Here is a 257,356-nt window from a genome sequence, read left to right as displayed (position 1 = left end):
CTGCCTCAGCCTCTCAAGTGCTAGGACTTAAATCATGCATCAGCACACCCAGTCTCCAAACCACATCTCGACTATAACTCACATCTCCAGTCAGAACCCGGAGAAGCAGTGCCGGATTCCTGACGGATAAGTGTATGAGATGCACACCTGAGATTTTCAGCCATTAAGTTCGGGTGGCTTGTCCCCTCTGTCTCGCACTCACAGTTGGTGTGATCTGACCAGTGAGCGCCTGCAGGGGTAACTTTACTCTTGTCGTGATAAAACACTGTGACCAAGGCAATTTCCAGAAGAAACGGTTTCTGTGGGGCTTCTGATTCTGGAGGGTCACAGCCATCACCGTCACTGCTGGGAAGTGTGGAGTCGGGCAGGTGCGGCTACTAGATGTGGAAGCAGAACTGAGGGCTCACATCGCTAACCACAAACCGGAAGCAGAGAGAGAATTAGAAATGGCCAGTCTTTGAAACTCTCAAAGCCTCCCCGACCCCCAACATACTTCCTCCAGCAAAGCCACGCCCCCTGAAGTTACTTAACTAGGGCTACCCACTTGGGATCAAGTACGCAAATGTGTGAGGCTCTGGATGCCTCACCACGGCGCCCTGCTCGGCAGGGGTTAGCGGTGCCCTGCTCGGCAGGGGTTAGCTGTTTTGACCATTGTTTCTAGTAGGAGAGAGGCAAGACTATGAGAGGAAGGTGTATGATGGAGGCAAGGAGAAGGGGAGCATTCCACAAGACGGAGCCACCAGCATGGAGCCCAGCTTCACTGCGGTCCTGGCCCTCAGCACCCAGGTTTTCTCCTGGGCTCCTAAGTGTCTATGTTCTCCCTGTAAATGCTCTGCACCTGGGCATGACCTGGGTGAACCGTCTTCTTCTTTCCACCCAGAACAATCCACACCAGATGCTGGAGGGTGGGCTGGGTTGTGAGCCTCTTCCCTATCCTGGATGTTCTCTGTCATAATGGTGCTCACCTGGTGGCTATACCTCCCCAGTGTCAGCCTCCAGCCAGGCGGGATGGGATGCAGGAGTGGGAGCCGGGGAGAGGGGGGTTCCTCTGCTTTTCCCTCTTCTCTTGGGAGAGGCTGGATTGCGTGGATGCTGTGTCTCTCAGCCTTCTTTGCGCTGGCTGTGGCTGACATCTGGTCTGGGTAGACGTTTATGCAGAAGGTGCCAGAATTTCAGATCAGTCTTCCAACTTCCTGGAAGCAGATATTGAACATTTTCCCTTTTTTTTTTTATAAAAATCAATTTTCCTTTTTAGTGTTCATTACAAAATAAATACAGTACCTAACTGGGCTGAGGCTGTAACTCAGTTGGTAGAGTGTTTACCTAGCATGAACGAAGTCCTGGGTTTTCTTCCCAGCACCGCACAAACCAGGCCTGATGGGGCACACCTGTAATCCCAGCACTGAGGAGGTAGAAGCGGGAGGGTGGGAAGTTCAAAGTCATCCTCAGCTACCTGGTGAGTCCCAGGTCAGTCTGGGATATCTGATGCACTTGTCCCAAAACAAAACAAAAGAGGGACCAGGGAGAGGGCTCAGTGGGGGAGAAGGCTTGCTGTGCAAGCCTGCACCTGACCACCTGAGTTAGATCCTGAACCCATGTTAAAAAAGATCTGGTGCAGTGGATGCACATTTGAAATCAGAACAGCCTGGAAGCTCACCGGCCAGAGGCCTGGAGCATGCAGGACAGCCGAACAGTGAGAAGACCTGTTTTAAACACAGTGGCTGGTGGAGCCAGCCAAGCTGCCCTGCCAAGGGCTGCCCGTGGCCCCGAGTCAGCTCTGGGGGGAAAAAGCCCAACTTTATCCTTCTTTCTCTTTTCCATCTCTTTTGGATCGATCTTCTCGCCCCGCTCCCACCACGTGGCTGCTCATCAATAACATCACTACCTCTCTCTTCCTCTTCTCCATCTCCCTCCATCAGCCTGCCTGCCCCGGAGTTGGTTTTTTCTTTTTCTTTCTTTGTTTTTTTTTTTTTTTTTTTTTTTTTTTGAGACAGTTTAGTTTTGTTGGCCAGGCTGGCCTGGAACTCACAGAGATCCGCCTGGCTCTGCCTCCCAAGTGCTGGGAATAAAGGTGTGTGCCACCTCCGCCCGGCCTAGAGTTTTTCTTTAAACTCTAGTAAGATTGTCCTTGAGCAAAACAAACAAACAAACAAACAAACGAAGAAGAGACAGGTGAGGTAGGAAAGCTGTCCCCTGTCATGCGCACAGCCCCCTGTTACCCATGTGCATATACACTACTTATGCACATGCATGCAAGTGCTCTCTCTCTCTCTCTCTCTCTCTCTCACACACACACACACACACACACACACACACACAACTGCAAAAGTGAGCCGTTCCTTTCCTTCCCCCTCCTGCTGTTCCGACGATGCCGTTTTCTCTCTGATTCAGACATTCCTTGCCAAGTATAGTTAAATCTGGATTGCCAAAAGCCAAACAGCTAGAAGTTTATCTGCACATTTGACATGTTGACAGGGCCTTCCAAAGGCCCTGCAGAAGGCTAAACAAAAGCAGTGCCCACAGTCTACAGGCGCGTTCCCTTCCTCCTGCAGATGCTAGATATGATCCATTTTCAAATTTGCATTTCTCTGATCCACAGTGAGCAGCCGCGTCTTTTCTTCCCTATAAATCGACTGTTCTTATCCTTGGGCTGTGTCTGTAGTGGGCTACGAAGCTGCACCCTCTGATGTAAGGGGCCCTTTGGATATCAGGGGAATTATGCGTGCTGCATGAAGTATCTACCATTTGTTCTTGATCTTTGCTGTGGGCTCCAGCTCTATGAGGCTTTTCCTTTTATGAGGTCAAATATTAGGATTTCTAAAGATTTTGCTTAGAGAGTTTTTCTCTATTCCAAGAATATAAAAGCATTTTTATCATGTTTCCTTCCAAGACCTCAGTGATTCTGCTGATACTGGGGGCCAAACTGTTCCCCTAAAAGGCTGATGTCCTGAACATCAGTCCACCTGTGGTACAGTTCTTTCTGAGCACAGGCAGAACTTCATAATTTGTTAACGATGAGCAATACATGGATCGTGGTTGTTTAAATTAGCATGTACTTAATCACGAACAAGACACAATCTTTGTGTGCTGGTGTGCATATGGAAGCCAGAGGTGGGCGCCATTCCTGCCTCCCTCTCCACCGTTTTTCTAAAGTTGGAAAGGGGTCTTCTCTTTTCTATGGGAACCCTTTATGTGATACTCTGAGGTGTGGGTTTGAGGTAGTGAATATGATTTGGACTGCATGTTCGTGCTGTACACAGGGGTCCAGGCAGAGACAAGAAGCCCGTTACCTTTTACAGAACTGTGGAACGTTTTTTCTTATTAGTTTCGTTGGGGGTGTTGTTGGTTTTCGTTGTTTTGGGCTTTTAAGACACTATAGTCTGGGCTGGCCTGGAACTCTCTTTGTGTGTGTATACGTGGGTTTGTGTGGTGTATGTATGTGCTCATGTGAGTTTGTGCACGTGTGTGCCTGAGACCGTTTGAATGTGTGTGCGCATGGAGGGCAGGCATCTTCCTCCATCTTTCTCCACTTTATTTTTTGAACAGGGTCTCTCACTGAACCTGGAGCTCATCAGTTTTGCTAGCTTGGATGGGATCCAGGGATCTGCCTGTCTCTGCTTTCCTCAGAGCTGGCGACAGACACTCACCAGGCTTTTATATGTGTACAGGAGATCCAAACACAAGTCCTCATACCTGTGTGGCAGGCGTTTACCAAATGAGTCAGCTCCCGGCCCCTGGCCTGGCACTGTCTAGGTAGCTCAGTGAACTTCCTGATTAGCCCTCTGGAATAGCTCTGGCTTTACAGGTGGGTAACACCACGCCCACCCCTTGTGGTTTGAACCCAGTCTTCTCTAAACCGGAGGCCTGGATTCCTCCGCACCTGGTCTTTAGCTGGCGCCTGAGTTCTTTTTTTTTTTTTTTTTTTTTGGTTTTTCGAGGCAGGGTTTCTCTGTGTAGCTTTGCGCCTTTCCTGGAACTCACTTGGTATCCCAGGCTGGCCTCGAACTCACAGAGATCCGCCTGGCTCTGCCTCCCGAGTGCTGGGATTAAAGGTGTGCGCCACCACCGCCCGGCGCGCCTGAGTTCTTAACAAGTGTGCATCTGTCAGTCACACTGTGGTCCGTGAAAATGAGATGACCAGGCAGAATTTTTTAAATTTGAAAACAAAAACCCACTTCTAGCCCAGAGACTGCTGGTGGGCTGTGGTGGGCTAGAAGCTTTGAAATGGTCGCCTTAAGGTCATGAGAGGTCACCAACAGGCGTTCTTCACTGGTAATGGTGCCCTCTCCAATCAGTAGTGGGGTCAACTATTCTTTCTTTCCTTAAGGAAAAAAAAACCTCTCTCTATATATATATATTGTATATGGGTGTTTAGCCTTCATGTGTGTGTGTGTGTGTGTGTGTATGTATCTGTGTACCACACGAGTGCCCTCACACACACACACACTAGAGACCAGAGAAGGGTCTCAGAGCCCATCTCCTGGGTCTGAGGTTACAGTCAGTCGTGAGCCACCACGGAGGTGCTGGGAATCAACCCCAGGCCCTCTGGGCAAGCAGCCAGTACTCTTAACCACTGAGTCGTTGCTTCCGGCCCCCAAACATGCTTTCTTGGCTATTCACTCATATTCATATTACAGTAAGAACACTTATGGAGGGGCTGGAGAGACGGCTCAGCAGTTAAGAGCACTGGCTGCTTTTCCAGAAAATCCCATTTGAGTTCCCATCACCCACATCAGGTGGCTCACAACTGCCTAGAACTCCAGCTCCAGGGAATTGAAGCCTCTGAGGGCACTTGAAATCATGTGGTCATATCCACATGCAGACTCACAACACCCACACATAATTAAAAACAGTAACTTCTTCTTTTTTTGGTTTTTGAGACAGGATTTCTCTGTGTAGCCCTGGCTGTCCTGGATCTCGCTCTGTAGATCAGGCTGGCCTCAAACTCACAGAGATCTACCTGCCTCTGCCTCCCGAGTGCTGGGATTAAAGGCGTGTGCCACCACCACCCGGCTCAGTAAAGCTTTTTAAAGAGCATTGATGGGGGGCTGGAGAGATGGCTTAGAGGTTAAGAGCACCAACTGCTCTTCCAGAGGTCCTGAGTTCAATTCCCAGCACCCACATGGTGGCTCACAACCATCTGTAATGAGATCTGGCTCCCTGTTCTGTATACATAATAAATAAATAAATATTTAAAAAAAATAAAATTAAATTAAAAAAAAAAAAAAAGAGCATTGATGGGTTGGTCCCTGACCCTCACTGGTCCCCCGCACTGCAGACTCTATGTTGTCCTGTCTTTTTCTTGGTTTTGGTCCCATTCTTTCCTTTCCCTTTCTCAACGCCTTTCTGTCTCCTCCATCTACCTGTCCCTGTGGCTTTGCTTGTGTGGCCCCACAAGATGTTCCAGACTGAAAGGGTCCGGGGCTCAGTTTGGAAACTACTGTTGGCCATGCCAGCCCCTTAGAGATGGACTGGCACTTTGAAGATGCTGAGAGTCCTCTAGTGCAAGCCCCTCTGAACCACACACCAGGACCCCAAGCCTACACAAGTCCTTATTTGTGCACAGACACCCTCAGAGCTCTGCAAGACCAGTGTTTGCTCAGCCTTGCCTCAGGAATGCCGACTTTCAGGCCCCTGGGTGAGAAGTGATGGGAAGCAGTGGCTGGGGACATGCTGTGGAGTCCATCACACAGGAAGTTCCCCAGAGCCAGGCCAAGGAGCTTCAGAAAGCCTGAGTTGGAAGTGACACATTTCATCAGCTCCCACTACCTTGACTGACTCCAGGAAGGCGGCAGAATCAGCAGGTCGAAGAGAGGCGGGGCCTGGGCACCACAGACATCCTCAGGGAGAGTGCAATGGCAAGCCAGCCCGCTAAAGGGACACAGCAGGGCTCTGAGAAGAAAGCCAGCCCTGGAGGAGCAACACGTGGACTGAGGAGCCGCTGAACAAGTAGGCCTCCCAGAACCTTCTCTCTGGGGCAGGGCCATTGATTTGGTTTGACGTGAGTCATTCCCAGACTCTCTGTCTCTCCTACCAGCGCTTCAGACTCCTGAGAGAGTTCACCTGATGGGCCTGTGTGGATGGGGCCAGCATCGTGGAATTCCATGGCCCGGTTCGGGGAAGGGAAGGCCTAAGTGGCTTCAGTTTGCAGGGCTCCATCTTGGGCCCAATAAAAAGACCCCCAGAGGTCTGCAGAGTTTTTGGAGAGAATCGAAGTCCCCGCGGAAACCATGAGAGAAAGAGCTTGGTTTTAAAGTGGGCTTGGGACAAGAATCAGACAAGGAAGCACGGTTGGACGTTGGTCTGGAGGCTCCTGAACGTGGAAGTTGGCACCTTGAGCAGGGAGAGCGGAACTGCTGGCTCCAGGTTAGGCTGGCTCCAGAGCAGGTGCAGAGGCACCCATGTGACCCTTCTGAGTAGTCACAAACGCCGAGTGAGGTCCTCATTTCAGAGTGTGGACTCGATATTCCTCAAAAAACATTTTCTCATGGCCCGAGGTCCGGTAATAAAGGGCTCCTTCTAACACACAGGACAACCAGCTGTGGTGGCATATGCCCATAATCCCAGCACTTAGGAGGTGGAAAACAGGAAGTGGGATTTCAAAGCTGTCCTCAAATCCATAGCAGTTGGGGGCTGGCATGGGCTACCAAATAATAACAATAACAGCAAAACCCAAATCAAAAGACTGATAGGGGAAAGGAAGGCTGTTATTTAGGAGGCTCATCCTATGGTGGTGGTGGGGGGCACGATACCCTGAGAGGGGGCATCCCTCTCCTCATTTTATAAAAAAATGGAGGCACAGAGCAACCAGCGACTTGTCTTTTTTTCACAGCGAAGTGTGGAGTGCAGACTCGAACCCTAGTCTCTGTCAGCCCCTGAGCATGGCCCTAAGCAATATTGCCTCTGGGTGTGCTCCTGGGGTGGGGGGGCTTTGTTGCTATGGTCCTGGTTCTGTTATCTGGGTGCTTCTCTTCACTCTCAGAGGGTCTGGTTTGGGCAATGCATGCTAGCATGAGGGTTCTAGGCTATCCCAGGAAGACACCGGTGGGCAGTTTGCGAAGCCTAGCCCACAGCCGCTGTGCCCACCGCCACCGTGCCCAGGGATTCTGGCTCCTGGTGCTCCTCTCCATGGGCCCCTCATGTTGGGCACTTCACGAAGAGGCTAAGATTTTCAGATTCACTATGGAGCAGATCGTGACCTTGAGCTCCCAATCCTGGGGTTCTAGGCATGTGCTACCACAACCGGGTCACAGCTTTACTTGTCTTAACTGAAAAGCTTCTCTAGTTGAAGTCTTGCTTCCTCATTGGCTGTATGCAATTTGAGGCAAGAACTGTAATTCTGTTCTGAGTCCCCAGTTCCCAGCTAAGCAGCACTGAGCGCCACCCTTTCCTCCCCTCCAGGACAGCCCAGCTATTTTCTGTAGTTCAAATTTAAAACTTCAAGGAGACATCACCAAATCCAAGTTCAGGACTCCAGTTCTGGGCACGGAGTCATATTGGGAGGTCCATTGATGGTGTCTTTTCTATGCATTTCCCTAGACATCCGGCATAAAACAGCCTGTTGGAAAATGTTGTCCATCTCACTTCAAGGTTGCAGCCTAGCGGCCGGACAGACGCCTGTGGCTGTGACCAGCTCAGCCCTTCTTGGAAAGACCCCCTGATGACAAAGCCATAAGGGGAATGAAAATAATTGAGGAATGGGAAGTCCATTCTGAAGGGACAGGCCGGAGCTAGGAATCCACACCAGGAGCAGGGTCAGACAATGGTGGGAATGAGGACCGACGGACAGGATGTAAATAGTGTAAGCCTTGACAATGCAAAAACTCAAACTCATAAAATTTAGGAGGGGAAGGAGCTAGGAAGTGGTGGTGAGCTCATTTCCTTTCCCGAAGCCTGGGGTTGCAGGGAGATGCCCTCTGCAGTCCCAAGCCGCCAAAGCACAAATCAAACCTCCTTAGTAATTCTCTTTGGAAAATACCGCAGAAACACAAGAAGCCGCGAGACTCTGTGGCCTGGTAACTTCCTCAGGTTTAGATTTCCTTTTGTTCTGCTAAACTGATTTTCCCCCCTAAAAAGTACACTATTACAGGAGCCCATCTCCATCCCTGCCTGTCATTTTCTCTAGTTATCCAGGGTGCAGACATCTCCACTGGCGCTGTCTGGGGGTCAGCCCTGATTATTTCTGAGAGTTCTAGGTTCCAAACCACTTGAAAGCCTTGCCTTTGGTATCGCTCTGTGCTACTTTGCATTTGTAATAATGAATGGGCACCTACTTTTATAAAATCAAAGCTTTTTCTTCCCTGAAGTGGCGGGGATCAAATTCAGGGCCTCGCTTCCTCTCCAGGCCAGTATAGCCTTTTAAAAGATTTTTCAATTTTTACATTAAAAATATTTTTTTTTGTTTTTGTGGTTTTTCGAGACAGGGTTTCTCTGTGTAACAGCCTTGTTTATCCTGGAAACACTCTGTAGACCAGGCTGGCCTCAAACTCACAGAAATCTGCCTGTCTCTGCCTCCTGAGTGCTGGGATTAAAGGTGTGTGCCACCATGCCTGGTCCTACAAATTTATTTTTTATTTTATGGCTATGGGTGTTTTTCTTGCATGCACGTCTGTGCAACACACGCATCTAGTGTCTACAGAGGCCAGAAAAGGGCAGGGAGTCCCTGGAACTGGAGTTGTGGATAGTTGTGAGCTGCCATGTGGGTGCTGGGTCCTCTAGAAGAGCAGCCAGTACTGTTAACCACCAAGTCCTCTCTCTAGCGACCCCCCCCACCCCGTGTGTGTGTGTGTGTGTGTGTGTGTGTGTGTGTGTGTGTGTGTGTGTGTGTGTTTCTGAGACAGGGTATCATGTAGTCCAGGCTGGCTTCAATCTTGTTATCTAGCTGGGGATGGGCTTTGAATACCTGCTCTACTTCCCCAGTGTGGGGCTTACATGTGCGCACCAGCTTGCCCAGTCAGGATGGATCTTCAAACCTTGGGAATCCAGTGCCATGACATGTACAGAGACAAGAAGAGACCCTTGGAGTCAGTCTCCCTAGGGCCCGGGTCCCCAGCAGCAGCTGGTGAGCCTGAGCCTCTCTGTAAAGTGGAAAAGTCCCCTTGTCCTGCATTGGCTTTAGGTTGCTGGAAGGGACGTGTGACGTGCAGTGTCTGACAGTCTATAGTGGTCTCTAAGGAGCTAATGGCTTTCTGTCATCGTGAGGTTCATTCCTTACTGAAGTCACTCTTCCGGAGACCAAGGGGATCTAGGGGCTCGCTGGTTGTTTCCGGGTCCTGAGAAGCACTCGGAGACTCAGCTCCATCTAGTGTCCACATGGGGACACAGCCACCGCTAAGGTGCAGACCTTACTTTCCATAGCTGCATGGAAGCCCACAGTGAAGTCCATTCAGAGCGATCCTCCAGTGCTAATACTTGGGATTTCAAATCAAGTGCTGTACAAACCCAGTACTCTTAAGCATCAGTACATTCTGTCCTTAAAGGGACAGGTTTATGTAACAAACAGTTATAAGAAATGACATTGACTGCCAGATGTGGTGGTGTACGACTTTCATTCCAGCGCTGGGGACAGAGGCAAAGGCAGATCTCTGTGAATTCTAGGCCAGCCAGGGCTGCACAGTAAGACCCCATATCAACAAAAAGTTGACCTTGACTAAGAGATTACCAGTGCTAGGAACAACCCTAAGTTCTTGAATTGTGCATGCTCATTTCACGCACCCCAGTGTCATGAAATGGTGGTGTTTGCTTCATTTTAGAGGGACAGAGAGATGAAATAAAATCTGTCACTCTGAGGGGAAGTGGCCCCTGTTAGGATGCCCATGTCCCAATGGCTGTCCTATGCAGGCAAGGACAACACCTACTGGAGCCCTTGGGCTATGAAAAGAGGAAATGATGGTGGGAGCGGGAGGTGAGGGTGAGGGTCTGGGAGGAGCTGAAAAGGGAGTGGGGTGTTATGTAATCAATATACATTGTACACACGTATGAAATTCTCAAAGAATGAGCAGAAACTATGGCAAAAGTCTTACCACTCTGCTGAGTGTAGGCTGGGTGAGGCAGAGATGAGGAGGGAGCCAGAAAAGGGGGTTCTTAGTGCTCCACTGGGGCTCAGGCTGGACTTGTGCTGCAGCCTGAGCATGGGAGTGACCAGAGAGGCCTCAGCAGCTGGGAGGTACTGACTGAGCTCTGGCTGTATGCCAGGCACTGGGATGTGGAGCAAGGCCAACAGCTGGACGACCACTGTTCTCGAGGACTCAGAACTCTCGAGAAGGTGGGTACGGAAGGCGGGTAAGGAGGAATGCTTTCTCACACACGGATTTATAACGGTCAAGCAGCAGGAAGATGGGGTTGCACGTGGATGAGCCCGAGCTGACGGGCAAGTGGGGACACAGGGTGAGGAGCATCAGCTTGGAGGAAGTGGATCAGGTAGCCTGTGAACCTGAGTGTAGAACAAGGAAAGGTTTGCTGGAGCCAGAGAGGGTTTGAAGGGAAGGGCTGTGGTCCAAGGGAGGGCTTCGGTGTCGGGGAAGGGTCGGCAGGATGGGAACTAACAGGGGCAGGACCGGACAAGCCAGAATCACAGTGCACACAGGCACGGGGAGTTCACAGATGGCCGTGGGAGGCGATCGCTGGGTTGAGCTGCCTTCTGGGAAAGGAAGGAGACAGCCTGTGGTCTGAGGAGAAGCGGGGCTTGAAGAAAGGTTGGTTGCTTTCTGTCGTAGGAGGGAGACTGAGACAGACGCACAGGCTGGGCGGGGGGCAGTTCTTAGAGGAACAGCAGAGCAAGGACACATGAAAAATGAAACAGGTTCGGCAGAGGCGTCGGGAGAAGGGGGACAAGGCAGTGAGAGATCTGGGCAAGCTCAGGGGAGAGGGGTGAGATGGGGAGCAGAGAGACAGAGCTGGTGCTGACTGCTTGGGGTGGCCAGACGAGCGGGAAGTGAGGCTTCACAAGGTCCACTGAGGGCCGGAGGAAGGCAGAAGACTGGGATAGCGGGCAGGGTGGGCTTGCTGAGTTTCTGAAGGTCAAAGGCCAAGTGCGGGGAGCCAGAGCAAAGGAGCTCCCTGAGGGCATCCTGGAGGCTACTAAACCTGGGGACCAAGTTGGGAAGGAGGGAAAAGGAGCCCGAAGAGGCCAAGCATGCTGAGAGAAGGGCAGAATTCATGGTGGGTCCAAGAACAAGGTATGTGTGGACCAGAGCTGAGGTGGAGGGCTCTCAAGGTACTGGCCAGGGAAAGATTTCTGAGGAAGATCTCAGGAGTCACCCCTAAGACAAGTGCTCAGTGTAGCTGAGGGAGCGTGCCTCTGAAGGAAGAGGGGTCAAGGCTGGTCCTGGACAGAGCAGCCGGGGTAAGAGCGGGTGGGGCCTTCAGTGGAGGCAGGAGGAGGCAGAAGACAGAGCCACCCAGGGGACCCTGTCCTTGTCACCCAGTTTCAAAGAGATTGTGTATCTTGCATGTGTAATGAGAAAGCTCAGTAGGTGAACCGGTGAAGGACCCAGTCAGAGAATTTCAGAAATCAGGGACTGCCAGCCAAGCCGGCATAGACAGCCAGCGAAGCTTCCCACCAAGCCGTTGCACCCAAGGTCGGAGAGAAACGTGGACAGCAGATACAACCATACTGTGCTGCTTTTAATTACGAAAGATGTAAAATGATGCATTATAAAACTTGGAAGCTACTTTATACAAAGTCCAATCTTTCAATATTGCTTAACAAAGGGCCGGGAGCTGGGACGCTGGCAGGAAGTCGGATTAGCTGCTGGGATGGCCCCATCCTGGAGCGGTGGCAATGCTGGGAACCATCTGTGCATAAATCAGAAGAGCCCTGGAGAGAGCGAACAGGAAACGTCTTCAGATACGCGCACGAGCATGAATACACCACTTTTCAGCTCAGAGGATACAGTAGACTTAGAAGGGAGCAGGGCAAAGGAGAACCGATCTTTGACAGGATCAAAACCTTTCTCCTCACACTCACATTCTAGAACCCACGACCACTACACAGCAGGAAAAAACGAGTACAGCTGGTGTGATGAAGTTAAACATTGAAAAGGAGGTTTGGGGAAGCCTGTAGCCACTGCAACGCTGAGGCCTACGACAGGCTTGTCCCAAAGGCGGCAGCAGCGAGTGCAGGCTTGCATGGCTGGGGTAAGGGGACACTGTCTCCTGGCATCCCCGATACCGCCTAGACAAGGTGGGCTCTCCAGTGGCTTAAAGCATCTCCCATGGAAAGATCAGGCTGGTGGGCCTAACAGCAGATTTCATTCAGTGCTACATTGCATTGTCTTTTTATGTACTTCCCCATCGGCTGGAAAATACCCCAGGGGCAGGGCAACTCAGGGTATGGGGTCTTGGGGTCTCCTATTACAGCGCAGTCTTCCCCTGATGCAATGATCTCACGGATAAGGCACAATACAGGGAACAGACTGAGCTGGGACCCCCTTTCTCTAAACTCTGCCATCATCTCTGCCTGAAGGCTGAGATCTGATTTCAGGGGCCCCTAACCGAGGAGCTGGCTTTGGTGGCACGGTAGGGTGCCGGCCAGCATGAAGAGTGCAGAGTGACTAGAGTCCCTCTGTCTGGGATCTCAGGCACAAAGCATATGAGAGTTCCACTGGAAACGGGGCTCACAAGCAGAGGCCAGTGGCATCTTCCGGGGGTGGAATCGGGTAGACAGGATCTAATTTGGTTTCCCACTTCAACAGCAGAGACTGAGGTCAAAGGGAACATGAAATTCTTGGGTCCTAGAGGAAGGAGGAGTATGGCACCATCAGGGCTGTTTGAAGGATCACAGGGAAGGCCTGAGAAGAGCCGATGCAGTCATGGTGAGGAGAGGTGCAGAGCAGCTGCCTGTCTGAGGGGTCCTCTTGCCACAGGCACAGATGTGGCAGCTTCTTTCTCCTTCATCCTTGCCTGCCCGGGTGGAAACGGTCATCGAGCCTCAGGAAGGGTAGCAGCTGTCAAGCAAAGACTCCCCTTTGGGGTGCCTTCCCCTCCCCCATCTCCTCATGCCTGGCTCCTCCCCTGCACGCTATGTGGCGGCACCACTTTGCCCCCTCAGGGCTGGAGGCAGTGGTGGTAGAAGCTGGTCCAATTACTGTGTGACATGGTGTTAATGAACAGCCAGAGCCCCAGGAGTCAGGCTCATTCACTAGAAACTTGTTTCCTAACCTCAAAGTATGCACCTCTATTTTAGGCAATTTAGAACAAAACATGGATCTGAGTAGGAAGATTTTGCTGTGGGGGCCTAGTGAAGATCCCAGGTCTCCTGCACTTAGGGGCTTTGGTGTGCTCAGTCATTCTGGATGATTCCCACCTAGCTGCTGAGGGACACAATCCCAAGAGGATGGGTACAGAGCCTAGTGACGGATGTGGTCATCTCGTGTGTTAAGGCATACTCAAGTGAGTATGAATCAAGGCACCAGGATGAGAAGGGGAGCGCTGAGCTTAAGCAGGGACTAGAGATAGCTCCAGGTCGGACTGCCCACCCACGGCTGGGCGCCACACCCAGTCACACAGCACTCACTTCTACCAGGCACTGGTAGGCACTAGGGGTTCAAGAAGGAACAAGGCACAGTTTCTGCCCTCTCGGAGCTTACAGTCTAGTGGGATCGACTCAACAGAGGACGCTGGGGAAGGAAAGGGCAGTTCAGCTGCTCTGCACTGACAGGAGTCCCAGCAGCTCCATCCGGTGGGGCTGCAGGGTGGCCGGCCTAGGCTGGAGGACATCTTGTGCAGGACCCACCCACAGCCTCCCAGAAGGAGCACTGCCTCTTCAGACTCTATTTCCAGGGAACTTTCCTTCAGCGAGCAAGTGTGTCTCCCAAGTACAGGGAAGCAGCAGAAGAGAGGTCACAGACTGGGAGAAGGCAAAGCAAGCTCCATTTGTCTCTCTACAGCCTGCCCTGGGACGGGCGGTTAGGCTTCTTCGTTTTCATTACACCAGCGGGCAGAGCAATGGCTAGGCCCAGAATATTCACCAGCTGGAGGGTGCCTGGCCTTGGTGGGCAGATAGAAAGGCATCATGGTGCTCTGGTACCATTGTGTGACGCTGCACCAACTCCGCAGGCCTGTGGCCTCCCCAGGACTCCTACGCTGGGTCCCATCTCCAGTGCTGACTGGGATCTGTGGATGCTATGGAGGCTACCTGTCACACAGCACTGTCTACATGGACACACGGACTAGACGGCCAACAGAAAGAATAAAGGGTGACAGTGCAGCTTCCCAGTCGTCAGAAGCTCCCAAGTAGCTGGCTTGCAAGCAGTACAACTGGGGCCACAGGCCGGAGAGGCAGGCTGCAGCTGTGTCTAGAAAAGCCATGACATCTGAGCTAGGACGGCAGTGGAGAGCCTGGACAGCAGGGCTCCCTCCATGCGGATGGCTGATGTCGGTGTTTGCTGCCTCCGTTCTAGCCTCCGTTCTGGCCGTTTCAGTCCCCTGCTCACTGTATTTAGCTCAGAGCCGGTCAGCTCGAAACGTCTCCTCCACAGAGGGGTCCAGCAGGCCCATGTTAGAGTCACTTAACATGCTGAGTCCATCCAGGCTCAAGGGTTCGATCTGCAGCTCCTCTTCCAATGGAAAGGGAGTGTCCATGTCCAGGCTGACCTCGGGCATGCCCGACAGCCCCCCACTAAGGCCTTTGAACAGGCTGGTGCTTGTGTCTTCTGAAAGGAACAGAGAGGACATTCAGAGACAGGAGGACTCTGAAGAGTAACAGTCCCCAGCAGCCTGTCCTGCCGTCTTCCCAGACAGGCCAGCGAACATCACCTACTGGACCACTCCTAGGCCCACAGCTCTCACCCCTGGAATCAGCATTTTTCTTTTGGACAGGGTCTCCTTCTGTCTGTAGCCCAGGTTGGCCTCAAATTCAAGGAACCCTCCTGTCTCAGCTTCCCAAGGGCTTGAATTACAGACATGCGCTGCCGTGCCCAACTAAGTCTTTGGTTTCTTGTAGTCCCCCCGCCCCCTCCTTCTGAACGGTTTTTAGTCACCCGAGACCAACTATTTCAGAAACGTGTTGATCACCAGGACTGTCCTCACTGCCTGCCTCCGTCTCTACGGCTGCCCACCTGCATCTTCAAGTCTGATAGAGTCAGGGGGGTTGTTTCACTTACAGAGTGCGGTATGATCTAAACTGTCTTTCGGAGGTCAGCACACTGAGAGGAGACTAACAAGAAGCTGAGGGGTGGCGCGCACTCACCTGTCAGGATGCTGTTTGGGAAGTTCCCACAGTTGGAATACGGGTTTGGTCTCAAGTGAAAAGAGTCGTGTGGCTCTCGGGGACTCGGCTGCACCAAGGGCACCTGGAAGCATCAAAGCCACAGTGGGCAAGCACTCTGCTTCCGAGGTGTGTGTGAACACGTGCAGCGTGCCCCACACTGTCCCACACTCCCTTCTGCCTAGGATCCCGGAAGGCTGTGTGTGATAACACAGGCAGAACCCTCCCTGGGTATCAGAAGGTCAGTGAGGACCACAGTGGGGATGGCTTTTCTCTGCCCATACACTCCTGCTACATGACCCCAGGAGACACCAGTGGCCACAGTTTCAGATTCTCTCTGAGTCTCAGATATTCCCACTCCTCAGCCTCACTGAGGCATGTGGGAGCCCATCAGAGTCCCTCTGTGCTCAAGGAACAGTGGGCGCTCTGGCTTCTGGGTAAGTGTGAGAGTGAAAACCTTCCCTTCACACCTGGCCAGCACCTCTCTAGACAAAGCCTCTGAGGTCTACTGAGAAATAGGGTCTGATTTAGGAATTTTTGCTGAAATTCATTTTCTAGACTATTTTTTTTAAAAAAAAAAATCTCAAAAGAAAAAACACCAACACTTTTGAGGGAAGTGCTGGTCCTCACCTAGCCTGATAGGGCTTTTCATAAAACAGTGAGATAGGCACAGTGGGTGCCACAGGGCTTGCCTGGCGTGTGTGAGACCCTGGGTCTGGCGGCAAGCACCACAAAATCCAAAACAGTAACAGCAACAGAACGCCAGAGAGGTGAGGACTGCTCCTCCTGCCCCAAGGACTCAGTACAGGTACTTGGCTATAGCTAGCTTTATTTACGTTACTATTACTAAGTTCTGGAGGTGGGTCAATCCTCCCTTCTCTTTTTAATCCATCCTGGGGCCTGGCCTATCTTTACTAAATACTATTAAAAACACAAAAGCAAAAGAAAGTGGCTGAATGAAAATACCCTGGGGAAGGAACTTCCAGGCCCAATCCTGAGCCAAGTTCTTCTAGAAGGTCATGCACTAAACTGGGCATTGCACCAGCCCAGACACCGTGCTACGCTTCTTTCTAACTGCTAGTGCAGCCAGGGCTGGCCTCCTTGTCGTCCAGACTCCCCAGCAAAGCAGCTTATCAGTTAGCTGATAGGGCCCTTGTGTGTAGATATGCACGTGTGTGTGTGTCAATGTTCATTAGTCAGCTATGGACCCTTGTGTGTAGATATGCACGTGTGTGTGTCAATGTTCATTAGTCAGCTATGGACCCTTGTGTGTAGATATGCACGTGTGTGTGTCAATGTTCATTAGTCAGCTATGGACCCTTGTGTGTAGATATGCACGTGTGTGTGTCAATGTTCATTAGTCAGCTATGGACCCTTGTGTGTAGATATGCACAAGTGTGTGTCAATGTTCATCAGTCAGCTGCTACGGACCCTTGTGTGTAGATATGCACACGTGTGTGTGTCAATGTTCATCAGTCAGCTATGGACCCTTGTGTGTAGATATGCACGAGTGTGTGTCAATGTTCATCAGTCAGCTGCTACGGACCCTTGTGTGTAGATATGCACACGTGTGTGTCAATGTTCATTAGTCAGCTATGGTCCCTTGTGTGTAGATATGCACATGTGTGTGTCAATGTTCATTAGTCAGCTATGGACCCTTGTGTGTAGATATGCACGAGTGTGTGTCAATGTTCATCAGTCAGCTGCTACGGACCCTTGTGTGTAGATATGCACATGTGTGTGTCAATGTTCATTAGTCAGCTATGGACCCTTGTGTGTAGATATGCACGAGTGTGTGTCAATGTTCATCAGTCAGCTGCTACGGACCCTTGTGTGTAGATATGCACACGTGTGTGTCAATGTTCATTAGTCAGCTATGGTCCCTTGTGTGTAGATATGCACATGTGTGTGTCAATGTTCATTAGTCAGCTATGGACCTTTGTGTGTAGATATGCACGAGTGTGTGTCAATGTTCATCAGTCAGCTGCTACGGACCCTTGTGTGTAGATATGCACATGTGTGTGTCAATGTTCATTAGTCAGCTATGGACCCTTGTGTGTAGATATGCACATGTGTGTGTCAATGTTCATTAGTCAGCCATGATCCCTGCAGGTGTATATGTACACGTGTATTGTGTGTACCTTGGGTGCTATTCCACAAGGCCATCCACCTTTTGAATTTAAGACAGAGTCTCTCACTGGCCTGGAACTCATCAGCTAAACTTGACTAGCTAGCCCGAAAGCCCCAGAGATGCATCTGTCCTTGCCTTTCCAGTTGATAGGATTACAAGTATGTACAATCACACCAAGAATTTCTTTCTTTTCTCTTTTGTTTTTAAAAGATTTATTTTTATGTGTAAGTGTTTGCCTCCATATATTTTGTGCACCACATGCATGCCTGGTGTCTGAGGAGGCCAGAAGAGGGCACTGGATGCCCTGGAACTGGAATTACAGATGGCTGTAAGCTGTTATGTGGGTGCTGGGACTCAAACCTGGGTCCTCTATGAGAGCAGCCCCTGCTCTTATCTGTTGAGCCATCCCTCAGTCTCCCCTCCCCGCTTTTGAAAGGGGATCTCATTATGTAGCCCTGGTTGGTCTGGAACGTCTATGTACACAAAGTTGACCACAAACTCCCAGAAATCCGCCTCCCTCTACCTCCCAAATGCTGGGGTCAACAGTGTGCACCACTACACCTGGCATCTATTTCCTTTTTAGATGTAGGTTTCCGGGGTGAAACTCAAGTCCTGTGCTTTATTATTAAACTCTTTCTCTAACCCCGTGACGAGAGTGCTATCAAAATCCACCACTGTTCAAACAGTCCTCTGCTGAGACCTGACCCCACACACGGCATGAGGCAGCCTCACCAGGACTGAGGAAGAGGAAGACGAAAGGGTCTCCTGGCCACGGGACACAACTGGAACAGAAGGGAGCCTCGTCTCTTACACACAGAACAGCCTTGGTGGTGCATTTTACACCTCGGGAAAGACAGGCAGGAGTGGTCCTTACCTGTTGAGGAAAGGCAGGGTTGGACCTCAGAGGCTGTTGGTCAAAGCCCACATCTGGGAAGAAGTTGGTCAGAGATGAGCCCTTTGGGAAATAAGGAGGTCACTAGAGTTGGAGTTGGTTCAGGGTGAAGTAAGCACCCCACCTCACCATGTCCCCAAGGCCTTACCTGGGCAGCGAGGAGCTGGAAGTCCGACTGTGGCAGGGAGGAGGCTGCCTGGGGCTGGTGGGCAGGGGGCTCCTGGGCATGGGGCTGCTGCAGGAGCGGCTGAGGCAGCTCCTTGGGTGTGGGGTAAGGGGGCGGTGGAGACACTTGGGCTTGAGTTTCTGTGGGCAGGAAGGAAAGCGGGCTTTGCTCTGAGGAAACCATCTGTGAAATAAACCAAGTGACGCATTAGCTTCCCAGTAATAAGGTCCTTCTTTGGCTTAGGAGAGTGGAGAAAAGAGGAGCGCCCGAGCTCCCCGGCATGCTGAGATGGCCGGCCTCTGCTCCTCTGAAGCATATCTCAGTTTTATGCCCCTGAAAGCATTTCCTATCAGTGACATTTCTATTGTTTAAACGAACAAGAATACAGGCAATTTCCTGTTTTCTCAGTGACTATAATGTCTTGCTTGCTATTGAAGCCACAGCTGCTGGAGAGATGGAAGACTGAAAAGGTACCTATCTGTGCTACCATCTAAACTAAAGCAAGACACTAACCCAACACTACCAACAGTGGACACCAACACACAGTACCCCAACTGTGAACACCACCAAAGGGAGGAGAGGGTAATGGGAGAAGAGAGAACGGCAACAATCTGTGAGACAGCAGAACCGACCGAGAAGGCCACGAGTGCTGTGGGATGTTCTGTATGGCAAATGTGTTGCTAATTAGTCAATAAATAAAACACTGATTGGCCATTGGCTAGGCAGGAAGTGTAGGCGGGACAAGGAGGAGAATAAAGCTGGGAAGTGGAAGGCTGAGTCAGAGAGACACTGCCAGCCACCACGATGACAAACAGCATGTGAAGATGCCGGTAAGCCACGAGCCACATGGCAAGGTATAGATTTATAGAAATGGATTAATTTAAGCAGTAAGAACAGTTAGCAAGAAGCCTGCCATGGCCATACAGTTTGTAAGCAATATAAGTCTCTGTGTTTGCTTGGTTGGGTCTGAGTGGCTGTGGGACTGGCGGGTGACAGAGATTTGTCCTGACTGTGGGCCAGGCAGGAAAACTCAAGCTACACACGAGTCAAGTTGTCATCAGAGAAAACCCAGAGCTGATCTGAGTCATGTGACCCTCTCCCTCGAGAGCTCCAGGCTTGGGGACAGTAGGGAGCAGGGACCGACGTTAACCCAGGAGGGTCTGGCCAGAGTTTCTGTGAGGGGTGACTAGCTGCCCTCCCTGATGCTGGCCAGGGCAGTGGAGGCTGGCTCTGCAGAGAGTAAAGTAAGGTCTCTGCATGCCGCAGGTGAGCTATCTACCTCCGACTTGGCTCCCAGAGACTGCTCTCTAGACACAAACCCAAGTACCAAACAGTATAGTGTTGCTCAAGGACTTTAAACCAGCCTGCGACTTCTCTAGAGAGAAGTACTAGAGCCTCTGACAGAAGCTCCCCACAGACATGAGAGACGGTCTGTCATGAGGTATGTGCCTCCGCAAGCTCCTACTATCACAGCTGCCTGTCAGCAATGCAGTGTCTTGTTCTTAAATGGGAGGAGAGAACCAAGAACTGTCCGAGCACCTCATTTCCAGGTGGGCAGAGTACTGGCATGATCATCAGAGCCCAAACTGACACAGACCAGGAACATGGGAAGGAAGAAGTAAGGGAGAAAGTAAATTTACTATGGTAACATTTAGGCCATTTAAGAAAGGCTTACCTTGGCCTGGTGTGGTAGTGCACACCTTTAAGCCCAGCACTTGTGAGGCAGAGGGAGGCACATCTCTGAGGCCAGCCTGGTCTACAGAGAGAGTTCCAGGACAGCCAGGGCTACACAGAGAAACCCTGTCTCAAAAACTAAAAATAAATAAACAAATATAAGAAGGAAAAATGAATGAATGAGAAGTGAGAGAAGAAATATGGGCATTAGAGAAAAATTTCATGATGTTCAGCATTTGTTCAACAGGAATTCCAGAGGGAATGGAGAAAAATCAAGAGAAATGTCATTGAAGAAATAATTAAAATTCCCAGAAACGATAGACATAAGTTTCCAGACAAAAGAAACTCAGCGAACCTCCAGCCTCATGCCAAGCCACATTATCTCAAAGTTTCACAATACTGGAGACCAGAAGGACTATCCTAGATGCCTCCAGAGGCATGAAGGAGATGCCATTCCAAGTCTGGAGGAGATCAGTCAATACCTCTAAAGTCCCAGAGGGAAGTAGCTCAACTTAGAGTTCTCTATCTAGCCCAACGATTAACTAAATGGAAGGCATTTTATAGTCATGCAAGGCACCTGTGCTCTTTTCCCCAAGTTTTACAGAAGATCTGTTGTGAAATGTGGTAAGATTATTCTAGTACCAGAGTTTGGGCCTGAATTAGCAACAACGAAGGGCAGGACACTGACATCTGGGAGCAAACGAGCAAACGATCACTTCGTTATTTCATCGTGTACTATGGGTGTCAAGTCTGACTACACAGACACCACATATTGTTCTAAGTGAAATGATAATAAAGGAGCAGACTGAGTAAGGTGTGTGAAAGGGGCTGTGGGAGTGTTGAAAGAAAGCTAGATCCCAATCTTGGATGGCAGGATGTCTTTAGATAATGCTTAACAGCAAAAACCGAGAAGAAAGTAAGCACGAAATAACATGTTTATAGCAAAGAGATTAACTAAAAGGGTTGGAAACAGCCAACTCCGGGCAGTGAAGCCTGTGGTTAATGGTTAGGGAAGACAAGCCCTTCAGAACTATTTGTCTTTTGAAACTATATGCATGAGTAAAATTTTTTTAAGCCTAAAAATTAAATAATAAATAAAAATATTAGAGAGTCAATGTTCTCTACCCTTAAAATGTAGCTAGAAAGCAAGATTACTTTTATAGCTCATAAAATAATCTCACAAAGAAAAACTAAAAGGAATCCAACACCATTTTTGAGGGAAGACAGGGTTTCTCTATGTAGCTCTGGCTGTCCTGGATCTTACTCTGTAGACCAGGCTGGCCTCGAACTCACAGAGATCCACCTGCCTCTGCTTCCCGAGTACTGGGATTAAAGGTGTGCACCAACACCACCCAGCAATCCAACAGCATTTAAAAAAATTAAACATTTTTAAAAATTCCCAAATGCTGTCTCATCTTCCCCGGAAGAAACAGCTCCCACTCCCAGCATCCCATCCCCAGTAACTGGCAGAGTGACTAATAACCAGATCATGTAACTTCTTCCCTTGTGTTCTACCAACTCCTCTCTGCAAACCATTACTCATTTACATGAAGCAGTGAGTAGTTAATGGTGCTGTAACGTATCTAGGGTGTGGTAAATGGGCCAAAATATATTTACCAGTGATAATGAGGAGGAGGAACGCCCTAAGAGTTGAGAATAAAAACAGTCAGAAAATCCAACGTGACACCCCTCTACTCCTGTAGTGGCAGTGACCCCCAAACAGGTCTCCTTCTAAGCAGACTCCTCCTCATAGCTAGTAGTTCACAAAATGAACAAGAGGAGTGCTTCTCAGGTGGGTCACAGGAGGAGGAAGAGGGTTAATGCACCACGGAAGTGCCAGAACACCCAGTGTTCGGGGCTTTTCTCTGGGGCTTGCAGGAGTTACTAGGTCAATGGTTGAGTTTCCGTGCACAGTTTGTGATTTTAACCTGGTTCCCCTGAATTGCCTTTCATCTTTCACACCCCACCTCTTCCCCCAGCCCCAACGTCACGAGTTAATGACTACAGATTCTTTAGTATTTGCTTAAGGGCAATAAATATCACAAGACGGCTATTAGAAAATCGTTAATGCATCCTGACTCACGCACACCTCTGCTACTTAGTTTAGGAATACGACAGAAGTGAGTATATTGCAGTCTCGGGGATGCGCTGTGTAATAACAATGGACCAGGCCCGAATGGAGGAGGTTCTAAAGTCGTCTTCACCTGGGAGGCAGGATACGGGTTCAGTGGGCTGCTTGAAGAGAGCTGTCTGCTGAAACCCTGGTGCACTTCAGGGCCCGGGGAGAGCGTGAGGGGGCTCACTGGAGGCTGCCTGCGCCGGGAGGGGCCGCTCAGGGCTGTGGTGGAAAGAGACGGGTTGCTAAGGGAGAAGAGTCTAAGCGACGGGTGAAGAGCGGACGCACTGGCCACAGATGTCTGTGGGTGGCTATTGAGGGACGAGGAGAGCGTAATCTTATTGAGTGTGGCTTGGATGGAAGGGTTACTTCGAGAACTCTGGAGACCTGCAAGATAACAAATGACAAGTTTCTTGTTAGGACTTCAGATCACAGCTTTTGTTTCCCCAAGAGTAAAGCCAACTCCCCACTAGCTAGGTGATGACTGTGTGTGTGTGTGTGTGTGTGTGTAGAAGTCTCTGGGCAGCTCTCCTACTGAAAATGACTGGGGTGTACTAATGAAAAGGAAAGGAAACAGCATACATTTATTGCTTCCAAAGAGGAAAAATGCTGAGAAAACAGCCCCGGGGAAGCTGGAGCAGGTGAGTAGCAGTGAGCTCTGCTCCACCTCGGGGAAAGGAGCCTGAGGCTACACAACCCTCGATTTACAGCCCTTAAGGCATGTGCCCCGTCACATGGCCTGGATCCTCCATGACCATCGGTAAACATGTCCCCACACCCCACCTAGACCTCTTGGCCTTACAGTCCCTCACTCTTGATTTTGGCCTCTTCATAAGCTGTCTGCTAACAGTGTTTCCAAACTCAGGGAAAAGATGTTTCTGACAGTCCTGTTCCTTTGAGATGCAGCGAAGAGAGGAGTTCCAGGAAGCTGGGAGCCCGTTCTGTGCCCCACTGGACCGTGGCACTCAAGCCCAGACGGAATGACTCCATCCCGTGAACAAGAAAGCTGCTGCTGCTGCATGTATTTTAACAATGCCACAGCCATGGTTAGTTCAGTCCACCGCTCTTGTGCTAAAAGCTGGGAAGCAGAAATGTGTGTTTATGTTGATCAAAATTTGTTTGTGGGGGTCAGGATAGCTCAGTGGCAGAGCACTCGCCTGGAATTCTTGAGGCCCTAGGCAAAATCTCTAGTACCATGAGCAAAACCAAGCCAAACCAAAGCAGAAACAAGTAAGAACAGCCGTCTGCAATCCTAGCCCTTGAGGGGCAGAGGCAGGAGAACCAGGAGTTCAGATCTGCTGGCTGGAGGCCAGCCAGGGACACATGAGAATGTCTCAAAAAAAACCCAACCCAACCAAACCCAAACCAGGGCCAGCCAAATGCTCACTCAGTAAAGGCCCTTGGTTCCTTGACTTCTACATGTGTACTGTGCTTGCACGTGCACACACGCACACCAAGTAAAACTATAACAAAAAGAAAAAACTGATAAAAATTATGGAAATGAAGAAATTACAAAATCAACTACTTTAGCTGGCAAAATTATGATGATTTAATTAAATTATTATTATTTTTTAACGGAGACAGGGTATTTATCAGGTAGACCAGGCCTGAGTAGAACCTGATTTGTAGCAGAGGATGACCTTGAACTCTTGAAATTCCTGCTTCTACATCACAACTGCTTGGAATGCAGGTGTGGAACACCATACCTAATACAAAACTACTAATTTTAGGAATGCTTATCTACTTAGTATGTAAGGTGTGTGTGGTGGCACACGAGCCATGGCCCACGTGGCGGTCAGAGGACAATTCTGTGGAGTCAGCTCTCTCCATCCACCTTTATGTTGGTTCTGAGGATTAAACTCAGGTGGCCAGGCTTGGCAACAAGGGCTTTTATCTACTGAGCCATTTCACAGCCCGAAAAAATCCTTTCAGAGTTAGAAATGATGGTTACGGTAGACTCCTGATAGTTATCCCACCACTCAGTCAATGAGAACAGGAGACCCAGGAGCTTGAATAGTAAGCAGAGCTGAAAGTCTGAACGCTGATTATAAAAGAAGCCTCCTTCAGAAAGAAAGCTTAACTAGTTTTCAAAAACAAGTGTACTGGGCCTTTTAAGACAAGTAGCTCAGGCCAGCCTGGAACTCGTGATGCATCTGCCTTAGCTTTTTACATTTTTAGGATCTATACTTAAAATATTTTCATGTGTAGGAATGCTTGTCTACACATATATATGAGCACCATGGGCATGCCTGGTGTTGGTGGAGCCCGAAAGAGCATTGGATTCCCTGGAACTGCAGTTACAGGGGATTATGAGCCATCGTGTGGATGCTGGGAACTGAACCTGGGTTCTTTGCACAGAGTAGCAAGTGCTCTTAACCAACGGGCCATTTCTGTAGCCTCTGTACCACACACTTTAAGGTGTGCATGACACTACAGAGCTAGACACTTATCTATGGTCTTCTGAATCAAATGATGCGTTCTGAAGAAGGTGACAGTAAATGACTGAACACGAGGTTTTGGCTAGAAGCAATGGGTAAAGCCTACAGGTGGCAGCTTCCTCAAGACCCCAGGGAGCTATGGGGGATGTTGTTTTGTTTCAGGGACCCTGGGCATCATTGCTCACTGAGAATTCATCTAAAAGGGGACTTGCCCAGGCTGAGTCTAGAACTCTCAAAGGGTTTAAGAGTTCCTGTTGTGAAACAAATCAAAGAAACGCAGAGCTAAGAGACTGGTGTCTTCTTAAAGAGTATCCCAGGTCCTCCAGAACATCTGGAAACACCCTGCATTCAAGACATTGTCATGGTGAGTTTGCCCATGTGTAACTTGATTTCTAAAAACTCAAAACTCAGTCTTACGAAATAAAAGATGGTTTATTAGTAGATGCCACCCCCTCCAAAAACAAAACAAAAACATCTCCTAAAACAAAAATAAAGGTGGTCTCTTCAACCAGTTGTGCAAAACGGAATCCACGCTGCTCAGCAGAAGTGCCATGGCACCACTGGAGACCTGGCAGGGAACCCTAAGGGGCCACTCCCAGGTGGGCAGGCTCTGCTCTGCCCGCCGAGTCTCACTGAACTCGAAAACCAGAAACCACTTCCTCCACCTACAGACTATCACTGAGGAACCCTTCCAGATGGAACATTCCACAGCAGTGCCTGAACTGGGGCTGCACCACACCACCAGAGGAGGGAGTGCCGCCTGCTCTGGGTGACAGGAGCAGTGTTGGTTCAACACGGAGTCAACACAGGGTCTGCGCTGGGGACAATCAAGCCTTCACGGCGACCCCACATTACAAGTTACATGACTCCAGCCAGCACCGCGTCCGTAAGCACTTGAATATTGCTGAACTGTAGTAGATTTCTACTTTAAGTATAAGTGTTTTCATCATGCCCACTGTACATTTTGTAAAATTGAAAATATTGTCCTTCTGAAATCCAGTGGGAACTGGAGAGAGCTAAGGAAATGGATTAAATGATAAAAGATCACCATATGCTGATAAGAACTGCTAGCGTTGTTCAGTTGGCATGGAACAGCACCTATGTCTCTACTCCCAAACACTCCTCCCCAAGCTCTCTGCATACATGGGCTTGTGCAGACAACGAAGAACGAGGAGCAGCTGAACTGTTCCAATGCTTGTCAGACAAGCAGAACTGGGACCCCAGAGCAGACACTAACCAGTATGAAGGACACTATCATATGTCACTGAGATGTGGTCACTCTCACCGAAAAATGCACCAAAGAGACACACCAGGGGACACGGCTAAGGTCCTTTCTACAGGGAAGTACTTACCAGAGGAGTTTCTTATCCCCAGGTGAGTCATAGCAGCTGGAAGATTGCCCACACTGTTCCCCACACTCATGCTCCCAAAGTGGTGGTCGCTGGTGTCCAGGGAGGCTGGGAGGGGTGCTGAGTAGTGGAGGTTGGTTAGATCTGGTAATGACCCTCCGGTGTTCAGGGTCCCCAGGAACGGGGAGAGGCCGATGTTTTGGCCATTATGCGGGAAAGCACTACAAGGAAGGAAGGAGGATTACTTTCTACAATGCGTTTGGCTGTTGGAGAATGGGACACACAGGATGCCCTTTCCCCATCAGGAATGCAGTCTCTGGAGACCCTGCCTCTCCTGAGAGAGTGGTCATCAGCTGACCCTCGCTGGTGAAATGGGACAGACGACCTCACCCATGCTTCCCTTACGGGGTGTTCCCAGATCAGTTCAGATTATGAATGCTGAAAGTTCTCTCACTGCATAAAATGTGAGATGTTACGGCATGTTTAGAGTTCTTTTTGCTAGCTTTCTAAATTATTTTTGCTACCAAAATCACACAAAAAAAGCAACAATATACCTCCCAGGATATACTGTTTTGATTACATTTCCATAAACTTTAAAAACATAACAATTTTCATTTTTTAAAGATTTGCTTTCTTTTTATTTATGCCTATGTGTGTGCATGTGTGCACTCACGTGTGTGCACTCACGTGTGTGCACTCACGTGTGTGCACTCGAGTGCACGCACACACAAGTGCATTGACAGAGGTGCAAGTGCCCTGGAAGGCCAGAAGAGAGTTGTGCTGGATAATATTTTGTTTGTTTTTTGAGACAGGGTTTCTCTGTGTAGTTTTGGAGCCTGTCCTGGATCTCACTCTGTAGACCAGGCTGTCCTTGAACTCACAGAGATCCCCCTGGCTCTGCCTCCCGAGGGCTGGGATTAAAGGCGTGCGCCACCGCTGCCAATTTCTTAACTGGTGCTTAATGGGGGAGGATCCAGCCCATTATGTATGGGGCCATCCCTGGGCTGGTGGTCCTGGGTTCCATGAGAAAGCAGACTGAGCAAACCAGGAAGCAGCACCCTCCACGGCCTCTGCATCAGCTCCTGCCTCCAGGTTCCTGCCCTGCTTGAGTTCCTGCCCTCACTGCTTTTGAGGATGAACTGTTGTTATATGGAACTGTGAGTGAAATAAACCCTTCCCTCCCCAAATTGCTTTTGGTCAAAGTGTTTCATCACAGCAATAGTAATCCTAACTAAGAAAGGGTGTTGGACCCCTAGCGCTGAAGTCACAAGTGGTTGTAGGTACCCATCCAGTCCTCTGTAGGAGCAGGCAGCAAGTGCCCTTTATCATTGAGCCATCTCTCCAGCCAAGTTTCCATAATCTTGAAAATAAGGAAACATATTGCCATTCATTTATTAAAACCACTGACTGGTCATTGTGTGCCAGGCCCAAGGCAGGCCCAGGAGGTACGATGAGCAAGTAAGGTGTATGCTCATGGTCGGGTCTGCCTTTGACATTTGTACAGCGGGGGCAGGGATGCAAGCTGCAAACGGAAGCTAGCATTGCATCTGATTTCATCTGTGTGTGCGTGGAGGGGGCGGGGAGTGCATACATGCAGAGGCCAGCGTAGGATGTCAGGTGTTCTGCTCGATGACTCTACTTTACTCCTTTGAGACAGGGTCTCTCTCTGGACCTGGAACTAGGAAGCCAGCAAGCCCCACTAATCCTCCTGTCTTCACTCCCAAAAGCAGCGGGGTTATAGGCATGTGTGCAGCCATACCCAGCTTTTCACGAGGAGACTGGGAATTTAAATTCAGCTTTCACAGCAAAAGCTCTTCTTACCCACTGAGCCTTCTCCCCAGCCCCTGCTTTAACTTTCCAAAGTTATAAACCAAAGAACAAACTTTTGTGTCTTGACAAAGCATACGTTTATAATAGCTTGGATTCAAATGTAGACTTTCTAGAATTCTTGGGGCCCTGCACTAGCACACACTGGGACAGGCAGCCCAATCCTCAGTCCATATTTCCTTTTCCTACCCAGCCCTGGTTTGCACTGGAAGGCAGGTATGTAGACATTGCACATACATGTGGACTGTGGGTCCCTGCAGACCCTTGGACTGTGTGCAGTTTGGGAGTGGGCCCTCTAAGGGACAAGGCTTCTTAGTCCTCGTATGAGGGAACCATATTCTTGGAGTCCACAGATGGAGCAGCATGATGATCAAGCAGGCAACTGTAACACGGCAGGAAGCATGCTGTGCTAGGAGTCAATAGGGTGGTACAACCAAGAGGTACAAGCAAAACCAGGCACAAAAGCTGGAGATGCCAAAGACAGGGAGAGTTGTAGCGAGGAAGGCTTTGCTAGGGATGTCACAGTGCTCGGGGAACCTCAAGATGCTTGGTGTGGCTGGGGTCAGTGCAAGTAGTACCGGTGTTGAGAGGTGAGGTGGGAGAGGCAGAAGGGAGAGGAAACACAGGGAAGACGCTGTTGGGATGAGTCAGTCTTGGACTGTAGGAGAGGGAGCCAAGTGCGAGCTAGAGAAGCTACTGTCGTCACAGTGGGAAAGACTCAAGGGGAAAGAGGGTGGCAGAAGAGATGGATCAGGAGGCTCTTGCAGTGACCCAGCCTGATCCAGGACAGAGCAGTGTGGCTGAAGAGACAGGAACAGCTGAAGCAAACCGCATGAGCCAGAGCGGGGAAGGAGTGATTCAGTCGACACAGCACATAGTGTGGAGCAGTTACGGGTGCAACCACTGGCCTCAGGGCCTGCAGGAGACCCCGACAAAGCATGGTCCTAAAGAGTGCAACTTAGGAAATCCAGCTTACTCCTGCAATAACAGAGCCTAATGGTATCTAGAATGGAGGGAGTGAGCAGCAGATGGGAGGAGGCTTCTGGAGGCACAGGAAGCTAAGTTTGAAAGCTAAAGAATTCAGGTGCACTAGGCAGGAAAACCATTTCAGGCGTAGGTCAAAGCAGGGGCAAAAAGGAGGCCTGAAGCACACTGTATGTCTAGGAACCGTGAAGACTGATGACCACTGACGGGTAAGTGCAGGAGGGCAGGAAGTGATGGAGGTGGGACTGGAGAAGTGGGCATAGAACACCCCAGGCTGGCAGAGTGCTGAGGGCAAGGACACCAGGGGAAATTTTCTTAGAATGGTTTCGGGGACAGATCTGGGAGGCAAAGAGCAGAGCCTGGAGGCAAAGGGGCAAGCGGTAACTGTGCTGAGTTAACAGACCAGAGCATGCAATGACATGGGAGCATGGGAACGGAGAAGTGGGGATGGATGCTGGAGGCATCTGGCCTGGGATAGCCACTCGCCGAGATGGGGGCCACTAGACCTGATGATAGACTGGGGGAAGGGCAGAAAGATGGGTGAGAGCATAAATCCTATCTTAGATACTTAGCTTTGGCTGCACAGGAGGACATGCAATTGGGATGTCCCTCACTGGGGGACACCCTAGAGGAGGTGACTCTTAGTCTGGTGGAATACTGAAATAATGGAAGCAGAAGCTGGGCTTCTTTCAAAAGTGTGGCTGGCTGGTGATGGGGCTCGGGAACTGTGGAATAATCTTTTTGAACACTGTGAGTATGTATTACTCTCATTGGTTAATAAAGAGCTGATTGGCTGATGACTAGGCAGGATTTTCAAGGCAGAGAGAACACTGAGAAGAAGGACGTTGGAGTCTCGGGGGTTGCAAGGAGATGCAGAGAAGGAGGAGATAAACTTGCCATACTGAGATAAGGTACTGAGCCATGTGGAAGAACATAAGATATAAATATGGGTTAATTAAAGCTCTAAGAGCTAGTTAGTAACAAGCCTAAGCTATCAGCTGAGCATTTATAACTAACAATAAGTCTCTGTGTGGTTATCTGGGAGCCAGCTGCGGGACAGGGCTGACTGCAGGGACACAGAAAAAGTCAGCTTACACTCAGGAGTTAAGTGCACTGGTTGCCCAGAAGACCCAAGTTTGCCAACATCTTCATGGTGGCTCAGAACCATCTGTAACTCCAGTTCCAGAGAATATGATGCCCTCTTTCAGCCTACAGCACATGGCATACACATGGTACACAGACATACATGCAAGCAAAACACCTGTACACATAAAATTGTGTGTGTGTGTGTGTGTGTGTCTGAGAATTCTAGACATCAGAGGGAACAATCGGTAGTGGAGAGAGGTCTCAGAAAAGCCAGTGCAGCAGAGGGCCAGGAACTGGAAGCGATGCACCTTGATCAGGAAGGTGCCCTGATGGAGAAGAGGCTGGGGAGAAGGAAGCTGTGGGAAGTGTCAGCAGCAGAAGGAAGCCGAGTGTGTGTTCCTCAACAGCCTCTTCTCTTTGTAAAAGGAACCAAGGAACTGGGCGAGGTTAACTGAAGGAGCTAGGGAGAACCTGGCAGTGGACGGGGTCAGGTGGACGAGTGAGGAAGAAAGGCTGCCGGAAGAAAACAACACGGAAACCTTATCTTCAGATGGCCGGATGTGTGGAACTGGCTACAGAGTCAAGATCAGGCACTAGAACATAAAACGGAGACAGTGGAGTAGCTCACTCAAGAGCAGGAGGGCCTCCTGTGTCAGCAGGCAGGAATAAAGGCTGAGACAGACACAAGAGTGGCCAGGTGGGTTGAGGACACCAGCAAAGAGGGAGACAGTGATGTGACCAATGTGAGCCTGGCCATTAGTGACATCAAAACAACTCTGTGGTTGAGAGAAATACAAACGGCTACTTCCTGAATGTTGCTACCATCACTCCAGTCCCCACTAGATCTGATGGAAGGCGAGCAATGTTCCTCCTGGTTCAGATCTCTCCAGTGAATTAAGTCGAGGTGTGATCTAACTACAGCCTCCTTACGCTCACCAGGGTCTTCGCAGGTGCTGTTCTCTCTGCCTGGGTCCCTCATGCCCTTTCTTCAGGCTGGATTCTGTCACCATTTCCCTATCAATGCCCACCTCCCTGCTGTGTTCCTCTGAGTTAACTGCTACCTCCTATGTGTGTCTCTAGAACACTGGCTCTTTACAAGCAGGGACTAACCTGTTCTGTTCACTATTGGATCTGGTGCCTACAATTAGGAGTCATTAACCATCCGCATGAACAGAACACTGATGGAATGCTATCTTTAACATAAAAGCAAGAAGGCAACTTCCTTTACGTAGCAGGTACTAGCTCTAGAGCTCTCCAGGGTTAACAGATTGCAGCCCCAGTTCTACAATGTAAGGCATTAGAGCCTGGAGTGTTGATTTGTCTAGGTGTCAGCCAAGACATGCTTTTAGTTAATTCATTATTATGTGTATGTGAGTGGTGTGTGGGTGTGGGTGCATGCACAGAGGCTGGAGGAAGAGGCTGGCTGTCCCGCATTAAATCATTCTCTGCCTTGTTTCCTTGACACTCTCTCATTGAACCCGGAACTAGGCTGGTGGTCAGCAAGTCCCAGCGATCCTCATGTTTCCGTCCCTTCCACAGTGCTGGATGCACACAACCATGCTCAGTTTCTTACATGGGTACCAGGGATTTGAACTCAGATCCTTATGCTTGCATAGAGAGCTCTCTTACCCTCAGAGTCCTCTCCTTAGGCCTCCCTCCCCCATTTTTTAAAGACAGGGTATTAATTATCCCAGGCTGGCCTCAAACTTGCAGAGGATGACCGCACACTTCAGCTCTTCCTGCACTCACCTCTGTAATGCTGGGACTGCAGATGTGCACAGTCATACCTAGTTCATACAGTGCTGGGGATGGGACCATGGCTTTGTGCATGCTGGGCAAGCACTCTGCTAACTGAGCTACAATCCTAGCTCCCAATGTTTTGGTTTTTAAAACTCTTGGCCCTGTCTGTAGGAAGGTCCTGCATCTCTGGATGGGCTGGCCTCTTTGTCCTGTCATGTTCCTAGATTTCTGTTGTTCTAAAGAGGTCAATTCTCTTCTCGTTTCTGTGGGCTATTAATTACAGGAGTTTATATTTAACTGACTAAAAAAGCATTCCAAGCTGTGGGCACTCAATGCCCGATGCACTGCTGTGAAACCATGGGAGAGTGCTGTGGGATGTTCTGTATGGCAAATGTGTTGCTAATTAGTCAATAAATAAAACACTGATTGGCCATTGGCTAGGCAGGAAGTGTAGGTGGGACAAGGAGGAGAATAAAGCTGGGAAGTGGAAGGCTGAGACAGAGAGACACTGCCAGCGCCACCATGACAAACAGCATGTGAAGATGCTGGTAAGCCACGAGCCACATGGCAAGGTATAGATTTATAGAAATGGATTAATTTAAGCTGTAAGAACAGTTAGCAAGAAGCCTGCCACGGCCATACAGTTTGTAAGCAATATAAGTCTCTGTGTTTACTTGGTTGGGTCTGAACGGCTGTGGGACTGGCAGGTGAGAGAGATTTGTCCTGACTGTGGGCCAGGCAGGAAAACTCAAGCTACAGGAGAGTTTGGAAACACTATTTAGGAGTGGCCAGAAGTTAGTTTAATTTACCCATAGATACTCTAAAATGGGTGTTCGTGTCAAGCTAGATCATGAAAAGGTCTCATTTTCAAATCACACTGTTTTGGTCCTAGGAAGACTCGCTGGCTTTGGTGCCATGCTCTGGGACTATACTGAGAGACACTGTGACAAACGCCATGCAGCTTTCTCATAGCTCTCTCAGGACACTGTCCAGCCGAGGGGTCCTCCCCAGGAAGTATGCACAGATCATCCAGCGGTTTCAAAGGCTGGGGGAACTGTGGCCCCCTTAACAGTAGTCTGTTGGGGTCCCCTACACCAGCCTCCTTTTGGGTATCAATACCCAGGCTTCACAACCCTTTCTGCCCCCTTAATCTCCCTTACTCTCATCTTCTCACAAACTTGTTACATCTGTTCACACCACAAGTATGTTATACTGTATGTGCTTTAATAATCTACGCAAAATCTTTAGGGAGTAAATTTGTATGTTACAAAATCCATTTATTAAGCTGGGTGTGGTGGCACACACTTTTAATCTCAGCACTTGGGAGGCAGGTACAGATTGATTTCTGTGAGTTCAAGGCCAGCCTAGTCTACATAGTGAGTTCAAGGTCAGCCAGGGTTACATAATGAGACTCCTACCTCAAAACAAACAAACAACAACAACCCCCCAAAACAAATAATAAACATTGATTAATGAATAGTGCCATAGACTCATTTTAAATTATAAGTCTTACTATTCACCCTTTTTAAAATTGTAGTGAAATACATATACCATAATTTTACCCCTGTGACCATTTATGCATTGCATACTCAGAAGCATTAAGTACATTCATGGAACTTTTTCTTATCAACTTCTATGTAGCCAATCAAGTTAACTGATGCCCATGGCCTGCCCCGGGGTCCAGTGGACACGTGCACACTTGTATTTCCACCAGGTAGGTTCTGCGTGTGCCCAGAGTCAATCGGGCTTTTCTCAAACACATTTATGGCGGTTTTATTGGCTTTGGCAGTCATATAATGGAACTGCCTCAAATACACGAACTATATGTACCAAAAGAGCACAGCTCTTTTATGCAAATGCAGTTGACTTGGGTTTATAGAGAGCAAGCTATATTTCTCAGTTCTGTGACACAGCACAGAAGACTCTCAAGAACCTCTAGCAGAAGGAACATTACTTACTTGCCACCCCCAACATCACAGGATCGAGGGCGCCCAGACAGAGACTGGATCTGGGAAGAGACAAAGAAAGCTGGACTTACTCAATGCACAGCCAAATTCAAAGGTTTGAAAAGTGGGGATCTGAGCATCCTAGTTAGAGCCGGTGACAGACAGAACAGGCCAAGGGCATCTTTACAGAGCACCACGGAAGTTTGGGGAGGTTAAAAGTTCTTAACTTCCCAGTCAAAAGAGAAGTATAACATTAACATATTTTCTTGATTCCTTATTAATTTGTCTTTGAGGGAAATGGTTATTTCCCTCAAAGAGGCAAATATTTTGCACATTCAGATTTAAATATTTCTTTTCAACTGGCAAGAGAGAAAAAGAAGAAAAAGAAAAAGAAAAACAATTTCATTGTCCATGAAAAAGGACAATCTAATTAGAATGTACACTGGTGGGGACAGGGACGGATACTGCACAGCCACAGGACCAAGGGAGACAGCTCATCTCTTTACAGAGAGCAGCTCCAGGTACTTGGAGTGCACACCTGCATACCCATTTTCTGTCTTCTACAAACAGTCTCCAAAACCACCTTTCACAGCCAAGAGGGCAGAGAGCTGTTTAAATGTGTGGATTTTAGATCTTAGTTCTTTCAGGTCCCTCAAGAGAAAACATCAACTACATATCTTGCTTTTATAGAACCTTTCAGGATCACCCTAATGCTAGCAGACTGGGGTAGACTTGATGGAGGAGAAGGAGCAGGACTCTGATAGACAGGACAGTGAGGCCCAGAGACCAAACAACCAACTACATCTGAGCATCACTAGGCGCTGGAAGGAGGGACTTTTCTCTCAAAACAGCAGCTCTACTGAAAGAGAGGCCAAGCTTAGCCAGGGCCTCCCTCTCCTCAGCGGGGCGAGGTTTACACAGTGAGGTGGAGGCCAGCAGCAGGACTTTAGATACTAAGATTGAAGCTCAGGGAAATCCTAGTAAACAGATGACTCATCACCTGCTGCCTCTCAGAGAGCTTGGTCAAAGGCCTTTGCTTTCAGAAAGGATCATCCGGCAGGACGGCAATTCTCAACAGGGGCTGGAGAGTGGCTCAAAGCAGAGATGTCTGCCTTTGCGTGCCAACTCTCCAAGCTTCTGACCGGGAAAGGTCCAGTAGCTGAACGGTTTTCTTTTGAGAATCAGTGAATTCACACGAAAGCAAGGAAGCCACAGATCACGGTACTAATTCACCACTGCGAGCATGATTTTGTTTGGAAGCGCATCCCGGCTGTCTTTCCAGTCTCGGGGTCCAGCCCAATCCTCTCTTCCCTTCCCCCAGCTCTGGCGTCGGCCTCTGCACCGAGGACCGCTCACCCACCTCCTTGGTCTCCCACAGTTGTTCAGGCAGTGGCTTCGGAACATTGAACAGACTCTCTTCTTTCAACGGACCACGGAAAGAGGCTACAAAAGAGAGAAGCAGCACATTCACTGAACTAAAGTTAGCCACCTGACTTTTGGCCAAATAATTAGCTTAATTTAAAAGTGCTGGGGCAGGGTGGGGGTGGGGGGTGGAGGTGGGGGTGTTGCAAACCTTTAATACCAGTACTCAGGAGGCAGAGGCAGGTGGATCTTTGTGAATCTGAGGCCAGCCTACTCTACATAGGAAGTTCCAGGTCAGCTAGGGCTACACAGAAAGACCCTGTCTCGAAAGGGGGGAAAAAATAAAAAGAAAGAAAGAAAAGAAAAATATTGAAAAGTAGTTCTTAGCATTTGGGGCTAGCTGCCCTGGAACCTGCCACGTAGCCCAGGCTGACCTCAGACTTGTAGCTATCCACTGCCTTTGGCTCTGAGGTGGTGGGATTACAGGCATGTGCCACCCTGCCTAGTGAACAGGATTTCTTTAGCAAACATTTACTTTTTACATACTCCTTTTTCTTAATATTGTATTATTTTGTGTGTATGGATATTTTGCCTACATGTGTCTGTAATCTACTTGAATGCCAGCGCCCTTGGAGGCTAGAAGAGGGCATCAGATCCCATGGAACTAGTTATAGATGATTATGAGCTACCCTATGGGCACTAGGAATCAAACCCAGGTCCTCTGGCAGTGCTCTTAACCACTGAGCCATCTCTCCAGCCCCTTTATCAAATACTTATTGATAGTCCCCTGGGAAGTTGCTTTGTGTGTCATTGTGGGGGTTGAAGAAACAGATTCAAATTTGAGACAGTCTATAAACTAGCCAGGGGACGAAGGCAACACACTTAGGACAGTCATTAAGACTGAAGGAAGCCAGAGAGTAACGCATCCTCGCTTCAGAGCAGGGAAGAGAGGAATATCAAGGCTTTGGAGCTGGGTGGGCTGGGCTCCCTTCAGAGACACAGCAAAGGGCATTCAAGCAAGAGCGTGGGGGAAAAGTAAAAGACCTCGAGAAGAGATGGTGCCTACCACCAGCCAGGGTGCTCTTTGTATGTGGACTACGGTCCAGGTAAAGGAGAGTGACAGGAAATAAAATGCACAGGCATGAGACCAGGCCAGGGCCCTGCGGGCATGAGAAAAGATAAGGAAGAACACACACACACACACACACACACACACACACACACACACACACACTGATAAAGAAAGGATGAAATAAAGAGGGAAACAACAGATGAAGAGTGGGTTGGGGAGGTGGCCCGGTGGGCAGACAGAGCGCTTGCCCTGTAAGAGTGAGGACCAGAGTTTGGATCCCCAGAATCCATGTAAACCAGGTAGGCATGCAGCTGCCTGTAATCCCAGAGCATCAGGGAAGGGACGGGGCTCCTTGCTCCTGGAGCAGGCTTGGCTAGCTAGGTTAGTCTAAATCAGCAAGTGCTGCATTCAGCAGGTCTCCTACCTCAGTAAGTGGAGAGTAATCAAGGAAGATACCCAACTCTGGGCTTCCACATGAATGTGCATGTATGTGCAAGTGCCCTCCAAGGTGTCCACATACATAAACACAGCACACACACACACACACACACACACACACGTACACGAATGGAGAATAGAAACAACGCATGGAAATCACAGTGGCAGTGAAGCTACTTGGTAAACGCTGGGATGGGGAATAAGGAAGGACTGATCATCACCAGGCACATCTGGCTGAACAGCTGACAGGGGTTCTAATGGGTCTTTAATGTTACAGGATGACCTGGCTCTACCTGAAGGGACTGTTCCTCGGCTGTGATAACACTCTCAGCCATACCAATGAAAGCAAGAAGGCCGGCTAAGCCACAAACCAAGTGAAGGCTTTTTGTTCTCAGACACAGAGCAGAGGTCAAAGGCGAGCTCTGAGGAACTATGTGATCTAATGTCAGGAAGATTATTCAACAGCAGACCCTGGAGACTGCTCGGAATGAGGGACCTGCAGGGTTCTGGGGACTGCATGGCTCCACTGTGACTGTCTTGCCTGTCCTGCCCTTGGCCCACACAAGATGAGTAACAGACCCCAGGAAGTCACTTAAAAGTGAGATCAAACTAGGCATGTTGGCACAAGCCGCAATTCCAGCATGTAGAAGTAGAGGCAGGAGGATCAGGGTTCAGTGCTAGCCTGGGCTACATGATACCATATCTCAAAGAACAAACAATAATACAAGGGCCAAAATTTCAGAATGAACTCCGAGAAAAGCGTTAAACACTCGGAGTTTCCTTTTCCTTGCAAGTTAATAAAACTGAGGAAATTATTACAACTGTGGACTTCCCGAGTAACTACCAGTGGCTGGCCCAGCACCACACAGTGCTCACCATGGCTAACCCAGCGCCAGTGAAACAGACGCCACTTCTGCTGAGACAACCAGACTTTATCAGCATGCCTTTATGGTTCAAAGCAGGGGGAGAACAAGGATAACTATGTGCTCTGAAGGTTCTGCAGGAGCTAAGCAAGGCGGCCTCGTGACTCAAGGCCCAAAAGAGATCAGTCACAGGACTGTGTATGGGACAGGCCACAGTGCCTCAACAGGTTGTTTCCTTTGAGGAATTCATTGTTGTGGTTTCTTTCCATGTACAAGGTTTGTTGGGAATTCTTCAAAGAATTAACGGGGGATGGCCCTGAAGCAATTTCTTCATTTCTACCTTGAATGATCAGATGAATCAGTTTCAAGTTCTTATGATTTTATTTAACATCTAAAGTGGTTTGCTCAGAAAAGGAGTGTGCAGGGTGTGTCAGAGGGCTCCACCTCTCATGCGAGTGGTCCTTGCTTACCATGTTCTCCACAAGCCTGGCCTCTGTGACATACAAACTAATTTAGCCATCCAGCTGATTCAGATTATGAAAACTACACCTCAGCTTAGAAAGATCTAACAGTGCCAGGTATTAAATGACTAAAGGAACAGGTTTGGATCCCCATTTGTTGATGGTTTTCAGTTTCACTTCAGCAGATCTCTAGCATGATTTTAACTGGCTTTACAAAGCTCAGTGTCTTCTGCAAAATGCATAATTCAATCTTATAATAAATTTGCACTTACTTTTCTTTGAGACAGGATCTCATGTATCCCAGGCTAGTCTCAAGCTCTTTATGTAGCCAAGGTTATCCCTGAACTTCTGATCCTCCTGCCTCCACCTCCCAGGTGGAGGATGACAGGAGTTTACAACATGCTTGGTTTACTTGGTGCTGGAGAGTGAACTCTGGCTGCATGCATGCATGCCGAGTAGTCCACCATTTGAGTTACAGCCTTACTGCAAACTGGCACGTTCCTTGCCCTGCTTTCAAGTCTACCAATTACTCCCAGTGACTTTCTAAATGGGCTGAGGCAGTGTTGAGAAAGGCAGAAGAACAACTGTTTAAGTACTCGATTATTCATGTTTTCATGTGGCTGTAACTCTTGCTTCCTTGCACAACCTTGTGACTGTGGTACTGAGGGGACAAAGACCATTGTAATCTAGTCACACATTTCCCCTCTCATGGCTTTGATCATGTCTGGCTAATTTTCTTTTTTTTTTCTTTTTTTTTTCTTTTTTTTTTTTTTTGGTTTTTTCAAGACAGGGTTTCTCTGTGTAGCTTTTGCGCCTTTCCTGGAACTCGCTCTGTAGACCAGGCTGGCCTTGAACTCACAGAGATCCGCCTGCCTCTGCCTCCCGAGTGCTGGGATTAAAGGCGTGCGCCACCACCGCCCGGCGTCTGGCTAATTTTCTTAGAGCATCTCAGGTAAGTAAAGTAACCTAAGCAGCAGTTGTCGGTCTTCACATAGGGACTGTCAACCCCAACACCTGCTCATACCTTCCCCATGGCCATCATTTTCTCCATCACAGAAACCTGGCAGAAAAGAGAAGAAAGAGAAAAACACTTTTATATGTGGTGCTCTCATTTATTAATGCATTAGAATAACTTTCTGATGTGAAATATAATTTTTGAAAATTCTAAAGCAGTTTTGACAATGCTCATTCCAGGTGCTTCAGCAATCACACTACAAACAGACGCAGTTATTCTGAGTCTAGAGTTGGGGCCCAAGTGCTTTTCCTTTAAAGTGTCTTTAACTGTTCTTGCTGATCCTGTCTCAAGAGAACAGCGGTCGACAGTCTGAGAAATCATTGAAAGCAGTCTATCTTCAAAATACAAAGCAAACACGTTTGCTCTGTCACACCTCCAAGTGTGTCATCCTAGGGGAGGGCAGGCAGCTTGGAACCCCGAGCCACTGTTCTGACACTTACCATGGGTGGAGGTTCCATGATGGACGCGGTGACATATTCTGGATTCTTACACGAGTTGTTTTAAAAAATACATATCTAGAGTCTAAGCCAAGATAAGGGTATATGTGATAGCTATTTACGATTTTTAAAAGCTGATTTGGAATCAGCCCTGACTGAATGAAGAGCTATGAAGTATGCTTCAGATGACTACGCAGAGTCCCTTCAGCACCTAACTAAACTGAAGAGCCGCCCCCAACACGGCTAGCTAACCACTCCCCTCGGAGCAATCACTACACCCAGTGAGTTTCCAGCATAGACTCAGGATACAATTCTAAGTCTAAGCCTTTAAACACAGCTCAGCTTAGGTAAGTTTCTGGAAGAAATGGTTAAACTATAAATTAACCCAATTAGTCTATAAAACTTAAAATACCTAATAATCATTCACTCAACAGATACTTGCTCAGTTCCTGCAGCATGCGTTAGAGGGTTGGGGCAGGTGGTGCAGGGCAGACAGGAGGAGGCAGAGCTATGGCGTTTTAGGGACAGATGGACACTAACAGTTCCCAAGGATGCCAAAAGCTCAGTAGTTAAGCATACTCACAAATCGCAGGCTTTCTCCCAGGCCCCCAGAAAACAGAATCTAAGTTAGTGGTTGAAAACCATTTTAGTGCATCTACAAGACCACTAGGGTCATTTTTTTTTCTTTTTGGTTTTTTGAGACAGGGTCTCTCTATGTAGCCCTGGCTGTCCCAGAACTCCCTCTGTAGCCCACGCTGGCCTCGAACTCACAGAGATCTGCCTTCCTCTGCTGGGATTAAAGGTGTGCACCGCCACTGCTGGGCCACTAGGGTAAACTTGTTAAGATGAGGATTCCTGGACCCACCCTTTAAAGATGTTGATGCAGAAGGTATGTGAATTGTATGTCACTCAACAGCACACAGAGTGCTTGCCGAGCATGCTGAGGCCGTGGATTTGAACCCAGCACCACAAAGGAAAAAGGAAAAAAAAAAAAAAAAAAAAAAAGGAAAGAAAAGGAGAAAAGCGAACTGGCCAAGTTGCACAGAGCTGGATAAGCGGCTACTAATCAGTCTGTGACTTAGCACTCTAGGGAAAGGCCGTGTGGCCAGGAGGCCATCAGAAAATGCAGGGCACAGGGACAAAGGCAGCGCTCCAGAGTCAGCATTGACAGAAGGAGGGACAGAAGCTTCTCATGCAGTATGGCTTTTGAGAAAGGGCAAAAAAACGTGACCGTTCTGACCACCAAAACATGATGATCCTATTAAAAATGGCAACTTACATTTTATAAAATGGTCTACTATGGTACACTGAAGAATCTCTTCATCAAGACACTCTAAGTTTAACTACTAAGGCTGACCAGTCCCTACAGCATGAAGAGCTAACTGGGGGTCACCATGTGAATCTCAGAGGTGAGCAGATTCTCTGTGGGGTATCCTGCTGTGTCACCCTCTTCCCCAGACTGGTGCAGGAGGCAGGCTTCATCCCTAGGCAGGCAGGGAGGACCAGGGAGGGAGATGATAACACTTGCTGCGTGCCAGGGACCTCCCACAATGATCTCATGTAATCCTTGGAGCAACTGTCTGAGATATGAGCTCTCACCACACCCAAGAGCACACTGCTGGTTCTGGGACTAGAACTCTGGGCATGGTACCTTCAGAAAGTCCATGTCCCTAGCCAAGGTGCTGTCCCCGGAGGAATGTAGGCGAGTGGAGGAAAGGTTAAAGCGCTGCCTCCTCCTGGGTGAAACAGGAGTGGGAAGGAGTAAGGACAGGGGAGGAGAGGAGGAAGACACACGGCAGGGGCCAGAAGGTGGAGAGCAGAGGCCTGCGTTAGTAATGAGCCTTAGAGACTGTTCTTGTGGCAGAACCTGAGATGCTTTGGGACAGCCTCAAGGCCAGGACACCATAGAAAACCAACAGACTGGCCAAGAAGCCCAGAGGTGGGGTACTTGGCAGTACAGACACAAGGCACACACACTGCAGAGAGCAAGAGCAGTTGGTCTGGAGTGTGGGGTGAAGGCAAGCGAATAAGGGAAACTAAACATCACTCTCAGGGGTCCACCTAAGTGACCAGAGGACGGGGGCAGCCATGACTGACAAATGTATTTGAAATTAACATATAAATAAAATAGCCAAATTTAGACTTCTACTGCTACTACTACCGTTACTACTACACACAATTACACACACACACAAAATTCCAAAGGGTACAACTTTAACAAAAGTGATGAGAACAGAAAGCAGGGAATTATGACTAGGTATCTAGAAAAAGAGGAAATTCATTCACTGCAGTCCCACAGGGGGCAGGACAGCAACGACCAACGCCACATCTGTGTTGTAGGAAACCCGTAGCCTTGGAGCCTCAGAGGGTTGATCTAACTAACATCTGAGACCATGTTCCTTTTATGTGCTCCCATGTCTGGCAAGCCTACATAATGCCTCACAGTCTTCATGTGAAGTAGAAATACAAGGTGTAGATATTGTAACCACAGTGAATCCTAAGAGAAGTTTCTAGAATTCCAGCCTTCCTCTCTGGGCCTTCCTGCTACCCTGATGACACTTTTGTTTTTGTTTTGTTTTTTATATTTTATTTTATTCCTCCCCCTGGCACCCTGGTGTGTGTGTGTGTGTGCGCGTGTAGAGGTCAGAAGACATCCTTGGGTGTTAGTCCTTCCTCAACTCCACCTTCTTTGAGTCAGGGTCTCTTCTCATTTGCTGCTGCATACTCCAGACTATCTGGCCCACCAACTGGAGACCTTCCCATAGAAGCACTCAGATTACAGTGCACATGGCAACATCTGGCTTCTACATGGATTCTGGGCATCTACACACAGGTTCTCATGTTGGCATGGTAAGTGTTCCGCCTGCTGAGTCTTTGCCCAGCGGAGGTGTCTGTGTCAGGGAGACAGGTGTCACTGGCAGGCTTAGCTCTCCTGTGGCTACTTGACTTTAAACTGTCTCCTTACACTGTGAGTCAGAGCTTAGTGCTGCCTGAAGGGTCACTGAGCTACAGATCACATCTCCACCCCTCAGAGGAGACTCAAGGGACTACAGTCCTCAGCCATGGCGGTTTGTAGTCACAGGCTGCACTCTGCCCTTGGTTCCTAGCTGCTCCCTGAAGAACAAGGGCCACTTTAGCTTTTTCTACATGCTACTATGAAGGAGGACAGTTTGGAGATAAAACCAAGCTGTGGGGCAGGGCAAGTGTCACAGAGAGCCATTGTGCTGATCCACCCACATGGATATATGAAACAGTAATTAAACTACACATGCTACCAGGGGAATGGGTAATTCAACAAGAGAGAGAAATTATAAAAACCCTGTTTGGTTGCAGAAAAGTTTATTCCTGTCATTTACAACTTCATATCATTTATGTCTAATTGTCATGTAATTCAATAACCATCATGAAAAGTACCATGTATCAGACTAACAGCTTTGCTTCCTGGGGATACAAACTGAGCTGGCAAATGGATCATATACTTGATGGCTCCTGTAGCTAGAGCGGGCACTCCCTCATCATCTGCTCCCAGTAACAACAACAACAACAACGATGACGGGCCTCCATCACTATGCTCAGCAAAGATTCCCAGGAAAGGGCCATTATTATTATTCCTACTACAGAATCTAGTTCTGGGCTTTGGTTATATTTTCCCATCACTTTTAAAATCTTTACTTTATTTGGTGGGTCCTATAAAAAGAAATACTTTTTTTGTGAAGCTAGTTGGTATTTTTAAAATCCAAAAGGAAAGAAAATGAAAAACTTTAATGAATTACAGGGGGAAAATACATAAAACCATTTAAAATAGCTCCCACCAACAAATATAATTCCCCAGAAATAATTCCCATCCTTGGAGACTTGAATAATATTTTAAACACACTGGCTTTCCCATGTAAACACATCCATATTTGGACGTGTTTCTGAGTTCTGTGATATGGAGGCGACCGCAGAAGCAAGCTCACAGTGCAGACATCCATGCTGGGGGCTGGCCCACCTTCTGCAGCTGGCAGATACTGTGGCTCACGATTTCCAACACTGACTTGAAAAGGAGAGCCCACCAAAGTTCCCAAGACAGCCCAGGAGCCCTGTCCAGGCCTCAGGCCTTCCTCCCACTTCCTTCTTGCTGCTCATGGAGCAGGGTCTGATGGCTCCACCTCTCATTCTCAGCCTCACACCCGCTGACAGCTCTCTCTTCTTCCCTCTTAGAGTAAATATTCAATTCAATTTCTCTTTACACGGGAGCGCAAATGCTCCTTAAACTACTAATGGTTCCCTTGTCCTCTCCAGGCCATTAGTCTCTTCTAGAAAGGATAATCTCAGCACAGAGGGCAACACCAAGGCTCCAGGGAAGATCATGTGAGGGAAGATCACGTGAGGCTAGTTGGCACCCAGTCAGGGTGACAAAGGCCTTGCTGTGTGCACAGGCACCCCACTGGTTAGTCTCTGCTTTTTAAGGCTTTGTTTATACATAGCCATCTCTACCTGTCCTGAAGCCAATCTCAGCTAACTTCCCACACACCCCACTTCTCTAAGCACTGTTGAGTGACCCATCTCCAATTCCAACTTCCCTGCCAACTTCCCTCTCATATTCCCATGTGTGGAAATACAGCAGATGTCCCTGACCAATTCCAAAGCTCCCAGGCTTCACAAAGAGTCATTTCAGCAAATGAACTGCACCAAGGGAACAAATACAGTAACAATTACTATCAAATCTTATCCCTACTATATGCAAGGAAGTAAGACCATGAATGGCTCTCCTGGGAAGGAACAGACATTTTAGGCTTTAAATAAACCAACACTGTGAAGAAAATGGGAAAAGCTAGTATCTAGGTCAGTCCTTACACTCAGAGTCAACCTGTATATGGAAAAGATGATTCAAACCTGTGTTCTTTCTAGATTAGAAGGCCCAGAAAGATGTGCTTGGGAAGTATCTGAATGAAGCACCCCCACCGTGGTTGCAGGTTAGATGTGAGCACCAGGAGTGAGTTTTAGAGAGTGCTCAGCACTGTGTGATTGTTTTTCCCCCTCACTTCTCCAGCAGTAAGCTTGCCTCTGTACTGGGCACTGCGTCAGGTGTTGGCTAGGACAAGACTTTTAAGATAGTGCCTTCAAGAAATTCACCCTAAGCAGAGGGAGAGAAGCACTCCACATGAAGGGGCAGTAGTCACAGCACCGGCGTGTAGGAGCTTGGGACAGTGGAGGACATGGGTAGCTCCGGACAGCTCCGGACGCTGATGAAAGGCTCCACAAGTGCAGACACAGCTGAGGCTTTCACCCCGAGGCAGTGTGGCTGGGTAGGAGAGGAAGACGTGGGAAAGGCTGAAGCAGCAGGACCTAGCGAGTTCACACAGCTGTGAGGGGTGGGCTGGGGAACAGGAAGTATGCTCATGGAAAGCCAGAAAAAAGGCCTCGAAGGGAAGTGTCCGGATGGTTTCGGCAGGAGAGCATGAGGAGCAGACGGGGTTAGCAATGGAAGCAGAGGTGGCATGCGTCTGCCCTCTCCCGGTTCCCGGCCTTTCTCTTTCAGACTCTCTCTGGCCCACAGGGAGAAAACCAGTGTTCTGAGAAGAAATGGAGACCAAGGAGCAGGTGACGGTACTCGGCTCCGATTCTGCTCCTCTCCCTTGCCTTGTTCTCTGGGACATGCCTTCCTGCAGAAAGGTCTTCTCCTTGACTCTCCCCAGCCCCTGTCTTGATTACTCCTCCCACAGGGGTTGTCTGCATCAGTTCTGCTGGCCCTGGGGGTGGGTGGGGGTGTTTGCCTCATCCTCAGGTTCAACCATACAAGGGCCATGGACCCACAAAGTGAAGCCACTTCCTCCAACCTGGTCGTGTCAGTAACAAAAGAAGGCCTTGGAGAACCCAACAAAATCAGACTGCAAGGATGTAAGCTAGGACAAAGACCATCAAGACTGCCACCGCAGGAGCCTGTGCACAGATGAGGTGTGTCTAGAAAAGGGCGGTTGCTACAGGGAGGAGGGAGTTCAAGAGCCGAGAGGTGCCAACAGGGAAGCGGGCGCCATGGAAGAAGCAAGGCAGGGGTGCATTCTAACTGTGTCGTGAGCACACACACTTCCCCTGCTGGGAGCTCTTCTCTGGAGACCACCCAACTGGGGAGAGGCATGCACCGCATACGCTTTCCTCTCGGTTTCTACAGTGCAGGAGAAAGCACAGGCCCTGTTAGCGGGCCTGTGTGGCTTACCCATGTATGGGGCAGGCCAGGGGGACTGGCCGCCTCCTCCATACGGGTCCTGGGGCTTGGTGCTCAGAGCACTGGTGTGAAGAGCAGAATCAGAATTGGTCCTAAGGAGGGGAGGAGAGAGTCTGGCTGAAAATCCATTTTTTTTTCCTCAGTGAAATGCAGTTTTTTTTCCCCTGAATATTACCAACAGGAGAGAAGATGAGAATAATCGACTTAGAAACATCCATATAATGAAGGATCAGGACCTACCTGTAGTCCTTTACACCAAGAAGGCACCTGAAGACCACCACATGTTCAAAAAGAGTTTAATTTGTGCTTGGATAGTCTTACACTAGGATGCTAATGGCACAGTGAACTATTTCAGCAAGGCTGGCCTCAGATTCACAGCTTCCATGAGACCATCCCTTCCCTCTCTGCATCTCAAAAGACGGTCTGTGGCCAGGCCAAACTGTGGCTGCAGGAGGCTTCCTGAGAATTCCTGAGCCTATGTGGAAAAGCAGCCGAAACCGGTCCTCAAGCCTTCTCAGGGAGAATGCAAGGTGGAAATCCTACCTCCATACCTCCTCATTCTCACCCTGGGACGGCGCACAGGGCTTTCCAGAAGTTGTGCGCTGTCACGCACTGAACAGACTGAACACAGGCACTAACTACGGCTGCCAGAGGTACAAGAATCAACTAGTCTCTGGATATTTTGTTTGCTTTAGAAAATGCTATTGGGTATCTTTTTTTTTAAAGGTATTATTTATGTTGGCATTTGGTAAGCTTATTGGTGCTATGCTGAAATGCACCCAGGGGACATTTCACATCTCTGTTAGGGTTTCCATCAGAAGCAGCTGAGTATCAATGGGTATCCTCACATAGAGAAATGCTCTTTCAGTGCTTTGGTGGGTTTTTCACAGTGTAAAATAGTCCTAAGCAAACGTTTGGAATAGCAAGTATTTCTAATGCTCTCTGAGAGTTCTAGTGTATGCACAACTTCAGCTCCAAAAGACAACAACGAGTTATCTATCCCATCCAAAGGTCAAACTGTCATAAAGGGGGCACATGAGCAACTTCAAGTCAGCCTAAAATGCTTCTTCATGCTCTGCTCCAGGCAACAGCTTCACGTGACTTACGCCACGTGGCTTCAGAGAAGGGAAGAGAGGCGTCAAGGGAAGGACTCTTGGGACGCTGCAGGACAGTGTGTGCCCTGAGGGCTCCTAGCTCCTTCAGAGTCACAGAAACCCGGAAAACATCAGTCCAACACAGAGAGAGATAAGGAAAATGGGAATGTAGACTGGCTACTAGACCATGTAGAAAAATTATGGTTAATTTTGTTAATCATATTGTGGTTATTATTTTTAAGCCCCTCATTGGCCTTTTACTGTTAGGGCATTCAGAGAGAGAAGCTTTGTCTAGCTGGCCATGGAATGGCATATGAAGGGGAAGAGAAGAAACGAGATGGCAGGATGCCGATCAAGACGGAAACACTTCCAGTGGGCACAGGGGCTGCTTACAACTTCCTCTCTCCCGCAAGGTTTTTAATTTCTAAATTACTTTCCAAGGTTCGCTCCATAACCCATACTGACTGGTTTTGAACATGTAGTCCTCCTGCCTCTCAGCTCTGGAGAACTGGGGTTACAGCCTGAGCCACCATGCCCAACTCAAGTCTTTCGTTGTTGTTTTCAAATTCCAGTTCCTTCTGCATATTAGCTAAGGTTTCTGGGGAAAGTCATGTGTCCTCTTAAAGCAGAAAAGGCTACTCATCCCTTCGGTGTCAGGACTGAACAATGGCCTGGGTAAGCAACCTCGAGAACAGTTGGTGTTTATTGTACTGTGCCTCCATGTAACATCCTACTTAATCCTCACAGCCAATCAATGCCATCATGGGGACAATTACCACCTCCATGTTCATATGTACTAACCAAGGCAGTCAGAAGTGACCTGGTCAGGATCACATGATCAGAGGCACACCCTGGTGGTCCCCTCCAGACTTCATGTTTTTATCACACCATCTCCTACACATTCAATGTTTTTTTTTCTTTATCACTTCATATAATCACAACTGATATAAACAAACTGAGCAGCGGGATAACATGCAGGACTACCTGGCCAAACCCACCATCTCCTTCTTGAAATGTACTTCTACTACGGAACAGTCCACATACCTGTTAAGTGCAGACGTCAGCCGGAACCCAGGATGCTTTTCTTCTTTCCAAGGAGGCTGTTGCCTTTAGAAACCAGAACGGCATAAAAAGAGAAAAAGCTTAAGCTATGGGTCCAAAGAGTGCTTGCTAGCTGGCTTTTCTAAACTAGCCAGATAGGCCCAGAGTTCCCTAAGATGCCCAGGCCTCACTCTGCTCACCACTGTGGAGAGGAGGCCAGACTGAGGAACCTCTCAGGAGCAACAGCTCTGATTTCCAGGATAACTACTTTGAATCCATAGCACAGCATCAGCCAGCTGGGCACACTTGGGTGCTGGCTGGAATGGTCAAAGGAAGAATGACCTCCCTCTCCAAGGGACAGCAGGTCTTATTCCATTAAGTTACCCTTCATCATGTACCTTGAGTGTGTGTGCAGGGCTGCTTTGCAATCCTGGATGTGAACATTCTGCTCTCTCAAGAGCAATATACTGTTAACCATCCTATGAAAATATTCACCTCACCAAGCCTAGGGCTCTGAGAAGCAAAAGACACTTCTGGGATACAGGGATAAAGCACATCCATTCGGAGATCTGCCCTTTCTGACTTAAAATACAATACTGTATTATCTTACAAACTTGAAACTCAGGACTTCTGAGGAGGCTGAAAACCTGCTTGAGGTGGGGCTAGTGTTGGCCATCCTGACCTCCTTTCTCGGATCCAGACTACATTATCCATGATGAGGGCTCAGTCAGTATTTGCCCAAAGAATCAATGAGGAAAAAAATTGAGAGTTGAAGCTCAGAGAGTTCTGTCTTTTTGTTTTTTAACGTCTTCTTGGTTTTTTTTTTTTTTTTTTGAGGCAGGGTCTCACACTGTATCCTAGGCTGACCTTGAACTCACAGCAATCCTCCTGCTTCAGCCTCCCAAGTTCTGGGATTAGAGCTGTGGGCCACTTTTCCTGGAGATCCATCCATTTGAAGAATCTCCCAAGTCTGACATGGAGGTGTGAAGTAATGCACATACACAACAGGGGTAGTCCTCTTTCTGTTACTGGTATGACGGGTCACCATTATACCAGACAGAAGACGTAGTCACAGACTCGAGGCCAAACTCACTGCTTACGTTTTCAAGTAACTGGCTAAGAAATGCCACAGAAAGAGCTTATTTTTCATGTCTACCATAAGACTACCAAATCAGACATTCTCTTGGTAAATGTTTTCCCAATGTATTTTTATTTGAATCTAGATTTGCTTAAGTAATTTTTATTCTCTATTTTCTTACAAGCTCAGAATTATCCATGGAAAGGCTGAGGTTTTTTTGATGTTGTCGTGATCTGAGACAGGGACTCATTTCATAGCTCAGGCTACCTGGAGATCACTCAGTTCCCCAGGCTAGTCTCAAACTTGTGATTCTCGACTCTTAAGTACCAGGATTGCCGGTATATGCCACCACCCCCAGCTCAAGACTTACATTGTATAAGATAAAACAAAATTTGATGCTGAAAATTTCTAGCTAGGCCAGGTACTTGGGACAGCCTGGGGCAGCCTACATAGAGAGACCCTGCCTAAAACAAACAAAAACCACCACCACCACCAACAACAACAACAAAAACATAGTGGAACTTGTCTCTAATACCAGCATTGGAAAGGCAGAGGCAGGAGGATCAGGAGTTCAAGGCCATCCTTGGCTACATCACAAATTTGAGGCCACATTGAGCTACAAGAGACCTTGACTCAAATATTTGAAAAAAACTAAAATAATATATAAATAAGTCTAAAACAGCATTCAAGATAGTTAAAAAGAGGTTCTCTCCTATCTGTTAAATACTTCTATAATGGGCTGGAGAGATGGCTCAGTGGGAAAGAACACTGCTGCTTTTCCTGAGGACCTGGGTTCAATTCCCAGCACCCACTATCTGTATGCAGTTCACAGCTGTCTGTAACTCCAGTTCCAGGGGATCTGACACCTTCACACAGACAGACATGCAGGAAAAACATCAATGTACACAAAATAAAAATACATAAATAAAAAATACTTCCATAAAACAAAACAAAACAAAATACATAGCTCTCTTACCTGGGCCAGCTCTCATCCAGGGGCTGCGAAGAGTAACTGGCTGCAAAAGTATTTCCATCAAAGTAGAAATTTCAATAAAGGAAAATAAAGTTTATGGGGAGTTGAAGCAGAATTAAGAAACTGAACTGGAGGTTAGGCCGCCGACTCTTGGCTCTCGCTCTCCACACCCGATGGGGCACCCCGTCCACACATTCTCACCAGTTCCAGGCCTCCAGCTTTTTGTTTGTTTGTTTGTTTGTTTGTTTGTTTTTTCAAGACAGAGTTTCTCTGTGTAGCTTTGTGCCTTTCCTGGATCTCGCTCTGTAGACCAGGCTAGCCTCGAACTCACAGAGATCCGCCTGGCTCTGCCTCCCAAGTGCTGGGATTAAAGGCGTGCGCCACCACTGCCCGGCCCAGGCCTCCAGCTTTAACCAGTTCTCCCAACCATTGAGCCAGCCCCAGTGCTCTCATTTTAAGCAGGGGGGTGGGGGGAGGTGTCGTCGTCGTCACCATATCCTGTTCTTTCACATGGGTTCTGGGGATCAAACTCAGGTCCTCAAGTTTACATGCTAAGTACTCTGCCCACTGGGCCTTCTTCCTCCCTCCCCTGCCTCGAGTGCGTGCGTGCGTGCGTGCGTGCGTGCGTGCGTGCGTGCGTGCGTGTGTCTGTCCAACATCTGTTTTCAAGAACTTCATCTACTTGAATTACAAGCACTGGTAAGGCCATCCTATACAGGTGCCTTCTTTCATGGGATGGATGGACTCAGGCCCAGTTAGTTTTAGTCAAGGTATCTAATTCACCTCAAACAGCAATTGGCTCTGGGATAGGCTCGAGATACAAACAGGACCAAGGAGAGTACTTTCCAGGTGGCTTTTCATGAGGTATTTGGGTCCAGTGGCTCCAGAATGCTTGTCTATGCAAGAAGTCAACACCAGTCGTAATGATATCATAGAGACTCCTGGCCACAGCCCTTGGGTTCCAGTGATATGCTTCCTTTCTCCTCAGGAGGCTGAGGCAGGAATATGGCAAGCTTGAGACCAGAGTTGGCAACTTAGTGGGACCTTCTCTCAAACAAAGTAAAAACAAGACGTCGTGGGGCTATAGCTCAGTGGCAGATCACTTGTCTAGCATGTGTAAGGCCCTGGGTTCAATCTCCAGGGTAGGGGATGCACTTCCCTTTTGAGTTTGTTTGGGGGAGGCTTTTTTTGTTTGTTTTTGAGACAAGCACTTACTAAGTAGCCTAGGTTGGCCTAGAACTTATCACGTAGCCCAGGCTAGCCTCAGACTCAAAGCAATCCTTCCATTTCAGCCTCATGACTGCTGAGATTATAGGCATTTATAGCCATATCTATCTTTAAAAAAATTTCTTTTTCCAAATTAAGGTGAGTTCATGTTACTTCTAAATCAAAAAAGAACTGTATTAGACTTGAAGTGGATGTAAATTCCTGGTGTAAAAGGCATTGTTTTCTAGATTCCATGTTGCTTATCGGGTCGAGCGCGTCTCAGGACCCATTCCAAACACATGGAAAGACAATGGAATGTTTACTACACACTGAGTACAGCAGGGCTGTCGGTGTTGACTTGGTGACTTGCACTTAGAGGACTGTTTTAAGGTATTTTAAATACTGTTATTCTCCTGCTTAAAGAAATTAAAAAGCTGGGTGTGGGGGCACATGCCTTTGATCCCAGCACTCTAGGAGACAGAGGCAGGCTTATTTCTGTGAGTTCAAGGCTATCCTGGTGTACATAGTAAGTTCCAGGCCAGTCAGGGCTACAGAGTGAGACCTTGTCTCAAAAAGAAATAAAGAATTCATTCATTTAAAAGGGGGGTTGGAGAAATGGCTAAATAGTTAAGTATGGGCAGCTCACAACTACCTAGAATTCCACATCCAAGGGATCCAATGTCTCTGGCCTCCTCAGGAATCTGTACTTATATGCACATACTCCTCCCCCATACATATATACTTAAATATAATACAAATCAATCTTAAAAAAACCCACTTTCCAATATTCTCTCTTGCTGAAAGGCTAATCAGACTTCACAGCAGATGTCACCCCACAGTGTGGCTGCAGGGGCCTGGGCTTCCCTCACCTCCTCTCTGGTCTGAGATGTCACCCCACAGTGTGGCTGCAGGGCCTGGGCTTCCCTCACCTCCTCTCTGGTCTGAGATGTCACCCCACAGTGTGGCTGCAGGGCCTGGGCTTCGCTCACCTCCTCTCTGGCCTGGGCTCCACTACCCCGATTACTCTTCTGCCTCTGCTAGTGCCGGGTCCCTCTCCTGTTCTCTCTGGTGCATACAGCCTCCTCACCGACCTGGCTCACTTCTCACTGCCATCGCCAAACCCACTCTTTTTGTCTCTATGTCACTGACTGGATCACATACACACTTAACCATCACCAATACTGCTTTTTATTCGAAATCTTTATTTCTTATATTTGAGGACGAAATAGTATAGAATATGCGAGGTATACACTAAGATATCAGAAATAGGAAAATGGAGATAATAAGCACCTACTGTGTGCCAGGCTTGTGTTAAGCAGATTCATGCTCCCCTGCATTCTTGTGTGTGTGTGTGTGTGTGTGTGTGTGTGTGTGTGTGTGTGTGTGAGAGAGAGAGAGAGAGAGAGAGAGAGAGAGAGAGAGAGAGAGAGAGAGAGAGATTGATTGATTCCCTAGCTGTCCTAGAACTTGCTCTGTAGACCAGGCTGCCCTCAAACCTCCCCAGTACTGGGATTAAAGGTGTGTGCCACCATCGCCTGGCAGCTCCCCTATAATCTTAAAAGTCCTAGGAGGCAGATGACATGATGACCATTTTATGGCTAAAGAGACAGAGGCTCAGTCCTAGAAGAACTGAGAGATCCATAATCCCACAGCCGGCATGGCAGGCCAGGGTCAAACCTACCACCCACTGACCAAAGCTTCAGACTGTACCAAGCCATACGGCCTTTTGGGAGGAGGTGAACTGGACATCTATTAACTCCAGAGCTTCTCAGAACCCCACTATGTATCATGAGACTCTAAGAGCATGTGTGTGTGTGTGGGGGGGGGAGGGGCACAGTGTTTTTCAGACTTAACAGGCTATGAATTCAAGGAACAATGTCCCACGTTCTACAATTCCCATCCTGCTGTGAGCAGATGAGCCAAGGCTGGTTGCAGAGGAGAGGTTCCTGTCAGTTCCTCAGGCATGTGTTTCGGGACTGCTCAGGCCAGGGTCTCAGTTCTGCTGGGGAACTGTCTAAACACTGGTTTTCTTCCTTTCACAACAACACACCTCTCTTAGAAGATGGCATTACCTACAGATCAGAAAATCGTCCAGAAACTCAACAAAACAGTGTTTGAGACGGAGCAAGTCTACGACCATGGGAAGCCGGGGTGGGGGTGCTAAAGGCACCGCCTGCGGCAAACAGGCATCATTTTCTAGACTGAGCTCCCCAGGCCAAGAGCAGCCTTTGTCGTGCCTCTACTTTGCCTGCAAGTGGCAATGCCCTGGCCTTGTGGCAACCATGCCTGCCAACAGCATGACCTGCTGCAGAAGGAGTCTCCTGGGCCTGAGCCCTGCGGGCGTGGCTGCCCACTCGGGAAGGAAGCTGGAGTATTTGCTGAACAATGCTCATTTTATCTGTGACCATTGTAGCCCTGGACTAAACCCTTGTTAGCACACTGCCCACCCTAAACAATACCCACGCTAAGAAACAACTGCAATAAAAGAATTCTGAATACATTTTTTTTTTCTGTTTGTATCAACAAAGGTTCAAACCAGTTTTCTGGCTTTTAAAATGGCAAAACTTGGGGACTGGGGAGATGGCTCAGGGGTTAAGAGCACTGGCTGGTCTTTCAGAGAACCTGGGTTTGCTTTCCAGCATCCACATGGCGGCTCACAACTGTCTGTAACTACAATTCCAGGAAACCTCACATCTTCCTCTAGCTTCTATAGGCACCAGACACATACATGGTGCACAGACACACACACAGGCAAAACATCCACATACATAAGAGATAACTTCTAAAAATTAGACTGGTACTATAGACAAACAGGAAAGGCAACAGTTTAAAGTGAGTTACTTCACAGCCAACAGAATGCCGGCCAGGAAAACAAAGAACGACTCAGGTGTCTCCCTCCAAATTCCGAATAAGTTACCACCTGAGACGTAAAAGCATCCTGTTTTCACTTGATGCTCACAGTGTTTTGACCCCTCAAACAGGACTCCAGAGTTCACTGGTGGATACCCCTAGACTAGTGAACTTTCTCTCCATCAGCAGATGCCCAGGCCCAGAATCCAAATTAAGGACTTAAAAGTTGACCACAGAGAAATGGCTCCTGATCAGTGAATCAGACTCATCCCTCCGGAAGCTCAACACCTTTCTCTGTATATTCCTTCCTTTCCTTTCCCTTGGAGCTGGCAAGCCTTGTTGACACTCTTAACAGGCTGATTCAGAGTCGGGTCATCCTCAGGATATAGTACCTGCAAAGAGACAGGTTCCCTGAACATGCAGCGTAGTCCCTTCTGGAACTTTATACATTCTGTTCCCTTTGCCAGAACGTTTCTTTGGAAACTGGAACTCTTGCGTATTACCATCTGTGGTGGTTTTAATGAGAACGGCCTCCACAGCCTCATACGTTTGAATACTTGGTCCCCAGTTGGAACTATTTGAGAAAGGTTAGAAGTTGTGGCCTTGTTGGAGGAGGTGTTATGGGGGTGGGCTTTGAGGTTTCATAGGACATTCCCAGTTAGCTCTCTCTGCTCTGAGGTTGTGTCTCACGATGTGAGCTCTCAGTCACTGCTCCAGCGCCAAGCCTGCTTCCTGCCATGATCCCCACTATGACGGTCACAATCTCTAACCCTCTGAAACTCGAAGTCCCCCTTAAACTCTTCCATGAGCTGTCTTGGTCATGGTGTCTTATTACAACAATAGAAAAGTAACTAAGACACGACCTGAAGTTACTCTCCTTAATTAATTATTATTACTTGCCTCTTAGCTGTCGGTCATCTCCCAAAGGACTATAAAACTCAAGAATACAGGGATGATATCTATTCATCACTTTGTCCTCAGTCCTCAAGACATCATCTGGTCCAGGAAGAGTCTCCATGAATACACGTTTAATGAATGGACCTACCACACCCTACTTCTTACTTAACCCTCAAGCCTCAATCTCCATTCCTTTTCCTCTTCTTCCTTCTCTTCCTCTCCCCACCCCTCTCCTTTTACCCCTCTTCCCCTCCTCCCCTCCCCTCCATTTCTTTTTCATGCTGAGAATTGAAACCAGGGCTTGCTTTATACAAGCTAGGTTCTCAGCCACTGAGCCACATTAGCAGGAAAAAAATGTTTTCTTGAACCCAAAGCCTTGAGAACGTTAGGCAAGTACTCTACCACTGAGCTATACTCTCTTGCCCATGTGTTGTTAAATCAGGCAGAGAAACATTTGGTCTTTTGCTAGAGAATTCCAAGCAGTTTGAACAACTGCTTGGTGTACCACTCCATAACTCACATGTGCTAGCTAGCTAGATAAATTGTGTTTCCCTTTCACCTTCTGCATTCTATGTGAAGTCATCACTCATTCCAGGAAGGAATTCTCAAGACCATCTGGCACTTTCATTTTCCCTGACAGCAGCCATATTACAGACAAAGCTAGAAGTCACTGCACCTTTGTGGATCTAATCTCGTGTGTCTGGAGAGGAGATGGGGGAGATCAGTATTCACTGGGATCACTGTCCTAACAGAATAAAACCCAAGAGGCCTGGAAAGCAAGAACAGTTGGGGCTTCCTCTGTGAGTCCTGGAGAACAGGAATATTCTCTAGCACATGGCTCTCCCTGCCACTGAGTGGACAAGCCTGGGCTACATGAGTCACTGGCTAGTTACTCTGACATTAGTTTTCTCGTGGGAAAATGAGGGTTAAAAAAATAAACGATTCATTGAATTCTGAGGACTAAATGACTTATAAATTACCCTGCACAGTGCCTGGCATGGGTAGGTGCTCAGTAAACATGAGTGCCCTCCCCCACTTCCTGGTTTCTAAGCTTGTGAAGCCAACTCTACCATCACTGCCAGGAATCAGCTCTCTGTAGGGAGACTCGCCCCGCCTCTCTGCTCCTTCCTTGGCCTGCGCCTGCGCTGAGAGAGTGAAGTGAGACAAGCGCCTGGCAGGCTGCTCTTTCTCCCTCTCCCACAGCATCCAAACCCTCAGCACTGTGGGGGCCTCACGGGATGCCACCCCAGCCTGCCCCACTCCTAAGAAGCACCACTTAAATCGAACTGCCAGATGGATTCCCTGGCCCCTTTTCTTTATTACTTAGCAACACAGACTTTGATGTCACATCATTGTTTAAGAATTTTCATAAATACCGCTGGAGAGATGGCTCAGTGGTTAAGAGCACTTGCTGCTCTTTCAGAGGACCCGAGTTCAATTCCCAGCACCCACATGGCAGCTCACAATTGTCTGTAACTCCAGTTCCAGGGGATCTGATACCCTCACACAGACACACAGGCAGGCAAAACACCAATGCACATAAATTAAAAGGAAAAAAAAAGATTTTTCCTAAATACCAAGTTTATATCTTACTTGTCACTTACTGAGTTTGAAACTATACAAATAGACAATCTTAAGTGATCTCTTCTTAAAGTTCCAAAAGCAGGTCATCAGGTCAACAGAAATGCAAACATCAATTTGCCCGTTTTTTGCTAGATGGACTAAATCTCTCTAAGTTGATTCCAAGTCAAGCTTAACTGCTGATTTCTGGAGACAATGCTGAGGATACCTTACATGCCAGAATTACATGTTCATGCTCTGTTGTTCCAGTCAACAGAGCTTTCTCGATGTTTTCATAAACACCTCCCATGGTCTTTCCCAATCTGGCTGCAGAAGTGTTTACAGTGTTGAACTCAGTCACTTTTATTGCTTCCTCTCACAGATCAGATAAAATGACAGTGAGATAAATCCTGAGCGGTTCTCAAGCACTTCAGAACGCACACTCTCCTCAGACCGTGAAAAAGGATATTTGTCTGCCTGGCTTCTCCCCAGCCCGTCGGTGAAGTGGGTGGAAGCGGTTCCGGGCTGGCCTCTCCACCAGCCCATGGTGGCGGGTTCCACGGACGTTATCAGCTTGATGAAAAGATGGCTGCAGAGAAAGGAAGAACGTTTGGCCTCTAACCGTGAAGTTGCCACTCACCCTCCAGAGCGACTGATAACAGACGAAAAGCCCAAGTTTCTAATTGTACTATTGCATGTTGGTGCTTTGTGTCAAGGTAAATACAATGTCCCATGTGGCTGTTTCTACACAATTACAGAATATATCAAAAACAGTCTTTAATGTGTTACTATGGAAGCAGACAGACTATATATAAAAATTGTCATAATTAGGAAATAGAGAATAGGGGGACTATGGCTTCAAGCTCTTCCAGTCTATTCTTGCCTTCTGAGAGCTAAAATTTTGAAATGTATTTACTGGGCCAGCAAGATGGTTCTGTGGGTAAAGGTGCCTGCCTCGCAAGCTCGAACCTGGGTTCAACCCCCAGATCCTACAAAGAGATGAAAGGAAAGAACCGTCTCTACCAAACTGTCCTCTGACCTCTCCACAAGCACCACAGAATGTACACCCATATGCATGCACGAGTGTGCACTTATTCAAGCACACACGTGCACACACACACACAAATGTTTAAAAATGCAGTATTGAGTTGGGTGGCAGCTGTAAGCCCAGAATTTGAAGGGGCAGAGGCAGAAGAATCATGAGTTCAAGGCCAACCTAGGCTACAGAGTGAAACCCTGTTTCAAATCAATCAATCAATCAATCAATCAATAAATAAGTATCAAAAAGAAACTAAACTCTGCTGCCCGAAAGTACTTATTTTTTCCTTTGCTTTTCGAGCTTACTTGTGTACAACTTTTGCATCGCTGTACCCAGACAGTGAATATATTTTTGAGATCTATTTTTGTACTTAACATTATTTCATAATATAAAATCTTTCTATTTACTAATTCAGAAATCATATAGTACTTCATTTCTAATACTCATAAAGCCAGCAATCTACATTGTAATTCAAAAACTGTATGATCTAGAGACGCCTCAACAGCTTCCTCTTGCTAACAAGTCACTCTGGCTTTCTTACCTATAAGACAGGAATGATAGTCTCCATTTAGGCTTGTTAAGATGTGAAATGAGGACAGGTGGTGGAGGCACACACCTTTAATCCCAGCACTGGGAGGCAGAGGCAGGTGGATCTCTGCTGTGAATTTGAGGCCAGCCTGGTCTACAAATTGTTTCCAGGACAGCCAGGGCTACACAGAGCCCTGTCTTAAAAAAAAAAAAAAAAAAAAAAAAAAGTGAGGGGCGGGTGAGATGGCTCAATGTGGTTTAGGTACTTGCCACCAAGCCTGATGGCCTGAGTTCAATCCTCCCAGGACCCACATGGTGGAAAGAGAAAAACGACTCCCATAAATTATCCTCTGACCTCCACACACATGCCGTGGCACACATGAATAAACAAGTCAATAAATAAATGTAATAAAAATAAAGACAAAATAAAATGAAATGAGATCCCTTATGCGTGGACTGCTCTGTCCCAGATGTATCTGGGCATTAGAAGGGAAGATGTACGTGTGATAGGGCATACTGGGAAACATCCCATTAAAGGTCACCCTGCAGATCCTTCTCATGGTTAGTGTCTTCTCCAGCATGGGAAGGAAGCCTCCCTACATCTCCCTCAACAGACCTAGACCTCAGTGAGGCACCATCTGTTGCTCATGCCACACCACCTCTAGCTGTAGGCTAGAATGAATGTCTGTGGAGCGGGGAGGTAAGCGGACAAGTGACTTGAGGCGGCAGTGGTCAGTGACTTAGGAGCAAATGGATATCTGGTCCAAACAAACTCTCATACCCTTTTCTTCCTGCTGTGAGAATGCTAGGTCCCAAATAAAGCATGTTCCTTCTGCCTGGACTGCAGAAAGACACAGGAGGAGAGAGAGGTTCAGTGGGTGCCCTGAAGCTATTGCCTGTAATCCAAGTGAAGAGCAGATGTCTGCTGAGAGCCTTGGTGTTGGGATCGCTGTTCCTGTAGCTAACCCTCCTGCTTCAGTAGGGACAGGAGGAAGAGCTGCACTGAGGGAGCAGAGAACCAGGAGGCAGAAATCCAAGACTGTACACACTGCTGCCATATACTTTCAGGAGAGCCTCAGCTCAGCTCTGAGGAGTACTGTAAGGATCCAGAATCTAAGACTCGGGAGACCTCAGTGCTATCTGGGGTGCAGTGAGGACCACTCAAGGCAGACGAGCATTGTCAGCACAGCACGGCAACAGAGGTGGAAAAGTCATCTGAAAGAATTTCTAACAATTCCAAGAACTCACTGTGGGAGAAACCCAAATTCAGCTGTATTTCCATGGCTTTTTGTTTGTTTGGGATAACATTTATTCTGAAACAATAAAGGGAGGGCTGGCCAAGGAACCTGGTCAGGGTCTGGAGCCAGTGCTGCTCAAGTGGGCCCCTGAGCACCAGAGAGCAGAGGGAGGGAGCACGGGGCGTTGTTAGGTTGTTAGTAGCAACCGAAAACACCACCAATAGCCTGAAAGTGCAAGTTAACACCAGGAGGCCAGCAGGGACCTCAGCAGTCCAGAGCTGGCTGCTGGGCTATCACACAAGATGACCTGACTGTCGAGGGTGAGCACAGAGAAATGCCTGGGTGGCAACCCAAGGTACAAGAACTATTCTGGCCCTAAGTCATCAATCTGCAGGAGGGCAAACTGAGTAGAGCCTGCTCCGAAAAACAAGATTCCATGGAGCCCCAGAGGTAGGGAGCGGGCTGAGGCTAGCACTCAGGTGGGCGGGAGATGGCCAACGCCACTTCTCCCTTTGTTTCTGTGGTGAGCTGCGAGGAAAAGGGGATATGTGGATATTCAACGCAGCTCAAACTACTGTGGGAACTGAATGCCCACATGCAAAGAACCTTGCTCTCAGGCTCGCCTTATCTTGCAGGATAGTAAACTCCCGAATAGTTCTGGAAAATGTATCTACCAGGGCAGCAAACTGGTCCTGCCTCGCAGGTATTAAGTGGCTGACAAGGCAGGGGAGCCATACCTAACACAGAGGGCAGAACCTTCCCAACAACGACTGCCGAAATCGCAGTACTGTTAACGTCAATGTCCACCCCACCCCACCCCTGCAATACTAGGCAAGCGCCCACCACTGAGTTCCATTTCCAAACCTAATTGAGTTTTTTTGGTGGTTGTCATTTTTAACTTTTTGATAAGGTCTTGCTAAATGATTGCTCTGGCTGGCATCTGAACTTGTGATTCTCTTGCCTCAGCCTCCTCAGTAGCTCAAATTACAGGCTTACAACACCAGGCCTCTGCAAGTTGTGGGTTTCAGTGAAGAAATCTAGAGCTAATAGCCCACTGTATTATGCTCTCAGAGCACTCCCCCAAGGGACCAAGATCTTGGGTAGCAATCAACCTCTCCCACACCCCTGTGTGTGTGTACATATGCACACACACCCAGATTTATTAGGGAAAAGGAAGAAACCATTCGACAGAGGGGGAGGGGTTCCACAGAAGGAATATCCTGGGTTTGGGTATTGTGTTTGCTTGTATGTTTTGTTTTTAAGCAGATTTTGATATAGCCCAGGCTGCCCTCCTACTTAGCTGAAGATGACCTTGAACTCCTGGCCTCTTGTCTTCACCTCCCAAGTGCTGGATTGCAGATGTGCACCACCACGGAACTAGGGAGGCACTCTGCCACTGAGCTGCACTCCCAGCCCCGGCTAGGGCTCTTCGTGTGTAGGTGACCATATATAGGTGACAGATAGCACATGGGTGTCCACATCATATCACTTCTGAAAGCCACAGCTGTTGCAGCTGGTCTCCTCCCCTTCCACTAGACTCAGTCAAGTCCAGTGACCAGAGGAATACATTGCCTCCACTGGAGCTACAACCACTCATCACTAGGACACATTTACATTGACTCTCTCGGCGGATAATCAACATTGCTGACCTATCATTACATTTGTGGTTAATTAGAATTCCACATCTTTCTCACTTCACTGGCAAACATATGGGGATTCCTATCAAGCCAGTTTTGGTCATTCAGTGAGCTGAAGTCTGAGTCAGAGAGCGGTATGTTTAAGGGAATTATCATTATTAAAGGCCTGTAGGGGGCTGGCAAGACAGCTCAGGGGTTAAGAGCACTGGATGCTCTTCCAGAGAACCTGGGTTCGGTTCCCAGCACTCACATGGCCACTGACAGAGAATCCATGCCCTCTTCTGGCCTTGGAGGGCACTGTACACATGCACTACAAAGACAAAACACCCATATACATAAAATAAAAATAAATGAATCTTAAAAAAAATTAAAAAAAATAAGCTGGATATGGTGACACATGCCTTTAATCTCAGTGCTTGGGAGGCAGAGGCAGGTAGATCTCTATGAGTTCAAGGCAAGCACGTTCTACACAGTGAGTTCCAGAACAGCCAGGGCTATATAGAAAGACTCTGTTTCAAAAACCATAATTAATAATAATAATGATAAACAGTAAAGTTTAAAAGTACACATATGCAATAGCATATGATTTATTTATAGTCAACCAAAACATACTTTATTTCTGCAGCAAAATAGAAAATAATTCTAAGTTAAGATTATACTTCTATACAAAGTAATTATTTATTCATTTGTTTGTTTGTTTGTTCTGTTTTTGTTTTTTTCGAGACAGGGTTTCTTTGTGTAACAACTCTGCCTGCCCTGGAACTCAGTTTGGAGACCAGGCTGGCCTCAAACTCACAAGGATCCGCCTGTCTCTGCCTCCCAAGTACTGGGTTTAAAGGCATGCACCACCACCACCTGGCTATACAGTTATTAAAAACAGAAAAATATGATTATAATACCTTAAAGTATGGGCTTCTAAGTACTAACCTTTTTTTGGGGTGGAGGGGTTTTGAGACAGGATTTATCTATGAAGCCTTGGCTGTCCTAGAAATTGCTCTGTAGACCAGGCTGGCCTTGAACTCAGAGATCCACCTGCCTCTGCCTCCCAAGTGCTAGGACTAAGGGTGTGTGCCACTACCTCCCAGTGCTAATCAATTGACATTCTTGTATATAATGAGTTCTACTAACATTTTAAAACTGTTCCTGTCTAGCATGCATGAAACCCTGAGTTTGATCTTCAACACTCCCAAGACAGACAAACAGACACACACACACACACCATGTATGCACACACATCTGGATGTTTATACGTATATTAACCCAGCCCTGGTGGTATGCACCTGGAACTCTGGCTACTCCAGAGGCTGAGGCAGGAGACCTGCTTAAGCCCAGAAGTTTAAGGGTAACAAGGGATCAAGATTTAGCCCACAAATAGATCTTTTGAAAGTTCTGATTGACAATGCCAAAACCCCGGCATCGTCACAGAGCGTCGCCAATCAACAGTCTCAAACAGAAGCCATCTATCTAGGCAGCTCTCAGGAGCTGTACACACAGTGATCAACAGAGATCAAAGAATGGCTAAAACGGCAAAAGGGACAGAAAACCACCAGGGCCAGAAATGCATACTGGCCTGAAACTTCAACACCACCCAAGATTATAACACGATTCAGTATCACTTACGTGGCAACTTCAGCCATCTCAGCAGTAAAACAAGAAACCAAGAGACAGAAGCAGATGGGAGCCAAAGAACACTAAGAAGGGAACCCCTGGGATTCTCTCGTACACCCCACACAGGCCTCTTTAGTCTGCAACGGGGGTGGAGGGGGCAGGGAACGAAGGTAGGGATGGAGCTGCCGGTCTATCAGTGTGCATTAGACAAACAAGGCAAGGACTGCCACAGGGGCAAGATGGGTCTGCTCGTCCTTCTACAGACGGGAACTAGGTCCAGAGGGATAGTGATTTTTCTCAGGAAGGCAGAGCTAGAAATACGTTTTTGTTAGTTAAATTGTTTTTGAGACAGTCTCTCACACAGCCCATGCTGGCCCTGAACTATGCAGCCAAGGCCCCTCCCTGCCTCTGCCACCTATGTGCTGGGATTACAGGTGTGTGGCACCCTGCCCAACAGCCTGGAAACTTGAATTCTGAATCTCTGAGCCTCATTCAGTAATCTTTACACCTTATCACTCTGCCTTCTTTGCTAAATGGCCCACATACAATCAACTGCTTTTGAGATTTTTTTTTTTTTTGGTTTTTCGAGACAGGGTTTCTCTGTGTAGCTTTGCGCCTTTTCCTGGAATTCACTTGGTAGCCCAGGCTGGCCTCGAACTCACAGAGATCCGCCTGGCTCTGCCTCCCGAGTGCTGGGATTAAAGGCGTGCGCCACCACCGCCCGGCCGCTTTTGAGATTTTTAAATAGAGTTTTAGCTGACGTATAAATTCTTTATTAAGACTCTTTCTACCCAGGCATATCAGTACATGCCTAAAATCCCAGCACTGGGGAACTGAGGCATAAGGATGAAAAGTTCAAAGTCAGCTTGGGCTACACAGTAAGATTCTGTTTCCAGGAGATGGGTGGATGGAGATATATATCTCCTAAGCTGTAGCTCAGTGGTAGAGCACACTTGTATAAGGCCCTTAGTTCATTTATTCACTCCTCAGCAACACACACACACACAGTTTAAATGCTACTATGTTTGTAAATCTACTAAAGATCTAAAAGTCAAGTGATAGTAGCCTGGTAAGATACTTGATTATGCTATAATGTATATAACACACCTATGGAGTGATATTCACCTATGATCTCATTTGAGGTAGGTAACCAACTTCATATTTCACAATGGTCAGCTAGCTAAAAGCCCTAGAGCTGTTTTCTGGTCAAGCCATGCGTCCTCCTTTAGACTGAAAATGCTCCTTCAATAGTCCTACATGCCTCTCTGTACTCAGGTCCACAGCTGTCTCCTACTTCCCTGACAAGGGTAAGCAGGGAGACTGGAGGCAAGTGTGGCTGGAAGGTACGATAGCAGACAGGGTGAGTTAGTGCTTGGACTGAGGTCACACTGAAATGGATCACTGAGCTCTACAAAACGACCCTTTAGTTAGCCTGTCATGGTGAAGTTCTTGAGTTTTTGGTAAACTTGTGAAGACTGGCCCCAGGTACTGACCATACTTCAGCTGAGGAAGGGGAGGAGTTAAGGAAGCTCTATGAGCAGGGTTTATTTATACATGGGCTAGAAAGGAGACATGCTACAGGCTTGCTCTTTTCAGAAGAGCATGTGTGATGAGTCACCTCCAGGAGCTCTTTGGTTCTCATGATGTATTTGTTAGAATTCCTGTAATAAACCATCATGACAAAAGCAACTGAGGGAGGAAAGGCTTATTCTGGCTTACATATCCTGGCTCACCACAGTCCACCGAGGGAAGCCAAGGCAGGGACTGAAGCAGAGACCATGGAGGAAAGCTATTTACTGGCTTGCCCCTCATGGCTTGTTCAGCCTCCTTTCTTAGACAACCCAGAACCACCTGCCCAGGGAACACACACACACACACACACACACACACACACACACACACACAGTGATCTGGGACCTTCCACATCAATCATTAATCAAGAAAAGGCCCCACAGACGTGCCCACACGTCAATCTGATGGAGGCGTGTTCTCAGTGCAGGTTCCCTCTTCCCAAGTATGTTCAGGTTTGTGTCAAGTTGACAACACCAACCAGCACACGTGACAAAGACCAACCTGCCCACAGCCAGATGTGCCAGTGTCCTGCCAGGCTCCCTGACCGCAGCATCCTCACATCCCTTTGCCCTCTGCAGCATCAGAGCCCAGCAGAGAATGGGATTTCAGCGCACAAACTCATACGAGCTCTTAATTGTCGTGGAGTCACGCTTTTCTCCAGGTATCTCCTCCTCCTCGGCCTTAAAGTGCCACACAAAAGGAAAGGAAGCCTAATCAGATGAACCAAGCTAAAAGACTGCTCTACAAAATGCTGGAATACAACATGGTTTTGATAGTTGGGTTGTTTGTTTTGGCAGTGAAGGTCACAATCAAGGCAGCTAGTATGATTACAAAGGGCCAGGCAAAAGAATCTGTCCAAACAAGAAATAAAGGTTGGGGCACGGTGGCACATGCTTAGAATCTTAACACGCCGGGAGCCAGGGCAGCAGGTGAGTTCCAGGCCAGCCTGGATACACAGCAAGACCCTGTCTCAAAAGAGAACAAAGTTACAAGGGTATAACAAAGAACACCACGCCAAACATGCTTAGAGTGTGGGGTCTCAGGCTCAGCTGGGGCAGCCTTTTAAGACGATGAGGATGAAAAGGGAAGCATCTCTGGCAGGGCCCCCCATCCTAAAGAGGGGAGATGATACCCTGGCTGAACAGACTTGAGAGCTGAGAGCTCTAATCCCTCCCTCCAGCACCCACATGGTGCCTGCCATGTAACGGGTGCCAACATGTTTGGTTAATTATCTAATGTTTCTAGCAACTCAGGCTCCAGAGTGTGTCCCCCAAGGGATTCCCAGCATGAATATAGTTCTGTTCCCACTTAGTTTTATATTTGTGTATGTGTTTAACAGGAAAGTGCCATATGCATACAATTTATAAACAAACAATATGCCCAAATTGGTGACACATAACTCTTTTTATCATTAGCATGAGTGATCAGAAAGTTTAATGGCAAGATGTTGATAATTATTAAAAGTAGTGATGGTTTATTATTCCATTCTTTCTACTTTTGTGTCCAGCTAAAAATTTCCATATTAAAACAAAGAGTTTCAACTTCAAATCCTCAGGGCGGGCGGCCATGGAGAATGAAGGTTTGGAACAGTTGAAAGGCTTTGTACTTTGCTTTAGGTCATGCCACTCTGGGTCCCGGAGAAGAGGTTTAAACTGCATATTTCCCACCTCCCTGCCTGGAGTGATGTGTTTGGTGGTGAGCAAGGCCACCTGCTCAGCACAGCTCCCTTGAAGTCTGAGTGGGACTGGAGACCTCTGTTCTGGGGAATCGAGGTCTGCCCACTCAGCTCCAGGCGGCCCATTTGCTTCTTTCGATGACAGAAAGAACCGAGGAGGGAAGAAATGGCTTGGGTTTTTGGCTGTTGGGTGTTTTCCAGGTTCTCCTCAAACTGGACATCCTTCCTGCCTCAGCCTCTCAAGTACTGAGGCTGCAGGTATGTGCCATCACATCCAGCAGGGAACTGTTCTGTTGTAGGTAAGAAAGCCCTCCAAGAGAACTCGTTTTTGATGAACCAAGGCTTGAGCTGAGCAAGGGCAGGGAGAAGCAGGAGCCAGACTTAGAAACGGGATCAACAGGAGGGAGGATGCTGAGAAAACAGCCAAAGGGTCAGGCTTTTAGGAAGAGATCAAAGCACCTGCCACAGAGGATGGGTAGAGGAGACAGTCATGGGGTGCTGCCCTGCTCCCCTCTTTACAGCCCTGCTGCATTCTGACTCATACCAGATTCACTGCTGTGATTAAACTTGGTGAGACACTTCACTGAGTTTCAGAGAGATCTAGAATTTAGATTAAAAGGAAAAAAAAAAAACCTGAGAGGGGAATAGACGAAACAAGAATAGCAAAACGTGGAGGATACTAATGTGGAAGATATTGTTGTAAGCCTGGTAGCACAGGCCTGTGATGCCAGCTACTCAGGAGGCTGAAGCAGGGAATCAAAAGTTCAAGGCCTGCCTGGACTACAGAGTGAGTTGAAAGCCTGCCTGGACAACTTAGTGAAACCTTGTCTCAAATTAAAAAGTGCAAAAATGGATGGGAATATAATTCAGTGGTAGAACACTTGTCTAATGCGCACAAGGTTCTAGGTTAATGCCAAGCAGACAAGGGTGGAGGGTGGTGAGGGGGTGGATGGGCAGGATACCTGGAAGATATTGAAACTAGTAAGAGTAATATAGTTGGTGAACAAAAAAGCTCCCCTCACCCCTACAGAGTATGTATAACTTTATGCCTTGTTTTTCTTTCTTAACTATTGCTGTTTTATTTTACTAGTGATATCTCTTTTTAAAATGTATTTATTTGCAGGCATATTCTCAAGGTGCAGTCCTTGTTCTGCAGCATGCTTCTGGGATGTTCTCTTTCAGGCCGAGCTGCAGTACCCTCAAAGCATTCACCATCTCTCGAGGGCATCTGCCCAGACGAGAGGCTGCTCAATGCACACACACCACAGGATGAGGTGGAGGTCAGAGGACATCTTGTGGGAGCAGAGTCTCTCCTTCCACCATTGGGCTCCAGGGACGGAACTCAGATGGTCAGACTGGGCAGCAAGCATCTTTACTCACTGGCCCATCTCACAGGCCCGTTCCTGATGTCTTTAAAGAACAAAATAAGGATATTTAGCTTTTAGCAGAGCAATTGCCTAGCATGCTGGGTTTGATCCCCAGCACTGGAAAAGAGGAAGTAAATGAATAAAGAACAAAACAAGTATTTAATTTCACAAAAGAAGTATTAAAGGATAAGAAAGAGTGTGTCTGGAAAGAATAAAATAATCTGGAACATTTAGTTAGATACAGCACATGGCAATGCTAAATAAAGATACCGGGTTAAAAAACCCGCAACCCTTACATCCTGTTTTTGGTTTAAAAGAGCATAGGGTACTATCCCCATCTGGCTTCTCGCTCATGATGAGACACACAGTGTCCTGTTCTTCAGGATTCACCAAGTCACAAGAGCTCATGATGACCTTTCAGGTCAGCCAAGCCAAGCATGCAGCATCCTTACCCCTGGCTGTCTGGCTGCCTCCAGGTCCCACTGAACATGAGGACACACTACATTCTCAGGGTACAGTTCTTGTTCTGCAGCATGCTTCTGGGACGCTCTCTTTCAGGCTGAGCTGCAGTACCCTCAAAGCATTCACCATCTCTTGAGGGCATCTGCCCAGATGAGAGGCTGCTAAAAATTCTCAATCCGTTGTCCCCATGAGGAACCAAGTTACCAAAAGTGAAGAATAGGTCTGCAGAACCAGATTCTTTTCAGGTTATTGGTTTCAATTTTGGTTTTAAAATTTTTCCTTCCTTCTCTCCTTCCTCCCTCCTTCCTAGATTCTCCATTGAATCAAAACCGGATCTGGCTCAGTGGTGGTGGCGCACGCCTTTGATCCCAGCATTCAGGAGGCAGAGGCATGTGGATCTCTGTCAGTTTGAGGTCAGCCTGGTCTACAGAGTGAGTTCCAGGACAGCCCGGGTTGTTACACAAAGAAATCCTATCTCAAAAAACAAAAACAACAACAATAACAACAAAACAAAAACAACAACAAAAAACTGGATCTGGTTGCTTACTTACAGCTGAGTTAAACCCGTTTGAAACTCTTTTGTTAAACAGACAAACTTGTAGGACCCATGTGGAGTCTTTTCCCATCTTAAGCTCTTACTTCTGCCTAGACATGGAAGGGAAAACAGACCTCTCCAACGGCGCTGGTGAGAGCCTTTCTTTTGGACATGTATGTGTCATAGGCCTGCGCTGGTGACAGCCTTTCTTTTGGACATGTATGTGTCATAGGCCTGCGCTGGTGACAGCCTTTCTTTTGAACATGTATGTGTCATAGGCCTGCGCTGGTGACAGCCTTTCTTTTGAACATGTATGTGTCATAGGCCTGCGCTGGTGACAGCCTTTCTTTTGGACATGTATGTGTCATAGGCCTGCGCTGGTGAGAGCCTTTCTTTTGGACATGTATGTGTCATAGGCCTGCGCTGGTGAGAGCCTTTCTTTTGGACATGTATGTGTCATAGGCCTGCGCTGGTGAGAGCCTTTCTTTTGGACATGTATGTGTCATAGGCCTGCGCTGGTGAGAGCCTTTCTTTTGGACATGTATGTGTCATAGGCCTGCGCTGGTGAGAGCCTTTCTTTTGGACATGTATGTGTCATAGGCCTGCGCTGGTGAGAGCCTTTCTTTTGGACATGTATGTGTCATAGGCCTGCGCTGGTGACAGCCTTTCCTTTGGACATGTATGTGTCATAGGCCTGCGCTGGTGAGAGCCTTTCTTTTGGACATGTATGTGTCATAGGCCTGCGCTGGTGAGAGCCTTTCTTTTGGACATGTATGTGTCATAGGCCTGCGCTGGTGACAGCCTTTCTTTTGGACATGTATGTGTCATAGGCCTGCGCTGGTGACAGCCTTTCTTTTGGACATGTATGTGTCATAGGCTTGCGCTGGTGACAGCCTTTCTTTTGGACATGTATGTGTCATAGGCCTGCGCTGGTGAGAGCCTTTCTTTTGGACATGTATGTGTCATAGGCCTGCGCTGGTGAGAGCCTTTCTTTTGGACATGTATGTGTCATAGGCCTGCGCTGGTGACAGCCTTTCTTTTGGACATGTATGTGTCATAGGCTTGCGCTGGTGAGAGCCTTTCTTTTGGACATGTATGTGTCATAGGCCTGCGCTGGTGAGAGCCTTTCTTTTGGACATGTATGTGTCATAGGCCTGCGCTGGTGAGAGCCTTTCTTTTGGACATGTATGTGTCATAGGCCTGCGCTGGTGACAGCCTTTCTTTTGGACATGTATGTGTCATAGGCCTGCGCTGGTGACAGCCTTTCTTTTGGACATGTATGTGTCATAGGCCTGCGCTGGTGAGAGCCTTTCTTTTGGACATGTATGTGTCATAGGCCTGCGCTGGTGAGAGCCTTTCTTTTGGACATGTATGTGTCATAGGCCTGCGCTGGTGAGAGCCTTTCTTTTGGACATGTATGTGTCATAGGCCTGCGCTGGTGACAGCCTTTCTTTTGGACATGTATGTGTCATAGGCCTGCGCTGGTGACAGCCTTTCTTTTGGACATGTATGTGTCATAGGCCTGCGCTGGTGAGAGCCTTTCTTTTGGACATGTATGTGTCATAGGCCTGCGCTGGTGAGAGCCTTTCTTTTGGACATGTATGTGTCATAGGCCTGCGCTGGTGACAGCCTTTCTTTTGGACATGTATGTGTCATAGGCCTGCGCTGGTGACAGCCTTTCTTTTGGACATGTATGTGTCATAGGCCTGCGCTGGTGAGAGCCTTTCTTTTGGACATGTATGTGTCATAGGCCTGCGCTGGTGACAGCCTTTCTTTTGGACATGTATGTGTCATAGGCCTGCGCTGGTGACAGCCTTTCTTTTGGACATGTATGTGTCATAGGCCTGCGCTGGTGAGAGCCTTTCTTTTGGACATGTATGTGTCATAGGCCTGCGCTGGTGAGAGCCTTTCTTTTGGACATGTATGTGTCATAGGCCTGCGCTGGTGAGAGCCTTTCTTTTGGACATGTATGTGTCATAGGCCTGCGCTGGTGACAGCCTTTCTTTTGGACATGTATGTGTCATAGGCCTGCGCTGGTGACAGCCTTTCTTTTGGACATGTATGTGTCATAGGCCTGCGCTGGTGAGAGCCTTTCTTTTGGACATGTATGTGTCATAGGCCTGCGCTGGTGACAGCCTTTCTTTTGGACATGTATGTGTCATAGGCCTGCGCTGGTGACAGCCTTTCTTTTGGACATGTATGTGTCATAGGCCTGCGCTGGTGACAGCCTTTCTTTTGGACATGTATGTGTCATAGGCCTGCGCTGGTGACAGCCTTTCTTTTGGACATGTATGTGTCATAGGCCTGCGCTGGTGAGAGCCTTTCTTTTGGACATGTATGTGTCATAGGCCTGCGCTGGTGACAGCCTTTCTTTTGGACATGTATGTGTCATAGGCCTGCGCTGGTGACAGCCTTTCTTTTGGACATGTATGTGTCATAGGCCTGCGCTGGTGACAGCCTTTCTTTTGGACATGTATGTGTCATAGGCCTGCGCTGGTGACAGCCTTTCTTTTGGACATGTATGTGTCATAGGCCTGCGCTGGTGAGAGCCTTTCTTTTGGACATGTATGTGTCATAGGCCTGCGCTGGTGACAGCCTTTCTTTTGGACATGTATGTGTCATAGGCCTGCGCTGGTGACAGCCTTTCTTTTGGACATGTATGTGTCATAGGCTTGGGCAGCAGCCGCAGCTTCTTAGTTTCCAACAGTCTTAGCAAGCTCTCTCCCAGGCAAGGAAGGTGGCATTCCCCAGCTTCTCAGCCCACAGGTGGGAAGGGTGGGGCTGGTAGCCCCTGCTAGCCCAGCTACTGCTGACAGCATGACCCATTCACACAGTCCAGCCCACAGATCTAGGAGTTCCTGAGGCACCATAAACAGAGCTGACAACTGACCCTTCACTGACTTCTCACAGGCTCATTAGCAGTGATGGTCTAGACCAAAGAACAGTGGTTAAAAAGCCCCTCAGTCTCGTGACCTGAGACATACACAGCACCTGAGGATTTTAATGGAGAAATCGGAATGCTGACTCGGTGTCATCCATACTCCTAACACAGTTCTCAGGTTAGATGATTTACTTGGTCACTAAAAATGGGTAAAGAGAAGTGGCCACTAGTGAACCTGGGAATTTTGTGGCCTTTCAATGTCTTTATATACTGAATTGTTCTCCTTTCTTTTCTTTGTGGTAGTGGGGAGCAGACCAGGCTCTCACACAAGTTTAGGCAAGGACTCTGCCGCTGAGCTTTTCACCTCATCCAAGATCTGAGGTGATTTTCTGTGTTTCCTCTGATGCTTCCAGTGAGAGTCACAATCAGCGGGGAATATAAGAACTAGACACTAAAATAAAACATGCTAAACCCATGCAATCATTTCACTATTTGCTCCAACACCAGAATGAAATGAGAAATGCCAGAATCCTTTATTCCCCCTTCGATTTTCTGTTTCTTACGTCTGCTTATTTGGGGAAATGCTTAAGGTTTTGTAGTCTCTGGGAATCATTTATAATGGTGATGAAGAGACAAAGTTGGAAGATTAACTGCCACTGGCGTGTGTCACAGCTGAGTGTGGAGCGCTCAGTCAAGATACTGACTTCTCTCTTCCTCCTTTCTGGGGCTGTAAGCCAGCCTTAAAACCCACAGCTAAGAGGACCAGCTGTGGCAGGCTGCAGACCTCTTCCTTGACCCTGGGATCCTGGGATGCTTCCTGCTGGTCCCCAGTCAGGGAGAGTCAAATAAAGGCAAAGTTCTCTCAGACAAAAAGCAAGAGTTTGTTTCTTAGATGCTCAACAGACAAATGAGGGACACTTAGAGCTCTGCAGAGCAGCTGAGCAAACCCAGACCCTGGGGCTGGGGCACTGCTTAGTTGGCAAAGTGCCTGCCTAGCCCGTACAAAGCCCTGGGCTCCACCCCGGCTGGCTCCCCATAGAACAGGGAGGGCATGGTGGTCACACACCTCTATTCTAACACACAGAAGGTATGAGGAAGAGGCTTAGAAGTTCAAGGTCGTCCTCAACTACACAGCAAGTTCAAGGCCAGCCTGGGCTACACAAGAACCTGTCTCAAAAAGAAAATTCAAGTCTTGTTGGAATTATTATTTTTAAAAACAATAAACCATTTTATCAAGTTATTTTAGTGAGTATTTATTTACATTCTCAACAAATACAAAATATAAAGACGGAGGGTGCTGCGGAAACCTCTAATCCCAGTTCCCCTTCTTGCTTCCCAATACGTAGCCAGGGTAATAGCCCCACGAGTCCTTCAAATCACGATTGGTGTGCACAGCAAGCAGGAGCAGACGATACTTCCAGTCCTCTTTTAGCAACAACAGTAGCATAGTCATAATTACAGCTTGCTCGTTACTTATTTATTCAAGTGTGTGCCCACATGGTAGAGGCCAGAGGTCTACACTGGGACCATTCGCCATGCTTCCCTTTCGAGAGACTCTCTCCCCGGTCTGGGACTTGTTGAGCAGGCCAAGCTGACTGGACAGTGACCACTCCTGGGGCTGGGACCCCACGCATGCACCACACAGCTGGCTCTTCCGAGGCTCTGGGGACTGAGCCCGGGCCTGGCACTTGTGCAGGAAGCACTTCCCTAGCTGAGGAATCCCAGCCCCTTCTATTTCTCCATTTATTCCCTTCAGTAACAGGGACTGGACTCACGGTCCTATTCGTACTGGACAGGCAGTGTACTACTGAGCAACATTCTCGGCCCTTACATCTTGCTTTTTAATTTTAATTTTATTACTTTACATTTATTTATTTTTGTGTGAGGGTGGGATGGGCTAGTGTAGAGGGGTGGGTACACATGCCACAGCCCATATGTGGAGGTCAGAGGACAACTTTCAGGAGTCAGTTCTCTCCTTCCACCATGTGTGTGTGTCCTGGGGATTGAACTCGGATCACCAGCCTTGGCAGCAAGCGCCTTTACCAACTGAGCTACTTGCTGGTGCTTGCTTCTTAAACTTACTCTTTCACTAACCTCCTCAAGCTGATTCCAGTTTCTTAGACAGTCTGTGTTCCGGCGGCTGCTGCTCTCCCTCCTTTCTCTTTTCTTCAGCAATCCTTCCGCTTCAACCTCCAGAGCGCTGGGATGGCAACACTAGTTCTTTGTTAACTTCCACCCGCCCACACCTCCGTGGACTACTCTCTCCCGGACAGACCATGCTGGCTGACTTCTCTAAGCCCTGCTACTCTTGACAGAACAGGTCCCAACCCTCCTCCTCCTCTGCTCCACTGGCTCTTCCTGTCAGCACAGGAGCACAGCCAAGACTCTCTGTGTGTGCCGCTGCGGGAGGGCCATGAACGACGCCCCATCTCCCCTCATCCCGCACCTCTTCTGCTAAGCAGCAGGCTTCCTGGTGTGGGAGTGGCCTCAGCTCCCTGCTCAGCTCTACGCCCCCACCCTCTACTCCACTGAAACTCCCATGACATTCACAGCCTTCCCTGCCCTTCAATCCAAATGGACTTTTTCAGCTCCTAAAGTACTGACATCCTAAAAGCATGAAATTGGGATGATTTGTTCTGTTTAAAACCTTCCGGTCCACGATTCCATACTCTCCTGTTTTTCTGCCTCTACAGAATCTGAACACACGAACCATCCTTTAACTGCTGAGCTTCCCTGGGGGTCAGTCCCACCACTCCACCTGCAACCCACATCTCTCCAGGCTACAGACTGTGCAGTCAGCAGTCCCCTGGACAGCCGTGGAGGGCTCCAGTGGATGTCTCCAGCGGCACACCTGGACCAGCCACTCTGCCTCTGTCCTCTCACACCGGCCCTGGCCTGCACACCTTGACCAGCCACTCTGCCTCCATCCTCTCACACCGGCCCTGGCCTGCACACCTTGGACCTCAGGGATCGGCCCTCCCTGGCTGTCTAACCCACCGCGTTTGGACTCTTGAGCACGTTTCCTCTCTTCACCAGCAACACCTGGTTACATGGGCCTCAGTACCTTCCACACTCACCCTGATCCTTAATTCCCCATCCAGTTAGTCTCTCCAAGAAATCTGAAACAGCCTTGTGATTGGGTGTGTTATTTTTGATTGTTTTGAGACATTCACTGTATAGCCCAGGCTGGCCACACTCACCTGGTCCACAGGTGTGTGCCACCACGCTGAGCTAGAACTGTCTTTCACCTCTGTTCTCGTTACCTCCTACCTTGTTCCCACACAGCAGTCAGGATAAGCCCCTAAAACATGAATCTGACAGCACTGCTTAGTGGTAGAAGTTATTAACAACACATTTAAAAAATTACTTCTGTCGTGCCGGGCGGTGGTGGCGCATGCCTTTAATCCCAGCACTCGGGAGGCAGAGCCAGGCGGATCTCTGTGAGTTCAAGGCCAGCCTGGGCTACCAAGTGAGTTCCAGGAAAGGCGCAAAGCTACACAGAGAAACCCTGTCTCGAAAAACCAAAAAAAAAAAAAAAAAAAAAAAAAATTACTTCTGTCTTAGTTACTTTTCTTTTGCTGTGCTAAGACACCATGACCAAGGCAACTTAAGAAAGGCTTTATTGGAGGCTCACAGTTTTGGAGGGTTAGCGTTCATAACCATCATGGCCGCAGGCAGACAGGCATGGTGCTGGAGCAGTAGCTAAGAGTATATCTAAATATCCACAAGGCAGAGCACCAAATGGAAATGGCATGGGAATTTGAAACCTCAAAGTCTTCCCTATTGATGACCTCCTTAAACAAAGTCATGCTTTCTCATCCTTCCCAAACAGTTCCAAAAAACCTGGAGACCAAGCATTCAAATGTCTGAGTCTATGGAGGTCATTCCCATTCAAACCACCGCAACCCCAAATAAGCCAATTTAAAATCATCTTGAAAACAAACATTCAAGAAAGGCCAAGAAAGAAAAATAACTGAAAAGCCATATGAAAGTGGATTAATATTTTAAAATGTAATATAAGCTGACAATAATTAGTCAAAACAGTATGACCCTGGTACAAGAACAGCTACATCCATAAAAAGGAAGCTAGCAGATGGCACAGGCCTGGAACTCAAGCACTAGAACAACTGCACTACAATCTCAGTCCCCAAACCTTCGTTCATTAAAAAAATTTACATGAAAAAAATCTCATCACAAAGTCTGATAAGAAATGGTAAACTCTGAAAATACATATGACCCAAATCACAGAAAAATGGCCACAATTTCTAACATATAACACCCAATCACCAAAATTAAGGGCAAAAGACATAAATTATACAAAGTAAAGATAATACAAATGGCTCAAAAACAGGAAAAATGCATACTTCATTTATAAGGAAAATGCAAATTAAAACTACATAGAGAGAGCCGGGCGGTGGTGGTGCACGTCTTTACTCCCAGCACTGGGGAGGCAGAGGATTTGAGACAGCTCAGTTGGTAAAGCACAAGGGATTTGATTCCCAGGAGTGGCAGACAATGCTGGCATGGTGGCATGCACCTGCAGCCCCACACTCAGGAGGCAATGACAGGGGAATCCCTAAAAGTTGCTGGCCATCCAGTCTAACCCACTTATTGAACCCCAGGTCCAAGAGAGCGCCTGTCTCAAAAACAAAAGGCAACAAGGGAAAACAACCCCCCAGGGCTGGGAAGATGCCCAGTGAGTCAAGTGTGTGCCACTCAAGCACAGAGACTGGAGCTGGATTCCCTAGAACCCACACAAAGCCGGCATCCTACCTCCACTGAGGAGGAGCGGACAGAAGAACCCCAGAATCTGTAGGCTAGGTGGTCTGGCACGTGCAGCCGCAAAGAAGTAAAAGACCCCGCCTCAAACAAGGTGGAAGGCAAGGGCTGACACCTGACATTGTCCTCTCATACCTGTTCCACGGAACACACATGTGCACCTGTACACACACACACACACACACACACACACACACACATATGCACACACACACACACACACACATATACACATACACGAACACATATGCACGCGCGCACGCGCACACACACACACACACACACACACACACACACACAGTCTCTCAAACCCTGGGGAGGATGTGGGCAGACAGGCTCTCTAACAGAACAGACATGGGTATAAACTGGTACACCTTCTCAGGAAGATGAACTGACAATACAAAGTAAACCAACAAGTGCTCCATCAACTCACTTCTAGAAATTGTTCTTGCAGCTACACCTGTACGTATATGAAACTGTACGTGTATAACAAGAATAAATCACGGTATGCTCATCTAGTAGAAAACTGTGTTATTTTGTTTTGTCTTAAAGAGGGGCTGAGGAAATGGCTCAGTTGGTAAAGTGTTTGCCATTCGAGCACAGGACCTGAGTTTGGACCCCCAGTCCCTGCAGTAAAAGCCAGGCATGATGGGTATGCCCGTAACCCTAGCAGTGGGGAGGCACACACAGGACAATCTCTGGCGCTCACTAGCCAGCTGGTCTTGCTGAACCAGTGAGCTCCAAAGTAGTGAAAGACTCAGCCTCAAAAAATAAGGAGGTTGGGCTGGGGAGAGGGCTCATCGGCAGAGCACGCTGCACAAGTGTGAGAACTGAGCGCCAATCCCCAAAGCCTACGTAAAACACAGCATCAAGCATCTGTGACCCAGTGTTCCTACAGCAACAAGGGAGGTAGGTGCAGAAGGATCCCTGGGCGTGTGCAACAGTGACCGGAGGCCCTGTCCCAAAGTGAAAGGTGAAGACTGACATCTGAGGTTGTGCACTTGAGACTTGCATGTACAAACATGAACTCACACACATGCATACACCACATACACTTACACATGCATGCACACACACATGCCTGCACACACACATGCCTGCACACACACGAATACACACACACATGCATACCAAACACACTTTTAAAAATGGTATAGAGAGATCCCCAAGATATATTAAGTGGAAAAAAGCCAGGTCCAGAAATATAGGTAAGAGAGTCAGAGGACCATTGTTGATGTGCATATAAACTGCCCCAAAGGAGTAAGAACATGTGAACATGTATTCATAGATCTGAAAACATAACCAAAATTAAACTCAAAGACTATATTCTAAACCTACAGTGAGACACAGTTACAAAGACACACCAAGAAATGGACAACCACACCAGTGGATCAAACTAGTAAGAAACTTGGAAAAACCACATGAGAAATAAATGGTGATGGGCTGGAGACATGGCTCAGCAGTTAAGAAGCCCTTGCAGAGAACCTGAGTCCAGTTCCCAGCACCCACATGGTGGCTCACAACCACCTATAACTCCAGCTCTAGGAGATCCAATACCCTCTTCTGGCCTCCAATGGCACCTAAATCGTGTGCACATACGCCCCCACACACAGGTACACACAAGTACATGTAATTAAAAATAATTTTTTTAGAAAAACAAATGAACTAATTATGGACTAACCCGAGTTTGACTCCCAGAAGCAATTACTGAAAGTTGTCCTCTGACCTTCACACACATGCATGTCCACACTCACAAATACACATTATAGACACACATACACATATTAATAAAGAAAATAAAAACACTCTGTGGATGTGGTAGCATATGCTTGTGATCCTAGCACTCAGGAGGCTGAGGGAGAGGAACTCTAGCTTTGAGGCCAGCCTGGGCTGCAAAGCAAGACCCTGTCTTAAAGGGAGTGGTGGTGGTAAATTCCAAAATGGTTACAGTATTAGGATAGAATATGGATTTTAAAAAGAGTGAATGAGCAGTCTTAGAGTGAAGTCTATTCTAAGTGTACTAGAAATTAAAACCCAGCATTACAAAATACCAGTGTCTTCAATATACAGAGCAGAAAACTCCCAGACACATTCTGAACGGAGAGATTGTTTGAAATATACACAGAAGACTGTGGTAAACAAGGCAAAAGGGGCCCCAACCGTCCCCACCTCACAGTTTTCATGCTTTGGCATGAAGTACCTGCATGTACAAACATGAACGCACATACATATATATACACCACACATACACTTACACATACATACACACATATGCCTGCACACACACACACAAATATACATACACACATGCACACACCCTTTGACTGTGGCAGGGCCTGGAACATGCCTCTACTAACAATATACAGCCACAGTGATGGGACGTCATTCCCAGGGTGACACTCCAGTTTTCTAGCAGGAGGACTAGCAGCCTCCCCTCGCCTGGCTTCCAGGAGTGAGCTGCTGTGCAGCAAGTGAACGCTGGAGAAGTCCACAAGGTATGAAAGGCCTCGAGGAGCTGAGAGGAGCTGCTACCCAAAATGGATGCTGTAGTGCTTTAACCACGAAGGAAATCTGGCTACCCTGAGGGAGGAGACAATAATCCCCAGTCGAGTCTGATAAGTCCACGCCCTGTCCCCATAACTGGACAGCGTGGTGAGCCCCTGAAACCGACAACCCAGGTAAGCCATGTCTGGGATTCACTACAGAAACTGCCAGATAATAAAATGTATACTGCTTTGCCACACCACACTTAAGGCCATTGGAAATGTAACAACAGACAATTTATTAATACCAAAGCCAACTTGTTTAACATATACAGTATTCTTATATGCTAGTAAAAGATAAAGTACTCAGAACCACAAGTGGCCAGAGCAACACACAAGTATTCAGCCTGACTTACATGTTACACCCCCAGGATTTTAGAAACCTAGACACATGGGGCTCCCTCAATTTTATTTGTTGAATGAATTAATTTCACTAATAGTAAGAGCTGTGCTGATTAAACAAGGAGATATCTCCTCCAAATTTTGCCTGCTACATTCTTGGTGAAGATGATGACAGGTATGACTTAAATAAGCATTTCCCCAAAGGAGATATGAATGGCCGAGAACCGTTGAGAGATGCTTCCTATCTTATGATCTGAGAAGCACGAAGTCCTAAGGAGGTATCACTTCACACCTGTTGGATGACTACCATAAAAAAATAAAAGCCGTCTAAGCTCACCAACAAAACCCAGAAAGTTCTGGGCTAAAGCAAACCCTTTCTCCCCTAAGCTGCTCTGTCGGGGTGTCTTCTCGGCAACAGAAAGGAAGCCAGGGCATATACTGTTAGCAGGAGTATAAACACTGTAAGTGCTATGGAAACACGACAGCAATCTCCCCTAAACTAAACGTAAAGCTGGGAGCTGCGGCTGTAGTAGCTCAGTGGCAGAACCCACACACCCGAGCTCTGGGTGCACTCCCTAGTGCCACACAAAAGCAGAACAAAACACCAAGGAAGAGGGGTGCCGTTTGCACGCCTACACTCCTGGCTCCCCGGGAGTTCCAGGCCAGCCTGTGTAAACGAACCAACCTAAAAGTACCTTATGGTCCAGCAAAACCACTTCTGGGTACGCATCCAGGAGCGTATTTATTAACTATTTTCATAGCTGCTTTAAGCACAACAGCCAAGGGGCGGGGACAACTCAAGTGTCCATCATAAGGTGAAAGGGCACAGGGATGGTATATACACACAAGGTAATATTACTAAGCCTTTAAAAGCCTGTCACTACAACATGGATGAGCCTTGACGGCATCGTGCTAAATGACAGAGACTGACCACACAAAGACAAGGTGTGTATGATTTCACTTAGGAGGCCCAAGCCCAGTCAGAGTCATAGATGCAGACAGCAGAATGGTGGGGACCAGGGGAGGAGGGAAGGGGGAAGCGGGCGCTGTTGTTAATGGGTACAGACTTTCTAATTTCCAAGATGAAACGGTACTGGAGATCAGTTTTGCATAACAAATGAGTATACATAACACCACGAAACTGTACATATAAAAATAAACACACCACGAAACTGTACATATAAAAATAAACACACACACACACACACACACACACACACACACACACACCCCTTTTTTTGAGGACCAGATCTCTATGTGAGGTCAGCTAGCCCCAAATTCGCCATTCTTCACCTCAGCCTTTCACATACTGGGATGACAGATCTGGCTTGTATTTGATTGTTTTGCTTCTAGGAACTGTGCCACAGACACCTTCAGGTAAACATCCAAAAACGAATGCTATCAAGGATGTTCACTGCAGTTTTGCTTCAGGGTTTCTTGTTTTGATTTGGAGACCAAGTCTCCTGTAGCTCAGGCTGACTTCAAACTTGGTGTAGCTAAGAAAGGCCTTGCATTTTTGATCCACCTACCTCCATTTTCCAAGTGGTGGGATTACAGAACGTGCCCAAGATTTCCCTTATAATAATGAACAATTACACGTAATTTAAATTTCTCTCAGTATGAAACTGGTTCAGCAAATGAAACAGTACAGAAAAGTAAACTGTACTGCTGTGTATGTGTGTGTGTGTGTGTGTGTGTGTGTGTGTGTGTGTGAGAGAGAGAGAGAGAGAGAGAGAGAGAGAGAGAGAGAGAGAGAGAGAGAGAGAGAGAGAGAGAGAGACTCGCCATGTTGCCTAAGCTAGACTTGACCTTTGGGACTCAAGTGACCCTCCTGCCTCGGAATATGAGTGCACACTTCAATGTCTAGTAAAAGTGCTGCCTAACAAGAATACAAGGGGCTAGGGTGGTCAACCACTTACCTAGAACGCTGCAGGGTCTGGGTTCATCCCTGGCACTGAGAAATAAATGAATATAGAGGGGTTGGGGAGAGAACTCAGTGGTAGAGCACACAAAGCCTTGGGTTTGCAACAAAGGAAAAGTGTGTGTGTGTGTGTGTGTGTGTGTGTGTGTGTGTGTGTGTGTGTGTGTGTGTGTTAGGTGACACAGTGCCATCTGAGTAAAAGGAGAGTATGTGTACACAGGCTGAAAACCTGTACACGGAAACCCCTAAAAGATGAACACAACACCCGGCAATAAAAGGCCCTGCTGGGGACTAGAATTTGATATGACGTCAGTGAGAGAAGGGGACTTTGGCTTTTCATTTTACAAGGCTTCAAATATTATTTGAAGGTTTTTTTTTTAGCTGTTTGTTTTGTTGGGTTGTTTATTTGTTTGTCTGTTTGCTTTGAGACAGGGTCTCACTGTGTAGCCCTGGATGGACTAGAACTTGCTATATAAACTAGTCTGACCTTGAACTCACAGAGACCTGCCTCTGCCTCCCATGTGCTAGGATCAAAGGTGTGCACCAACTCGCCTGGCTCTTATTTGAGTTTATTTATTTAAATATAGGTATTAATGTATTTTTTACTTTAAATAATCTGAAGAGCAAATAAATAAGTAAGCAAACAGCACTAGCGATTCCTTCACCAGCCTTGCCCTGTCCTCAAGACAAACCGGAACTCCTTCCTAAAGGAGCGAGGTGTGTGATCTGGTTCTGGCCCCTCTCCAGGCTCCCTCTGCTCCTCTTCACAGTGATGGCAGTTTCAGACTCCCCAAACTTTCGGTTCCTCACACAGTGCACACTTTCTCCTACCTCGTGGATCTCTTGGCCAAACAGTGCTTCTCTTGTTAGAACACAGGGCTCCAACTTTCAGTGGCGCTGCCCTTGGGTCACACTTCAACACCTCCTCCTCCAGGAAGGCTTCCCTGGCTGCAGTCTGGATTAGGCACCACTCTGAGGTGTTATAGCTCTGCACTCAACTGTAGGTTTATCACATGGTGTTAAAAGTTGTAAAATCATCCCTCTTTCCCTCTGGCCTGGAGTTCCGCCTAGCAGTGACCCAGCATGTCTGGGTCATGACTGTATCTCTAGCATCAAGCAGAGTGTCTAGACTAACTGTATGCAATAAATATGTGATGGCTACTTGTTTCAGTATTTTGTTTCAGAAAGGGTCTTACTTTGTTACCCAGGCTGGCCTCAAACTTGTGACAATCTTGTTGCCTCAGCTTCCCCAGCCCTGGATTACAACGTGCTGAATAAGACTCTTACTATCAAAAAACATAAGCTCATTATATATCATTTAGGGACACAGACAATGGGAGATGGATTATATTCCTTCCATCCAGATACAACACTGTTTGTATCCGATGGTTTTGTGCCCTACGTCTGTTCGTTTTGACAGGACCTTGCTGACAGCCTTCCTAGCTAGGGAATGCTTTGCTGTACCCTGCTGAAGCCCAAGCCTTCTGTAAGCCAAAATAAAGAGCAAGTACTAAACACATACACCAAACGTGTCACCTTGCTGTCACTGCTGGAGACTGTGACTTTCTTCTCACAACGACAGCATTGCTGAGTTCTTAGGAGGATGTGGTAAAATACTATTTTTTTTTTCAAATCACTTCTTTTTCTTGGTTTGTTTTATCAGACAGGGTCTCATGTAGTCCAGATTGGCCTCAAACTTGCTGTGTATGCCAAGGATAGTCTTGAACTCCTGATCCTGCTTCTCTGCTTCCAGAGTTCTGGGTTTTAAAGGGGTGTGTGCCATGCCTGGCTTGTTTTCTGCCCCTCACCCCCACCCCCAGTTTGTTTGAAACAGAGTCTCAATACATAGCCCTGGCTAGTCTAGAACTCACTATGTAGTCCTGAGTAGCCTCGAACTTGACACAATTCTCCTGCCTTAGCCTCCTGAGAACTGGGATAACAGCTATGCACTACTATGTCTTTAGACATAGTATATACTAGCTTTAAAAAACCATGATTTAAATTACAGCCTTCTGGGTTAGCTACAGTAATCACTACTTGGTGTCATTAGGACAGTAGCATTATGCATGTGGTACCGAAGAAACTACTCAAGTTTCCTTGGGGATGTGCTGAAAAGTGACTTAGTCCAGAGTGTGAGATCAAGGGTGCAGCACCTGCCTAGCATGCCCCTGCCTCCTGAGTGCTGGGATCAAAGGCGTGCACCACCACCAGGCTGAAGTCTTACTATCCTTTATATTAATATGAAACACGGTCTTATACTGTTTTTAAAAGACATGTACCAAATTACAATGTCTGTAATAATACTAGGAACAAATTTCAGTGTTCTCACCAACAGCAAAGAGTAACTCAACTCAGACTGTCACCTAACTGGGTGACAAGGCCGAACTCTTGGCCTGATAATGAACCTGGACTGGCAATCAGAATGTGCCAGAACAATGCTGATGCTCACACTCTTACTTAATCCTCACAGCAACTCTGTGAAGAGGGACTAGTACCACCCCATCAAACAGACACGGAAACTGAGGCTTGGAAAAGCTCCAGTTCTGGAATGCAAAGCTGGGGCAGGGAAGAGAGTGTCTGAACCCAGGCTCTCTAACCCTAACTCTGCCCCTCCAGCTGCAGTGGAGCCCACCACTAACAACAAACACACTTCCGAAAGTCTCTCTGCTGCTTTAGCTTCCTACTTCCTGATTTTCTACCCATGAAAAACTACAAACAAACCCCAAGGGTCGGAGACAGCTGGGTCCAGGTCCATCAGACTAGGGCACAACTCTGAGCACTTGCCCAGCAGCACCAGAGGACCTCAGCACTGTAGGGACTAGTTTGGGACCTCCCTGCCTGCTTGTACTCCTTGACTAGGGAGGCCCAGTCAGTTCTACAAGCCTCAAGAACCAAAGGTAAGGCAGAAAGAAATTCAAACAAAGGCTGCCCCCCAAAAACCCCCAAAAACAAAAATCAAAGGGTGCCAAGTGTTGCCCCCAAACAGCTTCAGTTCCCAAAGGATTTATCTCCACTTCATTCTTAGTATGAAGTCAAGAGAGCTGAGTAGACCAGCCCTGATGACGCCATGGAGTTAACAAATGAAGAACTCAGGAAATGGTTTCTTTTTTTCTTCAAGAAATACTCTGGTTGAATTTCCTTAACAGGTTTCAACTTCTGCATTCAGAGAAAATAGTTCTGTTTCGGAAAACCAACAAAAGAACAAGAGCTACTGGCGGAGAGCTACGGTTATGAGTGTCAACTCTAGAAGGAAAGGCTCCAGTCTGCCTTAGGAAGGGCCGTAGCCTTGCTAGCCCCCACCTTTGCCCTGTATGTAAGCTGGGGGCAGGAACAGCACCTACTCTGGGGTTAGCCACCATGGGTATGTAATACACGGTACAGACTGAACGTGCTTTTTAACCTGTAATGGAGCGACAGTAGCGGGACACCAAATACTCCTGGGAGAAACTGATGGAAAGAAGGGAGTCAGGCACTGTGAAGAAGAGGCGCACCTGTCATCTGGCACGAGAGAAACAGAGGCAGGAGGATCACCAAGTGTTCAGGAGCAGCCTGGTCTATGCAGTGTGCTCCAGGCCAGCCAAAGCTACATCACAAGATCCTGTCTCAACAGCAAAACAAGAACAAAGAGATGAAAGAGAGGCCAGGGTGGAGGAGAGAGAAAAGCAGAAAGAAGAAAACTTCCCTTTCCACTTAACTGAGAAACAAAGGCAAATATGGTAGCAAAGCTCACACAGGGCTTGCGAGGCTTCAGCCTGGGAGAGCAGAGCCCCGGCCTCACTCACACTCACACTCACACTCATGCTCACGCTAGCTGAGGAGCTAACTGCTTGCTGAGTTTTCTTGCTTTCGGTTTGCACCTGTGCTGACAGCCGAGCGTCCCCTCTGTGCTATAAATCTTGCTCTTCCAGGGCGAGTCATGAAATGGACAGAGGGCTGTGACAAGCTCCAGCCACTGCGGCTGGCAGAAACCCAAGCCGGGCTACGCTGCGCTGCCCTCAACGCCTCGCTTCAACAGTCTCTCTGCCTTGTTTTCAGTTACACTTAACTCAGGAGCCGTGTGTAAGTTTCTACTTTTTTCTTTTTAATTAACATGTAATGACTGCATATTAAAACTTTTAAATGACTAGCCTAATTAATTAACTCTAAACAAACCTCAAAAACTACTCAGAGCCTAAACAGGCACAGACTGGTCCAGGGCATCTGTTGAGCAACTTCATGAATGCCAAGATGGCGATGAGACACGGAAGAGATTAAGTGTTGGCAGAGGCGCTTCAGGGGAAGGAAGACCGTGCTCTGTGTGGCCATGTCTGCCCTTGCCTTCTGACCTGTGGGACGCTGCTTGTCCTCCTGGTCTGGATGCTTTCTTCCCTGATAACAGACCACTTCCATCAGGACCACAGACTCCCAATTCCGGCCTCTTCTGACCAGGTTCCAGTGTGAAAGTCTCAGGGAATGGGGGACTTGGGACTGCCAAAAGGAAACATTTCTTTGGTAGTTAAGGGAAGAAAAGTTTGCTTAGGGCTGGAAGTAGGATTATATTAACAAAACTATGTCTCAGGTGGCTGAGGGAGTGAATAAACAGTATAATCTAAGAGAATGACCAGGCGAAAGTGACACTGAGTGGCCATCTGAGGGTCCCAGAGGCCAGAAAAGGGCATTTATATAGCCTGGAAAGGGTAAACCACATTTCCACAGCAAACAATTGACCCTGTGTGTCCTATCTTATTTGCTGAATAAGAGCAAAGGCCTGAACAGACAACAAAGAAGGCGAAAACTCTGGGTCAGAATCCGATGCTGTCACTTGCCACCGTAGCCTTGGGTATGCGACTGTCTAAGCATTAGTCAAACAGGGATAAGATGCCAGTCTCTACTCCAGCAGGAGAATTAAGTGACAGAACACACAGAGTGGAGCTCAGTACTCAGTGGCTCTGTCCTCTAACCCGAGATACCTGCCTAGAGGCTGGAGTGCAGCTTCGGAAAGTGGGTTCAATCCAAAGCACCAAAACAAGACGGAAAACAGCAGGGGTGGTGGCACAGTCCTGGGATCCCAGCAATCCAGGAGGCAGACAGGAGAATCAGTTCAACTTCAAGGCCAGCCTGGTCTATGTGAAGAGTTTCATGCCAGTCAGGGCTACATGCTAAGACTCTGTCCCAATCAAACAAATACCTCCTGGCTAACATCTGTAACATCTGTGGGGAAGTGTTTTCCTTTGCACTCAGAAAACTAGAAAAGGGCCGGTGAGACGACTCAGTGCATAAAGGAGTTTGTGCCCAAGACTGAATTCAATCCTGAAACCCAACCTCCAAACGTGTGCTAGGTGGAGGGGGGGCATGCATGCACACATTCACACACGTCACACACAATACTAAAAGGTATATACGAAAGTTACAAATAAATAAATTAGAATAAAGGCTAGCATGATGGTTCAGCAGGTAAAGGCACTTGCTGCCAAGCTGACATCCTCAGATCCCACATGGTGGAAGGAGAGAGCCGATTCCCCTTGCAAGTTGTCCTCTGATTTCCACACATGCTCTGTGGCTTGCAACGTCTACACACACACACACACACACACACACACACACACACACGCACGCACGCACGCACACACGCACGCACACGCATTCACACAGAGAGAGAGAGCTCATGCAAATAAATAAACGAACTAGAACAGCCAGCAGCCTAGCTTAGTGGTAGTGCACTTGCCAGCACTCATGAAGTCCTGGGTTCAATCCCCAGCATGCCAACCTCCCTCCTTCAAAGAAAGGGGGAAGTCTGAGCTGGACCTGGGGGTGCCTGAATTTGCAGCTACTCAGGAGACTGAGGCAGGAAAGCTGAAAGTTCAAGGTCTGACTGGTTTCAGAGAGAGTGCAAGGCCACTCTGGGCACCTCACTGAGACACTGTCCCCAAATAAATAATTAAAAAGGGATGAGGATATGGCTCAATGATACGATGTTTAGCTAAAACTATGTTCATCCTTGGTACTGGGAGGTGGGGGGTGAGGTAAAGAGGAACTAGAATACAAAATGGTTACTACTGTTACAAACAAGTTTCCAGGAGAAAATGGGAGGGGAGAGCTTTCTGAAGTCCCCAAGAGGTTGGGAGTAAAGAAAGAAAAGAGCTAAGACATCAGCTATCTGTTGTCAAGGCAACCAACTTCTGTACCCTGGGAGCAACTATTGTCTTTGAACAGGGAAACTGCTCCAGTATCTGGCATTTAGGCCTGTGGAGAAACCTCCACGGATAGCATTCTGACTGACTCTTGGAAAACATCCAAAGTAATAATCAACAACTAAGTCTTCACCTTCAAGTCTAAAGCATAAAACCCAGCCATTTCACAACATAGGGACCAAGTCTAACGCCTGAATATTGTGAAATTTTGTAAGGAACTGGAACAAAACTTTGGCTGATTCTACGGCCAAAATATGTGGTGACTTAGAAGTTTAGAGACAGGCCCTGCGTTGACTGCTGCTCCCTCCCCACTCTTCAGTGGCCTGGCAATCAGAGCACCGAATTTCAGAGTCCAAACGCAAGGGCACCTGGAGAAAGAGCTTCGGCCCTTGTCCAGCTCTGCCACATCCTGGCTGTCTTCTTTCTGATAGTCCCTGCCTCTCCTGGAGCTACACTGAGGCAGGACACTCACATCCAGTCTGGATGACCCCGGGCTGGGCCAGCTAAGACTCCAGCAGGGGTATTTTTAGCCAGCCAATGAGGAATCACTCAGATGTGAACCAGCCTGCCCAGAATCTAAGAGGCTCTATGGAAGAGCCAGTAGAGTAGCACAGGCCAGTAATTCTAGCACTCAGGAAGCTGACACAGGACTATCAGTTCCAGGACAGCCTAGGTTACACAGTGAGGTCTGTTTGACGGGAGTTGGGGATGGAGAGGGTTAGTAGAGTGTTCACCTAACATGTGTGGAGCTCTGGGTTCAATCCCCAGCATGGCATAAATTGGGCATGGTGGCACAAGCCTGTGGTCTCACTACTCAGGAGGTGGAGACAGGAAGATTAGAAGAGGTTCAAGGTTGCAGGTGTGGTGACACACTATTTAATCCAAACACCTGGGAGGCAGAGGCAGGTGGATTTCTATGAAGACCCAGTCAGCCTGATCTATCTACAAAGTGAATTGAAGCCATCCAGGGCTACATAGTGAGAGTCTCTGTCTCTGTCTCTGTCTCTCTCTCAAACACACACAGAGTTCTAGGTCATCCTCAAATGAGTTCTAGTCCAGCTTATGATACATGAAACCTCATCTTTAGAAAAATAAAAATAAAAGAAGCTTTATATAAATAGCAAAACTCAGTTCTCTAGCCCTAGAAAGCATACCCCACAGAGAAGAACAGTGGTATCAACAATTTACTGAAATCACACAAGAAGGCTGACATGCCCAGCCTCCAGCATTTCACTCAAGAGAAGCTGCTACAGGAATTCTGCAACATTCATTGAGCAATAACTACATGCTGGGCATTATTCTGAGGATGTACATGTACTAGCTAACTTAATCCTGCCAGTCTACCTTAGGTACGCTCAGTCACCAGAGGTTACTGATCATAAGTTAGGTGCAGAGAGCTAACAATCTTACCGAAGGACCCAATGCTAGTTACTGAGAAGCTGGTAACGAGATCCAGCTTGGCTTCAGGGAGAACACTCCTGACCACCAGCCAATCTAAGACGCCAAATCAGGACATGAAACTTTTATATATTTCATGCATCAGATGGCTGGCAGGTTTTAACCGTTTTGTTTTGTTTGAGGCCGAGTCTCATTATGTAGCCCAGGCAGGCTTCAAACTTGGGACCCTTCTACTTCAACTTCTAGAGCTGGGATTATAGACATGTGCCACAGGTCTATGGCTGGCTCCGTAGTTAAGCATGCTTGCTGCTCTTGACCTGAGTTCAGTTCCCAGCACCCACATAGGGGATCTCACAACCATTTGTAACTTCAGCTCCCTCTGTGTGACGCACGCACATGTGCATACACACACACACCAGTAAAAATAAAATCTTAAAAAAAAGAAAAAAATCTTGGACTAAGGATGTAGCTGAGTTGATGGAGTGTTTGCCTACATGTGCAGAAGTCCTGGTTTTGATCTCCATCACTGCATAATCCTGGAATGATGGTGTGTGCCTATAATCCCAGACTTGGAAAGTAGAGGCAGGAGGAACAAGAGTTCAAAGTTATCCTAGACTATACATAGTGAGTTGGGGGCCAGTCTAGGATACCTAAGACCCTGTCTCAAATGAAGAACAAAAGAGAGACAAACACACACACACACACACACACACACACACACACACACACACGACTGACTTGCAGAGGAGCTAGAGAGATGGCTCAGTGGTTAAGAGCACTTTGGTTCCCAGCACCTACATTGAGCAGCTCACAACTGCCTGTAACTCTGGCTCTCGGGACACCTCTGGCCTGCACCAGTACTCCCAACTCATGTGCACATACCTCCCCAACTCCCGCCACATGCACATAACTAAAAGTAAAATAATAAATCATTTTCTTTAAAAAGTAGTATCTGAAAGACCCATTTCATTGACCATCAAGTGCTCGACCTCCAAGATATTTCCTGTGTGAGACGTCTGCACAAAGCAAACCTGGCCTAGGAGGGCCACTCAGGCCACGCAGGCCACTCAGGGCAACGGCTGAAGGCCCCGGCTTTTCTGTTCAAATTCAAAGCAAACCTGAGCTAGGCTAGGCAGCATCTGGGTGCCACCCTCATCCCCAGGGCTGCAGCACCCAGATCTGGAGGGTCTGCAGAGCCGGTGGTCTGATAGGAAGTCAGAGCACTTCCGAAGAGCCTGCCAAGTTCTGACCATATGAATTATGAGTCCAGAGACTGCCTTTGGAGTTCATCCCACAGGGACATCTGAAGCATTCATCATTCGCCCCATTTGTGCTGCACAGCTGAGGGAGGGTGGAGTGAGCTGAAAGTAAGCTGCTCTCAGACAGCACAACAGATGCCTGATAACTTGGAGGCCAGCCGATAAATTCCAGAACTCTTTTGAAATTTCTGATTACATGGCCAAAATCTGGAAAATGTTTGGGTCTCTTTGGCTCTGAGAAAATATATCCTCTTTCAAGAATCTGCTAAAACCAATTCGAAGGGCCACCATCAGTGGCACAAATTGGAAGTCAGGATCTAGAGCTGTCCTAGCTGAAAGGGCACCCCCAAATGTCCTAGCCCTAAGGAAATAAATATTTGCTGAGTGAATACATCTGTATTCTCATTAACTTGATTATCAACTAACACTGGACCTAAGAAAACATCATTCAATAGGTAAAGAGTGAGAAAGACTATTTGTAAAACAACCCAGATCTCTAATACTCAAAGAACTCCTCCCAATTTAATTAGAAAGAAACCAAAAAGAAAGCTGGGAAAAGTTATAAACAGAAACTCTCCAGAGGAAGGCTGAATGGCCAATAAAAATATATATATAAAAAAATTCAACTTTGCCAATAATCAGAGAAAGACAAAAGAAACTGACATACTCAAGATCTCCCATAACCCTTCCAGGGGTCTGAGAGGAAGAATCTTGTTCATATTTTATATATAAGGAAACTGAAGCTTGGAGGTTTAAACTCCATCACTGGCAGGGCTGAGACCTGAACATAGATCTAGCTAGTAACATGCTAAAGTCTGCTCCTTCAGCCCTGTTGCCCATCTGAGCACTTGTCTGGGGCTCAGATGCTCTTGAGTAAGTCACTTAGCCTCAGTTTTCTATGTGTAAAATGGGAATCATGAGTGTACCATGACATACGGTCACTGTGAGCATTTCTTAATACATATGAAGTGTATTAGCACACAGGTAAAGAACTTTCAACTTCTCATCCCTCCACCCAGTCAATAATTAGGAACCACTCCTCTGGAGATGGTACTGTTTTAGACTTTGGCACCTCCGCCTTCTTGGAGCCGACACTCTGACAGAAGAGACATAATGTAAATAACAGATAAAAACCTATTGTGTATTGGACAGTGATAAGGACTAAGGAGGAAAACACACCTCAAAGATTGGGATGGGAGTGTGACTTTCCGGACCTGACGCTGCCTCACTGATGGGAATGAAGAGCTGGAGAAGTAAGGAAACAAGCTGCTGGAAAGCTGGAAGAATGGCCCTGTCCAAGAAGTCCTAGAGAGGGCTGAGGGGACAGAGAACATGGAAGTGTGGCCAAGTGTGCAGTGAGGAAGAGAGTCAGGCCTGGGGCAGTAGTCAGCCAGGAGCAGAGGTGACGGGAGCCTGTGGGGCACTGATGGGCTTCCTTTGTACTTTGGCTACATACTGAATGCCATGAAGCCACTCAGAGACTGCTTCTTGTGATAAATCCAGGTCATGCTGTAAAGGATCACTCAGAGGCAGCTGAGAAGGACTCCCCTGTCAGAACCCAGCAGGAAGGCTACTGCAAGGTTCCAGGGAAGAGAGGGGATGGGCCAGACAAGAGCAGTCAAGATTCTGGAGTGCTTTTATTGTATGTATGCATTCAATTCTTTATTTTGAGACATGATCTCATGGAGCCCAGGCTGGCCTCAAACCAGCTACTTAGCCAAGGATAGCCCTGCACTATTGATCTTCTTAACTTTACTTCCCAAGTGCTAAAATTCAGGGGTACAATACCAGACCCAACTTTTGGCATTTATTTTTATTTTAGAGAGCTCTGGGGAGGTACTGAGTCTCATGTAGCCCAAGCTAGCCTCAAACTCACTATGTGGCTGAAGATAACTCTGAACTTCTGATTCTCTTGCCTTTACCCCCCAAGTGCAGGGGATGCAAGCATGTATCACCAGGCCTTGTTTATCTAGTACTGGGGACTGAACCCAGGGTTTTATGCATGCACTCTACCAACTAGCTACATCTCCGGCACTAAATGTGCTCTTAAAGTAGAGTCAAAAATTTGCTGAAGGCTCAAAGCAGATGTGCGTGAATAAAAAGGGTGAAGGATGACCCCAGAATCATGGCCTGAGGAACTGGAAGAACACAGCTGCTCTTTGCTGAGATAAGTGTCCAGAACAGGGACTTCCTGACTGTGGGCACCAGAACAAGGAGCAACAGTGCTCCAGAGTGTGGTCCAAACGACAGGCTGGAGGCTGATACCAGGAAAGCGCAATGGTCACTGGGTTCAGTCCCTGGGAATGGGGCTGATAAAAAGCAGCCACAAAGAAATGAGGCGGTTACCATGGGACTCTGGCACAGAGGACTGGACCAGAGTCCAGCTTTCAGAGCTAAGGCACAAGGCCAACAATGGTGACTAGAGGCCAAACTACAGAATGTGCAGCACTCTGAGTCCCCTGCCTCAGTTCTGGCTGAAACTTAGAGGTGGGCAAGATGAAGGCCAGCTGGGGTCAAGGAGCCCAGGAGCGCAGGGGTGGGTGGTGGGGGGGTGGGTGGTGGGTGGTGGTGGTGGTGGTGGTGGTGGTGGTGTGTGAGGCAATGACAGGAACCAGGAGCCAATCAGAGCTGACTGATTTATACCTCCATAACAGCCATAACACTTGGAGAGGCTGGCACATTATAGATCAAGTTCATGCCTGAAACTTTATATCATTTAGATCATTAAATGAAAGACCCAGAAATGAAGAAGTATAAAGCTGGCCAAGAGGGGCACCATTTTGTGTGTATTTAAGATCTTAATGGAAAAAAAATCCTTTAAAGAAAGGATTGGGGGTGCAGGTTTGCCAGAGACTATGAAATAAAGGAGATGAGCATTCTGGGGACCAGACAAGAGGCCACTGTAGCTCACCACCTCCCATGTCAGCAGAAGGAAGGAAGGAAGGAAGGAAGGAAGGAAGGAAGGAAGGAAGGAAGGAAGGATGGATCTGTAAAGACTGTGGTGCAGGGGCTGGTAGGTGGCTGGTTCACACATGCCGGTGATGGTGCACACCTTTAATCCCAGCCCTGGGGAGGCAGAGGCAGGAGGATCTCCGTGAGTTCCAGGCCAGCCTGGTCTACAGAGCTAGTTCCAGGACAACCAGGGCTACACAGAGAAACACGGTCTGAAAAAACAAAACAAAAACAAACAAAAAGTACATATATGAGAAACAAAACCAAAGCACACACATGTTCAAGAAAAGAAAGAAGGCAAGGGTAAGGAAAGATGCTAATACAAACCTGCAATTGATCAAAGCGCTGTCTCTCTTGCTAGGTTTTTCTCAGAAACAGATTAAACTATTTTCTACATATTTCCTTTCCTAAAGAACCTCTTTTAAAATTATAGCAAGTAAATGGGGGAGGGACATCAGCAGCTCAATACATCAATGACAATGTATTTATTTTCATGTTTAATTATATGCATATATAATTTCATGACTTTTATAAAGAAAATGATTACTTGGGTTGGTACTAAGAATAAAACCAGATTTATCTGCTAGAAGTAAAAGATGAATACATATAATCTAGCCACTAGAAACTAGGCGGCAGGTGCAGTCCTTTGGTTACAAGTGTCAGTGTCCTCCGGGGTTTTCCTTGAGTACATTTCTGGGGCAGGTATCTTTTCTTCTACAGGTTTGTATACCATAAATTAATGGCCTGGACAATTTCAAAAGAGTCCTCTTTCTGTTCTTTATTTGTGTGTATTTGGGAGGAGGATTTCTCTTCATAGCCCTGGCTATCCTGGAACTTGTTCTGTAGACCAGACTGGCCTTGAACTCACAGAGATCCTTCTGCCTCTGCCTCCTGAGTGCTGGGGTTAAAGGCGTGCGCCACCACTGCCCAGCAAAAATCCTCTTTTGTAAAAGATTTATTTACTTTTATTTTATGTGTTAAGGTGTTCTGCCTGCGCATATATGCATTTCTGGTGCCTGCAGAGCCCAGAAGATGGCGTCGGCTCCTTTGGAACTGGAGTTGCAGATGTGAGCTGCCCTGTGGGTGCTAAGGACAGAACCCAGATCCTCTGGAGATCAGCCCGCGCTCTCAACTGATGAGCCGTCTCTCCAGTCCCCACAGACGTTCTCTACATTCAAAAAAGGTAAAGTATTTAAGTCAATAAATACATAAGGGGTACTGCACAGAGCTAGGGAGCCCCAGTGACGTTTGCTAAGCAGTACTGGTCACCTCACAGCTGCTCAGCCCATGTGACTAAACTGTGAGCTTCAGTAAACACAAAAACTTCTTTACGTCATGGACTCTGGAGTCATTCTTGAATGGTAAACATACGCTTGGAATGTGAGTTCCAGAAAAGCTAAGGGTCTCTTGTAGTTAAATAATAAATATCCAGATCAATCAGCACCACAAATTTTATAAGACTAACCATCATTGCCAAGAGCAACGAGACCACATGTAGTAAAACCCTCGCAGACAGTTCCCTTTGACTTATGTCACTGGCAGAAATTTAGAGTCAAAGTATAGATGAGTCATACATAAATTTACTTTCTACTTTATTATTTCTAATCAAAGAAAATCAGAACCTGATATTTTGGGAATGGGTGTGAATTATATGTCAAAGATGATGAAATGCTGTTTAGCTTTTAAGACTGTATTTACAAAGTATGTTAATGGCATGGGAAAAAATTATTACATAATAGCTGAAACAAAATGCCAGAATACAAATATGGAAAGTGAGGGCTGAAGAGACTGAAGCAGGAGGATCAACTGAAGAAGACCTGATTACAGGGCACGAGGCCTAGAGTCTGATGCTTAGGAATACACACACACACACACACACACACACACACACACACACACACACAGAGACAGGAAGAGAGAATGACTTCATCTGTATAAAAGATACATGAGGACTGAAATGCAACATTAAAAGGGTATTTTCCAGTTCCTAAGATATGGCTGGGGGCTGGGAACGTGGCTCTGCTGGTGAAGTGCTTCAAGCCCTGGGTCTGATGTATAAACTAGGCAAGAGGCACAAACCTGCAATCCGAGCAGTCATGAGGGAAGACAGGAGGGTCAGAAGTTCAAAGGCACTCCAGCTACACTGCAAATCCCAGGCTATTCTGGGCTACATAAGACCTGTCTCAAAAGCAAAATACACACATGCACGTGCATGTGTATACATACATAAATATGTGATTAGTTTTTCTGTCCTCCTTTCCCCCCTTTTGACACAGGGTCTCTCTATGTAGTCCTGGCTAGTGTGGAACTCACTATTTAGACAGGCAGGCCTTGAACTCACAGAGATCCACCTACCTCTACCTCCCACATACCACATCCAACTTACTCCTTTTTAATTTTGAATATTTTCTAAATTTTATGTAATGAGCATGCATATATATATGCATGGTTCTTAAACCTTTGTTTTTCACCATAAAATAAGCATGCTTGCCGGGCGGTGGTGGCGCACGCCTTTAACCCCAGCACTCGGGAGGCAAAGGCAGGCGGATCTCTGTGAGTTCGAGGCCAGCCTGGTCTCCAAATCGAGTTCCAGGAAAAGGCGCAAAGCTACACAGAGAAACCCTGCCTGGGGGGGGAAGAACCAAGCTACACACAAATGCAACGTATTTATTACTTTCCCTGAATATAAAAGATTTTGTTTTGTTTTTGGAGACAGTCTTACTACATGGTCCTGACTGGCCCCCAAATCTTGATCCTCCTGCCTTGCCCTCCCAAGTACTAGAATTACCCATGCGTACCACCACACTCTTAGTGAACAGGAGGTTTTAAAATGAGGAAGCTGGAGAGATGGTTCAACGGTCAGGAGCACTGGCTGCTCTTCTGAGGACCTGGGTTTGATTCCCAGCACCACATGGTAGTTCACAATTATCTGTAGGTCTAGTTCCAGGGGATATTATGCCCTCTTCTGGCCTCCATGGGCACCAGGCATGAACATGGTGTACAGACATAAAGCAGGCAAAACACTCAGATACTTAAAAATTAAAAACAGTACAAAAATACATATACATGTATATTTATATTTTTAATTTTAAGCTTTAAAATGCCAGGCATTACTTAGGAGGTGGAAGCAGGAGAATCAGGAGAATTAGGACAAGCAGGAGTCCAAGGTCAGCCTTGACTACATAGTAAGTAAGAGGACAGCCTGGGATACATGATACCCTATCACATCTTGTCTTGGGGAGGGTTGAGGGAAGGAGGGAAGGACAGAAAAGTATGCTAGAGTCAGTGATATTGTGCTATAGTTATTATGCAAATACTCAGTTTATCAGACTTGATTCTAAGTGGCTTTTATTGATGTTTCTGAGACAGGGTGTGGCTATGTAACCCAGGCTGCCTTGGACTCTCTTTGTCCCTCTGCTTCCCAAGTGCTGGGATTACGGCCATAAACCATCATGTCCAACTAAAGACATCTTAAACAGATAGTCTGAATTATCTTCACAAGCCCACAGATATCTAGTCATAACAGGCACTCAGTAACATTAGTAAATAAATTCAGGGCAAGTAACAATAGCTGCTTAATGTAATAGAAAAGTGATTTTTAATAATCTGAACAAGTATTTCCTGGCATATAAGTATGTTTGGACAAGATAAGCACAGTTGGGTTATACAGGGTTATGGTGCTTTGGCCTGGCAATCGTTAGGAGCCAAGGCTTGCCACACGGTAAAAGTGAACACTGACGAGCAAGACTGAAGTCCTGGTGTCCTAACAGCACCCCGGGCCTGTGATTTTCAAATCTCTTTTCTGACCATACAAATAACTCACTAGTAACTGTGGGAACCTTGTTCCCAGAGTACAGCCAGGATGTGACCAATCCTGGGGGTGCAAACACCCTCCTGCTTTTCAAGATGGACACATATTAGTAATATTAGGATGCAGACAGCTTTGATAGAGCTCTAGACATATTTATTTATTTATTTATTTATTTATTTATTTATTTATTTATTTATTTAAGCTTTTTTGAGACAGGGTCTCTCTATGAAGTCTTGGCTATCCTGGAACTTGTTATGTAGATCAGAATGGCCTTAAACTCAGAGACCAGTCTGCCTATGCTGGGATTAAAGGTATACACTACCACACCCAGACTTTTAATTTATTTTTAAAGATTATTTTATTTTAAGTGTGTGTGTGTGTGTGTGTGTGTGTGTGTGTGTGTGTCTGTCTGTCTGTCTGTCTGTCTACATGGAGATATGTGCATGGGAGGAGAGGAGAGGAGAACAATGGAGCTAAAGTTACAGGCAGTTGTGAACTGTCCAATCTGGGTGTTGGGACCAGAACTTGGATCCTTTGCAAGAGCAGTGCCCACTCTTAACCACTGACTCCAGTGCCTCTCATCATTAAAGGAAACTCATTCTCAGCCACTGGTACTTCATTGGTAAGAACAAATGACTCCCAAGGGACACGACTCACAGTGGAGAGTGAACCCCAGGTGTGAACAACTCCTGTGTCAGGAGCTGCTGTGGTCCCAACAGTACCATCCATGGTAAGCATTTCTTGCAACCTAGCAGTCACCCACACTGCCATGCAGCCTGTATACTTCATCCCCACCACAGTCCTCGAAGGTCGGTACTATTAGCAGAAATAGTGACGTCTGGACTTACACGGGACTTATACGGGCAAGGTGCCATGGGGGGAGCAGTGACGGTGGAAGGGATCACTACGGTGGCAATAGCAGGGGCAGCAGAAACGATGCTGAGGAAACACCTACCTGCTTCACCCTGTGTCGAGCACTAGTCAAGGAGTGTTATACAGAGGAACTCATTTATACCTCCCAATCAAACAAAAATTCCAATGACACTGGCATTGTTGATTATCTCCAGTTTAGAGGTGGACAAACCGAGGCACAAGCCTACTGCCTTGCCCTCCTGAAAAGCTGGGACTACAAGTGGGTGCTATTGTGGCAACTGCCTTTTTAAAACACTATGGAAAACAGTATCTCAGCCAGGCTGTGGTGGTACACGCCTCTAATCCCAGCATTTGGGTGGCAGAGCCAGGCGGATCTCTGTGAGTTCGAGGCTAGCCTGGTCTACTGAGTGAGTTCCAGGACAGGCACCAAAACTACACAGAGAAACCCTGTCTCAAAAAAAAAAAAAAAAAAAAAAAAAAAAAAAAAACAAACAAACAAACAAACAACAACAACAAAAAAAACCCACAGTATCTCTTGTGTCCCAGACTGACCTCAAACTTCCAATGTAGCTGAGGATGACCTTGAACTTATGATCCTCCTGCTTTTATCTCCTGAATGCTTGAGTTAAAGGTGAGCACCATCACACTTTGCTTATGCAGTGCTGGGGACCAAACCTAGGGCTTCATGAATGTCAGACCAGCACAATCCCAATGAGCTCCATCCCCAGCTCCTCAGGCATCTGCGCCATTGCTGACCCCTCGTTGCTGGAACTCTGGGGTCGAATGGAAGGGCAGGATGCAGATGGCACTGCTCCAGTTGCTCAGTGTTCCTGCTCAAGTTCTCATAGATACAGATGTTCCTAATTCAGTGCTGGGGCCAGTATTTCCTTACTCCTTCTATAATTTCAAACAAAGACTTTATTCCAGACTACTAGAGATTCATGAGCTGTCTACTTTTCTCTCTTATTCTCTACGTCTCTTATTCAACACATATGGTTAGATAAAAAGAAAGAGGGAAAAAAGCACAATTCAAATTTGTATTAAAATATGACAACCATATCCTTGGTCACAGTTCCTATTTTAGGACAGATGCACATTCCACAAGTATTAAGTAAGCCACTAACGTGCTCTGCTTCTCACTCTTCCCTTCAGCAGGAAAGAAGGACACACTGCCCAGAGTAAAAATCAAAGGCAAACGGAGCAAAACAGAGAAGTCCCAGCTGCAAAGCGCATCCAGTCTGCAATGGACGGACTCCCACAAAGAACTTAGAAACAAGGTCACTTTCTGCAAAAGAAAATAAGACGCAACATAAAAACAAATAATATTAATAGCCAGTGCAAGTCTTTCCTGGAAATAATTCATGCTAAAATGATTTGTAAAGTAGTCTTCTAAATCTCATGCAGAGACCCAAGGTCACTGCCCTATCTCATTTTCTCAAATCGCACTTGGATGAACTAGTGTTGTTTCGGGGCTGGCAAAGAGTACCCGGTGCTCAAGAGCAGGAATGGCTACTAAGGTTTATGACCCCGGGAACGAAATTCCCTCTCACTTTTAAGTTTTGAACAGATGACTCTGCCACAAAAACCACAAACTATGACGAGTGAACATATATAAACAGAATTGAGCTAGTGGCTTTGGAAGGAATCCGTTATCTTTCCACGCCAGTTCCCTTGACACACGCCAGTTCCCAAATCCCTTGGTCAATGCCTCCTGTTTCCTGTGGTTTCAGTTTACCCTACATACAATTATCAGTATCATACCCCACAAACAGTCTTAGAGAGGTTGAGAAAATGCCCACAGCACAGACTCACAGATGATGATGCCATTTAGGTCTGGGTAACATGTCAGCCCACACTCCTGCCTGTAGAACAGCTCAGCCTAAGCACTACCCAAACAAACAGCAGCTGAGAGCAAGCCATAGGGAAAATTGCAGAAGGCTAAAGCCGAGAAGTGAGAGCTGGTCAGGGGACCTGAGGAGTCAGGAGCTGACCCCAAAGATACAGAGGATTTGAAGATATTCCAAAGAACTGCTGGGTGGTCTCCTCAGATGCTGACTGAGATTTCAAGGCCATTTGTGGCCAGAAGCAGAGAAGCCCTTCTTCATGAGTAGAAGCAGAGCTAGAGGTTTTAAACCAGAACTAATGGCACTGCAACTGTTGGGGGAAGGGTCTTATTCATTTCCATGTTTCCTAGATCCTAGACTAAGCCTGCCACACAGTAGGTATTCAAGAAACATTTGCCAGACGAGGCCATAGCTCAGAGGTAGAGACTGTAGTTCCTAGTACCACCAAACAAATGAACAAACAACAGAGATTATACCAGGCATGGTGGTGGCACAGCTTTTAATCAAAGCACTCTGGAGGAAGAGGCAGGTGGATCTCTGTGAGTCTGAGGCTAGCCTGATCCATAGAGCGGAAATAATTCAGGACAACCAGAGGCTACACAGTGAGATTTTGTCTCAAAAAAAGAAAAGAAAGAAAGTTTTGCCAACTTTCTTTCTTTGGAAAGAAGGAAGAAAGCGGTTAACTCTCTCAGGAGAGGGAGGGAGCAGAACAGGAAGAGAACAGGAGTCCTCACAGGCCAGTCTGTGCACACAGCAGGAGGAGGAAGAGCCGTGACAGACCATCACTGCCTTTACAGTGTGCCATCCTACCAGCCGGAGTTTACAGGTGTCCTTGCTTCACATGCATACACCGCAAAGTGGTTAAGTGAAGGCTACAAGTCAGTGGTACATCCCCGGGCAGGGGTCCTGGAGCGGACAAGACAGCACACTGAGAAAGCCATGGCGAGCAAGCCAGTGAGCAGCACTCCTCCATGGTCTCTGCTTCTGTTCCTGCCTCCAGGTCCCTAACTTGAGTTCCTGCCTCAGCTTCCCTCAACAGACTGTGACCCGGAATAGGTTAGTCAAATAAACCCTTTCCTCCTCAAGGTGATTTTGTTTGTGTGCTTTATCAGAGCGTAGAAGTCAAACCAAGGGCATCCCTCTTCCCAGACTCGGGACCCCGAGGCAGAGGACAAGGCCTGGAGAACTGAGAAGTTAGCTTCCATCTGGAAAGCAAGGGTGTTCCCCACTGCTTGGCTGCGTTCATGACACTATGCTACTACTCTGAAGTTCAAAAGCACCAGGTCCCACGAGCTGGCGTGCAAACACACAGCGAGGAATGATTTTCTACATGAGGACAAAAGGATTTCACAAGTTACTGAGGAGGTTAAGGGGCGATGGAGAAGCAGACAATTTTAATCCACTCCTCCTCTGTCTGCTGGACATGGTACCAAGTCACTGCTATATCTTCTCCCATTTTCTTTAGACACACTTTACAAACCAGAAAACCAGGTTAGAAAACAAGAGCATCATTTTCCTTTGGGGGAGTGGGAGGTGTTTTTCATGTAGGTCAGGATGGCCATGAACTTGTGAGCTTCCTGACTGAGCCCCTGAATGCTGAGATCTTAGGTGTACACCACCACGTTCAATGATATTTTTCTGTTTAATACAACTTACAATGTAAATCATTTTAGGCCAAGAGTTCTTGACACAAGATAAATATATAGACAAAAATGAGAATGATACTTCGAAAGTTTTACCTATTCAAAAGTGTATTTTCCCAAGGGGGTTGCATATCCATAATCCCAGCACTTGGGAAGATGAGGTAGTCAGGAGTTCTAGGCCAGTCTGAGCTACCTAGCCATACCCTGTCTTTTTCAAATGGTGGTGTTGGGTGCTGAAGAGATGCTCAGCAAGTTAAGAGCATTTCCTGTTCTTCCAAGTTCAGTTCCCAGCACCTACATCAGGCAGCTTACAACCATCTACAACTCCAGCTCCAGCGGATCCGACACCCTCTTTTAGTCTCTAAAGGTACCCCGCCCACATGCACATACCTGCAAAAAGATATACACATATGCATAATTTTTAAAATAATAATATTTCTAAGTCAGGTGTGGTGGTGGTGGTGGTGGTGGTGCACACCTTTAATCCCACCACTTGGGAGGCAGAGGCAGGAGGATCTCTGTGAGTTCAAGGCCAGCCTGGGCTACAGAGTGAGTTCCCAGCTAACAAATGCTACATGCTGAGACCCTATCTCAAAACCTTTGTTTTAAGTATAATTTCAGAGAAGAGAATAAGGTATGCATGTGCATACATGTCTCTCTGGAAGCCGGGCGGTGGTGGCGCACGCCTTTAATCCCAGCACTCGGGAGGCAGAGCCAGGTGGATCTCTGTGAGTTTGAGGCCAGCCTGGGCTATCAAGTGAGTCCCAGGAAAGGCGCAAAGCTACACAGAGAAACCCTGTCTCGAAAAACCAAAAAAAAAAAAAAAAAAAAAAAAAAAAAATGTCTCTCTGGAGAGAAATCGACAGCCTTCAGCCGATTTCAGTGTGAAGACATTATTCTAGCTCTGTTATACATCCTTCAGCTTTATTTGTTTTCATACAGTTCTTGTTTTTCTATTTGTTTGTTTGTCTGTTCTGTTGGTCAGGGTCTCATGAAACTCAGGCTGACCATGGACTCCTAATCCTCTTGCCCCTACCTCCCAAGTGCTAGAATTCCTGGTGTGGACCACCAGGCATCATACAGTTCTCTAGATTTAGGTAAAAATTAGTGCCTTAAATATAAACACACTCTGTTTTATATAATATATAGTTCTATATTTATGTAATACACTTATGTGTATATAAGCTATTCAAATGTGGTCCTTTTTCTGACTGACATAGTCTTAACTGATCTCTAACAATACATCCAATGCTTTTTTTAAAGATTTAATTTTTTTCAAATGGTTGGGGTTTTTTTCAACTTTTTTTAAGATTTATTTTTATTATTTTATGTGTGTGCATCTGTGTACCATATGTGCGCTTGGTGTCTAAGGAGGTGGTGAGCCTCCATGTGAGTGCTGGGAATGGAACCCAGGTCTTTCATAACAATAAGAAGTGCCCTTAACCACTGAGCCAACTCTCCAGCCCAGAATATTTTAATTTAAATTTATTTTGGCTTATAATTTTATATCACTCAGGTCTGGTTTCTCCTGAGAATGACTTTGTCTTGTAAATGACCCATGCCTGCATACACCAACATGCACAAGCATGTGTCTGTTGAACTAAGAGCAAAAGCAACCAAATGCCCAACAATGGGGAGCCAGCAGCTAAGTTAACTTGGTACATGTGTGTGATAAAACCCCAGGAGAAACTAGATCATTCTTTAGAAGGCTGTTTAAACACAGCAGGCAGTGTTCACAACAAAAAGAAGAAGAAAACATGAAACAGCCATGCAATATAATACTTATTTGTTAAGAACACTTATCACAGCAAAGCCACTGGAAAAAAATCAAAATACAAAGAAAGATGCTATCTGCTTCTATAATAAGCAACTATCACATTCAAAATCAGGAAAAATATTTTTAAATTTTTTCTATGAGTATGTAAAAAATGTATTTTTCCTTTTGGAGAATAAATAGATATGTGTGTGTATAGATGCATTTTAGTAATAATTCAATAATAAATTACATACATACACACATACATATATACATACACACACTTTGGTAGACAGGACTCTCATTTGTTTCTGGTACCCTTCTCCATTGTCTTTGTCTAGTGACTCAGGCCATTACAGTGAATTTAAAAGCTACAATTGTGCTACTGTCCCATGATTATTTACTAGGGGTTTTTGCTTTGGACAATTTGTTGCTATGCTGTTTGACAACTACCACATCCATACATCAACCCCAAGGGGATTCTGTAAAAAGTAAGTCTATGTAAAGAACTGAACAGAGTATCTGGCACACAGTGTGAGCTCAGTTTATGCTGCTGTGGGTACTAGTAGGTTTTTGTCTGTTTTCTTGTTTTCCTTTCCTTTTTTTCAGAACCCCATGGAATTAGGGAAGGAAACGTAGTACAGGAAGTCCACTGAGACTGAACTAGGGTCAAAGCCTTGATCTTCAAGCCCTGGCTCTCTAACACACCGCCTGTGCAGACTCTGGCTTCCTTATATCCACATGTATTGGTAGTAGTGAACCTCAGCAGAGTTACCTTTTGGATTCTCCCTGAAAGCCTTTGCCACCATGCAACAATGGCTTTCTCCCTTGGCTACCAGACTGCTCTCAAATTCAGTCAGAATTTAGGAACTCAGTTTATAAACATGATGATGCAATTTTGTTACAATGTAGAAGTCTTTGGTGATACAATTCGCAGCTGGTTTTGGTGATACAATCTGAAAGGATGGGTATGTTCTATGAAGGCTACAAAAAGCTACAGTTACAGTCAGAGAGTCCAGTGCAGATAAATAGAAGCCTTCAGTCCCTTGCTCTGTGGCTGCCTAAACGGGACACACAGCCAACAGGTGCCTAAGCTGTGACTCAGATTGGAAAACGACAGTGGAAGAATTACTACTCCTCCTCTAACTAAAGGGGCAACCCTGGCTCTCAAAGGATTTGCCCACTGCCTCCTCACTGGCTGCAGTGTGCATGTGCCAGTCCCACCAGGAGACAGCTTTGACTGACAGCCCACCCCATGCTAAGGACTATCAGAAGAGGACTTGAATGGCAAGCTTTGCTTTACTCAGCTGAGAATCTGTGTCCCCTGTAAGGGGCCTCTGCAGCAGAGGAAAGAATGTGCTTTCAGGTTGGCCCCTAAGATAAAGAACTGGCCTTTAGTCATGTTAAAACAGTACTCTGCTTACGAGCCAATGGATAGTAAGAAGCAAGTAACATCACAGGCTGGCCTTGGTGTGGAGGTGCAACCTGTAATCCAGCACCCGGGAGACTGAGTCGAGAGGACAGAGTTCAAAGTCAGCCTGAAGCCACATAGGGAGTTGTAGGCTGGCCTGGGCTATATTGACACAAATCCCAAAACAGAACACAAGCATTAATGGACAGGAGGAACAGCTCAAAGGATCTAGTGGACTCATGGTGACTATAGTTACTAACAACATATTGTATAATTGAAAATTTCTAAGAGCAGAGTCTCACAAAAAGTGATAAGGATATGAGGCAGTACTGATGCTAATTAGGTTGATTTAGCCATTCCCCAGGTACCAAAACATGTTGTAACCACTGGGAGACTGATCTCAGTGGAAGAATGCTAGACCAGCATGTTTACATCCTAAATTCAATCCCCGGCAGAGGAAAAAAAAGGTTGTACATCGTAAGTATACATTGTTATTTGTTAACTAAAATATAAGGAAAAACATAAGGAAGAGGACTATGTGTAAGTAAATGATTATAAGCAACTTAATTAAAATCTGTGTTTCTGCAGTATTTGGAATTGGAACCATACTCAAGAACAGACTCCATGTTATCAAGATGTCCCATCTCCCCAACCCGAAATCCAGCACTAGAGAGGCTGAGGGTCACTAGCAGTCCCAGGACAGCCTGGGCTACAAAGTGAGACCTTGTCTATGAAAACAGCAGTAATGGCAGTTACTGTTGCCGTTACCAGAAAGAGGAAGGAGAGACTAGGAAAGGAAAATGTTGCAGGAGGAAGGGAGAAGAGGGAGGAGGGAAGGGGTGAGGGGCAGGAGAAAAAGAGGAGGAGGACGAGGAGGACAGAGGAGAAAGAGGGAGGAGGGGGCAGCAGCGGCCCCAAGTCAACTGAGCATACAAAAAGATGCTCAAGCTGGGCATGAGCATTCCCAGCTCTCAGGCGGCAGAAGCAGGCAGATCCCTGAGTTTGAGGCTAGCCTGGTCTACATAATGAATTCCAGGCTAGCCAAGGCTACATAGTGAGACACTATCTCTCAAAAAAAAAAAAAAAAAACCAACCAAACAAACAAACAAACAAAAAAAACCCTCAACATTATCAGTTATTAGGAAACTGAAGACACAAAGCTTTTTCTACTGAAATAACACATCTATTAAGATAGCTTTGGGGAGGAGGGAGAGGAAGTTTGGCCAGGGTGTGGGAAAGCTGGAACCCTGTGTACTATGGCCGAGAACACAAACTAGAGCAGCTGCTATAGAACACAGGCACTTCCTGAGACCTACAAATGATCTCGCACTCCCACTTCTGAATTTATACCTAAAAAAAACTGAGAACAGATTCTTAAACCAGGTGTGAGGCACACGTCTGTACTCTGAAAACTTGGAGGTAGAGGCAGGAGGACTACAAAGTCACCACTATCTTCAGCTACTAGCCAGTTTGAGGCCAGCCTAGGCTACCTGAGCCCTGTCACAAAACAGGAAATAGAGACTTGAGATATCTGCACACCACAGCACATTCACCACAGCATTATGCACCACAGCCAAGAGGCAGAGCAAAGCGAGTGTCCACCAGATGAACAGATAAACAAAAGGTGGTATGCACATACAATAGAATAGTATTCACCCTTAAAAGGGAAGGAAATCCTGTCACAATATGGATGAAACTTGAGGAAATTATGTGAGGTGAAACAACTCCGTCACAAAAAGACAGGGCCTGATTAAATGAGGCACGTAGAGCAGCCCCATTCATGGATAGAAAGCAGAGGGTAGCTGCCGGGCTGGGAAAGGGAAAACAGGAATGTCTTCTCAATGAGCACCGAGTTCCAGTTCTGTAAGGTGAAAAAGTCTTGGAGATTGGTTGCACAATCATATGAATGTTCTTAATGCCATTGAATTGTATATTTTAAAAATTATTAAGATGGCAAGTTGTGTGTTTGGGGGGCTGGCTGGTTGAGTTGTTTTGTTTTGTTTTTTTTGTTTTTTGTTTTGTTTTGGTTTTTTTGAGATGTCCCTACCTGGCCAACCCTCACACTCACAGAGACCCACTTGCCTGTACCTCCCGGTTGCTGGAATTCAAAGCACGTGCTGCCACACCTGGCTGGTTTTTTGGTTTTTTGGTTTTTCAGCCTGAAACGTCAAGTGCTAGAGAAGACAAGGGTCGTTGGAACTCGGACCCTTACATCTTGCTGGTGGGTGTGTGACACGGTAAGCACTCTGGAAGCCAGGTGATAACGTCCTGTAAAGGTAAAGTAGGGGCTGGGGTACCGGCTGGGGTAAAGAAAGGGCTTGGTCCGCATACCAAAGAGCCAAGTCCAGTCCCCTGCATCAGAAATACACAGAGCCCAATTACCACAGGATCCACCAGTCCCACGAGGCAGCTGCACAGAGCACAACTGCACGAAGCTGGATGTAGTGGTACCCGTAATTCCAGCACTCAGGAGGCTGAGGCAGGAGGATTGCTCCAAGTCTGAGGTCACTCTGTGTTATATAGTGAGTTCCAGGCCAACCTGGGTTGCAGGACAAGACACTGTCTCAAAAGAAGGGGGGGGGGGGAGACAGGGCCAGCAATGGTGGCACATGCCTTTAATCCCAGCACCCAGGAGGCAGAGGCAGGAGGATCTCGGTGAGTTCGAGGCCAACCTGGTCTACAGAGCGAGATCCAGGACAGGCTCCAAAACTACACAGAGAAACCCCGGCTCCAAAAAACAAAAAACAAACAAAAAAACAAACAAAAACAAAAAAAAGAGGAGGAGGAAAAAAGAAAGGAAAAAATCCCAGGATCTCTGTACACCATTCATTAACTCAGAAGGTGGTCATACTAGAGTAGCATGGCCCTACATTCAAGAACTGGTGTCTTTATAAGAGACAGGAGAAGGGGTTAAATCACAGAGAAATGGAAAGGTCACATGACAACAGAGCCACAGACGTCAGTGACAGGGCTACTGACAAACGCCAGGGAAAGGTAAGGAAAGACTCTTCCCTGGAGCGCTCAGATGAGCATCCCTTCCGACTCCGTGATCAGACTCCCAGACTAAGAACTGTGAGAAAGTGAATTCGCTACTGTAAGCCACCAAGTTGTGGTCCTCTGTACCAGCCGCCACAGGAAACGAGCGCATGCACCAACACAGATGAGACTCCAGTGTGACTGGTTAAAGGCACCAGAAGCCCAGAGACCACATCCTTCTGATTCCATTCACAGGGCACTGGGGGGGGGGGGGGGGCACGGAGAATGTCCACCAAGGGACACAGCCTCTCTGCAGTGAGGGAACAGTCTACACCTCAGTGACTGTGATGGCGGTCCATGACACAGTGGATCTACCAGTCAGTTACACCTCAAAAAAGGTAACAGAAGAGGACCTATGCCCAAGACTCCCCTTTGTACACCAGTTTGTTACAAAATTTTCTATTTGGAAGAAGGCTCCTACTAGCCTAATGAATGAGTATATCATCATCAAATAAAAATAACAGTTACAGACCATAATCCACTCAACAAAATGGGAATTCTTAAATCACACACAGATATACTATAAATATATGTCAATAAGGATACATAAATATACATATATCAATAACTATATCAATAAATACATATACATTTGTGTGGAGGCATGTGTGTTTATAATGCAAAGTTTAATGAAGTTTAGTGAAGACTTAAGGTAGCTGTGCACAGAACAGTCGTTCATTAGAAGAAGAGCAACTGCAGGGCGGGAAGCCTGAATGGCCGATTGTATCTGGTAAAAGGCACAGCCACAGTCACAGGACAGACATGAAATCACATGCCTAAAGGGATCCAACCATCACTTCTGAGCTATCCCAACAGACCATCATCTGAATCTCATCACCAAGATACAAGACAAGCCCCAGGAGAGCGGTGCTGGAGCCTGCGCCTAGCAGGAGAATGCTTGCCTGCCACACGTGAAGCCCTGGGTTCAATCTTGAGAACCAGAAAGTATTAAAAGACAGCAGGGATTGTGCTACAAAATAATTGCCTGTAACTGCCAAAAATGTCAGGTCACAAAAGTCAAAACGGTTTTTCAGTTTCTTTCAAGGCAAGGTCTCATTAATCCCAGCTGGCCTCAAACTTGCTCTATAGTCAAGGATGACTTTGAACTTCTAACCCTCCTGCTCACATTGTTCTGGAAACCCAACCCAGGGCTCTACCAACTGAGTAACATCCTTACCCCAAAGTAATAATTTGACTGTGCATGGTGACCAAACCTATAATTTCAACACTTAGAGGCCAAGACAGGAGGATAGAGTTGGATGCCAGCCTGGGATACATACCAAAAAATGAATTGTAACACATTTTACACATGTGAACAGGCACACATCGGGGAGGGGTAGGCGGGTGTGCAGGCATATGTGAAGGCCTGAAGCTGCTCCACTTTATTGAGGCAGGGCCTCTTGCTGAAGTGTGAGCACACCAAGCACGGGTGGTGTGGCTAGCCACCTCTGCTTGCTCAGTGCTGGACTTCTGGTGGAGGCTATGCACGCCCAGCTTTTCTGTAGGTTCTGGAGATTCGAACTCCAGTCTTCATACTTACACAGCAAATACTTCCTCTACTGTGTTGTCTCCCCAAACCCCCAAACAATAATTTTTAAAAAGATTTATTTTATGTGTACACACGTGTGCCCGAGTGTATGAATGTGCACAATGTGCATGCAGGTGCTCAGAGAGACCAGAAGAGGAAATCAGATCCTCTGGCACTGAAGTTCCAGGCAGTTGTGAACTTCCTGATGAGGTGCTGAGAACTGAACCTGTGTCCTCTCCAAGAGCAACAAATGCTCTTAACTGCTGGACTATTTCCAGCTCCCCAAAATAATATTAACAATTATATTTAATTATTATTAATATTATTTTATCGAGACCAAGTTTCTCTGTGCAGACCAGGCTGCCCTTGAACTCAGAGATCTGCCTGCCTCTGCCTCTTGAATGATGGGATTAAAGGCATCTGTCATTATCCCTGGCTTAAAATAACAATTTTTAGTATTTAAAAAAAAATATTCTTGCCGGGCAGCGGTGGTGCACACCTTTAATCCCAGCACTTGGGAGGCAGAGCCAGATGGATCTCTGTGAGTTCGAGGCCACCCTGATCTACAGAGCGAGATCCAGAACAGGCACCAAAACTACAAAGAGAAACCCTGTCTCAAAAACAAACAAACAAAAACAAAAACCAAAAGGATTCTTAGTATGAATGTTTAAAAGCAGAAGTGCCACAGAATCCAGTTTTTTCAAATATTAGCAAAAGCTGAACTGGTTGAACATTCCAGTCTCTGGGCTGGGGAAATGGCTCAATGGGTCAAGCATTTGCCATGGTCATGAGAACTGAGGTCAGCCCCCAGAATCCACATACAGCTGTACACGACAGCACACATCTGTGAGTCTGGTACTCCTAGAGTGAGATGGGAGAAAGAGAAAACAATCTCCAGAAGCCTCCACGACAGCTAGCCTGGTGTACACAGCAGCAAAGAGAGAGCTAGCTTGGTGTACACAGCAGCAAAGAGACCCTGTCTCAAAAAGACAGACGGTGAAGACTAACAACTGAGGTTGCCCTTTGACCTCCAGATGTGTGCCATGACATGTTTGTGTCCATACTAACACACAAACACAAACGTACACCACACACATACACATACACACACACACACACACACACACACACACACACACACACACACACAAACCCAAAATGCTCCACAATATTTTGGATCTCATAGAAGCAATGAACTCAGTTTCTCCACAAAGAAGACCCAGCTTTAGAACTGAAGGGAAGTGGGGCTGGGAAGACAGCTGGGTAAGAACACATGCTCTACAAGCATGGGAAGCTGAGCTCAAGTCCCCAGCACCCACGTAAAAGCTAAGAACAGCTTTGTGTGCCCATGACCCCAGTGTTACTGAGCTCATACTCACACACGCACATGCATGCACACACACCACACACACGTCACCCACCACATACACTCATCACACAGATCACATACATACCACACATATAACACAAACACACAGATACCACAGACATTACCCACACCACGTATACACATCCCCAAAATAAGATAGAAGGTCACCCAAAGGCATGGAGTTAAGATGCTTTATCACAAAGTTTATATATCAACTCTAACATCAAATCCTAACTTGCTAAATTAAAAATGGCAGGCTTCTAACTTTTCTGTGAGTAGGACATCAAAGTAGATCTAACTCAGATCTTAACTACAGTATCAGGCACTATTGTCTGCAACACTAATTCCACATTGTTTTAAGAAGGCTCTTCTGGTAAATGACTATAGCACCTGAGACTGCACTAATCTCAGAGCAGCAAGACTGTTATCTATGCCTCCGGCCCACCTGCCCCGTGAGGCCATCATTAGTCATATGAGTCTGGTGACATGAGTAGTCAAGACTGAGACATGCTTTAAGTATAAAATACACAACAGACTTCAAGACTCAGCACAGAACAATATGGGAACTCTCTTAGTTTTGTGTGTTGATTACATGTTGAAATGGTATCATGGTATATCTTGGGTTATATAAGTATTCAAATTATTTAAATGAAGCTGGGCATGCTGGCACATGCCTATGATCCCAGGACTTGGAGAGCCACAGTTAGAAAATCAAGAACTTAAGAGCAGGGCTGAAGATGTAGCTCAGCTGGTAGAGTGTTTGCCTAGCACAGCATTTACAAAAGTCCTAGGTCCCATCTTCAGTACCACAATAACCCCAGCACTTTGGAGACAGAGGCAGGAGGATGAGAAGTTCAAAGTTATCCTCACCTATATAGCTTAAGCTGCTCAAGACCAGTAAGAACCTGTCTCAAAAAAACAAAAACAAAAACAAAAAGTGAAAGAAAGAAAGAAAGAAAGAAAGAAAGAAAGAAAGAAAAAGAAAACTGAACAATAAGCTAGATGTCGCGAGATACCTGTATTCTCAGCACTCAGGAGGTACAGGCAGGAGGATCAGGACACTCTGAAGCCACCCTGGTCTACACAGCAAGTTCAGAGCAGCCAGGGCTATATAGACTCTATCTCAAAAACCCTAAGCTAAGGCCAGCAGAATACTGACAGGTCAAAGCACTTGTAAATATCTGATGACCTGAGTTCTATTCCCTGAACCCATGGTAGGAGACAACTGACCCTTGAAAGTTGTTCTCTGAAGCTGAGCATGGTAGTGCACACTTTTAATCCCAACACTCAGGAAACAGAGGCAGGTGGATCTCTGAGTTCGAGGCCAGCCTGGTCTACAGAGAGAGTCCCAGAACAGCCATGACTGCACAGAGAGACCCTGTCTCGAAAAATAAACAAAAAGAAAGTTGACCTCCACAGACATGCTGTGGCACAAGCCATGTCTATATACATACATGCATCATACATCCATACAATGATAATAAGTCTTAAAATAAATACTTTTTGTTTAAATTAAATATTAAACTTAATTTCACCAGTGTATTTTCCTTTAGTGTGGCTAGTAGGAAACTCTAACTTAAACATGTGGTTCAAGTTACAGTTTGGGGTGCTCTCTGTTTAGTTTTCTGATGATGCTGAGGACGGAACCAGGGCCTGGAACATGCTAAGCAAGTTCTCTTCACACATTTCAACTGGATGCTCAGCCTCTGACTACTTGTGACGTCACATCACCTTCCCTGGCAGACACTATGAAAGAATTTACTCCTGGACTTCCCAGAAGACCGACCTGCACTTAGGCTGAGGCCATTCTTCAAACGCTAATCTTCCCGGGGCGTATCTCTGTCTCTACACTCCCTCCAGTGTCACAAAGCAGGCAGTGGAGTACCTGGAACTCTGATGAGCTGCTCCGCAGCTGGTTCACGTTAGGTAGGGATCCCCCGTGGTACTGTGTAAGGCGCAGTTGCTGAAGCTTCTGAAACTGAACCTGGAAACAGAGTGATTTCAAGAACGTTCAGCAAAATCGGAAAGAGGCATCCAAGTACAGTATTTTGTAGAATGCTTTAAAAAAAAAAAGTCTTGGTTTCGATTTCTTTTTCTACTTAAGTGACCACAATCTTCAGGTTTCCAGAGCTTTCCGGGATCTGTCTCATTTGAGTTTTGTTTTGAGATATGGATCCACACAACTAGGATGACCTTACGCTCACTACGTAGCTAAGGATCCTGAGCCTCCTGCCTCTAACTCCTAGGTGGTAGGATTACAGGCGTGTGCCACCACAGCCTGGCTTCTTTCTGCTTAGTTTATGTTTTAGAAAGAATTTATGAATATCCCAAATGTCCTACACACCATGGTGTGTAGGCATGCAGGCACAACATTTAACAATAAAGACTTTTTAAAAGAAAATTAAGCTTTCTAAAAACCAAAAACATTGTTTCCTTTCCTTCTCCACAGACTTCCCCAATCCCATGTACATTTATGTGTCATAACTATGTATGAGGGGTCATAGCACAGATATAACTTGCTGGGAGATTTGTTTGTTTTGTTTTGTTTTTTCTTTCTTTCTTTTTTTTTAGCTGGATTCTCATATAGTTAAGCTAGCCTAAAACTCGTTATGTAGCAGAGGCGAGCCTTGAACTCCCAATACCCCAACCCCACTGCCACATCTCCTTCCCAAGTCCTGGGATAGCACCACCACTCAGCCAACATAGGTACCATCTTGCATACTTACATCATGAGCCTTTTCTAGACCATTATATATTCATTCTCTCTCTCTCTCTCTCTCTCTCTCTCTCTCTCTCTCTCTCTCTCTCTCTGTAATTTTTAATGGCTATGTAACATTTATTTTCCTGAAATCTAACTCACTCTAAGCGTGAGTGACTATTCAATCTCTAGATATGGACTCATCAAAGGAGGCCACGGCAGGCTAATAAGATAACTTAATGGTGGGAGGACTTGCCACCAAGCCTGATGACCCAAGTTTGATCCCCAGGCTCATATGGTGGAAGGAGGGAACCAACTCCAGCAAGCTGTCCTCTGACCTCCACATGTGTGCCATGTGTGCACGTGCATACACACACACACACACACACTTGTAACACAAATATTTAATGAAGGAGGCCAAGCAAGCAGGCATCAAGCAGTAGTCTACAGATTTCCCAGCTTCATTCTTACTTTCAGAGGGCAGTCAACCGTCATAGCTCTTCTAAGCCCCACAGTGATGCAGTTTGCTCTTCATGAGTTCTGCTTCTAAAATAATACATTAACTGTGAATTATACAACCCTTGACTTACAATTCATACAAGGGAAAAAGGTCCTAGAGAGACGCCTGAGGCAGATTCTTAGCCTCCCATTACTCTGTCCTTTAATTATGAAATGAAGTACACCAGACCTGAGCCCTTAGGGTAGGCCAGGTGTTGTCCTTAGATACCTGGTCCACTTCACCCTTAGCTTTCTGCACAATAATGCAGAGAAACTGCATTACCCTGCATTACAGACCAGAGAACCCAGATGCAGGTAAGTTCAATGTCCTTCCCAAGGCCAAGCCACAGCTGCTTCATTCAAAACCCACACTCCTATTTCTACCATGCTCTGTTTCTGTTTTCCATTTCTCCCTTAATGATTATACTATTTATTATTATTATTATTATTTAAAATATCTGATACAGTGTAGGAGCTGGAGTAACAACTCAGCAGTTAAGAAAGTGTATTGTTCTCGCAGATGATCCAGGGTCAGGTGCCGACCTATATCAGGCAGCTCACAACGTCCTATAATTCCAGTTCGAGAGCCTCCGAGAGCACTTCCACACACATAAACTCGCACAGGCACACATACACATAAATTTTAAAATTAATTATCAAAAATTATCTAATACAATATAAATATTCTGTAAGTATGATGGTAAGGAAATTATAACAAGAAAAATTCAATGACCATACGATTTACAAAGTCTGAAAGATTCACAATTCATTGTGGAGCCTATGAATCTCTGATCTATGAACACCTACTATGAAAGCTTTCAGATACACAGAAGATAGAAATGACTGGAATGAAATCATCTTCTATCTATCCAACAGCTTCTATGATTACCAACTGAGACATCATCATTGCCTCCTTCACTACCTTTGGTACCCTAAGAGAAATCCCAGACGTGATGATATTCCTTAATTTAATATGCATATTCAAAAAGTAAGTACACATATTTGTTTGTAGATTTTAAAGGCGTATGAGGAAGCCCTTGGGTGTCTTTAACTTCCTTGTACTCACAGTACTTGATTTCTCAATATGCTGTATAGGGAGACATATTAATTATGTGTATATATTAATCCAAACTCAGATCTCATAGTCAAATCTGAAGACTCAGTAAGCTATTTCTGCCTCTGAGCCAAGTTTAAGAATAAAGCCAGCTTTCCACTTACTATTCTAAATGCACTTACTAGAAGCATTTGACCCCCAATCCTTGAAATGCTACGGCAGGATTCTTGGTTACCTTCATCTAAAGCCTTGCATTCCTTCTTCAAAGAATCACCCAATCCATTTCTTCATTTATATAAAGACTTAATTGGGTGTTAGATTCCATGCCAGGCACAAGCTTACAGCGTACACACCTGCCAAAGCTCCTCCTCCTGAGAGTTCCCACAAAGGTCAACCCTTACCCAAAAGCCTTGACACTTGAGCCAGGCTGAAGCCAGCTGGGGACCTGCCTTCAACTGTACTTGAGGCCCTTGCAGAGGACCCCGCAACTGCTTACCCTCTGGAGGAGCCTCTCTCCAGAACCTTCAAAGGCTGTGTGACACCAGAACGAGCTCTCATGTGGCTAGCCAAGTCATCCCGTGCCCTTCACAAAGGATATAAGGGTAAATATAAAAATACGATGGTGTTACGTGAATTACGGAGACCTGGACAAGTTCTCGGGCTACCATTTCTGTAGATGTTCTCAGCTACCTCTAAAACCTTTCGGTTATTTTGACACTTTCCTCTTTTGAAATTCTGAATCATCAAACTAGAAGGAAACTTGAGACTGAATTCAACACCTCCGTGCTTACAGATAATGAAAATAAGGGCTAAAGAATGGCTAGACTAAGGCAGAGGTCACGGACTGGCAGCCCACAGGGAGTTCTGACTCCATCAGTGTTTTCAACTTCAAGTTTAGAACCTGGGAGTCTGCATAAAATCCAGACTTCTGACTTCACTGACTGAAAGAGCAAACAACACTAAATTCGTGTGTGTGTGTGTGTGTGTGTGTGTGTGTGTGTGCACGTTCATGCATTTTGAACACGTAGTTGTGCATTTGTGTGGGCAGTTTTCAGAAAGCAGAGTTGACCATCTCTTTGCCCATGTGGGTCCTGGGGACTGGACTCAAGTCCGCAGGGCGGCCAGCAAGTGCCTTTACCGGCAGAGCCGGCTCACTAGCCCTAACTCATACTCTTGCCTGACAACACTGCCTGCTCCTCACCCAGGGCCGTGATTGTTTGCCCCAGGCCTCCATAAGCCCTGTCATCCACCTCTGTGGCTAAGGATTAGCTACCTTTTGCCATCAATTCCTGGTCCTTCCATTCATTTTCCTTATCTACCTCACGCTGAAACAATCATTAGCATGATCTGGCCTACGGTCACACACTTTAGCAGAATTTCTTCTAATGCCTGTATAAAGGAGACAGAACCTGCTCTAATCCTTTTCTGGAAAAGTCTCACAATAGTCAACACAATCCTAATCAAAATCCCAGCAGGGAGCTGGGAGCATAGCTCAGCAGCAGAGCACAGTTTAGCATACTGAAGGCTCAATCTCCAGGACCAAACAGAAATAAAAGTGAAAAAAAAAAACCCAGCCAGTCTTATATTTATAGACTGACAAGATAATTCTAAGATTTATGTAAGTACAAATGGCCCAGTTTAGTGGGCAATATTTTTAAAGATTTATTTTTTTTTAATTATGTGTCTATGTAGGGGAATGGACACATATGAGTGCAGGTGCATACAGAGTCCAAAAGATCACTGGGTCCCCTGGAGTTGGAGTTACAGTCAGTTATGAGCTGTGGCTGCTGGGAACCAAACTTGGGTCCTCTGCAAAAGTAGCACATGGTCTTAGCCCCGGAGCCATCTCTCCAGCCCCGAGAGTAATTTTTAAGAAGGGCTAAGTTACAAGATTTAAGTTAATAGTTTCAAGATCTACTATAAAGCTATAGTAACCCAGTATGCTGTTGTAAACAAGTCTAGGGTGGAAATAATGGCTGAGTGCTAGGGTACTGCCTAGCATGTATGAACCCTCAGGTTCAATCCCAGGAGGTGGGGTAGAGAGAAAGGTCAGGAAACGTGACAGAGAGTACAAAGACAGATGGACAGACACAGACACACACACACACACACACACACACACACACACACACACACACACACCCCTTTTACTAGGGGAAAGATTTTGAGCACACAGACATCAGTGTACCACCCGGATTCAGTCCTAGCTCTGCCCTTACCAGCCTTATAAAGAAACGTCCCTAAGCCTCAGTTTACTCTATTCACAAAATAATGGAAAATCTAGACAGATAAACCACAAGGTCATTTTGAAAACTGTGTGAGATAAAAAGTGAAGAGATCAGCATAGGACCGGTCACAGAGCCTCAGATTTAAGCCAAACCTGGTCTTTCCAGGTTTTTCTCTCTACTCTTGGCTCAGAGGCCTCACCATTCTACAGCATATCCATTGCTTGTTTTAACAGAAAACCAAGGAACGGACTGAGCTGGGGGATGTGGCTCACCTGGGGGAGGACTTGTCTAACATTTGAGTCCCCAGTGTTCGCTCCTCAGTGCAGTATAAGCTAGGTACGGCGGTACACATCTGTAATCTAACATCTAGATATGGAGGCAGGAGGGTCAGGGGTTCAAGGTCATTTTTTTTTAAGATTTATTTATTTATTATGTATACAGTGTTCTGTCTGCATGTACGCCTGCAGGCCAGAAAAGGGCATCAGATCCTATTACGGATGGTTGTGAGCCACCATGTGGGTGCTGGGAATTGAACTCAGGACCTCTGGAAGAGCATCCAGTGCTCTTAACCTCTGAGCCATCTCTCCAGCCCTCAATGTCATTTTTGACAACAGTGAGTCTCAGGCCACTATTAAGGCTATATGAGACCTTGTCATAAAAAAAGAGAAAAACAAGTTGCCCTTCACAGCCAAGCACCTTGAAGTTTCCAACAGTCTCCCTCTCTGTCCACCCATCCCTCCACACCGTGCAATCCACCTTCCACAGCGTCCGCACATGCAGCGGTAACTGATGGCCTGCACACCATGAGACCAAAGGACACGTCGTTATCATGCAGCAGCACTGGCCAAGCTGGCGGACATCCCTCCTCTTCACAGCAACCCCTCTGGCCTTTCTCCGGCCATTCTAGCTGTCCTTTAGCCTTTGATGGCTCCTTGTCCTCTATCTCCCCTTTAAACAGCTGGGCTCTTGGCTTCTAGGCCCTCTTCACACTTCACTTTACAGCAGGGGACAAATTCAAGTCTGAGGGAGGGAAGCCAAGTCAGCAGGGCAATCTGGAGCATCATGAGGCATGTCACCATGAGGTGGTGGGGACTGTGGCCGACGGAAGACCACCACATGTCCTATTTAATGGGGCATCACCAGACTACTGCTGCTATGCTTTCCGAAATATGATGGAAAGGCCAGTGAGATGACTCGGCAGGTAAAGGCACTGGCTGTGAGGCCTGAAGACGAAAGTTTGGCCCTCAGGACCCATATGGCGGAAGGAGAAAACTGACTGCTGCCAACTGCCCTCTGACCTCCACAGGCATGTGCATGTACATATGACCCCCACCGCGCGCGCGCGCACACACACACACACACACACACACCAAAGGGAATAAACGTAAAAAGAGGAGCTAAAGAGATTGCCCAGAAGATAAGAGCACTTCCTGCTCTTGCAGAGGACCAGGCGAGGTTCCCAGCACCAGTGTGGCAGCCTGCAACCTTCCCTAACTCCAGTTCCAGGGGATCCAGGACCTTCTCTGGCCTTGTGAGCACTATTTTTAATGTAAAAAGAAAGACATGTGAGAAGGATGCTGCTAAGTGATCTCATTTTCCAAAATTCAGAGGCTGGATTTTAATGTACAATCCCATTGCTCATTGCTGGCCCTCATTAAACAGACACAGACAGACAGACAGACAGACAGACAGACACACACACACACACACACACACACACTTTGGGCCAAGAAATCAAAATAAAAATATGTCAGAGAGCCAAAAATAGGGTGTAGGCCAACAGTCTGTTTGTACTTTGTGTGTGTGTGTGTGGGGGGGTGCTTTCTTTTGTTTGAAATAGGGTAAGCTGACCTCCAACTTCCTATGTAGCTAAGGATGACTTTACATTTCTCATCCTCCTGCTTCAACTTCCCAAGTGCTGGGATTCCAAGTATGAGTCACCACACCTGGTTTATGCTGGGGACCAAACTCAGGACCTGGAGCATTCAATGCAGGCACCCTACCACTAGGATGTGGCCTCTTCCCAAGCAGCCAAATTTCCTGTGGCTAAACTCTGAAGAGCCCCAAATTTGTATCATCACCCAGCCTTCCTTCCTGAGCCCCAGGTCCAAACAAACCAATGCCTGCTGGACATGCTTTCCGAGCCTCGAAGACCCCCTCAAACTCAGGACCTCTTCACAGCCACACCCTGCTCCTGCCAGAGGTCTCTCTGAAGGACCTGGTGTGCCTGAAGCTTGAAGCCTGGGGATCATCTGGGCCCTCCCCTCTTACCGGTCTCACTTCTCCAAAGCTCCTCCCACTTTCTAAATATCGGTCAGCTCACCCTTACCCCAGTCAAAGCCACCAAGCCCCTGCCTGAGCTTACTGTTACAGCCTTGAAACAGCTTCTCCACCGTGGCCTCCTAGATTCTAACGCTACTCTGGAGCTCGAGGGATCCTTTAAGATACAAATCAATCCAGGTTCAACCTCTTCAATGGCCTACTATTGTCCTAAGATCAAGTCCCAAATCCCATCTCTACAATCCGATCCTGTGAAGTCTCCAGCATCTCAAATCTCTCTTCTAATCCGCCTGCTGGACCTTAGGACTCTGCCTGAAGCACACTCCCTTCTCACACACATATCCCCACATTCCTTCCCCATACCAGTGATCCTTTAGGCCATCAGAAGTGGCATGGACTTTCTCCTACACATGCCCAGAGCTCCAGCTACTTCCTTTTTATAACATTCACCCAAATGGGTCTTCACTCCTTAAAAATCTTCCTCTCTAGAGCCTAACATCCATCAGAAGACTGTTGCTAGTCCACTACGGCATCCCAATTAACCCTAACCCAGGCACACACTACAGACACAGCACTTGTGAGCACACTAAGGAGACTGTCTGAGGAAACACCTTGTCTTACCTGCATTGCACACACATACCGCAAACAGTCCATTAACTCCACCAGCAGCATCCAACTCACAAACAACACAGAAATAATGGACAACACAGCACTCTTCCCACGCAGACCTGCCTCGAATTTCCTCCTGCTCCTTACCAGGAAATCCTCCTAGTACCCCCTTCTTAAAACTTTTTCACTGCTTGCCAGACATGGTGGAACATGCCTTTAATCCCAGTACTCAGGAGGCAGAGACAGGAGAATACCAGAGTTCGAGGTCAGCCCGGTCTACAGAGCAAGTTCCAGGACAGTCAGAGCTACACAGAGCCCAGTCTTGAAAAACCAAAACCCGCCCAGCAGTGGTGGTGCATGCCTTTAATCCCAGCACTCGGGAGGCAGAGGCAGGCAGATCTCTGTGAGTTCCAGGACAGGCTCCAAAGTTACACAGAGAAACCCTGTCTCGAAAAACCAAAACCAAACAAACAAACAAAACCTTTCATGCTGCTTTCTGATGCAGCTGAACCACTAAAGCTGGAAAGAAAAAAATTCTCCAAAATCTAGCGCTTCCTAGGTTCTCAACCTTCCTAACACTGTGACCCTTTAATACAGTTCATGTTGTGCTGACCCCCAACCATAAAATTACTCAGTTGTTACTCAATAACTGTAATGTTTCCATTGCTATGAATTGTAAATATCAGATATGAGAGCCCTGTGGGGTCGCAAGCCACAGGTTGAATATCCTACCTACCTGGAAAGTGAAGTTCAAGTCCAGCTCTGAAAGGCTGGCTGTGATTACACTGAGAATTTGGAAGCTTGACAGTCTTGAGAAGAAAGGGTACCTAGATCAGTTTCAATGCCTGCCCACCAGTAACAAGTCTTCTATAAGCAGTAAGGAAGGTCAGAATAGCAGCCAGCCAGTTACCCTCTATGAACTAGATGGTTTGTTCTCCAAATGAGAATAAGCTCATATATTTGAGGGTCTAGGAGTTCTTTATGAGAAGTGATTTCTTAGGGAAACAATCCTTTAAATGCAGAATAAACAAAAACTCCTGGGTAAAACCAGTGTTGTTACTTGTGTATGTGTGAATACAATGGAACCAACCGGTCAGGGAGAAAACACAAGGAGAATTAACATGCAAATGATTCCCTGTGCCAGGTAAAGGGCAAAGTGACATAATTTTGTAGTTATTAGCAGAAAATAGCAATTGGATTAGCCTGTAAGCCACAGTTGATCAGGCTTGCTAAAGTCAACACAGTCACACAGAGAGCCTCGGTTCAGTTCAGCAGAATAGCATTTATCACACTAAATTAAATTTTACTTCGATTTATTGCATTTGTAACCTTCAGTTTATGCTGCACAAATAAATGTTTTGGTTTACAGGTGTATCACAGCTCTACCCAAAGAACTTCATACACAAGTTTATGTGTGAACACACATGAGTAAAATCATAATCAGGTGAACATTAAGAATTTGTGAGGATTTTTTTATGTTTAAAAATCTGAGCCAGACATGATGGCGCAGGCCTATGATCCCAGCATTTACGAAGCTAAGGAAAAAGGATGGCAAGCTAGAAGCCGGCTGGGCTATAGAGTGCCACCTTGTCTCATAAAAATAAAAATAATTTGTGAATTACTTATGGCCTCACCTTGAAGGATGATTTAAAGGGGACTCAAAAATCACATGAGTGATTGGATCAACTCTAGGTACACAGACACATATAGAGCACGTGTTTGTGTATAACATATGCCTTTAAGCATCACAACACAGGCCTTACATTAATCCATGGCTTTTACCCACACATTCTCTTCAATGTGTTCTAAACTTGTCAAATTCAACCTAATCAAGGTCACGAAATGTAAAGGCCTGTGGATGCCAACTGGTAAGGGGTGGAGCTGGTCAGGGCACGAGCAAATTTTTTCTTAAAACATTCTTTCTCCATCCTTTTTTTTTTTTTTTTTGTCTTAGCTACACCAGAAGAAAACATTACATAAATATTATATTACAAATGGTCTCGGTGTGGGGGACTGTGCCAGTGAGTGCTGTGGCTTGTATTATAGCAAAATAAAAATAGAGCTCATACTCCACTTGAGAGTGGCAACATGAGAATTCAAGATTGTTACCAGGTCTCTCAATTTTTAAAGTAAATTTAATGTATATTACAAATTTATATTAGTTCAGTTTGTGCTAAATTTAATATTTAAAGAAAAACTCCCTATTTTAAAACCCTGGCCACAGATTTTTTTTTTTTTTTTTAAGTTCCTGAACACTATGGTGGCCAAAAAAATAGTATGTCTGCAAATCAGGGAGCCGGGAAACCACCAGTTTGCAATCTGCCCTCACGTCTCCTTCCAGCTGCCCACCCCCAGCATCTTCCCGGCTTCTGCCATCTGACAACGTGCCTTCAAGGCCAGCCCTCAGGATCCTCAAGGCTGCCCACTCCCACGTCGACCCTCTGCGGTCCTGCACAGACACTCCTGCTCTCAGATCCTCTGCAGCTCTGCTCCAGTGACCTGGCCTCCCAGCCGTTTGTCCCGACTTGCTCCCTACTCGGTCCTCTGGGTCCCTCCTCAGTCCCCGTCTACGCCCGGGACCCCGTCCGTCCCACTCAACATCTGATGTCGAACAAACACACCGGACCACGTAAAGCACCCTCCAAGAGGCGAAAGGGGGAAAGCCACCAACTCGTCACGGAATCACATCGCGGTACCAAGGCCCCCTGCCACTCGGGCCAGCCGTCCATTCACTTGTGCGCGCACCGAGCTCTCCCCCGGGGAGGATGCGCGACCCTCGAGCCCCCGAGGCCTTCCAGGCCGACAGTCAAGGGCTCGTGGGCGGTGGGTGTCCAGAGCACCGAGGAGCCGCACCGAGGAGCCGCACCGCCCGAACCGGGCGAGTCTCGGTCCAGCCTCAGCGCTGCGTGCGATTTCCTCTCGGGGTCATCCTCCCGCTTAGGCCGCCCGGCCCCGCCGCCCGCCTTGCCCCCGGCTCCGCCGTTTCCAGCTCCCCGCACCGAAGGCCCGGGCGACCCTCGCACCTCCACCGAGATCGCGAGCCGCACTTGGTGTCGCCAGGCCGGCCAGAGCCGAGGCCGCAGCCGCCCGGGCCCCGCTCCCCTATCGCGGCCCCCGCCCCGCCGCCGCCGCCGCCGCCGTCTCGGCCGCAGCGACCTCTCCCCCGCCTCCTTCCAGCACCGCCCGCGGCGGCCCCGGCTCTCACCCGCGACAGGGTGAGGTCGGTCATGAGCTGCTCGAAGGCCCGCGTCTCCTCGGCCTGCCGCTGCGTGTGCAGCGCGATCTTCTCACTGAACTTCCGCGGGTTGGCGCTGCCCGAGCCCGGCGAGGCGGCCATGGCGCGCGCCCCGCGCCGGCGGGCTAGGCAGACGGCAGGCGCGGGGGCCCCGCGGCTCGGCCCACCCGGTCGCTCCGCAGGCCGCCCGAGCCGACGCCCGAAGCCTGTCCTCCGGCGCGACCCGGCAGAGGAGCCGCCGCGGCCCCGGAGCCCAGCGAGCGGCCGGGAGCGCGCCGAGGTCCGCCCCCACGCGCCGGCCCCGCCCTCGGCGCGGCCTGCCTGCTGGGCCTCCCGGCCCCGAAGCCCGGCCTCCCGCGGTCCCGTCGGGCCTCCCCGCCGCCGAGCCCGACCTCCCGCGCGCGGACGGCGCTGAGCCCGCCGTCCCCAGCCTGGTGGTCCCCTTCACACCTACATCCCGTCGGCAAAGCTAAACCGCGCCCATGTGTGGGCGCCGCTGGGTACCACTGCCCACATCCTCCGGCTTCGGGATGGACTTTGGATTTAGGGGACTCGCTGAGAAGAGGGGTGTGCCGATCAATACACCTACGCTCTTCCAGCGAGCGTGATTTAGTTGGCGGGTGCAACCTGATCGACCTCACTTGGAGGAGTTTTCCACAGAGCGTACCTGGGGACCTCATTGGAACGGCCTGGAGGCTAACGACTGCCTCCTCCTACCCATTCCGGTTTAGTTTCCTGGTGGCCTTCTGAGGTCACCATCACCACCACCACCACCAAAATCAGCCTAAGCCTGGATCTCAGTTTCTAACCCTAACTCCTCCTGTTTTACACCAACTAGAGACGCTATGCAGGCCACAGCAGCCCTGTCACTTACAGCTGGAGCGCCAGCCCCCCTACTTTGCAAATGCCCCTGTGGTGTCTACAAAACCTCAGCTTCAGGCAGTACCAATTCTACCTTTTTTTTTTTTTTTTTTTAAGATTCGTTTTATTTTTAACTATGTGTAAGTGTGTGGACATGTGTATGCAGTTGCCCATGGATATCAGAGAAGCCAGACGACCCTGGACTGGGAACCAAACTCGGGTCCTCTGCAAGAGCAGTATATACTTTTTTTTTTTTTTAAGTTTAGTTTTTTTCCAGACAGGATTTCTCTATGTAGCCCTGGCTGTCCTGGAACTCACACTGTAGACCAGACTGGCCTCGAACTCACAAATATCCGCCTGTCTCTGCCTCCCAAGTGCTGGGACTCTCTTAACATAGTGGTTCTCAACCTTCAAATGCTGCGACCCTTTAATACAGTTCCTCATGTAGTGACCCCCAACCATACACTATTTTCATTGCTAGTTAATAACTAATTTTGCTACGGTTGTGAATCGTAATGTAAATATCTGATATGCAACCCTTGTGAAAGAGTCCTTCAACCCCAGAGGGGTCCCGACCCATAGGCTGAGAACCACTGTCTTAAAAGCTGAGCCGCCTCTCCAGCCTGTTCAATTTTGTCTTTTTAAAACAGCCAGTTGCCTAATCATGTTTCCCCCTTTTCAGCCCGGAAGCTGCTTCCAGCATAATTGTACACCAAGATGTCCTGGAGAGTGTTGAGCGTGTCTGTGTTTTATAAATTAGGATGTATTAGAGACATGCAGAAAATAACATTAATAACACCCACGCACCTCATGATTAAACCATCAAAACATTTTTGCAGGGCCTAGGAATGGTGTTCAGCTGTAGAGCGCTTGTATGACAAGCCTCAGGCCCTTGGTTTGATTCCAGCATTGCAAATAAAATTTAAAAGGCATTTTGGGGCCAGCGAAATGACTCAGTGGATAAAAGCTAGATGACCCGAGTTTGATCCCTAAAACCCATGTGGAAGGAAAGAACTGAGTCCTGAAAATTGTTCTCTGACCTCCACACCCAGGCTGAGGAAAGCGTACACCACACACACCACACACACACACACACACACACACACACACACACACACACACACTAAAACTTTTAAAAAGTCATTTTGCTTCATACCCATGGAGTTTATAAAAAAAAAAAGCCAGCCCCACCCTCACTGTTCTTTGTCTCCATAAACTGTGACTATGCTCCTGTTGATGTCTATCATTACTGTTCATCTTTTTCAGCATTAACATATACTGATTTACTGTTCAGGTTTTATGCTTTTATTGTGTATGATTTATTAATCCAATGACTATATGTAGAATGTGAAGTTTAAGTTTTAAGTTTGTACAAAAATGAGACTGGGTATTATGGCAAATGTCTGTAATCCCAGCACTTGAGAGGCGGAGGCAGGAGGATCAGGAGTTCAAGGTCATCCTTCATGAGACTGAAGCCAGTCTGGATTATATGACTTTGTCACAAAAACATAATTATAGACATGATATGCAACTTTTTTACTTCCTGTGATGTTTTTGAGATGTGTTGATTTTTTTAAATTTATTTATTGTATGTGTGTGTTCACATGTGTCAAGTTGACTTTGTAGTGGTTATTTCTCTGCTTCTACTGTGTGGGTCCCAGGCATCTAACTCAGGTTAGTGGCAGGCACCTTTACCTACAGAGCCATCTTACTAGCCCCAGATTCTTTTGTTATAATTAGGTTTATATATCTGTTGTATCAGTCCTATCCACCATGGGTTTTTTGTTTTTTATTTCTTCATCTTCATGTGTATGTGTGTTCTTTCAAGAGTTTTTGTGCGAGATGTGTGTGTAGGAATCCTTGGAAGAGGGCATCAGATCCCCGGGAACTGGAGTTACAGATGGTTGGTCATGAGCTGCCAGGTGGGTGCTGGGAACTGAACCCTGGCCCTCTGCAAGAACAGTAAGTGCTCCTAACCACTGAGCCATCTCTCCAGCCTTACCCAAGCTTTTCCTTTACCTGTTATTTTCTGCCTCTGTGTCACACTGAGTTTAGTTTCAAACAAGAGAGGCCAGGCTGGGCATAGTGTCATATACCTGAGATCCCAGCACTTGGAAGGTGAGCAGGACTACAGGTTAGAGGTCACCCTGGGCTGTGTAGTTAAACTCTGCCTCAAAAATAAATAAATAAATAAATAAATAAATAAATAAATAAATAAATAAATAAATAGCGAGTGCACTCAGGCTGGAGAGATGGTTCAGTGGGTAAGAGCACTGGCTACTCTTTCAGAGGACCCGTGTTCACAGCCACCTGTAACTCCCTCTGCAGGGGATCTAAGACCTTTGGCTTCCACAGGCACCTGCACTCATGTGTGCATGCCCACATAGAGACACACAGACACATAATTAAATATAATCGAAATAAATCTTAAAAAAAAAAAAAAAGCCAGGCATGATGGCGCACACCTTTAACTGAAGCACTTGGGAGGCCGAGGCAGGAGGATTTCTGTGAGTTAGAGAACAGCCTGATCTACAGAGTGAGTTTCAGGCCAGCCAGGGCTGCCATGCCGAGACCCTGTCTCCAACACAAGCATATAAACAGGTGCAGTGGCACTTACCTTTAATCCCAGCATTTGGGAGGCACAGGCAGGTAGAGCTCTGTGAGTTCAAGGCCAGTCAGGCTCCCTTCCCACCATCTTAATAAACAAACAAACAAAACCAAATAAACTAGAAATCCATCCTAGCTAGTTCAAGTAATAAAGGAATTGCTTAATAACCTATTCGGAGGGCTGGTAGCAGACTCGGATGCTGAGGGCCTGACTCCAGAAACGAGCCAGCAAACAAACCACTACCTCTCCAGAAATAGGAAGCCACCAACCGGATGGGAAAGCTGTCACTACACTTAGCTACACTTAGCAGCTCTGAAAACACACAGGAGGAGGAATACTCCCCCACCACAGTTTCATTTTCCAAGGTTTCAATTACACTCCATCAAACATAGTCTAAAAATATTAAGAGGGACATTCCAAAAATTAATAATTCATGAGTTTTACATTGCTTGCCAATCGGAGTAGCAGACTGAAAATTGGTGTCATCTCACAAATGGGTGGGAGGCATCCGCTTGTCCAGCATGTCCGGGCTATATAGACCACCTGCCTGTTTGGTCACAGGGTCTCGGGTAGCAGATAAACTGCCACAAAATGCTTTGGTCACCTTTACTTCATCTAATAAAAAGCCCCAGTGGGGGCCGGCAAGGTGGCACGGGGAAAGTGTATGCAGAGGACTCAGTGATGCCTGTAGTTCATGCAACCACTGGTGGCCCTAGAATGGAGTCCCCCACACACACACACACACACACAAGGGAGCCACTCCTGCATTGTCATGGTGAGAAGCCACCATAGGAAACTCGGACACCACCACCATAGCCCTCCCCAGCAGGAACAGCACACACACACTCGCTTCACTTCTCTTCAGAGATCTTCCCTTTTTATTTGTTTATGTGTGTGTGCTCATGTGCACACAAGCAGATTCCCATGGAGGCCAGAAAAGGGCATTGGATCCCTTGAAGTTCGGCTTACAGGCAGCTCGAGTGCCTGAATGTAAGTGCTGGGAACTGAACTCTGGTTCTGTGGAAGAGCAACAAGTGCTTTTAATCACTGAGTCATCTTTCCAAACCCATCTATGTACTGATGTTGTAAGATAAGAAAAAAATGATGGGAAGAGGCAAAATTGTGCCCAGAATCCTAGCTGCAAGGTTGCCTAGAAGATGTAGTTCTGGGCTGGAGAGATGGCTCAGAGGTTAAGAGCACCAACTGCTCTTCCTGGGGTCCTGAGTTCAATTCCCAGCACCAACATGGTGGCTCACAACCATCTGTAATGAGATCTGGCTACACAGAGAAACCCTGTCTCCAAGAGAGAGAGAGAGAGAGAGAGAGAGAGAGAGAGAGAGAGAGAGAGAGAGAGAGAGAGAGAGAAAATGTAGTTCTAACCTTCCAGCTTTTCCCATCTGTAAGGGCTGAAGGACACTGGGATGGCTCTGGAGCTGAATGGACTGTCTCCATCAGTTTGAGTACAACACCAGACTGCATCCTAATCCCACGTTTCTCTCTCCCATCTGACTGGAATATACTCACTCTATTTCTAGTCTTCTTGTAATTAACTTGTTTTCATTTTTTTTCAATGAACCCAGCATCTTGCACATGATAGGCAGGCCTCTACCACTCAGCCACACCACCTAGCCCTAAACTTAAATTTTAATCCAATAAATACATTGTTTGGAATTGCTTGGAGTAAGTATGGAGGTTTATAATTTTAGAAAGACAGTTCCACTGAAAATGACCCTGTAACCTTGCTGTCTGTGATGGGCTTGATCTTACAGACTGTTCATTTTTCTATTCTCGAAAAGAGTGCTTTATGCTGAATTTTTTTTTTTTTACCATTTTTCTCTGCTTTAATTCTTCCAATGCAACTAAATGATCACAGCTGATAAATCAGCACTAAGTATTTATAGAGTATACGTTGGTATGTATTTGGGGGAAGAGTGAAAAATTGCCCCCTGCGGGGCTGGTCAATAGCCCTACAACCTAAATCCAAGTGCTACAAGTTGTCCTCAGATCTGCATATGTGCTATGCACGCACATACCCACACACTAAATAAATAACTGTAATAAAAATCCATGGAGCCTGGAGAGATGGCTCAGTGGTTATAAGCACTGACTGCTCTTTCAGAGGACCCGGGTTCAATTCCCAGCACTTACAGGGAGGCTTACAATCATCCCAGGGGCTCTGACACCCTCTCTGGCCTCAAGTGGTGAATAGACATATAATCAGGCAAAACCCCCATACACATATTTTTTAATTTTATGTATTTTATTAACTGATATATTGTTTAATATATTATTAATTTTTTTTCTCTCATGAGGGAAAAAAATGCCCCCTGAGCTGGTGGATGTAGCGCAATAGGTAAAGTGCTCACCTGGCACACACACAAAACCCTGGGTTCGATCCCCAGCACTGCATAAAACCAAGAGTGGTGGCACAAGTCTGTACCCCAGCACCAAGGAAGTGGAGGCAAGAGGGTCAGAAGTTCAAGGTCATCATCCTCAGCCACATTCGAGTTCCAGGACAATCAGGGCTACATGGTGGGACAGTCTCAGAAAACCAAAAACCAATCAACACGCAGGCACACACTCACACACCACAGTCTCCCTCACAAACAGGCCTGATCTCCAGACTGCACTCTGTCCTGCAGGATTTAAGCAGAGGTAATAAGGGAAGCTTCAGGACTGTGCCCTTATTCAGTCGGAAGGAAAGGCCTTTTCTCGTCTCCCCTCCGGTCCTCTCTCCTCGTACTGTCTGGAATGTGGTCTTACCAACTAGGGTGGAGGCAGCTGTCCTGGGCCAGTGGGTGGAAGCGTTGATTTGGGAGCAGTGGAACCCCATGTGCGCCCTCCGCAGCTTCCAACCGCTATTCCAGAGACCATCCTCTAAAGCCCTGTCATTTTAGCCTTTGTTAACTAACCCAGGTACTGAACCAGGGCCTCTAATAGTGAAAGAGAAGAATTTTGATTATACATACATCCATACGTAAGTGCAGGAAGATAGAGAGTCCTGGGAAACTTTATCTTCCACTTCACACATTTCTAAGGTATCTATATTTTACTTTACTTCTGTTTTTTGAAATAAGGTCTCATGTAACCCAGGCTATGTGGCCTAGGATGACCTTGAACTCCTGATCCTCCTACCTCTCCCCTCCGATTACTGGGATCACAGACGTGCAGCATTCAGCTTGCATTTTGTTTTCCATGGGTGTATATTCATCAAACATTCTCATCTCCTATTGGTTCCTCTCCCTCCTCCATCCTTCTCCTATCAGGACTTTATGTATTTGTTTAATTGTTTATTCTTACTTTTCCTTAACATTATTACATTTATGTATTTACTGGGGGTGGGGTGGGTGGGAAGTGCCGTGGTCATGAATGGAGGTCATCGAACAGCTCGTGGAACTCCGTTCTCTCTTTCCACCATGCATGTCCCAGGGACTGAACTCTGGTGGTCAGTCCTGGCCCAGCTCCTTTCCTCACTGAACAATCTCACTGTCCTGCTGTTGACTTTTTGAGACGGGGTCTCAAGTATCCCAGGCTGGCCTCCTGCTCGCCATGTAGCCAAGGACCATCTTGGTCTAGTTTTTCTACCTCCACCTCCCCGCTGCTGGGATTACAGGTGAGCACAAACACACCCAGGTTTTGGGGCACAACCCAGAACCTTCTGTGCACTAGGGGAACATCTATAACTGGGCCCCAGGGTTCTGGGTGCTTTTTTCCCTGTTAGTTTGATGGTTGTTACTTTGTAGATAATCCCTATCTTCTCTTTGGAACAGAGATAACAGATGTGGCTCAACTAAATTGTTCTTTGGTTTTTGTTTTATCTTAAAATGCCCGCTCTCTAGCAAAACCGTCTTTGGAATAAGTCATTAATCTCACCGTGTCTGTTATCCTGAACCCCAACATGATACTCTGCCTCCTCTCCCCTCCTTCTCTCCTTCCCCTTTCCCTCTACCCCACCTCCCTAAAAAACATTGCTTATTCACTCACGTACTCTTTTATTTATTTAATGTGTGTAAGTGTGTTTTCTGCTTTTCTGTATGTGCTCCACCCAAACGCAGTGCCTGCAGAGTCCAGAAAAGGGCATTAGAACCCCTGGGACTGGATTTACAGAGGGTGACTAGATACCATGTGGGTGTTGGGAACCCAATCAGGTTTCTCTGCAAGAGCAGCCAGTGCTCTTAACTACGGAGCCATCTCTCCAGCCCCCTTCTTTTTTTTTTTTTTTTTTCTTGTATGTGAACACATGTATGGTTGTTCCTGTCTGTGTGAGTGCACATGTGTGTGTGCCTGTGAACGCCAGAGGTCAGTCCAGGTGTTTTCTCACCAGGTAAACACTCTACCACCTCAACTTCATTCCCCAACCCTCTGTCCCTGCCCCCCATAGTTGTTTCTCTGTAGACAATCCTGTCTTCGTTTGATTACTTTGCAATTTTGTTCTGTGCTTCAAGATATGGATTTTAGAATTTTGAAAATTTAAATCTAAAGAGCTTGTTTACTTAAGAGTGTATTTCAATCTAAAGATCTTGTTGTCTTAGATGGGATCTCTCACTGGGACCCTGGAACTTTCTGATTAGGCTTGGCTAGCCAGCCCCAGGGATCTGCCTGTGTCTGCTTCCTACTCCAGAGCCGGGCTTAGAAACACAGGCCGCCATACCCAGCCTTGTTGCTGCTGTTGATGAGAACCTGAGGACTGAACTCAGGGTCTCTCGCTTGTGTTTCAAGCGCTGAACTTGTGTTTCAAGCGCTGAACTGACCGAGCCGTCTCCTTAACCCAGTATTTCTGAGCTTTTGATCCAGATCCTTGGATCTTAAACATGAATTCTGGGCTGGCAAGATGGCTCGGTGGGTAAAGAAGGCACTGTCACCATGCCTGACACCCTGAGTTTAATCCCTGGGCCCCACGTAGTGGAAGGAGAACACCGACTCCCCCAAGCTGTCCTCTGCGCTCCATAGGCACATCCTGCGCACACACTGCATTTAAAAAAAAAAAATTAAAGTAACTTCAGGCTAAGGAAAGGTCACTTTCCCACAGTTCCATTCTCTGAGAAACTTTCACCTCCCTCTGAAAGTCACAATCCAGGAGGGGAGCAGCTCCAGCTTTACCATCTGCCTTCCTCATCTGTTCTTTTTAAAAGGTCCTCAGCAGCCACCAATGAGCCCTGTCCCTTTCCCACTGAACAGAACTTAGTCTCTGGCAGTGAAGACGGGTGTGTGGGTACCTTCTGTTTTCTCGGGAGCTGACGATGCAGAGTTGGCCTTTTACAGAAGTTATTCTTTAGTTCACGTCACACTACCCTTTCTATTGCGTGTCTGGTAACTCCTCTCGAGAGCTCGCCGCCGCAATTCCGAGCTCTGTGTATTTGAAAATAATTTCAAAATTATTTTCTAGGAAGTAAAAGATAAAAACTTAGGACCTAAAGGTTATACTTATTTTTTACTCTGTGTGTCTGCGCACACGTTTGTGCATGTGAGTCAGAAGAGGGTGTCGGATCCCCCCACAGCTGGAGTGACGGCTGTGGAGCTGCTTGGCGTAAGTGCTGAGAGCCGGACTGGGTGAGTTCCTCCACAAGAGCTAAGCCAGCTCTCCAGTCTCCCAAAGGTTATTTTACTCTTTGTTACAGGCAGGGTCTCGTTTATCCCTGGCTGAACTGGAACTCATTTCTGAGGGTGACCTTGAACGACGGATCCTCCACAACAGGTGTATGTCACCACACCTCATCCATGTGGTGCTGGGGACCGCACCAAGGTCTCACTTTCTGAGCAACACCCACAGCTCAGCTGGCGTTGCTTGTGTGCATATGTGTATGCACTCTCAGTGGAGACTGAGCCGAAGACCTATGCACGCTGCGCCAACACAAACTTTCCAAACAAACTTACTAAAACTATAATACAATCGCAGTATGAAGTCCAAAATTCTACCCAAATTTAAGATACAAGTGCACAATGTCCCCTTTTTGTTTTCTAATAGTGTTACCATTTACAGCTCGCCTACGGTATCCTAGCTTCTTCTTACACGAGGGGTTCAGAGCAGCCCTGGAACGTAAATCACACTGACAGCCGTGAGGCCTTGGGAAGGGTCAAGCAAGCTGGGGCTGTGAGGACCGAAAAGTCTGTGGAGAGCTGTGCTCCATGGAGTTCAGCGGGCTTCATGACGGGTTGATTTCAGCTTTCCTTGGATTTTTATTGTTGTTTTTGTTCCTTATATATTTATTTATTTTAGCTAGAGGGCAATTTTACTAAAGTTTGAGAGAAAACCAGTAGGGCCAGCAGGTTGTAAATCCTGGCAGCTGTTGGCAGGAGGGAGACGGAGAAGAGGAAGAGAGTCTTGCCTTAGAGTTAGGAGCCAAGAAAGCAGGCTGGTCAGTGATGAAGGTTGGTGAGCAGCTGCCAGGAGGCGATAGGGAGGTCTTCAGAGAAAGGGAGAGAACCCAGAGTACAGGACAAGTATGCTTAGGATCGGACAGGTGTTTAGAGAAGAAAAAGACAGGAAAAAAAAAGAGAGAAAAATCAAAGTTGGGGCGCTAGAGGGATGGCTGGGTGGTTGAGAGTATGTACTGCTCTTGCAGAGGACCTGAGTTCAGTAACCAGCACCTAGGTCAGGTGACTCACAATTGCCTGGATCTGCAGCTCCAGAGGATCCTGTGCTCTCTTCTGACCTCTCTGGGCAACTGTACTCGTATGCACATACATCCTGCCTGTCCCCTGCCCATAGATGCACAAGCATACACATAATTACAAATAAAGTAAGTCTTTCTAAAAAAAATCAGAGCCTCTTAGGTGTTTATCTTCTGTGTAGGATGATGGAACATTGTGCTCCCCCAACCTGCTCTGTAATAGAAGAGAGAAATGCTTGTTAGCCCAAGAATCCAGGGCCCATTGTTCTTCCTACAACTGCCACCAAATAGTTCCAATTCCCAAATATGTCCAGAACTCCCCCACCTCTTTCCATCCCAACACCCAGTGCACGCCACCAAAGCTCTCCCTAATTGAGACCTTAATTGGTCCACTGTGTATCGGTCAGGATCCCAGCAGGAAACAGGTGGCCCACTCAAATGGAGTAAATTTGCAGAGAAGTTAATTAAGAGGCAAGGCAGAGCTTAGGGATAACACAGTTCCTCTGGGGGCTAGTTACAGCAAGAATCGTTAGCTTGAGGCCCAAGGGTCTTGGGGCAAGATTGTTTACTGCCCTGGGGAGGAGTGCTTGGAAAAGTTGCCTGATAGGGCCCTGGGTAGAAAGAGGAGCCAGTTCCCAGAGATCGGGCAGAACAAATCCTGTGCTCTCCAGTCTCCTGCTGCTTCCCAATGGCCAAGCCCAGTCAGAGGCCACAGGGGAATAGTGATGGGTGTCCATGTGCAGCCTGTGAGGGTGGATTCCCAGGGCACAGGGTGGGGAGGGGGGTATTGGAAACTGGCTCCTGAGGGCTACAGACACCGGGAACAACCTGTCTTGAGTCCAGCCTCTGGAGCTGCACACCCTTCAAATTTCTGAAAGAACTCTCTGAGACATTCTCCCTTTTGAATTCATCAGTAGCTTCCCATTGCCCTCAGAAGGGACTCCCTGGAGCAGGACAAACTCCGGAGAGATTGTCCACACTTCTTCCCAACTGCGCATTCACCGACCAGTGGACAAGGCCAGAAACTCAGGGGAACAAGCCGCAGAGAAGGTTCCCATCAGTTGTGGAAGAATCTGAAAGATGGAGCTGTGGAGGCAGAGATATTTGGGGAAAGCTGGGTGGCACAAAGTTCAGCAGGGGGCTTGACGTCTCAGAGCTGTACCCTCGACCAAACCTGTAAATGCTGCTGACTGGCCGGGGTCTCTTTTTCCTTTCGTGAGCTACATCTATATAAAAACGGGGTTTGTTTGTTTGTCTGTTCATTATGAACTCACAAAGTGGTTTCTCCTTCAAGGTTCTTCCCCCACTGGAAAAGCTTAGAGTTGTGTGTGCTGGCTCATGCCTGTACTCCTACCACGTGGAGCCTAACGAAGATTGGGAGTTCAAGGCCATCCTCCAATACATGAGTTCCAGGCTAGTCTAGGCTACAGGAGACCATCTTACAACCCCCAAATATGTATATACACATGAAGTCCAGGAGTTTATAATGATACATTATGTTTTTTAGACAGGGTCTTGTAGGTGATCCTCCTGCCTCAGCCTCTTAGGGCTGGGAATTTAGCGTACTGTGTTGGCATGCTGCTATCTTCAGATGTGTTCATAGTGATTTGTTGTTGTGTTTTTGTTGTTCGCTTGCACTTGAGACAGGGCCTCATGTACCCTAGTTCTCATATATTAATTTTTCAAAATGTGCGTATACACAAGTGTCAGGGGGGCACCTAAGTGTCACAGCACGTGTGTGGAGGTCAGAGGACCGCTGGCAGGAGCTAGTTCTCCCTTTCTACCAGGTGCCTCTCGAGTATCAAACTCATTATCAGGGTGACGGTGGTGGTGGCGGCAGGCAGGCACCTTTATCCGCTGAGCCATCTCCCAGGTCCTTAATCTTCCAATGTTCCTGCCTCTACCTCCCAAATGCCATGATTGCCAATGTGTGCCTGGTGTCTGGTTTATGCCGTTCCAAGGGCTCCATGCATGTTAGGCAAGTCTGCACCAAAAGAACTACATCCCAGCTCCACTCATAATGATTTCATTTTACACAAAGTTCATTAGTCACTTTTATTTATTTCTGTGTTGTGAGTGTGTACACATGTGTGTGCACGAGTGTGGGGGTACTTGAGGAGGACCAAGAAGGCATCAAATCCCCTCATTAGTCACTTTTAAAGATACTAATGGGGAAGGGACTGGAGAGATGGCTTAGTGGTTAAGAGCTTTTGCTGTTCTTCCATAGGACCCGAGTTTGGTTCCCAGAATCTATATCAGAAACTCACAACCACCTGTAACTCCTGCTCCAGGGGATCAAACATCCTCTTCTGGCCTCCTCAGGCATCCTCTAGTATGTGTGCCTGCACATGTGTGCATACATGAACACAGGCACACATACACATAAATAAAAATAAAAAGCCAGGATGGTCAAGGTGGCAGAGACAAGTGGATCTCTACGAGTCAAGGCCAGCCAGCCAGGGTAACACAGGAGACTCTATATATAATAATAAAATAAAATAAAAAAGGAATTCTGATATTGTTAGCTCTTAATAAGAAATCTAGCCAGCCGGTGTTGTGGCACACACCTTTAATCTCCGCATCTTGGAGGCAGAGGCAGGCAGATCTCTGTAAGATCAAGGCCAGCTGGTCTACAAAGCAAGTCGGGGTCTACATAGTGAGATCCTGTCTTAAAACAAAACAAAACAAAAGCAAAGCAAACAGACATCTATGCACCAATCACTTCTTGGCCTTTTGTCTAGGATGTGAAAAAACTGAGTCAGTCCTTGTCAGTGGCTGCTTGGTCCTCGTGAAGCGGGAACTGAGACAGATGTGAAGCTGTGTGTGTGTGTGTGTGTGTGTGTGTGTGTGTGTGTGTGTGTGTGTGTGAGAGAGAGAGAGAGAGAGAGAGAGAGAGAGTGTGTGTGTGTGTGTGTGTGTGTGTGTGTGTGTGGTGCTGTGGATCATACCCAGGACCTCATGTGGGCTAAACAGTTGCTCTTCCATTGAAGTGTGGGCAGTGTTAATCCTGCTGGGAAGCTTTGCAATGAATGAGTCAAGCTGGCAACATTGAATCCAATGCTCAGTGTTTCCTTTACCAAAAGATAAGCCTCTGATGTGCCGGGGGAAATTCTGAAATATTCTGCCAGAAGGGCAAAACTGAGTGACACACAAAGATGTAATAAGAAATCCAGGGCGGGATTCTATCTAAAGATCCATCACCAGATCTGTGTGAAGAAAATTACCTAACTGGAGAATTTCTAGAGAGGGGAATTTCAGAAATGGATCAAATTAGATGTAATGTCTGATCTTGTTCAGCAAACATACAAACTGTTCAGATGTTACAAGATGATTAGAGTTGGGAAATTTAGACACGGATTGCACGTTTGGTTTTGTGGTGTGTGTGTGTGTGTGTGTGTGTGTGTGTATGATGTACTGGTTAGTGTGGGTGTGTGCACATGCTCATGGAGACCAGAAGTCAATGTAAGGTGCCGTTCCCCATTTGCTCTCCACCTTTTATCTTGAGACAAGGTCTTTCACTGAACTTTAAGTTCATTTATTCAGCTAAGTTGTCTGGGGTTACAGGCACACACTGCCACACCTGTTCCGGGAATCTCAACTCCGGTCCTCTCGCTTGCTTAGCAGGCAAAGCCAACGGAGCCACCTCCTCGGCCTGTGTCTGGCATTTTGGTTATTTTTAGGTCTAATTATGCTGTGGGGATTCTTCCTTCCGTTCATCCGCTCTCTTTTCCTTACCAATAAGAGCAGCCGGATCACCTGCTTCGGGAGTTGTCCTGCTGAAGTCTAAGATGGTTAGCAGCACCCTTGGGCTCTACCCACCAGATGCCTGGAGCACCAGTCCAGGGATGGCCCCACCTATAATGAGCTGGGCCTTCTCCCACTGATTACTAATTACGAAAATGCCTACAGCCTTATCTTATGGAGACATTTTCTCAGTTGAGGCTCCCTCCTCTCTGATGATCTAGCTTGTGTCAAGTTGACATAAAACTAGTCAGCACAAGGGTTATTTCCATTTTCCCAAAGCATCTCTAGCATTTTGGATTGTATATGCTATCTTTAAGTCAAGGGTTATAACTAATACTATCTTGAGAATCTTGACAAAGCCCCTAATCTACCTCCCAAGTCCTGCCTGATGTAATGACTGGATGTAAATTTTTTCCCAGCCAGGCCATGGTGGTACATACCTTTAATCTCAGCACTTGGGAGACAGGCAGGTGAATCTCTGAGTTCGAGGCCAGCCTGGTCTACAGATGGAGTTCCAGGACAGTCAGGGCTACACAGAGAAACCCTGTCTCCAAAAACAAAGACAAACAAAAACAAAAACCAACCAAACAAACAAATATATAAATAAATCCTTTTCCACGATGGGCAGTGGTGGTGCACGCCTTTAATCCCAGCACTCAGGAGGCAGAGGCAGGAGAATCTCTATGAGTTTGGGGCCAGCCTAGTCTACAAAGTGAGTTCTAGGACAGGCTCCAAAGCTGCAGAGAAACCCTGTCTCAAACAAACAAACAAACAACAAAAAACAGGGGACTGGAGAGATGGCTCAGTGGTTGAGAGCTCTGGCAGCTCTTCCAGAGGACCTGGGTTCGATTCCCAGCACCCACATGGCAGCTCACAACTGTCTGTAACTCCAGTTTCAGGGGATCTGACACCTTCACACCAATGCACGTAAAATAAATAAATAATAAATAAATAAATAAATAAATAAATAAAAGAAAAATCCTTTCCCAAGTCAGATAATTTTATTTCATATCAAACATTTGGTGGGAGCAGGGGATGGTGGAGGCAAAGCTGGGAATGGAATCTAAGGCCTTGAGCATGCTAAGTAGTCAACCTTTAGTTGAAAATATACATATATATATATACATATATATGTGTGTGTATATATATATATATATATATTCCCCCCCCATCCCCAGTGGAGCTGTGGAGCCTAGGGGCCTAGAGATGGCTTAGCTAAAACACTTGTTGCTCTTGCAGGAGACCCAAGTTTAGGTCCCAACACCCATGTTAGGCAGGTAACTCCAGCTTCAAGGGATACCATGCCCTCTGCTGGCCTCCATCGGTACTTGCACACTCATGCATATAGATAAAAATATTTTCAAAAACCAATCTTTAAAAACTGGAGGAAGTTAATCATTGGGGTGAGTTGTTTTTTTTTTTAATAAACAGAATAAGGATTCTTAGAGAACCATCACTGATCTCCAGAAGTGAGTTCGAGCAGCTTTCAGAATTGTTAAAACAGTCCCCTCTGGCTCTTCTCCGCCATTGTGGTCAGTTTGTTTTATTTGCCACATCTCCCAAACCTTTCAGAATCAAGTAATCCCTATTCAAGAAATAAAAGCAAAGTTGTGCCGCTTCCCCGTGGATTTAGATGAAAATTGTTAACAACGTCAGATACAGCCCTAAGAAGACACTGGAGGGGAGCACGGCAGGTCCCTGAGGACCCACTCTGACACTGGAGGGGAGCAGGGCAAGTCCCTACTACAAGGGACTGAAAGTTTCTGAAGCTGGAGATTTGCATGTGTAACTGGGATTCTGATTCGCCTTCCACCTACGGCACCCCATTTTGGTTTTTCGAAACAAGGTTCCTCTATGTAACAGCCCCGGCTGTCCTGGAACTCACAGAGATCTGCCTGCCTCTGCCTGCCAAGTGCTGGGACTAAAGGCGTGCACCACTACTGCAGGGCTCTGATTTGCTTTTTATCTGCTTTACAAGAGTGAGTTGGTTGGTTCAGCCATAACTATGTAGACCCTTTAAAAATGTTGTTACTGTGATCAAACATGCACTAATAATAATGGTAACAAAACGATTCTGGATGATTTAAAAACTTTATAGTCACACACACACAACCCCCCTAATTTACAAAACTCACTTATTGACTTGTGTGTATGGCCTGGCACACAGGTGAAGGTCAGAGGGCAGCTTTTGGAAGTTGGTTTTCTCCTTCTTCCAGGCGGGTCCTGAGGCTCAAACTCAGGCCGTCGGGCTTGGAAGCAGGCACCTTTACCAGCTCAGCCATCTTGCCAGTCCTGTTGTGTTGTTGTTACAAGACACTGGCAGAATAATTACAAACAAGACTTCTTTTAGTCAGGCGTCACGGGCAGACCTATGACCCCAGCTGACTGAGTGGCTGAGGCAAGGGGATCCTAAGTCCAAAGCCTGCCTAGGCTATAGAACAAGTTCAAGGCTACCATGGGCAACTTAGTGAAATCCTGTCTCAAAATAAAAACTGTTTTAATAAATAATAAGAAATTATATACATACATATATGTGTATATATATTTGGCATATATATATATAGTGTGTGTGTGTGTGTGTGTGTGTGTACAGGGTTTCACTATGTAGCTTTGGCTGTCCTGGAACTCACTATGTAGACCACACTGTCCTCAAACTCACAACAATCCGCCTACCTCCACCTTCTGAGTGCTGGCATTAAAGGCAAGTGCCACCACACTTAACTAATACGCAATTTTTTTTTTAATGGATAGGGATGTGTTTTAATAGTAAGAGTGCTTGCCTAGCATGCTCTAGACCCTGGGTTCAATTATTAAAAAAATTATTAGGAAAAAAAGAGAAACAGGAGTTTCGAGCCACAGCGGTCACTTAGTGGTAGAAAGCTGGCCTAGTGTGTGCAAAGTCCTGAGTGTGTATTAGCCCAGTACTACAAACAAGAAAACAAAACCCCATTGAGTTTCAAGAGAGGAGCAGGGGGGATTCAGCATTTCCCCAGAGCTTCACATACGTGTCTTTTAAAAAGGATGCTAGGTGCCAGCTATGATGGAACACACCACCTTTAATATTACTGGTGAGGCAAAGGCAGGCAGGTATCCCTGAGTTTCAGGACGGCATGCGTTCCACAGTGAAACCCTGTATCCAAACAATAACCAAACAAAAAACCAAACAAAAGCCCTGGGTGATAGTGGGTTCCACTTGATACCTGTATGAAACAATTGTTATCTCAAAATCCACAACACACCGGCAATTATAAAGTTGTACTGGGCATTGAGTCCAGGGTCATATGCATGCTAGACAAGAGCCCTATCACCGAGCTACACCCCAGCCCCCACACTTTGCTATTGAAATATAAGAGCTTCGCATGGTGGCCCACATCTGTAATCCCATGGCTTCATGGAGGTGGGACAGATGATCTGAAGTCCACACTGTCCTTGGCAGTAGGAATTGGATACTAACTTATGCTACTGGAGACTATCTAAAACTAACCAACCAAAACAAATCACCTGTCAAACTTCAAGTGAAAATGTGTGAAAGAAAATATAAGCTTTCCCGAAATATTTTTAGAGTTAAAGTGGGGGGGTGGCACCCCCAGCATTTCTGGGGTGGCTATCCACTGAGGGATGACCTTCATTTTTTTCTGAGTCAGCTCCCTGGCAACTTTACTGATTGGATTTTGCCAGTGGTTAGTCTTGTCAATTTGACTGGATTTAGAATCACCTGGGAGACACAGCTCTGAGTGTCTTTTTTCCTTTATTTCATGTGTATGAGTGCTTTGCCTGCATGGATGTGTGTGCACCACATGAGTGCCTAGTGCCTGTGGGACCAGAAGAGGGCATTGGATCCCCTGGAACTGGAGCTACAGCTGACACTGTGTGGGTACCGGGAACTGACCTAGGTCCTTCGCAAGAGCAGCAAGTGTTCTTAGGTGCTGAATCATCTCTCCAACCGCTCTGAGGATATCTTTGAGTCTCCAGAGAGATTTAACTGAGAGAGGACCCACCCTGGGATCTGGCAGGACCTTTCCATGGGCTGTGATCCTGACAGAACAAAAAGGACAACTCGAGAGAAAGCCAGCTGAACACATTCCCTCCTCTCCTCCCTGGCTGGCTCGCAGGTGCTCCGCCTCCTGTGCCATGGTGCACTGCACTCCCCTGAGTTATGAGCCAAAATAAACCCTCCTCTATACAGCTGCGTTGTCAGGCCACTGCAAGGGATAAGGCAGGCATCGCTGCCCGATTCTCTGTATGTAAGCATCCCCTTTAACAGCCTGACTTCCCTGCAGGACAGCGTAGAACACAGGCTAACAGATTCCATGTTCCAACACCCAGCCTGCCTGGTGGCACCATGTGTTTCAGAACGAGAATCTGTGGCTCATCCTGTTGGTTCCTTCCACAAGGTCCCGTCGGGGAGGCCATGTTCTGACCACGACATGCGTCCTTAGGGGGGTCACTGCAGCCACTCATACAGACCATTCCAATTCGCCGCTTAAACTCCTTTAGGACTGCTCTGTTTCTAGCATATGCCGCTGATTTTGCTAGCTTACAAATACGATACTGGAGACGTGTATTCTTGTGTAAGGCTGTGAGCACTGGTGCACACACGCCCTGGCACTCATGTGGAGGCCAGAGGACCTCAGGCGTCAGTCCCTGCCTTCCACCTTGAGACAGGATCTTTTGTTTTACTGCCTCATATGTCAAGCTCGACGACTCTCCAGCTTTTGGGGAGTCACTTGTCCCCTCTTCCCATCTCACTGCACGAGCACTGAATTACACACGTGTGCTACTATGCGTACTTTGATGTGAATTCTGGGGATTTGAACTCAGGTCCTCACACTTGTGGTACAATGCTTCTTACACACTGAGTCATATCTCAAGCATCATTTCCCGCTTTTTTGTGTGTGTGACTACTGATTTATTTTTTCCATATCCAACTTATCCTAGTCATTTCTGGTGACTTGCATATGACAGGAGCCCCCAGGAAACACACTCTTCATTAACAACTAGTGTGCTGTTCATAACATAACACAAAAGGCAATTTAAAACCCTCAGGTTTTAGCCAATCACGGTTAAGTGGCAATAGTCTGGCCCTCACTACATTCTTATGTTGAGGCTTACTTTAAGCATAATACACTTTAAAAGGCTAAACATCATGTTAAAATAGTCCATAATCAGGGGCTGAAGAGACGGCTCTTCCAGAGGTCTTGAATTCAATTCCCAGCAACCACATGGTAGTTCACAACCATCTATAAAGGGATCTGGTGCCCTCTTCTGGCATGCAGGTGTTCATGCAGATAGAACACACGAACACACAAATACACACAAATCCATAACTTAAGAGCTGGTGAGAAGGCTTATCCGGTAAGGCACCTACAGCCAAATCCTATGACAACCCAAATTCGACCCCTGGGCCCCACATAAAGGGAGGGGAGAACCGACTCCCAAGTTGTGCTCTGATCGCCACACCCACCCACACAATAAATAAAATTTAAAAATGGTATTCTGTGGTTTGAAGGCAGACTTGGTTTGCTCTTTTTTAAAAAAGACTACAAAGGGGAGCGGTGATTTAATCTTACTCTAGTTAACACCGTTTACCAGGAACTGCTAACAATGAAACGGAGAAGAATCAACACAAACAGGGACAAATGACCTTTTATTTCATACAGAGATACAAAGGCAATTGTGTGTAGCAACAATCTGACGGCCAGTCCAAATTCTGGGGAGGAAGTAAATTCATAGTAAATGTCATGATGGCTGGTCAGAGACGGTCAAAGGGGGGGGGGCGAGCCAAGACAGGCGGCTGCGGCTGATAAATAACACAAGCGGGGCACGACTTCAGTGCGCCCACCTCGGCTGGCCAGGCGACCTCGGCGCTGCTCACAGCAGGACTGACCCCACAGCAGCCATGGAAGTCTCCGAGAGCGTTGGCGCAGTTCTAACTGGGTATCCAGGGAAGGCGCATCCTTACAGTCAACGGGGACATCTTAAGGCACTGCAACCTGAACTCACTCCTGGGCTGGAGGTGGCCGCTGGGACCATGTTTGTGATGGGCCCTTTTTAAGAAACCATACTTGAGACCAGGCAGAGTGGCTCACGCCTTTAATCACAGCACTTAGGAGGCAGAGGCAGGTGGATATCTTTGAGTTCTAGGACAGCCTGGTCTACACAGAGTTCCAGTACAGCCAAAGTCAAACAGAGACCCTGTCTCCTGTCAAAAAAAAAAGAAAGAAAAAAACAAAGAGAAAAAGCGAAGAATGGAAAAAGGATGCTGGACACATCTGCTGGTCCTGTTTTAAGGTGACACTGGTTGTAACAGTGCCCTTCTCTTCTCTTTTTCCTCTCCCTCTCTTCCTCTCTCTCTCTTTCTGAAACAGGGTATGGCTATGTAGCCCAGGCTGGCCTTGACCTAGTCACCCTGGGATTACAGGTATGTACTACCATGCCAGCCTTAGCATTTTCCTTTAACCTAAAGAAAATATTTTCTGAGAAAACTATGTTCCAAAACATAATGAAAAACAGGGCCACTGGTGGCAGGTCCCTCTCAGCACCCACCTCTACCTACACCCACTCACTGAGGCCTCCCCACCCATGTGGACACTGTGAAGGACACTTCTCCAAGACTTACATTTGTAAGAGGGACATGCTACATATCTGTCACTAATTAACCATTTGAAGGGGGGCGTCGAGACAGGGTTTCCCTGTGTAGCCCTGGCTGTCCTGAACTCCCTTTGTAGACCAGGCTGGCCTCAAACTCACAGAGACCCATCTGTCTCTGCCTCCCAAGTGCTGGGGTTAAAGGCGTGTGCCACCATTGCCCGGCTATCTGTTACTAATCAAAATGGCTTATTTGCCTTCGATATACATCAGTAAACTGTAATATTAGCTTAATTTTTATGTTTTATGCAAGAATACCGAACATCAAAGAAATTGAAAGCTCAGTGCATGATTTACCTATCTTTTTTGATAAACAGATTTGTTTTTTAAAGTTTATGACTTTTAATCCAAGAACAAAGGTTTCCAAACTCAATGCCTGGAACTGAATGGTTTTTGTTAGTTGAAGCCTAAGGGTCCAGGCTTCTCAGAATAAAAGCATAAATATGGCGGCAGGACAGAGAGTGGGAAACGGACGTGAACTTCAAAGATGAGATGGGCTGGCTGCTGTTGCTAAGATCTTGCCGACTCTGTAGATAAACCCTAATGTAGGTTATAGAGAAGCTTCAAGAATTCAGATATACAGATAACCCAATAAGAAACGACCCCTTTGCAGGGTATTCTAAAGCATTATACAAATCTTTAAAATTCCTATGACTCACATTTCAAGAAATAAATTTATACTTTAGTAAGGCACTCTTGGAACACAAATAGTTTTGAAAACATTTTGGGATAGGGTGAGCCATCCCTTTGTGGGAGAGAGCGAGGGAGCAGACACTGTCCTTGAATGGAACTCTGTGCACTGCTCTGAGTGGGTGCTGTAGCCCACTCTCAGCGTCTCTAAAGGGATGGCTATGATCGTGGGGTTCTCCTTCACCAGGAAGGACCACACTAAGAGTGCTGCCCCCGTTTAGTGGGGAAACAAAAGCAGCTGCTCTTTCTCCCGAAGCTGCTTCGTTTGAACAGAGAACAGTAACTAGGACTTAGCTCCGCCCACAAAGGCAGCGGAAAGGAAGACACCACAGACTTCACTGCGCATGGGCCATCATGGGCTATCCTTAACCGTGACTCATGGGCCATCATGGGCCACACTTAACCGTGAGTCTGATGCGCATGTCCGCTGTTCACCTGACAGCTTTGACTTCTAAACAAGAATTTGAATCCCACCATCCTATTGCTAAGGAAAACAAACACCAACGTTTACAAAGTAGCCATTACCACTTAGGAGACCTAACAGGAAGGGGCTGGGTGGGGCTCCACTCTTTCCTACAGGATGAAAGAAAAAGAGAGAAGTGGGGGTGGGGTGTGTGTGTGTGTGTAAGATGAAGCCTGAAATACAACTTCACTATTAAAGAGGGCACTGAATGTCCTGTCGGAGCGAGAGGACTTAAACATGGGCTTCAGGAGTGTGAGACTGCGACACCACTGGACAAGGTCTTTGCTTCCAAGGAGTAATGGAGGATCCTAGAAAGGCAGAGGTGAGGCATTGTCCTTTTGAATTCTTATGGGCTGGCAGCAAACGACCGGTTACTTCCCATAGAACTTCTTGTTGAGAAGGAAGATGAGGAGGTTGACGTTTACTTTAGCTCTATCGAATAACTTCATGACTGCGACCCCTTCATATTGTAGCTGCAGCAAGTCCTGTTGAAGACAAAACAGAACATTTTCACTGTCAGATCTGGAACAAGAAAAGGAAGGTCGCCGTGAAGGAGGAGCCAGGAGGCGTGAGACAGGCCTTATGCGTCAGATGAAGTTCCCAGTGCAGAGTCTCCCACCACACAATCACCCCAGGGCTGCAGCAACAGGGGGAGCTGGCTGGTTAGCCCGCAACCTTCAGGCTAACTAGGTCTTAAGGAGTCATTTAGTTCATAGTAAACATGGCAAGGTATGTTCAGTTAAAATAGGTACATTTAAGCCTTATTTCAGAAGTTACAATGACATTTCCCCATTCCACTTCAGCTGTAGGTTAGAAGTATTAGTACCCGTGGAAAAAACAAAGACATTTCAATCCATGGTGAAATCTGCTAATGGCTGAAAATGAGAATGGCTGATAGTGTTTCAGGACCTACTAGAATCTTTTTTTTTTCTTTTTTCTTTTTTCTTTTTTTTTTTTGAGACACAGTCTTATTCGGCACAGGGTGGCCTCAAACCACCGTCTCCACGTCTGGGATAATGGGTATGTGCCACCACACTCAGTTTCCACAGTGCTGGGACCAAACCCAGGGTTTTGTGCGTGCCAAACAAGCATTCTACCAACTGAGAGCTGCGTCTCCAGCTCCATGATCTCCCGGACTCTTGTTTTTAGGAGACTGAACCCAGGGCCTCTGAATACTGAACATGTACTCTCCGATGTGCAGCCCCAGCCCTACAGACTCGGACTTCTACTCCACATGAGAACCATTTTCTACCGTAAAGGCAAGCAAAACAAAACCACACGTTCATTGAATGCCTCGCCTGTGCAAGGCATTGTTCAGGCACATGGCACAGCATCTTTTCAAGGCATCCCGAAAGTCCGGTAAGGTGAGATGATCTGAGCTTTAAGGAGGAGCTGCTGACACTCAATGGTGTTGGGTGGCACGGCCGTCAGAAAAGCTGGCCCAGACCTCACACAGGTTGTTTTCTCAGCACAGTGTCTCGACTGCTAAACTTCCGAGAGTGGTGATGAGAAAGCCGGGGTCAAAGGGCACGAAGGGACCGCAGTGTCGTGAGGATGGGGATCATGGTGTGTCCTCTTTGCCTAACTAACCCCATGCACCTGTGAGCCAGACAAGTTTAATGAATCTGAGCATAAGTGTTTGTTTCTTTGGCAGACTCGTTAGCCTCTACATACATGGTGAGACCCATGGGGTAAGGGGTTGTATGCAGTAGTTCTTAGTCACAGTGTATGATGAAATCCTTTCTCATTTATTTAAGTAATATGCTTGGAGAGACCACTGGTTACCGAGGAAATGGAGATGACTAAGACATACTGTTTTAAGAGTTCACAGTTTCGGGGGTGGCAGGGAAGTGAATCAGCTCACACCATCAACAGAGGACGTCTCTCTGAGCTGCTGAGGCAAGGGAAGAGGCACCCATGTGGCTACGGGGAAAGGCTGCAGGGGAGACGATGCACGCACAAATGCTCACTGTTTGCTGGAGGCAGAAGGCAGGCAGGGAGGAGAGGAAGGGCAGCCCAATTATGTGAGGGGAGAGCATCCCGTGCAGAAGTCTAAATGCTCCGAGGAAATGGAGATGACTAAGACATACTGTTTTAAGAGTTTAGAGGTTAAGAGAAAGGGATTAGCCTGGTTTGCTAGATCACAGCAGTGTGAAGCAGGGCAGGGATAGGACATAGATAAGTACAGTTTAGCAGCAGAGCATGTGCGAGACCCTAGGTCTGACTCCCAGCACTACAAGAACAACAAACCAATCAATAAAAACTAAGAGGCCTATTAGGTGACACACACCAAGTTAGAGGGGTCTGGATATCGCTTATGAATCCTCTCAATTTTCTGATTATTTTTGGCCTTGGATTTTGAAGATGGCTTTCACTATATAGGCTGACCTGGAATGCACAAAGAAGTCCAGGCTGGCCTCAAACTCTGAATCCTCCTGCCTCTGCATCCTGAGTGCTAGGATTATTGTTGTGTGCCACCATCCCCACTGGGTAGATATTTTTTAATGTGCAAAACAGATATTTAGGTAATTAGGCATAGTGGCATATATCTATAATCCCAGCATTTAGGAGAAACAGGAGGGTCAGGAGTTCAAGGCCAGCTTCAACTACATAGTGCATTTGAGGCTAGCTTGGGCTACATGAGACTCCTACCACTTCCCCAAATTAGGTATTTGGGGTTGGAAATTGAGCTCAGTTGGACACTGCTTGCTTAATTAGCAAGCACAAGTCCCTATGGGTCCAACTTGAGCACCAGGAAACAAAAAATGAAGATACTTAAAAATAAAAATTAGGGATAATATGTTATAAAACAAGTCACTACACATTTCATTTTGAATTTAAAATGTGATTCTGATTTACAAAGATGCAACTTATCCACATTATTTTCAGTAATACACCTAACAAAAGTATCCATATCAAATGCAAATGAGGAAAAAGTTCAAGTGCTGAGGAGCATACACTTTCACACTGTTAACACTTATAGTCAGGCACTTCTGTCAGGGCCAGGCACCAGTTCAGTTCAGGGCGCTCTGAGTGAAGCTTCGGGTACCAATGCGCTCCGAAGCTCATGCACTTTAGGGAGCTCCCAGAGGGCACAGGCCATGCCCGACTCCCCAGACCCTTGGCTTCTCCCATCAACCAGGCGCTGAGCCCTTTGAACGCAGGCAGCCTTCCCCAAAGGGCCTGCTTATCTTCTTCTCCCACCCCATCAGAGAGCTTCAGGTCCGAGCCTGTGCGCGTACGCGTACCCACCTGATAATGCAACATGAAAGTCTCCATTTGAACTCCCATGAACTTGGCTTTCACTTCAAAGTCTCCAACTTCTTCTGTTGGACCGATTTCAAAGATAACGTTTTTAAACCTGTTGAAACACAACAAACACCATATGGGTGAGCTTTACATCTTTAGGTAATGATCCTTGGAAGTGGGGGCGGGGGCATCAGGGGTGCCTGGTAGAAGGTACAGGACCAAAGTTCTCCTGCAGGGGAGGCACCATGGGCAGGACATCCTGCCATGCCCTCTGCTTTGAGAGCTGGAGAGAGAAATGGTCACCTCCCTCTGAAGCACTTGCATTCTGTTCAAAGAGGACCCGTGGGGAATGCCCCAATGGCCTGAAATGGTGATGCCAGGGGGCTCTCCCCTGAAGCTACTATAGAAAGTTAGTGATGAAAGGAGAAAAAGGAGCCAGATGTGGTGGCTCACACCTTTAATCCCAGCACTTGGGAGTCAGAGGCAGGTGGATCTCTGTGAGTTCGAGGACAGTGGTCTATGGAGTGAGTTCCAGGACAGCCAAGACTACACAGAGAAACCCTGTCTTGAAAAACCAAAAACTAAACCAAACCAAACCAAAACAACACCTCAATCAGAAATCTAAGAAACACGTACCATGAGGAAACACTTTTAATTTTAATTTTTAAAAAAAGAAAGAAATGTATGTGTATGTATGTTATGTCTGTGTGTGAGCATGCGTGTATATGGAGGCCAGAAGAGGCACTGGATCCCTGGAGCTGGAGTCAGAGGCGACTGTGAGCTGTCTGGCCTGGGTGCTGGGAATGGAACCCAGGTCCTCTGCAGGAGTGGCAAGTGCTCTTCACTGCTGAGCATTCTCCAGCCTTGACAGAGTGTCTGAAACTATGAACTGCTTTACGCACTGACAGTAGGAGCAGCGGCATGAGCACTCTCCCGCTCGTACTGGCCCTGCTGAAACTACTGTGGCCAGAATGTATCAGCACGCTTTGCGATCACTGTGGAAAACAGTACTGCAGTCTTCCTACAGTCGAAACGTGAGTGTCCGCATGGTCCTCCACCCCACCTCTGGGCATACACCGGAAGACTTGAGAGCAATGTCTTTCACAATGGCTTAGAGCGGAAACAGTGCCTGTCCACCAGGGCATGAATGAGAAACAAAATGTGGTACACACAGACAATGGAATATTATTCAGCCTTCAAACTAAAAATGAAGGAAATCCTGTCATGTGGTTAAATCTCTAGGACAGCATGCTAAGTGAATGTCCAAGCCAGTCACAAAAGATAAAGAGTACATGGCTTCACTTATGTGAGGTAACTAATGCAGTCAAAAGCAAAGACCATAGAGAGTATGGTGGCTGCCAGAGGCTGGCTAGAGAGAAACAGGGGGCGAGTCAAGCAAGATGAAAACCTCCCAGTGATCTGGCAGAACTACCTGCGAACACTGAACTACACCCTTGAAAATGGTTACAATGCGAACTGCATGCCATGTGTTTCTGTAATAGTTTTTAAAAAGCACTCTTTGATCAGAAAATCAATTTGTAGGCATCTATTATTTTAAAAAGCAATCATGGCCCAGAGTTGTAGTGACTCTTTTTTCTGTCGCACCAACCAGCTCCCAAATAATGACACGGAGACTTCTTATTAATTATGAAAGCTCGGCCTTTTCCTAAGGCTTGTTCCTAACTAGCTCTTATAACTCAAATTAATATTTAATATTAATATTAATCGATGTTCTGTCACGTGGTGTTACCTCTCTTCCATCTTTCACCTCCTGTTTCATCTCCGTGTCTTCTGGTTTCTCCTGAGTACCTAGATTCCTCCTCTTCTTCCTCCCCCCAGAAATCCCACCCATCTCTCCCGTCTAGCTATTGGCCATTCAGCTTTTTATTACACCAATCACAGCAATATACCTTCACACAGTGTACACATTTTGTAAGCGGATTTTTTGTCAGGATCATCAGGTCCTCAATAATAACATAGACATTTCTTATTAATTATGAAAGCTTAGCCTACAGTTTAGGCTTGTTTCTAATTAGATCTTATAACTTAAATTAACCCATTTCTATTAATCTATGTGCTGCTCCAGGCTCGTTTACCTAATCTACGTACTATCCATCCTGCTTTTCTGCTTCCTCCATATCTCCTCGCATCCCTGCCCTTCTTCTTCCCAGTGTTCTTTGTGCCTAGAAATCCTGCCTAGCTATTGGCTGTTCAGCTTTTTACTAAACCAATCAGAGTGACATTTCTTCACAGTGTACAAAAAGATTACTCCACAACACAGAGTGGCAATGTATGCCTGTAATCCTAGCACAGCAAAGGCTAAGGGAGGACTTGAGGCCAGCTTGGGCTACAGTGAGGCTCTCTCACCACAAAACAAAACAAAAACTGAGCAAGATGCTGTGTACCTATAGTCCTAAATGTGCAGAAGAGTGAGGCGGGAAGATTATTGAGTCGTTAATTCAGTATCAGCCTGAGCAGCATAGCCAGGAACCATCTCAAAAAAGATGGCCCCTCACATGGCTTAATGCAAGCACTGGTTGATTGTAAGTGTCAAGATTACAGCAATATGATAAAAGTATAATTAAGTGCTCTAAACTAGATCAAGATAGGAAATACATAGCCATTATAAAAGATACTTTCTTTTTTTCTTTTTTTGGATTTTCAAGATAGGGTTTCTCTGTGTTTCCCTGGCTGTCCTGGAACGCCTTCTGTAGGACCAGGCTGGCCTCGAACTTGGAGATCTGCCTGCCTCTGCCTCCTGAATGCTGGGACTAAAGGCATGAACCACCATTGCCCAGCTCAAAGATGCTTTCAAAAAGTATGAAAATGTCTCATAATACAGAATTATCAATAAAAGTTGAATACGTGACAACCAACAATATCCTAATTCATGTTCAAAAAGTGAGGTAGATTACTTAGGCACACAGCAGACAGACTGCCTTTCTCTGAACAAAAGCATAGAAGGAAGTTTACTACCTCAAGAGTTTCCCTTTAGCTCATGGAGTCCCAGGTGCCTCTCTCTCATGCTTTGCCCTACTTTCAAAGGTCAGTCAGTCATACATATTTCAGAATCAGAAGAGCTAAGAACCTTCTGGAACAAAGGAAGGGATGGTCGGCAGTCCAAGCTCAATGTGTTCTTTCTAACAATGCAGGCCAGGGCTGCCAGAGGACACTGGGTCAGAGACCTGAACTGTTCTGACCCAGGGGTAAAGCCAGCTGGGCTTCTGGAAAGGAGGCAGCTGATCCCTATGTGGAATAAGGCGAATGCTTTTTGTGGGCATGCATGGTGGTTTCAATGAGAATGGCTCCCATAGGCTCATACATTTGAATGATTGGGCCCCAGTAAGTGGAACTGTTTGGGAAGGACTAGGAGGTGTGGCCTTGTTGGAGGAGGTGTGCCACTGGCTTTAAGATGTCAAAGCCCACAGCAGGCCCAGTCTTGCTCTCTCTGTGTGCTTACTACCTGTGGCTCAGATGAGCTCTCTGCTACTTCTCCAATGCCATCCCTACCTACCTGCTGCCAATTTCCCTGCCATGATGATCATGGACTAACCCTCTGAAATGAATGCTTCCTTTTATAAGTTGCTGTGGCAATTGTGTTTTGTCACAGCAGTAGAACAGTACCTAAGAGTATGTCTTGGTCAGACACAGAAAATGAAAGAATAGCTTTCTGCAAGATTATGATGAGGTGTATACACACACTGGTGTCAACATGCCTGGGACAAATGAGAACAAGAAATTTGTTCTCAGGTGGCAAACTCTTGGGGAATAAAGGCACCTGTCCTCAAGCCTGATTACTAGAGTTCCACCCCTGGGACCCACATGGTATAAGGAGAGACCCAACTTCTGCAAGTTGTTCTCTGACCTCCATGTAGATATATACTATGTGTATGTGTATGCACACATATAAAATAAACCTAGTTTTAAAAATGCATTCTCTTTTATTGCCAGGTTAATGAACTGTTTGTAAAACATAGCTCTGTACATTAAAAACATATATTTTTATAATACATAAAATATATTTTAAAAGCCCCCAGAAAGAGAAGTAAGAACAATAAGATAACAATGGGATGAATTCAAAATTTAAAAAAAAAAAAAGTTTCTAAAACAAAGTTAAAATGGAAATACGGGAGAAAATGTCTCCACAGGAAAAGTGCTACTGCCCAAGCATGAGGACCTCAAGTTCAGATCCCCAACATCCATGCAAAAACCTGGGCCCAGGCTGGGCAGTGGTGGTGCACGCCTTTAATCCCAGCTCTTGGGAGGCCGAGGCAGGCGGATCTCTGTGAGTTCGAGGCCAGCCTGGGCTACAGAGTGAGTTCCAGGAATACGCGCAAAGCTACACAGAGAAACCCTGTCTCAAAAAACAAAACAAAACAAAAACCAAAAAACCTGGGCCCAGCAGTGCATCCCTGTGACCACAGCACTGGGGATGGAGATGGTGGACACAGGCAGAGCCCGGGGGCTTGCCAGCCAGAAGCCTAGTGGAATTGATGAGCTCCAGATTCAGTGAAAGACCGTGCCTCAGAAGATAGGGTGAAGAGGAAGAGGGCACCTGACACTGGCCTCCATGTTCACACGCACACACACATGCACAGACACTAGCACATACATGTGAACATAAAAAGGAAACACTCACTGATTTACTTGGAGGTCCTCAATTTCCAGAAGAACTCCCTTTTCATGTAGTCTGGCTGCTGTGTATTTCAGAGAAATCTTTTTGCTTTTCTTGCCTTTCATTTCCCTAGGCTTTTTGGAGACCCTGTGAAAGGAAACAGAACCACATTGTGATGACTGTAAGCAATCTACTACATGCCTTGGACACCATGGAAGTGAGGCTGGCAACTCACACAGCAGCATAGAGACACATAACTCTAAAACGGCAGACAAATGTGAGGACTGGCCCAAACAACCTCTGCAAAACTGGACATGACTATTCGCTTCCACCTTTATTTTAAGTCACACTGGAGAACAAGGCCACGAACTTAAGAGTGTGCCAGAGCTCCCATGTCAGTTCTGGAACCAACCCTCACAAGGCCATGGCGGAAGGTAAAAGCACTTGTTGCACAACCTGAAGAGCCTCCTTTGGTCCCCAGAACCCACATATAACGCTGGCTACGGCGGTGTGTATTTGTAATCTCAGCACTCCCACGGTGAGACGGGAGGTGGAGACAAGTCCATCCCTCAGACACTGCTGGCCAGCTAGAGTACGCAGAGACCCAGCCTCAACAAGGGGGAAGGAGAGCCCATTCCCAAAAGCAGCCCTCTGACCTCACACGTGTGCTGTATGTATTCAAGCATGTCTATAACACACGAATGCACACAAACACACAAATAAACACTGGTGAGGTGGAATCAAGAGGATCAGGTGCTCAAGGCCAGCCCTGGCTACATGGTGAGTTCACCAGCCTACTGAATTATCTGAGACTCAACAGCAAAACAAGTGAAATTAAAATAATTTTTAAGGTGCTGGTGGCATATGCCTTTTTTTTTTTTTGTTTTTGTTTTTGTTTTTCAAGACAGGGTTTCTCTGTGTAGTTTTGGTGCCTTTCCTAAAACTCACTCTGCAGCCCAGGCTGGCCTCAAACCCACAGAGATCTGCCTTCCTCTGCGGAGGCACGTGCCTTTAATCCCAGCATTTGGGCGGTAGAGGCAGGCAGATCTCTCTGAGTTTGAGGCCAGCCTGGTCTATAGAGCGAGTTCTAGAACAGTCAGAGTTACATAAAGGAACCCTGTCTCGAAAAGCCAAAATAAAGTAAAATAAATATTTAATACTAATAATTTTAAAGTCACTGTAACTCAAAAATAAAAGAAGCAAATTTTAAAAAGATGTATGCATTCTCAAATATACAAAATGCAAATAAAACATCACCATGAAATAAAAAAAAAAATGCCTGGGGCTGGAGAGATGGCTCAGAGGTTAAGACCGCTGACCGCTTTTCCAGAGGTCCTGAGTTCAATTCCCAGCAACCACATGGTGGCTCACAACCATCTGTAACGAGATCTGGTGCCCTCTTCTGGCCAGCAGTCATATATGCTGTATACATAATAAATAAATAAATGTAAAAAAAAAAAAAATGCCTGTAAAGCCCTGGTTTTGCAGGAAAGACTTCCCCACACACAACTTTTAGACACTGGAGCAGCACAGCAGTGACAGAGGATGGAAGAGAAGGTGAAAGAAACAGATGCTGGCAGTCCACAGGGAAATGAAAGACGGAAACACCATGCCGAGTAACCACGGGAAGAAAAGAGGTGAGTGCCATCCCGGGATCGTGAGCGGGTGATGGCAGGCTGTGAGTGGGGCGACCCTTAGGAAGGTCACCGAAACAGCAAATGCCGGCTGCTCGGAAGTTCTGACCCATCCATCCCTTCCACGTCTAGGAATTTACTCTCGGGAACTGCCTGCATTTGCAAACCGGCACGTGTGTAAGGGGCTGAGGCAGACATTTTAAGAAATGGAATGGATTATTTTGTTACTTTGTGTGTGTAAGCGTATGTGCACCACATACATGTGTGGTGCCAGGTAGGTCAGAAGAGGGTATCCGATTCCCTGGTACAGACAGTTGTGAGCCGCCATGGGGGTGCTGGGAATTGAACCTGGCTCGTCTGGAGAAGCAGCTGGTGCCTTTAACCACTGCACCATCTCTCTGTTATTTTGAAGGATTACCTTTTCTTTATGTTTGTGTGTCAACTGTGTGCATGCCTGTGGAGGCTGGTGGGGTCTGCCAGATCCACTGAGCTGGTGTTACAGACAGCTATGAGCTGCCCTATGTGGGTGCTGGGAGCCAGATTCCAGTCCTCTGGAAGAGCAGCAAGTGCTCTTACCCACTGAGCCATCTCTCCAGCCCCACCGAATTGTGTAATGGTGAACAAGTTGATACAAATGTTCATCAACAGATAGCGGAGTAGAAGCATCTTTTCTAGCTAGCTCCTGGAACAGTGTGCAGCCATTCAAAATGAACACCTAGCTGGGTCTGCCTACAAGACCTAGAAATGTTGACCCTGGTAACCAGGACGGCTAGCCACTAGATCAGTTTCTAAAGGAAATCAGGGAGGCTTGGGAAAATCATCATTCTAGGCCCAGGAAGAGCAAACTACAAATTAAGCCTGACAGAGCGTGTCAGAAAGTCAGGGAGCCCACAAAGACTGGCAGGGACCTGTCACAAGGGTACAGGAGTCAGCTCCCCAGGCGGCGAGGGGACCATCTCTCTAGTACCAGCCCCGCCTCCCTCCAGGGATGAGCATGATTGATCTATGGGAGAGAAATGCAGGCAACTAATTTAAATCTAGAGAATCCATAGGAAGGGCTCATGGGCGTCCCGTCCTTTCAACCTTTTGAAGTTTGAAATTTCTAAAAAATAAAAGGTTGGGAGTTTGCAGTTTCTTCCCTGCAAAACTGGGAGGTTCGGGTCTGCGGCCAGCACGGGAAAGCTGCAGCTAGCTTTCCCTGGAGACCTGTGGTCCAGCCGCAGCATCGAGGAGCCCAAAGATCTATAAAGTCCTTAGGAGGCTGGTCAGTTTGGGGACAGGCCTCCATGGGCTGGGGCTACAGGTGTGTGCCACCGTGCTTGGTGGCAGATTTGGAAGCCAAGTTAGGCGGTCCCCTTGCACGGTTCACTAACTCCAGACCAAACCACAACAAGAAGTGCTGGAAGCATCCTCAGGCCCTTTCCCAACAGCCCACATCACACTGCTAAATGGAACCTGCAACTGTGCAGACATCAGAAGCAAAGTAAGGAAGTAATGAGTAAGTAGAACCTAGGTGCTGTAGCTAAAATGTGCTGTCAGCCAGGTGTGCTGGGGCATACCCTTCATTCCAGCACTTGGGAGACAGAGGCAGGCAGATATCTGAGTTCAAGCCCAGCCTGGTCTACATAGTGAGTTCCAGATCAGTCACGGAAAAAAAGGAAAAGAAAGGAAGGAAGGAAGGAAGGAAGAAAGAAAGAAAGAAAGAAGGAAGGAAGAAAGAAAGGAAGAAAGAAAAGAAAAGAAATTTAGTATCAAGCCAGCAGTATGACTCAGCAAGTAAAAGCACTTACTTCAAGACCCTGAGGACCTGGGCTCAGGTCACAGCTCCTGGAAGCTATGGTAGACAGAGAGGACTTCTGGGAGTTGTCCTCTGAGCTCCACACACGCACTCTCCTCTCCCCACATTAACAGTAGTAAATTTAGTGTCAAACTAAAACACTTCTTTCACTGTCACTCTGGAGCAGTTTCTACTTCTTCTCACCCCTCTCACCCTTGCCCGGGAAGAATGAAAACCAAAGACTCACTTGCCCTTGCTGGCCAAGTTATCCAAGCAGGTTTTGATATAGCTCTTGTAGTAATCCACCTGCTCTCCGTAAAAGGTGGCCTTCGAGTTCAGAGCCGCGTACGTCTGCTGCAGTTTGACCAGCTCGGCTTTCCTCCTCTGTCTGTACCTCCGCTGATTCCGGATGTCCTGGAGCACAACCAGGACAATCAGGAAAACGAGGACAGGCAGCCTGCGCCTCCTGAACCATCACCCCGCTCTACGACCCAGCTGGGCTGAACTCAAACACGCCAACTGTTCTTAACAGGCAGTGACCTGTGTTCACAACCTAAAGAAACTCACCTCTCATCTGCCTATATCCTCTAGCAACAGGGAGTTGTGTGTTCAGATTTTGTGGTTTTAGACTTTACTTACAAAGCTGGTCTAAACCTCATAAACATGCTATTCTGAGAGGGAAGGAAAAGAACCAAGTTCTTCGGTGTGAACAGCATTATCTCAGTGAAATTAGAACTCTGAGCCCTGGCTTGGGGTGGTTCTCACAAACCAAGTCTATCATATGATCACCAACTTTATATATTCCATAGCAATTATGAGAAAGGCCTGAAGGATTCTTCACGGGTAACAAAAAACTCAGACACTGGAAGCTCTACTGAAGACCGTCGCCTCATGAATTTAGACCAAACAAAAAATCCACCTCAGGGAGTGAAGTCCTGGTGTGAGAGTCAGAGACAGGTCCTGAGACTGTACTAGTCTGCACATGAGAAGCTATGCTGTGGTCTGAGTGGCTTCTGTCTGTCTGAGCTCCTGAAGCAGCTGTAAACAAGGCTGGGCCACCACTGTTCCCCCACATGCAGTACCTTGGCAATGTCATTGATGAGTTCCTGGTATTTGTTCTTTGGGTCCACGGTCCCAAGCTCTGTTAGCTTCTTGAGGCCAGTCTGAATTTTCTCCTTCTTCTCCTCAAGGCTGAGGTTGCTATCCTCCTTCATGGGTTTTGACTTTTTCATCTTGTCAGGGGTTTTGGCATCCCGGATAGCGCGTCTCTGCATGGCCCTCTGATGTTCAGCCTCCTACAGATGAAAAAAAAACCAAAAAAAACTTCTTGGTAAGTTCATCATTGGAACCCTAAACTTGGACTCATACAGCATATCTGCACTCGAATACAGAGTTCTCAAACTCCGCTGCAAATTTCCACCCTCTACTAAATGCCAGACGAGGAAGAGCATCAAGGTGAGATATCTCATTCCACCTAGCAAAGCACAGCTGTGAATCCAGATGCTCGGCTTCCTGAAAGCCACATCCTGCACCTTTATAGACACAAGCAAGGTACTTCTTATAATAACAACTATAAGACAGTCATTAAATTACTAGACACGCTGTTCTGTTCCAGATTAAATTCTCATCCATCCTATATTCTCCATCTCCCTCTCCTTCTTCCTCTCTATTCTCTTGTAAGGGCAAGGGATTTCACGTCCTAAGAACATCTTCTGGATTTAGGAGTCACCAACTTTCTCAGTCAGATGAGCCCAAATTATGACTGTCCCAAAGTTAGACCCATGCTCACCCTAGGGTCCAATTCCTTCCCTGTACCTCTATCTAGGGATGCACCCATCATAGAGGAGCTTATCCATTTTAGGAAGATGAGTATGAAACCTTCGGGTACCTGTTCACTGGTGGCTGGCGTCTCTAGGATTTCAGTCAAGGTGTCTCCTGGCTGGAACCGGATGACATCCACAATTAGACGTTTTGTGCTGCAACGAGATGGGAATGGGTTTTAACACGGCTGTGTGCTCTACCTCCTCGTCATTGGATCTCAGCCCAGCTGCAGCACCACCATCACGACCACAATGCCTTGCTGCAGCACCCACAGGGGCAGTCACCGGCACAAGGAACAAGGAAACTACAACAGGTGGCACAGGGGAGGAGTTCTAAGACTGTAACTGTGGGTTAGCAAACTAAGTCCTGTGCCAAGTCCAGGACAGGGTGATGCGGCCAGCACGGTCGTTCCCTTCCATACTCACTTCAGTAGGATGGTCCGAGCATCCATCTCTGCATCCTCGTCACCGGGCACATCAAACTTGTTGGTCAACGTGAGGGACACTTCTGTCTTGGCCAGGGCCTCCTTGTTGGGGTCATTTACATTGCCGCAACTTTCCCCTGCAGTTTTGGGAGCGCAGAAAGAGTCAACGAAATAAAAAGATACTTTGGAGGGAAAATAATACAAATAAATATGATGCAGGTCCAGCGTGACTCTTGAGAAACCAACATACTGATGTGTGGCAAGCAGTTTGTACTGAGAAGTAAAGGAAAATATGCCAGATGGTTAAGGAAAAGGGTCCAGAATACAGTAACTTCATAAAGGTGTGAAAAATCATTTCACTGGGCACAGTGGTGCACACCTCTAGTCCAGCCTTCAGGAGGCGGACAGAAGTAGATCTCTGCGAATGTGAAGCCAGCCTGGTCTTCTAGTGAGTTCCAAGCCAGACAGGACTACAAAGTGAGACCCCCCCATCTCAAAAAATTTCAACAATGTAACATTGAAATTCTCCCTCAAAATAGCCTTTCCTTTATAAGACTTACACTTTCTAATTATGTATGATTATTTTTGTCTTTGTATTTGAAAGTATCTCTTTCATTGGACTCGGCTGCTCATAGATTGGGGCCTACATTGCGTTTGTCTCCTACAGGGTATCTAGAATTTGATACAGTGCAAAATCAGAGAGATAATGATCTCTGCTAGGTTCCCCTCTCAGCTTTTTAGAAGCTAACTAAGAACATTACCTATCAGGGACTCAATGGTGGGCACCTCGCCAAGGTCGTCCAGCAGTTCGTGGATGGGGTCATTGTGCTCTGGAGCAATGGCATCCTGATGGTCCAGCAGGAGCTGCAAGGACACAAGTGATTGACCCATGTTCACCCTCAACCCTCTGTCCCCAGCAGCAAGGCCCAACAGGGATCTGCACAAGAGGCCAGACAACAAGACCACCACACCCAAACACAGACAGGTTAACCTAGTAAGGAGCATGAGAGCAGCACACTGAACTTCACGGAGCAGCATGCACTGTGAAACACCAGGGAATCCTGGCCTTGCTCCCTCTTGATTTAAATGCTCCCATGTAAGCAAGTCACAGGACATAGACTAAACTCATCACTACACCCAACAAGCACCAATAGAACGACATACTGAGATTTACTCAGGGTTCTGGGGACATAGCTTGTTTTGGTTGTTTTTGTTTTGTTTTGCTTTTTGTTATTGTTTTCTAATGCCAGGTTTTAAACTCTGCCAAAGTACAGTCTTTTTATTCAGAAAAGAAGCATCAAGACATTATCTTAGTGTCATGCAACCAAGCCTCATGCACGCTACTATCCCAGCTGATCTCCTCATGTATGTACTACTGCTTGATGCACATGTCCCCAAAGGGAGAAGGAAATTGTGTCTGAAAAATCTGTATAACTAGGGAGCTTTCAAAGGAAAACTCCACAGCCACAGAGGAGAAGAAGCTGGCGCTCTAGGCCACGTGAAAGGAGTAAGGCAGACGGCTGGTATAAGAGGATTTATCAAGCCCCTAAGTCAGTGCTCTCAATGCGCTTTTGGAGTCCATTCCTAGGCATTCTGGGTCAGGACACCTGTCATATGTCTGGCAAACATCACTTTTCAATGTCAGCATGGATGATTCTGAAGCAGGTGGCTTAGGGGTAACTTGCAGAGCAGCAGATATGTCAAATATGAAGCAGAGCTGGGGTGTGGCTCAAAGACAGAGCACAGAGCACGTACGAGACGCTGAATTTGATTCCCATCACCACCAAAGAACAGCAACAGAAAAGAAAGAGAAAACCCAAGGGGCTATGGTCAGTTAAGATGACAGCAAAATACAGGAGGTGGTGGCGCACGCCTTTAATCCCAGCACTCAAGAGGCAGAGGCAGGCGGATCTCTGAGTTCAAGGCCAGCCTGGTCTACAGAGTGAGTTCCAGGACAGCCAGGGCACAGAGAAACCCTGTCTTGAAAAACACAAAACAAGATCACAGCAAAATGAGATACCTGGCCATCAGAAAGGAAACAGGTGCCAGGGAAGGTAATTAAAGGCAGTGTGATGAAATTAAGTAATTAAGGGGAAACACTTACAGTGTGGGTGTTGATGATTTCGCCAATGGAAATGTAGATTACCGGCTTGGTGAGGGTGACTAGATCAGAATACTCATCCACGTTAAATTTATCCTGCAGCTCTGGGACGTCGCAAGCAGTTTGGAAAAACCGTCTGAAAATAAGCAGCAGCAGGTGGTGTTGGCATGCAAGCTGTGGGGAGGGCACTCAGACTTCCCAGCTCCGTGTCCAGCTGTGGGGAGGGCACTCAGACCTTCCCAGCTCCGCCTGTGTCCAGACACTAACAGCCAAGACAACGACATTGGAGAAAAATGGCCACATGTGTGCTGTTCAGTTCCTGCCTGGCAGCCTTGGGATACTAACAGCTAGTTCTCTGGCCAGTTTTGTTTCCACCCACAAGAATCACTCAACTAGCCAGGCGGTGGTGGCGCACACCGTTAGTCCCAGCACTCAGGAGGCAGAGGCAGGCAGATCTCTTCGTTTGAGGCCAGCCTGGTCTAGAGAGAGAGTTCCAGGACTGCACAAAGAAACTCTGTTTTGGAAAACAAAATAAAAACAAACAAAAAAAACCCCACAACACAAAACAGACAAACAAACTAACAACCCCCCCAACAACAACAACAACAACAACAACAACAAAGAAACGCAAAACTCTCCCCTAGAGAGACCATCTCTCAGCTCATTTTGTGAGGTCAACATTACCCTTATACCAAAAACAGACAAAGTATCATAAAAGGTTGGGTTACGTATCGTCTGCTTTGCCCCTTACCTGAATTTCTGGTAGGACTGAGAAAGATACTCATTAATGATGCTTAAGTGGGCATTATCGCCCAGAAACATCTTATTGGAAGCTGCATGCTGGAGCATCTTCGCAATGGAGCCCAGATTTCTGCGCTGGTCTGTGGTGAGCTGGCCCCCTGCTGACAGGTCAATGATGTCAAAGGCATCGGGAGCAACGATTGCCGGGTTCATGTATCGGTAGTAAAGCAAGTTACCAATAATCTGAAACAGAAGCATGGGCGTTAAAGACCACACTGCTAAGAAAGCCACACGTGACTTTGCTAGCAATGAAAATGAGAAAATGCGGTCCTGTGAGGAAAAGGTAAACAAAAAATACACGCCAACATGCATACATGCACATACACTTTCCTTCAAGACCTAGAATTCAAAATAAATTTAAAAAAAAATTCTGGAGTGTATGGGGGAACAAGAGAACTGAAAACTACTACCAGGATGAATGAAAGAATGGATTCAGAATGTATAAGTGACATTTAAGCTGTGTGATCCAACACGTCAGGGCATCTTTTGTTCCCATGTGACATTAGCAGCTAAGGCTGCTGCCATCCACCTGCGCTTTCGGTTTTCCTAGGTGGGCTCTTAGGAAGCTATGGCACACAGCGAAAGCAAACCCTTAAGATGGCCTATTTAGCACAATGCCATCCGTCCAACCCCACCATCCACATGCTGCAGACTGCAAAGGCCAAGGGCATGCCTCTGAAATAAGTCACTCAACACACATCTCTTCCACAGGAGAACTCAAGGACAATCATGGCATCTCCCCTAGAGTTCCAGAAAAAAATAAAATTAATTCACCTGAACAGAAAGTCTAGAATCGAGGCCTCACTGTAGGAAAGCACAGAACTAGGAGAGAGAAGAGAAAAGCGTTCAGATTAAAAAAAATAAAAGTAACTAAACAGAAAGAGAACAGCGAGTAGGAAGAGGCAGCAGCGAAGCCTTAGCAGGGCCGCCGTGCTTGCTGCGATTCGCCTGGCCACCAGGAGAGGGAGCAATGCTTCCGAGAAAAGAGAACTCAGGGAAAATCCCACTTCTATGCTCACTCAGCGTGCCTTTCCAAGGAACAGAAACTGATTAGAAAGGCTATCATCTTCTATTTACAACCGCTTTTGAGGCTCACAGTCAAGGAGAGCTGCGCCAGAACTGACACTCAGGCACTTCCTGCTGGTCTACGGTCAGGACTAGGTTTCTAAGCTGCCTCTAGCGGCTCCGAGGAGGAGGGCAGGGACCCACCAGTTTTCAGATTCTTACCTTCAGCAGCTCGTCCTCACCAGCGTCAGGGAACTTCTCATGCAGCGAATCCTTCAGCACTTTGGCAATAAAACGCATCCCGTAACTGGGGGATGGACAAAACAGAAGGTCAGGGCCACAGAGAACATCATCATCAATGCCAGGCTTTATTCGGAGTCATAACTGATGGTACTCACGGGATTTTGTCCACAGAGCTGATGATGGCTGAGAGGAATTTGTCTGTCACGGCCCTCATGTTCCTGATGGAGTTGTCTAGCCTTGTCTTCACTTCTTCATGAGACAAGGCTTGCTCAGGGGTCACATCATAGGGCAGTTTGCTAAGAACACAGAAATGACCCCCAGCAATGTTAGACCAATGCCCAGGATAGCTCGAGGCAGGAAACTCATCTTTTATAACTAGAAAGACCCAGAGGGTTTAGCTAACTTAAGCTGCTCTGCACAGAGCTGGTAAAAGTTAGAGCTAAGATTTGAACTTGGGTTTTCAACTGTGAATTGGATGTCTTCTGTGTCAGGCACTCTGATAAGCACTTAGAGACAGTAAGTCCTGAAGACAGCACATCTGTCGTGTCTCTCACGGCAGCAGAGGTATACAATCATAAACATACTGTGTGGGCTCAAGGCTAGCTCAGTGATGCAGGACTTACCTAGCGTACCCAAGGCCCGGGTTAATCCCTCACAATGAAGAAAAACAACGGCTCTGGCCACAGGCGGAGCCTCTACTCAGACTGGAGAAAGGAAGGAAGGCCCCCGACCCCAGGGACAGACAGACACCTCAGCTCAAGAAAGCGGAGGTGAAGGGTCTTCTAGGAGGGACGTCTACACACACGGAGAACAGAGGAGAGAAACAAGAGTGAAAAGGCTATGGGGTCAGGCCCCGGGGGACCCTAGACACTTGCTAAGTCTGGTTCTGAGGTTCTGGAGAATCGAGATGCCTCAGCAGGTGAGAGGGCCTGTCATGCAAGTCTGGAGACTCGAGTTTGGTCCCCAGAACCCACAGAAGGGTGGAAAGAGAGAACCAACCTCATGAAGTTGTCCTTTGACCTCCACATACTCCCTTACCCCCAACACAGACACACACAGTTTAAAGAAAGTTCTACATTGTGAGGAAAGATTACCCTAGAGCAGCACAAGGAATTAAAGATGGACAGACAGACACAGACGAGGGATGTGGAAACTGGTGTCCCGCTTGATCCAGGGACAATGAGGATGAACAAAGATTCAGGTGTAACAATGGAGACCAAGAAGGTCCACGGGACTGAAGAGACACCACACAGCCAATAGAACTGGGTACCCCTGGATGTTAGAGGAGGCAGGCAGACACAGAACTGAAGGAGTACCGTTAGTCAGAAGAGGCAGGCGTGAGAGGCTGAGGGTGGGGCCGGTGGCAGACACCAAGCCCTGGGTTCAATCCCCAACACCACATAAATCAGGCTCTACAGTGCATGCTTGGGAGGTGGAGGTGGAAGGGTCAAGAGTTCAAAGTCATCTGTGGCTACACCGTGAATTTAAGGCCAGCCTGGGATGCATAAGGACTTGTCCAAAAGAAAGAAAAGAAAAAGACTGGCTGGCATAGAGTAACAGATGTGCTACAACATGGGCCTACACTTAACAGGGGCGAAATAAAGACACAGAGTTGAGAGCCAGGGGAAAGTTTCTGGTACTTTCAAAGCTAAAAAAAAAAAGTGATGACTATCTTAGATTATCCAAGTGGTCCCTAAATATAAACCAGGTGACCTGGTAAGAGAGAGACAGAGGGAGACAGTATACAGGGGAGGGGAGTAGCCAGGGAGGAAGAGAATATAGTCACATGGTCACAAGTTAAGCAGTGCCAAAGGCCACCAGAACTGAAGCCAAGGAAAGGATGTATGGTGAGTTGGTTCCAGTCGCCATGGCAAAGCAAGACAAGCAGACAGGGTACAAGCCACAGCATGCTGAGTGACAGCCAGTAAGGGGTTGTAATTTATGACTCTAAGCTCTACGTGGTCTCTTTTATACCAGTAAAGTTCACCGTAACCTCACATGTTTGTTCAGGAGAGTGCTCAGTGGCAGAGCACTGTCTACATGTACAAGGTCCTGGGTTTGATCCTCAGCACTGTACAAAAGTTAATAAATAAAACAAAAATAGTAACAAACCAAAGAATTCAAACCACAAAGGCCAGTGGTTGTGGTCAGAGAAAAGAATACCGACAAGAAGAGGAACTTCTTTTGTTTTGTTTTATTTTTGGGACAGGGTTTCTCTGTGTAGCCCTGGCTGTCCTGGAACTTGCTCTTTAGACCAGGCTGGCCCCTGCCTCCCGAGTGCTGGGACTAAAGATGTGTGCCACCACCGCGTGGCTGGAGGAGAGGGAAAATTTAAGAATATAGAGATGATACTTCTCCGTAAGAGGTGACAAGGTCCGAGTCTGCTGTATTGGGTGATTAACTAGAAGGGAAAATGCTGGGGGAGGGGAGGGGCATGGTGCTTACATGCTGGGTGGCTTTCCATGCCTCATAGGTACTAGTACTGAAAAAAAACACGATTTCCATTTTATGAAAATCAGGAGACACAGTTTCTTACCAACACTAACAAGAAAAAAATCCTGAACTGGCCAGTGGAATTCTGATTTGTAAATGACAGACTCATTGATCATCTAAGGAAGTAACTTAGTAACCTCGAGCGTTCAGGGAGCGGCTATCTAAGGTGGCCTAGGTGACAGGCCAAACTTCCCAGATAAAGATGGCAGAGAGGTAGAGCTGAGAGCTGACCTGAGTGGTTCTTCCCCAGCACAAGAAAGTAAAAAGAAAAAGACAGGCAAAGACTGCCATCCTGGTGACAGACTTACAGGACACTAAAATCAACAGCGACACAGAAGATTTTGTTACTGGTCTGTAAAGGACACATTTTTGCAGCTAACTTTGAATATCTGCCTCAGCCCCCAAAGTGCTGGCTTTCTGTGTTCAAGCCACCATGCCCAGCTTGCAGGCTGAAGGACAGAGGTGTGAAAAGCTACTCACTCCACCAAGCCCCAGAGCTACCTGCTGCCCAACCCGCCCCAAAGGAAAACAGAGATAGAGCTGCTCACTGTCTCTGGGTGCTCACTCCACCTGTGTAAAGCCAAAAGCAGGGCAGCTCCTGAACTTCCTGTTCCCAGCAAGGCCCACATTGGACTGTCAAGCCTTTGCTTCAGATCTCTTTCTGGTGGTTGGAGTTCACTCCGGTGAACTCAGCTCCCCAAACACATGCGTTCATTTGGCTCAGCCCTCAGTACCCAGGCACAGGTCACCATCCACCCACAGACTTTCCCCGATCCCGATCTGCATGGCCGGTCCCCTTCAACTGCTCCAGCTACAGCGGGGTCTTTTCAGGTGGTAGGCCCCCCACGGCAGGGCAGTGCGCATGCACACTGTGCGCCTAGCACTCACCATCCTGTCCTCTAGGTCCAGCTACAAGTCCTGCCTCAGCAGATGGTTGTCCCTAACCACCTGCCAACGTTAGCGCTCTCCTCTACTCCGGTAGAATACCTTACAAAGAGCTTTGAAAACCTTTCCTTGACTGTAATTTTTATTTACCTGTGTGTTAGCTCTTCAACAATGAACTATGAAGGGGTAAGGGAATGAGTCTGTGTCATTCACTGTTATAGTTTTTGTTATTTCTTTCTTTTTGTTGTTATGGGGAGAGTCAGAGGGCAACTCTGTTGGGGTTGGTTCTCTCCACTTTTACATGGACTCTGGAGATGGAATTCAGTTCTCCAGGACTGCACAGGAACAGCCTTTACCACTGAGCTCTCTCGCCCATGCCCTGTTCACTACTGTTTTATTCTACATCTATCTAATAGCGCCGGTATATAACAAGCACTCAATAAATATTTGCCTAATAAGTGAATTATCAACTTAAATCACCATTCTCAAAGGAAAAGAGGTGTGTGTGTGTGTGTGTGTGTGTGTGTGTGTGTGTGTGTGTGTATGTGTGCTTCCTTTTTAGAGACAGGATCTCATGTAGTCATGCTGGCCCGGAACTCACTGTGTAGCTATGACTGAGCTTCCTGCCTCCAGATTCCAAACACTGAGATTATAAATGTACAGGAAAAGTTATTCAAACAATTATTATTGTAAATCAAAAGTGACCGCATTTTAAAAAGATACAGAGAACAACAAACACACGAAAGGAAAGGTGTTCTGATCATACCTTGCCTCTCCCGTCTGAGACTCCATCTGATTAACCCAAGACTTGTAAATATCCACAGGGTCGGTCTTGATGTTGAGCGATTTGTCATCCATAATCTCCTTCACAACAGGGGCCAAGATCTGTCGGAGGGCATTCTGGCCCCGGGCACCACGGTTGAAACTCACAACCATCTTAATAACCGTAGGGTTTCCTGTCACGATTTCTTGAATCTGATCCACCTTTGACCTATAAGATATCAAACACAAATTAAATTTAAACTTATACCAGAATCTATCAACTTAAAGACATTCTTCTGGAACCAGGTCATATCTTCCTCTGGAAGCATTTCTCGATATTCACATAACTTCTGGTAGCTGCTCACTCAGTTGGACCCTTCATATTAGGACCAGTACTGCAACATCATTTTTTCCCTGAGTTAAGTTCTCTCTATGTAGCTGAGGCTGGCCTCAAACTCCTAATCTTCCTGCCTCTACCTCCTGGCAATACTTTTTGTATTTTGTTTGAGACAGGGTCTATGATTTTCTTGCCTCCACCTCTTGAATGCTGGGATTATCAGTAGGCCATCATGCCTGTCCTGCTCTTTCTTTTAAAAATTACATGTAGTTATTTATGTAGAATATGTGTGTAGGCCAGAGAATGAGTCATTTCTCTCTACCATGTGGGTCTGAGGATTGAACTCAGGTCATCAGATGTGGAGACCCACCAAGGTTTCCTAGTGAGATCTGAGCTTGCTTTACCCAACAAGGTTCCATAGGGGAATGACTGGACCATGGGTGTGGTTACCAGGTGTTTGGAAGGGTCTGCACTTGGCTGTGCAGTATGCTTTGATCTAGCAAGGGGGAGGTCTTTTGCCCCACCCCTTAGTGTTGTTATAAAAATCCCTTTTGAAGAGACAGAAGGGGCCGGTGGATTTTGATCCAAGTCTTCCCGAAGCTATCCTGTGTTGCTGTCTGTCTCCTCTCCACTACCTTTCTATCTAAAGGTTTCTTATTCCTCTCTCCTCATAGGAACCCTTTAAAAGGTGGGAGCTGGCCTCCCACAATCAGACTTGGCAGCAAGCACTTTGTACCCACTGAGCCATCTTGCCAGCCCCACCTGGCTCTCTCTTAAGAAGTCACTCATAACTATAATAACTACACTATAGTACTAACCACTAAGAATCAGCCACTGTCGAGTCTGGTTCAGTTGCAGGATTAAAAGGTCTTTCATGCCTCTTGATAGACTAGACAGGGATGGACAGGTGGCCACACTCGACACAGGAATGCTTTGCAAGGCTCTGAATATGAAGACCTGTTCTGGGCATTAATTCTATTAACTATTAACCTCCTGTCCCGACCTCTAAAATGCTGGGACTTCAGGAGTGCACCATGACACTAGGCAGTTACCAACACTTCATACTAACTATTTTAAAGTGGATACTTTGAAAAGAGTATTTCTCACAAATTGAGACCAAGGAAATGCAAAAGTTAGCCTGAGTCTGAACTCTGAGCTTCTCTGGTGATGGGAGAGGCCCACCCATTCGCCCACCCTGTCCGTCAGTCCTTCCATACTTGATCTCCTCCTGGAGTGCCGTCTTGAACAGTCTTAGGAGCAAGTACTCCTCTCGCTGGTTGGATGCGTAGTTGTACAGGGTGAAGATGACTGAGTCCATGAACTTGGTGGACTTGTTCTGAGGCATCTGAAAGATCAGCTTGGCCAGATAGGTGGGGTTGGTCTGAAATAAAACCAACAGATCAGAAACTTTTAGATAATATAAAGGTTGATTTTTCTTTTAATCCATGCTTTTTTTAAATATATTTTTTTGAAATTATAATTCTATGATCTCCCCCTTCCCTTTCCCTCCACAATCCCACCTATATACCCTCCCTTGCTCTCTCACACTCACGGCCTCTTTTTCTTTCATTGTTGGTACATAAATATATAAATATAACCTGCTCAGTCTGTATAACGTTACTCGTATACATGTTTTCAGGGCTGATCATCTGGTATTAGATAAGCAGCTGGGGTGCTCTTCCCCGTTACTTTGGCTCCCAGCGTTCCTTAACTGCCGTAGTTCTTTGTCTAGGGTTGAGGCTTCTTGAGCTTCCCCTCTCAAGTTCATGCTTTGTAAAACATCAGAGATTACAATATACAGAAGAAGATAGCCCTTCACATGCCCCTCAGTGGGCAGCAGGCAAGACTCCTAGAGGGGTCTGAGGGAAGGTTTCCCACGAGGAAGAACTCAGCTAGGTGTTGCACACCCAACCCCCGGAGCCACTCACCTGTAGTAAGTAGAACAGGTGCTGGTAGGCTTCCAGCTTCTCCCTCTTCTCCTTGCTCAGGGCCTTGAGGCCTCCCCTCTGCTTGTTAATCATCATCATATCAGACAGCTGCTCCTTGTTCTTCTTGGTAAGCTTTTTACTATGGGAAACCACATCCTACAAACAAGAATGCACACAGAACAAAGGCTTGTAGTGCAGAGACGGTGCTTCTGCACCTGCACCCCTGCAGGTACCCGAAGCGCTGGCCAGCCCTTAGACGGCCCACTTTATCCTGTACCCCTGCAGGCACCGCGCTGGCCAGCCCCTCAGACGGCCCACTTTATCCTGTACCCCTGCAGGCACCGCGCTGGCCAGCCCCTCAGACGGCCCACTTTATCCTGTACCCCTGCAGGCACCGCGCTGGCCAGCCCCTCAGACGGCCCACTTTATCCTGTACCCCTTCAGGCACCGCGCTGGCCAGCCCCTCAGACGGCCCACTTTATCCTGTACCCCTGCAGACACCGCACTGGCCAGCCCCTTAGAAGGCCCACTTTATCCTGTACCTCTGCAGACACCGCACTGGCCAGCCCCTTAGACAGCCCATTTTATCCTGGTTTTGGTATCTCAGGCTACTTCTGCCACCTCGGCATGAAGAACCCAAGCCATGGATTTCTCCATGTGGGATCAGAGGAATCAGGAAACCACTTTCTAGGAGTTGATCTTAAAAATAGGGCCAGGTGGTGGTAGCACACACCTTTAATCCCAGCACTCAGAAGGCAGAGTCAGGCGGATCTCTATGAATTCGAGGCCAGCCTGGTCTACAGAGTGAGATCCAGAACAGGCACCAAACTACATGGGGAAATCCTGTCTCGAAAAACCAAAAAAAAAAAAAAAAAAGTTGAAAAATAGGATCTCAATTACCCCGGGCTGGCTTTCAGTTTACTACGTAGCTAAAGATGGCCTTGAATTTCTGATCTTCCTGTTTCCATTGTCCAAGTCCAAGAATTAAGACATGCACCACCACGCCTAGTTTTGGAATATATGAGGTGAAACCCATGGCTTAAAGTATACCACCAACTAAGACACATTCCAGCCTTAAAAACATGTCTTAAGGGTTTGTAAAGTTCAGGGGCAGAGTACCTGCCCAGCATGCCTAATATCCCGGTTCAGCTATCACAATAAACAGACAAACTCCTGTCATCCTAATTACTCAAGCTATCAAGGCAAAAGATTACAAGGTTGAAGCTGGGCAGTAGTGGCACAAGCCTCTAATTCCAGCACTCTGAGTTCGAGGCCAGCCTGGTCTACAGAGTGAGTTCCAGGATAGCCAGGGCTACACAGAAACCCTGCCTCAAAAACCAAACAAACAAACAAAACTTTACAAGGTTGGGTACAATCTGGACAACCTATCAAGGTATCATCACAAAATAAAATTTACAGGAAGTAGAGAGTTGGATAAGTAGCTCACCCTAGGGTGGGGGAAGCCCTGGTTCAATTGCCCATACTGCCTAAAAATGAATAAGCAAGCAAACAAACAAAAGGTTTAAAAAAAGGCGTCCATGGCTGGAGAGACGGCTCAGCAGTTAAGAGCCCTGGCTGCTCTTCCGGAGGCCCCACGTATGATTCCTAACACCCACATGGCAGCTCACAACCATCTGTGATTCCAGTTCCAGGAGATCTGACACCTCCTTCAGGCCTTCTAGGGCACCAACCACACATGTAGCGCACAGATATATAAGCAGGCAAAACACACACGTATAAAACAATAAATAAACTAGGGGTGGGGTGGGGTGGCCGGTGTGATGGCTCAGTAGGTAACGCACTGGCTGCCAAGCCTGGCAACCAGAGCTTGATCCGCAGGTCCCGTATGGTAGCAGGAAATAAGCTGCAACTCGCCCTCTGACCCCCACACGTGCCCAACCCAATAAATAATAAGTAACTATCCTCAAGTCGGAAATACCGGAAGTTCAAAACCCTAAAGGCTAAAACCCCCCAAAATATAATTCTGGAAAGCAAGTCAGCCAGGCACAGTGGTGAGTCTACAGTCCTAGCCCTGTGGACGGATGATGGCCAGATGGTACCTTGAGCTCAGAGTTACACAGAGACCTTGTCCTAAAACAAACAAGTTTTCCAACTATAGTCGGACACTGACTGGGATGTTGTTTCTAATAAAAACTTAGAACAAAACCTGAATCAGATAATAGAGGGACAAATGAGGTGATTCACTGAACCAAGACACTCAGACATGGAGTCTAGTCTCTAAGCAAACAAAAATGTAGAGCACAAGATGATGGTGGGTGGAAAGAGAAGAGGATTAGCGGGAGAAAGCTGGCTCCACACTCCCAGTTAGACCAGGTTAGCCTCCACACTTCCAGTTAGACTAGGTTAGCCCCCACACTTCCAGTTAGACTAGGTTAGCCTCCACACTCCCTGTTAGACTAGGTTGGCCTCCACACTCCCTGTTAGACTAGGTTGGCCTCCACACTTCCAGTTAGACTAGGTTAGCCCCCACACTTCCAGTTAGACTAGGTTAGCCCCCACACTTCCAGTTAGACTAGGTTAGCCTCCACACTCCCTGTTAGACTAGGTTGGCCTCCACACTCCCTGTTAGACTAGGTTGGCCTCCACACTTCCAGTTAGACTAGGTTGGCCTCCACACTCTCTGTTAGACAAGGTTAGCCTCTACATTCTCTGTTAGACTAGGTTGGCCTCCACACTCCCTGTTAGACTAGGTTGGCCTCCACACTCCCAGTTAGACTAGGTTGGCCTCCACACTCTCTGTTAGACAAGGTTAGCCTCTACATTCTCTGTTAGACTAGGTTGGCCTCCACACTCCCTGTTAGACTAGGTTAGCCTCCATACTCCTTGTGAGACTAGGTTGGCCTCCACACTCTGTCAGATGAGGTTAGCCCTCACATTCCCTCTCGGAAGAGAGCGGCAGCACGGAGCAGTACAAAGTGCCCACACCGACCGAGGCACTAGCCCATACCTGCAGCGTGATCTTGTTCTTCACCAGCAGTCCGATTTTGATGTCCATAAGATTGAGGTCATTCTCCAGCTGCTGGTTGGAACGGATGAGGGTGATGACCTCCTCCCGCATCTTCATGAGGTCAAGCTCCTCCTGAAAGTCCTGGTCACTTTGGTCCAGGAGGTGGACAAACTTTCGGACCACAATCATAGGCGGATCCTCAGCATTGACTGACAAAGCAAATACGAAGCAGACAAAGACCCGAGTTACCAGAAAAGACTCTAAGTCTGAGAAAGGATCGGCAGCACTGTCTTAAAGCTCTAGTGACACGTGAGATATTAACACTCAGGCCTGAATGTGCTAAGACAACCACCAGGTGCAGTTCCTTAGTTGTGTTATTTCTGTTACCACAGGGGCTACATCGGCAAGCAGCAAGACATCTAGCCACATGTTAGCAAAGGGGCTTAATCACAAGTGGCACCCTTCCCCCAAGCCTTGCCTTCAGGACAACCAAAGAGATCCGTGGAGAGTGCCCAGGACCTGAGGACTCCCAAGCACCGCCTCAACTCTTCACCGTGGAGCCATGGTTACTCACTGAGAGTCTTGTAGTCATCACGAGCTTTGTTTGCCCGAATGAAAGCCTGGATTTTGATAATGTCATTTATCTAAGGGACAAAGAGGAGATTCCCTTACTCATCTGTCACCAGGGACACAGGACAACCCACCTGACCAGCCTGTTGCACCTGGGGATACTCACGTGATCTCGGAAATACTGCAGGCGATCTCTATAGCGCTTTCTAGCTTGATGCATCCTGGCAAGGGACTGAATCTGTGGGAAATGGATCCTGGAACTTAGAGGAGGCCTTCTCAACATGTCCCTTGCACGCCCCCTGGACAAACCCGGATGGGCTTCCATACCTTCACAACTTCATCTTTGTGGGAGTGCAGGTAAGCCAGCCGGTCTTGATATGCTTTCTTCTGCTTGTATCCTCTCCACTGTGACTAAAAGCATCACACAGTATAAGTGGCATTATTTTCAAAGAATCAATAAAAGTTAAAAAAAATCTCAGCCTGCTGTTCTCCAAGCACATCTTCCTGATGAAGCCGTAGAAGGAAGTGCCTCTGCAGGCAAGGACCATGTCTACTTGGAGAACACTACTTCCCTGGCATCAGTGGAACACCTCACATGGATCTGTTTGGGGCTTTGGTGCTAGGAACCCAATCTATGGCCTGTGTACACTCTGCATGTGCTCTAGCACTGAGCTGTACACGCCCAGCCTACACTTGTCACCACCTTAAAACACAGTCACACGAATTTGTCATCCTGTTATCAAGCAAGGGAGACACATATTAACATACCCATTTCACAGATAAGGACACTTAAGAGACTCACGATGTCTAGAAGCAATGGAGCCAAAATTCCTAATTCAATTTTTCCTGCTATCATCACTGAAGCACCATTTATTTGTTGTGACTATAACACCATCACTATTATCTCTCCAGAGGTGCAAATATTGCCCACAGACACAGTGAAAGAAAACATGAAGCGTACTCCCTAACGCCTTTTGCCACCACCATTAAGCACAATGATTATAATTTCACAAACAGGAGGTAACCATCCAAGAGAAAAGAGGTCACAAGAAACACACTCACACATTCAACTTTAGTGTGACCGTTTATTCCTCCTGTTTGGGAGGCCTGCTCCCCGTGTGAAGTACCTGAATGCAGGTGATGGCGGGGATCTGCTTCTTCAGGAAGTTCATCCGGGACCGGAACTCCTGCCGCACTAGGTAGCCACGGCAGCAGGCCTGCAGCTTGGTGATCAAGCCTTCGTTGGCCAGCCAAAGCTGCTCTCGGTTATATGCAGCGGTCACTCCAGAGATGGAGCTCTGGAAGAGCATTTGGTGACAGTCAGGGACAAGAGACTGGACACAAAGCCTCACCCAGAACGCACGCGCCGACTTCACTCTCCTTCCATTACAGCCCATCAGTTGAGGAACGGGCACGAAGACCGCAGGTGTGCTTTCCAGGGCCAGGCTGATTTGTTCATTGATAATTCCATATTAAAGGCAGGCCTTTAATTCGTTCCTTATACCATGACCCCATCCCCACTGGCACACGATGCTGGTGAAGAGCCTAGAACTAAAGTGTGCAGGACACCTGACCACACACACCGGGAAGGGGTTTGCTCAGCGGCCTAGAGGATTTGGGCCATTACTACAGGTGATGGACAACAGAAAAACTTTCCAACAGAGATTTATTTTTAGAAAAATGGCGCTGTGGGCGGAAGAGCTAACAGACCGGAGGAGAGCTGTGTTCACTAGTGCACTGCCACCCCCCCCACTCCCCCCACCCCCCATATCCCCCCCACACCACCCAGTTATTTCTATTTTGTTTTAGAGACCGATTTGGTATGTAGCCTGAGCCTAGCCTTTAACTCTTATCATCCTGCTTCAGACTCCCAAGTACTGGGATTACAGGTGTGTATGCATGTATATGAGCATGCTCGTGCACACACACTGCATGCTGGGAAAGAATGTTGAAGTAAGTGTGAATGAGGTGAATTAGAATGCTATTATTGCAATCCCAGTAAGAGGTCCTGGGCTTGAGCTGGGCAGTGGTGGCACACGCCTTTAATCCTAGCACTCGGGAGGCAGAGCCAGGCGGATCTCTGGGAGTTTGAGGCCAGCCTGGTCTACAGAGCGAGATCCAGGGCAGGCACCAAAGCTACACAGAGAAACCCTGTCTCGAAAACAAAAAAAAACAAAAAAAAACCCCAAACAAACAAACAAACAAACAAACAAACAAAAAAAGAGGCCCTGGGCTTGAATGAGGCAGCAGCCATGAGAATGTTTAAGAATATCCACCTATCTGATTACCTACCAATATGCCTTCTGTTTCTTTCCTTAGTATTAGAGACCTTTTTCTAGGTCCTAACACCAAACACACAGTGAGCTAAATGCTTTGGGAAAGCTCACTCGGGAAAGCTGGGAGCATGCCCTACTGCTCTTCCTCTTCTCTCTGCTCCTGCCTGGACAGCTACTTCGATGGTTAGTGCTCCAAGCAGTCTCTGGGGATGACCTTGAGAATGTTCTAAGGACACAGCATGAAGACTGGAGGCTCCTGGAACTCTGAGGTCATGGAGCCACCACCCCTTCCCTGGTTCAAGGCGGGGTGTGTGCGTGTGCGTGTGCGTGCGTGTGTGTGTGTGTGTGTGTGTGTGTGTGTGTGTGCGCGCGTGCGTGCGTGCGTGCGTGCGTGTGTGTGTGTGTGTGTGTGTGTGTGTGTAAGACCTGACGGTTGGGAAAGGGCTAAGATATGGAGGTGCAGGTCTCAGGTGGCTTGAATAAGGTCACTGCTTTCTGCCTGAGAGTACCCTCTCTTAACTGCTTACAAGCCCTGTAGGGAGAGGGGTGATGCAGGGCTGACAGCTAGATCAGGCAGAAGCAGAAAAGGCAGCAGGAGATTATGAAAGGCATCAGAAGCAGGACATTCAGAGAGAAGATGAACGGAGGGAGGGTTTTGCAGACTTCCTAAAGGCACCTGACAATTCAAAGGCTGGTGTCGGATGCTAAAGAAAGCATTCACTAACGACGCCAGACAAAACGCTACTTTGCTGTGAGCTAAGTAAGAAGTGGACGGAAATAGAGAAATCTGGGGCTAGCTTTCAAGGCACTTAACATAGGTTAGGTCAAATCTGAGAAATCCTACGGGCTTTGCCTTTTCTCTTTTTCCAAAGGGTCTCTCTTATGTCTCCTTGGCTGTCCTAGAACTCACTTAGCTGGCCTCGAGTTCCACCCGCTTCTGCCTCTAGAGTGGGATTAAAGGCGTGTGCCACCATGGCGGCTGCTTTTGTTTTTTCCTGTGTTTTGGGGAAGGAAGACATGACCTATGCGGGGTCCTCCGGGTGGCTGCAACCACGCTGCCTGGGAACTGGTTAGAAATGTGGACTCCCAGGCTCTGCCTCAGAGCCACAGGATCAACCTCACACCCTGCACTTCAAATCCAGACAAGTATAATAATGGAAAATACGAGAAGAGGAGTCGAGACTTGCAGGACCAGGGAGGAAGGCAGCAGACATTAAGCAATGACACGACAGTGAGTTCTACAAGGGAGACACGTCCCTGCTGAGGCTAACAAAGGAGCAAGTGGCTGTCCAGGAAGATGAAAGGGGCAGAGTGGGTGGGAGTAAGAGATTAAGTCATGTGCTAAAAGTAAAGGAACATCACTGCCCTGTGATGCTGGACCCACATGCCAAGCGCTGTCTGTCTAAGCCCGGCTGTGCCTAGGGAGGTTGGGGAGACTCTCCAAGGCTACAGATCACTAGATGCAGCCTCCATCCCTCAGCCCAGTGGTCCCTCCCTCACTGCCTCACTGCGGCCGCTCCAGCTGCACCTGTCTGTCAGTCAATCAGCTGCATGTGTATCTTTCCTCACACAGTCCTGGTTTTTCCACCCTCAGTGACTCCCGCACTATACACTTTCTGTCTGGAACATTCTTTCCTCTCTTACTCACGTGTTAAAAATGTCACTTAGGCTGCCTTCCCCCAGGACAGAATTAAACTTTCCCCTCACATTTCCATGACCGCCCTGTGCTAGAGCCCCATCTCTGCCTGCCCTCACAGGCTCTCTTCAGAGTCTGATGTTTCCACAGCACTCAAAGGCCAAGAGGCAGAGGGTCACCAAGTTTTCTTTAAGAACCACACGTGGAGCTCACTGAATTGTACAACTCAGATGTCTTCTGGTTTAGACTTCATCATCTCCCAGACCACTGAAACACAATTACCCCAAAACAATTCGTTCCACAGCCTACTGAGTCCAGGACTACTGAGCACAGTGTTGCTCCTCTGAACTAATACCAGCCCTGAAGCACTTTCTCTCGGGCCCTTCTTATGTGAAGAGAGGTGGCCTACCTGGATCTCCTCTCGAGAAAGCTGCACAGAATTCTGCACGAAGTCTGGGGGTTCGTCCCACCCTCCGCCTTGCGTCTCCAGGTTGTGGTAGTAGTAGTACCCGCCTTTCACCCAGTGCTTCACCCATGTGCTGTTGTTGTCCCCTGGCAGAACACGGAGGGAAAATGAAGGGGACCCAGAGCCACACTCCCACCGATACATCCAACCCCAGAGGATTACTCTAGGCAGCTGGGAGAACCTGAACATTTTCCAAAACCTGTTTACAGTAAAAGAGCATCTCACGTGTCCACCAAACCTCGGCTAAGTGATGTCTAATTTCTGTCATCTATGTTGTATTATAAAAAGGAATACCTGGGAGGCCCCATCACAGGATCAACCATACTAATCTTTTCTCTCAAAGCCTGTAAGAGCTGCAGGTCAGAAAACCATCCTGAGAAGTTGGGAGGCCGTGCAGCACTTCAGTTCGGGAAGGAGAAAGCTACAACCCGGTCTCTGCTATGAACTTCTTTCAACTGTCCTCAGATAATCAGAGCTATGGCATCCTAGGAGAGGCAGGCAAGTCTCTCGATCTTTCCCACACCCTCATGAAATTGGTCTAGTTAACACAGTTGTCTACAAGCGCTCAAAGCTTAGGACTCTTTCCTGAACAGTGAACCTAAAGCCTGCACATCCACACTAAAGTATCTCTCCTTACACTTGTCCCTTCCTCTCCATCTGTCTCCTCACAAGCTCGGGGATGTACTTACTCCCCCATAACTCACCTGCTGCTAGTCTCTTCTTCTTGGCTTCAGCAAGGTCACTCTGGTATGTTTCCCCACATTCGGGGATGACTCCGTATAAGCCAACATCCGGGGAACGAAGGGCACTCAGAGTTCTGCCAACATCACCGCTGTCTACAGCTTCATTGATGGCAAAGATTCCTAAGGCAACTGTCTCAGAAGAGAATTATTAATGTAGCAGTTTAGAAGGTGTCTACATTCACATGACTTTATCCAACCATACCTGCCAGCCAGCCACCTACCCTCCTACCCACCAGACCCTCCACCCAAACATAAACAAAACACTGGCTACATGGATACATACACTTCTGAGCTTCTTGGGTGTCTTTGTTGGACTGCCAGATTCCACCTTGAATTTCATCCAACCATAACACAGCTGACTCATCCTGGGTTTCCTACATGATTAAAATCAAAACAAAACAGAGCCATGATGTCAGGGTACACGTGATGAGGGCCTTCTGGGACTGGGCTATAGAAGAAGCTCCACACACGAGCCATGGATTAATTGACTGGAAAAAGTTAGGCATCAAAAAACCTGCCCTAGTTGATTAGCTTGAACTGTTTAGGAGGCCCCCAGGCAGCGGGACCGGGACCTGTCCCTAGTGCATGAACTGGCTTTTTGGAACCTAGTGCCTATGCGGAGACATTTTGCACAGCCTTGGTGCAGGAGGAGGGGACTGGATCTGCCTCAACTGAATGTACCAGGCTCTGTTGACTCCCCAGGGGAGACCTTGCCTTGGAGGAGGTGGGAATGTGGGGGGGGGGGGGTTGAGGGGGAAGGCTGGGGGGTGGGAGGAGGGAGGACAGGGGAATCCATGGTTGATATGTAAAATGAACAGAAAATCTCTTAATAAAAAAAATCTCATAAAAAAAAACAGCAAACAAACAAACACCTGCCCTAAGCTAATGGGGAAATGGCTCAGATGCAGGCTGAGGACGAATGAGGACGAAGCAGCAGTCAGGAAGTTGACGGCAGCAGAGGGAGCAGGAGCAGACACACCAGGAAGGGATCCAGGGACTTGTACCGTGTGACCAAAGCCAGAGCGTGAACGTTAACACGCTGAGTCTAGAAAGCCTTCATTTCCCTTGACACAGAGACAGCTCCAGTTCTCCACCACGACTAATGCTTTCAAGACTCCGTGCCTTATTTTAAGGGGCTCCTTTTACTCCTCAGATTTAAAGCCCGGGTGACTGTCCCTGCAGGTGTCACTAGATCATGTCTAAACCTTTCTGTTTGTTTTCAGGGTATTTGTTATTGTTCTGCTTGTTTTTTCTTTTGAGAAAGGGTCTCTCTACACAGCCCGGCTGTCCTGGGTTGAGTGCTAGCATTAAAGGTGTGTGCTGCCGTGTCCTGCTTAAGCCTTTCATTTTAAATCAGTTGCTAGGAACTAAAAACACATTTCCACACAAAATCATAAATGGTGAAGAGAGAGCCAACTGAACCTGTGCAGCCTGAGTTGACCACTGTGGCCGAGGTGATGCAGCAGAAGTGGCCTGCTTCCTTCTGCTATAGTTGAATTTTTCAAGCTAACATATAAAGGTTACAATACGCACTTTGATACATATAGCATTTTGTTTTATCCACCCCCATCCTCTCTAGTCTTGCTCATCTCCTATCTCCCCTCAAATATTCCTTCCTTCTGCTCTTATGTCACATGTACTGAAGACACAAAATGACCACACACAATCCCTGAGTCCTCAACCTAAGTACTGGAAATGCTGAACACCAACCACCTCCAGCGTGAAGCCACAGTGAGCCAGCCACAGGCTTGTGACTACAAAAACTGAGACGTCAACAGCGAGAGGGCAGAAGGTCCAAGTCTGCAAGAGAAGCAGCCAACAAACCCTACCCTTATCAAGGCAGAAGCACTTCCATGGGCTGGAATCCAGCTACTGCTGGGTCACTGCTAGGCTGATCTCACAGAGATCCTGAGCAGAATCAGTGATCAGCAGAGCTGGAGGCTGAACACAGTTTTCCCCTGGAGGTAGAGACAGAGCCCTGCAAGAATTCTGACTATTCAGAGCCCTCTCCCCGGGCCCCATGCAGGCTAAAGCAAAGAGCTAAATTAAACCTTTCTTTCACACATAATCCTCTAAGAGCCAAGCAACGGAGCTAAGGTATAAAAGGCAAGGCAATGTGAAGAGACTGGCGTGTCAGGGTAGGCTAGCACTGCCTACAAGTGGCTTACACGCAAGCACATATGTGTATACATGCAAGCACATGCGTGTACATGGGAAGAGAGTTTTTAAAGTCATTCATACATAAGAAGAAGCTCCACACATGAGCTGTGGATTAACTGAATGGAAAACGCCAGGCATCTTGGCATTCAGCTGCTACTACCCAGGAACTGGTAATTCATTTTTAGTAAACGCTCCGAAGGCACTAATTTCAAGTCAAGGAAGAAAGAAACAGCATGGAGAAGAATGGCAGACTACCTCTTGAGAAACCTCTTACCACAAATGCAACAAAACGCTGGCCCAAAACGGTGAGCGCTAGCTTTTCCGAGCTGCTGAGATGAACTGAAGGCTTGCAACCGTCAGCGCGGGCACAAAGGCAGATCCCACTGAGCGAGCGGGAACTCTGTGGCCCACACGTGCTTGCCTTGTCCTCATGTGACCCAGACAGGGGCTTACCTAGCTGTTCAGCATGACTGACGTAGGGCAAGAGGTAACAGTCAGGCCGAAAAATAAAACAGAACACTAACCGAAAAACTTAGAAGGAAAATCTAGAGAATGGATATTTAGAGAAAGCTTTGAAAACGTGGTGTTTTCCTGGGATGAGAATCTAGGAGGCCACACATAGTGTATGCGAGGAGGGTGAGAATTTCTAAAATTGTGAGAGTTGCACAATTCTATGAATACAGTGGAAACACGGGCACACATTTTAAAATGAGGAATTTTATGGTGTGCAAATTATATTCCACTGAAAGCACTGTAAACAAACATGGCATCCTCTTCTAGAGCTCTCAACCCTCACCTTAGAGGGCTGCCCCTGGAAGTCGGCTTAAGCTTGAAGAGAAAGCCTACTGAGGGAAGCACAAAGGCCCTCAGCAGGGTGTGAGGCTTCACTGGCTCCATGGACTCTGGGAATCCTGAGTAATTGTTAGCTAATCACTAGCTGATGAGGGAGATTTTAGTTTTAGTGCCTATACATGACAAAGACACTTCACAGAATTCACAAAAGTCACTGACCAGCTGCAAGAATGGTGGCCTGCACCTGCAATCTCAGGAAACTGAAGCAAGACCCTGTCTCAACAAAAACCAAAACCCTAAAACCCCAACAAGTGATTTATGAGAGAGAAGAATCTGATTTCTGGAATTACCACATTATCATTAAAATGTGCTAAAATAAAATCATTGCTGGGCGGTGGTGGTGGTGGTGGCGGCGGCGGCGGCGGCGGCGGTGGTGGCGCACGCCTTTAATCCCAGCACTCTGGAGGCAGAGGCAGATGGATCTCTGTGAATTCGAGGCCAGCCTGGTCTATAGAAGGAGATCCAGGACAGCCAGGACTATGCAGAGAAACCCTGTCTCCAAAAATGAAAATACATAAGTAAATAAAAAATAAAAATCATCAAAACAAAACGGCAACAACAAAAAATAAGACACACAAAGAGACTGGAAAGAACATACACAAAACAATAAATACATGAAACAAAAAACCCACAAGACAACAGAAGTCATTGCTAAAAAGCCTCACGTTGAACTTGTAGACAAAGACTCAGATCAGCTACTTTATCTAAGTTCGAAGAACTAAGGAATTGTGTCTAGAACTAAAGTGTGAGAACATACCAAACAGACAAAGAGAAAGCACATTCTTAAACACACCAAAATGGAGATCCCAGAACTGAAAAAAAGCGAAATCCCTGAAACAGGAAACACGGACTGAATTGCAGACGAGTGTGTAGAAGGGGAGAAAGCCAACTTGAGGACAGGTCAGTTCCAATGCTCTGGTCAGAAAACTAACAAGAAAAAGGAACGAAAGGGAAGCCCAAGATGTGCTCACTCCATCAGGTTAGTGTCTAATCAACCGCGCTCCCTGACAGGAGAGGAGTACTTGCCGGCACCAATCAAAGAACGCACTGCAACAAGATCTGTGTTTAAAGTATTCGTTAATCTGTTAGAAACTTCTCTAAGTCGGTAGGGCAGTGTTATCCCTGATCACCACAGACACAGAGACACTGCCAAGGGAACTACAAATTAAATATCTTATGTGGGTTTTTTGATTGTTTTTGAGACAGTGTCTCACGAGGCCCAAGCTGGCCTTGAACTCACTATGTAGCTGAGGATGACCATGAATTCCTGATTCTGCTTTCACCTCCTCAGAGCTGGGATCCCAGGCATGTGCCACCCCACCCGGCTACAGACTAAATTTAAATTATGATCTTTTGCTTGCTAAATTTAGAATTTGATGATAATTATTTTTAAAACTATTCCCTAAATGGCTTGTAGGACTTGTAAGCTAAAGGGATGCCTAAAAAAAGACAATTCTACCCAAAGTACCATTTACCCACTTGGTCCTGTAATGCTCCGCAAGGATCCTGTAACTTTCGCTTTCTATTACTCCTTTGTTGGGGGTGGAGGGTGACTTTTTTTTTTTTCTTTTGGTTTTTTGAAACAGGGTTTCTCTTTGTAGCCCTGGCTTTCCTGGAACTCACTCTGTAGACCAGGCTGGTCTCAAACTCAGAGATCTGCCCACCTCCGAGTGTGGGGATTAAAGGCCTGCACCACCACCATGCCTGGCCCTTTCTCCTACTCTTGAACTTTGCAAAGTTATTCCACAGCAAAATGAAATGCTTTAAACTCCACTCACAGGCTATAACTTGGATAAAGTTAAATGAAGCCAGTCACACAAGTCAGTATATCACGCGATTCTATTTATATGAAGTGTTCTGGATATAAAATCCATAGAACAGGAGACCAATGGCTGTACAGGCAAGGGAAGACTGAGCAATGGTGAGGGACTGCTAACAGGCACAGGGTTTCTTCTGGGGATGATGAGAATATCCTAAAAGTGACTGCGATTCACAATTCTATGATTATATTGGAAACCACTAACACATTTTAAAATGGTGAGTTACATGATATGTGAGTTATATTCCAATAAAAACATTGTAAAGCAAACATGGCATGCTCCACTAAAGCTTAACTTCTATGTACTGCCTCTGACCCACCAATGGCTGTCCTAAATTTATACATAATTGATTTTTTGTTTTGTTTTGAGGTGTTGGGGAGCAAATGCATTGCCCCATACATACTGAGCAAGCGCTCTACCACTGAGCTGCACCATCTACATGCATCTGTTTACCTGCGGAGGCCCAAATTAACTCAGGGTCAGAGAATCAGAGCTTGCTTTAACCAGCAGGGCTGCATAAGGGGATGATCTGACCACGGGCCTGGTTACCAGGTGTTTGGAAGGGTCTACACTTGGCTGTGCGGTATGCTTTGATCTTGAGAGAAGGAAGTCTTTTGCCTCACCCTTTGTCATGTTATAAAAAGCCTTTTGAATAAACCTTCGAGGCTATTGGGTGTTGATTCAGGCCCTCCTGAAGCTATCCTGTGTTTCTGTCTTTCTTCTTGTCTTCCAGATCTCTCTATCTGATACTTTCTTATCCCTCTCTCCTCCTCCTCCTAAGAACCCTAGAAAAGGTGGGAGTAGGTCAGAGCTGGACTCCCACAGACTCCCACAATTACCAAAAGACATATATTAGAATTCTCATAGAAGAACCTTCCAATAAGTCAAGAAATAGGAATCCAGAACTCCCAGAAACAGAAAATAATCATACAACAAGATCATACACAACAATGGTCACATGGATGAATGTCACTAGCATGTTGGACAAAAGATGCCTGTCACAGAGGCACACACAATGAGACACACTTAACTATAGGCCAAAAGTCAACCGTGGCGTCTAAAATTGGGATAGTAAGGACCACCAAATGGAGAGTGGGTGGGTATGGACAGAAAGAGACATGAGTGAGAGTTTTGGGGTGCTGATAACTCTTGCTATATAATCTGAATATCAATCACACAGGTGCATTCATTTCTGAAAGTTTATACAACTGAGTACTTCACATGACTTGTCTTTTTCAGGATCTTATATTTCAATTACTCTGAACAGTATCAGCAAGGATGGGGGAGGTAGAGGTGGATGGGAGAGCCAATCAAAACTACGTATTTACAAAACTGCCATGAAGAAACTTGCCATTTTGGAAGCTAATTAAGAATATTAAATTTAATTTAAAAAAGAATTTTGCTAAAGAGACACATACAAGAGAGGAACATGAGTTTCCAGAAGGTGAAGGGTTTGTCTCTCCTGACTCTCTCCAGGGCCAGTGACGGGACAGGGTGACATGGCTGTCCCCACCCTTGTCTCAGGAGTCTCTCCAGGGCCAGTGACGGGACAGGGTGACATGGCTGTGCCCACCCTTGTCTCAGGAGTCTCTCCAGGGCCAGTGACGGGACAGGGTGACATGGCTGTCCCCACCCTTGTCTCAGGAGTCTCTCCAGGGCCAGTGACGGGACAGGGTGACATGGCTGTGCCCACCCTTGTCTCAGGAGTCTCTCCAGGGCCAATGATGGGACAGGGTGACATGGCTGTGCCCACCCTTGTCTCAGGAGTCTCTCCAGGGCCAGTGATGGGACAGGGTGACATGGCTGTGCCCACCTTTGCTCCAAGAGGCTGACTGCTCCCAATCAGAACACTCCGCTCACCTGGGCCTTTTCTCTCTTTGCTCTGATCAGTGTGTCTTGATAATGCTGCGCCACTTCCGCAAGGACCCCCTCGAGTTTAGCCGCAGGAATCTGCAAGGCCTGCAGAGTCTTCTGAGCGTCCCCTTCATCCAAGGCTTCATTAATTAAACCGATGGCCAAAATCCCTAAATACAGAGAAAACGTTAGTTTTTATCTAAGAAATTTAGAAACAAATCAACCCTATAATCTCAGCTACTCAGGAGGTTGACAGAAGAGAATCATGTGAGCCCACAAGTTCAAGACCAGCAAGACACGGTGCTAACTCCATAAACTCACCTAAGAGTAATCATGATTCAAACCACAATTGCACAGCACTGTACTTCAAAAACATATTTTAGTTATTTCATCTAAACTCCCTCATCCTACCCATTCCTACAGGAGGCTCGGGTTTTTTTTCTTTCATTTTCAATTCATTAACTTAAGTGATGGAATTTTGCTTTTGTTTCAGTCTCACTATGAGGCTCAGGCTGCCTTTAATGACCAGGCCTCCTGAGTGCTGAGATTCCAAACCTGGCCACCACATGCTGAGGAAGTGATGAGGGTCAATCAAACCGGCTCCACAGCTTTCAGAAACATTCAGATGTGCAATCAAAATCATTCATCATTTTTACTGAATGGAACAGGAGGCTTGGGGACCTCCTCCCGAGGATCACACAAATTAGAGGCAGATGAAGACCTAAGCCCAGGATTGCCCATTCCAGGCCCTTCCCACCAATCACCTGAGTGTTTCTCACAGGGAAAACAAACAAAAATTGGAAACACCCACTCAGGCAGCTAGGCTACTTTGGGGAGGATTCTGCTGTACATTGCAGCATTTGGCTGGTTTTTTGTTTTTTTTTGTTTTTTTTTTGTTTTTTTTTTTTTGGTTTTTCGAGACAGGGTTTCTCTGTGTAGCTTTGCGCCTTTCCTGGAACTCGCTTTGGAGATTCACCTGGCTCTGCCTCTCGAGTGCTGGGATCAAAGGCATGCGCCACCACTGCCCGGCTCACATTTGGCTGGTTTTTGAGAGGAAGCCTGGAATGTCCTGAAGGACAGAGCACCTGTCTTTTACGGAAGTACCTCCCACCACACCTGATGGTGTGCCAATGGAGACATCCAATGGTGGGCCTCAGGGTAGTTTCAGGATGGGGCTGGCCATGCCGGATGTAAGACACAGCTTGAAGTCATGCAGTATCAGCCCAGCCTCCTGATTATTAGAGACATGGCCAATAATTCAGCCAATTGTGTATAGGTGGGAAGTCAATTCTGGATTCCCAAAGCTCAGGTGAGCTTCCCTGCTCAGTGACATTAGCTTGAGGACCACAGGTCCCAACAGCAGCTTTGCAGTCAGAACCCTCCCAGACAGTCCCTGGCTCTCCTCCTTTGTCTCCTGATTTATACCCTTTATAATCCAACTGTAATCCCAAGTCTAGCGCGACTCCGAGTTCTAAGCGCCATTCCGGCAAACCATTAAACCCTACTTGGTTCAGAAGTGAGACCCAGCCTGGGCTTGCAGCTGATGTCTGACCAGGAGGGGTCTTGTGGGGACTGTGCCCTCAACCTGTGCTAGATGACATAATGCAGGTATTTATGGCAGAACCACTTGTTATAACTATCTCTTACAGCTATAACAGATCGTGTAAATTCACCTCCCCAAAAATGTGTTTATACGATACATACCCGGGGTTGGGGATTTAGCTCAGGGGTAGAGTGCTTGCCTAGCAAGCGCAAGGCCCTGGGTTCGATCCTCAGCTCCAAAAAAAAAAAAAAAAAAAAGGATACATACCCAACTATAATAACTATCTGGTGTACTGAAAACAGTAGACAACCATAGCTGTTTGAGATGTGTGTGTGTATGTGTGTGTGTGTGTGTGTGTGTGTGTGTGTGTGTGTGTGTGTGTGAAATATATAGACATATACATTTCAATATTTCATTCAAAAGCCTTGGAGGAGCGATATTTAGAACCAGCTTGTGGTGTATGTATGTGTTTATGTGTGTACCGTGGGTCTGTGCCAGTTGCGTGTGTGGGTGTATGTGGGCGTATGTGCGGGTATGTGGACATGCATTTGGAGGCCAGAGGTTGATATCAGCTATTTTCCCTAATCACTAGGCTGGCTGGTCACGAGCTCCCAGGGAGTGTCTTGTCTCTGCCTCCCTCCTCCCCAGTACTGGATTTACAGATGTACACCAGCACCCCAATTTTTACATGGGTGCTAGGGATCTGAACTCGTGACTTCACGCTTGTAGGGCAGGCACTTTACTGACTGAGCCATCTTCCCAGCCCCAAGTCACATCATCTTGAACAGCAACCTTTGCTGAAGGGACACGATGATTACTCACGCTCATGTTCCTCATGGACCACCAGGTTCACATGGTCCACACAAGCCTGGATGTCATTCCATGTAATAAATTCATTATTCTCTGCATGTGCCTGAGCTTTCAGCTTCATCAACTCATCGAGATACCTGTCCCAGCCCGAAAGAAAAGAGAAAAACCTTCAGAATGATTCTTCAAGGAGCAAAGTCTCTAGAAGATGGGAAATGTTTGATATATAAGCCATAGGCAAGTTCTGGGACTGCAGAGCGGCCTTAAAACATAAACAAACAAGGGAACCACTTAGACTCTACTTCTAGAAGACCAACTCTAGAGGCAGGGGCTTATCTAAAGACAGACAAGAGGGCCAAGCTGGGGACACGGCACAGTGGTAGAGCACTCGCTTCATTATGCATGAGGCCCTGGTTCCAGCCCCAACCCCAACCAAAACAGAATGTCACGGTGTCTGTAACGGACTGACAGCACATTGGGAGGATATAAAGCCCGGGGTGAAACCAGGAGTGCAGACACGAGGAGACAGAGGTAAGCGGCATGCAGTGGACCTGAGGCACACGCCCTGGGCCCCCACCTTTGACTGTTCTCTTCCTCGATATTGGTAAGGCCTGTGACTGCGCTGCTCAGCTGCTTCCACACGGTGTTCATGTCTCCTGACTCCAGAGCCCTGTTGATGAGGGCCACGGAAGAGAGCATCTCCACCGCTACGGTGAGTTCAGGATGGGTGAGGCTATGCTGGACAGGGGGGAGAGGAGGAGAACGCTGAGGAAAGACACTCCATCACCAAGAGAACTGGAAGTTCCACTCGGAAACCCGAGTTTCTGGAAGACGCTTCTACCCAAGTACACCTGGATGTGTGTATTAAATTCACTTCCACCCCATTCTGCTCCCAAAAGAACAGGCTCAGTTAACTTACTTCAGGACTCTGCTGCTGCAGTGTAGCCAACTCCTTCTGATAGAGATCGGCCGCAAACGGATACACCTGGGGCAGCTGGGCTTCAGGATTCATCAGCTCCAAAACGGTCTTCTCGGCGATGCCCTTCTGGATCGCTGCATTGATGGCTGCTACTGCTGCCAATCCTGACAGAAAACAGGTCAACAAGCAGCAGGCTCAGAGCCCTGTGCAAAAACAGTGCCTTGTTTTGTGTGGGAGACAGGGTCTCACTATGTAGCTCTGGCTGCCCTACAACTCACCTGGCCTTGAACTCACAGAGATCCACCTGCCTCTGCCTCCCAAGTGCTAGGATTAAATGAGTGTGCCACCATGCCCGGCTGCTTTTATTTTTAAAAAATTATTTTTATGTTATGTGTATGACGTTTTGGTTGCATGTATGTATGTGTACTGCATGTGTGCCTGGTATCCATGAAGACCAGAAGTAGGTGTCAGATCCCCTACAACTGGAATTGCAGATGGCCATAAACCACCATGGGAATGCTGGGAACTAAACCTGGTCCTCTACAGAGTGGCAAATGCACTTAACCCCTGGGCCAGTAGCACCACACACACCCAACCCCTCACCACCCACAATCTGCTTTAAAATTTCTGTGGAGTATGTGTGTATATGCATGTTCACATGTGTATAGACACATGTGGCAGGACATATGTGGAGGCCTTAAGTTGATGCTGGGTGTCTTGATCACTCCTGACCTTATACACTGGGGCAGGGTCTCTGCTGAACCTGGAATCCACTAGTTTCAGGCTAGTCTGGCTATTCATCTTGCCTACCATGCACTGGGATCACAAATCAGCTGCCATGCCCACCAGGCTTTCACATAAATCCTGGGGATCAGAATCCTGGTCCTCATGTTTAAGCAGCAAATGCTTGCCCTGTTGAACCATCTGTCTAGTATTGCATACTCCCATTTACACACACACACACACACACACACACAGAGGTTTCAATATGTAGCTCTACTCTGGCTTTATTCATAAAGACACTCCTGTCTCAGAAGTTACTGGGATTAGGCATAGGCCACTAAGTCTGGCTAGGAGATACCAATTTTTATAGAATGAAATTTCATTCTGTACCTATAATATCAGCCATGATACTTGAAGTGGAACTCTCATCTCTGAAAACCCACCACCTCACTGAAGATGGTAATAGCGCCCTGTAGTGGGGGTGGGGCGCAGTGGCAGCAGCAGGGCATGGACTCCCAACAGGAGCAGAGAAGGGGCGTAGCTGGGCAGGGATGGAGCCGGGCCCAAGGCTGAGCCCACACTGAATGCAGAAGGCCAAAGAATGGCTTTACTGTGGAGTACCTGCAGAGGCCATGGCAGTGGACACGGACCTCTTGCTGGTGTCAGGGCTGTACCAAGCCTGTGACTGAGCTCAAGAACTGGGAAGCCAAGCACCCACATATTCAAGTCACCCACCATAAGGACCTTGTTCACCCAACGCTGAGCCTATGGGCTGGACTATAGTCCATGAGCAAGGATCCACCCCTAACTTGGATGTGCAGGACCCACAGGCAGGATGGGCGGCTGGCTGTACACTTCAGCAGGCAGTCCATCATGCCAGGCACATTGTGCCAGCTGGCTATCACCCAGTATGCTCTCTCAGGCAAGTGGCTGATTTACCTGGCACCTAATTTCAAACAAGACTACGCCAGGCTAGCACTGTCTGGACCACGGTTGAGGGGCAGCTTTAGGAAGCTGAGATGACAGGTTCCGGGCCATATGTGTCTACAAAGATGTCTTCATACCAGTGTTTGAGTTCCTGCCCTCCCTGCTACAGGCATTAGGACCTGCTTACCTACATGCCAATGGCCACACCTACCTACCTGGGTATCTACGGTGCTATCGGCTGGCATCTCTGCCACACTTTATATGAGAGCTTTTGCAGTTTGCAGACAATGCCTTTGTCTTGCAAGAGCTAGACTGTGCCAACAATATAGAACTCACATAGCAGGGCCAAGTCAGGAAAAACTTTCTGCCCCACTGCTGCCGGCAGTTCCTGCCATCTTCCTCTTCCTTATCCCAAGAAGGCCAACGTAGCTGTGAAAACTAGTCCATCTGAGTGTGAGGGCTGCCTGCACCCTTAGTTCCCCAGAACTCCAGCCCCTGTGCAGGCCTGACTCCACCCACCCCACCCCTCTCCCCCAGGCCAGGCCCTCAGCCTCCCTTTTCAATGCTGCCTCCTGAATGGCCCAGGACCTCCAGCTGGGGACACTCCAGAAGGAGGCCTCCTGTCCAGGAGTGTACCTTTTGTTCTCCTGCATTCCTGTGCTTGACCCCAGAACAAGCCGGCCCAGAGGTAGGGGCGCTGCAGGACTGAGCAGGCTGGGGTAAGGGAGACCAGTTCATGGTGCTCACTCATCGTGTGGCTGACAGGGGAGGCAGGACATGGGGTCTGTCACCCATCACTTCACAGCTTACACCTCCGTCCTCCCTTCCCTGGCTACCCTGGCATGTGCTCACACTTAGCACGTCAATAAAACCCAGCTTGGGTCTAGAAAAAAAAGAGTCCCTCCCCACTTCACCTCCATTTCCTGCCCGCACTAGTCAGCAGGTGTGCAAGATCACTACTTTCTAGTGAGGCTGCCCTTCAGAGCTTCCCAACCGCACCTGACACCACTCGGCCCAAACAAACATGCAGCACTCCTTCACAGTGCCCACTGCTCTCAACTCTCCCGCCCCTGGGCACTGTCTGCCCCTACTTTCCTCCTTCCGGCCACAATCAGGAATGTTCTCTCCTCCTCCACAGCCCAAATCTCTACCCTCTAAGTGTGGACTTCTCCAGACACTTCCCTAACTACCCACAAAGGCGCCTTTAGCCAGAGTGAATCTGCCTGGACTCCAGTTCTGCTTTTAAAACTACAAGAATCCTGTGGCCACCAAAAATGCGTAGCTTTTCATCATGACCAGGAGGCTCAGGTACCAGGTGACACAGCTTCAGACCCTTAAATGACAAAGCCACAGCTTTCCTCCCCGTGAACACTTCCCTGGCCTAGGCTAAGGGACTTACTTCGTTGGTATTGCTGGGCAGCACTGTTGGCAGCGTCCACTCCGGCCTGTACCTCCTCCTTCTGCAGGGGGTCAGTCTGGCCACTCTGGGGGAAGCAAAGGACACTGATGAGATGATTGTTCATGCGTAGACCTCTGGGGCTGGAAGATCTCTTCACAGCAGTCACAAGGGACAGAGAACCAGAGACGTAAGAGACAGCTCCAGGCTTCATACAACCAAGCCCTTGCCAAATCTGGGGTACAGTGGCTTTCCATAGTCTAGTATATTGGCACATGCGCATGTGTGAGTGTGTGTGTGTAAAGCACTGAAATGTTCTGAGTCAACATTTATGGACTTGCAAGGGTAGTGATGTTTATTCCAACCAATGCATGCTGGGACTTTGTAAGATGTACACTTGTCTTTATCTAGACAAGAAAGAGGCGATTTTCCTATTTGTTCTTCAGGGAAAAGCCTATACAAGTTGAATCCCACATGATCCACCCTGAAGCACCTGAAGTATTCTCCAGTGTTAGCCAGAGGAAACCAGTGACATGGGCTTTTTCTGAAGTAAGAATGGAAAAACTTCAGGTTTTCCTACAAAGATTTCCCTTAGAGGGAGGGGACTGGAGGAGTGGGTAATGGAGAGAGGAGGCATCATGTATTTTAAAAGAGGATTCACAGTTCTTAAAGTGAAACTGGGCTTTAGAGAATGTGTGTACTCTAGTTGAAATCTGAAACGCCACCAGCCTAAGTTGTATTAAGGAAAACAGTTGTATTAGGGAATACCCAGAGAGACCACACAGAAGTGAAGGCCAGACACCTGGGGGACAGCGTGGAAGCCAGGGGCAGACACCTGGGGGACAGCGTGGAAGCCAGGGGCAGACACCTGGGGGACAGCGTGGAAGCCAGGGGCAGACACCTGGGGGGACAACGTGGAAGCCAGGGGCAGACACCTGGGGGACAGGGTGGAAGCCAGGGGCAGACACCTGGGGGACAGCGTGGAAGCCAGGGGCAGACACCTGGGGGACAGCGTGGAAGCCAGGGGCAGACACCTGGGGGACAACGTGGAAGCCAGGGGCAGACACCTGGGGGACAGCGTGGAAGCCAGGGGCAGACACCTGGGGGACAGCGTGGAAGCCAGGGGCAGACACCTGGGGGACAGCGTGGAAGCCAGGGGCAGACACCTGGGGGACAGCGTGGAAGCCAGGGGCAGACATCTTAGGGGACAGTGGAAGCCAGGGGCAGACACCTGGGGGACAGTGGAAGCCAGGGGCAGACATCTTGGGGGTTGACACAGAACCAAGAAGGCCAGGCAGCCCACCTGTCTCTTCTGCTGCTGGTCGCTCTGGAGCTGCTTCATGTACCAGTCGCTGTTCTGGGTCTGCAGCCCGCGGAGGCCCAGGGCCGGTGACTGCAGAGCCTTAAGCAGGGCCGTCACACAGCCCTGCTCTAACGCCAGGTCGATGTTGGCCAGGGCAGAGAATGCTGAGGGGAAGGGCAAAGGCTTAAAACCAATCTCACAGCAGCACAGCAGCCTAGATAATCTCCCCACACACCCCCAAAACAATCGCAGCTCCAGACTGTGGAGCCAGCCCAGGGCTGGCACGACCGCAGCTCAGAAGGTCAAGATTCTAGAGTAAGAGAACCTGAAAGCCATTAAGTTGAGGGGTCTCCAAGCAAATTGTTCCTCAATCTGCACACTTCTGCCACATCCCAGGCCTACTTAAAAGCTTATAGCTGTGGATGGCTTGGCACCTGGATGGGCCTACCAAACCAGACCAACCAATTCCTACACTCCTCAGAATGTCACATCTTTCCCATGATGCTTCCAAACTGTGACACAAACAGAAGAAAGTGTCTTCCGTGGCAATTTATACCTTTGGGCAATTTTGTTTTGAAAAAATCTTTTACGTTCTCACCCAGGAGTTCATCCAACTCTCCCCTACTGTGACAGCGTACACCTCACTAACAACCTTAGTGCCTTCAACCATTTCTTTCAATCCACTAGCCTGCTGCCTCCCTGTGCTGACTACTTTTATGTTAACACAACCTAGAGTCATCCGAGAGGAGGGAACCTCCATTGAGAAAACGCCTCTGTAAGATCCAGCTGTAAGACATTTCCTTAATTAATGACTGATGGGGGAGGGTGAGTGGGGCCATCCCTGGGCTGCTGGTCCTGGGTTCTATAAGAAAGCAGGCTGAGCAAGCCATGATGACCAAGCCAGTAAACAACACTCCTCCATGGCCTCTGCACTAGCTCCTGCCTCCAGGATCCTGCCCTGAGTTCCTGTCCTGACTTCCTTCAGTAATGAATTGTGATGTCGAAGCATAAGCCAAATAAACCCTTCCCTCCCCAAGTTGTTTTGGTCATGGTGTTTCAACACAGCAATAGTGACCCTAACTAAGAGACTCCCTAACACACAGCAGTCAGAAGCGGACAAAGGCTGTCCAAAGAGGAGGGGCTGTGTCTTCCCCTCAAAACTCTTTTAGTCACAGAACTTGAAGGCACATGACAGGGGAACCCAGATGTTGTTGTTGTTGTTGTTGTTGTTGTTGTTGTTGTTGTTGTTTTCCGAGACAGGGTTTCTCTGTGTAGCTTTGCGCCTTTCCTGGAACTCGCTTTGAAGACCAGGCTGGCCTAGAACTCACAGAGAGCCACCTGCTTCTGCCTCCCGAGTGCTGGGATTAAAGGCGTGCGCCAACACCACCCGGCCCAGATGTTTCTTCAACAGAAAATGATAATAAAGAGATGCCTCCCATAGGGTGACTGGGGATGGGGTGTGTTGCCCAAGCTGGTCTTCAGCTTGAGGGCTTGGGTGACCCTCCTTTAAGCGTGCACCACACCATCATGCCTGGCTCATAGGACATTTTGTTTTTTGTTTTATTTTGTTTGTTTTTTTTTGTTTTTGTTTTTGTTTTTTTTTGCTGTGTTGGAAGATGATGTCTTATTTTCTATTTGTGTAAGTTAATGGGACCCCCTGTGACATTTTCATACATCCATCAATCATGTCCATCTACATGTCTACCCTCCCCCCTCATTCTTCCTCTCTCCTTCCTCAAAATAGTCTTCCTAGCCTGACTTTTAGGAGTAAATGAAATCATACACATGAAAGCCCTTCACATAATGTAAAATAAATAAGGTATTATTAAGTTGAAAGCCAGAATAAGGCAATTTATGATTTAAGAAACTATAGCTGCGTGCAGTGGTGGCGCACGCCTTTAATTCCAGCGCTCGGGAGGTAGAGGCAGGTGAATCTCTGTGAGTTCGAGGTTAGCATGGTCTACAAAATGAGTTCCAGGACAGGCTCCAAAAGCTACACAGAGAAACCTTGTCTCGAAAAACAAACAAAAAAAAAGAAGAAGAAGAGAAAAGAAAAGAAAGAAAGAAACTACAGCTTCTGGAAGTCATAATTTCTGTATCATTTACAGTCCATTTCTTTTCAGAAAACAAAAATACAGTGCTATTACCACCCCACCCAGAGATAAATATCTGACTTTATAGTTAATGTAGCAAAATCAATAAAATACTAAAAATTAAAATATTTGGGACATAACAATACTTAACTTTGAGTGATTAGTTAAAGAAAAAGAGAAGCAGATCACAAGCTCTCTCAGAAAGCCAGACAGCAGCCCAAGAGAGACAAAGTCTCAAATAAACCAGACCTCGCAAGGGGAAACCAGACGCACAGAGCCAGGGCAGGGACGCAACACAGCGGTAGTGCTTGCTGGGTATGAGTGAGGACCTGGGTTCAAGTCCCAGCCCTGCAAACAACTAAGATTAAACACTCACATGCATTTGGGCGCACACATTGCCACACACACATACACACACATGCACGCTCTCACACTCAAAGGTAAGCAATAGTCTCAGTGAGAAGTTGCTTTAGATTTATGATCTCACATTGGCTCCTAGGAAACTGTCCCTAAGTCTGCAATTCAATTAACTGACACCTGAGCTGGGGTGGTAACTTTTTTTTAAAGTGAAACAAAAGAAACTTAATTTTAGAATATAAACAAAAGCTAATGCATATGATTGTTTCTTAACAGTTAAATATATAGAGTCAAATGCATTTTTCTTAAAGGAGCCTTCTCTTAAGATCCTTCTTTGGGCTGGGGGTGTAACTCAGTGGTAGAGCTTGCTCAGCATGCACAGTGCCCTGGGTTTCATCCCTAGCAGCACTGAAAGAAACCTTGAGCATCTTTAGAACTGACAGGATGCTCAGCAGGTAAAAGCCTGAGTTCAAGCCCTGGAAGCCACGTAAAGGTGTGGGGAGAGGACCAATTCCACAGGTCCTCTGACCTCTATAAGCACATGTGCCCACACACGCACATCCATGTACTACTGCTACTACTAATAATAAATTAAAAATAAATAATGCTTTGGGTGGCTGAGAGAGCTCAGCAATAATACAAAGGCAACCCTTGCTGTGAAAAAAGGTCCCTGGGATAAGGCCATGTTTCCCTGACAAGTTTGCTGAACCTAAAGATATCAGGAGTGGAGCCAGTTAGTGGTGACACACATCTTTAGTCCCAGTACTTGGGTGGCAGAGGCAGATGGATCTCTGTGAGTCCCAGGATAGCCAGGGCTACACAGAGACCCTGTCTCAAAAAAACAAAACAAAACAAACAAACAATAAGACATCCGGGGCATGCTCACTCCTTAGCATGGCTGTGGCCTTACACACACACGCTAATTTCCAAGATAACCAGCACTCAGCTGTTTATACTCCACCCCCTCACTAGCCCGTCTCTATCAACTGTGCTGTTCTAGCACTAGCTGACTAGGAAAACCAACCTTCTACCGGAGGACGCTGTCAGGCCAATCACCACTGTGCTCATTCCAAACCTTGTGTATCCTAGGCAGCCACATCCATTCTGGGGAGCCCTACTGGTCCCATTTTCAGCCCAACGTCTTTAGAGTGTAAAGAACAGGGATGTCGGGTCTGGAGAGATGGCTCAGAGGTTAAGAACACTGACTGCTCTTCAAGAGGTCCTGAGTTCAATTCCCAGCACCCACATGGTGGCTCACAGCCATCTGTAATGAGATCTGGTGCCCTCTTCTGTGTACAAAATAAATAAATAAATCTTAAAAAAAAAAAAAAAAGGACAGGGATGTCTCCTGGCAAAAAGACCTTCACAGAGAAAAGATCATAGAATGGGACTTAGCTGCCAGCCCCTGCGTGAGGCCCTCAAAGAAGCAAGAGTGCAGATAATCTAGACGCCACGTGCCCAAAGCTTTTCTTGATGACCATGTTATTCCGTTAGCCCAACAAAAGTCCCTCACACTCACGGAGCCTTGACAGCAGTGGAGGGACACCAAAGAAACAAAACAATGTCGTTTGCTGTGGGATGGTCTGTATGGCAAATGTGTTGCTGATTGGTCAACAAATAAATCACTGATTGGCCAGTGGCCAGGCAGGAAGTATAGGTGGGACTAACAGAGAGGAGAATTGAGAGAACAGGAAGCTGTGTGAGGGAGACACTGCCAGCCGCCACCATGACAAGCCGCATGTGAAGATCCCGGTAAGCCACGAGCCATGTGGCAAGGTATAGATTTATGGAAATGGATTAATTTAAGCTATAAGAACAGTTAGCAAGAAGCCTGCCACGGCCATACAGTTTGTAACTAATATAAGTCTCTGTGTTTACTTGGTCGGGTCTGAGCGGCTATGGGTCTGGCAGGTGAGAGAGATTTGTCCTGAGGTGGGCCAGGCAGGAAAACTCTAGCTACAGTAGTTAACAACCAGGCTTTCTCTAAACATGCACTTCAGAGTCTCAGTGCAGCCATCTACAGAAGCCTCTAGTCAGTGAGCCTTTCCTACATCTCAGCTTACCACTTAAATATGCAGATGAACACTTAGTAGCATCTGATTGCACAGATGGTAACGTTTAGACGAGGAATCCCAGTGGATGCATCATCCGGTCCATTAACAAAGGGATGATACCATTGATGTCCACTGAGTCCCAATGCCACACAGCCCACCCAATCACACCTGACACACCACTGCCGGGGTCGGGGCCGGGGCAGCAGCACAGTGGCAGAACCTGTGCTCAGCAGGCAAAGGCCCTGGGGTCGAAACCCAGCACAGAAACGGAAGAGGGGGGGACAAACAGACTGGACAACAAAGAGCAGAGACAGGCACAGGAGCACAGGCTATACCAAGCACAGACTACACAACCCACCGATAGCTAAAGCGACACGTCCAGCTACATCCTAACTGAGCACATCAACACTCCAGCCGCTCTAGGGACCCTCCTTAGGCTTCTAGCGCAGAGCCATACTTACTATTGACTTTGTTTACATTCCCCTGAATTTCAGCTTGTGTGAGCAGCTCCTCATAAACGTCCCTTTCTCTGTCAGAGTTTTCCGTCTGAGGATGAGCAAAAAGGGTAGAGATTAGCCAAGTGTCCTAAGAGCCCAGAGAATTATGTGTGGACTTCTCCCCAACCATGACGACACCAAGAACGAGTCTTCTGTACACAACATAGCTACACGACTAGAGCTAAAACCACAAGACCCAGGTCCACTTGATACTAACAGCAAGGGGTTCCTCCAGAGCTCGGCCAGGAAGGAAACACCAGGGTGGGGAACCGCCCTGCCTACCGAGGGCAGTGGGCTATGCCGGCATCCTTGCCTGAGAGCAGAGGACTTCAGCAGGCACCAGCTTGGAGCCTCTCACTGATGATACAGGCAGAGGCATGGCCTCACCACCTGCCTGCAAGCCTATTCAGCACCTACCCTGGGGCTTAAAATCCCTGCTCTATAATAAAGAGACAAAAAATATATACACAGACCTTCAATTTGACATGTGAATACCTCTCAATGAACCAAGACATTTCAAATCACTGACCTAAAAGGGTAGCTAAGCATGTGTGAAACCTTTTGTGCACTTGCTATTGTCGTATGAGTATGCTGGAGGGGTAGGCGTAGCACGTATATGTGGCAAAGAACAGCTCTGTGGAGTTGGTTCTCTCCTTTTACCTTTAACATGGGTTTGGTGATTGAACGTAGGTCCTCAGGCTTCTGTGGCTTACCTGCTGAGCCATCTCACAGGCCCTTGTTTTTGTTTTGAGACAGAGTCTCACTATAAATCCCTGCCTGGCCTGGCACTCACTATTTAGACCAGGGTTGGGCTCAATCACAGAGATCCACCTGCCTCTGCCCGAGTGCTGCACCATGACTGTTTTGTTTTGAGGCAGGGTCTCATCTGTGGTTCAAGCTGGTCTACAACTACTAGAATCAATCGTTAACTAACCTCCACATACTTATAACAACACAATAGTAACTATATATTTCATCCCAGAGAAGCTAATGGAGAAGGACCATATCAGTATTTGGAGATAAACTTTCAAAAGAAAACTATTCAAACTGACTTGAAATGGCCACACACAAGTGTGAAATGGGAGGGGAAAAACGTGCAATACCACAAGACTATGTATAAGCAATTACATTTTCGGGAAATTCTAGGAAAGGTAAAATGTAGTGAGAAAGAAAACAGACTGGAAGCTAGCTGGGCATGGTGGTGCTCAGCTTAACCCCAGCACTCGAGAGGCAGAGGCAGGCAGATGTCTGAGTTTGAGGCAAGCCTGGTCTACAGAATGAGGACAGCCACGGCTACACAGAGAAACTCTGTCTCAAAAAACAAAGGGAGAACAGACTGGTAGCTGCCTGGAGTTGGGGTGAAGAGGGAGAGCAGGGACTCTTGGCAGGGACAGCAAAATATGCACACACCCATCTATCAAAACCCAACTGTACACCCAAGACAGACAAACTGCACGACACATAAACTACATCCCAATAAAACGGCTTTGAAAATGCAGATTTACCAAACATGGAAGAAGAGAAGTTCATTAAAAAGATGTTGACTTTTTACCCTGTTTTTAGCATTTGTCGTCTTGTCCTGCTTGGCCTGGTAAAGAATATCCTGGTAAGTGGAAGCCAGGGGTTCTTCCAGATTAACAAGCATGGCATTGGGGTTTTTCAGAGCTGTAAATGTGTCGGCTGGAACTCTACGGTCGATAGCTTCATTAATAGCAATGACAGCAGCATGTACTAAAACCAAACAAAATCAACATTCAGCACGTTGAGCTTCTAGATGGGGATGGGTGCACACTACACAGACAAAGCAATACTGTAAGCAGCTGCTGCTGAGAAGGATAACCAGCTGTTGCTGAGAAGGATAACCAGCAGGGCTAGAGGAGTCGCCTGGCCTGCCACTTGCCATCTCCTGAATATTCATAAGACAACCTGGCCAAGAATGTTTGCTATGAAACAATGTTCACCCTTAATTACGTAGTAAATACCATAAAAAAAAAAAAAAAAGATCCCAAGAGGTGCTGAAATGCAGGACTCACTTTCTAACATCTTTAACAAAAACTGATAATCTATTTCCAAATAACCACGGCATAGGCTAGAGCAGGGTCTAAAAGTACTTCTAGATCAAAGCTGTTCATGCCAGAGACCCACGCACAGCATTAGCCATGGTGAGCAAAGCCCATTTCAGCCCAGAAAAGCTCCCTTACATGCAGCTTCATCCACCGAGAGCTCATTAGCCAGGATGCCCCCGATCTTGCTGAAGGCAGGCATCTGGATCCCGTACTTCTCCAGCTCGATCTTCATGTTGTTGATTTCCTCCTCTGCAGAAGAGAATGAAGACCCAGTGAAGCAAGTTAAGCACCTTTGCATAACTCAGGAGGATCAGATTCTTCAACTACAAGATGGGATAAAATGGCCTCTGCTCTAATTGATCAAAGATTAAGAAAATATTGTATTAAAGTACTTAGTACAGTACCTGCTGGACGGCATGTCATCAATAAATGTCAGCTCATTACTATTAGCAATAGCATCAAACATAACTAGAAAACAAGAAGATCCGGAGGACAGTGTGTGTTTGTCGTTTTTCAAGACAGGTTTTCTCTGCGTACCCTGGCTGTCCTAAACTTGCTCTGTAGACCAGGCTGGCCTCGAACTCAGAGATCCACCTGCCTCTGAGTGTTGGGGTTAAAGGTGTGTGCGCCACTGGGGACATAATGCTACTCACAGCATTTCCTACAGTAATCTATGGATGAATGAAGGCTTTAACGGGAATTTGATGACTAAGTCACAATCCGTTATCTCAGCCTTTATAATCCAAATCACTAGCTGCTACTCAATTTCCTTTCCAAGGCAGAAAGCCAGATGATAAAGAAAACAACTAAACTTTGACCTTTTCCTGAGTCTAGTGAATGAGCTTCCTGAAAGGAAAAATATTATAGATAAAAGCTTTACTACCAATTTTAAACTCCAAGGCTGACAGAACAATCACCAATTGAGAGAGTTGAACCTTACTCTTAACCAGTGTTACCACTGTCCATACCCTTCCCAAGCCTCCATCTCTTCAAGCACTCGACTATAACAAATACACAAAATGCTATGGCTTGGAATGTGGCTTACCCCACAAGGGTGGGGCTGTGAGAGGTACTGAGCCCTTTAAGAGGCGGGTCCAGTGGGAGGTCCCTAGGTCATTGAAGACAACTGTTCTGGGGAAGGATTAAGGTTGTTCTGATGGACCCTTTACTTCTCACAGGTAGTGCTCAGAGAAAACCTGGACCCACCCACCTTTCTGGCTCTAGTCTCCTGATACACTCTCTAGTGTATGTGCTTCCATCAGGCCATCTGCTATTAGTCTCTCATCAGAGGCCAACCAACAGGGCTGTCTGACTCGATTTCCAGTCTCCAACAGTTTCTCTAGAAGGTATTGCTGTACTTACAACACACAGGAAGTGTGTGCCAAGAGCTCACACATTAAGATAACGAAACTGTCATTTTTCAGCCACCCCACTCCCTTAGTTTTCTCTAACAGGTCCAGCGGGAAGGGAAAGACTTCATTGTATAAAGCTCTTTTCATAACATGGAGATGTTTAATGTCAGTTCCACATACTGCCTTTTGATGCTTTACATGTTACTATCCCAGATAACTGATACTCACGTAACAAAATATGTATGAGAAAACTAGACTCACCAATCCTCCCACACCACAAATCAAAGAGCAGAGTCTGCGACTCCAGGCTCACGTTCTTCCTACCACACTACAGGGCAGCTTACTTAGGCCTGTCATCTTCCTGAGGGAGTATTCTAAAGGCCTTCTCCTTTAGACAGGTCCTGTGAACTTCCCAGGCGATTACCGCGAGTCATGAGTCATACGTTTGCTGCCGAGCCTGCCCCTCCTTACCTGTGAAGTCAACCTTTCCATACAGGTCTTGAATCTGAGGAGCCAGGCCCAGCTTGAACAGGTACAAACTAGAAGACACCAATGTGCAAAAGATGAAGCCTCATGTAGCAGCTGCAGCTGCAGCGCGCAGATGAAAGGGTGACATTGGGAGAGAGGAGCGCTCTGCAGAGAGTCTCCCTTGCAGCGACAGTTCTACCACGGCATACTTTTCGTCCCAGGGAGGGCCACAATGGGATGCAACTTTCCCTTACACTCCAATTCAAGTCCCAGTTGCGGCAAAGTTAATGTGTAATTAGATGTTAATGTTAACATACCTGACATTCTGTCAGCACTAGTGAGGTCTTTTCACTTGTGTCTCTAAGTTTTAAGTAATAAGACATTTTAAACAAGTCTCATGAAAATGATTCAGAGAGCAAATCTTGCTTCAATAAAATTCCTATTACTGACACAGAAGCTTAATCCAGGTTAATTAAAAGTTTAAAATAAAGTACATCTTATTATCTTCCCTCTTCAGAGAATAATAAGACTCGACTCAGACAGGCAGTGGTGGCACACGTCTTTAATCCCAGCACCCAGGAGGCAGAGGCAGGTGGATCTCTGTGAGTTCGAGGCCAGCCTGGTCTACAGAGCGAGATCCAGGACAGCCAAGTCTACACAGAGAAACCCTGTCTCAAAAAACAAAAAGAATCTAGACTCTAAGCTCCACAAGGGAAGGACGATAAAGCTCACCAGTGACTCCTCCAGAGATAAATGTCTACAAGCCTGTTGTCAGGCTGATTCTCAAGCTCAAACAGATCAGAATCAACAGATTCGAAGAGATCAGGCCTGCACTTTACAGACACTGACATCAGCAAGACATAGGAGGAAGAAATAAAAACATATCGGAAGGAGTTGGTGCTTTGGCCCGGCAGGTAAAGGCACTTGCCATTAAACCTGACGACCTGAGTTCGCTCCCCAGGACTCAGGTGGTGGAAGAAATGACTGACTCCTAGAAGTTGTCCTCTGACCTTGACGTGTGTGTCGTTGTGCACACACAAAATAAAATGTTTTGTGAATCATTTAAAAAGGTGCAACAGGGGAATCCACAGTTTTGCATATAATCTATAAACCCTATTATCATCAAAAATAACCACACTCTGTAGATAATCTAGATAATCTCAATTAATTTTTACCAGGTTTTGCAATCAAATGAACTCATAGTAAACCTAAACTCAATTTTCACAACAGGAAGGATTTTTACTTAATATAAGGTGAAGGATTATGGGCCCAGTTAGCACCAAAATCAGTGGAGTTTTGTTTAAATTTGCTTTGGGGGTGGGGAGGAGACAGGATCTTATGCAGTCCTAGCTGGCCTGGAACTCATTATATAGCCAAGGATGACCTAGAACACCTGATCCTTCTAATTCCAAATGTAAAATATCAGGAGAAAAGAAAATAAATGTACAAACAACAGAGAATGGAATGTCACCTACAAAACAGCTGAGCATAACTGAGGTGCAATAACTATTTCTGGAATACTGTCAGTTAAAACTCTTTGTAGAGGGGAGGCGGGGAGAGCACATCTCAGTGAGAGCACTTTCGTAGCATGGTTGAGGTTGGGGAAGACCTCTGGCACTCCCTGAAGGTGTCGGAAGCAGCTCCTGGGTGACTGCTGGTACAAAGGAAGAGGATGCCCCAATAGTGAGTGAGGTGGGGATCTGCCCTGGGAGCTGCCGTTGAGGCCCTTCCTACATACTATCAAGTGTTGCCACCTTACCTTTCAGGAAAAGCACCAAATGGGAGGAAAGAAACCATAAATCCCGAGGCAGAACACTCTGCTCTACGTGTGCTTTCTAAGCAGAGAGTGCACATGCAAGAGGACCGGAGAACAATAGTGTACTTCCTCCCTTTGTCCTGACGCCATCATTAGAAAGGCTCGGCTAATTCTTCATCTGATTTCAAAGAATGGAGCGACTGGGACCCAGGCTACATCAGAGGCTACAGGAGAAGCAGAGAGGAATTCTGCCAGCTTCGCCTCTGTGCCTGCCAAGTTCAGATGGTCATTGTAGACACAGCCTTCACCAGGTTATCAACACAGACAGACCTCCGCACACGAAGCCAACCACAATGCTGAGAATTAACTGAGTTTTGGCTCAGACCCATGCATTTGAATTTGTTACTCTCTTCACACAGGAGATGCACTAGCCAGCTATTCACTCTTCTGCGTGCTCACAAGGATGCTGGTGATACCAAGAATCCTAAGTCTCATCAAAACCCCCGAGATGGAGCAGCTCGGTGGCAGAATGTCTGCTTAGCATGTGTGAGGTCCTAGACTCAACTAGAGATAACAGGCTTCTTATGCGTCCATGCTATAGGTCCACTTTCATTCATAAAATTAACATTGATTAAGCACACATACAAGAGGCTGTACAGCAAGAGGAATCCAAACAAACAAATCTCATCTTCATGCCCCACTTCCTCCCCAACTTTCTCCTTCAGTCCTGTAGCCACGGAGTAAATCTGATAAAACATTATACTATGTGGGAGCCCACAGAGGTTTCCTAGTGAGATCTGAGCTTGCTTTACCCAGCAGGGCTTTATAAAGAGATAAATTGACCATGTGTGTGGTTATCAGGTATTTGGGATGGTCTGCACTTGGTTGTGGGAGGGGGAGGTCTTCTGGTCCACCCCTTGGCATTCCTATAAAAGGCCCTTTAGAAGAGACAGCAGGGGCCGGTGGATGTTGATCCAGGCCCTCCCAGACTATCCTGTGTTTCTACCTGTCTCTCTTCCCTCTACATTTCTATCTAAATCTCTTATCCCTCACTCCTCAAGAGTACCCTGGGGAAAAAAGATGGAGGTGGACCCCTCACAATACTTCCATTCCCTGCTACCAGTGTTCATCCTCATCTCCCCGGCCCTCCCTTCAGACACAACACTGTTTCCTGCTACTCAGTCCCCTGCTGAGTCAAAGAAGCGGGAACTTGAAATTGGGTCATTTTTCATGAAATGATATTTTTTTCCTATCATACTTGTGGTGGTATAAAAACTATTTAACGAATGAATAAATAGCTTACCAATGGCAAGGGCCTAGATTACTGAAAAAAGGAGACCACACCCTGATTAAGATGCAGAGTCCAGAGAGGCATTAGGTCAATAGTGAAAGCTTATACCATGTTTTTGCAACAATAATATATTATGGGGATAAACAAATCCCTTCTCTCTGCTCCCTAGAAAAACACAGGTGTTTCTGTAAGGATAATAGCCTTCTATTCTACTGGAAAATCCTGAAGCTGATGTAAAATCTCTTTCATTCTTTTACCACGAACAAAAAAGATACACACGCTTGACTAAGACGTTATCCTTAAATGACTTATTTTACCAAGCAGCCCGGTTACCTGAGGGCATGGATACAGTAGATACATCTTGGCATGTTCTTCCGATCATAGATATCTGTGGTTTCTGGGTAAAAAATCTAGGGAGAAAGAAAAGAAGTAGACTGAATGAAGTGGTTGGAGGAGTCTGGAAAAGAACAAAGACCTTTACTCAGACAGACAAGACCTCAGCAAAAGCTCTTCAGGGGCAATAACAAGAACACTCGTGTTGGTGAGAGAGCAAGGCAAGAGTCTAAAGCTTTCTGAAACGCACAGAACATATTCCAGAAAGTACTAGAAAACAAGGGAGCTGTGTAGGATGGAACCAGATGATGGCAATCATGTTCAGAGACAGACTTGGCAAGCAGGACACCGAGATGTACCCTCGCTTTGGCGCAAAGGATGAAGGGGAGGCTTTAGAGAGGCTGCCGAGACATGCCCCGGGCTGTGCTGACAATGAGGCGGGGAAGCTGGAGGAGCAGGCTGGAAAGCTGTGGTGGTGGATGGATGAAAGAGGTATCTCAGACAAATGAAGAAAGTGTGGGGAAGGAGTGGATGAGGAGTCCAGGGTAGCTCTAAATTTTTGAGGCTAAGTCAGAAGAATCCTAAGTTCAAGGTTTGCCGGGATACAGAGTGAGTTGAAGGGCAGCCTGGACAATTTAGTGAGACTGTCTCAAAATAACAACTAATGAAGGCTGAGGATATAGTAAAGGGTAGAGAACTTGCCTAGCACTCATGAAGGCCCGGGGTCAGTCTCTAGTGCCACCAAAAAAAAAAACAAACAAAAAAAAAAACCACCAACCTAGCAACAGCAAACATAAACACACTCTAAACACCACTCAAAGGAGGTTAAATTGTCACTGCCTATGGATGACAACACTCTACGAAAGGCAGGAAGTCACAGGTATACAGTGCAGTATTTTATACTAGCACGCATTTTGCATCACAGAAAATGGGAGCAGGAGGTATAGGTGAACAGAAAGGCCAGGTAACCACAGCAACCTGGTGCAGTGCATTTCCTGACATTTGTGGGACAAAGAAGAGCACTTCAGCACTCGGAGGAAGTGAGGACAAAAGCTGGTCTCTTGCTAAGACTCAGCTCTGGAGTTGAGTCAGCTCAACAGATCCCTGCATAATGATGAGCTTAACACTGAGCTGAGCGGCAAAGACTGATTACCACGTGACTATCTTTAGTCACTTTATGGCACTCTGCATCTTACTTCTATTCTTATTCTTCCTTCAGTTACAAAACCTGGGCTCCACAGGGAAGTATAAAGAAAATAAAAACCACCCCCTAATCCCATCGCACAGGAATGAAAAGCCTCTCCTTACCAATTTTTCATTTCAAAGCACACCTACTTCATTTTGACACGAAAACAGTGATCTCATCTTTGCTGGGAACAAGCTTTTATAACCTCAAACCGGTGCTCCTCCCCTTACTCAATATCAATGTTTTTTCAATTTTTACACACGCATGTGAACATTTTGCCTGCACGTCTGTCTGCGCACAGGGTGCAGGCCTGGCAGCTGTGGAGAGGGCAGCGGGGCTTCCGGAACTGGAGCCACAGGGGGTGTGGGTGCTGGGAATCCAACCCGCGTCCTCTGGATGAGCAGTCTGAGCAGTCGGTGCTCAGAACACCGAGCCACCTCTCTGGGCTCTCAAAGATAATCTTTAAAGGCACCAGGATTTGCAGCTTTGGCATGAGATCGCCCTACTGAAGGAACATGTAGTCTACTCCAGCTAGTCTCCTGTCGTAAGCACTGCTGAAAACTCTCTATATACAGCTTCTTGTGTCGTTTTAAATTATTGGGGGGGGGGGGGGTAATAAATTCCTAGAAGTATGTCAAAAACAGGAAGGAAAGGAGGGAGGGAGGGAGGGAGGGAGGAAGGAAGGAAGGAAGGAAGGAAGGAAGGAAGGAAGGAAGGAAGTCAGCCAGCCAGCCAGCCAGCCAGATCTTGGTGGTATATGCCTTTAATCTAGTACTTTAGATGCAGAAGGAAGGCAGCATTTGAGGCCAGCCTGGTCTACAGAGTGAGTTCCAAGCCAACTAGGACTACATAGTGAGATCTTGTCTTAAAAAAAAAATTTTTTTAAGAGAAAAAAAACAAAACCATGACTGTGAAAGTGGAGGTACTGTGCATCTTCTATGCCTAAGTACTGAGTGGGCGGGAGACGACGACTTACTAAGGGCATCACAAAATAAACTGAACAAAACACTCGGGATGCACACTCCCATATTAAAACCACAGCCACCACACACACCTCATTATATTGCCTCAACGACTAAAAATGTGAGGTAGCTTTCATACTCCCTGTAGATTTGAATACTCAGAGGCTGGAAGGTGACATCTCTACAACATTGGGAATTAAGTATAAACCACTACTGTGCACTTTACAATGATGGATCTCTACACTATAGAAAGTGCATCTGTGAAGAAGTCCACTGACGTGCACTGGCAGGTATAGAGGCACGGGGTGGATGATGCCTGCTGTCCCAGCACTCAGAAGGCTTGGGCAGGAGGAGCTTTAAGGCCAAGCTGGGCTACAGAGCAAGCTCTTATCCAAAGAATCAAGCTGGGCGTGTAGCTCAGGGCTCGGTTGGTAGAGTGCTGGCCTGGCATGTGCACCCCTAGCAAAAGCCCACAAACAAAAGTGCACACGACAGTGCAAACCTCCAAGAGATGCAATTGGAATAAATACCACTGTAGGAAATTCCCCCAGTAAGGAGAGGGAAATACGAGGAAAAGGACAAATACAAAGGAAAAAAATTCATTGCCTAAGTCAACCTGAAAGGAACCTTTACCACTAAGGAGAAGGAAAAAAATTAGCCAGCATGTTGTTATGTACCTACAATCCCAGTACTCTGGAAGTTGAGGCAGGAGGATTCTGAGTTCAAAGCCAGCCTAAGCTACAGCTTGAGCTTGCGCCACTATCTCAGAAACAATGAAGAAAGGTGTAAAGGGAGGGAGGGAGAAGGGCAGAGGAAAGGAAGGATAGAAGGAAGGATGGACAGATGACTGGTTGGTATGCCGAACAATTTACAGGCTGAATGAGAGCTATTATTTTTCAAAACCACCAATAATATGAATACCAGATAAGTTACCTTAGGCAATCCAATCTCATCCATGGCATTCAGCCACTGAATCACATTATCCGTGTGTCTGAAGTGCAAGCCAGTAGCCTGAAAGAAACACAGGAGTGTTAGGTGCTGCTGGTGAACACTATATAAAGCTCTTCTTGTGAACCCCCTCGTGAGACTCCACAACACCCCCTCCTTAAGTCATCACGCTCACACTTCAGCACCAAGGGGCTGCACCCTCCCTCCTCTCGCCTACAAACTGCCTGGAGAACCTCGCTCACCAGTGCGCTTTACAGCATGGTCTCTGGAATCACATTATCCGAGACTCATGTCAGGCGTGGACACCTACCGGTGACAGTGGACAAGGCACTCCCCCTTGCAGCCTGAGATATTTCACCTAGGATAGCTACTTTGTGCATCTGCTGTGAGGCTGTATGAGACAATGTACACACAACCACTTAGGTTAGTGTGGTGTGTGAATAGGCAAAAATGGCAGATATTATACAAAATGTTAATGAAGGGTTTCATAATATACTTAGAAACAATCCCTTGCAAATGCCCATCTGCTTATTTTTTTTAAAGTTCTGGGTATCAAACCCAGGGCCTCACACATGCTAGTCAAGAGCTCTACCCCTGAGTTATAGCCCCAACCCCTATGTCTATTAGTTTGGGGCAGGTCACTTTACAAAGCGAGAGAGGGATATACATTTTGTTTGTTTTGTTTTTTGATACAGTTTCTCTGTGTTGCCCTGGCTGTCCTGGAACTCTTTTTGTAGACCAAGCTGGCCTCAAACTCAGAGATCCACTTGCCTCTGCTTCCCAAGTGCTAGGATCAAAGACGTGTGCCACCAATGCTCGGCTACAAAGGGATATATGAATAGGGCTTTTTAAGAAACTGCTGCTGCAAACCATTTTTTAAAAATTAATATTAGGTTGCACATGATGGCACACACCTGTGCCACTCAGGAGGCAGGAGTAGAATTGTCACAAGCTCCAGGCCAGCCAGGATTACAAAGTGAGACCCTATGTCAAACAAAACAAGCAAAGCCTCTACCCTGCACTAGTGTACTGCTATTCTGTCTACATGAACAGCTCCAGTGTTTAACCCCAGCACTTGGGAAGCAGATCTCTGTGAGCTTGGGGCCAGCTTGATCTACACAGCAAGTTCTGGACTAGTCAGGGATACAAAATGAGACCCTGCCTCAGGAAAAGATGTCTTCAGCATAACTGTTTATTCAAAATATTAAGTCTTTCATTTTTAAGAAGTTTCCAGTCAAGCATGGTGGTATTTACCTCTAATCCCACACTTAGGAGACATAGGTAGGTTGGATCTATGAGTTCGGGGCTAGCCTGGTCTACATAGTGAGTTCCAGGTCAGCCAGAACTACCTATCAAGACCCTGTCTTTTTTTTAAAAAAAAAAAAAAAAAAAAAGTTGAAGTGATTTCTGTTTAGGATCTCATGGTTTGGATTTAGAATATCCTCCAAGATTCCTGAGTTACAGGGTTAGTCCCAGCTAACAGTACAAAGAGGTGACTGTAACGTGAGGGTACTAACCATCAGTGATTAATCCACTGATTAAGTTCATAGCTGGCTGGCCCAGTGGGGTGGGAGACGGTCAAGGTGACACTCTCTGGAGTCTGCCTTCTCCTCTTCCTCCTCTCTTCTCCCCCACCCTCTCTCCTTTCAGTCTCCTGTCCCCTACTCCCTGACTTCTCAGCCAGCATGAGGTGAAGCTCCCTGTGAGCTTTGCTCCTCTCCCTGCTATGATGGTTACGGCAGCCACGAAAGGCTGGAGCAGAGACAGCAGCCTGTACCCAGGGAACGGTGGGCCAGGGTGAAATCTTTCCTCCTCCTCTGTCTCATTCAGACAATTAATAGATGCAGTGATCTTGGCTGAGGACCTCTACCTTCTTGACCTGAATTTCAACATAAACATAAAAACCGTTTTCACAGTCTGGGGCTTTAGCTCATATGGCTTTTGGCCCAGTCCTGAACCACTTACACTCACTCTGGCTATGCGGTCCTCCACTGCCCCTCAGACAGTAATTCAGGGGCAAGTTCATGTTAGGAGCTCTAGAGAGAGGAAATCTGGTCCTTCTCAGAATCCCAACTGTCCTTTCCATGGCCTCGGCCACAGGAATCAGTCCATCCACTTACCTAAGCTTTCTGAAATTAAGTCTCTTTCCTATTTTATCTTGAACTCTGATACTGCAGTAAGAATTTTCCCAAAGTTGCTACAGCTACACTCAGGGCCTAGTTCTAGTGAGACTGACAGTGGTAATTCCCCCAGTTACTTCCTCTACTTTCTAAGAATGCAAAAAAAAAAAAAAAAAAAAAAAAATCCAGGGCTGTGAAATCCTCGATCAATAGCCGGTCGGAAGCATGCTACCGGATGCACAGCTGCCATTTCCACTGCTTCTGTCACTACTCCGTCACCCTGGGCTCGTTAGGAAACAACACTGAACAAGTGTGCTAACCCCTCTCAAGCACGCAGAAATAATCAGAGCACCAAGCAGTGAACCCACCTTGTATCTGGTCTGCTCTCGATCATAGATTTTTTTCAGGGACACCACTTTGGGAGAGAAGAAGTTCCCTAGTTTGGCAAGGTAGACTCCATTCCTAAGGCCCTCCTCCAGCTCCGTGGTGGGTGGCAGGTCCTCTCCTAGGCAAGCTTCCATCCACCTGCACAAGAGGAAAACGAAGGTCAGAAGGTCCTTATGGGTTTCAATTTCTAGTCTCCTGGACCAAATGTACCAACACTCTTCAACACATTCCACACAGTCCAGACCTGTCAACTGTGACCTTAAATCCCGAGGACGATGTCACCTTCTCCACCAGGGTGAGGCTGCTCCAGGAACCTCAAACTCGGCCTCGTACGTCCTTGTTACCCCTTAGCGAGGCCAAGAGAATCCATCTGCGATTGAAGCCAGTGTCCTTGTCACTGGTGGCCTTTTCAGGGCAGTGACCTGCTAGGCACAGGCACTAAGGTTGCCTTTGGAACCGGCTGTTAGCATTCAGGCGTCCGTACTGGCCTGCCCTTAGGGTCCTGACAGGATGTACCTCAGCTACGGTCACTCAGAGCACCCCCGTGAGCATTCACTATGTTTCCTTATAAAAGGCGGGCCTTTGTGCATCTCCTGTCTCTTTCTCTTCCTTCACTCTCGTCCCCAGGGTCCGACGGGTCTCTGTCCCTTTCTGCCCCCTTCTCTCTCCCCTTCCCCTCAATAAACCTAACACGTGGGCCTGTTGTATGCTGTGACTCCTCCCAGCCGCGCGGTGGTGGCGCACACCTTTAATCCCAGCACTCAGGAGGCAGAGGCAGGCAGATCTCTGTGAATTTGAGGCTAGCCTGGGCTACAGAGCAAGCTCCAGGAAAGGCACAAAGCTACACAGAAACCCTGTCTCAAAAAACCAAAAAATAAATTTAAAAAAAAAAAAATTAAAATACAACACAGTCAATCAGCTAAATTCCCAAAAGGAGGAAAGGCCTAAGCAAAAAGCAAAAAGCAAATAACAAGCTTCCCCGGCCTTCCCTTTTACTTGATTCTTTTTGTGTTTTTCGAAGACAGGGTTTCTCTGGGTAGCCTTGGCTGTCCTGGAACTCACTGGAACTCAGAGATCTGCCTGCCTCTGCTTCCGGAGAGCTGGGATTTGAAGGCGAAGCGCTGGGATTAACAGCATGTACCACCACTGCCACACTGGAATAATCAATTTTTAAGTGTGACTGTACCCACAGACGTTTACATTAAGAGTCCAAGAGGGATAGGCATGTAGTTCGGTGGCACAGCACTCACAAAGCAGGTTCTAAATCCTGAGTTCAATGCCCACTATCTCAACATTGAAAAGATCGGGGCGGGAGAGACAGCAGCTCACAACCATCTGTCACTGCAGTCCCAGGGGATGTAAAACCCCTATCTGACCTCCATGGACACAGGCACACACATGCTGCACATACATGCAGGCAAACACTCATACACATAAAATAAATCTCATGTACCCATACACACATTAAATAGATGTAAAGTTTTCCTAATCTTCTTTAAAACAGGAAAGCAGTTATTTCCCCCCTCAGGTACTATAGACCAGTCACTCAGTTTCATTTTCAAATCTATTCTCTTTTGGTGGACCTCACACTGTCTGACACACAGTAGACACTAAGTAAAGGCTGGATGGAAACATGGCTGGACCAGAGAACCTTCTGCTTGTCTACTGAACACAATGACAAGTTTGTCTTCTGACTTTCAAGTATTATAATAAAGAAAAGCCAGTTTCCCAGAAGAGCTGCATGGAAACTAAATTAGCTATCAATCCGCCAGGGCCACAAAATTCAAACTCTACTGCTGCTGGACCCTAAAGATCAGGACACAGTGTGGGAAAGAAAGGTAGCTGCCGGGGTGAATAGAGCTGTAGCCAAAGGACACATGTCACATTATTTTCTAATATTTCACTGCTGGAAAGGATATGGATGGCCAGGCGTGGAGGCACACACCTTTGATCCCAGTACTTGAGAGGTGGAGGCAGAGTCAGCCTGGTCTATGCACTGAGTTCCAGGACAGCCAAGGCTATGTAGGGAGACACTATATCAAAAGCCAACGGGGATGGGGGGTGGGGGTAGGAAATGCATAAGATGATTCTGACAAGCAGCTGCTGGCAACCCTAGCTCTCAGGGGACCTTCTTACTTGGGTTCTCATTAATAGGAACAACCTCACAACAGCTGAAGCCAGAAACAGCACAAGAGACAAAAAAGCACAGTGGACTCATCTGCCCGAGTCAGAGACAGTTCCCTTGGGCGGTTGATCTTCCTCCTCTCTGAAGTTACTACACTATCAAAATAAGATGGAACTTAGGTGACCCTCAATCTTTTCTTTGCCTTCCCTGGTCCAACAACTATAAAACAGTCCTGATTGGTTCCTACACCACCGACAAGGTTCCTGCAGTGAGGTGGGGTACTAGGCATAGCACCCACAAACCAGGGACAGAAAAGCCAGCTGTGGTGTGGTGATGCTGAGCAGAGGCAGAGCTAGAATAGAAAGGGAAATGCAAGCACTGCTTCCAACCCTCACAGAAAGGATCGTCTTTGAGCCAGCTATTCCTCAATGGTTTGTTTCTGTGAATAAAATAAATCAGATTTGAGGAAAGCAGCGTTCTGTGTGTCTTAGCTTGCTTTCTATTGTTGTGATAAAACATAACCAAATGCAACTTGGGAAGGAAAGGGTTTATTTCACCATCACTGAGAGAAGTCACAGCAAGAACTCAGAACAGGAACCTGGAGGCAGGAACTTGGGCAGAGGTCATGGAAGAGTTCTGCTTACTAGCTTGCTCTTCCTTGCTAACTTAACCTATTTTCTTATAGACCCAGGACCACCAGTCCAAGGATGGCACCACCCACAGTGAGCCGGGCCCTCCCACATCAATCACCAATCAAGAAAATGCACCATAGGCCTGCCCACAGGCTTGCCCACAGGCTAATCGGGTGGGGGCATTTTCTCATTGAGGTTCCAAAACAACTATAGCTTGTATCAAATTGGCATAAAACTAGCCAACACACTGTGTTATTCCAATTTTGAATATTAATTTTAAGTACAGTGCCTTGATATTGACTGACTGACCAACAGAATTTCTACAAAGCCCAGGCTCTTCCTGTCCCTGCCTCCAGTGTGCCAGGGCTGCAGGTGTACAGCACCATATCTTGCTGTGCTGTTGTAACTTTCATGTTAACACTTTGGACTCTATTCCTAAAGGAACAACAAACCCTCTACCGCTCACATGAAATCTCTCCTGTCAATAAACTGGAGTCTCAAGGTCTGAGAACCACAAGTGTGTTTCTGACACAAGTCCCTTTGATTCTGTTCTTTGGAGGATTTTTGGTTTTGGTTTTTCAAAACAGGGTTTCTCTGTGTAGCTCTGGCTGTCCTGGCTATGGGAACAGGCTAGCCTCGAACTCAGAGATCCGCTTGCCTCTGCCCCGAGTGCTGGGATTAAAAGTGTACACCACCACTGCTTGGCTTTTGGCTTGGTTTTAAACACAGAATAAACATTGAAGAAAATCATTTAACATTTTTCAAAATTACATGACTATTTTGCATGTTATTATGTAGTTTCTGAAGATTTTTAAGTTACATAAAGATTCCACCAAAAGCTTGGTCACCCTTTGGCATTTATGTCATTTATAAATGTTTCCAACCATTAAATAATACTGCAAGAATAGCTCTGTGCAGTGTTAGAATTCATTCTTAGGAGGAGAGACCCTTAGACAGAACACACACTAAGAAAGTACAAATCCTGGGTTTAATCCTCAGCAAAACCAAAAATAAAACAGGAATATATGTACATTATACACACAAACATTTTAAAAGACTTTTAAACATTGAAATGGGCAACGGTTTTTACATTGTTTTATGTGTATGAATGCTTTGCCTGCACGTGTGTATGGGCACCATGTGTGTGCCTGGTGCCCACAAAGATCAGAAGACGGCAAGGGAATGATCCCCTGGAACTGGAGTTACAGACAGTTGTGAGCTGCCATGTGGGTGCTGGGAACTGAACCTGGGTCCTCTGCAAGAGCAGCCAGTGCTCTAACCACTGAGCCATCTCTCCAGCCCCCAAATATGTAAACATTTACAAGTGTTTGGTGCCCAAGAGGCTGCTCCAAGGTTGTACCTCATCTGCACAATCACTCGTTTACAAATTATGACTCACCCAAGGTCGCTGCTACTGAGTGGCAAAGTGGGTTAACCCTTGGATTGGAGCGCCTCTCATGGTATCACTGCTGCTGTTGCTACCCTCACCCAAGACCCCAACAGAACGGGGCACCACAGGGGGTCTAATCAGAATGGGGCACCACAGGGGATCTAAACAGAATGGGGCACCACAGGGGGTCTAAACAGGGTGAAGTTTCAAAAATCCCATGCAAGAAAAAACAAAGGCTGGGAATTCTTCATGGCCTGTCTCCTTAAGATTGTTTTAGTTTAGCTCAATAGTAAATTCACCAATGATTCTCAACCCAGACACAAAATACAGCATTAGGGTTGGCAGGATGGCTCAGTGGGTAAGGACCCTTTGCCACCAAACCTGACCGCCCGAGTTTGATCCCTAAGATCCGCATGGTGGAAGAACCACTCTGGAAAGCTGCTCTGCATACACACATCTGTGCACAGGCACTCCTCCCCCAAATACATACATACATACATACATACATACATACATACATACATACATACATAAATAGATCAACGGAATTTTTTAAATTTAAGCATTTTAACTTATCTTTCGAAATGCATTTAAAAGTCACCATCTGTGGCTAGGGATATAGGCCAGCAGCTGAGTGTCTGTGTAGCCCAAGGTTCAATTCCCAACACAGCAAAATGTAGACAAATAAATGGGGAATAAATAAATGGTACAAAAAACTCATCTTTGCATAAAAGATAATTCATCAGCCAATAAAAAGTTTTCTCCCTCATCCCAATGCTGCCTCAAACCATGTTCCCAAAACATCTCAGCCAGAGCATTAAGCAGGATCCTGTACCCCTGCCACAGACAGATCAAAAACGGTCAAAGGAAACCATCTCACTTCTGGACACTGGTAGCCAGAAAGCTTTGGTGACGCCAACACGGTTTCCTGCCGGTCACTCAGGCTGCCTTTTGCAGCACGATGACATCAGAATGAGGACAGCACGTGACCAGCATTGGCCCTAAACTTAGAAAGACTGCGCCTGCCTAACAAGACAGCAAGCTGCCGAACCAGTTCCCCTTCCCTTGGCTGTCATTTTGAGACAGTCTCATTGTGTAGCCCAGGTGGGCCTCAACCCTGTGGCCCTCCCCAGTGGTCTTGCCTCAGCTGCCTCCGTGCTGGAGTCAAGTGACGGTTTACAGACAGATTTATGCCATGACACTCCAAAATTTCTTTGTTTGCTGACAGGGGAGAGTAGCAGAACCTTCCAAGTGGAGCTGCTGTTCAGAATTCAGTAAGATTACAATGGAGTCTAGAACAGTGTTTGGCTGCTGATGAAAAGATATCTGTGCCTTTTCCTCCTATGACTCACACACTCGCCATTTGATACTTCCGTTAAGTACAACGATTCCTGTTCGTTCAAGTATTCTCGTAAAAAGAATAATAATAGCATGTACCCATAGAATGTTCTGGATGATGAAACAGTATACATAAATGCTAAGAATACCGCCTGGCAGAAGGCACTCAAAATGCCACCTGGCATTAACAGAGGTGGGACCTGCTCCTCGTACCCCTCAACCTTTCTTACTCATCTCTGCCGTTCTCCAGCTGGACACCATCATCTTGACAAGAGCTAGAGTCACAAAGAGACGGACGTCTGACCATGTCTGAGAGAGTTTTTCCATAGGGTTAACTCAAGTGAGAAGACCTACCCTAACTATGAGCAGCACCATTTCACGCGTCCCAGGCTGACTAAGAAAGAGAAAGCCAGCCGACTGCCAGCATTCACCACCCTACTCACTGAGAATGCAAAGTGACCTCAGACCCTTTTAACATGACTTCCCCGCCATGATGGACTGCGCTCTCAAACTGTAAACTGATAGACCCTTCCTTCTAGGCATGGTGACACACACCTGTAATCCCAGTACTCAGGAGGTGGAAGCAGGCAGAACTCTGTGAGTTCAAGGCCAGCCTCATCTATCTATATAGTAAGTTCCAGGACAGCCAGGGCTACAAATGAAACCTTATGCTAAAAAACAAAACCAAAACAAAACAAACAAACAAAACAGAACAAAAAATTTTAAGTCCAGAGAATATTATACCAAGTGATGAACTTAAAACACCCTATGTGTGATCAGGATTCAGATGAAGCTTTGGTGACAAAATTGCTATTTCTCTAGAAAGTGGAGTTCCTCCTCTCACAAAGGGTATAAACATTCACCATCTTCCCCTACTACTTGCATGAAACCCAAATGCAAAATATTATTCAAAGTTCTATCAGATCTGGAACTACTTCACAGCACATTAGATTGAAAGGCTTGTTGTCAATATAAACAAAACTTTGAAAAATCTCTAATGCCGTGTGGCAGCTATGAAACTAAATATACACATTATCTCATGTGATCTTTGCATCAACCCCAGAAAAGTTAGTAGTATTGCCCTGCTTCACAGATTACATGGAAAGTGACCCAAGATCATTAACTGGTCAGCTCACTCTTGAACCTCGATTGGCGCGATCCAAAACTCACACTACTTTTTTAAACCTTTCTCTTCATGTGCATGGTGTCTGGCGTGTGTGCCTGTGCACTGTGTGCCTGAAGTGCCTGTGGAAGCCATAAGAGGGTGTCAGATCCTTGGGGACTAGGTACCCACAGTGGGGAGCCACCATGCCAATGCTGGGATTCAAACCCAGGTCCTCTGGGATAGCAACCAGTGCTCTTAACTGTTGAGGATCTCCACGGCCCCAAAGTCCACATTCCTCATAATGACAATGTACTCCTTCCTTCCAAGACAGTGACAAACACTCAGAACCAAGGCATGAGCAGGCTCTGGAGCTGGCCTTCCCCAAGTCATCAGCAGCACAGGTCATGACCTCAGTAGCAGGCTTTGCTCCAACCAAGTCCTCAGAGAGGAGCCTCGAGAGGACTAAGCCTTGGTAACCGCTACTGACATAATTAGCAGGAAACTGAGCGCTTGTATAACTACATAATAATTGTAAAGAAATTCTTTAGGGGGAAGGTGTGTTGAGACAGGGTCTTGCTATATAGTTTGAGCTAGTTTCGAATTCCCAATCCTCTCTCCTCTGCCTCCTAAATACAGAGGTTATAAATGATTGTTACTATGTCCAATACACAGAGTTAGTTTTTGACCATACATTTGCAACTAATATGAATACTAAAGTTGACTTAGAGATTTAAGTATGTGTGAATGCACGTGTGTATATATGTGTGTGCGTGCATGCATATATACATACATATATATATGTGAAGAATTATATAATATTAAAAGAGAAAAAGAACTTAAAACAAGACTACATAGGCAGAAATCAGAGAGGCATAAATAAAGAAAATGCCTACATAGAAAGTATTTAGGGGCTGGTGAGATGGCTTAGGGGTAAGGGCATGATGACCGGAGTTCAATTCCCCAAACCCACTGGGTGGAGGAGGAGAACCAACTTCCCCCAGCGGTTTCCACATGAGCAGATGGCATGTGCATGCTCACATACCCATACACACACAAACCAAACAAATGTAAAAAGAATAGCTGTAAGTATTTAGCCAGGTGCAATGATGGTGGATTATAATCTCAGACACAAGAAAGCAAGAGGTTCATAGATTACAGCTGTACAGAGCAAGCTGAGGCCAAATCTCACAAAAACAAAAATGAGTAAGCAAAGCTTGGAGGCATGGACATGCCTATAATCCTCACTATTACCCTGCACTCAGGAGGCCGAGGCAGGAGTACCAGCCAGTCTGGGCTGCATCCAAGACCTTGTCTCTGAAAAAAACAAAAACAAAAACAAAACAAAACAATAAACCACCGACAACAAAAACATCCAACAAGGCTAGACATGGTGCCCCACGCCTTTTTCCTCTGTGAGTTCAAGGCTAGTCTGGTCCACATGGTGAACTCCAGAGCAGCCAGAATTACACAGCTGAAATCTTTAAAAAAAAAAAAAAAAAAAAAAATCCAACAACAGCAACAAAAAAAAAACTGAAGAGGTAAAGTCTCAGCATGTAATAACCGCTAACCATTTCCCGTATTATATACTATATAGATTTTAAACACTTAAAATGCAAGGGCAAATGTTTCCCGAGAAAAACAGCTGCAAACAGAGGCAAGCGACTCATAAAAGGAAAACTAGAAACAGCCAGTGCTCACATGAAACTTTCAGTCTTACCAGTCATCCATGAAATGCAAATTAAAGTAACAATATCACCATCTGCCAGACTGCCAAATAGTAAAAATAATAACTTATTATTCACTTTGTGGGAAAATCCCACATTATCACACAGATCCAGAAAAAAAAAAAAAAATCCTGGCATCATAAGCCGTCTATAGCAACTTACAGAAACTTCTATAAAAGGAAGAGAACCGGTTTTATTTTTGAAAAGTGACTTGGTGACTTGTGACATGGATGACTAAATAGGAGATGAAGCCATCAAAGAGACTGGGGGACAAGAGGATGACAAGCACATGCTGGGCCTGGAACGTCAATGCGACATCCAGAGTGACATCCTGCAGGCACCCAGAGAGTGACATTCTGCAGGCACCCAGAGAGTGACATCCTGCAGGCACCCAGAGAGTGACATCCTGCAGGCACCCAGAGAGTGACATCCTGCAGGCACCTGGACACACAAGGGAGGAGGGCTCTCCTGGAGACAAGCAGGGACAGATCCAAGGGGAAAGAGTGCTTGGGACAGAACCTTCCACAGTTGAAGTCACTAAGTAAAATGAGAAATCAAGAATCACGTGGTGGCAATCAAGGAAAGAAAACACTCCAGGCATTTGGATGCCATCACTACCTTCAAATCCCGCAAAAAAGGGACAGAAAGAAGAAAGGATATGGCAAGGCAAAGAGAGGAAGGCAAAAATAAAAATGGAAAACTCAGTGGCCTCTGTAAAGAGACTCCCAAGCAGGAGTCAGCTTGCAGTAACCAGAAAAAATTGACAGCCAAGAAGAAAAATACTCCAAGTGGCATCGGCAAGGCGGCAAACTTTTTCAGGTTTAAGCAGAGAAGAGCTTTCTAACCCAAGCCAGGATGCAAGTTTTCACTTAAAAAAAAAAAAAAAAAAAAAAACAGGGAAGACCATCACACAGGAGGCTGGACACTCAGAGTCTACAGAAAGAAATGTAAAGGCTCAGGACTCCCTCCTCATCCAAAATGGCTGGGCTTTGCTGACCCCTCTGAGGAAGCCGTTCAAAGGTCCGCCCTTCACCTACTTCGGAGACTTCAGGGCACTGGTATAAACAGGAAGCAAGTCCTAAACCACAAGAGAAAGCAGCTTAATCCCAACACCAGCAAGGCAGAGGCAGGAGGGTCTCTGTGAATTCTCTGGTCCACACAGCAAGTTCCAGCCTCACAGGCTACACCATGAGACCCTGGGGGAGAAGGAGGGGGGAAGAGGGAGCGAAGGAAAGAGGAAGGAGGGGAGGGGGGAGGGGAGGGAAGGGGACACCAGCAGTGAGTGAGTTCAGCTGACCACCCTGTGAGGTAGACCCCAGCGGCCTCCACTGGGATTGCCTTTCGGATGAAGGCTCCCAGCCAGCCACCCTGACAGGCACTCCTGTGGCAAGAGCCTAACTGCTTCAACAAGTCACTGTGTACATGTGGGTAAAAAGCCTGGGCTGACAAAAAGAAAGGGAGGGAATGCAGGAAAGTTGAGAAAGGAATGAGGATTAGTGGATGGTGGTGGATCCAGGAAAAGGGGCATCCCTTCTCTCCTCGTGAGGAAGATGCAGGAATGCCTACAAAATAGAAGAAAGGATGCAGAGACTGAGAATTCAATAAAGAAAGCAAGACTGGGAAAGGAACACGCCTACTCCTTACCTGAGAAGAGGGAAGGAAGAGGGAGCAAAAATGACATGTCATCTAACAGACCCCACTGGACTTCCGTTTCCTGTCTGTAACATGATTAGGACCAACATGTAACCTCCTCAGGTTGTGTGAAGACTAGAGGAGATCCTATACACCAGGAGCTGGAGGCAGTAAATGATGGTAGCTATATTGTGTGAGTGTGTGAGTGTGTGTGTGTGTGTGTGTGTGTGTGTGTGTGTGTGAGAGAGAGAGAGAGAGAGAGAGAGAGAGAGAGAGAGAGAGAGAGAGAGAGATGCAGACAGACAGACAAAGACAGAGAGAGAACAGCTCAATTCCCAGAAATAAATCTTCTAGAGGCCCAATCCAGTGATTGCATAATACCCGTCTACCTACTGATAACAGTTTTCAGTTCTCGGCCCTACCCACTCTGCCACCAGCGAAACAAAGACGTGACTATCCCAGAACACTACTGTGGGAAGGCTGAAACAAGCCCGGACCGAGAGCATATGCAGAGAAGACTCAGGGTGGGAATCTGAATTCGGGGTCTGTGAAGAGGAAACCAGTTGAACAAGTTCTGCAGAGCACATGACCTCAGTGGTTTCCCAGCGCTGTGCAATACAGAAGAGGAACCGACCAATGCCGGAACTGACTGCTCCAACCGCGGAGATTCAGTTCCTCCAGGAGCAGAAACTGCCACCACACCCATCCTGCCCAGAGGAACCCCATGCCAGGATCGCCCTATGCTAAAAACCTTCCAAATACGGCCAGCTTGCCCTGCACTGGGGATTCCATGAAGCCACCCCCATGTACTCCACCTAGGCCTGAATAGGGCCTCTGAAGTCAACAGTGTGTGGCAGGTGCAGCCCGGAGAAAAAGCAACAGCAAGCCTAAGAAAACAGTGTGTACCACAGGAGGAGGGCAGGCAGGGTTCCCGCTTCCTAGGGAAAGTGCAACTTGAGTATGGAAAGACTTCGGGCTTGAGGGGACCGGACCAGGGGTGTGACGGGAGAAAATACACCAGGCTGAAGGAGAATAAGAAAGCGGACAAACCCTCTGGGGATTTGAAACAGGAATGAAGGGATAAGATGTGATTTAAAGCCGGGTGTGGTGACAAACACCTGTCCAGACACCTGGTGGAGACAGAGATCAGGATTCCAAGGTCACCTTCAGCAACAGGCCAGGCGGTCTAAAAAGAAGACAGAGATAGACAAACCGACAGACAGACAGACAGACAGACAGACACACACACACACACACACACACACACACACACACACACACAGGGGGTAAGAAACTTTGATTTTAAAAGATGATTCTGAGCGGTATGAATAAAGAGAAAGGGCCAGTGAGATAAATGAAAGAAAATACTGCAGTAATGGGGACAAACACACACACACACACACACACACACACACACACACACACACACGCACGCACACACACACACACATACACACACACACACACACACACACACACACACCACAAACAATAAAAGCTTGTTTCCAGGTTAAACCAGCAAAATGAGAAATTTTGATAGCATCTGTTTTAAAAGGAATTTCTGAGAACCAATTTGGGGGAAAAAAAAAAAAACAGGAATGAGTCAGAAACACAGGAAAATGTTTTTCCCCTTAAGTAATGTCTTTAACTTCTGTGTCTGTTTATACCTAATACAGACCTATCCCTAAGCAAATCATTTTATTAAGAGCGGAACTGTTGGCCGGGCGGTGGTGGCGCACACCTTTAATCCCAGCACTCAGGAGACAGAGGCAGGCAGATGTCTGTGAGTTCGAGGCCAGCCTGGTCTACAGAGAAAGTTCCAGGACAGCTAGGGCTACACAGAGAAACCCTGTCTCGAAAACCAAACCACCACCAAAAAGAGCTGAACTGGAAAGAGTGTCTAATCCTATGTCAATAGGCCTCTGTCTGACTGGGGGATAAAAACCAGACTTTGGAAATGGGTTGCAGAACCAAATTCACTAAATAGCACTTACCAGTGAATTTTATGTCATTTAAATTAGAGTCTACAAATATTTTTCCATTGAATTTATTTGTTTGTTTGTGTGCCAGGGCACACGTGAAGAGGTCAGAGGACAACTTGCAGGAGTGGGCTCTCTCCTTCTCCCACGTGGGTTCCGGGGACTGAACTCAAGCTGTCAGCTCAGTGGCAAGTACCTTTACCCACTGAGCCGCCTTTCAGAAGGTTTAATATTAAATGATAATAAAAATCAGAGCCGGGCGGTGGGGGGGCACGCCTTTGATCCCAGCACTCGGGAGGCAGAGGTAGGAAGAAGACCTCTGTGAGTTCCAGGTCAGCCTGGTCTACAGAGCAAGTTCCAGGACAGCCAGGACTACACAGACAAGCCCTGTCTCTTAAAAAAACAAAACAAAACAAATCAGAAACTGAACTAAGCGTAGACAGTAGCTAAGCCTCAGCAGTTTTGCCCAGGGCTTGCTGTGACCCACTCTCAAGTGTAAGCCCGGGGCTCAGAGGTAAGACCCTTTGCCTTGCATATGTGAAACCTTGGGTATGAGCCCAAGAACTCTTCACAAAAAAGAAGGGACTGGATAAAAAGGATGAGCAGCCCCTATAGAAAGCAGAAGACAGGTTTCTCTTTTTATGAGAGCAATCTTCTCCAGAACCCTGGGAATATGTTTAGGTCACTATAGTAACATACATCAAATTTAATTTTCAAATTTATGACTTGGTAACAACAAATTAAGGCGTGGTTAACTATGGATCTTATTAAGGACACAGCTCTTCCCTCTAAGGTTCATAACATCTTAGAGGAGAGAGAGAGGGCTGTGAAAAGCTGTAACAAAGCTCTGAGAGGAGCCCTCAGCTCAGCATTCCCTTAGTGTGTCACACAGTTCAAAATCCAGAATCTGACACACACACACACACACACACACACACACACACACACACACACAAAAGAACATCAGAATTGGGGTCACTGCTGATCTTAGCAAAAAATGTCGGTGTGAGAGAGGAAGGTCCACCAGCTGCAGCACCCTGGGGACATGGGATGAAGAGCACACAGAGGAACTCTTCCTTGAAGGAACAGGGGAGAATGAGCATAGATAGGGGAGTGTCAGGGCTAAGGGGGTGCATAGTAAATGGCTTCTGGTGTCTAGGAAAATCACACTGGGTGACCACCCTAATGACAAGGAGGAACAGGAAAAGAGGCCAAGGCAGCATGGTAAATGAGATGGGATCTGCTGGGGTGCAACACATTTTGAGGAATTTTATGGAGCAGACAAATGTCAGCAAGCCATGATGTAGGAAACTAGAGATGGAGATGCCTACCCAGACTTCCTGATCAGCCTCACCCATCCCTGTCAATTCCAAAGAAGCCTCAAAAAAATCCCCTTCCCCATGATCAGAAACCATAACACCCAAACTTGTAAACTTTCCTATACCACGTGTCTCTTTCTGTCTCTTCACCTACTGGAACCAGTGACTACCCACACAAAGAAAGGCACTCTCACTGTCTTTGGTCAAAGTGCTCTAACTTCTGGACGATCTCTCAGGCACTCTTGCTAAAGGAACATACTACCCCTGGACTCAATTCTAAACAAACAATAAGAAACAAGAAACAAAGAAAACCCAGAGAATTACAGCAACTTCATGATGCCATAGCACTAACCCACCACAGCGCCTACGTGCCACACTCTGAACTGAGCCACGATTCTGAGCACCTACTTAATGAGGAGCACTGTGGTCAGAGGTGTTCCTGAGTACCAAAAAGTAACTGAGGCCACCAAGAATATGGACGCCATGTTTTCCTTCTCTCCTTCACAATTTTAGCCTTTCTTGCAAAACTCAACCAACAGATGCCCTTCCCCCATCTAAACTTTTACACAGTAACTGTCTGCATCATTCTCTTAGTCACCGTATGTCACCTGGTGACATTCAGACCGTCCATTCTTTCATGTTGGGTAACTTTTCAATGCTTATGTCTTGTCTGTCCTACTAGTATGGAGACCTCTTTAAAAAAAAAAAAAGGTGTCACTGTTTTTAATTATGTGTGTGTAGGTCTGTACACACTTAAGTGCAGGTACAGAGGAGACTGAGAGGTCACAGATTCCCCCTGGAGCTGGAGTTTCACGCACCTGGGTGGCTGGGAACGGAACTGGAAGAGCAGTAAACACTCTTAACTGCTGAGCCATCTCTCCAGCCCCAGATGGAAGCCTCTTAACGGCAGGACAGGTTTAGCGTTTCAAACCCTCCCTGGTACTAAACTGTCCTGAACAATACAGGAGTTTGAAAATGTTTTTCATTTGTTTTAAAGTAATAAAAACACTTTTTTCCCCTCATCCCTTTTCCACATCAGAGAAAAATGGGCAGTGAAGCATTATCAAGTCATTCAAAACAGTGTTTAATAAAACAGATGAAAATAAAACTTATCTTTAAATAACTTCAGAAACAGGCTGGAGAGACGGCTCAGCTTGGCACTGGCTGCTCTTCCAGGGGTCCTGAGTTCAAGTCCCAGCACCCACACAGCGGCTCACGACTGTCTATAATGGGGTCTGATGCCCTCTTCTGGTTTGCAGACAGACAAAGCATGCATATACATAAGATAGATAAATAAATAAATCTTTAAGTAACTTCAGAAATAGGTTAGAGCAGAGTAAGAAGCTTCTACTGAGCTACGAGTCTATGCTTGAAAATCTTCTACAATGTGGTTTGCCAAAGGGGCTCCAACAACTTCGTGTGTGTGCACTTGGAAAGGGGGCACACACACATGCCTGTACATGTATGTTAAGAGCAGAGGTCAATCTCACATGTCATTCCTCAGGCGCTGTCCACCTTGTGTTGCTGCTGCTCTTGAATTTATTATTGTATGTACGCACAGCCCAGGCCACACTGCACAGGTGAGGTCAGGGCAGGCTCTCTCCCTCCACCTTCACAAGGCCAGGGGTCAAATTCAGGTCACCAGATGCAACGGTTAACAGATACCTCGGATTTCATTTGCTTTCCCACTAACGCTACTTCTCTCCTATTCTGTGCTTAGACCTTTTTTAACCACAGTGTAGAAAACTATTATTACTACACTGTGGATAAATCAGTGTATTTTAAAAGCAGAATTTCTTGTATTAACCATTTCCCTAGCAGTTCAAATTTAATTGACACGTCACTTATGTCTTCGTAAGATCCAATATTTGACACAGAAGATGCCCTAAAAAGCTTTCTTTGAGTTGAAAATCCAATAGGTAAAGCTGTGATGGCATATACTTGTAATCCCAGAATTTGGAATAGAGGCAGGAGGGTCAAGGGTTCAAGGTCATCCCTCGCTATAGAGTGAGTTTGAGTCCATAGGCTATAGGAGATCCTATCTCAAAAATCAAACAAACAAAAACTCCAAAAACAAAGAAACAAGCCGGGGTGGTGGTGGTGCAGGCCTTTAATCCCAGCACTTGGAAGGCAGAGGCAGGCAGATCTCCGTGAGTTCGAGGCCAGCCTGGTCTACACAGAGAAACCCTATGTGTGTGTTGGGGGGTGCGGATCAAGCAGGGGCTGAGAATCTAGCTCAGTTGGTAGATGATGGCCTGACATGCATGAAGCCCTGGGTTGGATCTCAAGTATTTAAGAGATGGTGACAGAAAGACCAGAGGGCCAAGGCACTGAAGGTTAGTGTGACCTACACAAGGCCTCATCTCAGAAAAACAAACAAAAAAACCCACCAGCTCTTTTTCTGAGATAAACTTTGCAAGCTCACCATTTTTAACCGTTTTAAAGCAAGCAATTTGGTGATTTTTTGTTGTTGTTGTTGTTATTCACTATGTTGTCTAACCATTATTACAATATAGTCCCAGAACACTTTTATCCCCGAAAAGAAGCCCTATACTCATTGAGTAGCCACCCCCCTAGCACCCCTTTTAAAGTCTGGCTAACTCAGGCAGCTATAAATCACTTTAATTACATTGCATCTAATTTGTATTTATCCAACGTCTCTGCAAAAGTATCACAGGACATACTTTCAAATGCTTGCTGCAATCTGGACATTCCTTGCTTTTGTGACTCACCAATCTGGTGACCCTGTTCAGGAGATGTTTCTGCAGCAGAGTTCTCCTGAAGGAGTCCATGCTGAGGAGTCAGGGAGGTTCCTAACGTCACCCCTGTCCTCAGGAAGTCCTCAGAAGCAGTCTACCTGACAGTGTGCCCCAGAGTTTCACCATCCCTATGTTTTGTCAGAAATCAGTTCACAAGTTCAGAATCTGTGATACGTTTTCATTTCCTTTTGAATCCCAACTCCAAAAATCACAGTTCTGTTCTTTACAATGACTTAGAGAGCTGGGTGTGACGGTGCACTCCTGTGATGGTGGACACTTGCAGTCCCAGCACTGAGAAGGCAGAGGTAGGAGGAGAATCAGGAGTAGCCTTGGCTACATGAGATCATCTCAAAAAAATAAATAAATAAAAATAGCCGGGCGGTGGTGGCGCACGCCTTTAATCCCAGCACTCGGGAGGCAGAGCCAGGCGGATCTCTGTGAGTTCGAGGCCAGCCTGGGCTACCAAGTGAATCCCAGGACAGGCACCAAAGCTACACAGAGAAACCCTGTCTCGAAAAACCAAAAAAAAAATAAAAATAAATAAATAAATAAATAAATAAATGAAAATTTAAAAAACAATGTCCTAAAGATCATGGACAACAGTTTAAACAGTTTGGCAATTATACTCAACCAATTAGTGAAAGTCCTTAAACTCTGTCAGCCTCCAGGAATGAGGAGTCAGTGACCAGGGAAAGAATGTATAACACATTGAGCAGGAAAGAGATTACCATAAACATAACAGGTTCTCAGCAAGATCAATCCCTAACTCTGACAGAGAACTGAACGTGCCAGACCAGAGGAACTCAGAGTAAGACAGGTGATTTGAGGAATGCTGTATACACCATCCTCTCCCTTAGCAACACACACACACACACACACACACACACACAACTAAAGGTACAGCACATCCCCCTGCCTGTTTATTAAGACAGCTATTAATGATGAATAAAATTTAAGATATTATCCAAAAACTATCTGGATGTGGTGGCACATGCCTTTAATCCTAGCACTTAGGAGGCATAGGAAGATGAATCTCTTTGAGTTCAAGGCCAGTCTGGTCCACACAGTGAGTTGTAGGCCAGCCAGGGCTACATGGTTAGACCCTGTCTCCAAAAAAAAAAAAAGCCGGGCCGTGGTGGCGCACGCCTTTAATCCCAGCACTCGGGAGGCAGAGCCAGGCGGATCTCTGTGAGTTCGAGGCCAGCCTGGGCTACCAAGTGAGTTCCAGGAAAGGCGCAAAGCTACACAGAGAAACCCTGTCTCGAAAAACCAAAAAAAAAAAAAAAAAAAAAAAAGATATCCAAACAGATCCACCCAAGCCCTCATGCCAAAATTCTAAATGAATCAAAGAGTTAAATGAAATGCTAAAACTCTACATATATATATCCAGTTTCATCATTTACATATATTATATATTGCATACATTCATATCAAATATATCATATATACATATATTTATATTAAATAATACTACATATACATGTGTGCATATATACTTTAAAACACCATTAGACTGGACTGGCCTGGAGGTAAAGCCCAGCAGAATACTTGCCTAACATGGTCAAGGCGCTGGGTTCAATCCCCTTCACTGAAGAGGGAGGGGGAAAGCCCATAAGGGAATATTTTTAAGACGTGGTTTCTAGTAATTTCTAATTATGTATATGTGTGAGTGTGTAACAAGCCTGTTTAGCAGGCTATGTTCTTAAAGAGATGTGTGTGCTCCCTCTTTGGCTGTCAGACTGCTGAAAGAACGGACCCCCAGAAATTGGAAATGTCCCCAGGACTCTCCTGCTGGAGAGGAAACAGTGAAGCCTGGGGGCGTCCAGAGAGGACCTTGTTTCCAGGGAAATACCTAGTCAGGTGACCCTGCAGGACGCTAAGACTGTGACACACTAGGACCACACTTGGTTGGACTGCTCAGTTGTGTGCATCTTGCTTCCTTCTCAAACCCGACCCTCAGGTCAGGCCCCTGAAGGTGGACCTTGGGGACCGTGCTAACTCTCTTTGTCCCTCTTCCCAACTTGGCTACATGGGCAAAATCCCTTTTTTCTGTTTTTGATATTATTTTGGCTCCAATTAGCTTTTTGAGGACAGATGGCTTGACCAGGTTTGTTGAGGGCACAGAGTGTATGACCCCGAGACTAGTACAAAGTAAATGTGTGTGCGTGTGTGTGTGTGTGTGTGTGTGTGTGTGTGTGTGTGTGTGTATCTCCACGCTCGCACATTGAGTACATGTACCTAAGAGGGCAAAGGAGTCAAATCCCTATGAAGCTGGAATTAAAGCAATTGTGAGTTATCCAACATAGGTACTGGAAACCAAACTCAGATCCTCTGGAAGAGCAATTGGTGCTCTTAACCACTTAGTCATCCCTCCAACCCCAGAATGATTTTATATCATTTCATATACAATAGGACTGTATAAAAATGGCCTGAAGAGAAAGACCCCAGAAGCTAAAAAATAAGATTAATAAAGTCAAATATGTTTTAAGATGCTGTTATTTTAAACACTATTAAGTCTCAAACCCTCTTTGAGATCCGCTTTGATACATTAAATAGACACCTCAGTCATCTGTGCCAGGTTTGAAACTTAACAAACACCTTATAGAAAATAAAAGTTTAAAGGGCAAAATGGAATAAATATTTACAACACATATGGCATAAAAAGGACCAAGTTCCTCAATATATAAAGAGCTCTTACAAACCAATAGGAAAAGACTAATAGAGTAACCACGGTGGCTCATGTCTATGATCGAAGCTTTCAGGAGGCTGAGGTACGATGACTGCCAATAGCACACACACAACGCTGTTAACTACAGCACTGTTTATAATAACAGGAGCTAAGGGGGGCAGGAAATGCTCATTGATGGTCAAGTCCACAACTGAAAAGCAAAGTCACTGAAAAATAAAAGTGAGGCACTCTGTTGCATTTGTGTAGAAGAGTTGCAAAATGCACAGTGCACAGCCACTTCTAAAGGAAAATGACCCCTATTCATCAGCAGAGAGGCTAGGGAGAGCACAATCCTAACAGCCTTCTATCTGGAAAAGACGATCCTGGGGCAGGAGAAACAGGAGCAAGGAAAACAGGCAGGCTTTCTTTCTACTCACTATCCTCCCATACCCTCTGAATTATGTACCACATCCATGTATTCTCTGGTTTTGAATTAAAAAAAAAAAAATTCAACCTGGGCAAAACTATACTTTAAAAAAAAAATATCTCTCACAATAATACCAGTATTCCCTTTTCTTTTTTCGGTTCTCAAAAATCTCACAAGTCTTAGGACCCAGTATCTCCTCAGTCCCTCGGGGATCTGCCCCGGCGGCGGCGGCGGCAGCAAAGCCTTGGGCTGGCAGCTGCCTCTCCAGTCCCTTCTGCTTTTCGTTCGGATTTCCAGTGAGTCAACAGGAAGGCATTCTCAGTAAGGAAGAAATAGAGGCCTTTAGACAAGTCCTTCCTCCACCCACAACCCCCCAAACGAATTCTTGCCAAAAACGATGTAAAGCAATTTCCAACCCAACTTGCCACTCCTGTCTGCCTGAGGTCACTGTTTAGCAAGTGACGGTCTGGTGGGACAGGAGCTAAGTCCAAAGGCAGAGACCAGGTTAGACAGTAGAAAAGGACGAGGAATGGTCCAACGATCCAGTTAAAGACAAAAATAAATGACGGAATTGGGTGTGGTGGACTGTGCCTGGAAATCCAAGCTACTCTGAGACGGGAGCAGAAAGACCGAAACCTGAAGCTAGCCTGGACAACTTAAGGAGACCCTGCTTCAAATGTTTGTTTAATCACTAGGGTTGAGGGTGTGGTTAGCAGCAGGCAACTCGCCCAGCATGTGTGAGACTCTCGGTTCAATCCTCACTAGATAAAATAAACCAGAAGACAAACTGGACGTTAGGAGGTGGACGAGACCGCAGGAAGCAGCCGACACACCAGTCCTCGGCCACTTGACAGCTGGACCCCAGTTGTCTCAATACTGGGCCTTTCTGTTGCCCCTCCATGTCTGCAGAGGTCAAGGGCACTGGCAATGGTTGGTGTGACACAGACCGAGGCTTGAATTATACAGACAGTTAAGTGACCTTGGGACAAATGTTATTAAAGATTTATTTATTTATTATGTATACAGAAGAGGGCACCAGATCTCATTACAGATGGCTGTGAGCCACCATGTGGTTGGTGGGAATTGAACTCAGGACCTCTGGAAGAACAGTCAGTGCTCTTAACCTCTGAGCCATCTCTCCAGCCCGACAAATGTTATTAATTCATTTTCCCCTCTTGGGAATAAAAAAAACGCCTACATCACAGTAACGTTCGATTGAAGCTTCTTCAGCATTCAGTATGATTAATGCTAGTTACTACCGTGTCATTATTTGTACAAATACCAGGAACATTGAAGTAGTGAGGGTGCAGCGGTTAAGAACAGTGCTTTGGAGTCCTCGCCGAATTTGAACTCCACTACCTGAGTGACTACGTGTGCGCTTTGCTTTCTTATCTGCTAAGCGTAAATAATAAGCACCTCCCCGGGCATCCAGAACAGCTAACCAGATCCGCAAGTGAAGTGCTCAGCACACTGTGGACACAGACACACAGAGAAAGAAAGAGAGAACTCAAGAAATGCTACGGATGACCACAGGGAAGGGGACGAAGCAAGAGGAAGTCACTGACTGGGACATGTGGGGATATGTCAGTCCTTGCAAACGGCAGGTTGGGGGCCTGGGCTTTCACGGGGATTTTGTTGTTTCCTTTTAGCTCTCTGAAACATAAAGGATTACACTTCCTATAATATAATATGCCTACTGAAATAACCAAGTCTTCCCTAACAATTTTAAGGAGCTTTCGGAAATTCTAACTTAAGTAAATTTTTACTTTTCAAACTAAATCACTAACCGGATCTTTCATTTATATGTTTAAACGTTTTATTAAAAACATTGCCAGGCCACTATCAGGAGTCTTCCAAAACTAAAATGAAGCAGCAGAGCTGCAATTTATGTGATCAGGGAGGCCCTGGCCCTTGACATTTAACTAGTACTTCACACTCAGCTTGCTCAAAGATATGGTCTCTAAGCAACGGAGTCCCAAATTAAACAAACAGCAGCCATAACATGATTCACTTCCGGAAGGTCTCATTTTGCCTACCAGCACTTTCATTACACAAATACTTGTCACAGGGTTTATTTAGGCAGCCACAATTAGCAACGGAGGTCCACCAAATACCATATAGTTTAAAAATACCCAAAACCGGTCCTGCTACCTCCCAACAAGTATCCTCACATTGCTACACAGTGAAGCCGAGGGAACGGTATAGAATCAGGGACAGTCAGCCCACCAGGCAAGGCCAGGAAACGGAATTCCTAGAATACACTAACTCGGGACTTCAAATACATTTTCACTATTTTGTCACTGGGGTTTAAAATACATGAGCACAATTACTGCTTCCATGTCTAAATCCAGGAGAAATAGATGCCTAATTAGGTCAAATGAACATGCTGCTTAGCTCTCTAAGACTTTCTCAATCTTGACTGGTCAACAGTCTGTACACTCAGCAGCTGGGTTAGCACTGGTCTGTGGTCACGTCCACCTCCACACCACGGTCTGTAAGGAGAACTGTAAAGTGTCAAGCCCATGTTTCCCATGAGACTCCTTTTCTCCACCTCTGAGGGGACTTCTATGTACCCCACTATTCTGCATGAACTAATGAAAGCCCACGTAGCTAATAAGAGTAAAAAGACTTAACAGATGGAATTGAAGACTCTGAGAAGTTAGAGAGCAGGGCCAGTGAGAACAGAACCAGGACAGCGAGCACAGCAGACGTGCAGCGCACACACCGAGGACCAAGGCCGCCCGCTGATGGTTTACGATACATCTCTGCTGCTCTGACTTTACATAAACAAATGAGATGAAGAGACATCATGAGGAGACTCTACAGCCCTCTCCCTCAAGACAGAACCATGAATCAGGGCAATTATTAAAGACAAAATGGGTAATTTCCTAGAGCTACAATAAACAGAAAGATATTACAGAGAGGGACCAGCCAAGGGGAGGGCAGAGCACACAGGGAAGAACAAACTCGAACAAAATATAATGACACCTATGCGTGAAAATCAAATTGCCACAGTGAACCCCATTACTCTGTGTGCTAACTTGAAAATTAAGAGAGAAAAGGGGGGGAGAAAAAGCTTTTTAAAACTATATTATAAATCAAGAAGATCTTCGACTGAGGGCTGGCTTGGAGGGCCTGCGTCTCACACAGCACACCTGAGGCCCCGGGGTTCAATCCCCACCCCTGAAGAGTCCACATTACAGACAAAATTGCTAAGACAATGCCAATCTGAAGGGAACAAAAATTACATAAAAGTGAAAAACCAAACAAATCACAGCATTTGTCAAGGAGCCAGCGTGGAGCTGCTTCAGTTTCTCCATAAGAACGAGCAAAGCAGATGTGCTCTGCATTGAGAGAGAAGCACATACCTCACCGCAACAGGCAAGTCCAGAACTAGACTGCACAGCTTCATAGTCATCAAGTTAGACAGAAATTGCTACCAGACAAGAAGATTGCTGTAAGCTGCATATTGTGGTTTGGTTTTGTTTGGGGTTTGGTTTTGTTTTGTTTTTTTTGTTTTATTCTTGACAGGGTTTCTCTGTGTAGTTTTGGTACCTGTCCTGGATCTCGCTCTGTAGACCAGACTGGCCTCGAACTCACAGAGATCCACCTGGCTCTGCCTCCCAAGTGCTGGGATTAAAGGCGTGTGCCACCACTGCCTGGCTGGTTTGTTGTTGTTGTTGTTGTTGTTTTGACTTGGTTTGGTTTTCAGTTTTGGGACAGAGGGTCTCTATGCAGCCCTGGCTGTCCTGGAACTTGCTCTGTAGACCAAGGTGGCCTTGCTGCCTCTGCCTTCTGAGTGCTGGGATGAAAGGCATGTGCCCCTATCCCCGGCTAACTTGCACACATTTGTAATTCCAGACTTGGGAAGAAGAAGCAGGAAGATCAAAGGTTCAAAACTAGCCTGAGCTACATGGGATCCTGTCACACACACACACACACACACACACACACACACACACACGCACACGCACACGCACACGCACACGCACACACGCATAAACACAAAAAGACAGGCAGTCAACAGAAAATTTGGATATGAAAATAAAAACTACACACAAAAATGTAAGAAAATGTTCAACTTGGCCAATAATCAAAGTAGCATGGCTTTAAACTGAATAAATCTAAATAAAAATATTATGTAGATGTTGAAAACGGCAAGAGAATTTTGAATTTGTAGTGCTGGAGAGATGGCTCAATGGTTAAGAGCACATACTGCTTTTACAGGGGACCTGAGTTCAGTCCCCAACACCCACGTCAGAAGCTCACAAGAGCCTGTAACTCTAGCTCCAGGAGACCAAATCCCTCATCTGCCCTCCCTAAGCACCTGCATGCGTGTGTACATACCTACCCACATACAGACAAACACACATACACACACACACATAAAATGATCTTTTAAATTGGTGATACAACTAACGAAAACTATGTACAGACACAGGTAATTCCTTAATCCCTCCCTTTTCTTTTATTATCTCATGGTAAAAGAACTTTAGATACAGGGTACAGTAGTCAATAAGGCCGTCTCCTTACTCTCTCAGTCCATTCTCCTGTTACTGTGTTTCCTTTCCAAAAAAACTACAAGCCTCCAGTGGAAACACTAGGACCACCAGCTTACACGGTGTCTAACTACTGACACTGTGACACGAGGTTGTTGTGCACAAAGGTGCCGGGCCACATGCACGGCTATGCATCCTAGGCCACACACTGGGTACCGCTTACTTAGGACTCTGAAAGTGTATTAACACTGCTTCAAGTTCCTATTAAATCTTCAGATCTTCCTTTGGCCACAGACAAGGATAAAGAATGTATTCACTGGGGCTCAGTGCTTTAGAGAGCACTGGCTGCTCTTACAAAGAAGCCGGGTTCAATTCCCAGCACCCACATAGTAACTCAACTCTCTGTAACTCTAGGGGGATCCGACACTCTTGTACATGCAGATAAAACACCAAAGAACATAAAAATTCAATAAAACAGAATGCATTTACTGAGTGATTTCTGTATCTCCCTGGGCCACCCCTTAACCCCTACACCAACTCTATAAAATGCAGAGTATTCCCACTCCACAGAGGAATACAGTCCCACTGCCTGAGGTTAAGCGGCTTGCAAAACCAGAATCAGAACACATACTTGCTCAAACTCAAAGTCCCATTCTTTCCACTCCGCCCAAGTATCTCAACATTCTCTTCCATGGCCCAATTATCTCAAGAGTCAAGATCTTCAAGGGTTGTTTCTTTTACTTTTCTCAGTTACAGGAATCATGAGGGGTAGCTGTGTGACTGTTCTTAGTAATGACGGTACCTACTAACAACTTGACGGATTTTATCAGCCTACTTTTAATACTGTTTCGTTTTATTCTGTTTTTTGATTCTGAGGAAGGTCTCACTTTGAAGCCCAAGCTAGTCTCAAATTCTCAATCCTCCTGCCTCAGTCTCTAAGTCCTGAGGTTATACAAGTGCACCACCACACCTGCCTTTTGTTTTGCAGTTCAGGCTGGCCTCAAACTCATGATCTTCCTGTCTCAGCCTCCCGAGTGTTGAGATCACATCTCACCCCAGCTCCTACTTCTTTGTGACTTGAGACTGAGTCTCGTGTGGCCCATGCTGACGGCTGTGGTGCTCACAGTGACTCTCACCTCCTGAGCCTCCACGTCTCCACCTCTCAGAGGCTGGAATTACCATTCTAGACACCCAGACAGCTTCACTTTTTTTATTTTGGTTTTTTTTTTTTCATTTTCAAACTTTTTTTTTCAAGACAGGATCTCTCTGTGTAGTTCTGGAACTTGCTCTGTAGACCAGGGTGGTCTTGAACTCACAGAGATCTGCCTGCCTCTGCCTCCCGAATGCTGGGATTAAAGGTGTACCACCACCACCGTCTTGTTCCAATTTTCATGTGTGTGTATGTTTACATATACATATTTATTTTTGTTTGTGTATGCACACTTATGAACAGGGAAGCCTAAGGTTTATCACAGGAATCATCCTCCATCGCTCTTGCACACATTCATCAAGGCGGGGTCTCAATCAAACCTAGAGCTTGTCGAGATGCTATTCATACTTGACAGCTTTCTGGGGTTGGAATTACAGATGGGCCCCACCCACCTGCATTTCTCATGGGTTTCTGAGGATCTGAACTCAAGCACTCTTTAACCCCAATAACCACTGAGCCATTCCCCAGCCCCAGATTCACTTTTTTGGGGAGTTAGGGAGGTGTAGGGTGAGTAACAGAATCTACTTACATTGCCCTGGCTGCCCTGGATTTCACTATGTGGATCAGGCAGGCCTCAAATTCACAAAGATTTGCCTATCTCTCTTCTCCTGCATGCCCAGTGCCAGGATTGAAGGCCTATGCCATACCACATCCTGTCCCTACTACACATGTGTCAAGTTTACAATGGAGTCTGGTAAAAAGTGACTGATAGTCATACGAGGAAAGAAAATTCACGTTTGTAACACTGTTACTGTGTGAGTAGCGGTATTACTACGTGAGTAGCACTGTTACCCTCTGAGTAGCCCTGTTACCCTCTGAGTAGTCCTGTTACTGTCTGAGTAGCCCTGTTACTGTCTGAGAAGCCCTGTTACTGTCTGAGTAGTCCTGTTACTGTCTGAGTAACACTGTTACTATCTAGTAGCCCTGTTACTGTCTGAGTAGCACTGTTACTTTCTGAGTAGCACTGTTACCGTCTGAGTAGCCCTGTTACTGTCTAAGTAGCACTGTTACCGTCTGAGTAACACTGTTACTATCTAGTAGCCTTGTTACTGTCTGAGTAGCCCTGTTACTGTCTGAGTAGCCCTGTTACCGTCTGAGTAGCACTGTTACCGTCTGAGTAGTCCTGTTACCGTCTGAGTAGCACTGTTACCGTCTGAGTAGTCCTGTTACCGTCTGAGTAGCACTGTTACCGTCTGAGTAGTCCTGTTACCGTCTGAGTAGCACTGTTACCGTCTGAGTAGCCCTGTTACTGTCTGAGTAGCCCTGTTACTGTCTGAGTAGTACTGTTACCGTCTGAGTAGCACTGTTACTGTCTGAGTAGTACTGTTACTGTCTGAGTAGCCCTGTTACTGTCTGAGTAACACTGTTACTATCTAGTAGCCTTGTTACTGTCTGAGTAGCCCTGTTACTGTCTGAGTAGCCCTGTTACTGTCTGAGTAGCACTGTTACCATCTGAGTAGTACTGTTACCGTCTGAGTAGCACTGTTACCGTCTGAGTAGCACTGTTACCGTCTGAGTAGCACTGTTACCGTCTGAGTAGTACTGTTACTGTCTGAGTAGCACTGTTACTGTCTGAGTAGCCCTGTTACTGTCTGAGTAGCACTGTTACTGTCTGAGTAGCACTGTTACCGTCTGAGTAGCCCTGTTACCGTCTGAGTAGCCCTGTTACCGTCTGAGTAGCCCTGTTACCGTCTGAGTAGCACTGTTACTGTGTGAGTAGCCCTGTTACTGTCTGAGTAGCCCTGTTACTGTCTGAATAGTCCTGTTACTGTCTGAGTAGCACTGTTACCGTCTGAGTAGCACTGTTACCGTCTGAGTAGCCCTGTTACTGTCTGAGTAGCACTGTTACTGTCTGAGTAGCACTGTTACTGTCTGAGTAGCCCTGTTACTGTCTGAGTAGCACTGTTACTGTCTGAGTAGCCCTGTTACCGTCTGAGTAGCCCTGTTACCATCTGAGTAGCACTGTTACCGTCTGAGTAGCACTGTTACCGTCTGAGTAGCCCTGTTACTGTCTGAGTAGCCCTGTTACTGTCTGAGTAACACTGTTACTATCTAGTAGCCTTGTTACTGTCTGAGTAGCCCTGTTACTGTCTGAGTAGCCCTGTTACTGTCTGAGTAGCACTGTCACCATCTGAGTAGCACTGTTACTGTCTGAGTAGTACTGTTACTGTCTGAGTAGCCCTGTTACTGTCTGAGTAACACTGTTACTATCTAGTAGCCTTGTTACTGTCTGAGTAGCCCTGTTACTGTCTGAGTAGCCCTGTTACTGTCTGAGTAGCACTGTTACCATCTGAGTAGTACTGTTACCGTCTGAGTAGCACTGTTACTGTCTGAGTAGTACTGTTACCGTCTGAGTAGCACTGTTACTGTCTGAGTAGTACTGTTACTGTCTGAGTAGCACTGTTACTGTCTGAGTAGTACTGTTACTGTGTGAGTAGCCCTGTTACTGTCTGAGTAGCCCTGTTACTGTCTGAGTAGCACTGTTACCGTCTGAGTAGTACTGTTACCGTCTGAGTAGCCCTGTTACTGTCTGAGTAGCACTGTTACTGTCTGAGTAGCACTGTTACCGTCTGAGTAACACTGTTACTATCTGAGTAGCCCTGTTACTGTCTGAGTAGCACTGTTACTGTCTGAGTAGCCCTGTTACTGTCTGAGTAGCCCTGTTACTGTGTGAGTAGCACTGTTACTGTCTGAGTAGCACTGTTACTATGTGAATAACACATCTTTTCTTTCCTCCACTTTTAAGCTACATTTCTCCGTCTAAGAATTCTGAACGCTGGTGAGCATGCTGTTTTTTCTAGCTACCTCGTCTACGCAGTAGGGGGTTTTGCCTTGTAAATATGTTAACTTCTGTTTTCAAAATCAGAGTCAGAGCCTGGAAATAGCCAGATGTTCCTGAAACTCTAATACCATTCAGGAAGGTCATCTACAGAGGCCAACCCAGAAAATGTTCTATGCCGACAGCAAAGATGTACACACAAAAGGGAATCTGTTTCCAAGAGCTGTTCTCTTTCCAAAATACTTTTTCAACTCCCCTCCACTGAAGGTAAAGTGCTTCCGTTTAATACTAGCTCTTGTTAACATCATGTAGTTTCCGACAACCTCCAACCAGCCACAGCCTGGACTGGCCTTCTTCAAAGGTAGTCGGGGGAGTGTCTATACCCTTAAGCTGGGGTGTGGGCACTCAGAAGAAGGTGGCCCAGGGAAGACTCAAAAGGATACGCCCAAAAGTCCCTGAAGGAAGGGACTAAGTAGATTAGCTGAGAGAGTACTAGAATTAACTGTCTTCTTTAACCTAACTGGATTTTCCTTCACCTCCAAACCCACCATATTCTCTCCGCTCCCCTGACCTACCTAACATGTTCTTTCTTGGCTCCTTGTCTTTTTTTACCCTAGCTACCTTCTGATCCTTCTCTGTTACATTCTTGTCTCGAGTCCTGAGTGTCTACATACCTCACATGTCAATGTCAGCTTCTTCAACTGGGTGAAATGGCATTCCTGACTTATGCAGATACTCCTTAGCTGAACAAATGTCAAGCTCAATCAGAACAGACACAGACAGACAGACAGGCAGGTAGGTAGATAGATGGATATAGATATAGATAGATGTAAGCACTAAAAGGCATCCTTTGATAGTCTTTGCTCTGCTATACCGCCCTTAGCATTCTAAAATTTTATTAGAATACCAACTTAACTTTCATACTGAAGCTACTTTTCAATAAAGCAGAAATCTCTGCATTGTGCTTCTCAACTATTCCCAGGACATACTTTTATGAAATCTACTCTTAATTTTTTGGGGAATTATGACCCCAAACCCAGTCCTGCAGCATACTCTAATCTCTCTACACACAGAGACACAGACAACATAACAGTCTTCACGCATCCAATCTTGCTCTCCACACGGCTCCCTCTCCCCAGGAACAAACTCAGTTAAAGGTCTGGGGAAAGAGAGCCCCAGGACACACAATGGCGCCTCTGTACTAAAAGGTGGAGTGCTCAGCAGGAGCAGTAGAGTTATAAATAGAAGTGAGGAGGGAGCCTTTCTCCCCTGGATCTCTCTCATCTTTATTCCTGGCCTCTGAGTTGATGTAAACCCCAGACCTTGGGGATCCTCCAACTTGAGAGGAAATAGAACCAGGCCAACCCAAAAAGGCACACTGGGCTTTTGCCGGAGGGGAAGATGAGCCCAAGAGCATCAGACACAGCCCAGCTGCCCAGGTGAGGCAACAGGGCAGGGAGAGGAAGTCCTGGCTAACGATGATTGACTGGCAGGCATCAAGTGACTAGTAGAAATTCTACTCCTCTGGGCCTACCATAACACTGCCAGGTTTCTTGGCTCTCCCTAGTTGTAACTTAGACACTTCCATAGCTGATTTTCTAATCAGAGGTTGCTGTTGGCTTTGGGGATGGGGGACAGAGGGCCTGGTACTGAATCCAAATTTGATACCATTTACTCCCTAGGAAAAAAACAGGCAGCATTTCCACAATGCTAGGGTATGACAAGATGATGTACAACTATTATGTACAAAGCTTTAAAATAAAAATAAAAATAAAAATAAAACTGTCACAAATGTCTCTGCTGCCTAAGTCACTTCCTAAGCTTGCAAAAGCCACCTGAAAAGCCCTTCAGTGACTAATGGCCTCTCGATGGCTTAGCTAAACGGGCTGCTTTTCTACGCTGGACGCCACTCCCGTCAGAAGGTACAGGCTCTGGAATTCTGCAAATAAAATGTTACTAGTGCTGCACTTGAAAAGGAAGTTAAGAGCACTGTTAACTCCCTAAGAGGTTATGATCGAAAAACCATTCAAGTTTTTAAAATGTGTTAAAAGCAAGAACATCTTACTTCTCAACTGGGGTGAGAAGGCCCAGCTAGATCACCAGAGGCATTTAAAACATCTGGGTATGGAGGTGGGGGCACAGTTCAACAGTAGGACACTTACTGACATGTTCCACAGTAAAGTCCGGACTGTCTACATCTGTAAAAACTCTCCCGGGAGAGTCTAATGTGCACACCACACACCCAGTTAATGACCACTGCACAAATAAGGAACATTCCTTAACCGAGAAACCATGAGGAGCCAGGCGTGGTGGCGGACAACTGTGGCACGGGACTCAGGGTTCCTGTCACCTCCAGCTGCAGAGTGAGCTCCAGGCCAGCCTAGATGACACGACCCCCACCCCTAAGCAGCAGCTCCAAGTAGACTCAGAAAGCTCAGGCCTCGGTTTCCTCACTGAAATGAGCTGGCTGCTTTGGACAGAAGTTGACCTTGTACCAGGGATGTAGTCCGGTGATAGAGAGTGCTCTGCCTCGCACTTAGCAAGCACAAGGCCCAAATCCCTGGTTCTCTGGGAAAAGTAGAACTTTAAGCTAGACTAGTGGTATGGCAATATCACAGCAGGTATTGGCAAGATGCTCTGAAATACTACAAATGAAGTGTAAAATGGAAACGTCACTGTCACATTGTGAACCGGCGATGTCACAGTAGAAATCCAATACCGAAACAAAAGCAGGAGGGCTATTGGAGGAGAGGGAAATCAGTGAGCTGGGGTCTTCGGACACTTCAACAGAGTCCCAACGGCTCCACAGAGCACAAGGTGGCCTTGCGACCAGCTGCAGCTTACAAATCCCTTGACCTTCCACACGAGAAGTTCAGTTTAAGTGACAGAGAACTTCGTGTTTTCATTCCCTTACAAACTTCTAGGGGAAAATATTCCCTTTCTCACAATATATTCATCCCTTGCTATCTACACTTTCATTTATCATGAAGTTGGGAAAGAAGCTCCGTGGTATGCTTCACCCCTGGCACTACCAAAACTACTGTAATAAACTTCCACTCAGAAGACTAGCGTCAGGCAGAGGCAGGAGGGTCTCTGAGCCTGGTCTACAGAGTGAGTTCCAGGACAGCCAGGACTACACAGGGAAACCCTGTCTCGGAAAAACAAAACAAAACAAAAAATAGTATTATTATTGCTAAATTATCACTACTATCCTCCTCTGACTTCCTAAACAGGCCGTAAAGTCAGAGAAGCAGCTGAGACTCAGGAAGACTCTATAAGGACAGGAAGATGGCTCTGGAGGTAAGAGCCGGTCAGTCTCCAGTACCATGTCAGGTGGGTCAATCTCTTTCCACTCCAGTTCCAGGGACTCTGACGCCTTTGGCCTCCCTAGGTGTGTGCACATGTGATTCAAAATAAAAGGTAAATCTTAAGAGTCCAGGCGACCCTAACTGAGGCTGTTTTTGTCATTTTTTGAGAAAAGGGCACCTCTGAAGGGCTTAGAGTTCTGGGGCTCAAGAATACTTGTTGTATGGACTATCAACTTTCCTGGAGTGCTTTTTACATTTTTAGAATTATTTAAAAAACACAGAGTCAAATCTTTACTCTTGTTTCCTCAGCCCCATCCAAACCATCCTTGATTTTTTGGTAAACTTGGATGACAAGTATCTTTCATTATTCCTCACTGTACACAATCTATAATTGTGCTTATCTCCTCTGGAATCTTGCAAAGGAATAGAAGCAACAGAACAAAAGGAGTGACTGATAACAAACTGACACCCTAAAATTAAGATCACAAGGTCGTGAGATACCTGGAAAAGATAAACAGCAGCTGCTCATCCTCTTCCTAGCGAATGCAGAGGAGATGGGCGTGGTGGTGCATGCCTGTAATCTCAGCACTTGGGAGGTGGTGGGAGGAGGATCAGATAGGCCTCAGAAACACAATGAGTTTGAGGCCACCACGGGGCTCAAGACCTAAGACCTAAGACCCTGTCTCTAAAAAAGTGTGGGGTGGGGGTGTGGCACATGGGAGCACATGCATTTGATGACAGGTCTCCCGATGCTGCAGCATTGACCTGGATGAATTATACCTACAGCACTACCTTGTTAGATAAGGGTCTTGTCTCCCAGGACCTTGGGCACACTCGACTAAGGTACCTATCTCCTCAGCCCGCTACAGCACTACCCTCATCAGCCTCCCAAACCTAATCCCCTCTCCACAAGTCACAAGGGGAACGAGGCTAAATACAGAAACAAAAACCTGTGAAGAATTAGGAAACATTAAGACCAAGAACACCAAACCCTAACTTAAAATGTTATTTCTAGGGCTGGAGAGATTGCGGTTAAGAGCACTAGCTGCTCTTCCAGAGGAACCCGGGATCAACTCCCAGCGCCCACATGGCCGCTCACCACTGTCTGTAACTCCAATTCCAGGGGATCTGACACCTTCACACAGAGAGATACACATGCAAGAAAAACACCAGTGCACATAAAATACATAAATCTTCAAATGTTATTTCTCACAGACAGCGGCACGGCAGCACCCAAACAACCACTCTACATTAAAGCTGGATAACACAGCCCTAAAAATCTCTTCCGTATGCACACTCAACACAGAGGACAAACCACCGTGGACCACTTGTTCCCATGAACAAACACTCTGCTCCCAACCTGCAACATTCTGACGTAAAATGTAATACACACAAAGAAAGCTATCTGGAGGCTAGACAGATAGCTCAGCAGTTAGGAGAGGACCAGAGTTGGGCTCTCAGCACCCACATCAGGTGACTCAACTGCCTGTAACTCCAGCTCCAGGAAGATCTATCGCCTCCTTCCAACCTCCGCAGGCACCCATACACGGGTACCAAAACAAACACATACACGTAAATAAAAACAAGGCGTAAAGAAAGCACCGCACATCAGTCCCCTTCCCTGGTCCACCTTTACCTCTTTGCTTCTTCCAAATGACAAAGGTACTCGTAAGCCACGTTCTGCCGTCGCCTTTCATCCATCTCCTCTGCAGTGAGTCTCTCATTATCCAGGACAGCTAAAACAAGAAGGAAAGAGTGTCAAGGCCAAGATCTGTACCTTTCCTCAGCAATAAACGAGGGCCATCGCCATCAAATTGCTGCTAATCCCCTAGGAAAGCAGGCTAACTAGTGGATATGGGGGTAGCCAGGCGCACTACAAATGATTTTCCTAAAAACAAACCCACATGGTTTCAACCACACTCATCTCATGGTAAGGGGCTGCAGAGATGATTCAGCAGTTAAGAGCACTTGTTGCTCTTGAAGAGGAAGGACCTGGGTTCCTAGCACCCACCTCTCTCGGCTCACAAGCATCTGTAAGTCTAATTCAAGGGGATCCAATGCCCTGTTTCTGACCTCCAAGGACACCATGTATACATGCAGGCACTCATACACATAATATATGATACGGGAGGGTGATCGCTGGTAAGCTGCCCATGTTCCAGAGAACAACCCCATACCCATGCACATAGGGGCAGCACTAACTGGACCTAGATGGGTTTTTTTGTTTGTTTGTTTGTTTGGTTTTTTTTTTAAAGGCTAGAAAGATGACTCAGTCTTAGTTAAGAGAATTGGCTCCTCTTGCAAAGGACTTGGGTTCAAGTCCCAGCATCCACATGAAGGCTCACAACAGGCTATAACTCCAGTTTCAGGGGATCAGACATTCGCTTCTGGCCTCTGCAGGTGCCAGGTACACACATGGTGCACAGACATCATACATGCAGACAACAAATCGCCCATACACATAAAAAAAAGATAAAAAAGAGTCAGGACAGCGCACGCCTGTAGTCCCAGCACTTGGAAGGCAGAGGCAAGCGGACCTCTGAGTCCAAAGCCAGACTGTCTCAAATAGCAAGGTCAGGCCAGCTAACGCTATACAGTGAGATCCTGTCTCAGATAAATTATTGAAAGAGAGCAATGGAAGATAGGTATAATCATATTTCACTTTTATGTATATATGGAGTTCTCAAGGAATCAATTTTTTTTGTGTGTGTGTGGTTTTTCGAGACAGGGTTTCTCTGTAGCTTTGGAGTCTGTCCTGGACTAGCTCTGTAGACCAGGCTGGCCTCGAACTCACAAAGATCCACCTGCCTCTGCCTTCTGAGTGCTGGGATTAAAGGCGTGCGCCACCACTGCCCGACTTTAATGACTTTTATTTTTTATGTACATTGGTCTTTTACGTGTGTGTGTGTGTATGAGGGTGTCGGATCCCCTGGAACTGGAGTTACAGTCAGTTGTTGAACTACCATGAGGGTGCTGGGAATTAAACCCGGGCCCTCTAGAAGAGCAGCCGGTGCTCTTAACATCTGAGCCATCTCTCCAGCCCTAGGAATCAATTTTTTAAATGTTTTAAATATATATGTACTACATTTTCTTGTAGCCTCAAAAGGTACCAACTAAGGCCTGTCCTTGTTGGTCAGAACTAATACAGAGGGCATCACACTCTCCCTCTTTATTCACAGCCCAAGGCAGCAGCTAGGGATTAAGCATTTTCCATACATTCTCTCACTATAGCCCAGAACAATCCTGTGATTACCACTATTGGACAGATGAGGAAATTGAAGCTGGATGAACCCAGCCCTAAGGCTAATAAAGGGACCCACGTTCAAATCCACCTGTCTCCAGGGCCTGTGGGCTTAACCTTGAAGCAACCTGCCTCCTCCATAATCATCCCAAGGTAAGAAATGAATTCCTAACTCCTTAAAAAGCAATCACAGCCCTTCTCACTCTGGCCTCAACTACTTTGGGAAATTCTTTTTCTCTCCTTTCCCTTCCAATCCCACCACTACACTACCACACCATTCAGTTTCTTCCACAGAGTATCCCTATATTCTTCAATACCATATTTAGTTAATGTCTGCCCTCTCGAAGTCATGTCTTGCACACCCTGCCCTACACAGAGCATCATTCAAGTCTGTTCAAAAGTCACCCTCTGTGCTCCCACGGCCTCCCTAAGTCCCTTCTCTTCATTCCCATTACTTTTTATACCTGGTTCATGCATCATGTGTCTTTATTGCACCTTATTATCTCCCTCCCTGCCCCCAGCTGATGACTGAACCCAGGGCCTTGGGCTCTACCACTGGGCTAAATTCCCAACCCCGCATCTGATTATCAATCATTTGTACACCTGTCTGTCTCTGATAGTTTTTGAAGGTACTGCACAGTCTTAATCATCTTCAATTCCACAAACGTAGCACACTATCTCACACATAAATGTGGATACGTTAACGTATCCTTTAAGAATGTACTTTTCCCAGAACATAAAACAAAATCTAAACTCGAGACCCAAAGGTATCCTCTTGTAACTACTATCCCACGTACAGTTAATTAGTTCACTGATGTTGCAGGGATGACCACAGAAAATGAGGAAGTGGGGGGGGGCGGTATTTGGGTGTGTGTGTGTTTTAATTTTACTTTTGAAATGCTAACAAGAGAACCCGGCTCAAGAAAGCTTAAGTGGCTTGCCCAAAACTGCACCTCGTAACTAGTCTGGCCGCGCGGGTCTGCACCCTGGGTCACCGTCGCAGGCAGCAATCGGGGCAGCACTGCACTTTCCCACCACGCCCAAGCAGAACCCCTGGGTCCAGTGCCCAGGACACGCCCTGCACAGTCCTCCTGCCACCTCACCCCAGGCCGTCTTCCCCAATCTCAGTAGAGCTAAGCGGCGGAGGCGCTGGGTGGGGCTCCCCTGCCGCAGCGCCTGGAGAAGGCTGAGGCCTCCAGGTTCCTACCCGCCACCTCCGGAGCTCAAGAGGACTCAGGCGCCAACCTTTCTGCCAGCCACACAGCTGGGCTGCTCTTCCGGGTCCGTGTGGTCCCAGGCCACCCCGAGCACCCGCCCGGCTGAGCCCCCGGGGAAAACCGAGCCTGGCCCCTGGCCCGCGCACCCCAAGCCCCCCGGCACTCACAGCCATAGTGTGGCCGGACCACACCCAGCCCATCAACCTCCTCTGCGGCGGACATGGCGGCTGAGTCCGGTCTCCGGTGAGGAAGCGCTGAGACCTTGAAGACGCGGGCGGCAGCAGCAGCGGCAACTCCTGCCCAGTGCGCGGGCTGTCGCTGTCCCCGAGGCCCCGCCCCGCGCCATCGGCCCCACCCTGCAGGTCCCGCCCCGCAGACCCCGCCCTCGAGGCCTCGCCCAGTCCCGCCCTCCAGGGCGGGCGGAAGAGGCGTGGTTACTTTTGCAGGACCCGCCCCCGCCCGCTTCGCCCTCCACTTGCGGAAGCGAGGAGGCGGAGCGCGGTAGGCAAGTCCTTAGGCCAGCTTCGTCCGTCCGTTGTCCCGACGCTCCTTCTACATCCTCCTCGCCGCGGCTCAGACTGAAAGGGCGCCAATGTCTGCAGCTTGAAATCCAAACTTTTTCGGCCGCCTGCCTTCCCCTGACAGCTGAGTTAACTCCTTCTGCACCGCGGCTCATTGAAGGAGCCCTTTCAGGTGGCCCAGGATGCTCTTGTTGCACGCAAGTAGGACCCAAACTGACAGGAAAGACTTGCACCCCTACACTCGGCCACATTTTGTCTATCTGGCTTCCGTTCTCCCCCAGCAGTGCTAACGTGGAGAACCGCTCGATCTCTTAAATTTGGGGGACAAAGACGCTGAAGCGGGAGAGCTGTTTATCAGACTATACACTCTCAGCTCTTCTTTGCAAGCCCTTACGGGTTATCTTGACCCGGTTAAGAATGCCTCCTCGTATTGCCCTTGTGATCTGCTTTCGAAGTATCCGTATTCAACCGAATTCTGTCCTCAACCCTTTTTGTTTTTTCTCAGTAACATTCCCGGCATGGTGGTAGTGCAAGCCTATAATCATCCCACACTTGGGAGGCTGAGGCAGAAGGATCACCATGAGTTCGAGGCCAGCCAGGATTATGGAGTGAGTCACTGCCTCCAAGTAATAATCATAACTAAAATAAAAACGCCATTCTCAGTAACCTTACACTCACCATAAACCTCGGACGGCTTCTACTTACAATCCGGACCATTTGGAAGCCCCTCCAATGTGCACTTTCAGGTGCGTCTCCCACAGACACTAAAAGCTCACGAGTCAAACATTCCTGCCTCAATCTCTGAAAGTATTCAATCACCAGTCACACACACCCCAGGTTCTTGCCTCGCCTCTATTTCTGAAGCGTTTAGTTTTTGTCTCTGCCCACGCCTGTGATTACAGTGTTTAGATTATCTTCGTGTCTATTCTCACTTCTGCCAACCAGATTGTCACAATTACCAGCATGGTCTTTTGTTCTTTCCAAAACATAAAACAGTTCTTTTTGCTAATTATGTGCCTTCAAACATTTAAAAGAATCTACAAGACTACATTTTGATTTTCTTTTTAATCCCTTCAATTATCTAATGGCAAGTAGAGAACCACCTGCAGGTTAATAAATGGGTCACATGGGACAAGGGGACAGGTGTCTCCCTGTGTCAGGATGAAGTTTCTTTGTGTGTAGTTAGTTCCAGGTGTGTGATTCGTGAGGTTCAAAGGAGGCAGTCCGGATCCAGTGCTGTACAATCTAGGTTAGTGTGAGCCACCTCGAATGTACAGACTCGTCCTACCATCTCTGCTATGAAAATTAGGGCAGTCCTGGTCCAAGATCACAGAGCTCTAGCTTGAATCTCTTTTGGGCCATTCCAGCCTGGCCTGCCCTCCTTTGTGATTTCCAAGGCAATCTGGAGATTTGCCAAGAGACAGACAGACTGACCCAAAGTCTGTGTTGGTGCCTCTTTGAGGTGGTGAGTAAAGGCAGTGGTTGCCAAGCCTCAGAACCCAAGTTTGATGCTCAGGTCCTTGTAGTAGACCGAGGGTGAGGACTCAGACTCTTTGGGAGTCACCCTCTCCTCTCCACATGTGCATGAGCATACACTGACCTACACTGTTCCAGCATAACAGAGGCTTTCACCTTGGAGACCTGCTGCGTCTCAGGGGTCTTGAGCGGACATTTACACTCTCTCCCTAGGATTTTCAGGAGCCAGTGAGAGTTCACTGGATGCCTTCAGAACCAAGGAGCTTTCCAAGGCACCTGTCCCTCCCTGTCTTAGGGCTTGAACCCATTCTAGGGCACCCTGCCCTCTACAGAGACAAAAGAACCCCGCTTCCTATCCGTTGCTGTTATCTCACAACTTTTGTTTGTTCTTCACTTGTCATGGCCTTAATTAAAGGTCACATCTTTGCAGCAACAGCTCCACTGAAGATCCGCTCAGCTACCCAATTCCATAATCCACTGAGTGGCACATAACTGGTTCAGCTCATCTTTTCATTTCATTGGTATTTCCCTGCATACCCACAGGTGGGCTGCCTTTGGACTAGATGCCAATTAAGAATAGAGAATGCTAAACGGGGCATTATAGATAGTGGCCCTGGGCCTTAGAATGGCTCTGTGGTTGTTTGAAAGAAAATGGTCCCCAAAGGGAATGGCACTAGCAGGAGGTACAGCCTTATCGGTGTGGCCTTGCTGGAGGAAGTGCATCACTGTGGAGGTGGGCTTTGAGGTCTCCTATGCTCAAGCTACGCCCAGTGTCACAGTTCACTTCCTATTGCCTATGGTTCAAGATATAGAACGCTCAGCTCCTTCTCCAGCACCATGTCTGCCTGCATGTTGCCATGTCCCTCCATGGTAATAATGGATTAAACCTCTGAAACATAGGCCATCCCAATTAAATGATTTCCTTTATAAGAGTTGCTGTAGACATGGTGTGTCTTCACAGCAATAGAAACCCTAAGTAAAACAGAAGTTTTTACCACCTAGGATGGAGGTACATATATATTAATCATAGCATTTGGAGGGTTAAGACAAAAGGATAGCAAACTTGAGGCCTGCCTGAGCCACATAGTAAGAACTTATTCCAACAACAAAATAAACAAATGAAGACATTCTTTTCAATTTTGTGATGATGTAAAAGATACATGTTCAATAGAAACCACACTTCAAATTTTAAATTGTAATTTTTTTTCTTGGGCTAGAGATAGTCAGTAGATGCCCAGTGGTGAGATAATGTAAGTGTTCTTGGAGTAAGGTTAAGCTGTGACATCCACTAAGCTGGCTGTGTTAGTACATTTCTCAGCTTACCATGCTTTCATCATGTGGGTTGTTTGAGACTTGCTACCACAAGCAGAAGAGCATCTGCATTTCTTTAGTGGGAGGCTGGGGGAACAAGAGACATCAGGAGTTCCGAAATGATGTTTAAATGAAGATAAATTCTGAACTCACAAATGATGATACCATTTCTGCTTTAAAATACATAAACAGCCAAGGGCAGTGATACATACCTATAATCCCAGTCCTTGGGAGATAGAGGCAGGAGGATCAGGAGTTCAAGGCTAACCTTCAATACATAATAAGTTGGAAGCCAGCCAGGGCTACCTGAGACCGTTTCACAAAAAAAGAGGAGTGTCAGAATACAGTCGAAGAATGGAGTCATATGAGATTTCTGAGTGCTTACCTAAGTGGAATGTGGTATTGTACATGAATCTATTAGCACTAGTGTGTAGGTGTTGATGTCCCTGTTTGGGTGCCATTGTTTACCATTCCAGATGCAGTGGGACCTGGGAGAATGGGACCAATAAATGAGGCAAACTAGGGCCTCATGCAATAGCCAACTTTATTCAAAGCATCAGACAATTTATACTCTAAAGAGTCACATGAGTAAAGCATACAATCACAAGGGCAAGCTGCACCTAACAAAAACGTGGTTTTCCATAGAGGCATGTAAACAAGTAACAATAACCAGTTATAATGAATAATCTAAAGTACTCTCACTCCTGAGGTCACAAGACTTGTCTTGTTTCCTTGGAGCTTTCTCACAAGCCCTCAGAAACCTCCTCACACAACTCCATTTTTGGACCGTGTTCCAACAAAGGAGAAAGTAAGGAGGAGGAAGAGAAGAAGAAAGAGTAGAAAACGAAGTCAGGAGTAGTGGTGCACATCTGTATATCCCTGAATTCATGATGTGCACCTGTATATTCCTGAACTCATGACACACATCTGTGTATCCCTGAATTCAGGAGGCTAAGACAAGAGAATAACGGTATCAAGACCCTGTCTGGGGGGTAAGGGGACCTGGGATGGTGGTGCTTGTCTTTCATCCTAGCACCTGGGGATGCAGAGGCAGACAGATATCTACGAAGTCCAGGTCAGCCTGGTATACAGAGAGTTCTAGACAAGCAAAAGCTGCATGATGTGACCCTGTCTTAAAAAACAAACAAACAAAACAAAACAAGCATCCAGGACATTATATGAACAGTGGGTTCTCCAGATCATGAAATTACTAGATTTGTGTGGGCCTGGTTTGTGTACATCTCTGTGGTCTCCACAGTGAAATACTAGAAATACAATTTTGTTAGTGAACACAAACATGAATAAAGTTTACTAAATAGTAAGTCAATCTGTAATTAAGAATTAAATGGAAAAACATGTACATTTTAGGAAGTCACATTGGTTCAAGGTGTTTGTAAGCTGATGAGAGTAGAACAATATTAACAGACTAGCTTGGGATAAGGGCCATAATAGAAGTTTCCCTTGGCCTGGAGTAGTTCTAGCCTCTCATCTGCCTGGGAAATCACTTAACTTCCCAGACCCAAATGAAATATTGCTCCCTCCCCTCAGTTAACCACTCTCTTATTGAGTTCCCAATAGAACTTCAGAAATCATGTATCTTCAAAAATAAGTAGACAGCTCCTTCACGTGTAATGCTTCTGAAAGCAAGGTAAGTCTTAGAATCAGTACAAAACAAACAAACAACAAAACCAACTAACTAAGTGCTTCATGAAGAAAGCAGATGGAGAAGAAATGTTTCATTGCTTAAAGATGTGTGACATCAGAGATAGGAATGTGGCTCAGTTGATAAAGAGCATGTCAGTGTGCATTAACCCTGTATTTAGTCCCTAGGTACTTCATAAACTGGGCATAGTGGTGCATGCCTGTAATCCCAGCACTCAGAAAGTAAAGGCAAGGATTGCTGTGAGTTTGAGGCCAATCTGGGCTATGTTGTGGAATATTAGTTTAAGAGGTGTTACATTCATTTATGCTGTGGAACATTTGTTTAGTGATGCAAAGATGTGTTGCATTCTTTTATGTTACATTTGTTTAATGCTGTAAAGCTGTGTTACTTTGTCTGTCTAAAACACTTGATTGGTCTAATAAAGAACTGACTGGCCAATAGCAAGGCAGGAGAGAGGATAGGCAGGGCTGGCAGGCAGAGAGAATAAATAGGAGGAGAAATCTGGGCTCAAGAGAAGAGAGAAGAGGGAGGATCGAGAAAAGGAGAAGAGGATGCCAGAGGCCAACCACCTGGCCACACAGCCAGCCACAGAGTAAGAAGGAAAGAAATACTAAAGAATAGAGAAAGGTAAAAGCCCAGAGGCAAAAGGTAGACAGAATAATTTAGGAAAAGCTGACTAGAAATAAGCCAAGCTAAGACCAGGCACTCATAAGTAAGAGTAAGTCTCTGTGTATTTATTTAGGAGCTGGGTGGTGGGACTCCAAAAGAGTAAAACAAAAGCAAAACAAAACAACAACAACAACAAAAACTACAGGGCTACATAGCAAGACTCTGTCGAGAGGAAGGAGAAGGAGGAGGAGAAGAAGAGGAAGAAGAAGTTGTTGAAGCAGCAGCTTCCGCCTATTTGGATTTCAGTAGAAAACCAACGCAAGTGCTCAGGGACATTTGGGGTATTTGGATGAGAAAAGTTTGTATAAACGAAGACTAGGAGTTAGCTGAGCTCCTTCCTTGCTTCTCTCTGGCATGTCTGATGTAGCCCATAATAATCTAGTCTATACAATCCAAGTTCATCTCTTTGTCCTATCCACTGAACAGCCTGGATAACTTAATTCTAGAGATGGGACGAAAGAGATGCATATACCAAGCGACAGGATGCCACCCAAAGTCTTCCTTCAAGCTCGGGTGATCCTTGTTAGCTTTTTTTTAATACTTTTTTTTCCCCTTGGGTTGTTTTGTTTTGTGGGGGTTTTTTTTGTTGTTTGTTTGTTTTAGTTTTTGTTTGTTTGTTTTGGTTTTGTTTTTTGATTTTTCAAGACGGGGTTTCTCTGTGTAGCCCTGGCTGTCCTGGAACTCACTCTGTAGACCAGGCTGGCCTCAAACTCGGAGACCAGCCTGCCTCTGCCTCCTGAGTGCTGCTGGAATTAAAGGTGTGCACCACCACCACCAGGCTTTATAACTGATATTCTCTCAGCACTAGTGAGGTCTTTTCACTTGTGTTTGTGAGTTTTAGGTAATATGACCTTTTAAACTCACTGTGGAGCTGAGGGTGAATTTCTGACTTGAATTTCTGACTCTTCCTCCTGAGTGCTGGGATTATAGGATTATAGACAAGGACCACTGTTTAGCTAGTGTATGTGATGCTGGATATCTGACTCCCTGCGTACCAGGCAAGCCCTTTACCAAATGAGCCTCACCCAAGCCCTAGACACAATCTCATTTACTCCTCACAAGAACTTGTAAAATGAAGAAACAGGAACAAATCAGTTAGGTATTTTGCTTAAGGTCTGAGGATGCACACTTGAGAATAAATCCCAGGTCTTTCTGATTTTAGAATCATTGACAAATCATCACCAACCACCACCTCCCATTTTATGGACAGCATATCAATGAGAAGGCTGTGAACTGAGTTCACTGGAAAAGTCAGACCTGTGTCGAGGATTCTGTACACCGACTGACTTATGAGAACTTCCATAACTGTGGAGATCCACAGGGAAAATGTGTCCTGCTATCTTTAGTCCCTTTAGAAGCTTTATATTGCCCACCTGTGTCTGACCTAACATTCCGTTTACTATCAGGTAAAACCTGTGAAATGCATTCTTAGCAGACTGCGCATGTCTACTGACCCACAAGCTGAGAATGTCCTAGAACAGCCTCTGAGGCCCACAGCTGAACTGTCCCTCTGCTGCTGGATCCTACCTGCCTGAGGCCCTCATACAAGTATCTGCTTAAGTGCTTTGATTTCTTGTGACTATAAAAGTCCATTAAACTGTTTCCACAATGGAACATGTCCTTCAGGCAACCTGAACCGATGTTTGTGGGCCAAGGTCACTCATATTTGGCTCAGAAGAAAGTCTCTCCTTCCACTTGAGATGAGAGCTGTGCTTTGTTTGTTTGACTGGTTTTGTTGTTTTGTTGTGTTTTTGTCAACAAGGTTATTAACACATTCACTTCCTAACCAACTCCGGAAATTCTTCCTCAAACATCAACACACCGTGTCCTGGTCTATTGACACTATAAAGCAGAAAACTAAGCCAAGTGAAGCGTTACTCTAATTATTCTTTATCAATAAAAATTCAGGAGTCAGACACTGGGGTAAGAGCCTGAAAGATCAGAGAAGCAGAGAAGCCACTATTCCTCCCTTCCCTACATGCTCCATTCCTTCCTCCAGACAGAGCCAGATGCCTCTCCACCCTGCCTTACTACTGTCTCTCCCATCTGTCCTCAGTCTTCCAAAGCCTCTGTGGTTAATTTTGGTTGGCTAGTGGCTAACTCCACCCTCTAACTCCAAGCAAGCTTTATTTGTCAGAACACGATCAAAACATCACACAACAGCCAGGGGTGGTGGACACACATGTAATGCCAGCAACATGAGAGTTGGAGATGAGAAGACGAGGATTTTACGGCCAACATCAGCCTCAAATGGGAGGCCAGTCTGGGCTTCATGAGATTATATATATAAAGCTGGAGTAGCATCAAGAAGTCAGGAGGTTAGCCTAAAATGGAGTGGAACATAGGTTTCTGGGCCGGGGCCCTCCTGAAGTGTCAAGCCTAAAGACAAAGGACAAATCTAATGAACCATCAAGAGACATGGTTAAGCTTGCTTAGTGGTGCACATCAGTAGTCCTAACATACAGGAGTATGACCATGGAGAATTGTGAGTTTGAAGCCAGCCTTAACTATAGTGTTAAGTTCAAGGTCACCCTATCCCAAAATTAACAGATGGAATGACTCACAGGTGGAGTGCCTGTCTTTTACTTAAAAGGCCTGAGTTTGATCCCCAGCATGGGGAGGTGGGCAGAGAAAAGTGTGTTAGTTCAGGGATGTGGTCAAATAGCAGAGCCTGTGCCTAACACAACTTCCATTTCTAACATCTCAAAAATAGAGAGAGGGAGGGAGAGAGGGAGGGAGGAAGAGAGAGAGAAAGGGAGGGAGGGAGAGAAGGAGAAATTGTGATGGTTAATCTTACTGCCAAATTGATTGGATCTGGACTCAACTAAAAAACACTCCTTTGGAGCAACACCTCTGGCCACTCCATGCGGCTAGGGCAGGCAGGACTCAACCGAATGCGGCCTGCGGTCTCTAGCCCTAACCTGTAAGAGGACTCCAGCAATACCTCCACACCAACCAGGAGCCAGGTGACTCTGGCACTATTGTGATCTCTTTGTGATGAGGAAACATGGTCCTGCCCTGTGCCGTAATACACTGAGCAGGACAAGGAGTCCCACATACAGGTCTGGGGTCGTCCACCCCAGGCTCTGAGGAGAAAACACAGGCCCACCTGGAACTTTGCACAGCCAGGCAGATGGACACTATTATGGTAAGCAAATGTATGGTGTGGTATGGGAGAGAGAGACAGAACAGTTCACACACGGTGGACAGAGGCATACCTGAAGAGGTGAAAGAGGTGAGGATTGGACTGAGGGGAGTGGCTTGATTGCCTGGCACCCAGGGTCATGGTGATGTCTGGGTCTGGGCTGCTGCTGGGGTCATGTCTGGGTTCATGGCTCTGATGCAACCCAGGTCTCTGTTGTGTCCATGGTTCCTAATACCACAAAAGGCTGAGAGGGCAAGGCTGTACAGAGTTGGCCCTGCCCCTCACTGATTCGACACTAGGGAGAACTGGTCCTGCCCCTCGCTGGCTGAAGCACTCGGGAGAGAGGGTCCTACACCTCACCTGGGCAGCACAACTGAGCTGACCCTGTTCCCAGGGGCATGGATGAGCTGGCCCTGAGGGCATGAGAATGGTAGAGGAGGTTGTGCCCCTCTCATATGCCATGTGGTGGCATGGGTGAGGGAAAAATGCCCTCCTTCCCTTGTCCCTGGACACCTGCAGCAGCTGGGGGACCTGACCCAACCCCTCACTCAGGAGAGCAGGCCCTGCACCTTGCCTGGGCAGCACAGTAGAGCTGACCCTGTAGACGGGGTGCAGGTGAGCCAGCCCAGGACACGAGAGGAACACAGCCTCCTTCATCTGTGGCAGGGTGGTGGGAACGAAGGAAAGATATCCCCCCCCACCTCCCTTAGCTATCGAGGAAACTGACCCTCTCCTTTACCAGCTGCAACACTCAGGAAAGCAGGCCCTGCACCTTATCTAAGCATTACAGTAGAGCTGACCCTGTATATGGGTGAGCCAGACCAAGAATGAGAGCATGAGAGATCTGGCCCTGCCCCTCATCTGCCATATGGTGGCATGGGTGAGAAAGAGATGCCCCCCTACCTCTCTATGCCTGAGGCTGGTGGGAGAGCTGCCCCTGCCCCTCACCAGCTGCAGCACTCTGGAGAGCAGGCCTGCACCTCTCCGGGGCAGCACAGTAGAGCCGACCCTGTTGGTGGAGGCGTGGGTGAGCCAACCCCAGAGTGTGGGAGAGCTGTCTCCACTACTCGTCTGTCATGTGGTGGTGTGGGTGGGGCAGAGCCAACCCTCTCCCTTACCAGCTGCAGCACTCAGGAAAGCGGGCCCCACTTCTTGCCTGGGCAGCGCAGCAGAGCTCACCCTCTTGGCAGAGGTGTGGGTGAGCTGGCCCTGAGGGTATGAGAGTGGGATAGCCAGCCACACTCCCCTCATCTGGCAGAAGGTGGAGAGGGCGAGGGAAAAATGCCCTCCCCACCCATTGCCCCTGCCACTTGTGGTGGGCTGGGTGAGGAAGCTGACCCTCCCCCTTATCAGCTGCAACCCTTGGTAAAGTGGCCCTGCACCTCACCTGGACAGCACAGCAGAACTGACCCTATTGCCAGAGTTACAGGTGAACTGGCCCCACTCCTCATCTGCCATATGGTGATGTGGGTGGGGAAGAAATGCCTCCCCACCCCTTGCTACCTGTGGTGGGTGGGAGAGCAGGCCCTGAGGTCATAAGAATGAGAGAGTTGTCCTTCCCCCTCACCAGCTGCAGCACTCGGGAGAGCTGACCCTGAAGATGTGAAGGCAGAGGAACTGGCCCCGCCCCTTGCTCATCACTGCAAGGGGTGAACTGGCCAGGGCAATGCTGGAGAGCTCATCCTGGTGGTGAAGACAGCGGAGAGCTGCACTGACCAACCCTGCAACTACCCAGGCCCAGAACCAGGGTTATGAGTTGACCCACCCTATCTATGATCTGTGGGAACACGTGAAGGGACAGGTCCTGCAGACCCAAAGCTGCAGGACCTCCACGACACAAGGCAACAACAGGATATCCAGGAGAAGTCCCAGTGAGGGCCCAGCATCGAGAGTGTAGCAGAAACCAGAGGCTTTGAACCAGACCAATGACTCTTTACAATAAACAATTGCAAGTAAAGATGTATGGACTGAAAGGTCTGAACTTTACCCATTTTACAACTGGGCCTGAGTTTCAGTTTCCTAAAAGGACAACAAGGGAGATAGCACATACTAGCCCTGAGCCAGCCCCCACGGTACCTCAAGGCAATGACCAAAAAGGACAGTTCCTGTAATTTCCCTAAAATATACCCCGCCTTGGCCAAGTATGCCCCAAAATGGTAAAACTATAACCAACTAAAAATGTACCAACGTGGTTACAGCCTGCTTAACCAATTGTGTTTGAGATGACCTAACTGTTCCTAGAATTCCCCTAGTTGTGCTTAAAAGGGGCCTGAGTGCTCCTTTCAGGGTCGCCATTTTGTACAAGTGGCAGACCCCCGCATGCTGGAATGAACACTGTTTGGGTCTGGGGTGTTCTTCAGCAATTCTCGGACCCTTAAGGACAAAAGGGGGGGTGTGTAGAAAAGAAAAGAAACACTCCTTTGGGCAGGGTAGGAGTGTTTCCATGAAGGACGGACGGAGTGGGAAGCCCTCCGCCGGAGTGGGCAGTACTTCCCAGGATGGCCCAGCTACAAGGAGGTCCTAGGAAAAGTACTGATCATTTGCTCTCCTTTGCTCTTGTTACCGCCATCCTTCCCAGCCATCAGCATATAGCGACCTCAACCGTGCAGTGTGGACTGAAGAACAGTGGCTCTTCAGGAGCCGTCTAGGCAGTCAGCACCAGATCGGGACAGCTGAAGCATCCAGCTGTGCAGACTGAGCAGCAGCTGTGTTTTCAGCCTCTCTCTCATTGGACGGTGGAGCCAGCATCACACAAAACAATCCAGTACATCCCCTTTGTAACATACATCTGTTCTACCGGTTCTGTTCTCTGGGGAACCCTAATACTCAAAGTGTGGAGAAAAGGGAAGTACTTAGGGCCAGAGATAACACAGTTCAGTGAAGATTAGATTCTGAGACAAGGCTGCCCCGGCAGGTCTCCAGGCATGACAATGAGTTATGAGTATCCATAGCTAATTTGAGGTGTGTGCCTTCTAAATGTAATTGTTTTTTTCTGTAACACTTTACTATTCTGGCAGTCCTGGCCATCAAATCCAGAGTCTCATACATGTTAAACATGCACTGTACCACTCAGCTACATCCCTAGCCATTTAGGTCCTCTTATGAGTATTTGATATGCATCATCTCATTTTTTTAAACATTTTGTTTGTTAACATTTATTTATTTATTATTTAGTGCGTGCGTGTGTGTGTGTGTGTGTGTGTGTGTGTGTGTGTGTGTGTCTAGAATTCTGCAATTCAAGGAACTAAGATCTGACAAGATGAGCTCATTTTCAGAAGATTACACACCTTGTTAGATTGTGATAGACGTGGCCAGGATTCAGACGACACTTGGCCCGGAGCCTGCAGAGTGAGCTCTGTTCTCCGCTGATACACCGCTTCCTTCCAGGCATTAGCCGCCTTCCAGAGTCCTGTTGACGGAGCTGTGAGGCATCAGCAAACCAAGAATGCGACAGTCACAAGCCAGATGTGGCGGTGCGTGCCTTAATCCCAGGCTTCTCACAAATTCGAGGTCAGTGGTCTGTAGAGTAAGTTCCAGACCATCCAGGGTGAGATAGCCCCTGTCTCAAAACAAAGACACCAAAAATGTGATGGTCACAGAGGTGTCAAAGCACTCTCAAGGGACTTGTGGATTTTGTGACAGGGATCTGGGAATACAGCTAGCGTAATAGATGGATTTTGGTGGTGTTACTTTTTACTTTTTCAGGTTTTGTGTTTACATTTCTTTGTTGTTGTTTTAATACTCTGTGTGTGTGTGTGTGTGTGTGTGTGTGTGTGTGTACTTGCACACTCATGTGAAGGTCAGAGGACAGCATGAGGTAGTCAATCAGTTCTCTCCTGTCACCCTGTGGGTCCTAGGAACAGAACTCAGGCTGGCCGACTTGGTGGCATGCACCTTTACTGGCTGCGCCATCTCACAGCTCTGATTTGTTTTGTTCTTTGGGTTTGTTGGTCTATTTGCTCATCTGTGACAGGGTCTGGCTATGTAGCCCTGGCTTAGAACTCTCTGTAGACCAAACTGGTCTCCACCATGTCAGTCCCCTGCCTCTGCCTCCTGAGAGCTGGGATTGCAGGTGTGTGCACCATGCCTCAGTAAAAACAGTTTTTACAGACGGGCAGTGGTGGCACACGCCTTTAATCCCAGCTCTCGGGAGGCAGGGCCAGGTGGATCTCTGTGAGTTCGAGGCCAGCCTGGTCTACAGAGTGAGTTCCAGGACAGGCTCCAAAGCTATACAGAGAAACCCTGTCTTGAGAAAAAAAAAAAAAAAAAAAAAAAAAAAAAACAGTTTTGACTACATCATATGAGGAGCTGTCCTGGAAGTGTTGTTTAAATAAGGCTTCCAGGGAAGACAGAGAACAGGGAAATGGGGAAGTGGTGTCAGCAAAGCCCTGAAGTCAGGGGGATGGTGTGGGCGTGTGTGTGTGTGTGTGTGTGTGTGTGTGTGTGTGTGTGTGTGTGTGTGTGACTGTGGCCCTGCTGACTGGCTGTCTTCATTTCAGTCTTCTCCAAGAGCGGAAGCCACATGATGCTTCCCAAAGTTGAAGTGGACTCTGTTTGGAAAGATGTCCTGCTCCAGGGAGAGAGTGTGGCCTCCTCTCTTTTTGGGTACCATGGGCTGCTGAGGTATGGAGAACACTTGGGTGAGAGGAGCTAGAACACTCTCTTCCTTTGATACTTCTTGTTCTCATTAGTACTGAGACCGGGTAACTAAAGAGGTATGCTACTGTTCATGGCGGCACATGCCTATAATCCCAGTCACAGAGAGATTCTCAGCCTTCCTAATGCTACGATGTTT

The 257,356-nt window shown here is 46.9% G+C and overlaps 2 protein-coding genes across 2 annotated transcripts; both read right to left on the bottom strand.

The window, feature by feature from the left end:
* Positions 1-13,819: 13,819 nt before the first annotated feature.
* Positions 13,820-122,020, bottom strand: Crtc3 (CREB regulated transcription coactivator 3). Its single transcript, XM_059272371.1, has 15 exons — positions 121,862-122,020; positions 111,175-111,273; positions 56,582-56,701; positions 49,603-49,664; positions 47,552-47,614; positions 45,405-45,505; positions 38,778-38,813; positions 34,918-35,000; positions 33,570-33,619; positions 25,978-26,195; positions 22,276-22,574; positions 18,380-18,580; positions 18,214-18,294; positions 15,191-15,293; positions 13,820-14,654 (listed from the first exon to the last, which is right to left on the bottom strand). Exons 1-15 carry the CDS (start codon positions 121,991-121,993, stop codon positions 14,446-14,448), a joined length of 1,857 nt encoding a protein of 618 aa, XP_059128354.1. The 5' UTR covers positions 121,994-122,020; the 3' UTR covers positions 13,820-14,445.
* A 21,646-nt stretch (positions 122,021-143,666) lies between these two features.
* Positions 143,667-244,097, bottom strand: Iqgap1 (IQ motif containing GTPase activating protein 1). Its single transcript, XM_059272370.1, has 38 exons — positions 243,944-244,097; positions 240,955-241,054; positions 208,406-208,562; positions 205,903-205,980; positions 202,822-202,898; positions 199,445-199,512; positions 197,757-197,870; positions 197,108-197,286; positions 195,520-195,604; positions 190,555-190,718; positions 189,255-189,339; positions 186,206-186,369; positions 185,864-186,024; positions 185,302-185,426; positions 182,943-183,106; positions 176,534-176,624; positions 176,212-176,379; positions 175,451-175,593; positions 172,257-172,427; positions 171,457-171,540; positions 171,296-171,367; positions 171,134-171,203; positions 170,560-170,768; positions 167,592-167,747; positions 166,881-167,044; positions 165,331-165,555; positions 161,342-161,482; positions 161,166-161,250; positions 159,889-160,121; positions 159,141-159,273; positions 157,798-157,900; positions 157,038-157,173; positions 156,680-156,767; positions 155,874-156,086; positions 155,039-155,205; positions 151,405-151,527; positions 146,769-146,877; positions 143,667-144,001 (listed from the first exon to the last, which is right to left on the bottom strand). The coding sequence occupies exons 1-38, from the start codon at positions 243,996-243,998 to the stop codon at positions 143,888-143,890; spliced, it is 4,974 nt and encodes a 1,657-aa protein (XP_059128353.1). The 5' UTR covers positions 243,999-244,097; the 3' UTR covers positions 143,667-143,887.
* Positions 244,098-257,356: the final 13,259 nt, after the last annotated feature.

This window comes from Peromyscus eremicus, chromosome 1 (genome assembly GCF_949786415.1).
Source record: "Peromyscus eremicus chromosome 1, PerEre_H2_v1, whole genome shotgun sequence".
Lineage (NCBI taxonomy): Eukaryota > Metazoa > Chordata > Mammalia > Rodentia > Cricetidae > Peromyscus > Peromyscus eremicus.
The sequence above is the reverse complement of the archived record's forward strand: the minus strand, read 5'-3'. Positions and strand labels throughout refer to the sequence as shown.

Coding starts and splice junctions, on each gene's coding strand:
- Crtc3 (XM_059272371.1), bottom strand. CDS start 121,993: ATGGCCGCCTCGCCGGGCTCGGGCAGCGCCAACCCGCGGAAGTTCAGT. Junction 111,274..121,861: donor CCGACCTCACCCTGTCGCGG/GTGAGAGCCGGG, acceptor CTCTGTTTCCAG/GTTCAGTTTCAGAAGCTTCA. Junction 47,615..49,602: donor CTGGATGAGAGCTGGCCCAG/GTAAGAGAGCTA, acceptor TGGTTTCTAAAG/GCAACAGCCTCCTTGGAAAG.
- Iqgap1 (XM_059272370.1), bottom strand. CDS start 243,998: ATGTCCGCCGCAGAGGAGGTTGATGGGCTGGGTGTGGTCCGGCCACAC. Junction 172,428..175,450: donor TTTCTCGAGAGGAGATCCAG/GTAGGCCACCTC, acceptor ATGCTCTTCCAG/AGCTCCATCTCTGGAGTGAC. Junction 144,002..146,768: donor CTTTCATGTTGCATTATCAG/GTGGGTACGCGT, acceptor TGTCTTCAACAG/GACTTGCTGCAGCTACAATA.